Raw genomic sequence first — 243,793 nt, 5'->3', positions numbered from 1 at the left:
GTGGGTGGAAGAAATCAGTGAATTGCTTTTTTCGTTTAATTAAATTGAAGTATTTAAAGTTTATTTTTTAAGATTTATGTATTGATTTTATTTTTTGGCGACGGTAGGTCTTTGTTGTGGAGAAGGCAATGGCACCCCACTCCAGCACTCTTGCCTGGAAAATCCCATGGACGGAGGAGGAGCCTGGTGGGCTGCAGTCCATGGGGTCGCTAAGAGTCGGATACGACTGAGCGACTTCCCTTTCACTTTTCACTTTCATGCATTGGAGAAGGAAATGGCAACCCACTCCAGTGTTCTTGCCTAGAGAATCCCAGGGACGGGGGAGCCTGGTGGGACCAGGGTCTATGGGGTCGCACAGAGTCGGACACAACTGAAGTATAAGTCGGACACAACTGAAGTGACTTAGCAGCAGCAGCAGCAGGTCTTTGTTGCTGCACGTGGGCTTTCTCTGGTTGTGGTGGGCAGGGGCTATGCTTCGTTGCGGCGTGTGGACTTCTCGTTGCCGTGGGTTCTCGTGTTGCAGAGCATGGGCTCGAGGCACTCAGGCTGCAGTAGTTGCGGTGCATGGACTCAGTAGTTGCGGCTCAAAGAATTAGTTGTTCAGCGGCATGTGGGGTCCTCATGGACTGGGGATGCAACCGGTGTCCCTTGCATGGCAAGGTGGGTTTTTAAGCACTGAACCACCAGGGAAGCCCCTGAACTGAACTTTTAAAGAAAAAAAATCTCTACAAATTCCTAACCCAAATTCAGTGAAACTAGAGACTAATTTCAAAGAATGACAAAAGCAAACAAATAAAAGCCAATGTAAAAAATTTTATAACACCCCCGGACAGGGGAGCCTGGTGGGCTGCCGTCTATGGGGTCGCACAGAGTCAGACACGACTGAAGTGACTTAGCAGCAGCAGCAGGATCACCAAAGAATTCACGCTTTTGAACTCTGGTGTTGGATAAGACTCTTGAGAGTCCCTTGAACAGCAAGATCCAACCAGTCCATCCTAAAGGAAACCAGTCTTGAATATTCATTGGAAGCTGAAACTCCAATACTCTGGCCACCTGATGCAAAGAACTGACTCACTGGAAAAAACCCTGATGCCAACAAAGATTGAAGGTGGGAGGAGAAGGAGACAACAGAGGATGAGATGGTTGGATGGCATCACTGACTGGATGGACATAAGTGTGAGTAAACTCCAGGAGCTGGTGATGGACAGGGAGGCCTGGCGTGCTGCAGTCCATGGGATCACAAAGGGTCGGACATGACTGAGCAACTGAACTGAACTGAGGATACTTATCATTAATCCTACTTAGGTATAAGAAAACTAAAGGTCAGGGAGGTGAGGTAGCTTCCAGAGTCCCATAGTTTATAAGTGCAAGAGTAGAAATCTGAAACTTCCTCTCTGAGGGTTGCCCAGGTGGCATTAGTGGTAAAGAATCTGTCTGCCAGTGCAGGAGACGTAAGAGACGTGGGTTCGATCCCTGGTCAGGAAGATCCCCTGGAGAAGGGCATGGCCACCCACTCCAAGTACTCTTGCCTGGAGAATCCCATGGACTAAGCAGCCTGGAGGGCTACAGTCCATGGGGTCACAGAGTTGAACACGACTGAAGCGACAAAGCACACAGGATCCTTAGCTGAAAAAAAGGAAAAATACAAATTAAAATTGATGCCTATTTCTTAAAAAATGAAATAAAAGTACTAGCTCTCAAGTTTAAGGTATATAGTGGAAAACTAATACTATGAATGAATTTATTTTAAAATAAAGAAGGAACACAAAATGAGGAAGACTAAAAGTAAATAAATAAATGTACTGAAGGTATTATGAAAGAAGAGCTAAATTAACCTTCAGAAATTAGAAAGTAGGAGTGCTATGAAGATAAAAGCAGAAATTAACTAAATTTTAAATTAAATAAATAGGGAGAGGACATATGTATACCTATGGCTGATTCATGTTGATGTTTGGCAGAAACCAACACAATTCTGTAAAGCACTTATCCTTCAATTAAAAAATAAATAAATTTGAAATAAAAAATAATACATTTTAGGGACTTCTCTGGTGGCCCAGTGGCCTAGACACCATGCTCCCAATGCAGGGGGCCCAGATTTGATTGCTGGTCAGGGAACTAGATCCCACATGCTGAAACTAAGACTTGGTGCAGCCAAATAAATATGTTAAAAAATAAAAATAAATTTAAAAATATTTATTTTAATCTAAATTTGAATTTAAAATAAATTTAAAAACAAATAATGGTAGTTAAAACCTAGATACAAACAATATTTACAATGAATAGAGAAAGTCTAAAAATTTAGATTAAGAAAAGAATAATACGTGTTAACTAACATGATTCACTTTTTATGGTTTTTCTACTTTGTAGATTTTAATTTTTCTTTATTGCCTTTGATCCATTTTCATGAAGCTTCCATGAGTATTTGAAAGATGTGCATTCTTATGCATGCAAAGTTCTATACATCAAATCAAGTTGCAAACTGTCCACTTTGCACACAGAGTGGTCAATAAATAATAATAAAGAAAAACAAAGCTGCTGTATTTTGAAGCCCTTTATAATATGCAATGGGCTTCCCAGGTGGCATTAGTGGTAAAGAGCTCACCTGCCAATGCTTGAGTTTGATCCCTGGGTTGGGAAGATCCCCTGGAGAAGGCATGGCAGCCCACTCCAGTATTCCTGCCTGGGAAATCTTATGGACAGAGGAGTCTTGCAGGCTACAGTCCATGGGGTCGCAGAGAGTCAGACATGAAGAGACCTAGCGTGCACACATGCATGACATGCCTTAGATCAGCTTTCCTAAGCTAGGTTCCAACCAGTATTAAGTGTAAATTATCCACCCCTGTTAGTCCCTTAATCACCTCCCATGTTTATTTTTCCTTCCTGCCTTTTTTCCCTTCATATTTCCCACCAGGGCACTCCTTAAGTAACACAAAACTAACAAGAACAAAAATACTTAAGCTAAAAGATACGTATTTCTTAGCTTGTGCTAAGAACTTTAGACAGGATAATATTGACTGATTTTAATATTTTATAATAACTCTCTGATGCCAAATTATTGTCCTCATTTTAGAGGTAAGGGCAGTAAGTCAACACAGTTAAGTAATGTGCCTAAATTAGTAAGAAATTAGCTCAAGTCTATTTTACAATGAAGCCTGGTTAACCATTATGCCTACAGTCTCATCTGTTTCGTTTGGCCAAGAGAGGATATCTCTCCTGTGATATCTGATAGCTTTGCCCAGAAGGAAAGAATGTGCTGTTTTTCCATGGTCAGAGAAGTATATCAGCTAAAGAGAGTGTGTGTGTGTGTGTGTGTTAAAACTGGAGATCCAGAATATCAACCTAAGTGAGCATTCCCAAAGAGTGCTAGAATGGAATGAAAATTTCATCCCCTTTGCAATATTTTCAATATTAATTTCAACCACTAATTTCAATGTTCGGAGCTTTGCTAAACTGCATTACTCTCTCTATCTTAAAATACATTGAAAGAGTAGTATTGAAACATGTACATTACCATGTGTAAAACAGCCAGTGGGAATTTGCTGTATGATGTAGGGAATCCAAAGCTGGTGCTCTGTGACAACCCAGAAGGCTGGGATGGGGAGGGAGATGACAGAGCAGTTTAAGAGGGAGGGGACATATGTATGCCTATGGCTGATTCATGTTGATGTATGGCAGAAACTGTCACAATATTGCAAAGTAATTATTCTCCAATTAAAATAATTAAATAAATACACTGAGTATCAGGTTTCGTATGTGTTTTTAAAAGAGTGCTGTGTATAAAAATAACAGGGCAATAGACCAGAAAGGAGTAGACATATACCATGTTTCTGATGTGAGATAAATACAATGAGAATTTCTTTGTACGAAGAAATAATTATATTTAGGCAAATGTTCGCATTCTTTTACACAATTGAGAAGACCAATATTAATACGTAAACCAAATAAGTTTTCTGTGCCAAAAAATTTTTGAAAACTATCTCAATTATGTTTTGGGATTATTGGGATATTTAAAAGTTAGCAAATATTACTCATGAAATCAATCAGTAATTAAAAATGAAAATAACAGCAATTTTGTAACATTATTAACATCCTTATTATGAGGCAAAATAGCATAGCTAAGGCTGATTTTTAAAAAAGAAAAAATAAGAATATTGAGAGGAGAAGGAGGGCATAAATGAAATGTTCACAGTAGATCATACTCCTGGGATTTCCCTGGGGGTCCAGTGGTTTAGACTCAGGGCTTCCAATGCAGAGGGTGCTGGTTTGATCTCTGGTTGGGGAACTAAGATCCCACATGCCTTGCATGCTGCCAAAAAAAAAAAAGTAGCAGTAACCAACTCTTGGATGAACAAGTGACTGTGATACAACAGGGGCCCCTTTGCACTCCTGAAAAATGCCAAGGCAGCATTCACGGCAGTGAAAAGGTAAGAGGAGCTAAGTGTCCACTAGCTGATGAATGGATAGACCAAACGTGGTCAGTCCACACAGTGGACTATCATCCAGCCAGAAAAAGTACTGACGTATGCTACGACACGGACATATCTTGAAAGCATCATGCTGAATGAAGGCAGCCACATACAAAAAGACAACACATGACTGCATGATTCCCCTCATATGAAATGTCCAGGGAAAAATGACAAATCTGGAGGAACAGAAAATAGGTCTCTGGTTGCCAGTGGCTGGAGGAGGCTTGGGGGTAGTTGGGGAGAGTCTGCTGATAGGCATGGGGTTTTTTCCTCAGGTGATAAAAATGTTCTAAAATAATTGTAGTGATATTTGCAAAACTCTGTAAATATAATAAAAAAAACCATTGAATGATACACCGTAAAAGAATGGATTTTATGATATGTGAATTATATCTTAATGAGAAGAAAAATCTCACTATAGTGCTCCAGGGCGAGCACTGCGTATTGAAATAGTTCTGCTCTACCAAATCTTCTGGTTCAGGGGTTGATCCGTGAGCAGCATCAGAGGCATTGCCTGAGGGTGAGAAACGGACAATAAGAGGCTTCTCCCAGGCCTACGGAAATCACAGTCTGTACCTTAACAAGGCCCCTTCCCAGGTAATTCATATGCACATTCAAATTAGAGACACCATGATCCGAAGCATTAATGAGGTCTTAAGAGTCTAGCATTGAGTGACAAGTATATAGAACAAGTGATCATACTAACACACTTGATTTCAAAGGCATGAGAGAGATTAGAAAAAAATGTTAGAAAAAATTTTGTTTAATTTAGAAAAAAAATTGTTGGCCTTTATTTCTTTACAAGTTTCTCTTTTCTTTTATAAGCAATAACTTTCTTAAAAAAAAAAATCTATCCTTTTTATTTATTTGTAGGATCTTAGTTCCCCAACCAGGGATTGAACCTATGCCCTTGGCAGTGAAAGCTCAGAGTCCTAACCATTGGACCCCCAGAGAACTTCCTTACAAGCTCTCTTTAATGTTAAAAAAAGAAAGAAAAGAAATCGGGGGTGGGGGAAGTTCTGGATAATGGTATGGAGTTCAGGGCTTACGCATGCTATAAAAGGTCCTTGCGCTAATATCATTTGTGGGTGGTTTTTTTGTCAGCTAGAAATCACTTCAAGTGTAGAATGTTCTCTGACCAGCGGTTGTTCTAAGTGCTGTTGACTAGCATGGCTGTGGACTCTTTTCTAAAAAACGTAGGGCAATGCTTGTGGGGTGAGGAGGTTAACAGACAACCATATTTAGACCTTGAGACCCTTAAACCCCTGTATCCTTGAAAATGTTGATTTGCACTTTTTGATTACTAATTTGTACTTATTGTTCCATGGTACAGGTTGAAAATTAACATTTTAAAATTTAATTTCTCTTCTGAAATGATACAATTAACATATCACTGAAGCAGTACAGATTTAATAACCTATTTCTCTTCTTATTTCTACTCCAGGTAAGCACTATTAACAGTATACCATCAACCCTCAGATCAGAGGTTTCTGCATTCACGGATTCAATCAGCCAAGGGTAAAAAATATTTTGGAAAAATTTTTTCTCTGGAAAGTTTCAAAAGGTAAAATTTGAATTTGCCATGCACTGGTAACACTTACATTGTATTTAAAGCTATTTATAAAATCCCATGGACGGAGGAGCCTGTTAGGTTGCAATCCATGGGGTCTCTAAGAGTCGGACAAGACTGAGTGACTTCACTTTCACTTTTCACTTTTGTGCACTGGAGAAGGAAATGGCAACCCACTCCAGTGTTCTTGCCTGGAGAATCCCAGGGATGGGGGAGCCTGGTGGGCTGCCGTCTATGGGGTCGCACAGAGTCGGACACGACTGAAGTGACTTAGCATAGCATAGCATAGCAGATAGTATTTACATACTTAATTGAATTATCTTGGTACTTTTGTAGAAAATCAGTTGACCATGCATGTATGACAGGCTTCCCAGGTGGCTCAATGGTAAAGAACCTGCCTGCCAATGCAGGAGATGCAAGAGACTCTGGTTCACTCCCTTGGGTAAAGAAATCCTTTGGAGGAGGAAATGGCAACCTGCTCCAATATTCTTGCCTGGGAAATCCCAAGGACAGAGGAACCTGGCAGGCTACAGTCCATGGGGTTGCAAAGAGCTGGACATGACTGAACATGCACACGCATGCACACGTAGATGTATGGGTTGGTTTCTGAACTTTAAATTCTATTCTATTGATCTTTATGTCTATCTTCATGACAATATCACAGTCTTAGATACTATAGCTTTGTAGTAAGTTTTGGAATTAAGCATGCATCCTTCCAACTTGGTCTTTCTTTTTCAAGGTTATTTTGGCTATTCTGGGTCCCACGCATTTCCACATGAATTTTAGGATCAGTTTCATATCTGTCTCCTGGTGAGACCCTGGAAGGCAAAGGCATGTCTTGGAGTCATCTTCATGACCTGCTTGGTTTGTTGCATGTGTGGCCCATTAATACACATCAAAAGCTGTTGAACTCAATGAAATACTACAGGGATTTTTGTCTTGAGTATAGAGGGAATTTCCACTTGGAAATAATGCTAGGTATTCATTTCAGTTCCAATGCACTGAGCTGCAAGTAGCAACGACAAAACAATTAACAATGGCCTAAACCACAGGATGGAGAAGGCAATGGCACCCCACTCCAGTACTCTCGCCTGAAAAATCCCATGGACGGAGGAGCCTGGTGGGCTGCAGTCCATGGGGTCGCACAGAGTCGGACACGACTGAAGCGACTTAGCAAACTACAGGATATTTGTGGCTTACAGGGGGCTTCCCTGGTGGCTTAGAGTGTAAAGAATCTGCCTGAGATGCTGGAGATTTGGGTTCAATCCCTAGGTGAGGAAGATCCCTTGGAGAAGGCACCCCACTCCAGTATTCTTGCCTGGAGAATTCCATGGACAGAGGAGCCTGGTGGGCTACAGTCCACAGGGTTCCAAAGAGTCAGACACGACTGAGCATCTAACACTTTGACTTAACAAGGAGTCTGGAGGTAGGCAGACTCCCAGACACTCAGCAATTCCGTCACGTCTATGTCCATCCTTGCCCTCCAGTGTTCCCAGTATTCTGGTCTTTTCTCATGCTTGTCCTCTCGTCAGTAGTAGATAGATGGTTGCCATCATGCCAGACTCCATTTCCTCATGCCAGCATCACAAAGAAGAGTGAGGATGGCAATAAAGACTTTCTTTTCTGCAGGCTTTGTGAGTGATCCAAATGTGAATCTGCCTCCCATATCACTGTCCAGAACAGAATCACGTCCTATCCCTAGCCCGATCTTCGGGGAATGGGGATGGTATTACCATGATTCATTTCAGAGCATGCTGCTGCTGCTGCTGCTAAGTCACTTCAGTAGTGTCTGACTCTGTGCGACCCCATAGACGGCAGCCCACCAGGCTCCCCCGTCCCTGGGATTCTCCAGGCAAGAACACTGGAGTGGGTTGCCATTTCCTTCTCCAGTGCGTGAAAGTGAAAAGTGAAAGTGAAGTCGCTCAGTTGTGTCCGACCCTCAGCGACCCCATGGACTGCAGCCTACCAGGCTCCTCCATCCATGGGATTTTCCAGGCAAGAGTACTGGAGTGGGGTGCCATTGCCTTCTCCGATTTCAGGGCATACCTTTCCTGAAATCCAGGTTAAGCAGGAGTGAGGTGTGATATATGCTGCAAAGAATAGTGCTTACCTCAAACTGAGTACATCTGATTCACAACATGGTATTTTTGTAGACTTGGGTAGTAACTCAACTGACATTGTTCCTTTGAAAAAAATGGGTTCTCAGCACCAAAAAGAACTCTTGAGAAACATTTGCAATACGATCCAAAATACACGGGAGATTCATATACTTATCTTTAAAACTATATTAATATAATTTCATCGTTTTTAGACCCATTTAAAAGTATTTTAGAATCTTTCAGCTTGAGGACCAAATGTGAACATAAACTGTCGAGGTGTAGATATTTTAAAACGATGGTTAACAGAGTTTACTCCAAGAAAATCAAGGAACCTTGTCAATTTTCTGTTTGTTCAGTTGTTCTGTCCTCAAAAAAGGTGGGATTGGGACTTCCCTGGTGGTCCGGTGGTTAAGAATTCATCTGCTAATGCAGGGGACACAGGTTCCATCCCTGGTCTGGGAGGATCCCACATAGCACAGGGCAACTAAACCCCTGTGCCACAACTGAGCCCAGAAATCTATAACCTATGCTCTCAACAAGAGAAGCCAAGGCAATGAGAAGACCAAGAACCACGACTAGTGATAAGCCCCCCCACTGGTGGCAACTAGAGAAAACCTGCCCACCCAGCAACAAGGACCCAGTGCAGTCAAAAATAAACTCAGACGGTAAAGAATCTGCCTGCAATGCAGAAAATGAGGGTTAGGAAGATTCCCTGGAGAAGGGAATGGCAACCCACTCCAGTATTCTTGCCTGGAGAATTCCATGGACAGAGGAGCCTGGTAGGCTACTGGAGTCAATGGAGTCCCAAACAGTTGGACAGGACTGAGTGACTAACATTTTTTCACTGTCCAAAAAAAAAAAAAGTGGAGGGGGGATTACCAGCTATTCATAAACTCCATTGGGTCCCGGCCATAATGGCTCAAGGAACTAAGGTCACAGATAGTGAGTGGCAGAATCTCATCTCGTCTCCGTATCCAGCGCGCATCCTGCTTAACTGCAGGAGCCTTGATCAACAAACACGGTCTGCGTGTCCGTGACCTGGCAATGTCCCAGATATTTCTCTCTGGAGTTTGGAATGAATTTCCACCTGGAAGAATGCTAAATATTTGTTTTAAGGGTGTGGCTGGGTCCGGGAGAGCCAGGGAGACCCCGGGGAAGGTGAAAGTCTAATGGGGGTGGGCACAGAGGACCAGACCACGAAGATTCTAAGCACCTAAAGTGGTATCCAATGTCAGGGGCGCGCAAGGTCAGGGGCCTGAGCCGCCCGGTGCCCGCCTGGCGGCGCTGTAACCACTGCACCCCCGGCCTCGGCCCCTGCCGCCGGCCTCCAGCCACAGGCGTCGCTGTGCGCTCGCTCCGGCAAGGGAGCCGCGTTCCGCGGGGAGCAGGAGCTCAGTTGTGCAGGGCTTTCAGTTTCTGGCGCGAACTTCCGCCGTTCCAAAGTTGCAGGGAGGCTTGGCGCGATGTCCGGGGACAGCAGCGGCCGCCGGCCCGAGGGCCGGGGCCGGGGCCGCGACCCGCACCGGGATCGCACCCGCTCCCGCTCCCGCTCGCGGTCCCCGCTGTCGCCCAGCTCCCGCCGCGGCGCCGCGCCCGAGCGCAGGGAGGCCCCAGAGCGCCCGGGCTTGGAGGATACCGAGCCGTCGGATTCCGGGGACGAGATGATAGACCCGGCGAGCTTGGAGGAGGAGACCGACCCCAGCCTCTGCCGCCAGATCCGCCATCAGTACCGCGCGCTTATCAACTCGGTCCAACGTAAGGCAGGGGCGCGAGGCGGGAACCTAGCGCAGGCCCTGCGCGGCCCGGCTGGTTCGTGGAGCCCGGGACCAGCCCCGCGCCGCCCGGCCGCGCCCGGGTTCGGGGTTTTCGAGGCGCTCGCGCATCTGTCGTGCGGATCGCAATGCACGACCTTGGCGGAGGCGCGCGAGTGCCCCAGGGTGGGGACCGCCCGAGTCCCCCGGAGGGGGGGGGTTCCGGGCCCGAGGCCGGGCGCGGTCTGGAAGCGGGGGAGAGGAGGCACGAGGAGCCGGGGCGCATTTTCTTACATCCAGCGATTCCCCGCCGGCAGTCGCCCGCCCGCGGCAGCTGCCAAAAATGCAAATTCTCCAGTGCACCCTGGACCTACCTATTCTGACTCTGGGTGGCTCGGCTCTGCAAGATGTGTCTTGCAGAGTTGGAGAACCCTTCTGTTAAGAGCGTTCCTCAGAGGCTGCAGAAGGCGTGGAAGCTCATGGGTGAAGGTTAGGGGGAGCCAAGTGGGTCCCCTTTCCAAGTTCATTCTGCTAAAGGGGTAGTCATCTTTTCTGTTAGGCCGTTTTGGTTAAAGAAATACAGCTTGAAAATAACTCCACCAGGGAGCGGGGGTGGGGTTGGGGGTGGGGGCTGGGACTTGGCTCTCCAGCTGCAGCTGGTTACTCTGTCAATGACTTGTTAGCCTATGATGACACCTTTCCCAAAGCTTGTATTTTTTTAAAATAGAAAACCGGGAGGATATATTGAATGCCAGCGACAAGTTAACAGAGGTCCTTGAAGAGGCCAACACTCTCTTTAATGGAGGTAATTCATTATTTTATGAAAGGAAGCTTTCTGTGATCATATATTTTAGGGTAATTTTAATTAGTTTTGCATGAGAACCGAATGCTTGACACCAAACAACCGCCACTTATAAGAGTGCTTTACTAGGTTTGGAACCTTTTTCCTTGTAGCACCACTACTGTGATTGTGCACTTAGCAGGTTCTATGCACTCCTTCCCCGCTGGATCAGTGGTTAAAGCGCCTGCCCGCAATGCGGGAGACCTGGGTTCGATCCCTGGGTCAGGGAAGATCCCCTGGAGAAGGAAATGGCAACCCACTCCAGTATTCTTGCCTGGAGAATCCCATGGACGGAGGAGCCTGGTGGGCTACAGTCCACGGGGTCGCAAAGAGTCGGACGCGACTGAGCGACTTCACTTTCACTTTCACAAGTACAAGCAGGTAGTAAGAGCTTCACATGAAATTTGGGGTGGAGTTGGGGAGCAGCAGCCAGTTTTAACAAGCGCCCCAAGTGATTCTGTTGCTTGTTCAAGTTTGAGAACTTCCTGTGTATTATGTTTCTACTGTATCTGTTGCTTGTTCAAGTTTGAGAACTTCCTGTGTATTATGTTTCTACTGTATTGACTGCTGAGAACTTTTATGTCTTGTCTTTCTACTCTATTGACTACCCAGGATGCATTGGATGTATTAAAGAAAGAACTGAGCTGGCTTCTGACATCCTGTTTCTTTTCCTGCCTTCCTCCCGACCTCCCCGTCCCTAAGCTCCTTGCTCTTGGTCCACCTAACATAACCCAGTGGGGATGGCTGTGTCTACAGGTGGCCCTGTTGGTCTCCAGTGAGGGGAGGGGCCTGAGAAAGAGAAGAATCTCAGCACTGAACTCTAGCATTGTAGGGGGTGAAGGGGGCTCTGAAATAAAAGCTTGGTTTGAATGAAAAGCAGCAGCAGTGTTAGTGCTAAGAGTGGTCTCTGTGTTTGAAGACAGGACAGGTCAGGCAGCCCCTGATGGTGTGGGCACCGGGTCACAGAGCCCGGGGACAAGTCCTCAGACTACTTTTCCCTCCTGGCCTTTCTCTAAATTCTATGGGAGCAGAAGAGGAGAGTGCAGACCCACCCAGGTGAAGAAGTCAACAGAGCTGGCCGCTGCCTGGACACCACCACTCCACATGTTCTCTGAGAACCAGAACATTTCTTTCTTTCCACCTGGTGCAACTCCTCCTCCACTCTCTCTAGCTTTTTCTTCTCTTCTGAGCTTGGAACCCCCTGCCCAGGCTCTCTCTTCAGGGTTGCTCTTGACCCCTTGTCCCCTATTATTCACCCACTGCTGAAAAGTTGTTGATTAACAGATCATTTCCTGCTTGGCCAATTCCACTATGCTAGCTGGGTTGCCTTTTTAAGGCACAGTTACTCAACCGGGCCCTAGGAGACAGTCAGCCAACAAAGAATTCTGCATCCTCCATATATACAGACTGGATGTTCTGTAACTCTTCAGAGGCTTGAATCCATCCGTGGGAGATGGGCACTTTTCTCACAGCTTTCGTGGCAGTGATGGGCCGGTAGCGGGGAGGGGAGGTCTAGAACAGCCCAGGAACTGGTCCCTAGCTTTTGCCTCTTGTCTCTCATTCATTGTCATGTTCATAGTAATTCTCCTGAAATAAAACTGGGGAGAAAATTATGCATATGAATACAAAACTTGGAGTCAGTGCGTTCATCAGCCTGAGGAGTGTTTGGGCAATCAGAAATTCAAATGAAGTGGCCTTGAGGAGCAAGCCAGGGAGAGGCATTTGTGTGTTTGAACTCTGCCTGCCTGGTTTGTCTCTTGGCTGCTTTTTCAGTTCGCCTTTGCTGGTGTTCCTGGAGCATGGTTCCACACTGCCTGTTCCCTTTCAGGGTCTGGTCAAACCGATTCCCCTCACTTCTGCTGTGTCTTCTTCTAATGAACACTCACCCCCATCTCCCCAGACCTCATCCTGTTTCCTGGCCCCGTTTCCTTCTTGTCTCTTTTTATTTAAATCCTTTCTTGTCTGTAGCTTATCATAAATGTTAAAAGATGAACCTTTTTGGATCATCCCTCCTTGGAGGTCATGGCCCTGCTGCCTGTAGGCTGTTCATTTGGTGGGACCTGTGCTGCCAGGCAGAGTTTGCGTCTCCCGCTACCTGCCCAGCACGGAACTTCACCTGAAGCTCCCTGACAACTTACCTGTTACCGGTCTTGGCCACACCCAAGCACAGCGCCTTACACACCGTGGGCATTCAGCTTGGCTTCCATCGTCAACACAGGTGTTAATAGTGCCTGGATGGGTTACTGGAGTCCGAGGGAACAGCTGGTGTTAGAGATGACGGAGGTTTTTGTTAAACTGCAGTTAATGAAGAGATTTTTATTCAGTTCCCTGAAGCAGGAACAGTGTAGTAGAGAGAGCTGGCTTTTTAGGTGAGCTGAGCAGGGGAACCTGTTTTTACACAGAGATGAGTGTGTTTGAGATTTTTTTTTTTTCTTTTGGTCCAATGGGAAATGGGGAGTAAGTACAGTTGGAAGTTTTGGGAAAATGCCTGTGGATAAGCATGTTCCTTCTTTTTCGAATAGTGTCCCGAGCAAGAGAAGCAGTCCTAGATGCCCACTTTCTTGTTCTGGCTTCAGATTTGGGCAAAGAGAAGGCAAAGCAGCTGCGTTCTGACCTGAACTCGTTTGATATGTTACGATACGTGGAAACTCTAGTAAGTTCAAAGCTACAGAATCGTAATAAAAAATGTTTCATCTGTCACATAGTGTATGATTATACACTTTGCTTATATCCATATGCAGATGGTTTTCACTTATTTACCCTTTTGTTTGGGCCTGAGATTCCTCCAGAGAGATCTTACCAGATTAAACACATGACAATCGAACAATGGTGGAATCTAGATTGGGAGTTTAGAGCAGTTTGAAAATCTCCTAGCCTTCTAAGACTCAGGGTGCTATGTTTATTTCAAATGGCCATTTTTTCCCTCACTCGTCAGTTCGTGAGTTCATTCTCAGTGACCCGGGACCTTTGTCCTAGGCTGGGCAGAAGCCCACATGCAGGCAAAGTACAGCTGGATATGAGTTACATCTGGTGGAGGGGCATGTTTTGATTTGTCTTTGAGAATATTCCAGAACCATACGCGTATGGTTGGGGTTCTGCTTTTGTTTTTTGTTGTTTTATTCAACTGTCTTTGCCTCTTAATGATTGGATGGTGGTTACCTGAAATTTTGAAACTTTTGCTTGATGAATTTTTTGCCCCCAAAAAGCACAATGAGATGAACTTTGTATTTTACTTTTTTTTTCTTCATCTTGGTTTTACTTTGAGCCAATCTCTGTCCTAGCATTTCTGTTAGGACATTGACTTTCTGTTTGTTAAAAGGTTATTAAAATGATTTAGTACCATAAGACCCGAAAAGATAAATTATTTTGTAAAGGCATGAGGCAGATGAGGTTTTTGATGTTTTCAAAACCTTAGGTTTTTAAAAAAATTTAACAACAAAAAAATTTAACTTAAATTTTAAACCTTAAATTTTTCTTTTTTTAAAACTTGAAGTGTAGTGCATTTTGGAAAATGCTCAATAAAGTTGACTATATATTGGGTAATCTTTTTTAAAAATTACTTTTATTTATCAGGGTGAGCTTTGTACTTTAAATTCCGTAAGTCTTAAAGCGGTTCATGCAGACCCCCAATTTAATAGCTGTCTAGACTCTGGCGGGAGGATTTTTTCAAGTATTACACCAAATATAAGGACTATAAAGAAAAAATTGGTAGATTTGACCAGATAAAAACTGAAATGTCTTCCTCCAAGTGTGCAGTGGTAGAATGGTTGGCACGAGAACGGAACAGTGCTGACTGTGTCTCTCTGACTGGGTTCTGGCAGCCTCTCTCTTCTTCAAAGCTTAACTGCCTTTAAAGGGTTAAGCTCTCTGAGGGCTTTTTGATTACTGTTTATATATGGTATTGCTGTTTTTTTTTTTAATTTTATTTTTTGGTATTGCTGTTTTAATTTGATAACTTCTAGGCATTTCATAAGTTTATAATGTAATAAAAATGTACTTTCATAAAAGCAAATTTAATATACTTTCTGCAAGATAGCTTGAGATAAGAGAATTATTAGACTTCCGCCAACTCTTCCCAGGAAGTCACCTTTAAGATGAGTGAATCTCCCTTACGCTAGGTGCTGCTCCCTGGAAAACCTAATCTGCAAGCTAATCAGGGGTCTCCAGGAGGTTGGCTGGAAATGAAAATTGAAAGCCAGCTAAACTTCCATGTTCTATCCCAGATCGTTTGCTTAGGGATGTGATTTTCTATTTTTATGCTAATTCAGCATTGCTGATAGTTATAAAAATGCGTTGTGTGAGATCAGGCCCAGCGGGCTAAGTTCTGGTTTGCCCGCCCCTCGGCCTGCAGGGGGCTAGAGCAGGGTTTCTCAGCCTGGGCACTAAGTGCATTTTGGGCTGGTTGAGTCTTTGTTTCCTTGGGGGCACCTGCTGTAGGATGCTGAGCACTATCCTGGCTTCTACCCACTAAATGCCCTCTACGGCATTTAGTAACACAGCCCTCCCTGCCATCCACCCAGTTGTGACGATCAAAAGTGTCTCTATATAGAATGCCTGGGGGGGTTAAAATTGCTCCGGTTGAGACTCGTTGGTCTGGATCATCTCACTTTCTCACCAAAAAGTCCTGAGTACCTTGAAGAATAGTTTCTGCCAAAAAGAAGGTGCCTTTGAAAACAGGAAATTTGTAATAAGAAATTGAGCCAATATGTTAGGACACTGAAAACAGACTTTGCCTCTGGCCCTTTGTGTAGTGATAGAGATAATTGAGTGCGCTGAATGTCTGCTCGTGGCTTAACTGGGGTTTCTGTTTCCCTTCGTTTTTGTAGCTGACTCATATGGGTGTAAATCCGCTAGAAGCTGAAGAACTCATCCGTGATGAAGACAGTTCTGATTTGGAATTCATAGTCTATGACTCCTGGAAAATATCAGGCAAAACAGCAGAAAACACCTTTAATAAAACCCATACATTCCACTTTCTGTAAGATTATTTTGAAAATCTGACAGACCAGCCATTTGTAAACCTTAAATTGTATTTTATTGTAGGGACAACAATTATTTGGTATTGTAGAGGAGACAGTCATGATGCCATTGCTCAGAGACTTTCTAAAGTTTGATTTAAAAGCCCATAATATCTTGTGGATGGATCCTCATCCAGCTTAACTGGAGCAGGAAAGGCCATGGGCTGGCATCTCCTTATCAGGGCACTCTGCTGGCACCTTTGCTTTCTAGCATGGGAGACTTTAGGTCTGTGACATAATGTCTGGCTTTATCATCTTTAAAAGTCTTTATTACGTAGGAGGATGATACCTCCTATGAAAGGTATCTTAAGAGTCTACCAATATATGTAAAGTGCCATTTATAATATATAATTCCCTGTCAGATGATCGCTGTCCTATATTTGAAGACTAGTTGAGTCACTGTCACATAAACTGCCCAGTTCATCTTTTTTTGGATGCAGCTTTGATTTTGAAAAGCTTTTGTTTATACTCAAATGGAATTGGCTTCTGTCTTAATTTCCTAGCTCAGTCTTATGAAGAGGCTAAGAACAACTCTTACTGGTTCTTTTGTAAGACAGCCTTTAAAATAACCAGTAGATAATTTCTCCAGGGCAACCACTCAAGTGGTTTCTTCCTTAAGTGGTTAGCTTAGGACATTTGTCTATTCTGAGTGCCCTTCTAAACCTCCTGAGATTGGTAGTGCTTCAGAAGGCTTTGGAGATGTAGATTTAGTAAGTCTGTGGTGCAGGGCCAGGCATCTGGGTTTTCTTCTTATTTCCTGAGGCATCTGTTTTTAACAAGACTTCCTTTAATTCAAGTGCCCAGAATCACTGTATATTACAGCAAAAAGATCAAACTTCTTTATTATAGGAAAAGTCTAAATCTTTTTTTTTTTTTTTTTTTTTGCTGTTGAATTAGGCTCCACCATAAATGCAGGATCTAAAGATAGCCTTTTGGGAATTCCCTGGTGGTCCAATGGTTAGGACTCTAAGCTCTCACTGGTGAGGGTGTGGGTTCAATCCCTGGTCGGGGAACTAAGATCCCCCAAGCCTCGAGGCATGTCCAAAAGAAATAGAAAGAAAGATAGCCTTGGGTTATATAACTTCGACCCTTTGTCATCATCTAGCCCAATTTGCGGCTAGTGATTTACTTACAACTTTGCAGCCTTGTACTTGCTGTTGCCTTAGCCTGCAGTGACCTTTCCCCCATGTTTTCTTTCCATCTGGTAAGGTTTGCTTGGGCTTCTCGGTTGACCCTAGTGGTAAAGAAGCCGTCTGCTGATGCAGGAGATGTAAGAGACTCGGGTTCCATCCCTGGGTCTGGAAGATCCCCTGGAGGAGGGTACCGCAACCCACTCCAGTATTCTTGCCTGGGGAATCCCATGGGCTGCAGAGTAGACATGACTGAAGCAGCTTAGCGCCCACATAGGATCTCTACTGTATGCTTTGATTCCCTCCAGTGCAGAGACCACAGAGGACTTCGTTCTCTGGGCCCTGGTTGTTTCTGCCTGCTGGTCTGTTGCTGTAGGGTTTTGGGAGGTGGAGGGAGTCCAAAAAGGGAAAGGAATCCCATGGCCTCTGCCTTACCTGTTATCTCGTAAGACAGTGTGTTCTGGAGTCCCAGGCAGTGGGGCTCTGCTCTGGCACCCCCAGACCAAAAGGCCCAGTGGGGCTATTCATCCCCGTCCCCCACACACGTTCGTCCTTCTCCTGATCTCTGAAGCTGGCTCTGCGAAACAGACAACAGGCTAGCTGGGAGGACCACAGAGGGCATATTGATTGACTTACTATTGAGAGTAAATACAAAGGTATTGGGGAGGAATCTGGTTGAATTCTTTGAGAAACACAGAAGGAGCAGAAAGGCTGCCACAAACCCGACAGTCTTGGTCCGATGTCACTCATACACCACGGATGCCTGGGCTGAATTTGAGGATGCTGTGGGAACTGCTTTCAGTTAGTGAAATTAGTTTGTTTTAAAAACAAAGACATGAAAGCATATCTTTCATTAGGTTGGGTTCAATACAAGGAGAGTGCCCTGTGCCAAAGCCACGAATTGAACGTCCAAGAAAAGTTCGTATGATAGAAGAGCAGCAGGCAATGCCTGCCCAGGTTTGTTTGTTCAAATGTTGCTTTTTTAAAACGCTTAATTTAAAATAGCCATTAGTATCATATACCTGTAATTTGGCTGTCTTTTCTCAGGGTTTGGGTCTGGAGTCAGGTTCTGTCACTTAAAAAGTAACCATTTAATGTTTGAATCATTTTTGAGGTGTTTAAGTATTTAAACATTTTATTGGATGGACCACTTGTCTTAGTTCTTAACCCACTTCTGTAGGATGGATTAGTTCTCCCAAAACAGGTTTCTTAACTTCGGCACTGTCGGCATTGGGGCTGGATAATTCTTTGCTGTGAGAGGCTCTCCTGTGCATTGTAGGATGTTTAGCAGCATCCTTGGCCTCTTCCCAGTAGATGCTAACAGCCTCCTCTCATGTTCCCCCCTCCCGTCCCAAGTATGACAACCAAGTGTTAGAAAATGTCTCATCGTGGGGGCGGGGGGCGGGGTGGCGCTGCAGAAAAATCACTCCCAGGTGAGAACCATTGCCCCTTTTATAATTTGCTATTTTACATTCAACCTGAAAATGATGGATTTGGTCATGTTACTCCTCTCTCAGATAATTCATATGAAAATGTTACTAAAGCTAGGAAAATCTTTTTTAACTATCAATTTTAAGACAGGAATAAAAACTGTTAGAAATCCTAAGTAAACGATATTTAGAGGAGTTTGGCCGGGGGAGAGAGCAGAAAAGGTTAACAGGCAGGCAAGTAGGTCAGTCTGCTTGATAACAGCTTTATGTTTTCAGTTAAAAAGAATGGAAGAATCTCATCAAGAAGCAACAGAAAAAGAAGTGGAAAGAATCTTGGGATTGTTGCAAACATACTTTCAAGAAGATCGTAAGTACGATACCAAGCTCAAAATGGAGCAACCTGTGTTTGTCAGTTAGGCCTGTGTCACTTGCAATGAGAAGCTATTTTTATTTAAGAGGCAAATATGTAATGCTTGAATCATTTTGATTTTTCTTGACATGTATTTTATGAGACTTCTCTAGAAATCCCATGAGAACATTGGTGAAGGAAATTCTCATTTTTATTTTTCAAAGACGGGATATTTTTTCTGTTACAAAATAATACATGCCAAACACATGAGAAAAGTAAAAAGCCAAGTACCTGTTCTACCTGACCTCACTCCCTCGAGGTCTCCACTTACAAAATGTGCTGTGTGTATTTTCAGACTTTCTCATGTCTATGTCAGTCATAATAAATATGCAACTAAGTAGTTGGGATTTTTTGTTGTTGGTGATGGTGGTGTTTTTGCTTTTTTCAAAGCAAAATAATATACACATCTTTCTGCAAGATGACTTGTCCATTTGGACATTTTCCCATATTGGTACATGCAGATCCTGCTTACTCTTCTCAGTGATTCCCATTGGGTGACTTTATCATACATTTAACAAATCCTCTATTAGTGGACAAGTTCTTTATAGCATTTTTCTCTTGTATAAACTGCTGGAGTGAAAAATCTGGGCACACCACTTTGTGCACGTGTGCTAATATTTCTGTAGGATGGCTTTTTAAAGGAGGATTGCCGGGGAAGTGGGCATGCAGATTTTTAATAGATATACCAGATTGTCCTCCAGCGGGGTTGTATTGATTTCCATCCCAAAACAGGATGAATGCCCACTTCCTTTCTTTGGTTAACACTAGAGAATATTAGTCTTAATTGATGAGCAAAAGTAATTTTTCCTCTGTTGAAGAATTTTTTCCTCTTTTGTCTTTAGCTGATACTCCGATGTCCTTCTTTGACTTTGTGGTTGATCCACATTCTTTCCCCCGGACAGTGGAAAACATCTTTCATGTTTCTTTTATTATAAGGGTAAGATTTAAGATTATTTCTCTGTTTTTCTTTGCTTTTAAAAGAGTAAATAATAACAGGTATAGATGAGAGGTGGCTAAGGAATTTGTACTGACCAGTATGTGTTTTAGACCCATTGTAGCAATGGCACCCCACTCCAGTACTCTTGCCTGGAAAATCCCATGGACAGAGGAGCCTGGTGGGTTGTAGTCCATGGGTTCGCTGAAGGTCGGACATGACTGAGCGACTTCATTTTCACTTTTCACTTAAATGCACTGGAGAAGGAAGTGGCAACCCACTCCAGTGTTCTTGCCTGGAGAATCCCAGGGACAGGGGAGCCTGGTGGGCTGCCGTCTATGGGGTCGCATAGAGTCAGACACGACTGAAGTGACTTAGCAGCAGCAGCAGAACACTGATGAGTCACAGGCCAAAGAAACCAGCTAAAAAATTAAGTGCTTGCTTTTACATTTTAGACATTTTTGGAGCTTACAGATTAGGTAACTATGTGATATACATGTTAAATTTCCCAAATTTGTTAGTTGTTATGTAAGAAAATACCCTTGTTTTCAAGAAATATATGAAGTTGTAGGGAAAAGGGCTTCCCAGGTGGCACAGTGGTAAAGAATTTGCCAGCCAGTTCAGGAGATGCAAGAGATGCAGATTTGATCCCTGGTTTGGAAGATCCCCTGGAGAAGGAAATGGCAAAGCACACCAGTATTCTTGCCTGGAGAATTCTATGGGCAGAGAAGCCAGTCCATGGGGTTGCAAAGAGTCGGACTCAACTGAGTGACTACACTTTCACTTTCAGAGAGAGAAAGCAGTAATATAAATATGGCAAAACACGAACAGTTGGAGACCCTGGGTAAAGAATGTATGGGAGGTCTTTGCAGTAGTCTTGTAACTCTTAAGTCTGAAGTAATTTCAAAACAGATGGTTTAGGAGGAAAAAAAAGAAAAATTCTCAGAAGTGTACCTTGAGAATTTTCTCTAGGCTGTCTTCAGTCTTATGTCCGGTTGCAATCCTGGACTTCTAAGATTAATATGATTTTAACAAAATAGAATCTTGTGTTGACAAAAGTGGTTTTTTTTTGGACAAAAGTGTTTTTTCAGAAATGATCACTAAAGCATATTCAGTCAACGGTCAGTGATAGTATTATGCATCATAAAATGTGTTGTATTCAGGAACTCCCTGACAGTCCAAAGGTTAGGACTCCTCGCTCTCACTGCTGAGGGCCTGGGTTCAGTCCCTGGTGGGGGACCTAAAATCCCACCAGCTGCATGGCTCAGCCAAAAAATAACATAATAATAAAATGTGGAATACTCAAAAAGTATGAATCAGTCAAAGAGCCAAGATGGTTGTAGTTTTATTTAAGAGATCTTGGGGATGAGGTTGTGCCTGGGTAAGCAAGCTGATTAGAACCTGAAAGATACCCCATGTAGAGGGAGATGTTAGAGAAGGCTTGTCTGTATACTCTCCATACTATTGTTATGGTATATTTTGATTGTCTAAGGTTTAGAATTTTCTGAGTAATTTTTTCATCCAATGCCTGAAGGTTTTGAATCTAAATTTTAGTCTTTGTGTTACAGGATGGTTTTGCAAGAATAAGACTTGACCGAGACCGACTGCCAGTAATAGGTAAATGATTCTATGTCCAGAAAAGTTAGTTTTAAAGAAAATGCATTTGTTACTGGAGGGTGTGAAATGTATTTTATTAAATGTAAATTGAGTTTTTATTTTAGGCGACAAACTTTTACAATGTCTTCCTCAACTAATTGAAAATACTGAAAACTTGATCATAGTTTAAAACTGATGGATTCAGTTCTGTCATTGATTCAATATCTACTGCTGTGAAGAATAACAAGAAATGATGTAGTTTCCCTTCAATTTTAATTTAGAAAGTCTGTAATTACAGTTATTTTTGTAGTTTCCTTCTATTTCTCCCTAATGCCAGCTCTTCCTCTCCAGAATCTTTTTTTCTTTCTCATTTTTTTGCCTCTTTTATATACACGTTTCATTTAAATATCTCTCACAGTTAGAAAACTGATGTCAAAAAAGAACATTGCTATACAATTTACAAATTTCAGTAAATATTAAAGAGCATGGTTAATACAGAGAGAATCTTAATTTTGTTGAATGATTCACATTCTCCATTACTCTTTGCCTTCTAAGGCCTACTGTACAGAATGAAGTGTTTTCATTGCATTTACCAGTTCCTTTAAAAAGTTCTTACTTTCATACTGGACACACTAGACCTTAGCTCTCTGTTTGGTTCATAGATATGCAGAGTTTTTCAAATGATTGGAATGTGTTATTTTACCATATGTATTTTTTTTTTTTAATGGAAGCAAGCGGGGTTACTTTCTATTGTAATAATACAACACTAATGCATGAATTCCTAATAAGGATATAATATTCTAAGCATCTGCTTGGTACAGGTGTCTTTCCTCTTATTCATTGGTTTCTGTTCAGATTACCTCTTCTGATTTGAAAACTTTGCCTCTCAAACAGAGCCTGTTAATATTAATGAAGAAAGTGGAGGAAACACTCAAATTAGGAATCAAGCAATTATAGCTTTGAGTTATCGAGACTGGGAGGTAAAACCCTGCATGTTACCCCAGGCAGTTTTTTTCCAAGAATTCCTTTGCTGTAAACTCAGTGCCCACATGCTCTCTGTTCTCTACCAGGAGATTGTGAGGACCTTTGAGATCTCAGAGCCTGTGATTACTTCAAGTCAGAGCCAGCAGAGGCTAAGTGCTTGACACCAGCTGAAGGTAACATTTCCCATGGGACAGCTGCATGTATTTATCATAGTTTCTGTCTCACTTTTTCATCTTCTGGTGAAATTTGGATTTTGCTTCCCTCTAGTGCCCCATTCTTAAAATTGTGTGTAACTGGTGAGAAGGGCAGAACACGACCCAGTGGTTGCAAGTTCCCACCTTTGGATTGATTACTTTGGTCGTCTTAAGATGTGCAGTTGAAAGAGAGCAGAGATTATTCTTGGTTTGGCACTCTCCCCACCCCCACAACAAATGGATAAATGAGATAATGGAATATTGAATCCTCCCATCAGTTTTGTTCACTGTCCCATTAGCTTTGCTTACTTTATGCAGACAAAGTAGAAAAGGAAAATTAAGGTAGAACTACCTTGGAATGATGTTGGTAATAGGCATTTCTGAAACCTGTGTTTTGCTTATGAAATAATTCTCCATTTTTATAAAGGAGATGGGGAAGGGAATCTTAGAAATGACCTGGTATTCTGTACTGCACACAGCTGTGGGTGGGGATCAGGAGATGGGATCCTGTTGGCTCTGCCCCTTTAAAATGTTAGGCAAGTCAGTCTTACTCTGCTTGGTTTTCCTTCTCTATAGATCCGTAAAGTGGGGTTCTGAGTTATAGTTAAAGTTAAAATTAGCTTTTCAGTACTTAGTGTAAACTCTCAATATATGCTTCAATTATTTGAGCTTTTGTTCCAAGGTAATTGAAGGAAAGAGGAGAACTGACATTAGATCTATACTGTGGGTTTACTTGGGCCCTTCACCCTGAGGAGGAGCTGGTTGGTAGATTTCCTTTATGCATCTTAAATGAACTTTTGATTTACCATTTATAAACTGTTAACCAGCTATTTCCCTCCTTTGTTTTTTAGGACTCAAGTGGATGCTGAAATCCAAAAAGGAAAGCAGCATGTATTGTATATATTGTATGATGAAACATTTTTAAAGACAGATTGTTTTTAATAAAATGTAGCTTTTGATAGTTAAGGAATTTGTCATGTTTGTCTTGGATTAAAGGAAATTCATTGCCATATGCACAAATAATTGCAGTTATTCTGTATTTTCTGTTCTTGGGAGAGTTTCTGCTTTATCTAGCCCTATCCCATTGAAAGTTTTAGTTAGGTTGTTAATGGCTTAAAGATCGTTATGGTTCTCTGTGCATCTTCTTTAGCTGTAAAGTTAGCCAGTCAGGTCAACACTTATTAGGTTGTACCATATGCAATTGTTTTCGTAGGTAAGATACAGTCAAATATCAGCAATTTTATGTGCTTCAGCCTGTGATTTACACACAAGGAACTGTTCAATCCTCTTTCAAGCCAAGCCAGACCACTTTTTGGGGCAACGCCAACTCTGGATTCATCTTAGCAGTAGTCCTCTCTGCACCTGAGAGCTGCTGACTACCACAGAGAAAAGCTGTGCAGCTTCGGGTCAAGGGATGCTGCTCCCATGGGTGCTGGGCCGTCAGGTCCGTCCTTGATGTTCTTTCTGAGTCCTAATTGGTTCCTCTTCCCGCCCTTCTCCACCCGTCCTTTCTCACTCCTTCCCTCTCATGTCAGAGGTAGAGTTGTCTCATCTGCAGAGGCTTTGGTCTCCTGTGTCCCCATCCCCGGTCTCTGCTGTGAGTCATCCCTTCTCCAGACCCAGCACTTGCCCTTCAACCCTGTTTATCTCTCGTCTTCAAAAAATTGCTGTGACCCTTCTCAAGTTACCTCCTTTTAAAGTAGCAATCACTTGCTGTCTCCTCATGAGTGCTCCCACTGCGCTGTGGGGCACCTCCTTTCCCACCATCCTGAAAGGCTCACTGTTGGTGACGCTTCCAAAACTGTTAAATCCAGTCGATAAATACTAGGCATTTGACACTTGAAAACTTTACTTTCTGAAAACTGTACATCCTTTTACTTGGTCCTCTCCCTGGTTCCCCTTCCACCAGTTTAGGAATCTCATGATTTGTAGTTTATCTGTATCCTGAACATTCCCCCAAGTTTCTTGGACTAAACTTCTCTGAAAAGCCACAGATGCACATAACCAGTGGCTTGCTGGACAGCATGTGGGCCTGTTTTAAACATATGTGTAAAACAGCTCCCAAAGCAAAGGAGAAAAGGAAAGATATATGCATCTGAATGCAGAGTTCCAAAGAATAGCAAGGAGAGATAGAAAGCCTTCCTCAGCAATCAATGCTAAGAAATGGAGGAAAAAATAGAATAGGAAAAACGAGATCTCTTCAAGAAAATTAGATACCAAGGGAACATTTCATGCAAAGATGGGCTCATTAAAGGACAGAAATGGTATGGACCTAACAGAAGCAGAAGATATTAAGAAGAGGTGGCAAGAATACACAGAACTGTACAAAAAAGATGACCCAGATAATCATGATGGTGTGATCCCTCACCTAGAGCCAGACATCCTGGAATGTAGAGTCAAGTGGGCCTTAGGAAGCATCACTACAAACAAAGCTAGTGGAGGTGATGGAATTCCAGTTGAGCTGTTTTAAATCCTGAAAGATGATGCTGTGAAAGTGCTGCACTCAATATGCCAGCAAATTTGGAAAACTCAGCAGTGGCCACAAGCCTGGAAAAGGTCAGTTTTCATTCCAATTCCAAAGAAAGGCAATGCCAAAGAATGCTCAAACTACAGCACAATTGCACTCATCTCACACTCTAGCAAAGAAATGCTCAAAATTCTCCAAGCCAGGCTTCAGCAATACGTGAACCATGAACTTCCAGATGTTCAAGTTGGTTTTTGAAAATGCAGAGATCAAATTGCCAACATCCGCTGGATCATGGAAAAAGCAAGAGAGTTCCAGAAAAACATCTATTTCTGCTTTATTGATTGCCAAAGCCTTTGACTGTGTGAATCACAATAAACTGGAAATTTTTGAGAGATGGGAATACCAGACCACCTGACCTGCCTCTTGAGAAATCTGTATATAGGTCAGGAAGCAACAGTTAGAACTGGACATGGAACAACAGAATGGTTCCAAATAGGAAAAGGAGTACGTCAAGGCTGTATATTGTCACCTTGCTTATTTAACTTATACGCAGAGTACATCATGAGAAATGCTGGGCTGGTGAAGTACAAGCTGGAATCAAGATTGCCGGGAGAAATATCAATAACCTGAGATATGCAGATGACACCACCCTCATGGCAGAAAGTGAAGAGGAACTAAAAAGCCTCTTGATGAAAGTGAAAGAGGAGAGTAAAAAAGTGGGCTTAAAGCTCAACATTCAGAAAACTAAGTTCATGGCATCTGGTCCCATCACTTCATGGCAAATAGATGGGGAAACTGGCAGACTTTTATTTTTGGGGGCTCCAAAATCACTGCAGATGGTGATTGCAGCCATGAAATTAAAAGATGCTTACTCCTTGGAAGGAAAAGTTATGACCAACCTAGACAGCATATTAAAAAGCAGAGACATTACTTTGCCAACAAAGGTCTGTCTAGTCAAGGCTATAGTTTTTTCAGTAGTCATGTATGGATGTGAGAGTTGGACTGTGAAGAAAGCCGAGTGCCAAAGAATTGATGCTTTTGAACTGTAGTGCTAGAGAAGACTCTTGAGAGTCCCTTGGACTGCAAGGAGATCCAACCAGTCCATCCTAAAGGAGATCAGTCCTGAGTGTTCATTGGAAGGACTGATGTTGAAGCTGAAACTCCAATACTTGGGCCACCTGATGAGAAGAATGACTCATCTGAAAAGACCCTGCTGCTGGGAAAGATTGAGGGCAGGAGGAGAAGGGGACGACGGAGGATGAAATGGTTGGATGGCATCACCAACTCGATGGACAGGAGTTTGAGTAAACTACAGAAGTTGGTGATGGACAGGGAGGCCTGGTGTGCTGCAGTCCATGCGGTCACAAAGAGTAGGCCGCGACTGAGCGACTGAATTGAACTGAACTGAAAACAGCTCCTAAATTCATTGTCCATGTAATTCCTGGATGGCACCTTTACCAATCAGAAAGAAACCTAGGGTTTCTCTTCTCTTTTACCCCCACAGGCTCTGCCTTCATCAGTCACTAATCACCATCCGGCCTCTTGATTCTGCATCTTGCCCAGCTTTCTGCTACAGGCTCCTGTCTGTGTCCCCACTTCCTGTATCTCCTTCAGATCTCTTCCATGTCTTCAAGACCACTTGTCAGTTTCGCAGTTCTCTCTCCACTGCCTTTGAGATTTGATACCCTGAGCTCTTTACCAGTGTTCAAAGCCTCAGAGGATCAGGCCTTTTACCTGCATTTCCAGGCTTGCTTCCTCCTCTCTGCTGCTGCTAAGTCGCTTCAGTCGTGTCCGACTCTGTGCGACCCCACAGACAGCAGCCCACCAGGCTCCTCCATCCATGGGATTTTCCAAGCAAGAGTACTGGAGTGGGGTGCCATTGCCTTCTCCATCCTCCTCTCTGAATTCCTGCTGTTGGTTTCATTTTGGTAAAACGGCTTTACTGAGATATATTTTACATATCATACTGTTCACCCATTTAAAGTGTGTAATTAATCCGTTGTTTTTTAGTCCATTTTCAGGGTTGTGCGACCATCACCACAATCTGGTATTAGAACATTTTTGTCCCCACAACCCAGTAGCAGTCACTGCCCCGCTCTATCCACTCTAAACCCTTAGCCCTATCCAACCACTAACCTGCATTCTGTCTATGAATCTCTTATCTTCATAAATTTGCCTATTCTGGACATTTTGCAGAAATCGAATCACATAACATGTGGTCTTAACATTTTATTTTCTTCAAGCATGTATGTTTAGAGTCAATTTTTCCTCCATCTGAGTTCTACTTGTTTCAGACTCTCATCATTAAGAATCCTAAAAGTGGTTATCTTTTGCAAACTAAGGTGGCAAAGCTGTTCCTTTGCATTTTGTATCTTTCTGTAGTTGAGTTTTCCATGTACTTTATCGTTATTTTAAAAAATTGTCAACAGAAGTTATCTGGACAGTGAGATTATCGGCCACTTAATTCTTTAACTCTCTGAAGAGAAGAAAAAAAACCCCAAACTAATTTTATTCTCAAAAATAAAAGTCATATAAGATCCCCAAAACATCTTTTCCTTTAGAATAGGAGTCCCCAACCTCTGGGATCTCATGCCTGGTGATCTGAGGTGGAGCTGATGTAATAATAATAGAAGTGCACAATAAGTGTGATGCGCTTGAACCATCCTGAAGCCCTCCTGCTTCCCTTCCCCAGGGCTTGTGGAAAACTGTCTTCTGTTAAACCAGTCCCGGGTGCCAAAAAAGTTGGGTACCACTGCTCTAGAACGCTGTGTTCTAAAAGCACATTGTGCTTACCTCGGTTACTCTGTGGTCCTCGGGCTGCTTGTTTCCAGTGGAGATCCCCCAGGGGAACTGAGTCTGCGCCTCATGCCCGTGCTGACAGTGGCTGGCAGGAGGCAGGCATCAGTTTTGAGTTTCTCCTGTTCTGCCCGCCCAAGGAGTTGTCATCCAAAACGCATTCTCACACCCCACATCCCCCACCAACTGCTACCCTCCTCTAGTCCTTATGGTCAGTATACCTTTCTATACCATAGAATTGGACATAGCTTTGTTTTATTTCATCTGCTGTTCTCTTCCCCTAATAGACTGTAAGCCGCTTAAGGGGCTATGTTCTAGAGTCTCTGGGCAGGTCTAGGGCTTAGACCCAGGTTGTTATTTAGTCGCTAAGTCATATCCAACTCTTTTGTGACCCCATGGACTAGCCTGCCAGGCTCCATGGGATGTCCCAGGCAAGAATACTGAATTGGGTTGCCATTTCCTACTCCAGAGGATCTTCCCGACCCAGGGACTGAACACATGTCCCTGCATTGGCAGGCAAATTCTTTACCAACTAGCCATCAGGGAAGCCCTGGGCCCAGGTACATGATATCCAATTAAATTTTAGGTGCATTGGAAAACACAAGACAGCTTGTTGTCTGCATCATAATTCTAACTTTTACACTGTCTTTAGAGAGGGAGCCAGGGTTCTTTAGTCAAGGTCAATGCAGAAGCTGTGGAATTGCGGGTTTCTTTGTATAAAAATATTTGTTCCTATGAGCAGTGTTCACATAAAAGAAAAATGAAAAGTATAATAAAGAATAGAGGTATGTGACCGACTTTTTAGAGGTTTGGAGTGGTAGGTTGAAATAAAAAGCCCATGTTTTTTTCGACAAAAAGTCTGCTTGTCCCCCCTCGAATGTAGGCTGATCTTGGTGGCTTCTTTGATTAGTAGGATAAGCAGAAGTGATATTCTGGGACTTCTGGGGCTAGGTCATAAGAAGCCTTTGTAGCATCTGACAGGCCTCCTGGAGCCCTGAATCACCAGGTAATAAGTCCAACTACTACGTGGCCCTTAAACTACCTGGAGAGGGAAGCCAGGGAGAGGGACCGGTTAGGTTCAGCCCTCTAGCTATCCATGCTAAGCCATCTGGGACCTACGGACTAGCCCAGCCATCACTGAATGTTTCCAGGCATTGCCAGTGGTGCTACATGGGGGCAGAAAAATGGCCCAGCTGAGCTCTGCTGGAATGCCTGCTACAGAATTGAGATAAAATAAAATGGTGGTGGTTTTAATTCACAAGGTTTTGGGTTAGCTATACAGAGCTGAAACATTGGGAATGCTGAGCACATGGTTTAACCTCTCTTTTTTTTTCAGTGTGACGCATTTAGATACAATATTATAAGATATTAGATTCTACTGCACCAACATCTATGAAGGTATGCTCACCTGAAAAAGAAATACAATAATCTAGAAAATAATTTAAACTTTATGTTTTTGTAGTTGACTTCTCAAAAATGATGGTATACTCAAGAGCTCTCTTCGGAGTGGTTTTCCAATTTTATTCTCTTTTTTGGACTTTTCCATCAGAATGGTCACTTCTAAAAGTGGTTCGGCATAAGGCTGGACAATGGGATAGGTGGTGACCCATTCATATTCTTTGACTTCCTTTTTCTTCACTCGAGGTTTCAGGAAAGGGGGAGCTTGTGCAGGTATTTTTTGAGCACGTCGTTGACCATTTCTTTGCTCCGTGAGTTCTCTCCCTCGAATCATTCGGTCTTGATGTCCCTTTATCTGTTTCTTTGCCCAGGCCACCCTGTACTGCTTGGTCTTAGCTTTGTGTGTTTTCTGGATGTTTTCAGTTGAAACATCCTTCTTCAGGTTTAATACTTCGTGGGAAGGAATTTCACTTGAGATGCTTTGAGGGAGCAGTTGACATTTGTGGTCTCTGAGGCCTCTGGCTTTTTCGGCTCGGTGTATGTGTTTCTGTATCTGGTTCAGCTCTCTCTCGGACACTAAATAGTGCCATTTTTTAGCATCTTCTTTTTTTCCGTTTTGTGGTCTCCTTTCCTTTTCCTCTGTTTTAATTTCCCCTTCTGGAACCATTTTGTGCTTGCATGCTTCTTCCAGCATTTCCTGGTAGCGTTGATAGTAGTATGCCTCTGCTTGGGCGAACCGGAAGTCAAAAGACATGGCCTTTAGTTGATCAAGTCTTTCATTCTCCTGTTGAGTCTTTTGGGCTAGCAACTTCCTCACCTCTGGAGAATGGACACCACCTAAACTCTTGTCAAAGGGAAGTATCAGAGCTCTTTTCAGTTGGCTGTGCTTTATTCTCTATACAGGCCATGGCACAGTTCTCAGGTAGCCATAGCCCCGGCTGGCACCCTCACACTATGTCCCGGTTAGGCTCTTGTAACTGTTTCCTGTCTTCCTCTTCAAGCCCCCTCCTCTCCCCTCCCCTCCCCCTGCATTCCCTTACATCCCCGAAAAACCAGAAGCAGGCCCTCAGCAACTCCTCCCACTGCAGGAACAACCCCATGCATCTATCCTGGACTCTGCCTTCCTGCCCTTTCACCTATCAAAAGCCAGTTCTGGGACTTCGCTGGTGGTCCAGTGGTTATGAATCCATCTGCCAATGCAGGGGACACAGGTTTGATCCCTGGTCTGGGAAGACCCCCACACGCTGTGGGGCAGCTGAGCCCATGCGCCTTAGAGCCTGTGCTGTGCAACAAGAGAAGCCACCACAATGAGAGGCCCGTGCACTGCAACAAGCGTAGCCCCTGCTCGCCACAACTAGAGGAAGCCCACGTGCAGCGATGAAGGCCCAGAGCAGGCAAAAAAATTAATGTCAGTTCCTCCACCTGTTTGTTGAGCTTTGAGAACTTCAGTTTACAACGATCAAATTCCCTTCCCTGCTTCAAAAATCCTGTCTACTGAATCAATCCATCAGCATAAAATTATGCTTTAGTATATATTATCTTCAAACAAAAAAAGGAAAACGCTTCCTCTACGGACCGTCCCCTCTCTTGCTCCACTTCGCTGTGTAACTTGAAGCAGTTACCTCTTAAGTTTGGCTTCCATCCTCCCCCCACCCCCTCGTCTGAGCCTGCTGTCATCTGGGTCATCTGTGATCTCGTTTTTGTGGCTGTCACACGGGCCTCTCAGCAGCATTCTCCAGAGGGGACCGCTCTCTGCTCCCTGGAATACTTTACTTCCAGACTGTAGCCGAGATCATGTGACTAAGGCTACACTGGGCCCCCACGCTACTCCAGCCATTAGCCGAATGTCCCCAAGTAACCGAAAGGTCCCTCATCCTCTTCCTACCTCATGGCAACCCCTCCACCTGCTTCGCTGGCTGCCTTCTACATGTAATGGAGGAAAGTGTAGCAGAGAAATTCAACTTTGGACAGAGCAGTTACACTCGGGCTTCCTTGGACCAAGACAGTCTTGATCATTCAACAAGTGATGTACCGTGTGCGTCCGGCACTGGAGTGGGAGTGAGGGGTGAGCGAGACCGTCGGGGCACACAGGCTGCTCGGAGCTCGCCTCCGCTTCACCTGGATATGCCTACTTCACAGCCCCACACGTCTCTTCCCCCACAGTGCTTCCTTCAGTCTTCCCCTCTCAGTCCTGTCCCTTCTAACTTCAAAATGCCCCCACCCTAGAGGGAAGCAGCCTCTTATTAGCTTCCCTGAATCCACTTCTCTCCCTCTGTCTCCAGCCCCATCAGACCGGTCACACGGCAGCCAGCACGATCTCTGTGTTACATAAACCTGAACACACCACTTCTCCTACACAGAAACCTGGGATGGCATCTTACTGCTTTGGGAGAAAAATCACAGAGTCCAGGGTGGCATCCATAAACTGGTTCCTGATTACAGCTCCAAACAAGTCTCTCAGGCGGACTCCTTGCTCCCTCTGCTGCAGCCACACTGACTCTTCTGTTCCACGACAACTTTCCCATCTGAGTCTTTTCAGGTATTCTTCCTTTATATACTCCCAAACACAAAATACAGCAACTCTCACTAGGGTACATATGTATATATTATAGTTTTTATGTTTTTAGCCTAAGTGTCACTCCTTTGGACCTATAAACTCATTCAAATAAAACAAAATTCCTTTCACGACACTTCTCACAATCTGCAGCCACTATCTGTTTAATGTCCGCATCCCTCACTAGACTAAGTCCTTACTCTCTTCCTTGCTGTCCAGCCAGCACCACTGGTGCTCAATGACTCAAGCAGTACAAGCAAAGCATGCTCCCTTGAAATTCCGGGGCCCTTTTTACCTGGGTGGTACATTTTTATGATTCTATGACTGGCTCCAATGTTCACGGTAAATGTATTTCCTCACCTTAATCTTCTTTTCTAATGGGGAGTGGGAACCTACTGCAATCCGAGGGTCTTGAATATTTTTGGCCCAGGCCAATCTAGAAGAGCAAAAAGAGAAATTATACTGAGACTTGGAGGAAGACTCTGATAGAATGGTAATGTGAGTTGATTTGGGGACTCACTTTTAATATGTAGCAAAAGGTGTTTCTGTGTGTCAATAGGCAGGGCTCTACGATATGCTTTTTTCTTTTCTTGAATCAAGGAAGAAATGCTCTTTGGTAAAAGCACAAACAAAGAGCCAAATTGTGTCTGACGTTGAAGCTGTCAATACTATATTCACCAGTGGAGAGGAGAGGCTGAGTTACAATTTCAACTTCCACAAACCGCGGTTTGTGTATACTGTTAGTAGAACAGAGAACTTGCCTTTGATGGGAAGTTGAGTTTTTGAAGTTAAGTCTATTTTAAGTTCACTTATGCATGAGGTGATGGACAATAAATTTAATCTATAAGCTATCATTAATTTCCAATAACCGCTATGTAACATTTCATTAATCTTGTGAAAGATTTACATTTTAAATAGATAATAAAACAATCTGACAGCAAGAAAGGGTTGTGTTTTTAATTTAATGCAGAAAAATAAAGCAGAGACATTTACCACTGACGACAGGGCACAATCATATTTAGGCATCCTCAAGACCTTGCTTCTTAACCTGCTCAGTTAGCAAACAGGGTTCTCTGTTTAGCAATCTGGGCTGTAAATACTGTTTCTCTGACTTTTCTTAGCAAAAGAGAAGGATTTTATAACACAGAACTAGAAAAAAAAACACTGCTGCTGCTTCTGTTGCTAAGTTGCTTCAGTCGTGTCTGACTCTGTGCGACCCCAGAGAGGATTCTCCAGGCAAGAACACTGGAGTGGGTTGCCATTTCTTTCTCCAATGCATGAAAGTGAAAAGTGAAAGGGAAGTTGCTCAGTCGTGTCCGACTCTTAGTGACCCCATGGACTGCAGCCTTCCAGGCTCTACCATCCATGGGATTTTCCAGGCAAGAGTACTGGAGTGGGGTGCCCAAAGACTCATTTATGCTTTCATATTTTTTCTTTGTTAAGCAATTCTTATATTATCTCCATAGCAACATTTTAGAGTTTATCATACTCTCGGCATTGTACTAACAACACAAATAGATTCCTTTAGTCAGTCTTCCAAACAGCCTCATTATCCCCCATTTCATGGCCAAGTGGACTGAGGTGAAGACAGGTTCAATGACTTGTTAGGAGTCCCACAGTTTGTTTCAGAGGTGGGATGACTGTGTGACTCCAGACCACGTCCTCTTTCCTGTGCTGCACCCATCCCCACACAAATGATACTCTCCTGCCTTTACTCAAAAAGTAAGGACGGTAATACCTACTGTTCTTCTGCACTCAGAGCCAACCATTCTGAGTCAGTCACCAAAGGAGGCTGGGAGGGTTGGGTCTGCACTGCCAGCTGCTCCTTCCGCAGTCCCCCATTGTACCTTCTCCTCTGAGCATCACTGCTTACTTCCGCTGCTCCTAGGGCCCCACACTGTTTACTTTTGGTGTCTTCTGCCTCAGCCATTGCCCTATCAATCGCCAGCTTTACGAGCAACATCTCTGCTCTTCACTCTTCCTCTCTTGGTGTCCTCTTCTCTCAGCTCTAATCTCCCATTCTCAATTCTGCACATTCCTGTTTTCCAGCCATTAAAGTTTCTGGCCCTCTTGCAGACTTTTCAGCTACCTACTATTGATCCTTCAGGATGCCTTGGTCTGATTTCTAGGGCAACCAGAAGCAGTCACAAGCTTTTTTTTATGTGTCATCACTATCCTAGATTGAAACTACTGTGAGGTGGTAGGTGGAGACAGCGTCTGCTTGGCAGGACATGAGCTTTATGGAGAGCTGGGCTAAATGGCCACAGACAGAAAGTAGAAGGGCCTGTGTTTTATACATAGAAGTGTCCCAGTTTAGGGCAGTTAGAGAAAGCATCTTTCGAGGTAACAGGAGCATCTTTCTCCTTTTGGAATATATATTGTGTCCCTTCCGTGGGAATGGAATTGTGGTTGGTGGAGAACCCTGGAGTGGATGCTGTAGGCACACTCACAGGAGCAGGAGGAGGTTGGACAAGTGGCAGGTGGGCAAGTGGCGTGGTCTCATTATTACTTAGCTGGCTGTCACTCACCTAAATACTGTTCCTGCAATGACGTTTTGAGCTTTGATACTGTTTAATATACTTCTAGTCATATACTATTTAATTATTAATATGTTCATAATGGCTCACTGAAGAAGCAGAAAAGACACCAATGTTGAAATAACATTAATGAAAATGACTCTGCATAGTCATATCATGATACCCTTCACCATACATGCGAGCGGCATCCATTCAAACAAAGTCCTCATGTAGCCCATTATGATGTCTCTAGTTCTTAAAAAAAAAAAAGTGAAAAGGAGAACATACAGTGATTAATTACAGCCTGGCTTTTTGTTCAGTAGAAATAAAACCTACCCCTTCTAAAACGTGCTGTTTGTAGACATGTGCTTGAAACCATAGTCTCCAACTCATTCAGTAGTAAATGAGTTAAAAAAGTAAATATGGGTATTTTATAATGAAAAAATAATCAAAGAATTTCAAACATCAAGTCATGAAAGTATTTTATTACTGTTTATCTTTCTCTGTCCCTTTAATCTGTTTTTATATTTAAAGTGGCATTTCCTATGGATAACATTGTTAGGTCTCATTTTTTATCCAGTCTGATAGTCTTTTTTAATTCCTGTATTTAGACCATTGGTGTTTAAAATGATCATTGATATAATTGGGTTAGTATCTACCATATGTGCTGCTGTTTTCTACTTGTTGCTCTTGCTTTACCTTACTTTTGTCTTCCACTCTTACTTTGCCTTCAGTTCAGCCACTCAGTTGTACCTAACTCTTTGCAACCTCATGGACTACAGCACGTCAGGCTTCCCGTCCATCACCAACTCCCGGAGCTTGCTCAAACTCATGTCCATCAAGTTGGTGATGCCATCCAACTATCTCATCCTCTGTCATATCTTGCCTGTCATCCTTGTCGTATTTTGCAATATCTGGTATTAAACATTTTATGATTCTATTTGTTCTTCTCTCTTAGCATAACAATTGTTTGCTTTTTTAAATGGTTGCCATTGAGTTTGCACCATATATTTACAACTAATCTAAGTTCTTCTTCAAATAGCTACTACACAGGCAGTGCAGGTACTTTTTTATAACAGTATTCACAGTTCCTACCTGGTTGTGGTTTAGTCACTAAGTCGTGTGCGACTCTTGTGACCCCATGGACTGTAGCCCTCCTCTGTCAATGGGATTCTCCAGGCAGGAATACTGGAGTGGGTTGCCATTTCCTTCTCCAGGGGATCTTCCTGACCCAGGAATCGAACCCTGGTCTCCTGAATTGCAGGTGGACTCTTTACCAACTAAGCTATGAGGGAAGCCCTCGTAGTTCCTGCCTCCTAGCCCTTAAAACACTGCTATCACTCATTTCACTTATCTATAAGCTTGCACCCTGTATTATTAACTAAAAAATCTGTTATCTGTCAGATCAACTATTTTGAAAGATCAAAAATTGATTTTCAGTTCAGTTCAGTCACTCGTCATGTCCGACTCTTTGTGACCCCATGAATTGCAGCACACCAGGCCTCCCTGTCCATCACCAACTCCCGGAGTTCACTCAAACTCACGTCCATCGAGTTAGTGATGCCATCCAGCCATCTCATCCTCTGTCATCCCCTTTTCCTCCTGCCCCCAATCCCTCCCAGCATCAGAGTCTTTTCCAATGAGTCAACTCTTCGCATGAGGTATTTTACCTCTCCATTTATTCCTTCTCTAATGCTCTTCTTTTAAAAGTAGGTCTGAGTTTCTGACCTGTATTATTTTCTGGGGAATTTCTTAAACATTTCTTGCAAATCAAATCTAGGGGTGACAAATCCCCTCCATTTTTCTTTGAGAAAGTCTTCTCTTTCACATTTGAAGGATAATTTTGCTGGATACAGAATTCTAGGCTGGTGGTGTTTTTCAATACTTGAAATATTTCACTTCCCTTTCTTCTTGCTTGCATGGTTTCTAACAAGAAGACTGATGTAATTCTTATCCTTGTTCCTCTATAGATAAAATTTTTTCCTCTCTCTGGCTTTTTTGAAGATTTCTTTTTGTCTTCGAGAATCTGTTTTGAAGATTTTCTGCAGTGAACATGATATGCCTACATGCAGGTTTTTGGTATTTATCCTGCTTGTCTGTACTGCCTCAATTTAAAAATCCAAATAAATTTAAATAAAAGTTGTTTCCCTGTCACACTATCCACATTTTAGGTGCTCAGTAGGGACATGTGGCTAGTGGCTACCAGTGCGTACTTGCACGTATGCTAAATTGCTTGTCGTGTCTGACTGTGTGACCCCACGGACTGCAGCCTGCCAGGCTCCTCTGTCCATGGAATTCTCCAGGCAAGAATACTGACTGGAGCGGAAACATCTAGACAGAGGAGGGAAGGGGTCTAATCTGAGGTCTCTTGGCAGTGAGTGCCCCACAGAGGAAAGTGTCTTTTAGGATCCCACCCTTACCTGAGATACTTGGTGCCCATATCTAGCTCCTTGCCTCTGCTCATAACACAGCTCTTTCCTAGCATGTCCCTCTTCTCTGTATTTAACTGCACACCCCTCCCAAACTTGCTATCTACTCAACAACACTTTATTCAAAGAAACACATTTCACTTTATTTTTTAAAATTTTAGTTAAATCAACTTTTATTTTGGCTGTGCTGGATCTTTGCTGCTGTACAAGGGCTTTCTCTAGTTGCGGAAAGCAGTGCTCCTCTAGTTGTGGTGCACGGGCTGATCGCTGCAGTGGCTTCTCCTGTTGCAGAGCATGGACTCTAGGGCACGCAGGTGGCTCTCAGGCTCCAGAGAGCCTCAGCAGTTGTGGCACATGGGCTTAGTTGCCCCATGGCATGTGGATGAAGGATTGAACCCATGTGCCCTGCACAGGCAGGTGGATTCTTAACCACTGGATCACTAGGGAAGTCCCACATTTCACTGTAACACAAGAATCATGGGTCTATCACCATGCAGAGTCCTTCACATCATTAGTGCCTAGGATCGAACCTCACACTTAAGTTTCGTAAACTCAATTTCACACTCAAGTTGATGTAAACTGTTAATGGAACCAAACACGTCAGCATTTTATTGTCAAGTATGAAAGTTTAAAACAAAGACAACTATCTATAATTGGCAGTTTCATAAATAAAAGGACATTCTAATACTGCCCTCTTCCAACTCCCCAAACTTCTGCCCCAAGATTGAAACTAAATGAAACTTTGCATTGTTTTTCTCATTGGGGCCTGAAAGATGAAAATCTTGTGTCTAGTCAAGTCACTCAGTCATTTCTGACTCTTGCAACCTCATGGACTGTAGCCTACCAGGCTCCTCCATCCATGGGATTTTCCAGGCAAGAGTACTGGAGTGGGTTGGCATTTCATCCTCCAGGGATCTTCCCGACCCAGGGATGGAATCCGGGTCTGTTGTGTGACACAAGTCCAAACCTCGTATTTGTCGATCTCTTTTCTCCTTCAATTAATTTTTAAAAAATCACCTTTTCCTCCTATTTGTCTTTTACTAGTTGTATGATCTTGGGCAAGTTATATGGCCTCTCTGGCCTTTGTTTCCTTTGTTGTCCAAGAAAGGACAAGAAATAATCACATCTGCTGTAATAAAATGGACAAGGCCTGTGTTTAAGAACATGGGTACTGAGATCTAGTAAGGAGCCTTTAAATCTAAGGAGTTGGGAGGAGCTGGATAAAGCTAGGGTCTTCCTGCATGCTACATAGCTATCCTTAGGCTTTTTTTTCTCATTGTGTGAGGCACAGGTGATGCTTAGCAATATGCCCTCTTAACAGGCACATAGCCAGCACAGTGGGTGTTGGGGTCAAGAATGCTGAAACTGACTTCAAAAGTTTACCTGTTTCTCCAAGTTTCATGATTTCACCTTTTTAAACATTGTAAAAAGATGATCAACTTTATTGCCAACAAGAGGAAAACCTAAGGACAGACTGGTTTAAATTATTTGCCTATATAGAGTTAAAGATTAAGGAATACTACTTCGTTGGAGGCAGTCACTCATTTTTATACTTTACTCCTGGATCGTTACTCTTTGAAAAATCCCCTTTAAAATAGTGGTTGCAAACTGGAGACCTGTGCACTGAATTCAGCTTATATACATGTTGTGTTTGGCCCGTACAGTTAAAAAGTTCTTTTAAAATAACATTTAAAAGCTGTACTAAGGGGAAAAAACTCTGAACTTCAGCTTCTGTTTGAAAGTTGCAAGATATGGAGGCACTGGGCACAAGACAGCAGCTGGCTCTGACATTTGTCTTCTTTAAAAGAGGGACGTGTTCAATTCGCCTACTCTGCCAATCCACAGAACACCTACATATGTACTCCAACCTAGGGGATATTTAGTAAGTACCTGCTAGTTTGGAAGACGCTAGAATTGGCGGGGACAGTCTGAGATGTTAACTTTTAAACCGAGATCTGCAAGATCTGGAAACAGTGATCACAACTTCTGTGCCTCAGTTTCCTTATGTGTAAACTGCGGCTGACAACCTGCAGTTGTGGGAAGGATCGGCGATGGAGTAACTGCAAAGGGCTGGCTCGAACTCGGGGTCTCGGGGCAGGGGGGCACCGCTACAATCCACGCTCATCCTGGGAGGCCCCCGGACCCAACACCGACCGGGGGCCCCTAGGCGCTGGGACCCACCGCACCGGCCTCGCTATCCACTCCTCCCCGCCGCGGGCCCCCGCGCTCCGCCGAGGTCGGCCCCGGGGCGCCGAGAGGCGTGGCCGGCCCGCGCGAACCTGGAGGCAGCCATGGCTTCGATGGTGGAGTACAAGGGACTCAAGGCCGGCTACCGCTGCGGCTACTGCGACTCCGAGGAGGGCAAGGCGTCCTGTGGTGAGTGGTCCGACCAAGGGGATGGGCGCGGCCGCCTGGCGTCCAAACCCCCACACCGCCCGCCGCGCTCCAGGCCAGGCCCTCGCAGTGGGGAGCACCCAGGCCCCACTCCCCAGCTCCCGCTTCCCTACCCCACGCGTTTCTTCCCAGACCGTTGCCCTTCACATTCTGTCTCTTGGTCTCACCCTTATCGAAGATGGCGGTCTCTTTCGGAGAAAGAGCGGAAATAGCGGAAGGCTGCCCTCGGTCAAGATGGCGCAGGCGGCTTCAGCGCCGAGGGCGCTCCCGGCGAGGCTCGGCCTGCTGGCGCCCGGGCGGCGCGGTGCATTGTGGGGTGGCGGCGGCGGTTGCTGGGTTGGGCTGGGCCGCGCGTCGCGTTTGAGGGGCTGGGGCCATGGCGTCCTGGGCCGCGCTTTCGCCCAGCATCGTGGAATATTTCGAGGGCGAGGACTTCTACCGTTGCGGCTACTGCAAGAACGAGTCGGGCAGTCGCTCCAATGGTGAGCGGGCCGGGCTGGTGGGCAGGGAAGGGCGCCGGTGGCTCGGCGGCGGGCGGGTGTCCTCGGGGGGTCGCGGCGTCTCGGGCCGAGTCAAGGAGGGTCGTGTCCAGGCTGCGGCCCAGGCGTAGCCCCTGCGCCGTCAGGCCCTCGTGGAGCGAATGCGGAATGCGGTTCTCCCCGAGTGCCGTGGCTGTCAGAATTTGAAAACGGACCTCACCCCTGATGGAGCGGGAAGCTTCTAGAGACTCATTTCACACAGGCGGTCGGACTTGCGAGATAATGTGTATCTCCCAGGAGCCAAGTGTGGAAACAGGTGTCCGTCGTCAGTGGGAGACCGTTAAGTACGCGCCTGTCGGGGAGCGCTGTGGCGTGGTCAGTTACAGGGGCTGACCTGTGATTTCAGATGCTGCTGTCGGGGTGTCCCCGGTGGTCAGCGCAAGACGCGGGGTTGCGGGACAGTGGGTCTGTGTAGACAGCTGTGTGTCATACGTGTAGACACGTGTGTGTATGTAAAACACACGTGCGTGGATATCCGTGGATAAAATGTCTCCGGAAAAATATACAAGAAACTGCTTGATGGTAGTCGCTGCTCGCGAGGGGCCCCTGTTAGTACTGTTGTGCTTGGAAATGGTACCAGGTGATTGTCATTTCTCCACCCACCTCGGTGACCACGACAGAGCCAGCCTACAGTGCTCCCTCCCGTGATTCAAGTTTCTTTTGGAAGAATTTTTGTTCGTTTGTAAACGGAACGTCATGTTTATTTCCTGCAGTGTCATGCTTTGGCAAAAGTATATACACTTATTTTAAAGAATAATCTAGCATTATGGGAAACGGGATATCCATGGAGACTTAAATTTGGGTGGTTTCCGTATTTAAAAAAAAAAAAAAAATGGTTTTGTCCTGCCCTGGGGCAGTGATTTGGGCGATGATGGTGTGTCCGTGTACTCATTAATTAAAAATTTTTAATAACTTTTAAAAATTAAAAGTTTATTAACTTCTTGTGAGTGAGAGGCGGTAGAATGCAGTATTAACGCAGTCGTTAGCGACAGTTATAAAGATGAGTTAAAGTGAAAAAAATTTATAGTCTTGGGTTAAACGGAGGAAATAAGGAGGATGCAAATAAAGGTGAGATGATTACAGCCCAGGGAGGGAGAAATCCATAAGGTAACAGTGACTGCCTTAGGGTAGTAGAATTTCTTTTCTTCTCTGTTTCAAATTTTAGTATTATAATATATATGTAAGAAATTTATATTATAGTATAGATTATAATATAGATGTATTATATAACAATACAGTCTATGGAAGTCTCCTGGCCAGAGTACTGGAGTGGGTAGCCGTTCCCTAATCCAGGGGATTTTCCCAATCCAGGAATCAAACCCAGGTCTCCCGCATTGCGGGCGGGTTCTTTACCAGCTGCCAGGGAAACCCAAGAACACCGGAGTGGGTAGCCTATCCATTTTTCAGCTCATCTTGCCGACCCAGGAATCCAACCCGGGTCTCCTGCGTAGCAGGCGGATTCTTTACCAGCTGAGCTACCAGGGAATCCCGTATGTAATGATAATTTAAGTTATACATGTCTACAATTAATATTAGGTCCTTAACTACTTTCCTAGTAATTTTAGTAAGAGAAAATCGATTAATATAGATGTCCTTTGTTTAGTTTTATGGAAAAAACCTACCTTCACCCTTTTCACCTAAAGAGATACGTGTAAATTTCTATCACTTCTATCATCTTGTTTTTAATTTTATTAATAATCTTTACTATAGGGCGCTCCACCTATTAGGTAGGAAGGTTTTATTATTTCCATTTACAGATGAGGAAATTGAGCCCCATAGAGTAACTTGTTGGTGTTAGTGAGCACCACCCGGGCTTCTGACATTTCTGTTGTATTTATGCCCTTGCTTTTCTCACTACATCCTCTTCTATTAAGCCTGTCTCTGTTTTTCCATACTTTTGATGGGTTTACTGTTTCCAAGAGTAAAATTTGTTTTTCTTTACCATTAATTCAGTGTTTTCTCATAATCTTCATTTTTTTATGGTTGCCTAACTTTTTTCATCATGTTGATAACAAATTAGTGTCTGTAATCACTTTTCTGTTCAAAGGCATTTGGATTACTTTCATTTTTTATACTTAAAAGGAATATTGCTGTATGTATACTTTTGTCTTATTTTCAGTGTAAGCAAATTAAAATAAGGAGAATTTATATGCATAAGAAAACATTTGCTTTCTAATTCTTCTGAAGAGACCAGCTTATTAAACTTTTGGGGTCATTATTATGGCTTAAAGGTGTGATGTAGTTTGCAGTGGCATCTTAAATTTATGGTGTCATAGACTGTTGACTAATTCTTAAGTGCATGTGATCACTTTCTGTGTTTTATTTTTAAAATTAAGGTTAAATACATGATGTGTTTCATTTGTGTTGTGTATTGTGTTAAAAAAGGACGAAGTATGTGCGGACTTTGATTTCTCCAGTGTGAGCTGGATTTTTTTTGCTTCAGTATTCACACTTTAAAAATAATGCTTTGAATTTAGAAAAGTAAAAAGTTCCACCCGTTGTTATGAACATGGCACTTATTTTTCAGGCATGTGGGCACATTCAATGACTGTGCAGGATTACCAAGATCTCATAGACCGAGGATGGCGAAGGTAAATGCGGTTAAAGATCTTTCTGAGGGTACTCAGGCTCTTCTTATAATTGAAACATATTATTTGCCTTTAAAATGTTTTCCTGTGGTTGGAAATAGGTTTAATAAAATTTTTATTATATTTTGTGTGTAGAGCTTGTTTTCTCCTTTTAAAGATGTTTATTAGGAATATTTCACAGATGTAGCAAGAACACTATAATGAACTTCATGTACTAATCACCAGGCATCGAAAGTTGTTAACATTTTGTCAGTCTTGTTTCATCAGTTTTCCTTGCTCCCTTCAGTGGACTGAATGTGTCTCCCCCAGAGTTCATATGTTAAGTCTTATATGGAGGTAGGGCTTTTGGGAGGTGGTTAGGTGATGAAGATGGATGGGATCATGAATGGGATTCTAGTGCCTTTATAGAAGAGACCACAGAGGGTTCTTTTGCCCCTTTTGCCACGTGAGGATATGTAGAAAAGATGAGCCAGAAAGCTTGTCTTCACTGGACATCATTTCTGTTGGCACCTTGATCTTGGACTTCCCAGCCCCAAAACTACCAGGAATGTATTTCTGTTGTTTATAAGTCACTCAGTCTATGGTATTTTGTTATAGCAGCTTCAATGGGATGAGATATTCCCCCCTCCCCTCCTCCCACAAAATTATTTAAAGCAAATTTCGGATATCATGTCATTATACTTGTACTAAATATGTGTTTCTAATAGAGAAGGATTTTTTTTTCTCTTTCTTAACATATCCACAATATCATTACCATGCTTTCCAATTTAATGATAATTTGATGTCACCTGTTACCTAGTTTTGAGATTTTCTGCTCATCTCAAAAAATTTTCTTTTACAATTGGTTTATTTGAATCAGGATTTCTTTAAGGTCCACACATTGCCTTTGATGGCCATGTTTTTTTCGCAGCTATTTTTGTGTAGATGATTTTAGAATAACTATTAGGTAAGGTTCCTTACATAAGTATGAGCAGTATCAAGTGCCCTGTACCAGTACTGCCCAGATTGAGCACAGCAAATGAAACTTCACAGCTTTCCTTAAACATAATAATGAGGCCCAAAATGTGGATAGATGTAGGTCAGATGTGGCAGGACTTTGTGTGCCATGATAAGGAATTTTATTTTTATTTTTTTAATGGTCCGGGGGAGCTATTGAAGGCTTTTATGTCAGAGAGAAAAGTAATGGAATTTGAGATCTGGAAATGATGATTCAGATAGCAGAGAGGTGTCTGAGGGAGTGATTCTGAAGGCAGGAAAATGAGTCCTAGAGACTACTGTAGTGTCCTGGTGTGAGGTGGTGAGGAGCTGCTGTCCTAGTCAGGAGCGGTGACTAGATTAGGAGCTAGATCCGAGGGGGCACACTCACGAGACGTTTCAGAGGTAGAATGCTTGCTGGCAGCATATGGAGGTGCACGGGAGTGAAGAGCCTAGAAGGACTCCCAGATTTTCGGCTCGGGAACTGAACTCCTGTGTGTTTGCTAGGACTGCCATAACAGAACACCACAGTTTGGGCCCCTGGAGTGAGAGAAATGTATTTTCTCATGGTTCTGTAGGCTATGTCTTTTAAAAAAATTATTTATTTATTTATTTTTGGCTGTGCTGGGTCTTCATTTGCTGTGCAGGCTTTTCTCTAGTTGCGGTCATCAGGGGCAACTCTTGCTGCGGTGCATGGCTTCTCAGTGTGGTGGCTTCTCTTGTGGAGCTCAGGCCCTGAGGCCCTCAGCCTTCAGTAGTTGGGGCTCCTAGGCTCTAGAGCAGAGACTCAATAGTTGGGGCGCATGGGCTTAGTTGCTCCGGGCATGTGGGATCTTCCCGGATCAGGGATCGAATCCATATCTCCTGCATTGGCAGGAGGATTCTTTATCACTGAGCCCCTAAGGAAGCCCTGATGTTTCTTTTTATGTCCAATTTCCTTTTGTGATAAGAACACCAGTCCAGTTGGATTAGGACATATCCAAATCTGGACAAAATTGAGCTTGTAGTGTCATGGGTCTGTATGAGCTGAGATCCAGAAAGCATGGAAAGGATCGGGTTGGCTTGGGAGTACATCATGCTGGTGCCCGTGGAACCCACACATGTGGATGTCGTAGGAGCAACACGCATCAGCCCCACAGCTTCCTGGGCAGCTTTTTCAGTATCAAGGTGGGCGGTGGATGGAGGGAGGCATGGAAGAGATTGCAGATGCTTGATGAGAGGGTAACTGAGGTTACCTCGGTTATCAGCTGTGGAGTACATATGCCAGGGTTTAGGAAAGGAAAACTTGGACTCTGGTCCTTGGATTACCCACCATGTAAGATCATTTAGCTTGTGAAGAGTAACTCAACCTCAGTTTTTACCCTATTGATTAGATTTTTACCTTAATTAATTTCATATTCCTGTACTAATCTACTTTGCTGCCTATGAGAAATATGTATGAAATTAACCAAGCTATTCTATAATTTTAGAAGCGGGAAGTATGTGTACAAACCTGTCATGAATCAAACATGTTGTCCTCAGTATACCATAAGGTAAGAATTTTGATTATTTTCTATTAATATGAAGGTTATATAAATTTTTTTAGTAGAATCCTCCTTTTTTAAGTGTATTTCTGTTCTAGGTACACGTTCTTTATAAAAAAAGCCGACAAATTTTTTCTGTATACTGATGCTGTATTCATATGCTAATCAATAGCTTTTAATAATATGGTTTGATTAGTTCAGATATAAATATTAATGTGATATAAACATATACTATTTAGCAATCTAGTCAATAATACGTGAAATATTGGGAGAATATTGGCAAATACTTAAATTACTTTTAGGTATCAAATTTTTATCACTTTAGCCTGGAGTCGCAAAGAGTTGTACACGATTTAGCGACTGAAAACAGCAACAGCACCAATTCCAATTCCCTTGTGTATGTGACGCAGGAGTTTCATTCAGCCAGTGCTGCAGAATCCTGTATAAGGAATAAGGAAGAGGAGGCTGGCACTTAACCTGTATCTGGTTAGAATCTAGTCTTCTTCACTGGAAAACTCAAACTAAAAAGTCTGGTTTCCTACAGAGTGTTTGCTTGGTTTTTCTTAATATTTTGTGTTTCTCTTGTGCCTCCACTTAACTCCACCCTAACATGGAAGGATTTTTCCCTTCTCTGATTAGGAAGGTCCTTCCTCTTCTCCCTCATCATCATTTTCCCCTCCCCCTTCCCTTTCCCCTCCCTCTTCCCCTTCTTCTGGTAGCAAAAATAGGGAAAGTTGGTTAACATTGTGAAGAATATGTCTACAGTTTCAGCCTGTATGTATACTCTAGATAAAGCAAGCACAGTTGTGTCCATCATGCTCTGTGGGTCCTCACATCTGTTTCCCTTAGTTACTCTTAACTTGTTTTGAGGTTGTAGACTGTTTTGAGAATTTAATAACAAAACAAGACAGGGAGCATATAGACAAAAATAATGTAACATTGAACATACTAATTTTAAGGTGATCACTGACTTTCAAAATTCACTGATTCCTGGTTAATCCTTTCTCTTCTGTAACTGGTCAAGGGACTGGTACAATAAAGAAAAAAGATGACTATCTAGTTTACTGACAACATCTCATTTAGTATAAAATGAGAGTACCTCTTTCAGCTTTAGCCGTTACGAAGTGGTAACGTCTTCAAAGACAGAAATCGTTTTCCTTCCGATAGCAATTTCTCATTGGATTATGGCTAGGATTCTGTTCAAATAAGTCTGAAGTTGATTGGCCTGAACCCTGAGAATCTCTATTCAGAAAAGGCCCATTTCAGTGGGTTAAGAAAAAGATAGAAGCATCTGTGATTTATTGGGTTCCTGTCTCATATAAAGCACTGTTCAGGTGTGTTGCTTTTATGAAAAGGGACTCAGTGAACATTGCAAGACAAAGTATTTACAAAATGTGCTTTTTTTTTTTTTTTGCATTTTATAATTTTACATGGGATCGAATGTTTCCTGAAGGGACCTCCCTGGTGATCCAGTGCCTGAGACTCCAAGCTCCCAATGCAGGTGGCCCCAGTTTGATCCATGGTCAGGGGACCTAATCCCATATCCTGCTACAAAAGATCCTGAGTGTCAGGACTAATACCTAGTGCAGCCAAATTAAAAAAAGAAATTTCCTGAGTTGTTACTCTTTATACAACTTCATTTTTACATGTTGGTTTTTTTGGAGTCATTTTGCATATCTTTGGTTATTTTGCTGTTTACTACAGTAGCTGTGCAGTGAGGCCTTAGGTAAAGGCAGTGTGGTCTAGCCTACAACTTAGCTTTTTGTTAGGCAGATGCTAGGGCCTGGCCAGTGTGTGAGTAAAAATGAGGATGAACTTCCCTGTCTATGAATTTTTTTTTCAATTTTAATTAATAGTGTATTTGCTAACACTTTAAAGAATCAAATAGGTTCCCGTAAAGCTTATTTTGCAAAATGGCAGTCCTCTGAACCACCCCTCTCCCCTCCAATTCCTATATTCTGTTTCTCATTGCAGTCACTTTCAAATCTTTTAACTGATTCTTTTGTTTTTTCATCTCTGTGTCTTTAAGTAACATGCTTATATAATTATGGGGCTTCAGTGGTAGCTCAGGTGGTAAAGAATCTGCCCGCAATGCAGGAAACCAGGGTTCAGGGAATGGTGCCCCACTCCAGTATTCTTGCCTGGAAAATTCCATGGACAGAGGAGCCTGGCAGGCTACAGTCCATGGGGTTGCAAAGACTTGGACATGACTGAACAACTTTCACTTTCATTTTTATATAGTAATACTTCATTACTAAAAGGTTGGTTTTCTCCATTATCTCTGGGCTTCTTGCTCTGAAAGATAAGGGTTAAACTTTATTTTACCCCACTTCCCCTTGTCACAAACTCCTATTTGTCTTCATCCCCAACTTCCCAAAATTTTGGATGTATGTAGTCATCTCATTATGGCTGTGTAAATAGACTTCACAGCTCAGCCATGTAGTTGTTGTTCAGTCTTTAAGTCATGCCCAACTCTGTGCAACCCTGTGGACTGCAGCACGCCAGGCTTCCCTGTTCTTCACTATCTCCTGGAGTTTGCTCTAACTCATGTTCGTTGAGACAATGATGCTATCCAACCATCTCATCCTCTGTCATCCCCTTCTCCTTCCCTCAATCTTTCCCAGTATCAAGGTCTTTTCCAGTGAGTCAGCTCTTCACATTAGGTGGCCAAAGTATTACTTCATCTTTCCTGCACAAGTTTTTCCTTTCCCTGGTTTGCTCATTGTCCTTTTTGTTTACCTAGTCTTTGAGGCTGGAGAAGGCAATGGCACCCCACTCCAGTACTCTTGTCTGGAAAATCCCATGGACGGAGGAGCCTGGTAGGCTGCAGTCCATGGGGTCGCTAGGAGTCGGACACGACTGAGCAACTTTACTTTCACTTTTCACTTTCATGCATTGGAGAAGGAAATGGCAACCCACTCCAGTGTTCTTGCCTGGAGAATCCCAGGGATGGGGGAGCCTGGTGGGCTGCCATCTATGGGATTGCACAGAGTCGGACACGACTGAGGCGACTTAGCAGCAGCAGCAGCAGCAGTCTTTGAGGCACCTATTACCAGTTTATCTAGAAGTGCTCCCCCAGAGGTGTAAATTTCCTCTTGCTATGTTTAGATGCTTTAGGTACTGTATCATTTTTATCTCCTTGATGAAAATCTTAATGGAATCTTGTGACCTGCTGTGATCTGAATAGATTGCCTCTGTGCCTGATAAATCACTGGAGTTTCTTTTTGACTCTCATTTTGAGGATTCCTTTTGGGTCTTGGTTTGCATCTTGTCTTTTCTACTCTCTTTCTTGTATTATTCCTTTATTTTAGTGAAGCACCTTATCTAATAGTTTCTTGAGAAAAAGTGCATAAGAGGTAAATTTTTTTAGACTTTGGAAATGTTTCCACTGACTGCTCATACTTAACTTACAGTTTGGCTGGGTATAGCAGTGTAGATTGAAAATAATTTTCCTTTAGAATTTTGAAAGCTTTGCTCCATTGTTGTCTTATTGCTGTTGAGCAGCTCAGTGGCATTCTGATTCTTGTTCCTTTGTCCAAAATGTTTTCTTTCTCTTTGGAAGTTTTTTTTTGTCTTCAGTGTTTTGATGTTTCATAATATGTTTCATCATGTTTGGCAGTGCATCTGTTTTCATTCCTTACGTACGTGCTTGAGACTCCTCTTGTCTAGGGGCTCCTCCCATCATGTCCCAGGGAAATTTTCTTGTGTTATTTTGTTGATCCTCTCCTTACCATTTTCTTCTTTCTCTTTTCTCATGTCTTTATTTAGACATTGGACCTTTTAGACTGATTCTCTTATTATTACTATTTTTCTCTTTGATTTTCCATGTCTTTTGGGAGATTTTCTCAACTTCATTTTCCAGGTCTTCAGTTCAATAGAAAACTTTTAATTTCTTCTACTCTATTTTTACTTCTAAGAGATTTTTGTTCTTGGGCTCTTAAGTTTTTTAAGGTTTCCTTCTTCCTGTACACTCGATATCCTGCAAGTTACTTTCTTCAACCTTTTGGCACCTATCTTTGCTTTAGAGGCCCTCCTCAAGTGTCTGGTGATTCCAACCTTCAAGTGTCCCATTGGAAATTTTATGTACCTTGGTGGGTCTTGTTTACTATGGGCGTTAAGTAGGGTGGTCTGGCTAACCTCTTCTTTGGGGGAATCTCTGGGTCAGTATTTTTCGTTCTGATCACATTCTGGAGAGAAAGTATCATCTGCTGATGTTCTGGGACTGGGTTGGGGATGTGGGTGACTGAGGTCTCAGCGCTTAGCATGAAGGCTTTCATTTAAGCTTACTGTTGGCTGTGAACTTACTGCTTTCAGCTGTGCCTGTATTCCTCACAGAAGAGGCCTTTTTTTTTTTTTTTTTTAAACCCTTTCTGAAAATGTTGCAATTTTCTGCTGGGTTTAGAGACTCATCTGTGCTGAGCGGCAGAGAGTATGAGATAATAACTTCTTGCAAAACAGACTTTCAAGGGATCTTCCTAGTTCTATACCTGCTTTCAGTCTTCTCTCCCACGGTATCAGGTATCGCCAATCCCTAAGACTTTTAGGGGTAACGTGGAGAAAATTGGGTATCTTTTTGGCTTTTCCCGCTGTTGGCTTAGGATTCAGTTTCTCTGGTCTGCTAAGTCAGTTAGCACTTGTACATCTGCTTTCTAGCTTCCAGCGTTTCTCCCATTATTTTTTTTCCTAGTGCTTTATGTCTTTTGCTTTTTTTTTTTTAATAATCCCTTAACTGTGTTTTAGTGACTTTTGAGATGGGATTAGAGACTACTTTAAGCCTTGTCTTTAACCAGAAATGCCAGTCATGAGCTTTTCTTCATTGTACTATTACCTAGAACTGATTTTATTTCTTCACAGTTTTAGTTCACTTTTTAAATACTTATTTTGCTTTCCTAGGTGCCGACCTTTACAGTTTCAGCCATCAAAATCTCACAAGAAGGTTTTGAAAAAAATGTTGAAATTTCTGGCTAAAGGGGAAATTTCAAAAGGAAATTGTGAGGGTAAGATGAGATGGCGGCTAAAAACTATTTATTTTAAATAGATGTTTCTTTGCAAGGTTCTCACTTTGGCCAATTTCCTAGGTAGCGGAAGGCGGTCGCACTGCAGTCAGGCGCTGCGGTTACCGCGATGGTGGTGGCTGCTGGTAGCCCTGCTGTTACACTGCGGCCGCTGGCCCCGAATCGGGGGGTATGCCAGGGAGGGTCTAGCTTGGGAGGAAGACAGGACCATTGTAAAGATGTCGTTTCCTGGAATGTATTGAAATTTTAGTTTTCCTGATTCTTTGAGAATTCTTCATTTTCTTTGATCCTAATGATACCTCATGAAGTAAATAGAAAGCGATACTGTCTCGAGGCTTCCCTGGTGGCTCAGCGGTAAATAATCTGCCTGCAGTGCAGGAGACCCAGGTTCGATCTCTGGGTTGGAAAGATCCCTTGGAGGAGAGCATGGCAACCACTCCAGTACTCTTGCCTGGAGAATCCTATGGACAGAGGAGCCTGGCATGCTACATTCCATAGGGTAGCACAGAGTCAGACACAACTGAGGCGACTAAACAGCAACAACAGCACTGTCTCTGGAGAAATAAATGCTTATTATCTACAACTTACATAAGATTACATAATTATTTATAATGCAGAGTAAAGCTCAGATTTTCCATGTTTGAGTAAGGTCTTCAGTAAATTATATTGCCTGAAAGTGAAAAGTGAAAGTTGCTCAGTCGTGTCCAGCTCTTTGTGACCCAGTGGACTATATAGCCATGGCATTCTCCAGGCCAGAATACTGGAGTGGGTAGCCTTTCTCTTCTCCAGGGGATCTTCCCAACCCAGGGATTGAACCCAGGTCTTCCGCATTGGAGGTGGATTCTTTATCAGCTGAGCCACAGGGGAAGCCCAAGAATACTGGAGTAGGTAGCCTATCCCTTCTCCAGAGGATCTTCCCAACCCAGGAATCGACCCAGGGTATCCTGCATTGCAGGCGGATTCTTTACCAACTGAGCTATCAGGGAACCCCTGATAATAAGAATTCTTATATTGCCTGAAGCTTTATTTTTTTTTCCTTATGAATTTTGAATTTGGGTGTATTTCCTCAAATTGCCTAGTAACATTTAATTAACTTGGGTTTCTTTGCTTTTTCAGTTTTTTCAGTGTTTTGCTGTTCTTTCTTTTTTATTTTAGCGTTTTCCCATAGGTACTCCCTAACACATGACCATAAGAATTGGGAATGCTGCCCATCCTTATAGCTCTTTCTCATTTCTGCCATAAGAAATGGCCTACCCTGGGAGCCTCCCACCCCAGCATTAGCTTGTTAATTCATCCCCCAAGTATGTTTTGAATGCTTACAATGTCCCAGTCCCTCTTTTAAGCACTGGAGATACAGTGGCCAGCTAAACAGGTATGTTCTTTGCCCTCATGCACTGCCCTTAACAGAGCAGGATTCAGGACAACTTGGAGCAAACTTGGCAGAGCTGGGGGCAACAAAGAGGCCAGAAGACTCCAGGTCATACTGAAAACATCAGAATTTTGCTGTATCTCTGCTTGGTGTTGTCAGTAGGAATCACGTTCTGAGTTTCAAAGATTAATATTCAGATATGTTTTGAGGATACTGTCCATTTGTAAGTTGAGGATTACTTGTCCTTTTATGTAGCTTTTATATTTGTTTTTTTATTGACTTGTAGGCTTTTGAATTATTTATGTCTGCAACTTAATTCATAAGAGTGATGTATTCATTAGGATAAAACTAAATAACTGTAACGAGGAGACACCAAAATGCAATGACTAAAAATTAATAGAAATCTGTTTCTGTCCTTGCATCACAGTCCAGGGCAGGTTTTCCAGATTGGCCTGCAGCCTGCCGCCCTCCCCCCCCCCCGCCCATTCTGGGTCTCTCTTCAAGTGATTTCTGAGGTCACTCTGGTTTTTACTAATCTAGCTATCGGGGAAGAGAAAGGGTATAAGTTCAGGGTCACCGATTTCCTTTAAAACAATGAGCAAAATTGAACCTGTCAGTTTGGTTCTGTCCCACTGGTGGGAGCTCAGTTACAACTTGTGAAGGGACTGGGGCGTTCCTTTTCCAGGGCCCCACTGTCTCCATCACAGCCCTGACTCCGCAAGATGGGAGAATGGACTTGGTGAACACTCAGTAGTCTCTGCCACATTGGAGAGAAGAGGGCACGTTTGCCGTACATGTCTCTTGGTTGTGTCAGATGGCCTGGCTGATGGACTGTGATTTCTCTTTGATTTGTAGATGAGCCCATGGAGCCCACCATGGAGGATGCTGTTTCCAGTGACTTTGGGTTAATAAATAAATTGGATATACACTGTGACCTTAAAACCCTCAATGATGACCTCAAAAAGAGCTTAGAGAGTGAAGAGAAGAAGAAAGCAAAGAGGGAAGAGTCTAATGAAATAACCCATTCACAAGATATGGAAGAGAAGCTGGGCTCTGGTGAACCGTCGTGTTCAGTTAAAGTGCATACAGCTCCTCAGCCAGGTAGTGGAAGTTTGTCATCAGGCCACATTAAAGCCAAGATTGTCTTTGTGCTTGAGACATCATCATCCCTGAGCCCTCTCGTGAGCTAAAAAAGTGAAACACTCATGAAATCTGTAACATGGACCCCTGTTTTGTACACCTTATTATTACCTGAATTTAGATGAACAAATTGTTTAAAAAACCTAAAATAATAGCCTTATCATCCCCTAACACAGACATTTTAAGAGTTCCATTTCTTTTTACTACCTTAAGGCCCTCGAGGTTTGAGAATCAAACTTTTGTCTGTGAGAAGGTAGGGTGTTAAACATTTTTATTTTTAGTGTTAACTGAGACACAGTAGATACTATGTCTGAAATATAGACATTGTGAAATTCTTCAAATTTGCCATTAGATTTCTTTGTGTGTGTTAGTTGCTCAGTTGTGCCCAACTCTTAGTTACCCCGTGGACTATAGCCTCTGTTCATGGGATTCTCCAGCCAAGAATACTAGAGGGGGTTGCCATTTCCTTCTCCACAGGATCTTCCTGACCTAGGGATCGAACACGGGTCTCCCTGCAGGCAGATTCTTTATCATCTGAGCCATCAGGGAAGCCCACTAGATTTCTTTATGTAATCATAATTAATTTTAGTTTAAAATTTTCCAAATTAACAAAAATTTCCATGTAGTTCCCTGGTGGCCTAGTGGTTAGGATTCCAGGCTTTCACTGCCGTGGCCTGGGTCCAGTCCCTGGTCAGGGAACTGAGATTGTGCAAGCTGTGCAGCCAAGAAAAATAATTCCACATTTTGATATTTAATTTCACCTTTAATAAGGTGAGACTTCTTTCTGTATTACCACTTATAAAAGAATTAGGCTTGGAAAATTTATCCAGCATTAAATGGGTTTATTATATATATGTGTGTGTGTGTATATATGACTCTTTGAAAAAATTTCATTAAATGTCAATTTGTATAGTTACTATACTTCAGTTCTTGAGTTTGTTCTTGTACAAAATAATCCAAGGGAGAGATTTTTTAGTATTATTTTAGTTTTTTGTTTGAATTATAAGTTATATGTGTTAAAACACAGTAAACTCTGCATTTTTATTGATTTTTTTTGTTTTTTTAAGGTTTCATGGCATTTAAATTGCTGGTCTGAGATTTCGTCCTAATAAGAATGGTCCAGTACAGTGTTTTGAATGATTTAGATAATTTCTTTCAACTCTTACTCTCTTGGTCATTAGGGTCAGATTGTTTACTATTTTTATTGTTTATTATAATAATTGCTTACATAATTTGAAAAACCTTCATTTTGGAGAATTTCAGAGGCAAATGTAGACTGAATATTATAATGGATTTCTATGGAGCCTACCCTCATTTGAAACATTATTGACTTATGATGGCAGTCGTCTTTTTTTTTCTTCTAGTTTTATTGGGATATGGTTGGCATATAAATTTGAGAAATGACACATTTCTCTGGCCAAAGTAAATGAATTTTCTAAGGCAGCAGAGTGATGGCTAATTATAGAGTTAGTTTTTTGTTACTGGTTTATTAAAAAGTCATTTTTTTAAAGGTACATTTTGTTTTTAGTTGAGTTAATGAAGTTGTAATTTGGTCTCATTATCACTATTTTCTCATTAAACTAGTTTCTTTTGACCAGATCTTGGTCTCTGACTGTCTCTTAACACTCTTGGTCTTAATTTTCTTCTGTATAAAATTGACTTTTTTATGATTTGTAAATACTGTGTTTCAGAATCCTAAATTTTTATAAACCATTTTTCTTTATTAATAGTTTTTAAAAATTAAAAAATTATGTGTAATGTTAGAAAATTGGGAGAAAAGAGAACACTACAAGAAAAAGGGAAAATCCTTTCTTTATTTTTAAACTGTTAAACATTTTTAACAGTTAAAATGGTTGTTAATGTGGTGGTATATTTCAGATTTTTTCCTAAGTATTTAATTGTATAATATATAATGTTTTAATAGTGAATAATGACAGAACCCCTAAAATTTCTAAAGCAATTAAAACGGCTGTTTGATATTCTATTGCTTATTTTAAAAATTATGCAGTTGTTCTGTAACTTGGCATCTTGATTATTTTGAAGTTTTCATTTGTGTTCACTCTTAGCCTTTATCTCTTATGATTTTCTTGGAATAGATTCCTTGAAAATAGCTTCCTAGATTAAAGGGTATTGACTCAATTTTGTAGTTTTTAATAGTAAACATTTTTTATATTTTAAAGGGTTGTCAGCTTGATATTTGCTCTTTTAAATTAAAATAAGGGGCTTTTCTTCTAAGATAAATTTAAAGATCGACTTAGAGGTCTACACCATGAAACCTCTGAGACCTCCACTCAAAGCTAACCTAACAATTGGAACTCTTTGGACTGATTCTGTAGAAGCTTTGAGATTTTTGAAAAATATTTCTGGAGCCAAATGTGATTGATCTACTGTTTTAAAATTCCTTTTTAGGCAGAGGCGCAGATTTGAGTAAGCCTCCATGTCGAAAAGCAAAGGAAATCAGGAAAGAAAGGAAAAGGTTAAAACTCATGCAGCAGAACCCAGCTGGAGAACGCGAGGGCTTCCAGGCTCAATGTCAGCCCTCATCTTTGCTCCCGCCAAAGACTAAATCCAACCAACCCAAGTCGCTTGAAGATTTAATTTTTGAATCTTTACCAGAGAATGCATCACACAAGTTAGAGGTACCTTGGAGGACTTTTTTTTTGTTTTTGTTGATTACCTTCTTGCTTTTCACTTGAGGATTATATAGTTGATGTTTTACTGTTTATATAATGGGAAATTAAAGTGAACTGGGATGGAGTGGCACTTAATATTTACTAAGTTAGTTGCCTCTTGAGGAAAACTTTTTTTTCTTAAGGTTTAAAAGGTGGCTACTAAAGTTGTGAAAATTCCAGTTTTAGTGTTGTTATTATTTGAGGTACTCTGGCTTTTTGTACACCTTAATTGAAATTTATTCATTAGAGTGAAAAATTTTTAAATAACTTATTTAAAATTTCATTTTTGGCAGTTTTGGTTTAGGTAGTGAAAGAAATAGATCACAGTAGGCAAATCACTGTTTCAATGATTTTGATATTCTGGTCTTGATCAAGGGAACAAATGGTATTACCTATGCAAGCCAGCAGTTTAGACATATTATAAATATAAATATGTCTGAATTTAGACAGTTTATTTTTTTTTGACAGTTTAGACATAATATGAATAGTTTTAGAGTATTCCTCTTATTTTTCCCAAGTCGATTTACATTCTAGGTTAAGTCTAGGTTTTTCAGTATTAGTTTGATATGTTTATAAAATTTTTTTCTATAACATTTGCCATAATGATTTCGTTATGTTCTCCTACTTGGTTAGTAACTGGTCAGCCTTTGAATTGATAGCTTAATATCATTTAAGAATATCACTTATCACTGAAAACTTGATGTTAAAATTTTACATTTTGCTGCAGTTTAAACCTTAGGACGGTATATATTCTTAGACATAAGTTTTGACAATTTTGATTATTATAATTCCTTGGCTGCTCTATTTTGGTATTAACTTTCTCTTTCCCAGATTGTAAAAAGAATGGAACTTACCACTTGAAATACTTGATGAAGAGTCTTTTAGCTTTATTAGTAATGTGTTCAGGGCAGCAGGTTTCACCCAATACAACACTTCTTCAGTGGGCAGCTTTTAGTTTTTAATTAATTGGAGGATAATTGCTTTACAGTGTTGTATTGGTTTCTGCCATACGCTAGTGTGAATCAGCCAAAAGTACATGTGTGTCCCCAACCTCTTGAGCCTCCCTCCCACCCTGTAGGTTGTCATAAAGCTCCTTGTGTTATAAGCTTTTATTCTTTTAATATGATATCCAGAATGGATGGATTTTTGTTATCCATTAGGTGTCACTCTTTCATGAGAACAACTCCTCATGGCACAAACAAGAAGTTTCCGGTTAGGCGTTTCTATTATATTACATTTGATTTTGTATTTTACTATTCTGTTTTGCTAACATATTTTAACTGGTTAGTGAATAAGATTAAAGAAATGCCATCCGTTACTATGTACAGTTACCACGTGTTATGCATCCTCATTTTACATATGAGGAAACTAAGGCACTGAGAGGTTAATTTATTCACTTGACTAAAATGATAACTTTGAGATTTGTGTACAGGGAACCTGACTTTAGAGTCTTTTTAAAGTATGCTATGGAATAGGAACAGTTTTTGAAAGTTGTCTTTTATACTTACATTAAAAAGTTGTAAGTTTAGAGTTAATAATGTATGAATGAGTGTCCAAAAAATATATTCAGATTTTCAGTCTTTTGAATTGTTTTACTAAAGGTAAGTTGTGTACAGCTAATATTAAAGAGTATTTGTTTGTGTTTGTCTTTTGAATGCCAGAACTAATCTGTTGTTTTATAGCTGAGGCAGTCTTACCTAATTCAGTCAAAGAGCTTAGTCTTAGAGTTTGGACAGGAGCCTCTGCCTTTAATGAGAGAGATATATATATATAGACTCTGTTAATGAGTCTGTAATTTGGAGAAATAGCATTTTTCTCTATTTATTAACAGTTGATCTTTAGAGTTAAAATATTGCTGTTACATGTTTCTGCTTTAATATTTGTATTGAAACTTTTGGGTCTTTGAGGGTGGGAGTAACTGTTAATGCATATTCCATGGAATAAATAAATGAATTAATGAACATTGTTTTTTACCTCCTTCTGAAGGTGAGGGTGGTGAGATCATCTCCACCAAGTTCACAGTTCAAAGCCACATTTCAGGAGTCTTACCAGGTCTATAAACGTTACCAGATGGTTGTTCACAGGGACCCGCCCGATAAACCAACTGTGAGCCAGGTCAGCAGGGCAAGTGTAATGTTTCTGAACAAATGAAACTTCCCCTCTATTTGATATCACTGTGTGAATTCTTGGTTTATGTGCAGTGCATTTTATTTATGTTCAATTTGCAGTATATCTGCAAAGAGCTAGGACTGTGGAATAATGGACATTCTGAAAGTGCAGATTTTACCGCAGGCCATGTTAAGTGCCTTTTATGTATAATTTCAATGTGGAAAGTAGCACATAAAATGAAGTATCTCTATTTAAAAATCACTGTGTTTAGATGCATTTACTTAAGACTCAGTGAAAAACAGATCTCTAAATTAAAATATTTATTGGGAAAAGAAAGTTTAAAAAAAAATCCCGGTTTTTATGATAGCCATACTTTGCCCAGCACAGTTAACATGCTTTATCTCCATGTAGAAGTCGTGAGTAGAGAGAGTTCCTAATAGCTAAATTACTCTTTATTGATGTACAGGCCGTATACAACTGAGTAGGACTAGAATGGATAGTAGCATGTTTTAATTGAAGTTCTCATATGAAGTCCTTGATTTATAATTTATTAATCAAATTACCCAAGAAAAATCTGGAAGGGGAAAAAGCCCTTAATATAAGTAGAAGTGACAGCTAGTGTCAGTTACCATGAGCAACAGTATTGACTCTGCTATACGCAGAGAATTACATGGGTAAAGGGAAAAATTAAACCAAATAAAAGAAATTGTCCCAGCCCTTGTGAGTTTAAATTTTTCATAAATATCGGTGTAAAGTTCATGCATCAGGCTCTGTGGTCGTCATCCTGTTCCAAGGTTTACTCATTTTATAAACAATGCCAGTGCTGAGCTTTGCAGTGGATTTGCGGAGATCTTACTCTAGCCTCACCTTCAGAAGCATGTCATCAGTTAGAGATGTTTCAATAGCATTGCTTGTATTTTCCTTGCTCTGAAGGTGAGGTTAGTACCCGTCTCCTTTGAGGACCCAGAGTTCAAGTCGTCCTTCAGCCAGTCATTTTCTTTGTATGTCAAGTATCAAATGGCCATACACCAGGATCCGCCCGATGAATGTGGGAAGACCGAGGTACCGTTCACTAAACGTTTTTTCCTATGATGAGGTTGTCTGTGAAGGAGCATACTGCATAACCTTCTCATGCCATTTTCTTATCTGTTACATGGAGCTGATGGTCCTTGCAGGGTGTACTCCTGAACTTTTGTGAAAACGAGTCATACATGTGATCATTTTAAATCCCTCAGAAAAAAAGGATGTGTTCTTACTCAGTGTTCTCTCCAGGAGCCCGAGTGTCACGTGTTTACAGATCAGTCGTTGGGCTGTCAGCCGACGTCACTGGATGCACTGTGCGTGCCAGGCTGTGTGCCACAGCCCACGGGGAGGTGGAAAAGATGAACAGGAAAGATGAATCAGTGAACAAATATAGTTTAACAAGAAGCACGTGGAAAAAACTGAATACGTTGAGGTTCAGTTCAGTCGCTCAGTCGTGTCCGACTCTTTGTGACCCCACGGACTGCAGCATGCCAGGCTTCCCCGTCCATCACCCAGGGTTGAGGTTGTATAGAGCATTGTTTGACAAGCCTTTATCGAGGGCCTGTGTTTTCCAGTTGCAGATATGTAGATGAGTAAGAGATTGCTTACTTTTCAAAGTTGGACGGTGATGTCTTGGAAGAAAGATGCCAACAGATGCAGAAGGATTGAAGTTTTGATTTTTGTGTCTTTTTAATGACACAGAATGTGTTAGCTTAAAAAAGATGGTTGATAGGGCAGGAGGTAATGCTGCATATTCCCTGTGAGAAAGCTGACTCTGGGTCTCCCAGAGCCTTTCTAGCTAAAGTGTAGTCTGTGGACCAACAGCATCAGTGTCACTGGGAACACAGAATCTCAGGTTTCCCTTCAGACCTACTGAATCAGAGTCCGCATTGTGAACTAGGTCTCCAGGTGATTTCACATGCACATTCCGATTTGAGAAATGCTCCCACAAATTCCCTGTTGAGACCTGCAGCAGTGCGTGGTAGCATTTATAGATAACAGATTCTGCCAGGTCTCCTTTGATATTCTCAGGAGGTCTTTATTCCTTTCTGCACATTACTCTTTCCTACTACTCTTGAGATTCTGGTCTTGTGCCTGCCTGCTTCCCAGGTATGGATAGTTGGGCCAGAACACGTCTGATGTGTTCCTGCTAAACTTCGAATGCTCCCCCCAACCCCTACTCCAATTTTGGGCTTCAGGCCTCTATGGAGTCCATTCCATTGGGGAAACAGATGCGTAAGCAGTTCCAATGCCATTCGAGTTAGCTGATGGATTAGTAAGGAAAGCCACCTTAGTGTGAGACTGGAGTGAGGGAGGGTTTTCTGAAGGAAGTGACATCTGAGCCAAGTCCAAAAAGATGAGTGCCACTTAACATCCAGGCAGGCTCTAGGGCAGTGTTGTATTTAGGCTTAAGGTTTGAGTTTTTTTTAAATAGCTTACATTTACATTCACTACCATCAGCAGTACGGGACTCTGAATACGTGATTTGATTTTGTGTTTACATTGAAATACATAGTGGATTTCTTTATTATAACCAAATCAGTTCAGTTCAGTTGCTCAGTCCTGTCCGACTCTTTACGACCCCATGGATCTGCAGCACGCCAGGCTTCCCTGTCCATCACCAACTCCGGAGCTCGCTCAAACTCAATGTCCATCAAGTTGGTGATACATCCAACCGTCTCATCCTCTGTCGTCTCCTTCTCCTCCTGCCTTCAGTCTTTCGTAGGTTTGCCTTAATGATTCATTTTGTAGGATCATATACTTAGAGAAAATTCATACTGGTGGAAAGTTTGTGACTGTTTAGTGCTTTGATTTCATACAAGTGAGTATATTTGGCTTTGATAAAATTTTTAACTTCATTCATCCTGTTTTATTTATCTTGCATCTAACTGAATTCATATGGAGTTTTCAGAAATATTTGAAATGATACTGTTTTTTATATGGGTCAGTTTGTCATGTCTCTGAAGTAACATGAGATAGCATTTCGTAAGTCGAGACTGTGCTGTGCTTTTATTTCTTTATAACAGTTTTGTTGTTGTTTGGTCACTTAAGTTGTGTCTGACTCTGCGACCCAATGGACTGCAGCACACCAGACTTCCCTGTCCTTCATTGTCTCATTGGGGTTTGCTCAAACTCATGTCCATTGAGTCGATGATGCCATCTAATCTTGTCATCCTCTGTCATCCCCTTCTCCTGTCCTCAATCTTTCTCAGTGTTGGGATCTTTTCCAGTGAGTTGGTTCTTTGCATCAGGTAGCTCAGTTATTGGAGCTTCAGCTTCAGCCTCAGTCCTTTCAATGGATAGTCAGGGTTGATTTCCTTTAGGATTGATTGGTTTGATCTCCTTGCTGTCCAGGGGACTCTCAAGTGTCTTCTCCAGCACCACAGTTATAAAGCATCAGTTCTTCAGCACTCAGTCTTCTTTATGGTCCAGCTCTCATATCTGTACATGACTACTGGAAAAATCGTGCTTTGACTCTATGGACCTTGGTTGTATAATTCACATACTATACAATTTACCCATTTAAAGTATATGACTGAATGGTTTTTAGTATATTAAGAGTCATGCAACCATTATCACTAACACCAGGTTTTCATCATCCAGAAAAGAAACCTCATCCCCAGAGTGGTCACTCCTCATTATCCTTCGGACATCCCAGCTCTAGGCGACCATATTCCAGTTTCTGTTCCTGGATTTATTTAATCCGGACGATTCAGGTAGATGAAATTGTATCATACTAGTCTCTTGTTGACTGGCTTCTTTCGCTTAGCATGTTTGCAAGCTTCATCCATGTTGTAGCATGTGTCAGTAGTTCATTCCATTTGTGGCTGAATAATATTTCGTTGTATGGATATACCAGATTCTGTTTCTCTGTTCATTCATTGATGGGCATTTGGGTTGTTTTCATTTGGGGCTTATATAGAAAGCTTTGCTATGGATATTCATGGACAGGTTTTTATGTATTAATAGGCATATGTTTTCATTTCTCTTGGGTATATACCTAGGAGTGGAATTGCTAGGTCATAGGAACAAAGAAATATAAATAAATAAATAAAAACTCTGTGTTTACCTTTTGAGGAACTGCTGCCATACTGTTTTTCAAAGTGCTACCCTTTTTATATTCTTGGTCATCCGAGTTGGTGTGAAGTGGTATCTCATTGAAGGTGTGTTTATTTTTTTGGCTGCACCTCAGCACATTCCCCAACTAGGAATTGAACCTGAACCCCCTGTGTTGGAAGTGCAGGGTCTTAAGCACTGGACCACTAGGGAAGTCCCTTCATTGAGGTTTTGATTTGCAGAGGAAATGGCATCCCACTTCAGTATTCTTGCCTGGAGAATCCCATGGACAGAGGACCTTGGCAGGCTACAGTCTGTGGGATCGCAAGAGTCAGACATGACTTAGCGACTAAATGGCCACCACCGATGGCTAATGATATTGAGCATCTTTTCACATGCTTTTTGGGGCAGTTTATATATTTTCTTTGAGTAAATGTCTGCTTACATATTTTGCCCATTTAAAAAAATATTAGAAAAATATTAGATATTTTAAAGTAATAAAATATTTTTAAAAGATTAGAAAATATCTCCCATTCTGTGGATTATCTATATCTTTAGTAGGATTTTTTATTTTAAAATCCATTTTGTTTGATATTGGTATAGCCATTCCATCTTGTGGTTCCTGTTTGCTTGATATATCTATACTATTTTATTGTCAGTCTGTTTGTGTCTTTGAGTTTCAAGTATGTCTCTTTTAGTCACTGTGTATTTGGGTCTTGTTTTTTTGTTTGTTTTAATTTGGAGGGAGAGCAGTCTCTTCCACTTAGCTGAAGTGCTTAATCCATATTTAATGTTGTTAATGATGGAGTTGGATTTACGTCTTCATTTCACTTTTGTTTTATGTTTCATGTCTTTCTTCTTTTATTTCTTTACTGTTTTCTTTTGCACTAAACGAATATTTTCTAGTGTAGGATTTCAGTTCCTCTAATTTTTTCACTATGTATTTTTGAGATGTTCTCTTAGTAGCTTCTCTAGGCTTACCATACACCTATTGACTTACAGGAGTGACTTCAGATTTATGCCAGCTTGAGTCCAGTGAGGAATAAAGTGCTATTGTTGTTGAGCTGCAGTCCCTCCTCCCACTTTGTGTGCTATTTATAATTTATATATGTTGTGATCTCAATATATGTTGTTTAGTTATTACCTTATATGACTTTATGTCTTTTATAAAGCTGAGAGGAGAAATAGGAACAAGTATTTATTTATGATTTGTTAAAATTAACCTTAACTTCATTTCTGGTTCTGTTCATCTATTCCTGTGTATTCGAGTTACCATCTAACGTAATTTTCTTACAGTAGTTCACCTTTGTTTCCATCCACCTTCTTTATGATGTTGTCAAATATTTTACTTTTCTATATGTTACTGTCCCAACAGTGCAATTATATACATATCGTTTGATGCATTTGGTTTTAAAATCAGAGGAGAAAGGAGAATATGCATTTGTATTCGAGAAGCCTCTGATGATACTCCCTGAAGTCTCAGCCTTGGGCATTGCACTGTCACCCCACAACGACAATGGTTTTAGTAGTGTTCTCTTCGTCTCTTTCCCTGATCTCTCGGTTAAAGTGTTTGTTGCTTCACATCTAGGTCTTAGGCTCCACCATTTGCTGACTGGTTGCTGTATTTTCAACAGTGCCCTGGAGCATAAATTGCTCTGTAGTTTGATTTATTAAATTTAGTTGCCTTTGCAGCTTCAGTTCTTGAAGCCAGTCTTTGAGGTTTTTTCCTGACCCCATGCTTAGTTGCTCAAGCCGTGTCCGACTCTTTGCAACCCTTTGGACTATAGCCCACCAGACACCTCTGTCCATGGGATTTTTCAGGCAAGAATACTGGAGTGGGTTGTTGTTTCCCTTCTCCAGGGCGTCTTCCAACCCAAAGATTGAACCTGTGTCTCCTGTGTTGCAGGTGGATTTTTTACCTGCTGAGCAGTCAGGGCTCTTCTTCACTGTCTCTTTTCCACTTTCTTTCTGATAAACCAGCTGGCCTACAGTTTAGCTTGAGAGATAGTGAGAGAGAGAGAGAGAGAGAGAGAGAGAGAGAGAGAGAGAGAGAGAGAGGATAGAGAGGAGGGAGGGGGAGGGGGAGGGAGGGGGGGAGAGAGAGAGATTGTGTTTGTCTTTGTTCTTATGGCCCTCCTGCGCCCCCTTGTGTCCATGCTTTGGAGCTGCGAGCAGGGACAGTTCCTTTCTGCTTTATGAACAGGGCACTGGTCAGGAGCTTGGTCCTAGGTCTGATCTTTTTTAGGTAGATTATTAAACTTGGGGCTCATGAAGAGGGAATTTTAAGACCTGTGAGCTGCCCTGATGGTAGTTCTGTGTAGGGAGATGGTCACTGCTTCAGGTCACTCCTTTACTTGCTGGCTTTTTATCCTAGAAATTCTTCCTTCACTTGGCAAATCCTTGCTCACAGAGAGTCAGCTCTCTGTGGTGCTGGCTGCCTAGAGAAACTGATGTGGACATGCTGCTCTGCTTCTCAGTCTCCAGGTGTGGCATTCTTGTCATGGAGTAAGAGTGTTCCTTGTACTTGGCTACCGTTTTCTATGTGAGTAACCAGCTAGTGTTCCAGTGCTCAGAGACAGAAAGAAAAGCCAGAAAAGTTCTCGTCTGGAAAGTTCAAATGATCTGACCTGCTTTCCTGGCTCCAGGCAGCAGCTCTCTGTTTTGTGGTTTTGTCCATATAATGGGCCAAACTAATTTAATTATGTTCAAGAAAATACATTTTTGCTTTTGTTGTTCTAAAACATTTGAAGTAAATATCAGTCAGCATACTAACTTGGGAACTTTAAGCAACCATATCAATGCAGAAAATCCATTTTTAACTCTGTTGATAACTGTAAAATAAAATCACTTAGGCACCCCAAGAAGTAAGTTATTTTCTGAGAGATTTGATGAGGATATAAATAAATACAGATTGCTTTGATATCCAGAATAGCAAGTTAGTTCTTTTTAGTAACATCTTTAGAAAAGTAGCACATAATTGCAGAGGGTGAGATTGTATGAGACTTCATAAATGATTCTGTATGTTTGTTTCCATTACTGTTTTCAGTCATTCAGGTAGATATCAGATTTTCAGAAAATAATACTATCTAGATAAAATAAAGCAAGAGTAATTTGTGACCTCTCTTTTGTATAATACAATATAAAGCCAGCATTTAAGAATCTTTATTTTTCAAAATACAAGTAATTCCATAGGATACAAATATGGGATTTTTAGCTAAAATTTTATTGATGTTATAGATAATACCATTATCTAATAGTATTAAGTGCCAGTAGATCTCAGCTCTTCTAAACTGTGTGAAGAACAGGCTGTAGCCATAGCTCCAGAAGTCGCATTACAATTCTGAGGCATTGGCTGAATTGTTTTCCAGATTTTATTATGGACTTTTAGACAAAGGGAAATTGAGAGAATAGTATACTGACTACCTTTTTTCCGTCATCTAGATTCAACATGGGTTAGTTTTCTGTGTTTGCTTTATCTCTTTTTGTGTGTTGAATCATGCTTTTTTTTTTTTTTTTTCTTGATTGGATGTACTGTAGTTTAGTCAAGCAATCCCTAGTTAATGGACATGGGACTTGTTTCTAATCTTCTGCTGTTTTAGATAGTATACTTTTGTCATTGTGCCTTCGGGTGGAGGTGTACTTTTTGCTTGATCTGACCTAGTGCATCAAAGGACAAGAGCTCATAGAATTTTGCTAGTTATTGCCAAATTCCCTCCATGGTTGTACTGTCTTTACTCCAGAGTATGAGAATGTCTTTCTCCATAGCACTCCCAAACGAGTTGGTCTCAGACTTTGTGGATTTTTCTTTCTTTTTTTTTTGTATCCTTAGTTAGTTTATAGAGTATGGAAAGGGTGTTAGGAAGAAGTGTCTTATTTTGGATGACCTCTGTGATTATAAGCTGAAACGTATATAAAGAATTTTGTATTTATACTTTATATAGTTTAATGAAACAGGTGAGAGACTGATGCTGATGGAAACAGAAAAGTGGAAAGAATTAAGCAGAAGCAACAAAGGTTCGTCTAGTCAAGGCTTTGGTTTTTCCTGTGGTCATGTATGGATGTGAGAGTTGGACTGTGAAGAAGGCTGAGCGCCGAAGAATTGATGCTTTTGAACTGTGGTGTTGGAGAAGACTTTTGAGAGTCCCTTGGACTGCAAGGAGATCCAACCAGTCCATTCTGAAGGAGATCAGCCCTGGGATTTCTTTGGAAGGAATGATGCTAAAGCTGAAACTCCAGTCCTTTGGCCACCTCATGCGAAGAGTTGACTCATTGGAAAAGACTCTGATGCTGGGAGGGATTGGGGGCAGGAGGAGAAGGGGACGACAGAGGATGAGATGGCTGGATGGCATCACTGACTCGATGGACATGAGTCTCAGTGAACTCCGGGAGTTGGTAATGGACAGGGAGGCTTGGCGTGCTGTGATTCATGGGGTCGCAAAGAGTCGGACATGACTGAGTGACTGATCTGATCTGATTCTAAGGGATCATGAAGTCGACAGGACTGTTGTCCTAAGTAGGAATATTTTTAATGATGAGGTTTAAAAATAATATTTCTAAGAATGTCTTTAATGACTCAACATTTTTCTCAATTAGAATAGGGATCTGCTGTATTAAATTTAATGAGTGAATTCAGGTTATTTCCTTAATAAAACTCTTAAGCATCAATAGATTAGACCTTGTCTGGTCTATAAGAAGTCTGCACTCAAGAGGTTGGCTTACACTGTGTCCCTTTCTGTCCTCATTGTAGGATAATCGTGTGATGTGATTTTGTGTTTATATGTGTGTATATCATATCATAGTTGCATTATTATAGAATTAAAGGGAATTTAAATTTTAAGAGCAGTATATATTCCTATCTCTCCTTTTTTTTAAATATATATCATTTAGTGCTTAGATAGTTTGATACAGAACAACTTTTCTTCTCATTTTGAATTTGGAGGTACTGTATATACAACTGAATACAAAGAGGAACGAAAGGTATCAAAACCAAACTTGTGATTCTCTGCTCATGTGACATAAACCAGCTTTGTATATTGCCTGAAATATATTTGGGCTTAGTATGGAAAGTAAACCTGGCTTGAGTGATTTGCTCGTAAGTCACTGTGTGGCAGTATATTGGGCGTATCCAGTGTCATGCGGGGAGGGCCCTCTGGTGGCACCATTGTTATCTGCCCCCTCTTCATTGCCATCCACTCCTTGGTTGGGGTGAGGGGCTGGGCAGATGCTGCCTTTGGGTTGTGACTCCTCTGACTTTCTTCTTCTTCCAATGTGTTCACAATGATCTTTCTTGAACTGCTTGTTCTGTGGCTTTGTTATCTGCAGTGGACACCTGCCTACTTTCAATAAGTCACTTTTACAGGTCTATACTGGGCTTCCCTTGTGGCTCAGCTGGTAAAGAATCTGCCTGCAATGCGGGTTCAATCCGTGGGTTGGGAAGATCCCCTGGAGGAGGGAAAGGCTACCCACTCCAGTATTCTGGCCTGGAGAATTCCGTGGACTGGATAGTCCATGGGGTTTGCAAAGAGTCGGACAGGACTGAGCGACTTTCATTTTCACTTTCATAGGTCTGTACTACAGAGAACTTCCTCCTATAAGTGTGCTGTTCTCTTATCTAATTAAACAGAGGAGGTTCTCAGGCTTCATGGTCACCCGTTCCATGTTTTCATTTTCCCTCTTATTATGTCACACATTCACAAGTTAGTGACAAGAAAATACGGTAGTGGGAGATGAAAGTGGTTTATCACTTGCTCGATGTCTTTGTCAACAGTAAAGTCACTTTTCTGGCATAGGTCACAGAGCCCATCATCTTGGTTTCTGTTCAGATTGTTTGAAACACGGTGCTCTTTGAATCTATGGATGAAGATAGTGGAAATGTTTTCCTAGGCCACACGTACACAACTGAATAACACCAGACAGTTACTCTGTTTGTAGATAGCCATGACATTGACAGTGTTAATTACCATTTATTGTTTTTTTAAAGAAATCTTTAAACAGGCTTTTTTAAAAGAAAAAGATGAACTAAGTTTGTTTTTTACAGTAGTTTTAGATTAAGATTTTTTGGAAAGAAGTTCATATATTATTTGAAAGACATCAGTAGGATTAATAAATAAATCTGAATTATGTATTTTTACTTTAATTTTATAAAGAACCTTAAAATGGAAAATTTCAGGCGTTTGTAGAGGTAATAGTACAGTGAACCCCGTGTGCCCATTGCCCAGCTTCAACACTGTCAGCACTTAGCCTTATTTCCGCTTGCCACCTTTTGTTTGTTGTCCCTGAAATTATGCTCTTTTATCTATAAATACTTTTTTTTTTTTACTTTTAATTTTATTTTATTTTTAAACTTTACATAACTGTATTAGTTTTGCCAAATATCAAAATGAATCTGCCACAGGTATACATGTGTTCCCCATCCCGAACCCCCCTCTCTCCTATACTTTTTTTGTTTGTTTATTCCATCAGGCAATCATATAACTTTAAAAATTAACAGTGATTGAGGTCATTTCATGCTATCCTGCTTTCTCAGAAAGCACTGTTTTCTAAAATTAGTTCAGAGAACTTACTGTGAGAGACTCACACATCAGGAGAGCTCTACTTCTGAGGGATATTTATTTTGGGGAGAGTTGTCTTAGAGTCCGGCATAAATGATAAGACAGTAAGTGTGGTAAAGAGAAGGTTGCCATGGGTCTCTTTTGACCCCGTGGAGAACTGAAAGGAAGCAATAGTATATTGAGAATACCAGACTGTTGTCTCACTCCAGCCACCAGGTGGTGCTCTAAATACAGAACAGGTTTGCTCTTAACATCAGGCTCAGTCCCCATGGGATGTGTGTTTACAGCTTAAGAAGTATGGATAATGCTTTTCTTCTGCCATAAGAATTACTTTGCATTGAGGCATTGAACATGATAATTACAAATGATTCTTTGCTCGTTAAAGATGTAAGTATTTTCCAGAACTTAACCTAGAGAGAAGCTTTTCAGACTTGTTTTCCCTTAATAGCCTTACTCTATGTATATGAAAATAATAACAACAGCTTATGTTTAGAAACTTATTCAGTGTATTGTACTGACATTTTCCTTCAGTTATGTGGAGAAACCAGACAATTTTGCATAGGATAGATATATACTGTTGTATAAATACCTAACTGTCACAATCAATAGAATTTGAGTGATGGCAAAGGGTGAGCATTTTGAAATCTTAAGATATTTTTTCAGGCTACTTTTTGAGTAAAGTAGAGGGCTTGAAGTAGAGGGCAACATTTGTACAATTTAGTCAAAAAAGCCGCGTTCTGTGAGCAGCCCCTAAGTCAGGACAGTTTTGTGTCATAGTCTCTCTTGAGGTGTGCTGCATAACATTTTTTATTAATAATAGTTAAATTATGAAAATTTTAAAATCATTTACTTAAATTAGAGCAGAGGCCATGGTTTTATCCCCATGTCATCCTGTTAATTCTGAGGAAGACGCATAGGGGTAGAGTTAAACCAGCGGTGGGAACATTTTTTCCTTTAGGTCAAGAATTTCCAAAACTTGTCTCAGATCATAAAATCATAGCCTCAGATCATAAAATCATAGCATCATAAAGCATTAGAGATGGAAGGACCTTCATGGTTGTGTAGAGGGTATGGATTCACTCCTCTTACTTAGAGAATTAATTTGTCCAGGGTAACACAGGTGGTGAGTGGCAGAGCAGTGTCTCCAAATTTAAGAGCTTTTTGCACTAGATCTTGGTGTTGCCATGTGAAAGCATAAAAGTGGGCCGAAACAATTAACCTCAAATAACCGACACCAGTGAATGAGCTGTTCAACATAAAGCAAAATTTCCAGACAATTGAAACATTTTCATTGTTAAGCTTTTATGTATTCTGCTCGTTTGAAATGAGTCTTTTCCAAATGTGTCGTGCTCTTCTCTGCCTCCTGTCCCAGAGCGCTGAGCAAGACGTGCGACAGTGGCACTCACGTCCTCAGGCACGTTCTGCCATCACAGCGTTTCTACGTACCACATGCCCTCACACCAACTGCTTTTTTTCCCCTAAAGTTACTCTATTTCATCCTGTTTCCCTTCTCTTTTTGCACTTGGTTTTTGCGGTGTTTGTCTAGTTTGGCATTCTTGCCCTGCCTCATTTGTGGTTTCTTGATGTGTTTGTAAAAATATTTATTGAGCACATGCTGCATGCCTTGTGGTGTCTGAGAGGCATTTGCTCTGGTCAGCGAATGAGTGAGCGAGTCAGGTCAGTGATCCCTTGCTCCTGTGGCGCTCACACCCTGGGGTGGGAGGGAGTGCTCAGAGGTGGTCATTTGAGAGCAGCTGTACTAATGAGCAAATTACACAGTGGGTCAGCAGCGGGGAACTAAAGGAAGGCAGAACAGGTGTAAGAGAAGAGAGGATGGTTTAGTTACTGGCTTGGAAACTGGATCACCAAGTTAATTGTTAGTAAAGTTAACTAACAGTCAAGGGGAAAATGGAAAAGGGAGCTGGAGGGTTTCCTCTGCATGCTGGGACAGAAGCACTAGGGCATGCCTTTTTGAGTCCTCATTTTAACCTTTCTTGCTTTCTTCTGGGGTTTGAATGTCTGAAATTCAAGAGTAGTTTGCTAATTGATCTCTAGTTGAGGTATACTTTAATATAATAGTTTATACTTAATATGTAGCTACTTATCCTGTCTTCTGGAAGCTGAGGAATGAGACTGTGAGCGGGATGTTTGGTGTCAAATTTAACGTGTGGCACCGAGTGGACTCTGATTCTTGATTAACCACCTGCAGGAGGAGAGACGTGCCCTGTGATAAATGATCTGGCTTGAACAGTGTGAAGATGATACGAGTACTAGTAGATAGCCTTGGTGTGTTTATCGTTCTGGACATTTTGGATGAGAATATCGATGACAGGTAGTCTGAGGAGCATCACAGGTAACAGTGTGGACTCGGATCAGATACTTGCCTTAAGTCTCATCTTTCCCACTTACTACCTGTGTTGCTTGGAGCAGGTTTCTGCTTCCTCTGCTTCCAGTCTTCAGGTTCCTCGTTTGTGAGCATGGGGAGAACAGCACATGGGGCTCATGAGAACTAAGTCAGGGTAAAGGTGCTTGGTTAGATAATCATCAGCTAAACGAGTTGCTGGGCTGTGGACGATGACAAACCATTTGGAAGCATCAGAGACACCGAGCTCAAGGGCAAACAAGTGATACTTCTGGTTCATCCAGCCAGCATTTGCAAATTATAGTTTTCCTCGTTTTGTTCTTCCATTTTAATTCTTAGATTTGTTTGAATTAAAAGATTGCATATGTTTTAAATTTTAATATTAAATTAGAATTAGTTCTTTCAAAAGACAAAAGTAGTCATACTCAAAACCATTCAGTTTGGTTCATCAACGTGTAATTTTACTCTTTAAAATCCTATTATACCACCTGCAACTTCTAAAATATATCATTTGATGAAGATTCATATGTATATTTCTTAATTGCCTTACTTAGAACTGGAAATAAAGGACTGTGGATGTTTCTGTGCCTTGCCTCTGGTGGTGGAGCTTCTTGCTTACTCTGCGAATAGATCCCTCCTTTTGAAAAATAAGCTATATTTTATTAGACCACCATAATCTATGCTATAATTTGTGTTCCTACACTGATTTATAAAAATTCTTTGCCAGAGTCAAAAGAAATGCACAGCGCAGAGTGCCAGGAATGGAGTAGATGCCCAGTAGAACATTCATTGAATGAATGGGCAGCTGAGTTGACCATTTTTCAGAAACAGCTGGAGAGAGAACTCACTGTTGCCAAATGGAAAACTACAAGAAAGAAAATGTGTTCTTGAAACCTGTGATGTGAAACCAAAGGAAAATTCATATGATGTCAAAGCTCTTGACAGTTGTCTTGTACGAAGTAAAAGCTGAGGGAGAGTATTGAGAAAGTTAAGTACATTTTAGTGTGTGCAAAGCTCACGTGAAAGGGATCATCTTGTTGGGAGCAACGTTGCCGTTTGTCTGTAGTTTTTGTATTTCAGGTCTGCTTTTTCCATTAAGTCTGAGGAGCCTCTGGTTTTACGACCTCCTGGTAATGACTTGACAAGTGAACAATGCAACCTATTGAGGACTGGCTGGCCTAAACAAGGAAAGTTTGTGTTTTTGCTGTGGAAATTCATTGATATGCCAAATAACTTAGCTAACTCCTTGCATGATTAAAAAGCAGTTGATTTCCTTCCACTCAGTAGTTAATTATAAAAGTAAAATATATACATTATATATGTGATTTTAAAAATCCAGAATATGTCTAGGTCTATAAATATTGTCTGTAAAGTAACATATACACTGGCTTTTCCATGACAGTCATTCTAGAAATAGCTCAAAGTTTCACACTTAGAGTGGCTCCTGGTCTGTGGAGGAGTGTGATTCTTCTGTTCAACCAGATATGTAAATGTGTGATTCCCAGCATGTTCCAGTCACTGTGGTAGGTCCTGGGGATGCATAGATGAATAAGACATGGTCCTCTGTGCATTTTAACTAACCAGTATTTTAAAGACTTCTTTTCAGAAGTTTGCATTAATGTTTAAAATGTTAAAATAGCAATAATATTTAAAGAGTATTGGAAATACGGGGTTGCCCCAAAAATTCATTCAGGTTTTTCCATAGCATCTTATTGAAAAACCCAAATGAACTTTTTGGTCAATCCAGTATATGTACCTGGCATGATGTGGAGATATTTGATCTTGCTTGGAATTGGTTGGTCTGATACGTATGTGAAGTAGTGCCTATAACCATTATTAGTATGGTTGTTAATATAGTCAAGTATTTTTAATAATAATTCAGTTGCTGATAATAAATCCAGTTTCTTAGTGCTGTGGTCAGAGAGCTTTTAAAGTAATTTTATTTTGGCTGTGCTTTCTTGCTAATTTTTATTTCTAGGTTTTGTGGTATTTTCTGCTATCCCTAATTCATGTCATTCAGATTTTTGAAAGATACCCATTTTTCAAGGTCAATTTGAATCCTTTTTTCCACTTAGTGCCATTTAAGTGATACCTAGTTTTGTCCTCAGTAATCTGTTGAGTAGTTGCTCGTCAGAAATAATATTGGAAGTTTCTCTGCAGGAAATTAAAGGAGTTAAATTGAGGACATAGGTGGTCCGGGGGAGATCTGATGAAAAGCACACTGGTGTTTCTTCACTTGATACCAATTTAGGTTACTGATGACTGCATCTCTGTGGCATCTCACCTTGGGCAGATGACCCAGTTTTGCAAAGTAGCCAGTGGCCATGAAGACATAATAGGCAAAAAGAGTTGAAAATTCATTTACTTGTTTATGAATTCATTAATCCAATTTACAAATGAATGAATGCATCTAGGCAGTTAAGCCGCAAATATTTGCTGAGTCCCTCCTGTGTGCCAGGTGTCACTTTAGGCTCCAGGGATGTAGCACAGGGAATGGGAGAGAAACGCTCTTTGCCTAGGGGAGATTATGTGATAGTGAGGAGGATGGTTGGAAGGAAAGTTATGACCAACCTAGACAGCATATTAAAAAGCAGAGACATTACTTTGCCAACAAAGGTCCATCTGGTTAAGGCTATGGTCAAAGAGATCCAACCAGTCCATCCTAAAGGAAATCAGTCCTGGGTGTTCATTGGAAGGACTGATCTTGAAGCTGAAACTCCCAATACTTTGGCCACCTGATGCGGAGAGCTGACTCACTTGAAAAGACCTTGATGCTGGGAAAAGTTGAGGGCGGGAGGAGAAGGGGACGACAGAGGATGAGATGGTTGGATGGCGTCACTGACTCGATGGACATGGGTTTGGGTAGACTCTGGGAGTTGGTGATGGACAGGGAGGCCTGGTGTGTTGCGGTTCATGGGGTCGCAAAGAGTCAGACACGACTGAGCGGCTGAACTGAACTGAGGAGGATGAATAAACAAGTAGTATGCTGTACCGTGTCAGGATCATGTGCGCTAACGAGAAAAGGGAAGAGGAGGTGAGACACGGGGATAATTATATGAGGATGTCAGGAGAGGCTCTGAGAAGGGGGCTCCTTGGCAGACCCCTGGATGAAGAGCGTGCACCTGTGTGTATCTCTGGGTGGTACATCTCAGGCCTGACATGTTCACAGAACAGCAGGGGTACTGCTGAGGCTGGAAAACAGCGTAGGGCATCTCCCATCTAGTCTATGACGCTTCTGAAGGTTTTGTTTTTCTAATCTCCCATTTTTGCTGTTCATTGATTGATATTCATTATTATAAAAATGTTTATGTTTTGTTGTAGACTTGTTACCTCAACACCTATATATCACCACATCTTAGTGTTGTTTTATAGCACTGAGACTTGGTACCCCTGGGCTTTGTTGCTTCCTTCGTCAATTCTAATGAATAGTGCTCTTTAGTCATGGGTATAACAAAGGGAATCATGGGTTGGAAAAAGCATCTAGGTTCTAACCCTAGTTTTGTTGCTGACTGTAAAATAATGTAACATTTCTGGACCACAGTTTATCTAGGTGTAGACTAAAGGAGTTGGATTAGATAACTGCCAAGATTCCTCTTCTGTCAAATTCTGTGATTTCAATGATTTTGACAAAAATTCCCCAGGAGAAATTGAATACTATTTCCTTTTTTAAAAATAGTTTTTTAAAATATTGATTGATTGATTTGGCTACACTGGGTCTTGGTTGCTGCTTGTGGGCTTCTCTAGTTGCCATGAGTGGGGACTGCTCTCTAGCTGCGGTGCGTGGGCTTTTCACTGCGGTGGCTTCTCTTATTGTGGAGCACAGGCTCTGGGGCCTGTGGGCTTCAGTAATTGTGGCCCGTGGGCTCCAGAGCACAGGCTCTGTAGTTGTGGTGCATGGGCTTAGTTGCCCTGCAGCACGTGGGATCCTCCTGGACCAGAAATCAAACCGCTGTCCCCTGCATTGCAAGGCAGATTCTTAACCATTGGACCACCAGGGAAACCCTAAAGTTAATTTTTAAGTTTATATATAGTCACTGCAGCCATGAAATTAAAAGACGCTTACTCCTTGGAAGGAAGGTTATGACCAACCTAGATAGCATGTTCAAAAGCAGAGACATTACTTTGGCAACAAAGGTTCGTCTAGTCAAGGCTATAGTTTTTCCTGTGGTCATGTATGGATGCGAGAGTTGGACTGTGAAGAAGGCTGAGCGCCGAAGAATTGATGCTTTTGAACTGTGGTGTTGGAGAAGACTCTTGAGAGTCCCTTGGACTGCAAGGAGATCCAACCAGTCCATTCTGAAGGAGATCAGCCCTGGGATTTCTTTGGAAGGAATGATGCTAAAGCTGAAACTCCAGTCCTTTGGCCACCTCATGCTTAAGAGTTGACTCATTGGAAAAGACTCTGATGCTGGGAGGGATTGGGGGCAGGAGGAGAAGGGGACGACATAGGATGAGATGGCTGGATGGCATCACCGACTCGATGGACATGAGTCTCAGTGAACTCCAGGAGTTGGTGATGGACAGGGAGGCCTGGCGTGCTGTGATTCATGGGGTTGCAAAGAGTCGGACACAACTAGCGACTGATCTGATCTGATCTGATAGTGAGGTGCACAAATCTTAGATGTACAACTTATTGGATTTTTACATATTATGTGCTCTTTTTGGACCTCTCTGAAATTAAAAATATATATATATATATATTCCATCTGTGGTTGATTGTGTCTGTGGATGGGAGAGTATGGAGGGCTGACTGTACATGTATATTCTAAATATCTTTTCCCAATCTGGAAATGCCTATATTCAATACCTAGGCAACTATTTTTAGAAGAATGGAATTAAAAAAAAAATTTTTTTAATTATTATTATTATTATTTTTACTTTACAATATTCTGTTGGTTTTGCCATACATCAACATGCATCCGCCACGGGTGTACATGTGTTCCCCATCCTGAATCCCCCTCCCACCTCCCTCCCCATACCATCCCTCTGGGTCATCCCAGTGCATCAGCCCCAAGCTTCCTGTATCCTACATCAAACCTGGACTGGCGATTCGTTTCTTATATGATATTATACATGTTTTAATGCCATTCTCCCAAATTATCCCCCCCTCCCTCTCCCACAGAGTCCAAAAGACTGTTCTATACATCTGTGTCTCTTTTGCTGTCTCACATACAGGGTTGTCGTTACCCTCTTTCTAAATTCCATATATATGCATTAGTATACTGTAAGAAGAATGGGATTTTAAAGCTTTCCCATTTTGTTGCATTTTTGTACACTTAATTTATAGATTAAGAAAGCAACATATATAAAGGTTTCTCTTACTACATAAAACTTTGGTCCCAACATTGACTTTAAAGAAATGCTAAGATACCTTTTCTCTTAAACACACTTCTAAACTTGCTTCCACACTTCTTGTGAGAGTTTTTTCATATTCTGTGCTGGTGCTTAACTTACTTAATAGTACAAACAAGCAGGTGACAGGGTCCTGGGGTAGGATGACCCTCTCATTAGAGAAGCGAGCCGCTCAGCACACGACGTCACCGGCACTCGTGTCTTTCTCTTGTGGGTATTCCTTTTGGTGACTTTACCAAGAACCCCTTTTCTTTGCATTTTGATGTACACTCTGTGGTGATTTTTTTCACTGCTGGTAGTGTTGAAAAGCAACAAAATTCTTTTAAATTCCGTTCTCTTTGAGTGCACCTCTTCAAGCTATAGAATTAGGAATTTCTTCCCTGGATTTATAGACTCATGTTTCAAATGTAACCTTTTAATTTTAAGAAACAAACACCAAAGTTGGAGGTAGTAAATAATGAAGTTTTAATAAGTTCAAATGTACACTATTTTTGTTAATGGATACAGAGCCACTATTTATAAAATATTCAATTATTAGAGTGAACACATGAGGTAGGTGTTAGTGAATGACTTAATTATAGCTCACATCCCTGTTGCGCTTAGAAATTGGGGGAAGAGTTGCAAGTAGTAAAAGAATATGCACTGAAGTAGCTCACTAATTAGGATGTGCATTAGCAAACTGGAATCAACACTATGAGCAAAACGTTTATAGCTCACTCTGTGTGTTAGTGTTAATGGACTTTTGTGATTCTGGACAGGTATTAATCTTTTAAGAGTCATTTATTACAGTTCTTTTCATGGTGTGGACTTGAGCGTTAGTCCCTTCACCATTCCAAAGTGCTAAATCTTACAAGGATCCCCTTAAGAGATATTATTGGCTGGGGACCACGACTCTTAATTACAGTGGGGGGAAAGAGCCATTGACTCATTGATAGTTTATATTAGATTTTTCAGACACTAAACAGCCATGCTGAATATTTTCAGTAAGCATTTCTACTAAGTATAGATGGGGAAAAACGGTTCAGAGCTGGCAGTGACCAGTGTTTCTTAGAATAAGAATTTTGAATACAAAAAACCTCGAATAGCCAAAGCGATCTTGAGAAAGAAGAATGGAACTGGAGGAATCAACCTACCTGACTTCAGGCTCTACTACAAAGCCACAGTTATCAAGACAGTATGGTACTGGCACAAAGACAGAAATATAGATCAATGGAACAAAATAGAAAGCCCAGAGATAAATCCATGCACCTATGGACACCTTATCTTTGACAAAGGAGGCAAGAATATACAATGGATTAAAGACAATCTCTTTAACAAGTGGTGCTGGGAAATCTGGTCAACCACTTGTAAAAGAATGAAACTAGAACACTTTCTAACACCATACACAAAAATAAACTCAAAATGGATTAAAGATCTAAACGTAAGACCAGAAACTATAAAACTCCTAGAGGAGAACATAGGCAAAACACTCTCTGACATACATCACAGCAGGATCCTCTATGACCCACCTCCCAGAATATTGGAAATAAAAGCAAAAATAAACAAATGGGACCTAATTAACCTTAAAAGCTTCTGCACAGCAAAGGAAACTATTAGCAAGGTGAAAAGACAGCCTTCAGAATGGGAGAAGAGAATAGCAAATGAAGCAACTGACAAACAACTAATCTCAAGAATATACAAGCAAGTCCTACAGCTCAACTCCAGAAAAATAAATGACCCAATCAAAAAATGAGCCAAAGAACTAAATAGACATTTCTCCAAAGAAGACATACAGATGGCTAACAAACACATGAAAAGGTCAACATCACTCATTATCAGAGAAATGCAAATCAAAACCACTATGAGGTACCATTTCACACCAGTCAGAATGGCTGCGATCCAAAAGTCTACAAGTAATAAATGCTGGAGAGGGTGTGGAGAAAAGGGAACCCTCTTACACTGTTGGTGGGAATGCAAACTAGTACAGCCACTATGGAGAACGGTGTGGAGATGCCTTAAAAAACTGGAACTAGAACTGCCTTATGATCCAGCAATCCCACTGCTGGGCATACACACTGAGGAAACCAGAAGGGAAAGAGACACGTGTACCCCAATGTTCATCGCAGCACTGTTTATAATAGCCAGGACATGGAAGCAACCTAGATGTCCATCAGCAGATGAATGGATAAGAAAGCAGTGGTACATATACACAATGGAGTATTACTCAGCCATTAAAAAGAATACATTCAAAGCAGTTCTAATGAGGTGGATGAAACTGGAGCCTATTATACAGAGTGAAGTAAGCCAGAAAGAAAAACAGCAATACAGTATACTAACGCATATATATGGAATTTAGAAAGATGGTAACAATAACCCTGTGTACGAGACAGCAAAAGAGATATGGACTCTGTGAGAGAGGGAGAGGGTGGGAAGATTTGGGAGAATGGCATTGAAACATGTAAAATATCATGTATGAAACGAGTTTCCAGTCCAGGTTCGATGCACGATACTGGATGCTTGGGGCTGGCGCACTGGGACGACCCAGAGGGATGGTATGGGGAGGGAGGAAGGAGGAGGGTTCAGGATAGGGAACACATGTATACCTGTGGCGGATTCATTTTGATATTTGGCAAAACTAATACAATTATGTAAAGTTTAAAAATAAAATTTAAAAAAAAAAATTGTGGAATATTGGTTCTGTGAAATGGTAATAAATGTTACATGAAATTAAAAACCAACCAACAAACAGAACTCTGGTTATATAATTTTGCAAAGCACTAGATTAAAAGAAGCTAAAGGGTTTTTTGTTGTTCCAGCTATATTGGGATACAGTATAGTTTTTTGTTTGACTGCAGGGATTCTCAGGGCCTGTAATTTGTCTGTATATCTTGTACTTCTTTCTGTAAGATGAAGGAGGGGAGATGAAACAGCAATAGTATGCAGCATTTCTCAAACTTACTTGGCCATGGAGTCATTTTTTAGAGTGTCTTGGGAACTTGGCATGCCAGAGGACACCATCGGTGAAGGTGATTAGGCTGAAATCGTTTTGTGGATAGAAAATTAAGACAGATAATTTAAGTACTCAAGTAGCTAGAGCTAGTAAGATTCCAGACTAATTCTTAGATCACTGTTCTTTCTGTCAGGAAAAAAAAATGTAATGGCTCAGAAGACAGAGGTTTGAATATGTTAGACTGTAATAAGGCTTTCATTGTCGTCTTTTAAGATTTACTGAAGCATCATGTCCTGTCCAAGGTTCTAAGGTCTAACCAGAAAAGGCAGTACAGATGGTCATGTCTTTCAGCTGCATTGCTCACAAATGGAATAGGGAATATCTATAAAGGTGAATTTGCAGAATTACCTAAATCTGCTCTTTTTACTCCCCACTAAAATTAGAATAAACAGGATCTTAGTTCTCAAACATTAGTTTTGACTTCCTATTATGTACAGGTTTAATTTTCATTCTGTTGATGACTTCTTAAATGGGGTAGGGAGAGAGTTTAGCTTATTATAATTGACTCTTAATTAAAGCTTCCATATTCCTGATAGAAAAACGTTAATATTTTACATTTTGTATGATTTAGCTTGCTTGTTATAAAATTTTAAAGAAATATCTTATTAGATCATAGCCTAATATGGTCAGACTTCTTTTTTAAGAATTAGACGTGACTGAGCACAGCACAGCACACCATGTACCAGGGTGACAGGCCAAAAAACAGGAGCGGCAGAAGTATTTTGTTAATGCAAGAAAATTCTGGATAATTCATGTGAGCAGTTTTAAGACTTAGAATTCCACTTTGACAAATAGGTACACCTCACTGATATTCTTTGGTTTAGGGGAAAAACTGTGGCTTACCTTATAAAATATGCTGTTTGGTGCTTCTTTATGTAGGAACTTAACATGATCCTTATTACACAGAAAAAGGCATTTCAGGAAGATATTAGCTTAAATTACTTATATGTTGGATATTTAACATTATAAAGATAAATAGTTGATTATATTAATAGTTTTCCTGGGCTATTCTGGCAAAATTAGTAGTGTGTATTCTTTTTATTCCCCCACTCCTCTCTGCCCCCCAAAACTGACATTGTTAATAACAAGTCTTGGAAAAAGAAAGAATTTACTAATTGTAGGTGACAGGAGGTTTAACTGCAATTTTGTGTACTTGGAAAACTGTTTAGAAAATTTTGGTAAGCATTAAGTGCTTCTCTGAAAGGAATGAGGTGTTAGGAGATAGGCTGCTGATGGTTAATAGAATAACGGTACTAGGAGTAGTGAGTCAGAATGCTGCAAGAGAAGCAAGGTTAGTGAGTGACTTCGTAGCGATAGTATTGATCTGTATGTATCCCTTTTTATTCCCCCAGTTTTATTGAAAAATAAAAATAATTGACATACAGAGCTGTATAAGTTTAAGATGTACAGTGTAACGATTTGACTGACACCATGAACTGATGATCTTAATAAGTTTAGTAAACATCCATCATCTCATTAAGATACAAAATTAAAGAAATCAAAAAATTTTTTTTCCTTGCAATGAGAACTCTTAGGATTTACTGTTAAAAACTTTCATATATAGCACAGAGCAGTGTTCATGACGTTTATCATGTTGTGTGTACAACTCTAGTACTTAATTATCTTATAACTAGAAGTTTGTACTTTTTGACTTGCCTTTATCCAGTTTTCCTTCCCCCTACTGCTACCTCTGGTAACCACAAATCTCATTTCTTTTTCTATGAGTTTTTGTTTTTGAAATATAACTCTTCTACACGGCTGTGTTAGTTCCTGTTACACAACATGTGATTTGATATTTCTGTGCATTTCAGAATGATCACCGTGGTAACTGTCATTATGATCTGCTACCATACAAAAGTGTTGCACTGTTACTGACTATACTCCACATACTATACAGCTCATACCTGTGACTCATTTATTTTGCAGCTGAAAGTTTGTACCTCTTAATTTCCCTCAGCTACTTCTCTCCCCCCTCACCCTCTTCCCCTCTGGCAACCACCTGTTTGTTCTCTGTGTCTATAACTTTTTCTGTTTATTCATTTGTTTTGTTTTTTAGGTTCCAAATATGAGTGAAATCCTACTGTATTTTTCTTTCTCTGACTTCTTTCATTTATCATAATATCCTCTGCTGCTGCTGCTAAGTCGCTTCAGTCATGTCCGACTCTGTGCGACCCCATAGACAGCAGCCCACCAGGCTCCCCCTTCCCTGGGATTTTCCAGGCAAGAACGCTGGAGTGGGTTGCCATTTCATTCTCCAAGGCATGAAAGTGAAAAGTGAAAGTGAAGTCGCTCAGTTGTGTCCGACCCTCAGCGGCCCCATGGACTTCAGCCCACCAGGCTCCTCTGTCCATGGGATTTTCCAGGCAAGAGTACCAGGTCTATCCAGTTTTTGCAAATGGCAAGATTTCATTTTAATTAAGTAATTGTTTAAGGCCACATGGCTTGTAGGATCTTAGATTGAAAGATTGAAAGGGTTCAGAAGATTCCGTTTTTTATGGCTGAGTGATATTCCATTGTGTGAGGACTTCCCTGATGGTCCAGTAGTTAAGACTCTACGCTTCCACTGTAGGGGGCGCAGGTTCGATCCCTGGTCAGAGAATTAAGATATCCCAGATGGTGCATGGCACAGCCGAAAAAGAAAGGTCCATTTTGTGTGTGTGTGTGTGTGTGTGTGTGTACCACATCGCTGTATCCATCTGTTAATGGGCATTTAGGTTGCTTTTGTTTCTTAGCTGTTATAAATAATGCTGCCGTGAGCATATGGGTGCATATATCTTTTTGAATTAGTGCTTTCATATTGTTTGGTTAAGTACATAGGAATGGAATTGTTTGATCATATGGTACATCTATTTTTAACTGAGGAATCTCTGTGCTGTTTTCCATAGTGGCTGTGCCAGTTTACATTCCTACCAGCAGTGCACCTGGGTTCCCTTTTTTCCACATTCTTGCCAGTACTTGTTGTTTGTTGTCTTTTTGGTAATAACCATTTTAACAGGTGTGAGGTTGCTGCCTCATTGTGGTTTTGATTTGCATTTCCCTGATGATAAGTAATGTTGAGCATCTTTTCATGTGCCTGTTGGCCATCTGTATATCTTCTTTGGAAAATGTCTAGTCAGTTCCTCTGCCCATTTCTTAATCCAGGTGTTTGTTTTCTTGATGTTGAGTTGTATATTTTGGATAGTAACCCTGTACCAGATACATCGTTTGCAGATATCTTCTCCTATTCAGTAGATAACCTTTTCATTATGTTGCTAATTTCCTTCTCTGTGCACAAAGGTTTTTTAGTTTGAAGTAGTCTTATTTGTTTATTTTTGCTTTTATGTCTCTTGCCTGAGGAGACATCCCCCCCAAATATTACTAAGACTGATGTCAAAGAGTTACTGTCTCTGTTTTCTTCCAGAATTTTGTGGTTTCACATCTTACATTTAAATTGAAATCTTAACATGGAGAAGAGACTTGCAGTTGCCACGGAGGAAGAAGGGTGGGGGGAAAAGATTGGGAGTTTTGAATTAGCAGATGCAGACTATTTTAGATGAATGGATAAACAATAGGGTCCTACTGTCGCACAGAGAACTATACTCAATATCGTGTGATAAACCATTATGGGAAAGAGTATGAAGAAGAATTTATATATATGTATGACTGAGTCACTTTGCGTTACAACAGAAATTAATACAACAGTGTAAATCAACTATACTTCCATAAAATATTTTTTTAAATAAATTTAAGTCTTTAATGCATTTAAAATTTACTTTTGTGATTGATGTGAGAGAGTAGTTCAGTTTGATTCTTTTCCATTTAGCTGTCCAGTTTTCCCAACACCATTTATTGAAGAGACTGTCTTTCCCCCATTGTGTATTCTTGCCTCCTTTGTTGTAGCTTTATCTTTAATTTTTGCCATTTTAAGTATGGTGTGTCTTTTGTGTGATCTTTCCGTTGATCCTGTATGGGCTGTCTGTGCTTCCTGGGCTTAGATGTCTGATTCCTCTTACAGGTTAGGGAAGTTTCCAGCTGTTGATAGTATGTATGTGTATGTTCTCTACCCTTTGTCTCCCTCTCGTCCTTCTGGGACCCCTGCACACGAGAATGTTAGTACCTGTGATGCTGCATGAGGTCTCTTAAGTTGTCCTCATTTCTGTTTTCAAAAATTTATTGATTGATTGGTTTTTGACTGCACTGGGTCTTTGTTGCTGCGTGCGGCTTTCTCTCGTTTCCCGGGCTCAGTAGTTGCGCCTCGCACTCTATAATGTGGGCTCAGTAGTTGAGGTGCATGGGCTTAGTTGCTCCACGTCATGTGGGATCTTCCTGGAGCAGGGATGGTGAACCTGTGTCCCCTGCATTGGCAGACGGATTCTTAACCACTGGACCGCTAGGGAAGTCCTTACTCTTTTTTTCTGTTTAGCTTCAGTGATTTCCACTGTTTACCTTCCAGCTTGCCGCTCTCTTCCTCTCTGTCATCTAATCTACTGTTGATGCCTGGTAGTGTTATTATTTATTTTAGTTACTGTATTCTTCATCTCTGTTTGGTTCTTTTTTGTATTTGACATTTTCTCCTTGTTAAAAACATCTGACTTCTCACTCTGTTCATCTGTTCTATCCCAAGTTCTTTGAGCTTATTTATGATCATTACCTTGACCTCTTTATCAGATAGATGGCATATCTCCACTTCTCTTCGTTCTTCTTCTAGGGTTTTGTCTTATTCCTTTATTTGAAACATATTCCTCTGTCACCAGTTCGCTATTTTTATTTCTATGTATTTGGTAGGGTGGCTACATTTTCTTCCTCTTTCAGGTATAGCAAGGGAGACACCCTTTCAAATGGAGATTTCCATTACCAATGTATAATATTTTCTTGCAAAGAGGCAACTCCTACTTGGTGTTCAGAGTTTTCTCCAGTCTGCTATGTCTTAAAAATAACAAGCTTAAATAATATTCCAAACAGACACATTTTGGGGTGGCAAATTCTGCTCCCCCTACATTATAACTGGCTCTGTTTTTAGAGATGTTTACATTCACAGCAAAATTGAACCATTTTTGATACTGATCTAACTTCATGGTATTTGTTAAAAAGGTGTCTATTTTCGTTATCAGTTTTAGTGTATATACAAAAACTTTACAGATTACATCTGCCTTTTTATGATTGTTGTTTTTCAAAGTATTACCTTTTCTACTGAATATATTATGTCATTCATTATTAATGAATTTACTAAATACTAGTAATTAACTGGAGGGAAAATAGCAGTGGGTTTTTCTGGTGCACTAAAAATAAAGTAGGTGAAGCATTTTCATCCTTTCTCATGTCATGTGAATAGGATGGTAAATGTGTGCCTTGTGATTTGTTATTCTGTTTATACAGCCTTGCTGATTGAGAAATTTATATATTTCATGTTTTGGCAGCATCAAACAGGAAAATAATTTTTAGGTCTGTTTTGAAAAAAAAACTGACAGGAATGTTACATACAGACATGACGAAAATGTAAATTATTTGAGTTTCAAGGAGACAATAGTTTTCTTGGAGAGTATGTGCTATTCTTCCGTTATTTAAAGAGACTTCTGTCAGACAAAAAAGTAATCAGTCCAGTTGATCTAAGAAAGAAATAGAACCTTTTGTTCAAGCTAAAATGAGGATTATAACCTGGAAGCCATTCAGAAGTTTCAAGAACTGTTCTGCCTGTTAGAAGTCAAAATACAGTTATAGAACTTTTATGACAGAGGGGCCTGTGCATTAAATGATACACAGTCCAGATCTGCAGGTACAAAGTGATGGGTCGTGTGACCCCTCACAGGATCAAGAAGGAATGTTATCTTTGAGGCAGTTGTCTTGATGGTGCTGGGAGGATGTTGCTTTTCATGGTTGAGCAGGTATTTCTGCTCATGGGGGAGGTGTGATGGATGCGTGATGCAGATAAACAGTGCGTCTTAGAGGGGAGAGAGGAGGCCGAAGGGCATGGCACTGCTTTTTATGTTTAAATTTTTCTTGTCTTCCCATAAAATATGAATTTTATTTTACACTTCCATCATAATTAATTCATTAATTACAACTGAACCAGAAATACTTCTAAATTCTAACTTAGTATGTATAATACAGTTAACAGGCACATACTGGAAAAAAGCATGGAAACCCTACAATAGCAACTTTCTCAACTTTAATATAAAAACGCACCATGCCTCATTTTCCTATACTGTGAAAACTGGGTAGTCTTTCAACTAGCACTTTTTACTCTTGGAAGAAAGGGTAGAGATTATTTTATCCTGGGCTAATGTAAAAAGAATCCAAGACTATAAAGGTTGCAATTTAAATTTCATTAGAATTATGTGCTTCATATCAGCATTATGAAATTAAAAACTTTTGGTATATCTTGCACTTTCAGAAAGTTCTCTTTTAGCAGTTAACATAATTGAGTTGCATATTAATATCATTTAAATTAAGAGAAAAGTCGTAATAGTGCCTACATTTTATTATACCCTATCATCTAAGGCCTAGATGATACTTACTAGTTAATTATGTGGCTTTGGCGTACACTGGTAATCTTTTAGGAATTTATTTGCTTTAGATTTGGAGGTAGGAAATGTCTGGTATGTTTTTTAAACTTTATTATGAAAATTGTAAACATTCACAAAGTAGAGAGACTTGTATAATGAATCCTCATATGTTCATCTCCTGTCCTCACTAGTTTCATATAGTGTCGCTTCTTGTTCTGTCTGCACATTCCCCACCATAACTTGCCTTCCAACCCCCTGTGCTCTTGAAGGAAATCCCAGAGATCATGTAATTTCATTGAGAAATATTTCAGTATGTATCTCTAAAAGAGAATCAAAATATCTGTATTCCCAGTGAGTACTAGCTAGCTCTGTGTGGAGAGGAAGTTCAAGAGTGCTTGCTAACTGGCCTGCCATCGCATTGTGTAGTTAATTTGCATTTAGTAAGATCCAGAGTTTATATTACTTGGCTTTTTTATTATTACAATAAGTCTCAAAGGATTTGGAGTGTTGATTTTGTAAATAACATCTAAGAAAACATGATTACCATCATGAATATGTATGAAGGTATGTAACAGTCCTCATCTCAGAGCTAGCCCTCGATTTGCTTTGTCAGTTTTTTCAGGCTCCTCCCCAGTTCCAAAATTTGTTTATTTATTTAAATGCTGAGAAACAGCATGTAACACTTAGTTTCAGATGAAATTTATAAGCCATAAATTTATAATTTATGAAATTTTTAAGTCAAAGAGAGAAAAAATGTGTGTATGAGGTTGAAAAAAGAGGAAGGGCAGAACAGCCTGGGTTCTAGAGAAATAACTTCCCCTTTAGTTCACTATTACTTAACCAACCTGCTCTCTTGGTTTTGACTTTTTAATTTCCCTCTTGCTTTCCTTTTTGGTTTATATCTTTTTCTTCTCTGAAGTTAGGCATTTACCTAACTTTGCCTGTGACATTTATATTGTTGATTCCTCCTTTATTACACAGGGATTGTTTTATTGCATAAGGGTTGTGACATAAAACTTTAAAAAATAAAATATTTGTTTTATTGTTTTTATGCAGATTTTGACAAATATTTAAACTCATGCTATGGTCTAGATTGAGCTTTTCTGTACTCTGTTAATGAATTATATGGTGTATGAAGCATTATGTATAGACATTTAGGTTCACTTTATGTGCCCTTTTTGAAAAATTTTGTAATAATTTTTTCTTTTTTGTGTGTTCTCTTTTGCTGCTCCTTTATTGGATGAAACTGATTCTCTTCGAATGTGATTCTACAGTTCACAAGATTCCTTTGCAGCTCACCTTTGGAGGTAAGAGGTTACTCATTGACCTTAATATTGCTATTGGTATCTTTTGTGAGGCATTTATTTGATAATTTAGGAGTGATCATTTTGTCAGGATGTATATTCTTCAATACCATAAATGAGATGAATGCATACTTTGTTTTATAAGACTGCCAGTAGTTACAGGGCCATTCACCTTCACAATAGATCATTGCCCTCATTTTATCAGGTAGAGTGAAATCAGTCCATTTTACGTATTAATTTTTTATTTTATTTATTTATTTTTCACTGTGCGGGCTTTCTCTAATTGTGGTGAGTAGGGGCTACTCTCTTGGAGAAGGCAATGGCACCCCACTCCAGTACTCTTGCCTGAAAAATCCCATGGACGGAGGAGCCTGGTAAGCTGTAGTCCATGGCGTCGCTAGAGTCAGACACGACTGAGCGACTTCACTTTCACTTTTCACTTTCATGCATTGGAGAAGGAAATGGCAACCCACTCCAGTGTTCTTGCCTGGAGAATCCCAGGGACGGGAGGCCTGGTGGGCTGCCGTCTATGGGGTTGCACAGAGTCGGACACGACTGAAGCGACACGGCAGCAGCAGCAGCAGCAGGGGCTACTCTCTAATTGCGGTGCTCAGGCTTCTCATTGAAGTGGCTTTTCTTGTTGCTGAGCACATGCTCTAGGTTGCACAGGTTTCAGTGGTTGCGGCACATGGACTCAGGGTTGCAGCACATGGACTCAGCAGCTGCCACCCCCAGGCTCTAGAGTACAGGCTCAATAGTTGTGGTGCATGGGCTTGGTTGCTCTGCAGTGTGTAGGGTCTTCCCAGATCAGGGATTGAACCTGTGTCTCCTGCACTGGCAGACAGAGTCTTTACCACTGAGCCATCAAAGAAGCCCAGATCAATCTATTTTAGAGCCTTGTTTTCTCTCCTTCCTTCCATAACGGTCTCACATTGACTTTATCCTCTGTAAACTGCCCTGGTGTTAAAGGGGAGATGGAGAAGTCTGGGCAGAGGCTGTGTCCAAGGAGGTTTCAGTTAGTTTGAGAGAACTTTTTAAAATCCGTGAATTGATTAGGGAAGAGCAAAGGACTTACTTGTATTGAGCTTCATTATAGCCCAGATAGACTTCTAGGTGCCCGACTCACTTTCTCCTCTAATTCTCATAATGGTTCTGCAATTTAGAGCTGAAAATCCAGTGATAAAATTGTGAGATAACAAAAACTCTTAGATAATCAGAGAACCAGATATGAGTGTGAGCTGTGGTTGAAAAGGAATTAATCGGAGAAGATGGTGAGACTTTGGGAAAGGAGTGGAGAGGGGAAGCAGCGGGGCACATGGAGGGACACTGGACTCAGTACCAAACCGAGGTTCAGGCCAGGTCTTCACTTACTAGCCGCACAACTCGGGGCGGTCACAGCGTCCCTGAGCCTCAGCTTGCTTATCTTTAAGATGCAGATAATGATTTCTACCTCTCAAAGGAGACAGTGGACATGGGAGCAGTTTATAAAGTGCTATTCAAGTCTTACTGATATTTTGTGTTCTCCTCTCAGGCTGTGCCTTCAGCCTCACATGGTAAGACTGTCCCTGCCTTTCACTTGTCCTTCCTTTTGCCTCTGTTGTTTACCTCACTCTGTGTTCCCTTCCCCGCCCCCAACCTCTTCAGATCACATCCTGCTTCAGGCTGAGCCTAGATGCTGTGTAGTCTGCGAGGCCCTCTGACTGCTCCACATAGAGGCAGTTGTTCCCTTCTCTGTTTTCCATATTATATTCTCTGATTATTGAAGCTACTGTTGTTATGTGGTGTGGCCCACCCTCCTGGTGGCCAGCTTGAATGAGTTTCAGGGGAAGCGGAGCAGACCAGAGGGGTAGTACCATCCAGGTTTGGTTCCATTTTCTACGTCCACCAACCAGGGAGAAACACAGCTTGGAAAGATTCTGGGCTTTGAAATGAGAGATCCTTGGGTGACCCGTGAGCAAGTCATTTCATCTTTCAATTAATCTAAAAAATGGAGATGATAATAATACTTACAGGGTTATTAAAATGAAATGAGATAATGTGTGATAAACGCTAAATGTAATACCTGTCACATAGAGTTTTAAATGAATTTTGATGTAAAAGCAGTAAAAGTTAAAACTATATCATAAGAAACTTGAAGACAATATAAATTATATAATCTACTCTTTAGTTGATAAAGTGCTTTCTAAACATAGAATGAGAAATATCACAAAAGAAAAGATGGAAAAATTAAATTTGATTTTGTAAAAAAAAAATCCATGATTTGGTTCATGAAAACATGCATAGTTAAAAGGCATTTTGGAAAAGTGTCATAAAATGATTATTGTACTTAATATAATCTCTTAGAATCAGTTTTTAAGTATAATGTTTTCTTTTGACTGAGATGTACATCAGGGAAATCTTTAATGTCAAAACAGGGTCTAGTCTTGGGGAAAAAAAGGGACTGGCAGGAGCTTAGAAGAGCTAATGTTGATAATGCTTAAGGCTGGACTCTCATTTAAGCAAGAGCTCAGGGGAGTTGCCAGAAATAGGAGTTTTGAGCAGAAGGCGTTTGGGCTAGATGAATGTACCTACACAGGGAGTAAATGAGGAGGCTGGAGCTTGATGTCTGCCTCACTGGGACAAACTACCAGTTTGAAGATGTTACTGAACAATAGCAGAGATACTTTAAATAGTCCTCACTGGTAGATTTCTCTCAAGTGTAAGCTCAGTAAGAGAGGACCCTATTTCTCTTGCTTCCTTGTGTTTACATATATAGTTAAGTACTATTGATACATGGGCTTCCCAGGTGGTGCAGTGGTGAAGAATCCACCTGCTAATGCAAGAGATGTGGGTTTGATCCCTGGGTTGGGAAGATGCCCCGGAGTAGGAAATGGCAACCCACTCCAATATTCTTGCCTGGAGAATTCCTTGGACAGAGGATCCTGGGGAGGCTCCAGTCCATGGGGTCACAAAGAGATGGACACGACTGAGGATGCACACGATTGATACATAGGAAGCACTGAATATGTATTTGTTGTAGGAAGGGGGACCCCTTCCAGGGCCTGAAACTGGGCTCTTGTCTAACTCGGAAATGAATTGTCCGAGGAGACACATGTGCTGACAAAGCAAGAGATTTTATTGGGAAAGGGCACCTGGATGGAGAGCAGTAGGGTAAGGGAACCCAGGAGAACTGCTCTGCCGCATGGCTCGCAGTCTCCAGTTTTATGGTGATGGGATTGGTTTCCGGGTTGTCTTTAGCCAATCTTTCTGACTCAGAGTTCTTCCTGGTGGTGCACGCCTTGTTCAGCCAAGTGGATGCCAGAGAGAAGGATTCTGGGAGGTGGTCGGACATGTGGTGTCTCCTTTTGACCTTTTCCAAACTCTTCCGCTTGGTGGAGGCTTATTAGTTCCTTGTTCCTTACCGGGACCTCCTGTCGTAAAACAGGTTATGCAAATGGTTACTATGATGCCTGGCCAGGGTGGACAGTTTCAGTCAGTGTGCTTCCCCTAACATTTGTTGAATGAATGAAAGAAGGAATAAGTAAGTAGGCACCGCGAAGGCTGAGAGTAGCAAGCTTTTCTGCATAATTTGGCAGAACTCAGGGCTGCCAGAGCACACACGGACTAATATTTATGTCTCAATATGGTTAACAGTCTCTGTTCCCAGCTAGATTGTAGCTACTTAAGATCAAGATCTTTATTTTTTTCACCTTTGGATGATCTCAAGTATACATAGGACTTGGAATGGTACCAACCATACACCTAGATTTGTACCAAACAAATATTATAAAAATTACATATTATTCTGGTTAAATGCTGGGGAATCTTTATGTAGAAGCTTCAGTCTTTGGTGAAAAGTAGAAAGGAAAGCATCATGATCAGAGTTTAGTGATAGTTTCTGTTCTTTTCTGTCTAATCTGCTTTCTCCATTTAATGATCTGGAGTTGTATTTTACCTTGACTAAACTGAGCTTTTTTCTTACTGGACTTATGGACATGGAAGAGGCAAAAGAAGCAAAATTGAAGATGACCAATGCGCTTTCTTTTCTTAAAGCATTTGGGAAATACTTTAATTTTTTTTTTTTTTTTGAGAGCATTCTGTTGGTATTTTCTAGCTTGGAATTTCCCAGGGGCCACCTGATGGCATAGTTAGTGACTGCTCCCCCCAGGTCTCCAGCAGTGCTGAGTTTAGGATTCTGTTCCTTTGCTGCAGCGCAGAACCCGAGAGCCAAAACAAAGCCAAGGCAGAAGACTGTTGAGAATCTCTAAATGTTTAATTTTGCCATTAAGCTTATGCTTCAGCTAGAGAAGGAAAATTGCAAATATGGTTAATCCCCAAATACCTTATTTTGAATAAAATAAAAATAGTTCAGTAGAGGAAGTAAAATATATGAGGTTTGTAGTTGAAAATGAGGAGACTTTAAATTTCATCCTCTCCGCAAAAACTACTGTGAATGAACCACGTTCCTTTGTTGAAAGTCCTAAACAGTTAACTGCCACATGAATCTAACGAAATTGTCAGGTTATAGTAATCACATCAGTAACTTGATCTGCTGTCATTTGAATGGAGCCATGTGTGGAGAGTCAGTTACTTCCCTCTGTGGGGCTGACCCTTTTACATTCCTGTAAGCTGAAGACTAATAGAGCTCATTAAGCTTTATGGGAAAAGAGCTTTTATCACCTCGTCAAGTCAGGCAGCATATTTCCATTATATTCCTAATTTCGTGTGGCTCTGTAGCTGCTGATGTGCGTTCCCCTGCTAGGTTTACATGGCATCTCTCCCTTACAGACATTTTTATTGACATTTCCTAAGCCTGAATTACATTTGTGTGGCACCACCTACAGATGTCTTCAATTAAATGTAGGTAAATAAAAGGGATTATGTATCAGAGGCTGAGAGATTCTTGAAATTCTAAGTCAGACTTTGCCAGCCAGTCCAGTAGGGTGCAGTCTCGCCATCATTTTGAAGGTAGAGAACTATTGGAAGAGGCATTTGTAAGAAAAGTTAAGCCACGTGGGAATGTGGGTCACTTAGGATTCTCTTCAAGAATGTCCTATTCCTTCATTCCAGGTAGCTTAAGATCTTCTTCGTTAGCAGTTATCATAATAATTTTTCCAGAAGTTAGCACCTGTAGTATATGGGGGTACCCTTGGGTTACATTATTCTTACAGAATGTCTATGCAGCAGTTATTTCCAGTTTCCTTATGAAGAAAATTGAATCTGGAGAGGTAGTTTAGTTGAGTTTGAGATCTACTAGTGACGAAACAGCAACATGTCTTATATTACATGAAGTGATGATAATATTATTTGAAGGAAAACAGTGAAAAATGTGAGCTATGCCAGTGCGGCACTCTTGACATTTTGGGTTGGGTGAATCTTTTTCCGGGCCCTGTCTTGTGCATTGTGTGATGCTCAGCAGCGTGTTTGGCCTCTACCCTAGAGATGCCAGTAGCACCCTCCCCTGAGTTGAAACAAAATGTCTCCAGACTTTGCCAAGTGTCCCTGGGGAGTAAAATGACTCCCTGTTAAAAACTGTTGCCCTAGAATAGTCTTAACAAAAAAAGAGCAAAGAGAGTTAATAATCCAGTAGTGATAGAAGCGATATTAACACGTTTTCAGTCTCCCCAAAGATGAGAAAAAAGACAGGTTAAAAAAAAAGGACAAGTGAGTTGAATAGAAAACAAATAGCAAACAGGTACACTTATACCCAACCATAGCAATCATTACACTAAATATTAATGATCTAAACCAAAAGTCTGCTCTGTGGAAATATTTTATATCTGTACAGTTGAAAACATGTATGCAGCCAGTGGTCATACATAGACACTGTGCTCGTCAGGCACTGATTTTAAAATTTTTTAGATTTTATTTAACTTATGTAGCCACATGTGGCCATTGGCTGTCCTATAGGGCAATACACGTCTAAACATTCCATTTGAAAGGCAGAAAATTAGACTAGATAAAAGAAGAAAAGGAAAATCCAACTTAAATATGAAAGCATGAGTAGGTTAAAAGTAAAAGACCAGAGTAAACTATACCACGTAAATACTAATCATAATAAATTATGATTATGTTATGTTAGGAGTGGCTGTCTTCATACCTGACAAAATAGACTTCAGGGCAATGGCTCTTAGCAGAAGGAAAATGGACATTTCATAATGATAAAACGGTCAGTTCATCAAATGAGGACAGTAATCCAAAATGGGATACACTTGAAAACAGAACCTCAGAATACATGGAACTGAAAAGAGAGGTAGTCAAATTCATTGCTTATAATTGGAGACTTTAGAACAACTTTCTCAGTAACTGATAAAACAAATAGAAAATTACAAGCAATATAGAAGATTTGGACAAAATTATTAATATACTTCTACTTAATTGATACCCGTTGAAAGCCGTACCCAACAGTGAAAAAACATATTTTTTCAAGTATATATAGGGAATATTCTCCAGGACAGATTATATGCTATAACATTATACAAATCTCAGTAAATTTAAAGGGATTGAAATGATCTCTGTTCTAAGTGAAATTAAATTAGAATCAGTAACAGAAAGAACTGTTATAGCTTAGCAATAATAAGGACAAGCAGCCTGGCTAAAAAATAGATAAGAGACCTGATTATATATTTTGCCATGAAGACATATAAATCACTAATAAGCTCACAATCCATTAGGGAAATGCAGATTAATACCACAATGAGATACCAACATAAACTCACTGGGATGCCTATAACCAGAAGACAACACCAAGTACTGGTGAGATGTGGAGAAATTGGAACCCTCAAACATTGCTGACGGGAATGGAAACTGTTTATATGGTGTAAACATTTGCCAGGATAGTATTGTGTATTGAGAGAGATGGGTGTTTTCCTTAACATTTAAATAGTAACTAGTTGTACCCAATATTAAGTAATGTTAGACATTAGCATTTTTTGGTAGTTTGCAGAAACAACTTTACAAATTTTTTTGAAGTTGGAAACTACTTTGTGTCTTACTTGAAACTCTGGTACACTGGGGTCATATGTGTATATTAGGGTGTGTGCGTGTGCACATTTGTGTGCTGATTGCAAACTGCAGGTAGCGCGGGTCGGGATCTGGCTTTGCAGCCTGCGGTGACATTCATTCATTTTGCTGTCAGGAAGATAAAGGACCGTGAGAACCTAACCATCTCTTCACTCAGCATATGAAATAGCATTGACCTTGGGATGGCTGTGGCAGGTATCATGATGTCACCAGTAACCAGAATTTGAAAGAGGGACTGGCTCTTACCTAAACTCAGTCCTGTAGAAGTGAAGGGAGCTTGCAGAGGTAGTAGCGGGGAGGGCGAGGTGTGCAGAAGGTTGAGTTGCTAATCATGAGAAGGGAGTTCAAATAGCTTTACCATATAAAGAGGACATATCCAGCGTGATAGCCAGAGAGCTGGCCTGAATTGGAGCGCTGTGGAGATAAGGCTTGAACTGGTGAGTTGATACAGTGCTTGGGAGGACCAGCTGCTTTGAAAGAGCTGAGGCCAGGGCAGACAGGTAGAGGGGCTGGACCTTCTCAAGAGAGTGGTTGTCAGTCTGCTGTTTGTTACTGACTAATCAGAAATGGAACGCTGGGCAGTGGTTTGAGCCTCGGGTCAAAAGTGGGAGTAGGAGTGAAGACCGCTGCTTTTCTAGTTACCTGGGTTGGGAAACAGTCTTGGAGTTTCCAGGGGCTGAACCTTACGCTTAGAATCAGAGGTTGAATAGGCAAGGGCGTGTTGGCCGAGGCAACAGTTAGAATTCTGAAGCTAAATCCCCCAAATCATTTGGATTGTAATTGATTACTCTCCCTTTCAGTTGAGTCTGAGGACTGTTGGGCAGTTCTGTTTGGGGTAGGCTGCTGACAAAGATCCGATTGAACTGAAGACATCATTCCTTCCCCTCAGTTCTCTGCAGTAATGCTTGAGCAGCCATGTGGTAGTCAGAACAGTATTCCCCGGGCTTACAGTGGTACTCAGCAGATTTGGGTTGAGTTCAGAAATGAACTTATTCCTAGTTAGTCTCTGAATGTCACATCATAGTTGAATCAGTAGAAGCTGAAACTTTATATTTCTCAGTGAAATTATATCCACTGAGAGTCTTTGCCCAGAAACTGATCTCATGTGAGGAAAAAAAAAAAAAAAAATTGATTCAGAGAATAAAAGAAAGCACACTAGAATGGAAAGCCAAACATCAAATAGAAAAATGCTGTTAAGTTTTCTTGTTGCAGATTTTTCTGTATGGGACATCAATTAGTTCAGGCATCTAAGTTCCTTCAAGATATCTTGTTGCCAGGCAAGCCTGCCTTTAGCAAGTAGTGGTATTCATCATTCCTCTGAGCATCTTCAGTTGTGCTCACACTTAAAGTGATCTGCCTTGACGATTTTCATTATCTATTAGATGTGCATGAATGCTTCAGGAAATGTTTGAATGGTAAATCCGGGCGTGGATTAGTTTCCATGGGGATGTCAGTCTTGTTTGATGTTGGCAGTCATTGAGTTCTAAATAAAAATATGCGTTTGGGTTGTCACCATGGGATGTTTTTCTCTTCTGTAAGAAAGATTGGAAAAGCAGGAGTCTCAAATTGGGCTGACATTAAGTAAGTGCTCACACTAGGACAGTCACTCTTGTTTCTAGTGTGTTTGTTGTAGTGCTCAATAAATACCGTGTAGAACTGAGAAGTTTGGGATCCTGTTACTTTTCTTTTTGAGCATTTAGATAGTGCTCATAAATGTCTTTTTGTTTGATGATGAGGGTTGAAAATGTAAAAGTGAAGTCACTCAGTCGTGTCTGACTCTTTGTGACCCCATGAACTGTAGCCTACCAGGCTTCTCTGTCCATGAAAATGTAAAGGAAAATATAAATATAAGGAAATGTCAAACTAAACTATATATTCACATCTTAATTTTTATCTATTTGCTCTGCAGTAAAAATAAAGAAATAAATTCCTTTTTTTACTTCTGTCACATTTATTAAAAACATTTGCTGTAAATCTTTTCTCAGTTTCCTATGTTTAAAGTTCAAATTTTGGTCATTACAGTGTTCCTAGTTTGAAATTGTAAATGTTAGGGGAAACTTTTTTGCTTTCTTTGAAGCTTTTTAGTTCCTAAGATTTCTGTCATCAAAAAGTATATTTCTTGACTCATACTTTGGTTTAGTAAATTCTTGAAGTATCTCCATTCATTATTTTGAACTGAACATGTTAATATATTTTGATTGTGTTTTAATGTGGTGTACCACATAAACCTTGTCCACTGAGAAAAACACTGAACTGAAAGGTGGGAATTCCAGGTCCTTTTTAGCATTCTCCTAAGTTGGCTGTGTGACCTTGGGCGAGTCTCTTAAGCTCCTTGACCCTCACTTTTTCACTTGCAAACTTAGAAGAGTATCCCAGATGATGACATCCCTCAAAAGTGAGTGAACTTAGCTAACATTTTAACATGTTTTATAGCTTCCTTTCAGGCTTGGGTATTTTAAACCAGGAAAATAAGAGAAACTTTCCGCAAACAACAGCTTGCTCTAGTCCTTCAGGTTTGGGCTTTCACTGTCACTATGCTTTTTTGTGCTCTGAAGCAAGTTGACATTTTACTTAGAACAGTTCCACCTGTTTTTTTTTTTTTTTTCTGTAAAAAAAAATTCTTGTTACCTTGCATACACAACAGATGTTATTTCTCTTATTTTCGTCCTTAATATGGTCTCAACTATACATTTTCATTATATTTTTAATAAAGTGATAACTTCCATCTTATAGAGAGGACTTGGGAGGTAGAAAATTGAGAATTACCTATACTAGGTGAGCATTATAGAAGACTAAGAAAGTGCAGAAATACAAATATCACAACTTTCTTACACATCCCTTTTGTGGCAAAGATGAAGATGTTTATTGACGTGACCCAATGATAGGACCATTCTATAGCAGTTGTTGTTGTTCAGTCACTCAGTCGTGTCCGACTCTTTGGCACCCCATGGACTGCAGCACGCCAGGCTTCCCTGTCCTTCACCATCCTGGAGCTTGCTCAAACGCATGTTCATTGAGTCCGTGATGCCATCCAACCATCTCATCCTCTGTCATCGCCTTCTCCTCCTGCCTTCAGTCTTTCCCAGCGTCAGGGTTTTTTCTCATGAGTTGGCTCATGGCATCAGGTGACCGAAGTATTGGAGCTTCATCTTCAGCATCAGTCCTTCTAGTGAATATTCAGAATTGATTTCCTTTAGGATTGACTGGTTTGATTTCCTTGTAGTCCAAGGGACTCTCAAGAGTTGTCTCCAACACCACAGTTCAAAACCATCAATTCTTTGACGCTCAGCCTTCTTTATGGTTTAACTCTTACATTCTTACATGACTATTGGAAAAACCATAGCTTTGACTAGACGGACCTACAAAATAAAAGCATATAAACTTAAATTATGCTCATTGATTTAGTGTTTGTTCTTACTTAGAAACTGCTGAGGCATCCAAAGGTTATTCATTAAATTTGTTGATTTACATTAATCCACATTTTAAAATTATATAAGTATCTTAGAAATTAAGCCAGCACAAAACATAAAAATAATATTGGTTGTTCAACATTAACAGTCATTAGGGAAAAGCAAATCAAAACCACAAAGACATATCACCTTCACACACATTATGATGGCGGTTATCAAAAAACCAGACAATAATAAATATTGGCATGGATATGGAGAAATTGGAACCCTTGTGCATTGCTGGTGGGCATGTAAAATGGTGCAGCCTCTATGGCAACCAGTATGGTGGTTCCTCAAAGAATTAAAAATAGAATTACTGTGTCATCTAGCTAGTCCTGTTCTGAGTATATACACAAAAGAATTGAAAGTAGAGACTTAAACAGTTATTGTATATCAATGTTCATAGAAGCATTATTCATAACAGCCAAAAAGTATAAGCAGCCCATGTGTCTATGGACAGATGAATGTATAAACAAAATATGATAAGTACACAGGAGTAAAATATTATTTATCCCTAAAAAGGGAGGAAATTCTGACACATGCTGCATGTGGACAGACCTGGAGGACATGATGCCAAGTAAAATAATCCAGCCAAATTACAGAGGCTCCTCTAACCAAGAGATGCAACTGTATGGTTTATTAATACTCTCTGGATATAGGAAAATATTCTATGTACAACAAGAAGAAACAGCTTTTCTGATTTATAGATTCAAAACATATAGAGAGCTTTTAGCTTCAGTTCTGCAACTTCAGCTTCGGGTTAAAAATAAATACAGAAACTCATTGGTTGAGTACTCAAAGAGTTGTTCTCTTTAACTGATTAAACTCATAAATACACAAAAACTAACAAACCAGATTCTCTGTCTTCTCTCATCCAGTAGAGAATAGATCTCCATCATCCGCCCAACAGGGACTATGAACCAAAGTCAGCCATTGCTGCCAGTAATGGGGATAACTTCCTAGTCATAAGACAAACAGAAGCACAGGCTTAGTAGAGAGAAAAACAGAAACAGGGTAAAGTTAGACTGAACTCTTTTGCTGCACAGTTATCTCTTTGGGAATCAAGTAAAGGCATGTTAGGTGTAAGGTACTGTGAGGGCACTTAAAAATTTACTTAGTTCTATCGGGTGAATTAGTTCACTTGAGCTTCTTGGTGGATGGCCTCCAAAACTGTTAAACTATAATTTTCCAAAAGCTGAACTCATGATCTTCATGCAGTAGGGCATGAACACATTATCAAATTTTGACTCATTAATGCAGGAACCATTTAAGACATTAGAACTGATGCCAGGAGCATTTATGAAAATATTGATATATATATATGTATGTATATATATATATATTATACATATCTGCAAACAATAAAAGATTGAGATGAGATTGCTGAGTTAGATAAATACAACTGGTTATTGTCTTACAGGGCATTAAATGGTAAACTTTTGGGTTATTTGTTCCACTAGACAAGAGTCTATAAGTTAACCTCTACTCCAACCAAATTGAAAAATAATTTAATTAATAGACAATCAAGCCCAGAACTGCAGTGAAAAGAACACCCAGTAATTTCTTTGACCTTTGTCAGATTTCACCTTTATATCATCTACCTCAGTTTCTGGTGGTAATCTCAATAACCCCCTATTAAGCACCTATTTAACACTTGCTGGTAATTCTTCAACCTTGGATTTTTAAAACTTGTTTGATACTATGTTAATATATGTCATTAAAATAAGACTTTTAAAAATATGATAAAAGAATAAGAAAAAAATCACTTATAAACTCTCTACTGACACTATCAGATGTTTTTCCCATCTTTACAAGTTTTTGTGTGTGTCCTACAGAAATTTTTCATATGCTTGGGATCATATCTCATTTTACGTTTTTGGTTTGTTTTTTTTTACTTAATTTGGAGAAATGTTTATAATGTTATTAAAAATCTTGCTAAACATATTTTAAAATTTTGCTTAATAGTTCTTTATATGAATTACCATAATTATTTTATTTTACGGTTTAATTTTAATCTGGCTCATTCTCCCCAGTTTAGAAGTGAATAGAAGTTGTTATGCTATCAATGTCATGGTTTTCTTTAATATGTGCTGAATAAAATTTTTAAGTTAAATGCTACTGAGTATTTTTTATTGAGATTACCACCAGAAATTGAGGTAGATGATATAAAGAGTACATTCCTCTCTAAAGAATGGATAATTTTCACTGACTCAGGGATTCTGGTGAAATTAAGGCCTTTAGATGCTCACCTATCATAAAGTAGTGTACTATATCCTAAGAGTGTGAATAGGAAGACTGAATGAGTTCTTTCTAATCTGCAGGCTGTAAAAATGATGTCATTTATATTAGTAAAATTTACTTTTATATATTTCCTTTGTGAATAGAGAAAATGTTTCTTAAAGTAGAATAACAAATACTGTTACATGAACTATTCTTTTTCTTTTTTAAGGATCATTTAAACTTGGTTGTCTTTGGCTTAAAATATAGGTGATAATTGGAAATAATCGGCTTAGAATAAGCTTGCATAGACTAAAATTTTTGGTGCAGCCCTGTTACAGAGTTGTTCTTCAGTTGCTAAGTTGTGTAGAGTTAGCATTATTTGTTAAACATATGTAAGATAATCTCATACTTTAAAGGTTAATATCAATAAATTTGGCTCCTGGAATATAAAATGGGCTATAAAACATTGATGGCTTCCCTGGTGGCTCAGTTGTAAAGAACCCGCCTGCCAGGCAGGACATGTGGGTTCGATCCCTGGGTCAGGAAGATCACCTGGAGAAGGAAATGGGGAAATGGCAACCCACCCCAGTATTCTTGGCTGTAATCCCATGGACAGAGAGCCTAGTGAGCTGCAGTCCACGTGGTCACAAAGAGTTGGATATGACAGCACACACACATGAACGTAAAACATTGATGTCTAATGTAATATCAAATCAGAGTAGTTTTAATTTGTGTTAACTGTCAGAATCAGCTAAGAAAAAGGCAAGGTAACTTCAAAATGTAAACAATTTTTTTTTTGCTGGTGAAGATTACAAGGAATATTGGTTAACTATTGATAATATTTCCAACTATTTCAAGGCTATAGTTGTCTTTTCAGCAGGGGGGATTTTGCCCAGGGAACAAAAACTCTTTGAAAGCAGATCTGTTCTAATGGAATGTTCCTTGGTGGGAACTGCATGTCCAGCCACCACATATTTTCTCAGAACTGTCCCTTAAAATATCTTAATTTCAAATAGTTTGGACATTAACTGGAAATAAGGTTGGAGTCTTTTTTCCAGGTAGGCTGTCATTATATCTGCTTACAGTACAGCTGTGAAGTGGGAAGTGTGTTAGTTTTGGTAGCCATCTATAGTGTACTGATTGTCTCCAGAAAATTAAGAATTGGTTGCATTCAATTTGAAATTGCTTATGCAAAGCTGTGTGATGTATTAACCATGAGTACTGCTGTTTGCATTTTCCAAATTAAATTTATTATTTTTAGTTTCTTATTTATAGACTATATTATTTCCAATTTTTAAATTTCATTTTTGGGTCTTTTTAAGAAATTATGTAAATTTTGATGTCATACTGGTTTAGCACACCTTTAAGTTTCTTTGTTTTTTTTTAAAAATTCTATTGAAATATCTCAGTTTCCCAGTTTATCCCTCTCCCAGGTAACCATAAGTTTTTCTACATCTGTGACTCTATTTCTGTTCTGTAAATAAGTTCATTTGAAACATTTTTAAAAAAATATTCCACATGTAAGTGATAGCATGATGCTTATTTTTCTCTGACTTACTTCACTCAGTATGACAGTCTTTAGATCCATCCAGGTTGCTGCAAATGAAATCATTTCATTTTTTTATGGCTGAGTAATATTCCATTGTGTGTATGTACCGCATTTTTTTTTTAAATCCATTCCTCTGTTGATGGACATTAAAGTTGCTTCCATGTCCTGGCTGTTGTAAATAGTTAGCAGTGAACTTTGGGATGCATATATCTCTTTAAATTAATGGTTTTCTCTGAGTATATACCCAGAAGTGGGATTGCAGGATCATATGGTAGCTCTATTTTTAGTTTTCTTAAGGAACCTCTGTACTGTTCTCTATAAATGGTTGTACTAGTTTACATTCCTGCCAATAGTGTAGGAGGGTTACCTTTTCTTCACATCCACTCCAGCAGTTATTGTTTGTAGATTTTTCTTTTTTTGGTAGATTTTTTTGATGATGGTCATTCTGACCAATGTGAGGTGATACCTCATTGTAGTTTTGATTTGTATTTCTCTAATAATTAATGATATTGAGCATCTTTTCATGTGCTTTTTGGCCATTTGAATATCTTCATGAGTTTCTGTTCTTAAAATTAATCTGAAGATTATTTATAGTGTTTCCTGAACTGTTAACAAAAAACAAAACAGTTGTAGGAATAAGTTATTTTCAAGCAGTTCAGTTCACTAGTGTCCGTATCTTTGCGACCCCATGAATCGCAACATGCCAGGCCTCCCTGTCCATTACCAACTCCTGGACTCTACTCAAACTCATGTCCATCGAGTCGGTGATGCCATCCAGCCATCTCATCCTCTGTCGTCCCCTTCTCCTCCTGCCCTCAATCCCTCCCAGCATCAGGGTCTTTTCCAGTGAGTCAACTCTTCTCATGAGGTGGCCAGAGTATTGGAGATTCAGCTTCAGTATCAGTCCTTCCAATGAACACCCAGGATTGATCTCCTTTAGGATGGACTGGTTGGATCTCCTTGCACTCCAAGGCACTCTCAAGAGTCTTCTCCAACAGCACAGTTCAAAAGCATCAATTCTTCGGTGCTCAGCTTTCTTCACAGTCCAACTCTCACATCCATACATGACCACTGGAAAAACTAGAGCCTTGACTAGATGGACCTTTGTTGGCAAAGTAATGTCTCTGCTTTTGAACATGCTATCTAGGTTGGTCCTCGGAGAAGGCAATGGCACCCCACTCCAGTACTCTTGCCTGGAAAATCCCATGGACGGAGGAGCCTGGTAGGCTGCAGTCCATGAGGTCCCTAAGAGTTGGACACGACTGAGCGACTTCACTTTCACTTTTCACTTTCATGCATTGGAGAAGGAAATGGCAACCCACTCCAGTGTTCTTGCCTGGAGAATCCCAGGGACAGAGGAGCCTGGTAAGAGGCTGTCTATGGGGTCGCACAGAGTCGGACATGACTGAAGCGACTTAGCAGCAGCAGCAGCAGGTCGGTCATAACTTTCCTTCCAAGGAGTAAGCATCTTTTAATTTCAAGGCTGCAATCACCATCTGCAGTGATTTTGGAGCCCCCCAAAATAAAGTCTGACACTGTTTCCACTGTTTCCCCATCTATTTCCCATGAAGTGATGGGACCAGATGCCATGATCTTAGTTTTCTGAATGTTGAGCTTTAAGCCAACTTTTTCACTCTCCTCTTTCACTTTCATCAAGAGGCTTTTTAGTTCCTCTTCATTTTCTGCCATAAGGGTGGTGTCATCTGCATATCTGATGTTATTGATATTTCTCCCTGCAATCTTGATTCCAGCTTGTGCTTCTTCCAGCCCAGCATTTCTCATGATGTACTCTGCCTGTAAGTTAAATAAGCAGGGTGACAATATACAGCCTTGACGTACTCCTTTTCCTATTTGGAACCAGTCTGTTGTTGCATGTCCAGTTCTAACTGTTGCTTCCTGACCTGCAAATAGGTTTCTCAGGAGGCAGGTCAGGTGGTCTGGTATTCCCATCTCTTTCAGAATTTTCCACAGTTTATTGTGATCCACACAGTCAGAGGTTTTGGCACAGTCAATAAAGCAGAAATAGATGTTTTTCTGGAACTCTCTTGCATTTTCTATGATCCAGCGAATGTTGGCAATTTGATCTCTGGTTCCTCTGCCTTTTCTAAAACCAGCTTGAACAACTGGAAGTTCACGGTTCACGTATTGCTAAAGGCTGGCTTGGAGAATTTTGAGCATTACTTTACTAGCGTGTGAAATGAGTGCAATTGTGCGGTAGTTTGAACATTCTTTGGCATTGCCTTTCTTTGGGACTGGAGTGAAGCCTGACCTTTTCCAGTCCTGGGGCCACTGCTGAGTTTTCCAAATTTGCTGGCATATTGAGTGCAGCACTTTCACAGCATCATCTTTTAGGATTTGAAATAGCTCAACTGGAATTCCATCACCTCCACCTGCTTTGTTCGTAGTGATGTTTTTCTAAGGCCCACTTGACTTCACATTCCAGGATGTCTGGCTCTAGGTGAGTGATCACACCATCGTGATTATCTGGGTCATGAAGATCTTTTTTGTACAGTTATTCTATGTATTCTTACCACCTATTCTTAATATTTTCTGCTTCTGTTAGGTCCATACCATTTCTGTCCTTTATCGAGCCCATCTTTGCATGAAATGTTCCTTGATATCTCTAATTTTCTTGAAGAGATCTCTAGTCTTTCCCATTCTATTGTTTTCCTCTATTTCTTTGCATTGATCTCTGAGGAAGGCTTTCTTATCTCTCCTTGCTATTCTTTGGAATTCTGCATTCAGATGCTTATATCTTTCCTTTTCTCCTTTGCTTTTCGCTTCTCTTCTTTTAACAGCTATTTGTAAGGCCTCCCCAGAGAGCCATTTTGCTTTTTTGCATTTCTTTTCCATGGGGATGGTCTTGATCTCTGTCTCCTGTACATTGTCACGAACCTCAGTCCATAGTTCATCAGGCACTCTGTCTATCGGATCTAGTCCCTTAAATCTATTTCTCACTTCCACTGTATAATCATAAGGGATTTGATTTAGGTCATACCTGAATGGTCTAGTGGATTTCCCTACTTTCTTTAATTTAAATCTGAATTTGGCAATAAGGAGTTCATGATCTAAGCCATAGTCAGCTCCTGGTCTTGTTTTTGCTGACTGTATAGAGCTTCTCCATCTTTGGCTGCAAAGAATATAATCAGTCTGATTTTGGTGTTGACCATCTGGTGATGTCCATGTGTAGAGTCTTCTCTTGTGTTGTTGGAAGAGGGTGTTTGCTATGAATAGTACGTTCTCTTGGCAAAACTCTTATTAGCCTTTGCCCTGCTTCATTCTGTACTCCAAGGCCAAATTTGCCAGTTACTCCAGGTATTTCTTGACTTCCTCCTTTGCATTCCAGTCCCCTATAATGAAAAGGACACCTTTTTTGGGTGTTAGTTCTAAAAGGTCTTGTAGGTCTTCATAGAACCGTTCAACTTCAGCTTCTTCAGCGTTATTGTCATTTTCAGGCAGTGCGCTTTTAACAGGTGCTTAAAATGCTTACCATAGGAAGCCTCAGTAAAGTGTTGTTTAAAAAATTCAGGACATCAGTTGGCAAATCACAGATCTGTATGTGAACAGGTGTGATTGCAGAGTTACTTTTGGGTGGTGTGGCAGGGAGGAGAACTCAGGTCCTGCCTTTGCATAGTCCCTGACGACTTCCGCTTTTCCAGTCTTTGAACCCCTGAGTCAGTCCTCCAAGTGCTGTTTCTAGTGCATATGGAGTATGACTCCTCATTTGCCTGTTTCTTTAAGTTGTAACAGTGTCTGTTTTAAACATAACTGAGGCACATCAAAGCAGGTGGGTAAGAAGACAGGTGTACTTGATCAGTGTAAATATACATGCATTTTGGGAACCATTTAGCTGGAAGCCTGAATTCGCCCATTAATATTGATGTCGTTTCTACAGAGCACCTTTGGTATTGTACTGCATAGCTCATTAATCACCGAAGCTGTACCATCCTCCCCAACATTTAAGTTATTTTTTTCTTTTGTATAGCTAGCCATGAGCTTTATTGTTGTATTTTTCCTGTTATCAGCTAAATTCTTGAAATTGAGGAACTGCTAAAAATAACTTTGCTTATTCTTTCACTTACCTGAAACTGTGATAAACTGCAGGCATGAGAAAGATGAACTATTGCATATTGCTAATCTCATTACTGAGCTGTTTGTAAGGAAATTGAAGATAGGTTCTGTTAGCTTGTATAAGTTTGCTATTCAATGAGCTACTGATGTAATTTCTTAGACACAATCTTTTAGGATGTGTCATTCAGACCCCTTAAAGCTGAAACAAAAATGTCCTTAAATTTGCTCAGTCTGCAGAGTGTTTGTGCCTTGTCATTTGTTTTTCAGAGCTACCTTTGAAGGTGCCTAGTAGTATTCCTGTTTTATAATGCAGAAATGGATGCTTTTAAAAGAGGCTATTGTCTTGCTAAGATAAAATAGAAATTGTACAGTGGGGGGAGTTAGGGCTCAAATTCAGGTATCTTGATTATGAATCCTGGAGTCCGTCACTATGGCCTGCTTCCATTCTGTTTGCAGTTTACAGTTTATAGACTCCTCCATCTACATTTGAAAAGTATGAATGGGGGCTTCCCTGGTGGCTCAGAGGCGAAGAATCTGCCTGCCAATGCAGATGTGGGTTTGGTCCCTGGGTCAGGAAGATCCCCTGGAGGAGGAAATGGCAACCCACTCCAGTATTCTTGGAGAATCCCATGAACAGAGGAGCCTGGGGGGCTACAGTCCATGGGGTGCACAGGGCTGGACATGACTGAGCACACACGCACTGCACAAGACGTGCAGGAATGTTAGACAGTGCCGTTCTCCTAACTAGATTTTTTTTTGGTTTTGGAAAATACAGGAATTCTTAAAGTATGTTTAACATGTATTGGATTTATTGTTGTTTTAAGTGAATTAATAGGAACATATTTTTGGAACATATTTTGGTCTTTGTATTTAATACAGTAAGTGTATACAGACACAGTTCAATAAGGAAAAGTTCTCTGGGGTCCTCAGTTTTGTCAGTGTAGAGGGGTTTTGAGGCTGAGAAGTCTGAGCGTTGCTGAGTTCGTGATGCTGTTTCATTGAGGCAGCACCGCTGTTACTTTCCCTTTCCCAAATACTGTGTTTTCCTGCACAATCTGCCATTGTTTCATCTGCTGTGTTTTTAAGAGTATTAACCATTAAAAGTCCTTAACTTAGTAAGGGGTTAAAGAAATGCAGCGATCCCAAGAATTGAAGTAGAATTCTCAAAACACTCCGTAGAGACCAGTCAGTGACTTGGGATGCCTATCTAATTAATGCTGGGAGCCTGTACCCCTTGGGGAGTTAATGGAAGGGACAGAATGATTTGGCTCTTTGTAACCTAGTGAAGTTAAAGGTGACAAATCTATGTTACCTGATGGTTTAAATTTACAATAAAGATGATTTCTAGTTGCTACTCATTAACATGGCTGCGCGGCGTGGCGCAGGAGCGGCCAAGAGGAGATATCCCATGTCCAAGGTCAAGAGCACACAATTGCGCTCATCTCACACGCTAGCGCAGTAACGCTCCAAATTCTCCAAGCCAGACTTTAGCAATACATGAACCATGAACTTCAGATGTGCAAGCTGGTTTTAGAAAAGTCAGAGGAACCAGAGATTAAATTGCCAACATCCGCTGGATCATCGAAAAAGCAAGAGAGTTCCAGAAGAACATCTATTTCTGCTTTATTGACTGTGCCAAAACCTTTGACTGTGTGGATCACAGCAAACTGTGGAAAATTCTGAAAGAGATGGGAATACCAGATCACCTGACCTGCCTCTTGAGAAATCTGTGTGCAGGTCAGGAAGCAACAGTTAGAACTGGACATGCAACAACAGACTGGTTCCAAATAGGAAAAGGAGTACGTCAAGGCTGTATATTGTCACCCTGCTTATTTAACTTACACGCAGAGTATGTCATGAGAAACGCTGGACTGGTAGAAGCACAAGCTGGAATCAAGATTGCCGGGAGAAATATCAATAACCTCAGATATGCAGGTGACACCACCCTTATGGCAGAAAGTGAAGAGGAACTAAAAAGCCTCTTGATGAAAGTGAAAAAGGAGAGTGAAAAAGTTGGCTTAAAGCTCAACATTCAGAAAACTAAGATCATGGCATCTGGTCCCACCACTTCATGGGAAATAGATGGGGAAACAGTGGAAACAGTGTCAGACTTTATTTTGGGGGGCTCCAAAATCACTGCAGATGGTGATTGCAGCCTTGAAATTAAAAGACGCTTACTCCTTGGAAGGAAAGTTATGACCAACCTAGACAGCATATTAAAAAGCAGAGACATTACTTTGCCAACAAAGGTCCGTCTACTCAAGGCTATAGTTTTTCCAGTCGTCATGTATGGATGTGCGAGTTGGACTGGGAAGAAAGCTGAGTGCCGAAGAATTGATGCTTTTGAACTGTGCTGTTGGAGAAGACTCTTGAGAGTCGCTTAGAGTGCAAGGAGATCCAACCAGTCCATCTTAAAGGAAATCAGTCCTGGGTGTTCATTGGAAGGACTGATGCTGAAGCTAAAACTCCAATACTTTGGCCACCTGATTTGAAGGGCTGATTCATTTGAAAAGACCCCGATGCTAGGAAAGATTGAGGGCAGGAGAAGGGGACTACAGAGGATGAGATGGCTGGATGGCATCACCGACTCAATGGACATGAGTTTGAGTGAACTCTGGGAGTTGGTGATGGACAGGGAGGCCTGGTGTGCTGCAGTCCATGGGGTTGCAAAGAGTCGGACACGACTGAGCAACTGAACTGAACTCAGCTTATTAACACACTTATAATCAATAAGTGTCCAAGTCACAGCATGGTGAAGCCTGTGGCTTGATCAAGTTCAGTGAGTCTGGGTTTTAAGGATATTGTTGAAAGATTGGAGATCAAGTCCAAGAGTTCTGCTGATTTCTGATTTCACAGATCTTAGTATTGTTCTTTCTGTTCTTATCTCCTTCACTCTGTCCCTCAAACTCTTTGTGCACCTTCCATGTTTTAAAGTATTACATAATTTGAATTAAGGGGTTGTGTTTGAGGGAAAGAAATTCTATTATGGCAGTTTTATGTCAGGTGGAATCATAAAAGGAGTACAGCAAAGCAGATTTAAAAAAAATTTTTTTCTTTAACCATGCATTGGAACGTTTTGTTTTTCATGCTGCTTTGTTTACTGACCTGGATAGATGAGGCATATTTGAGAAGCAAGTTTATTTAAAAGTGTTTAAAAGTAGCTGATTCAGCACATATATGTGTGCATAGACAGACATCAAGTATGTTAGTTAGATCAGCTCAGTATATGGTGTTGGACACTGCTATTTTTCAGACTTCCCCAGCCAGAAGTGAGTGATCTTGGGGCGCTCTGGCTGTTCCAGCTGCAAAGAGGGCTGAGGGAATCAATATTTCAGGTTCACTTCCAATCCATTTTCCGCAGCTTTCAAGTACTTGTTGAAAAGCTTGAAAATATTGATTAACTTAGCAAGTTGAGACTAGTAGATCATTGTTAACAGTAGTGCTGAGGTCTCAGATATAGTTGTAGAAAAATACCTTCGTATCTGTCTTTAATTGGAGTGTGTTCTGTTTTTGAAATCTGTTTTTTAAAATTAGGTCAGTGAAGACCCCACGAGGGGAAAAGGAAATCACTCATGTTTTAATTGTCAGAAAGCATGATGGAAAGAAAAGGAGTACAGCAAAGCAGATTTTCAGAAAAAAAAAATTTTTTTAACCCTGCATTGAAGCACTTTGTATTTCATGCTGCTTTGTTCACCAGCTTGGATAGATGAAGGATATTTGAGAAGTGAGCGTATTTGAAAGCATTGAAAAGTAGCTGGTTTTCTTGTTTAGCATTGACTTAGGGGCTCGGAGGCCAGTTTGTGTGTCCTTTAATAACTCCATGGTTTTATGACCAGTTTATTGCTTAGTTGACTCCTGGATTTCCGGTTTCCTCAGGTGATGTGATGGGAGTCAGAGTAGGTAGCTTTTTGCTAGGTAATTATAAAACAGCCCCTATCTATATGCAGTGCTTTGCAAATAGGGAAGATACCTAACTCACGTGGAACTGAGAGGGGGAATAATGCCTCTGGTAGGGCAAATTGGTCACGACTGGACTCATAGGAGAAGGAACCAGTGGGAGATCCAGGAGATGAGAGAAGTGATGGACTTGGAAAACTGAGAAGGTAATTGCAGTTTGAAAAAAAAGTTTTCAGGCTAGTACAACATGTAGGGCTGATTCATATTTAGGGCTAACAGAATATATCGGTTATTTATTTATTGAGAATGTGCTTATTGAGTCCGTACTTATTATGTCCTTAATAAATACGTTTTTAAATGAAGGAATGAACACACTCATTTGATTTAATGAGCCTTGGAATGACACACTAAACTGAACTCATGGAAGAATTTAGGCTCATTTCAAAGTCATCCAGTTAGCTTTGCCTTGGAGGTTTTCTCACGTTTGACAGGCTCCCCAGCTTCCCCATCATGAACTGACAGTTTGTTTCTGTCTCAGTGTCACTGCACTGGTTGCTGTCCTGCACGAGTATTTCTCAAGACAGAGAGTTCATTCCTGTGAGCCTCGGGGCTCATATTTAAAAGATGGTTTCCATAAAATTCTATGATATGTAGAGTTTATTTTTTATTACATAGTTGGAACATTCTATTTTCTAAGATGATTAGGCCTCAAGTCTATTAACAATTTAGAGGATTGGCATTAATTCAGGTGTTGCAGATACAATAGGTTAATATCCTTTCTGCTTTCCTTTTGTATAATACTTCTGTTTGCTTATCCCTTCTGCTCTTCAAGCTGTATCTGTTTCTAGAGAAATAGTAATGAGTTTTTAAAAGAGCGATGCCATATGTGACAGTGAATGCTAAAACCAGGGTTTGACATTTATTATAGTTGGTAGAAGCTCTTAAAAGGTTAAAAATGTGTTTACTGTCTCAGCACCATTTTAACTACAGCATTGGAAGTTTTAGAAATCACTGATATTGCTAGCACCATGGTAGATGTTCTCTTATTTGCACAGTTACTCTCCCACCCCTTTCCCAAACTGTGCTTTTGGGAAAGAAGTCACTGTGTGCAGCCCCTACTGAAATAGTAGTGAATTATAAAACCTCAAGAGATGATTGATACTTGGTCTCCGTTGCAGAGTGCTCATTTCAAATGCTGAATTGTGTGCAAACTATATTTTACATAGAAATGTATCTTAAATAGTTGCCATTTGTGTTCTCTTCCATTGATGTCATTTCAATGTAAAACCATCAAAATTGCCTTTATAGGTCATGTCCATTTGACGGCCTCTAAACCCTTCAGTTCAGATGGTAAAGCGTCTGCTTGCAATGCGGGAGACCTGGGTTCAATCCCTGGGTCGGGAAGATCCCCTGGAGAAGGAAATGACAACCCACTCCAGTATTCTTGCCTGGAGAATCCCGTGGATGGAGGAGCCTGGGGGGCTATAGTCCACGGGGTCGCAAAGAGTCGGACACGACTGAGCGACTTCACTCACTCAGTCACTCACTCATGCTTTCCTCAGTTTAGGCAGAGTATCTGCATAAGCTCTTTACAATTCTGCATGGAAGATTGGTGTCTTCCTCCTCATGTATTAGTTTATTCAATCATTTATATCAGTATGGACTCATGGACAGTTTCTGCTGTATAGCAAAGTGAATCAGCCATTTAATTGGCTTGTATAAAAGCTCACTCTTCATGTTGTGAAATTCTGTGAGTTTTGACAAGTGCATAATGTCATGTTTGCGCTGCTACACTATTACATAGAACAGTTTGATCCTGTAAGTCCCCCGTGCTACATCTGTTCATCCTTCCCCACACCCCCAATTTCTTGGCAACCACTGATCTTTTACTTTCTCAACAGTTTTGCCTTTTATAGAATGTAATTGGAATTGTATAATCTGTCGCATTTTCACACTGATCTCATTCACTTAGCAATAAATATTTAACGTTTCTCCATTTTGTGTTTGGCTACCAAACATGTTTTCATCTAGAAGTTTTGCATTTTGCATAGTCTGTGATCCATTGTGAGTTAATTTTTTTTGAAAGATGTAAGGCCTGTGACTAGATATTGCTTTTTTTGCATCTGGATGTCCAGTGTCTGTATCAAAGAGTCTGTACCATTTTGCATTCCCACCTTTAGTGAATGAGAATTCCTGTTGCTCTGCATTCTCACCAGCATTTGATATTCAGGTTATTGGATTTCAGCTATTCTAATAGCTGTGTAATACTCTGTTTTGTTTTTTTTTTTTTTCATTTCAGTTTCCTAACAACAAATGATGTTGAGCGTCTTTTTATTATTTGAACATCTTTTGTATTCCTGTTTGGCGACTGTACATCGTCTTTGGTGAAGTGTCTCACTAGATATTTTACCTGGTTTTTAATTGAGTTGTTTTCTCGTTGTGAATTTTAAGAGTTTTTTTTTTTTTTGAATACCAGTTCTTTTTGATGTATTTTGCAACGTTTTCTCTAGTCAGTGGCTTGCCTTTTTATTCTCATAACAATGTATTTCACAGACTTGAGGTTTTTAATTTTAGTGATGTCCAGCTTGACAATTATTTCCTTCATGAATTGTGCTTTTTGGTGTTTTATCTAAAAACTCATCACCATACCCAGGGTCTCCTAGGTTTTTACCTACGTTATCATCTAGAAGATTCACATTTTACATAGTCTGTGATCCATTGTGAGTTATTTTTTTTTGAAAGGTGCGAGGTATGTGACTAGATACTGCTTTTTTTTGTATCTGGATGTCCAGTTGGTACAGTACCTTTTGTTGTACAGACCAATCTTTCTCTCTTGAATTATCTTTTGCTTCTTTGTCAAGGGGCAGATGACTGTATTTATGTGGATTTTGTATTCTGTTCTGTTGTTTCATTTGTTCTCACCAGTATCACACAAGCTTGATTATCATGGCTTTATGTAAGTCTTGATATCAGGTGGTGTCAGTCTTCCGACTTCTGTTGTTCTTCAGTATTGTGTTGGTATTCTTACTCTTTTTCCTTTCCATATAAGCATTAGAATTAATTTGCCAGTATTCACAAAATTGCTGGGATTTTGATTGAGATTGCATTCAGTCTGGAGACTTAATTTGGGAAGAATGGACATGTCAGTCAAAATGAACATATAATATTTTCCATTTGTTTATGTCTTTTTTTATTCCTTTTGTCATAGTTTTGTAGTGTTTTGCATATGGATTCTGATATATTGTTAGATTTATACTTAGGTGTGTACTTCGGTGTGTAAATTTTTTTGGTGGTTTTGTAAATGGTGTTGTGTTTTTAATTTCAAAATCCGGTCATTGCTTGTGTATAGGGGCAGTTGCCTTGCATGTCAGCCTTGTGTCCTGTAATCTGCTTGTGATTGCTCATTAGTTTCGGTTTTTGTTGTTGATTCTTTGAAAATCTCTGCATAGTATGTCATGTCATTTGTGAACCAGTTTTTTTTTTTTTCTTTTCAGTGTATATGAATATCTTTTATTTCCTTTTCTCATATTTTTACACTAAGATTTCCAGTATGATGTTGAATAGACGTAATGAAGGAGGATATCATTGTCTTGTTCCCCATTTTAGGGGGAGATGATCCAGTTTCTTACAGTTGAGTATGATGTTAGCTGTAGATTTTTTTGTATGTGTACTTTACAAAGTTGATGAACTTTCTCTATTCATAGTTTGCTGAGAACTTTTAGTCATGAATGGGTGTTGTATTTTGTTACATGTGTTTTCTCTACCAATCAATATGATTATACTTTTCTTTTAGCCTATTTTGATGGTTGGATTACATTAATTGCTTTTCTTTTTTAAATTCTCTAATATTTGAACCAACCTTGCATACCTGGGGTTAATCCCACTCTGTCATAGTGTGTAATTCTTTATATACATTGTTGGGTTTGATTTACTAATATTTTGTGAGGATTTTTCCTTCTGTGTTTATGAGGTACTGTTACGTAGTTTTCCTGTCTTGTAATGTCTTTTTCTGGTTTTATTGTTAACAAACCTGCTTTTTTCATTCTCCTTCATTCCCTTCTAGCCTTTTTCCATATACATTCTCTGTGACTTTGAGTGTGTGAATATGTTACACAAGTTTTGTTATTAATATATTTGTTCACTTAAATTGTTCATCTCTAACATCCATTCAGTTTCTGACAAAGCATTTTCTTATGGTGCTCCATAATTTTCACTGTATGGTTTTCATTTAATAACAGTTATATTTAAATTCATGTTGAATTTTAAAATGAGAAATATCATAAACTATTTACAGAAAATGGTTATATTTTGCAGTCTCTAGAGAAATTTGTGGCATTTTCTTCTGTGGGATTATAGGTACATCAAAATAATGGTAAGGGGATAACTTGCACTATCCCTTGGCTAATAGGGAGAAATGTCATAGCTCTTTGTGCTTACACAGGAACTTGTACCTAGAAAAAATTATGAGCTCATATGCCTTATGAACGCAAGAGTGGTCATAGACCAGGCCTGGCTGGCAGCTGAGGATAGGTCCCCTGTTCGCACTTAGCCCTCACTTTTATGTTCTCCATCTTTCTCTCATTCATCATTTCTTTCCCAGCTTTTGCATGGAACAGAAAATAATAAGTTGAAAAACATGTTAAGTTGATTTTTCTCTGTTGTTGTGTTACATCAGTGTTTCTACAACTAAAATGTTTTGCAGGATATGACTCTTCTGCGAGTCAGAAGATAGTGGCAAAAAAAGAAGAAATTTTAGGAGTTACTCGCTGAGTAAAATACAAATAGAAAAAGTTAATTATTAATATTTTTTAATATAAAGATAAAAGTGACAAGCTGTTTCTATGTCTACTTTTTCACAGACAGAGAATTCCCCTAATGGACCAGATTGTGGTTATGGCTCCTTTCACCAGCAGTACTGGCTTGATGGGAAGATCATTGCTGTGGGGGTGATTGACATTCTTCCATACTGTGTATCATCTGTATATTTGTACTACGATCCCGATTATTCATTTCTGTCTTTGGGTGTCTACTCTGCGCTCCGGTAAGATTGCTTTTGACAATTGTAATGGGTCGTATAGAACTTCATATATTTCTTCATTTGATTATATTTTATTATATAACAGTAGAAATTCTGTTAGATAGTACATAATTTGTTGCTCTTGTAGTCTCTTGTATATTCGTATTTAGATACAACACTTTTAGAACCGAGGCCACAATGTGTATGTGTGTGTTGCTTCAGTAGTGTCCGACTCGTTGCAACCCCATGGACTTGAGCCCATCAGGTTCCTCTGTCCATGGGATTCTTCTTTTCCTCCACCAGGGGATCTTTCTGACCCAGGGATCAAGCCCACAGCTCCTGCATTGGCTTTTGTCTGATGGTAATTCCCTTTTTAAGGTATCCATCTTATCTAGTGTTTGAGAGGTCATTGTGATGCTTTTGCTGTTTAGTTTATGCATTTATTTAAGCTTCCCTGTCAGAGCCGCTCAGTGGTTTTTAAATGTTACATTATTTATATATTTTTTGTCATCCCTATTTTGTGTGTATATATATCAGTTCAGTTCAGTCGCTCAGCTGTGTCTGACTCTTTGCAACCCCATGAATCGCAGCACGCCAGGCCTCCCTGTCCATCACCAACTCCTGGAGTTTACCCAAACTCATGTCCATCAAGTCAGTGATGCCATCCAGCCATCTCATCCTCTATTGTCCCCTTCTCCTCCTGTCCCCAATCCCTCCCAGCATAGGGTCTTTTCCAGTGATTCAGCTCTTCGCATGAGGTGGCCAAAGTATTGGAGTTTCCGCTTCAGCATCAGTCCTTCCAATGAACACCCAGGACTGATCTCCTTTAGGATGGACTGGTTGGGTCTCCTTGCACTCCAAGGGACTCTCAAGAGTCTTCTCCAATAGCACAGTTCAAAAGCATCAATTCTTCAGCACTCAGCTTTCTTCACAGTCCAACTCTCACATCCATACATGACCACTGGAAAAACCATAGCCTTGACTAGATGGACCTTTGTTGGCAAAGTAATGTCTCTGCTTTTGAATATGCTGTCTAGGTTGGTCATAACTTTCCTTCCAAGGAGTAAGCGTCTTTTAATTTCATGGCTGCAGTCACCATCTGCAGTGATTTTGGAGCCCCAAAAAATAAAGTCTGACACTGTTTCCACTGTTTCCCCATCTATTTCCCATGAAGTGATGGGACCAGATGTGTGTGTGTGTATATTATAATTAATTAAACATTATATGAATCTGGCATAAATGAACTAAAGCCCTCTGAGTCTGTTGGAAGAAATGTACAATTATATAAAGTATATAGAACAGGCCCAGGGAGTCCCTGACTGTCCATTGACTCTATGACCTCATCCAAAGATGGTTTCCTTTTTATGTCCGTTGCTGCAAATGTATGTAACATAGCACACATATTTTTAGGTGCATTATCCTGATGATAAAAAGAGTAGGGTCTTGTCTCATGAAAATAATTTACTTTTATTTTTATTCCTGCCTGTCTGTTTGTACATGTGGTAGAGGAAGGAGGAGGATTGAGAGTTTTGTCTGGGAGCTTGTCTCTTTTCTCCTTGTTTGTCATTGAATCACTTTTTTCTCTTTGTTTTTCCCATTGTTTTCTCTGATGATCATGATTTTCACATCAAGGTAAAACATACTTTGAGATTATTTTATTTATTGTATATGTGTTTTTCTCTGAATTATAAAAGTATCAGGGTTGATTTTTCTTTTTTTAATCACTAGTTGATTTAAAAAGAAATATGGTCCATAGTTGATTTTTTATGTGTTTTTCGGTGGCCCATGTACTGATATTTTCAACATGACCTGACCTGTCTCTCAGTACCACGTTATATAGCAAATTTTAAAAATACAGTGTTTACAACTGATCCCTATAATAATATTTTATTTTTCTTATTTATTTAATTGCATTTTGTATAAAACTAATTAAAAACTATTCAGGACTCTGTGGTATCTTTGTGATTCTGTGAAATTAGAACTGATTGTTTAAAAGCATTCATATTTTGTAACTTTGGAAGTGCATATTTCAGAAAAGATACTTTTTCTTTGTACCAGAATTATTCAGTACTTCGAAATTATTGCCATTTTCTTCTTCCTTTATTTTCTGTATCTCTAACTTTACAATGTGTAGCTGTGGATTTGTCTAGACTTCTCAGATAAATATTAAGAATATTTATTCTTGAAAGAGATGGAAATACCAGACCACCTGATCTGCCTCTTGAGAAGTTTGTATGCAGGTCAGGAAGCAACAGTTAGAACTGGACATGGAACAACAGACTGGTTCCAAATAGGAAAAGGAGTTCGTCAAGGCTGTATATTGTCACCCTGTTTATTTAACTTATATGCAGAGTATATCATGAGAAACGCTGGACTGGAAGAAACACAAACTGGAATCAAGATTGCCGGGAGAAATATCAATAACCTCAGATATGCAGATGACACCACCCTTGTGGCAGAAAGTGAAGAGGAACTCAAAAGCCCTTGATGAAAGTGAAAGTGGAGAGTGAAAAAGTTGGCTTAAAGCTCAACATTCAGAAAACGAAGATCATGGCATCAGGTCCCACCACTTCATGGGAAATAGATGGGGAAACAGTGGAAACAGTGACAGACTTTATTTTTCTGGGCTCCAAAATCACTACAGATGGTGACTGCAGCCATGAAATTAAAAGACGCTTACTCCTTGAAAGAAAAGTTATAACCAACCTAGATAGCATATTAAAAAGCAGAGAGATTACTTTGCCAACAAAGGTCCGTCTAGTCAAGGCTATGGTTTTTCCTGTGGTCATGTATGGATGCGAGAGTTGGACTGTGAAGAAGGCTGAGCGCCGAAGAATTGATGCTTTTGAACTGTGGTGTTGGAGAAGACTCTGGAGAGTCCCTTCAACTGCAAGGAGATCCAACCAGTCCATTCTGAAGGAGATCAGCCCTGGGATTTCTTTGGAAGGAATGATGCTAAAGCTGAAACTCCAGTCCTTTGGCCACCTCATGCAAAGAGTTGACTCATTGGAAAAGACTCTGATGCTGGGAGGGATTGGGGGCAGGAGGAGAAGGGGACTACAGAGGATGAGATGGCTGGATGGCATCACTGACTCGATGGACCTGAGTCTCAGTGAACTCCGGGAGTTGGTGATGGAAGGGAGGCCTGGTGTGCTGCGATTCATGGGGTCGCAAAGAGTTGGACATGACTGAGCGACTGATCTGATCTGATCTGATCTGATTCCTATAGAATAAATCCATCCTCTGTATGAAATATTTTATTTCTCAATGAACAAAGAGATATAGAAATCCTATTGCATTTGAGATAGCAAATAATCAATTCCCAGAAAAAACTGTTTCCAGCAGTCTATTTGCTGCTTGATTGAGCTGTTGAAAATTCTGGATCTGTACAGCTTTGAGGAAGTAGCAGAGGAGCCTGCGGAGCAGGAAAACTGGGGCCAGCGGAGGATGAGGAGATTGCCACTGCATTGCAGCCTTTCAGTGCTCTGGAGAATCTCAGTTGCTGAGTTTATAGAAGAGTAGAGGCAGCCAGCAGATTGACATTATGAAGCAAAGCTGGGGAGAGTAGGTTACAAGTTACCAATTCCATTGTTGATTTCAGTGTATTTCAGTGAAACCTGTCAAATTTTTCCTCCGTTTCTTCAGTTTCTTAAGCAATCGTACAGTCAGTATAGAGTTTCTATATTTTAATTTGTAATCAAGTGTAGATTTGTATGTAAGCTGGTCTGCAGATTTTAAAAATGTTTGAATTGGGGTTCGTGAGTATATAATTTATTTACTTTTTCTTTTTTGGCAAGATGAATTTTAGAAGTGTAATTAATTTGTTTAATAGATGTTTGAGCACAGTCTGTGTCCTGGAAGTACGTAGGTGTGAATCAGACACTTGCAGCTTTGTTAAAGCAGACAGTAAATTTAAAAACAGATAGCAGAATTTTAGAGACTCCTTTGTCTGTCCTGCTCAAATGAGTTCATGTTTGGCATCCCTGGTAGCTCAGATGGTAAAGCGTATGCCTGCAGTGCGGGAGACCAGGCTTTGATCCCTGGGTTGGGAAGATCCCCTGGAGAAGGGAATGGTAACCCACTCCAGTATTCTTGCCTAGAGAATTCCATGGACAGAGGAGCCTGGTAGGCTACAGTCCATGGGGCCGCAAAGAGTCGGACACGACTGAGCAACTTCACTTTCACTTTGCCTTTGTATTATAACAAGAATAAAATTGTGGTAGTGGGCATGAGGCCCTTTTTATATAGGGTGGTCAGGAAACACCTCTTTAGCCAAGAAAGAACAAAAAGGAGCCAGCTATGTGAAAATCTGAGGATAGAAGTCCAGGTCAAAGTACCAAGTCCAAGTGTCCTGAGGTGCTGGAATGAAGAGAAGGCAGGCCTTAAGGGCTGGGATGTAGGATAGGATCTAGACAGTGCTGTGTAAGGAGGGCAGCCAGGCAGTGGTGTTGATGAGGGGCAGATGGAGAACGGCTTACAGGCGACAGTAAGGAGGTTCAGTTCAGTTCAGTTCAGCCGCACAGTTGTGTCTGACTCTCTGTGACCTCATGGACTGCAGCACGCCAGGCCTCCCTGTCCATCACCAACTTCTGGAGTTTACTCAAACTCATGTCCATTGAGTCGGTGATGCCATCCAGCCCTCTCATCCTCTGTCGTCCCCTTCTCCGCCCACCCTCAATCTTTCCTAGCATCGGGGTCTTTTCAAATGAGTCAGTTCTTCACATTAGGTGGCCAAAGTATTGGAGTTTCAGGTTCAGCATCAGTCCTTCCATTGAATATTCAGGACTGATTTCCTTTAGGATGGACTGGTTGGATCTCCTTGCTGTCCAAGGGACTCTCAAGAGTCTTCTCCAATACCACAGTTCAAAAAGCGTCAGTTCTTCAGTTCTAAGCTTTCATTACAGTCCAGGTCTCACATCCATACATGAACACTGGAAAAACCATAGCTTTGACTAGATGGACCTTTGTTGGCAAAGTAATGTCTCTTCTTTTTAATAAGCTGTCTAGGTTGGTCTTACCTTTTCTTCCAAGGAGTAAGCGTCTTTTAATTTCATGGCTGCAGTCACCATCTGTAGTGATTTTGGAGCCCCCAAAAATAAAGTCTGTCACTGTTTCCCCATCTATTTGCCATGAAATGATGGGACCAGATGCCACGATTTAAGTTTTCTGAATGTTGAGTTTTAAACCAACTTTTTCAGTTTCCTCTTTTACTTTCATCAAGAGGCTCTTTAGTTCTTCTTAGCTTTCTGCCACAAGGGTGCTATCATCTGTGTATCTGATGGTATTGATATTTCTCCCGCCAGTCTTGATTCCAGCTTGTGCTTCATCCAGTCCAGCATTTCTCATGATCTACTCTGCATATAACTTAAATAAGCCAGGTGACAATATACAGCCTTGACGTACTCCTTTTCCTATTTGGAACCAGTCTGTTGTTCCATGTCCAGTTCTAACTATTGCTTCTTGACCTGCATACAGATTTCTCAGGAGGCAGATAAGGTGGTCTGGTATTCCCATCTCTTTCAGAATTTTCCACAGTTTATTGTGATCCACACAGTCAAAGGCTTTGGCATAATCAATAAAGCAGAAGTAGATGTTTTTTCTGGAACTCTCTTGCTTTTTTGGTGATCCGACAGATGTTGGCAATTTGATCTCTGGTTCCTCTGCCTTTTCTAAATCCAGCATGAACATCTGGAAGTTCATGGTTCATTTATTGTTGAAGCCTGGCTTGGAGAATTTTTAGCATTACTTTGCTAGCGTGTGAGATGAGTGCAATTGTGCAGTAGTTTGAGCATTCTTTGGCATTGCCTTTCTTTGGGACTGGAATGAAACCTGACCTTTTCCAGTCCTGTGGCCACTGCTGAGTTTTCCAAATTTGGTGGCATATTGAGTGCAGCACTTTCATAGCATCATCTTTTAGGATTTGAAATAGCTCAACTGGAATTCCATCACCTCCACTAGCTCTCTTTGTAGTGATGCTTCCTGAGGCTCACTTGACTTCACATTTCAGCACGTCTGGCTCTAGGTGAGTGTTCACACAATCGTGGTTATCTGGGTTATGAAGATCTTTTTTGTACAGTTCTTCTGTGTATTCTTGCCACCTCTTGTTAATATCTTCTGCTTCTGTTAGGTCCATACCATTTCTGCCCTTTATTGTGCCCATATTTGCATGAAAAGTTCCCTTGGTATCTCTTATTTCCTTGAAGAGATCTCTGGTCTTTCCCATTCTCTTGTTTTCCTCTATTTCTTTGCACTGATCACTGAGGAAGGCTTTCTTATCTCTCCTTGCTCTTCTTTGGAACTCTGCATTCAAACGAGTATATCTTTCCTTTTGTCCTTTGCCTTTCGCATCTTTTCTTTTCACAGCTATTTGTAACGCCTCCTCAGACAACCATTTTGCCTTTTTGCATTTCTTTTTCTTGGGGATAATCTTGATCACTGTCTCCTGTACAATGTCACGAACCTCTGTCCATCTGTGTGTCAGATCTAGTGTATCAGATCTAATCCCTTGAATCTATTTCTCACTTCCACTGTATAATCAAAAGGGGTTTGATTTAGGTCATACCTGAATGGTCTAGTGGGCTTCCGTACTTTCTTCAATTTAAGTCCAAATTTGGCAATAAGAAGTTCATGATCTGAGCCACAGTCAGCTCCCAGTCTTGTTTTTGCTGACTGTATAGAGCTTCTCCATCTTTGGCTGCAAATAATATAATCAGTCTGATTTTGATATTGACCATCTAGCAATGTCCATGTGTAGAGTCTTCTCTTGTGTTGTTGGAAGATGGGGTTTGCTATGATCAGTACATTCTCTTGGCAAAATATTAGCCTTTGCCTTGCTTCATTCTGTACTCCAAGGCCAAATGTGCCGGTTACTCTGGGTATTTCTTGACTTCGTACTTTTGCATTCCAGTCCCCTATAATGAAAAGGACATCTTTTTTGGGTGTGAGTTCTAGAAGGTCTTGTAGGTCTTCATAGAACTGTTCAGCTTCTTCAGCCTTACTGGTAGGGGCATGGTCTTGGATTACTGTGATATTGAATGGTTTGTCTTGGAAATGAACAGAGATCATTCTGCCGTTTTTGAGATTGCATCCAAGTACTGCATTTCAGACTCTCTTGTTGACTATGATGGCTGTTCCATTTCTTCTAAGGGATTTTTGCCTACAGTAGTAGATATAATGGTCATTGAGTTAAATTCACCCATTCCAGTCCATTTTAGCTCTTTGATTCCTAAAATGTTGACATTCACTCTTGCCATCTCCTGTTTGACCACTTCCAATTTGCCTTGATTCATGGACCTAACATTCCAGGTTCCAGTGCAGTATTGCTCTTAACAGCATTGGACTTTACTTCCATCACCAGTCACATCCACAACTGGGTGTTGTTTTTGCTTTGGCTCTGTCTCTTCATTCTTTCTGGAGTTATTAGTCCGCTGATATCTAGTAGCATATTGGGCTATGACCAGTGAGTTCTCTTGGCAAAACTCTATTAGCCTTTGCCTTGCTTCATTCTGTACTCCAAGGACAAATTTGCACCTACCGACCTGGAGAGTTCATCTTTCATTGTCGTATCTTTTTACTTTTTCATACTGTTCATGGGGTTCTCAAGGCAATAATACTGAAGTGGTTTGCCATTCCCTTCTCCAGTGGACCACATTTTGTCAGAACTCGCCACCATTTTATGTGAGTGTGACACCAGCCTAATGTGAAGTTACCTCACCTGATTAATAATTAATAAAAGACTGCTTAGATTGCTCTCTGGGGTTATGGAGGGCAATAGTGGAAACTGGAAATCTGTTTGGAGGCTGTTAGAATTGTCCAAGAGCCATAATGGTGGCTTGGACCAAAGTATCTGAGGTGGGGGTGGTGAGAAGTGGTCCGATTCAGGGTATTTGGAGATAGAGCCAGCTGGACTTGTTGATGGGTGGATGCTGGAGGTGAATCTTTTAAGGATGGCTCATAGGCTTAGGGTCTGAACAGCTTAGGGGTGGAGTGGTGATGCAGTTCACTGAGATGAACAGGGCTGAGTGAAGGAGGGCTGGGCAGTCCTTTTCAGAGCTGGGTGGTCCTGCATTTCAGTATCAGTGCATTCTTCCCTGGTTGAACTTTGAGAGTGAATTACTTTTAGGAATAATAGGATCTCTTCTAATTTAGCCTCATTATGTTAAGTCTGTTTGGATTTAGAGATACTTTTGTTGAAAAGATGAACTTTTAGAGTATCAGCCCTTCAGTGATTTAAATTAGAGCTTGCAAAATGCACAGACTGTTCCCTTAAAAAATAAACCTCTCCTTGGATTTCAAGCATCCATTGCTACTAAAAACAAAGAAAAAGAAATTAAAACCTTTGGGAAACAAACATAAAAACAAAACAGCTGTTCTCATACTTCAGAAATGTACTGAAATTTTGCTTAAGCTTCTCCAATGCAAGCGGTCATTCAGTTGAGCAAATAGGATAGAATTCTGTGCCCAGATTTATCCGGATACAAATTAAAACCATATCAAGCATAGGCATTGCTGACAACTTCTTTGTTCAATTAATCCTTGCCTGTGCCAACAAGTAGAGAAAAAGCAGTGAGGTAACATGTTTTCCCGCTCTTTAGTTTTAGCGAAAATAACGAGTCGCATCTGGACACAGGAAAGAGTAACATGTTATAGTTGAAAGTGTTTGCATATAAAGGGTCATAAAAACATTCTTACTGAAATTTGTTGGTTTTTGAGTTTTCTAAAATTTATTGTACTGTTTTTAACCTGATACACCCAGTCTTTGAGAACTCCAGGTGATAATGAATAATGACATGAAATTGTATTAAATAGATCTTTGTACTTTTATGCCATTTGAGTTTTTATACACTGCTGTGTCCACTAAAGTGCAAACCAGAACTTTGGTGCATTTGCTCAAAATAATACAGTTTTTTTGGTGTCTCTTTAGTAAAAATTGTCTTAAAGTGTTTCTAAAATTGTTTTTCTTGCAACACTTGGGTTTTTTTGATAGCTTAATGTCAGATTTGATCAAATATATTACCAAATTAAATAGTACTTTGAAATTGGAACTAGATTTAACTGTACTTTCATCTTTATTCTTTTGGCAGAGAAATTGCTTTTACTAGGCAACTTCATGAGAAAACACCTCAACTCAGCTATTACTATATGGGTTTCTACATTCATTCATGTCCCAAGATGAAATATAAGGTAAAGTTGATTTTCATATGTGTCTTCTGTAGATTCAAGTTACGAAAATTAGTGCTTTTGTAATTTTTCATCATGTTAGTTTAACATGATTGTATATTTTAATGTAAATCATGAATTATTTTTATGTGTCTTAAACTTTTCATAGAATCTAGCTTCTTCATTGCATAAAGCCGTGCCTGACCAACAGGCACTTAGTATTTGTTTAATATAGGTTAATCTGTAGTTCACTGAGGATGTAACAATCCCAGCTGTTCTAGGACTTCAGTAAGACCCTGCTTACTTGGGATAGCACAGTAATATCCATTAAAAGTCTACCTTCTTAAGGTACATCCTCAAGGGGGGGGTGTGTGTGTGTGTGTGTATACACACCTGTCTTTATCCATTCTTCTCTTGATGGGCACTGAGGTTGCTTCTGTGTCTTGGCTATTGCCAATAATATTGCAGTCAATGTAGGGGTGCATGTATCTACTTGAATTAGTACTTTTATTTGGAAAAATACTCAGAAGTGGAATTGCCAGATTTGTGTGATGGTTCTATTTTTAATTTTTTGAGAAAGTTCCATACTGTTTTCCATAGTGACTGTACCAGTTTGCATTTCCACCTATAGTGTATGAGGGTTCCCTTTTCTTTACATCCTGGTCAACACTTATTTGTTGTCTTTTTGATAACAGCCATTCTGACAGGTGTGAAGTGATATGTCATTGTGATTTTGATTTACACGTCTCCAGTGATCAGTGATGTTGAGCATCTTTTCATGTGCCTGTTGACCATTTGTATGTCTTCTTTAGAAAAATGTCTGTTCAGGTCCTCTGCCCATTTTTTAATTGAGCTGTTTGTTTTTTGATGTTAAGTTTTACGACTCTCTTTAATGAAACTCTTTGATGTTTTCTAAGTATTAGTAGCCCACTTTAAAAGCTCTGGAAAGTATAGAACATTATAAAGGAACAGCCATCCTGCCCACCATAATAACAGTAACCAAATACCTCTGCTCTACTCAGAGCACGGCTTTAAGCTCTGAAGATATGTAAAGATTTGAACATGAACCTTCATCTTAAAACTTGTAGTATAGATAAAGATTGCAGGTATTTTATGTAAAATCAGGTCAGTACAGTGCTCTGGTAAGTGGCCTAGGAGGCTGTAGGGTTTGCTGCATAAGGTATGGAATAGGGAAGGGTTTAATTAAAAGGGAAGAGAGACCCCTCCCCCCCCCGAAAAGAGAGTACGTATGACAGGGAAGCACATTTCATGGAGAAGGAGCATTTAAGTAAGAATTAATAGGTGACAGTGCCATATATATTCATATAAAAAAGGACGGGGAGGGCAGTCACCAGCCAGCCAGCCAGCCAGCCAGTCTCTTTTGTAGCTATAGCTGTTATGAGTGTTTTGGGGCCCTATCTGCTGTTAACAATGTACATAACAGTGTAAATATTATAAATGTTAATTAGTTTATGTATAAAGCATGTTAACAGTGTTTCAAGGAATAACCCAGAAGCAAAATAAGTTAATGAATTGGTAATTTTAGTTTGTTCTGTATAATGCTTTTAACATGGTAAGAGATGCAAATGTTAGGTTATTAGAAATAGTACCTAGTAATGCTTGCTAGCACTTCCCGGTGTTTTAATATTCTCTTCAGGCTAAAGTTCTTTGTAAATACAAGCATACCTCAGCGATACTGTGGGTTTAGTTCCAGACCACCGCAATAAAGTAAGTATTGCAATAAATCAAGTCACATGATTTTCTGATTTCCCAGTACACATAAAAGTTACACCATACTGTTAAGTGTGCAGTAGCAGTATATCTGAAAATACAGTGTATTTTTACATATACCTTAAGGTCTTTTACATATACCTTAATTAAAAAATACTTATTGCTGAAAATGCTAGCCATCATCTGAATCTTCATCAAGTCATGATCTTTTCACTGATAGAAGGTTTGAAATAGCAAAATGTGACACAGAGACACGAAGTGAGCAAATGCTGTTGGGAAAACAGTGCTGATGGACTTGCTTTTTGACTCAGGGTTTCCTCAAACTTCAATTATAAAAAGCACAATATCTGCAAAAAGCAGTAAAGCAAAGTGCAATAGAATGGTGTATGCTTGTATTACTAAACTTGATATTTCTTAATTATTAAACCATTTTTAATTACTCATACTAGTGAGTAAAACATATGAAGATATTGGGAGTATTTTAAGAATAACAAAAAGGAATCTCACCTTTGCTTTTCCACATCCCCAATATTAATATCTGTTGGAAATTTGGGAACAGTATTAAACCTGTAAAACTAGAGTGCAGCTCTGAGTGGAAAAGGCAGGTAATGGGAACACTCACTGTAACCATTCAAAAGCAAAGGTTTAAATTTTCCCAATATATTATATCATATTCACATTCACATATATATCCCAATATAATGTATACATAGTCACATGTATCTTGGGAAAGACAATTCTGAAAATTTGAAATATATTTAGTGACTTTGTAAATATTTGTGAGATAATATCATAATGATAAAATATTGAATATTAAGTTAATTTTGTAAAGCCAGTATTTTCTTGGCATGGTGGTTTGAACACTTTTGGGTCCTCAACATTAAAAACATGGTGTTTTAAATTTTTGTATTGTTTTAAGAAAATTGTTTTCATTACATCATGATTGAAAATAAGTCATTTTAAGTAACTGAAGAGTAAAAATATTTTCATTTCATTTAAGGATCTTTTATTATATTTTGAGCAGATCAGAACCCTCCATTTTGAGAGAATAACACAGATGGGAATTTTCAACCAGAAAATGTACTGTTTGAAATTGTAAGATGGGTATTGGTCCAAGCTTGAATATTTCTCATTTCAAGTTAAATGTGTAAAACTAAAGACCAGTAAAAGATAATTCGCAGAAAATGACTAGTTAAATGACTATTAAATGACTAAATGACTATTAAAATTTTTCTCACTTACAAGATTGAATTGAGGATAAATTTAGCATACTACTGTAATAGCTAAAATTATCTTCTTTCTTAGAGCATAACTAAGTGTTCAGGGATTAGTAGTGACATGTTTTTAGCCATATTGTAAAATATATGGTGGAAAATATACAGAAGTGGTTTTTACCTGATACTAAAGAAAGAAGGAATATATTTTAAAATAGGAGTATTTTTAATAACTAAGAAAAAGTAGTCTCTTAGGTACCTGGTATACACTAGACGCTGGAAATACAGCTGTTAATACAGTGTAGATGTGGGCTCTGGTCTAATGGAGGTTACATCTGAGGGGGCACATACTTGTAATGCAGGACATAAAGTGGCACCAAGCGACTATACCTAAAACTGGGACAATGTTTCATTTGAGTTTTCTGGTATAGATTTAGATGTATTAAGTTATAATCTTCACCATATAATGCATTTATAATGTAGGGCAAATTAAAGTATTTAATACGTTTGAAATACACCAAGAGCTGGTTTGACCTGTTCTCTTTTATTGAATAATGTGCTGTCCTGAAGACATGTTGAAGTGAAGAGCCTATCTTTATGTGTGGGAACGACCATCATTTGATGGATGGTTTCCAGAGCTTCTGTCATAGTTCCTCTTACCCTGCACTCTGTTTGTGCGTGTTGCTCCATCCATCAGGATTGATCCAGCCTTGTGACCTGCGCTGACTAATAGGATAGCACAGAAGTAACTGTCTGAGATTTCAGGCCCAAGCCTTAAGAAGGGGAAGACAGACAGCTTTTGCTTCCTTGGTCTTTGAAGCCAGTCATCATGTATAAGGTCCAAATAGCCTACTGGCATGAGAGGCCACTTGGGAAGCTTCAGGCCATCTTGAATGTTTCAGCTCCAGCCAGGCAACTAGCTGAATGCCAAACAACTAACTGAATGCAGCTGCCTGATTGAGCTGAACAGACAGGGGCAGAAGAACCATCTAGCTGAGCTGTAGCCAACTCACAGAATCATGAGGTATAATTAATTGTTGTTTTAAACCTCTTAAGTTTGGGGTGGTTTTCTTATTCAGCAGCAGATGGCTGAAATACGTGATGTAGGGTGGAAATGAGTAGATACAGTTGTAGATTTCCACGTAGATGAAAGTCATTCTGTGTTGAGCTGTGCAGACTCGTGTCCTGAGTTGAGCTGAACTGATCTGTGAAGTTGCTGACAGCTCAGTGTGAGAGAGTTTTGGCAAAGTTGCTAAATTCATACGTGTGGTCATACCTACAGATGTGCCCCCCACTTGGCTTACAAGAATTCATCTTCATACAGCATTTCATTTAATACCCAGACTTGGGCTTACAAGGCATTTGTTAACATGATGACACATTTTGAGTTTGCTTGTCTTGCTAATGTTGAGCATTGCAAGATAAAAATCACCACGTGGTCATTTTTGTAGTTACATAGATGACATGTGTGCCTATAGAGCCTCCTCTCAGAGCACTCATGGTTTGCTAGGTGATAGCAGTTCTATTCTTGTGCGTAAGATTCTCTAAAATGCATTGTTACTAAATTATTTTGGTTTTATTGTTCTCTCTTTGTATATATTTTAAATAAAGGTTGATTTATGTAAATAGTACCTGGTCATATAGGTTTTGTCTATGGCCATAGTCTTAAAAGAAGGCACAGAATAGTCACAGAGGAATTTAATGAGGGCTGGAAAATAGAAAAGAAAATTGTCTTGATTTGTTGTGTTGTCATTGTTCACTTTAACTGTTACCATAATTGTGACTGGTTTAATGGGAGTTGCTACTGTTTTGGCATAAATCAGTTCTGATCTGGAGACTCAGGACCTGGCTGTAATGAATGGAAGTTATATCTTCAACTTAGGAGAGTTTCTCCTTGGAGGAACTGTCCTGTGGAGTCAGGGTGGATGGGATGGTTTTCTGGCTTCTGTCCTCAGGAATGCTTGTCTTTGTCTGCTCCTCTCTCAGTTCCAGGGTGGTTGCTGGCCTTCCGACATCATAAGCCATCAGTGGTGTCTAGAATCAGAAGAGATGATATACTCTGCTGTGTCTTTTTTTTTTTTTAAATACAATTTTTAATTGTGATAAAATGTACATAACAGAATTTATCTTATTTTAAGTGCTCAGTTCAGAAGTATTAAGGATATTCGTGCTGTTTGTATAGCCATCACCAGCATCCATCTCTAGAACTCCTTTTACCTTGCAGAACTGAGACTCTGATCCCATTAAGCAATAGCTCCCCATTCCCCTAGCTGCATTATTACTAATAGCTCAGCATTCCTCTCTCCCCCAGACCCTGTAACCACCATTGTACTTTCTGAATTTGACTTCTCATGGGCAGAGTAGGCTGCAGTCCATGGGGTCGCTAAGAGTCGGACACAACTGAGCGACTTCACTTTCACTTTTCACTTTCATGCATTGGAGAAGGAAATAGCAACCCACTCCAGTGTTCTTGCCTGGAGAATCCCAGGGACGGGGGAGCCTGGTGGGCTGCCGTCTATGGGGTCGCACAGAGTCGGACACGACTGAAGCGACTTAGCAGCCGCAGGTACTTCATATAAGTGGAATCATACATTGTCTATCTTTTTGTGACTGACTTATTTCACTTAGCTTGTGCTTAAGGTTCATCCATGTTGTAGCAGGTGTCGGAATTTCATTCTAAGGCTGAATAATATTCCATTGTATGTATATGCCGCATTTTGTATATGCATGCATCCATTGATGGATACTTGGTGTGCTTCCACCCTTTGGATGTTATGACTAATGCTTCTGTGAACGTGGATGTACAAATATCTGTTCACAATTTCTTCTCCATGTTGTCCCTCAGACTGCAAACATAAGGCTATTCTGTGATCTGAAGTAGGTGTTTTTACTGAGCTCTTTATCCAGATTTGTGTGCAGGCCAATGTAAACAGTGATTCAGGCAGTCGGCTTTGGTATCATGACATGGCCAGACATCAGATAGTTGAAACATCAGAAGGAGTTCAGAAGTGTCAGAAAAGGAACAAAAGGCTAATTCATCAGTGATTAATCATTCCTAAACTCAGTGCCTCGGCTTGACTGTGGTCAAACTGCACTTCTGGAATTCTGTAGGAGTTTGCCTAAAAGAAGGTTATTATTGTTATAAAAGCACCTAAAATTAAAAAAAATTGGCATTTACAGAGCTGCATGTGCAGAATCCTGTACTGCTGAGATCCCCAAGCTCCCAAACTGTTCAAAGTTTCCTGACCAGACAAATTAACAAATGTTATTTTACTGCAGTCTTGAAACCCAGGGCGATGTATTTGAGTGGTTGTGGTAGTGACTTCGCTACTGCTGGCTTGAAAGAAATACAGATGATCTCATCAGTTACCCGTAGCACAGAACAAACCACTCGAATTTTTGATTCAGCATCTATTTTTCTTGATGTTAAAATAAGTGTCCAGTGAACTAGACGTGGTCAGAAAAAATGACCACAGAGTAACTGTAGTAAGGGATTTCTGATGGCTCCTCCAGGCAGTAGGAGGTAAAAGAATGACACGCTCATCATGTATTCTTGTTTTTAAAGTTGTCACACGTGGAATTTCACCACATTAGAGTCAAAAGCATGGTCATGTGTTCTAAGCTGCTCATTGCAGATGAGAAAATTAACGCTCAGTGTGATTCCTGCCCAGAATTTGCTTTAATTCACATTTTATAATTTTAGCAACTTGAAGGAGAGTTGTAAGAATTGAAATTCATATAAATGGCATCGTTTATCAGACTTACAATGAGGTATATATAACTTTTTATTTTGGAGAAACCTAAAATGCTTGCATATTAAGTAAAAGTAAACTTTAACTGGTGCTTCCCTGGTAGCACAGTTGGTGAAGAATCGGCCTGTAGTGCAGGAGACCTGGGTTCGATCTTTGGGTTGGAAAGATCCTCTGGAGAAGGAAATGGCAACCCTCTGCAGTATTCTTGCCTGGAAAACCCTATGGACAGAGGAGCCTGGCGGGCTACAGTCCATGGGGTTGCAGGAGTCAGACACGACTTAGTGACTAAACCACTAGAAAGTGAAAGCAGTGACAGACATTAACTGGGGAATAAGAACACGGTTGATCAAATCCTGATCGTCCCCATCCTTTTCCTCATGTCCGTTTCCACAGTGAAATGGAAAGGTTGGTACAGAACCTGATTCCTAAATCTTTGAAAAACCTGAATCATCTTTGGAGCTTTTAAAAAATCCTCAAGCTCAAGTTCTGCCCTAACCTACTTGTTTGCCATCTTCCTTTAGAGAGCCCTGTTCTCTGACTCCCCGTGCTGTTGTAGGTACCTTTGAACTGCCCTTCCTTCCCACCTGACCCTGCGTTTCTTGCATCTGAAAGGGATCTCACTCATCCCTCCTCCCTTTCCAGACCCGGCATGGGCACTTGCTCTTCAGGGAAGCCTTCTCTGTGCCTCCCACCTGGACCCACGCCCACTCCACCCGTGGAGAACCACCTCGGTCCTGTGACCTTGGTCCTGGCTCAGTGCTTCATCTGTGGCTCCCCTTGTGCTCTGCTGTTGCAGGCGTGCTCTCAGCCAGCGTTCATGGAAGGACTGCTCTGTATAAAGCATCACGCTGGATGCCAGGGCAAGAGGAAAGTGATCACACATGGTCCCTGCTTGTCAGTTCCTTGAGCAAACTGTGTCTTACCTGTCACTGTCCCCAGGGCCTACCAAATCCATTGGCAAAGAGAAGGTGCTCAGTGAGTTTACTGACACGCATGACATGTGGAAGGCAGGCACCCACCTGCACGGTTAAAATCAAGAAGTGGAGGAACTAAAGTGAGGGCTGGCTTTCTCTGCAGGCCATTCTCACAGAGACACTGAGCTTCAGGAAAATCTGAGTCCCATCTCAGAGTACAGTTTATACTTTCCATGAATTGCCTGTCTGTAGTTGTTTCTTTTCTAAGTCAGCTTGTCATCTAAGTGTGATGTGTATATGGAAAAGTGTACTGTTCTTAAGCGTACAACTTGACAGATGTTCACATGGTGACCACACTTGTGCAACCAGCACCAAGATCGACACAGAACATTCCAGTCCCCCACAAACCTCTTTCATGTCCCCCTTGATTGTTATCTCACTCCCAAAGGCAATTGCAAAAGACTAATCATGCCTGTTTTTACGCTTGACAGGAGTGGAATCACTTGGTGTATTTTAGTTTGTGATTGGCTTGTTTCACTCAGCAGTACATTTGTAAGATTTACCCACATTCTCGTGTGTACAGTGTGTGGTTGCTTTTCACGCCTTTATGCTCATTCTGTTGTGGTTGGACTGTTTCTAGGTTTTGGCTAATATATAACTGCAACTTTGAACATTTCTTACATGTCCGTTCATTAACATGTCTGCATTTCTCACACATATAGACTAGATTGAAGATTGTGGGAATATTCAGGTTTAGTTCATATTGCATAGCATGTTTTTAACAGATTATACTAATTTATACTCTCACCAGCAGCAGACCTTCTGATAGCTGTGGAGCAAGGATGGTGCTGTGGAGCAAGGATGGTGCATTGTGGGTTTAATTTGCATTGCTGTTGACTGGCGATGCTGAGCATCTTGTCATTTTTCTGTTGGCCATATGTAAAGCATCTGTTCGTGCCTTTTGCCCATTTATCTCCTGGAATGTCGATCTCCAGTACTTGTAGACATTCTTTATATATTCTGGGTATAATCCTTTGTTGCATAAATATTTTACAGATATCTTCTTCCACTCAATGCTTACCTTTTCTCTTTCTGATGAGCAGAAATTTCTAATTTTCATGTAGACTGGTTTATGTTATTGCTTTTGTGTCTTGTTCAGTGGAAATCTGCCCACCCTGTGGCCATGGAAATGGGTTTTTTTTTTTTTTTTTTGTATTTTCTTCTTTTACCTTTCACAATTCAGTAATCTGTCTGAAATTGATTTTTGTGTATGGTTGGGTCAGAGGTCAGGACTGAATTTTTTTTCCAACTGTATAATTACTTTTAGTTTCTTAAGGGTACTGTCCAGCACATACATTAGTTTAATAAACATGTCAGTTATTTCCATCACTATATTTGTGCTATGGTAAAGTATCCTAGCTTTACCTTTTCACACTTAGCATTGATTCCATTAAATAACCAAATTCCTCACTTAGAATTATATTGGTCGGTCCTACAGGGAATACTTGACTTAAGTATGAATGATGTGCAGATAAGTCACTTCCACTTGTACATTTCTTCCAAATAACTTTTGAAAATAAAAGCTGTGGAGAATCTCTTTAAACAGGATGATACATTGTATGCAAATTCAGTTCAAATGATTAAAACACAATGAAAAGCTCTTTATTAATAGTTGTAATACCAAACATCATTTGGCAGTCACATTCCATTTTATCATTTGCCTTTATTATTGTTTATGGTATGTATATGTGTATATATATGTGTGATCATACAAAAGTTTTAAATTTTTATATAGCCTGATTTAATAATCCTTTTTCTCTATGTCTTCTGGCTTCAGTAACATGCTCTAAAAAGACCTTTTCCTCCCCCATGTATTAAAACTGTTATATCCTCCTCTTCTTTTTGCTTTGCAAGAGTCATCTTAGGTTTGTTTCCACTCTGAAATGCTGCCCGACTCTCCTACATACAAGTATGTGTTTTCATTGCAACTTGCAGTGTTGATACCTGACATGCACTGCGCTGTGTTACGCTGTTGTTGCTGTTCAGTCACTCAGTTGTGTCCAGCTCTGCGACCCCGTGGACTGTAGCGCTCCAGGCTTCCCTGGCCTTCGCTCTCTCCGGAGTTTGCTCAGAGACATGTCCATTGAGTCAATGATGCCATCTAACTTTCTGTGTTACAACTGCTTGTTTTCCTGTCTCTCTTGGCTCTAAGCTTCTTGAAAGATGGAGTTTGAGCTCATTTATTACTTACTGTAGCAGCAACCCCTGATTTATAGTAAATGTTCAGTATATCTTTAAATGGCTGGATGGAGATAAAAGAATATTGAATAATTTGATTATGGGTTAGAAGGAAAGTACATATCTACGCCAAATAAAGTGGCCCCATTTGGGATTTCTACAGAATAGATCTTTTTATAACTTTGGCAAGGTTAGTGAAATGTAAGTTTATTAAAATGTTTACTTTTAGAATAATGAGAAAGTTACTTTGAATTTTCAGGTGATCAGTGAAGGTACTCTTGAATTTGCTTTTTTCTTTAAATTGACAAAGCATTGCAAATTATTTAAAACATCTGTAATTCTGCAGTGATAGTGCTGTATAATATGTGGTTTATATTTGAGTTAAAAGTTTATTTTAAAATTGATTTAGAAATTTATCTACTTGAATAAAGTTAATAATTTGTAAAACCCTTCAAATAACAGAATACAGTATAAAGAATTTTTTATAGGAAGTATAATTATAGATTTTGATAGTTATATAAGTATATAACCTAAATACTATTTTAATAACATTAATTTGTTTCATGACCTAGCTTTGACTGAGTTCCTATTTCCGCTTATCCTAAAATAGTGGTTCTCTATCAGGGGCGATTTGTGCCCCTGTCCCCACCTCATCTCATTTCTGAAAACTTTGATTGTCCCAATTGAGCCAGTGGGGGAGAGGTATGTATGCTACTGGTATTTTGAGCCAGAGAATTCTTTTTTGATGTGGACTGTGTATTGTAAGGCTAGGATGCCTCTAAACATTCTACAGTGTACAGTCTCCAGCAAAAAAGAATTCTGTGCTCAAAATATCAGTAGTGCTAAGGCTTGAGAAATCCTGTTTTCAGGGGTTACCTACTTGCCATTGAAGTCTGTAGGGCTTTACAGTTGCTGAGTTACTGCAGGTAATTTGACTACTGCTGTCAAAAAGGAACTGCCAGAAAGATTAATTGTGGGTTCACCATAACAGTCTTGAAATAAACTATCCTGTATGACACACCAGAGAGAAGTTTCTCGTGTCTAATTCATGACCCTGTGCAGCCATAAGCTTATTGATGACCCCAGGACTGTCTTAAATTTTCTTTGGGGGCTTATGTGTGGCCTTTATGTCAGCTTAAAGGTAATTTAATGTTTCTGTACAATGCGATTTATCTCTAGCAAATCTTGAGGTCTCTTACAAGGAGCAACAGAAACAAGTAAGATTAAAATTTCCAAAATGCATCACTTTGCTGTTTTAGTTCTGATGTGCGTGGTAAGGTCTGTCTTAAGTGTTTATAAATTGTTTTGTTTTTCTTGCTTTGTAGAAAAAGAGAGAAACTTGGCATCTTCATAATAGCCAAGTGAATTGCTGTCCCTGGCAGCTAAATTCAGTTCATCTTTTTTAGTACAAAGAGCATAGTGTTGGCTTATACATTTTTGGATGGGCAGTTATAGTCCTTTTCAGCTTTAGTGGCACAGGGCTGTTTGGCGCATCCCTTGCTCCTGGACTGCACCCTGGTGTGGTTGGAACTAAGCTGTTACAGAGAGGCACATGCACAGAAGTGTTTGTTGTTTTTCTTGCCTAGTATGCTACCTTGGTGTTGATGCGAGAATAAAACCAGTCCTCAGCCTTCCTTCCCCCATGCCTCCAGGACTCCCTAGCACGGCTCAGGTCTTCTTTCCTTATTAGATTTATACATCTTCTCCTGGGTCTCATATCTTCCTTCTGAAGAAAATAAGGCAACTGTAAGATTTTTACACTTGACCCTTTTCTTTCAGAAGCCTTCTTGTCTGAATAAGTGGCAGTAGCTAAAGGGAAGCAGCCTTGAGGAGTGTAATTATCTTAGATAGACAGCAGTGAGGTGACAGTGACAGCGGTAAGAGGCAGAGGAAGCCCAGTGTCCACTGCTGGAGGGCCTTCCCAGCAGTCACCCACTGTCTTGGAATTATTTGAGGATGGTTTATGTTGTGTGAGAACTGTTTTGCTAGGAAATCCATGGTCTCTCCCACAGTTCTCTTAGATCCACCTTTCTTTGCTTGGTCTTCAGGGGTTCCCTTTTCTTCCTGTTTCTTCACCGTCTGCCTGTAGACATACCTTTGCCCCCATTTTTCTATTATGTTTGTCCTATGCAGAGAAATCCACTGCACTCAAATGTCTGCCATGCCCATACCTCTCTTCTGATGGAAATTCTCTTCCTATAGTGTCTGCCCAAGGAAATGGAGTCTTTGAGTTTAGGTTACAATGCTTAGCTCCATGTAACTCTGTTAATTGAACTAAGCATGGGTGCTTAGTCATTCAGTTGTGTCTGACTATTTGCGATCCCATGGACTGTAGCCCACCAGGCTCCTTTCCATGGGGATGCTCCAGGCAAGAATACTGGAGTGGGTAGCCATTTCCACTCCAGTGGGTTAAGCATGAGTGCCTAACCCAAAGGTGGTCAGTCTAGGGTAAAGTGGTAGTAATATTATGTAAGATATGTATTTTGTAATATTAAAGCTTTGCCTACTGAATAGTGGATGACTAAACCATTCAGATCTGCTCTTTTAAGGAAGTTTGAATTAAGACAGTAGGAAGGATCAATAGTTAGTGGGAGTAGACGTAGAGAATAGTAACATAGAGAACAGTAACAAAGGCTCAGAGTTAGATTAGGGCTTTGTAAGCACAGGTCTGTAAAGTTTGAATTATAGGCAGACCTTTTACACATGCACATTTATCTTGAGAATAGAGTTCATGGATTTCTTTCATCTGGTTTTCAAAGGGGCCTGTGAATCAAAAGATAGCAAGATGAGAGAAGAGAGAGGAGGTGGGGAGAATAGAAGCTGAGACAGAGAATGGCAGATGAAAACACAGATTGGGGTTTCCTGCTGCCGAAGGCACGTGGATGGCCTTTTGTTAGACCTACTTGCCAAATCTTGAATTACAATCTGTTATCCACAAGGCCTTCATCTAGCCTAGGTTTCCTTCTCTCCCTGGATAGCCTGGAATTCTCTGGAGCCTGACCCTAGGTGGGTAACATTTCTGCCTTCATTCTCTTATGTTACTCCCTGAAATGCTCTGTTTCCCTCTACCATTAGTACTAGCCACTTAGTGGATCACTTGAGTGAATTCCTTTGTTTCTTTAACCTAAAGAACCAAACGAATAAGCTTGTCTGTCAACAGCATGGATGTGTTAGAAAAGGCAGCAGTTGTGCCAGTGCCCTAGGTATCCCCATTGTTAATAATGAGCAGGACCTTTGTAGGCATGTTCACGTAAGTGAACCACTCACCCATCCAAGGTTGAGATGGAGAATAAGGGGAGAAAGAGCTGGTCAAGTATTCTGTATAAACAGCACTCAATAAAATTCCGTAAGGAGTTTTTACTCTATCCAGCCAGTGAAACATTTTATCTTCTGTTTCCAAGACCTTGTCCTTAGGGATGTGATAGAGGGTTCAAAGAGTGGTTGATTAACCATGTTTGTGTCTGGGCTTGATGTTGTTATTTAGTGAGATAAATGCTACACAGAAAACATTGACTCAAAAATTAATGTGAACAGATGGAAGAGAATATTATGTTATCTGAAGTTTTAATGTATTGAAACAGATTGCTGGAGTTGAGAATTTTCTTCCCTGAGAATTCTGAGAAACAGTGATGGCAGACGTCTTTGTGGTCATGAAAGAGATACATGGCTTTCATACCTTAGAGACACAGAGAGGGTCATCTCAGGTCTTTTGGCCTAAATCTATGAAAACTGAGACCAAGATGGCGGTGATAATGAGTTTATAGTTTTTCCTAGGAAATGTAATAGTTGCTTTTGTAACTTGGAACTACCCAAGTTTAACGTGTGTTTAATTTTTACAGAGTTTTGCTGCTTTTTATCGCGTATTTGGCTAGACAAAGTTTTGAACTTGTTTTTCAAACCAGATTATGATAAAGGATTGAAGGGAAGGGGTATCAGACAGAAAATGTGTGTTTTCTTTTTTCACTAATTCCCCAATAAAGCTTTTAATTCTTTTCATTAATAATTCTATTACAGGACAAATAGTTCAAGCAGTAAAAATCAGAAATGTATAACTCATTTAAACTAACTAGCTGCGTTTCTTTGAATTTCAAGGTGAGAAAAGTTTTGAGTGCTACTCGGCCACCTTGATGGGTCAGAAATGATAAATACTCAGAAGCAGACTTAGGAAAATAAGAATTTTTTTTTTTTTTTAATAAGATCCATTTCTGGAACTTCCCTGGCAGTTCAATGGGTAAGACTTCGTCTTCAAAAGTAGGGGGTGTGGGTTCAGTCCCTGGTGGGAGCTAAGATCCCACATGCCTTGTGGCTAAAAAAGTAGAACATAAACAACAGAGGCAATCTTATAACAAGTTCAGTAAAGACTTTAAAAATGGTCCCTGTTTAAAAAAAGGCAACTTTAAAAAGTTTGTTTCTTCTCTCTTGTTATCATTTATTGGTTTTTTGGGGATTTTTTTGTTTGTTTACTTTTTAATTCTCTTTCCATCAGTTTTCGATGAACCGTGGAAAAATCAGAGTGCCCTAGGACTGTTTGTTTGTATGCCTCTGGTTTTATCATGGAGTTACAGACTGTAGTCACCTATCCTAGTAAGAATTTAGAGTAAGGCTCCTAGAGGGGAAATTTCTGTCCTGTCCATGTTTAAGGTCTCATATTCCAGTAGAGCACCTTGTAGTTGCATTGCTCCTGGCTCTTAAGGAAAACATCATGAAAATGGTAAAAATATTCTCTTACTTTTGGATACTGAATCTTAGAAGAAGAATCTAGAGAGATAAGTATTCTTATTGTTTTCGTTCAGATTAAACCTAATAAACTAATTCCCAGAGGCTTTGCTAAATTCTTTGTTGGAGTCAGCTTAGTAGGATTGGTGAGTGAATCTTAGATGAGAGTCTGGCAAATAGTTCTACTTGTGTTCTGAGCATGGGGAGTGATAGTTTTGTTAACCCAGGGCTCTGCTTTGGAAACCCTGCCATTTCCAGACATGGCCTGAGGCCCTCAATTAGTATTCTAAGTGAGACGTTAAAAGCAGAGGGCTCAGTTCTGTTATTGTATTATAGTTATTGGTCCAGTGGTAGACTTTCTTTTTATTTATTTAACCATTTTTGGGAAATATTTTTGAGCTTTCAGAAAAGTTGTAAGAATAAGAATGATACAAAGAGAAAGTATATACCCTTCACTCAGATTTACCTCCTTGTCTCCCCTACACCCTTGTACATACATAGATACGTGTGTGTGTTTATACATGTACACACACATTTTTTAAAGCTGTTTGAAGGTAAATTGGTTATGCTGTGTGATTCTTTACTTTGCTTATTATATGCCAGGTACATTTTATAAATAAGTGTTCTGTAATTGTTAGCTCAGATAATACAATTCTAGACATAGGTGTTATTTTTTTCCCCATTTATGGATAAGACTGTAACTAACCTACAACTAGTTACTGTTAGAGGATTTGCCTTCAGCTAGATTGAGGCTAAAACTGTGTTGTATTGCTTCTCTTGGAGGATGTTTCCAGTGTGAAGACTTTCATGTAGGTTTTAAAAGCACTCTTGATCTCACAGGCCGTTTAAGTACAGATTTCATCTATTCTAAAATATGCATTTTCTTTTCTCTTTTTCACCTTAGAAAAACCTGGATGTGTATCTTACAATGGATAATGATGTTGTTGACATTATAAATGTGTGTGTGCACACTTGGTTGTTACTTTTGGGGTATGCGTCTTGACACTGAGTCAGAGGTAGCTTCTGTGTGTGTGGGTATATGTGTTTTCTGTTTCCCACTTGAAAGGGAAAATGATATTCTAGGTTACCAGCTCCAAGGCGTGGAGGAGCTATTGTATTTTATTTAATATTGTAGACTTGCTTAAAGATCAGACATGCTGAGTCTTTACAAGTAAAATGTATAAATATTTCTGAAAGGCAACTGAAACCTCCAGAGCTGTTTGGATTTGTATCACTTGTGGTGTGAGAATTATTAGAATTGATTGGGTGGAATAATTTGTGCAGTTGCAGAATTACCTTGCTTTGAGATGACTATTTTCTTCTTTCTGTTCTGCCCTTTCCCTATTCTATTCCTTTTTTTCCCCCCATTTTTAAAATTATACTTCTTGTAGAAGAGGAAATAAATAAGGGGAATATTAAAAATAAAAATTGCCTACAACTCTGTCACCCAGGACTAATCACTGTTGACATTTTGCTGTATTTTGTAAATATACATGCATTTCTTTCTTCCTCACAGTTGTTATGATGTATGCAGTACTCTTTTCTACCTTCTTATACTTGTTCATGAGTATTTTCCTATTGTTCTTAAGTGTTCATATCCCTTGGATTTTAAGTGGCTTTAAATGTTCTAATAATGTGCCATAATTTTTCGAGCTCTTACTGTATGTTTAAGTTCTTTTAATTCTTTTTATAAATATAACAAAGAATAAATATAAATATTTAATATTGAGTTTATAAATATAAACTCAACATCTTTTTGTATATTTCTTTTTGAGACATTGTCACAAAATTTGTTCTTTTGAGCATTCATGCTGTACATAAGGAATTCACCCATTTCGTGTGTCTCTTCATTTGGGACATTTTCTTCCAGGAAGAGTAGTGAAGTGACGTGAAATGAAGTGAAAGTTGCTCAGTTGTGTCCGACTCTTTGCCACCCAACTCTTTGCGACCCCATGGACTGTATCCCGCCAGAATCCTCTGTCCATGGAATTCTCCAGGCAAGAATACTGGAGTGGGTAGCCATTCCCTTCTCCAGGGGATCTTCCCAGCCTGGGGATTGAACCTGGGTCTCCTGCATTGCAGGCAGATTCTATACTGTCTGAGCTGTTAGGGAAGGATGAGTAGAGGGACATCATATACTAGAAGCTACTGAAAATTAGATCAGGAAACACATGCAGGAATATAACAGGAAACATCTTGTTTTAGGAAAAACAACCCAGTTGATTTTCCTTTTTTCTTTATCGCCTAAAATGTTACACTAACAAGTCTCTTGGCTGCCTTTAGTTCTTATAAACTGATGAAATATAAGTTTATTTCTGTTTGTACAGTGTTTTAGATTTATTTAGGTACTGATAGATGTATCCTGCCTTTTAGGAGTCAGCAGTACTGTTCTCTGGTGGCGGTTTTAATTTTAAGCTGAAGTACTAAAAGGTTGCTTCTGTTCTTTTAGTACTTCCCAGCCTTAGTTTGCGAGTTCTCAAGAGGATTATAAGGAAAGTGGAATAACTCAGTGATGTCAGTCCCCTTTGTAATAAGGGAAATAAAAGTTCTCTTTTTAATTTTATTTCTCTTAAGAGGACAGTTTAACAGGAAAAAATGAGGGATACTGCAAACAATATAAAGATAGATAGTTGTCTTTTGCCATTTTTGTTCTTTTTTGTTTTTCCCCCTTCTTTAGCTTTATTTTTTTAGGCCATATACAGTGCAACAGTGGCTCTGTCCTGACTTTATTCCACTTTTTTAACACCTAAGTAGGGTCACCTAATCTTTCTGTAGATAAACCTTTTCAACTTTCACCTTCAGCTCCCAAAGCAGAAGAATCCTGGAACTGTGCTGTGGTGGGTCAGCATTGTATCCAGGTTTAATTGCTGGGACTGTCTTTTGTGCCTCTCTGTGCAGTGCCTTGAATCTGATCCATTTGTGTTCAGTTTATCTGTTGATGCCCTTCCATTCCTTCCATAAAACTCATCCAGTGCCATGGCAGTCTGAATGCTTATGGCTGGTAAGCTTCAATTTAATATATGCATGAATATATGCATGCATATCTGTTTTTGTCAGTTTTTTATGCCTATTTTACTAGTTATGGTAATGATGCAGTTTATTTCAAAGTAAACTGGTGCAAGATGCTTTAGTTATTTGCATTAAGCTTAATTTGAATGATGTAGATAGACTCAAAGCTGAGTCATAAAAAATTGCTGCTGCATTTGTTGTGGATGAGATAAATAAAAGCACTTAGGGTTTAAAAAAAAAAAAAGCCCGTAATAATCTGGAAAGATTCTACACTTTGCTAAGAATAAGTGCTCAGTGCACTTTAAAGACTAGTAACCGAAAGTCCCAGTGATGCATCCTCAGAGAAGAGGCTTGGTCCTAAATCTGAGAATGGCTAATGAATGTACAGTTACTTATTTTAGCTGTTAAAGGTATGTATGTTTGTACACATATATAGTGTAATGGGCATTTTTAATTGATGCACCACTACTAATCCTCTTTACTTTGGATAAGATCCCTTTTGCTATTAAGTATTCTGTAATATTCAGAAAACTCAACATTCAGAAAACGAAGATCATGGCATCCAGTCCCACCACTTCATGGGAAATAGATGGGAAAACAGTGGAAACAGTGTCAGACTTTATTTTTCTGGGCTCCAAAATCACTACAGATGGTGACTGCAGCCATGAAATTAAAAGACGCTTACTCCTTGGAAGGAAAGTTATGACCACCCTAGATAGCATATTGAAAAGCAGAGACATTACTTTGCCAACAAAGGTTCGTCTAGTCAAGGCTATGGTTTTTCCAGTGGTCATGTATGGATGTGAGAGTTGGACTGTGAAGAAAGCTGAGCACTGAAGAATTGATACTTTTGAACTGTGCTGTTGGAGAAGACTCTGGAGAGTCCCTTCAACTGCAAGGAGATCCAACCAGTCCATTCTGAAGGAGGTCAGCCCTGGGATTTCTTTGGAAGGAATGATGCTAAAGCTGAAACTCCAGTACTTTGGCTACCTCATGCAAAGAGTTGACTCATTGGAAAGGACTCTGATGCTGGGAGGGATTGGGGGCGGGAGGAGAAGGGGATGACAGAGGATGAGATGGCTGGATGGCATCACTGACTCGATGGCCATGAGTCTGAGTGAACTCCTGGAGTTGGTGATGGACAGGGAGGCCTGGCGTGCTGCAATTCATGGAGTCGCAAAGAGTTGGACACGACTGAGCGACTGATCTGATCTGATTCTATAATATTTATAGACTTTTTTATCTGTATAAATATATCTTTGCTGGAAGATACTCAAATTGTGACTAAGTAGATCTAACAAATAAATATTGCTATATAGCTACATACAAGCCTTCAGTCTTGGTGTATTAGTAGAATTTGAGAGTCACTGAGTGTGGTTTTCTGCTTACCTCTCCATAGTTGCCACTCAAGTGTTACATCAAAGCCTTATTAAATTTGCCTCACTCTTTCAGTCCTCCTAGACCCTGGAATTTTGCTCTTGAACCTTAATCTGTGTTAGTGTCTGTTACTGAAGGCAGGTTCTATGGTTACCTGCCTCCTTGCTCTTTTTAGTTCTCTGGCACCTTCTCTGAATGACTTGCTCAGGTTCATCTCTGTAGGTTCCATCTCTGGCCAGCCATAATCTGGACTCTGTCACAAATCAAACTCTGGTTCTGATGATGGCTTTTCAAAAACCAATGTTCTACATGTTCAGTTTTTGAAACATGAATGTCTTACATCTTTCTTAACATCCTTCAATTCATAATAATAGGACTTTTTTTTTTTGAAAGAAACGTTTTTATGCCTCAGTAGCATATTATACATGTTGAAAAATGAACCAAAGGGTGGAGCCCCTATGGAAATCACAAGGTAAACACACCCATGATCCTTATTGTCTACTGGAAATTGAAATTTCTCTGCCTGGCAGTCATTCTGTACAGGACTAAGCTGTAAATCTTGTAGGTTTACAGGCCATGTGGTCTGCCGTCGTAGTGAAAGCAGCCGTGGAAGATATTTCAACAGATGGGCATGGCTGGGCTCCAGTGAAACTTTAGTTATGGACTCTGAGATTTAAATGTCATATAATTTTCACATGTCATAAGCTATTACTCTCCTTTTGATTTATTTGAAACCATTAAAAAAATGTAAAAACCGTTCTTAGGTCGTGGGCTGGTTGTGGAAAAGCAGCAGACCAGATCCGGCACATTGCTGTAGTTTGCTGACTTCTACTCTGCAGATGCCATTAACCTTCAGCTCACTCCCTGCGGAAACAGCCTGTATTCCTCTAAGGTGGCATCACCATCATCATCATCATCATATAGCACATTAGAGCCATTCTTCTCCAATGAGGAAACCCAACTATCAGAACAACTCGCTGTGTGAAGTTCAGTGATTAAATGGCCCTGTGTCTCTAGAATACACCTACTGACTTGGGATACAAATTTTAAAATGAATTTTTATCTACATAAATTGAAACGTATATAACTCTATGAGGTAATAAACCAAGACTTACTTCATAGTGGTTTACAGACTAAACGTAATGGTGATGGTTTGATTACCTTTACTTTTCCTTTCTTTTTTTTTAATTTAGGACAATTTAAAAATTGTTTAAAGTTTAAATGAGTATAGTTTGTCAGGCATGAAATAACTCTGAGTGCTTTATAGTATTGTTCAGTTCAGTTCAGTTCAGTCGCTCAGTCGTGTCCATCTCTTTGCGACTCCATGAATCGCAGCACGCCAGGCCTCCCTGTCCATCACCAACTCCCAGAGTTCACCCAGGCTCACGTCCATTGAGTCAGTGATGCCATCCAGCCATCTCATCCTCTGTCGTCCCCTTCTCCTCCCGCCCCCAATCCCTCCCAGCATCAGAGTCTTCCAATGAGTCAACTCTTCGCATGAGGTGGCCAAAGTACTGGAGTTTCAGCTTTAGCATCATTCCTTCCAAAGAAATCCCAGGGCTGACCTCCTTCAGAATGGACTGGTTGGATCTCCTTGCAGTCCAAGGGACTCTCAAAAGTCTTCTCCAACACCACAGTTGAAAAGTATCAATTCTTCGGCGCTCAGCCTTCTTCACAGTCCAACTCTCACATCCATACATGACCACTGGAAAAACCATAGCCTTGACTAGACGAACCTTTGTTGGCAAAATAATGTCTCTGCTTTTGAATATGCTATCTAGGGTGGTCACAACTTTCCTTCCAAGGAGTAAGCGTCTTTTAATTTCATGGCTGCAGTTACCATCTGTAGTGATTTTGGAGCCCAGAAAAATAAAGTCTGACACTGTTTCCACTGTTTCCCCATCTATTTCCCATGAAGTGGTGAGACCAGATGCCATGATCTTCGTTTTCTGAATGTTGAGCTTTAAGTCAACTTTTTCACTCTCCTCTTTCACTTTCATCAAGAGGCTTTTGAGTTCCTCTTCACTTTCTGCCATAAGGGTGGTGTCATCTGCATATCTGAGGTTATTGATATTTCTCCCGGCAATCTTGATTCCAGCTTGTGCTTCTTCCAGTCCAGCATTTTTCATGATGTACTCTGCATATAAGTTAAATAAGCAGGGTGACAATATACAGCCTTGACGTACTCCTTTTCCTATTTGGAACCAGTCTGTTGTTCCATGTCCAGTTCTAACTGTTGCTTCCTGAACTGCATGCAAATTTCTCAAGAGGCAGGTCAGGTGGTCTGGTATTCCCATCTCTTTCACAATTTTCCACAGTTTATTGTGATCCACACAGTCAAAGGCTTTGGCATAGTCAATAAAGCAGAAATAGATGTTTTTCTGGAAGTCTCTTGCTTTTTCCATGATCCAGTGGATGTTGGCAATTTGATCTCTGGTTCCTCTGCCTTTTCTAAAACCAGCTTGAACATCAGGAAGTTCACGGTTCACATATTGCTGAAGCCTGGCTTGGAGAATTTTGAGTATTGCTTTACTAGCATGTGAGAAGAGTGCAATTGTGCGGTAGTTTGAGCATTCTTTGGCATTGCCTTTCTTTGGGATTGGAATGAAAACTGACCTTTTCCAGTCCTGTGGCCATTGCCGAGTTTTCCAAATTTGCTGGCATATTGAGTGCAGCACTTTCACAGCATCATCTTTTAGGATTTGAAATAGCTCAACTGGAATTCCATCACCTCCGCTAGCTTTGTTCGTAGTGATGCTTCCTAAGGCCCACTTGACTTCACATTCCAGGATGTCTGGCTCTAGGTCAGTGATCACACCATCATGATTATCTGGGTCGTGAAGATCTTTTCTGTACAGTTCTTCTGTGTTTTCTTGCCACCTCTTTTTAATATCTTCTGCTTCTGTTAGATCCATGCCATTTCTGTCCTTTATTGAGTCTATCTTTGCATGAAATAGTCCCTTGGTATCTCTGATTTTCTTGAAGAGATCTCTAGTCTTTCCCATTCTGTTGTTTTCCTCTATTTTTTTGCATTGTTAAGAGCTGTGTATTGTCACTGTGGCTCAGCTGGTAAAGAATCTGCCTGCAATGCAGGAGACCTGGGTTTGATTCCTGGGTTGGGAGATCCCCTGGAGAAGGGAAAGGCTACCCACTCCAGTATTCTGGCCTGAAGAATTCTATGGACTGTATAGTCCATGGGGTCGCAAAGAGTTGGACACGACTGAGCGACTTTCACTGAAACTGATTGTCACCCACGTGGTGGTATCTTGAAAGAAGCAAATATTTAATTCAGCCAGCATCCACCAGGGCATGTGGTGTTCCTGTGTGCTCATTTGTGTCCGACTCTTTGTGACTCCCTGGACTTGTAGCCCGCCAGGCTCCTCTGTCCATGGAATCTTCCAGGCAAGAATACTGGAGTGGGTTGCCATTTCCTCCCCCAGGGAATCTTCCTGACCCAGGGATTGAACTCACATCTCTTGTGTCTCCTGCATTGGCAGGTAGATTTTTTACCATTGAACCACCTACGAAGCCAGCATTCACTAGATCTGCTAGTAAATGAGGCACTTTGAGAACCTGTTCTGCTGCTGCTGCTGAATGAGACATAGGTCCTGTCTGCAAGGAGCCCTTGGACAGGCTAAACATTACAGAACTATCCTGTAAGATCAAATGTGGTAACTTCTAGAAGAATGGAAATGTGGGCGCACAGATGCATGGTAGTGAGAAGTATGTATTTTATTAAATATGATTTCCCCCCCAAATTTTGAAAATTCTAAACCTACACAAAAGTTGAAAGAATAGTACAATAAACACACACACACCTTCAACTAGAGTCAACTATTAACATCTTAGCACGTTTTAACTCTCTGTATGCATGCATATATAGTTTCATGTATGTTTGTGTTTTTTTTCCCTAAACCATTTGAAATAAAGCTTCAGACATTGATATTTCACTCTAAAGTACTTCAGCATGGATCTCCTCAGAACAAGGATATGCTCATACTTAACTATGATAAAATACCATTATCATGCTCAAGAAAGTTAATATTTCTAAAATAATGCAATCCAATATATAGTCAGTATTCAGAGTTCCCAGTTATCTCAGTAATGTTTTTCATTTTTTTTTCCCTCAGTCTGAGATCTTTTCAAAGTTTATATATTCCATTTAGTTTTGGGGTTGTAAAAGTATCATTTAGTCTAGAACTATAACTTTGCTTTATTTGCTTTCACAACATTACTTTTGAGGCGTTTAATGACTCATGATTTGATTTTATCTCATTTTTTTTTTCATAATTGTATTCAGGTAGAACATTTTTGGTCAGAATAGTACCCAGGTGATGCTGGGCAGTCTCAGGATATCACGTCCAGAGTCTGTTGAAGTCAGTTTGTTCCATTATGGGTGATGGTTCAGGTGGACTCGACCAGGTTGCTCCACTGTAGAGCTGGTGTTTTTCCCTTTGTAATTAGTAAGTAATCTGTGGGGTCATCCTTTGAGACTGTGAATAATTGTTCCGCCAACCTTTTACCCTGTGGTAGAATTTTTTCTTTTTCACAGTTTCATCTGAACATTAGGACTGTAAAAACATGTTTCATAACCCCAATTGTTTGCAGATATTTAAAATTTAATTATGTATGCATTCCTTTAATGAAATGTTGTTGAAAGTTGGACTACAAATATATTTTCTTATTGAATTTAAACATTAATTACCATTTCATCAGAAGAAAGCAGAGTTAAGATCAAGCTCCCAAAGATGGAAAAGCTGAGTTCAAATCTTGGTTTCATGCCTTATTATATGTACAGACTTTCTAAGCCTCAGTGTCTTTTATCTGCAAAATAAAGGGGATAATCACCACTCCTTAATAATATTAATTTATTTAATTAGAGACATCATTTTTACTAAAAATAGGTGACTTCGGCTTATTGAAAGAAAAAAATTGAACATTATTTAGTTCTTTATTTGAATTCTATCTGAAAATATGAATTTTCTTTATTGCTCCCAATACATTTGATTAATTCTGGTTTTTTGATGTTTTTATACACCCTTCAGTTAAGGCTAGATATTTGCTTAAAGTGCTTTGGAAAGCTTACGTTTCATTCTGCTTGTGTGATCCTTTGTAGTCATCTGGCAAATTCTTCATGCTGTTGTTACAAGAAGGAGACTCAGATTCTCATAGATTGTACTATTTCCCAAGACTAAAGTTAGGTAACTGGATGAAGGCTTAGTTTATGTAATGATAGATTTCCAAATCCATTGCTCAGAAACACACAGTGAAGATTGAGGATAGTTAAAGTTCCTTTAATAAACAGTCTACATGAAGATAAAATGAAGTTAGCAAGCATGGAAACTGTCATAAACTATTACAGCTGTGTTGGAAATTCTGGAACCAAGTTAAATTGACTCCCACTGGCCAAAATATGAACAATTTGAGCATCAAAAAGGATAACTGTAGTGAACTAAAACGCATTAAATATCTTTAGACCTATGAGCTCGTAATGATACTGAAGAGTCAAGTTGCTGGAGTTTGTGCTACGTACCACATTGTAGCACTTAGCTGCTACATCACCAGAAGCCTGTAGATAGCTTGTAGACCAGTAGCTTCCACCCATACTCAGTGCTCCACACTTTTAGGCTCAAAACCATAGAGACACCATAGTTTCAGGCTCTGCATAATAGTAACTTCTCAAAATTATACTTTCCTACACCAGAAAGTTGTGGATTTCAACTTCAATCTTATTTATATTATTTCTAGAGAGTTGTGATGTAGTAAGCTGACAAGGTAATTATGATGTTTTGACTTATCCAAACTCTTATTGGGTGGAAAGGTAGTAATTGCTTGCTTAAAATTTTAAGATAATATACTTTTTGTGTAGGTCAAAGACAGTACTGTTATAGAAGAACTTTATTTTAATGGTGTAGCTGTTGAAAACTTCCTTTTGTATATTTAAATTTTTAAAATACATATGTTTAAAAAAAGGCTGAGGCTGAAAAATTGATGCATTCAAGCTGTGGTGTTGGAGAAGACTTTTGAGAGTCCCTTGGACTGCAAGGAGATCAAACCAGTCAACCCTAAAGGAAATCAACTCTGAATATTCATTGGAAGGGCTGATGCTGAAACTCCAGTATTTTGGCAACATGATGCGAAGAGCTGACTCATTGGAAAAGACCCTGATGCTGGGAAAGATTGAAGACAGGAGGAAAAGGGAATGACAGAGGATGAGATGGTTGGATGGCATCACCAATTCAATGGACAAGAGTTTGAGCAAGCTCAGGGAGATGGTGATGGACAGGGAAGCCTGGTGTGCTGCAGTGCATGCCGTCGCAAAGAGTGGGACACAACTGAGCAACTGAGCAACAACATTTAAAAATTAAGTCCAAAGTAGAACTTTAAAACCATGCATAAATATATTAAAAATCCTTATGTCATAAAGATTTTTTGTGTTTGGTGCATGTGTGGTTTTGTAATGGGCTGAAAATAGATAAAACTATGACATTTACAAAGACATTGATGTTACTATGCTCCTAAGGATCTTTGTAATTCAAAATTCTATTCTAACAACATTAATTGGGCTTGGATCAATAGTGGTATTTTAAGGTGGACGTCTTAGACGGAATGAAGAAGTGAGGTTTCTCAAGTTGTCATCCAGGATGATTTGGTGTTTGTAAGACAGTAAATTTTTCTCAATAATTTATCTAAAATTCTGTGAGTGGACTTGATTTGCTCACCCTGTAAATAACTGTGTTTAAATTTAAAGTGATTTGTCCTTCATAATTGCATAACTGATCATTTAGAAAGGAAGTAATGTGTTAGATATCTTTTTGGCGTGCTGAAGTGTAGACCCTGCACAAAACTGTTCTACTAACCTTCTGCCAAGCCCTTTCTTGCAGGCACACACAGGATACTGCTGACATTCAAGGGGTAAGATGTAAATTCTACCAGGACTCCTACTGCTACATAGTTGAGAGGGAAAAGGTTATCCTTAACTTGAAGCATTTAAGTCATTTGTGATGAATTTTCCATCAGGCAGAAAAAAAGGAATGATTACCAAAGATCACACCCCTGGGATAAATATAAGGTTATAGCTAACTTCTTATTTCCCTCAGGGGTGTAATTAAACAGACTTTTACGATTAAGGGTTTTAGGCATTGAAAAATGTTTACTGGCAAAAAATAATAGCGCCAGTTAGAGACATGATCAATCAGACACAGCTTACTGACTTTATTAAAGCTGTGGATTTGCTGTGAACTGTTTTTGAGCATTTGGTTGACTCGGTATATCAATTTAAAAAAGAATATCAGGGATAAAAGCCAATAAAAGGTGTTTTAGAAGGTCCGGATCCAAAATAATTTTAATTAGGCAAATTTTCATAAAGGGGTATATAGGATGTTGCTGACACATGTGAGGTATTCATACTTATGTCTGGTTTTAGCTTGGGAATTTTAACATAAAAGAGTTTGAGTTTCTAATCTTGGCTTGACCAGTAATTAACCTTAAATTGCTAGAATTACCACACATTTTAATATGATAATGAAACTGGATATTGACTAAGGAGTATATTGACTAAGGCTCTTCTGGTTTTCAAATGGTCTGATTCTCTATTTTTAAGAAATATAATTTGACACAGTTTAATTTAATTCAGTAAATATTCAATAAGTATTCTTTGAGAACTCAGTCCATTGAGGGAATTCTGCCAAGGCACAAGGCATGCAAAGAAATGATGTACTTCCAGCTGTTGGGCAACTCCCATGTTGAGATGGTGAGAGGTAGAGGAGTGGTGGTCCAAAGTGTGAGAAGCACAGCATGTGAGCAGACAGCTCAAGGAGATCGTATGGAGTTGTAGGGTGGATTTCTCTAGAAATCCAAAAGACCCCAACCCTGACCCTCCTAATCTAAATAAGATTTCCTCTTGTGCTATTTCAGGTTGCTTTTTCTTCACAGTATTTGCCATACTCTTTAATGATGTTTCCCTATGATGATTTCCTTGAAGTCCTCTCCCCTTGTAGACTCAATGGTCCCTGAGAACTAAAATGTTACTGTTGAACTGGCAATGTTACTGTGTGCTGTGGCATGCCCACGACCTAAACATGCAGCCTGGTGTGGATGGCATTTCATAATTACCTGCTGACTGTAGGAATGAGAGCTCAGTTGGTGGTGAGGTCAAGCAGAGGCCAAGGAAAGCTTGGTAAGGAAGGAGTAGGCAGCATTTAGGTTTGGCCTCAAACGTGCACTAGGCATGTAGACCAGATGGGAAGTCACACCAGGCAAAACAGCCTGTGCCTAGATGCGAGTCCCCCGGTACGAGTATGCGGGGCAAGAGAGTAGGCTGACAGCAGGCTTTGTACTTACTGTACACGCAAGATCCCTGATGTCTGTAAACCAGGGAGCGTTCACAAGAAGTCTGTGAATCCATATGCACAGTGTGGGTACAGATTGATAAACATGTGAGTGTGGTGCTAATTTTCTACAAACGTATGTAGGTTCTGTTGTGATTAGTAAAATCCAAACTCATTTAAAAGTGAATGAATTTGTAATGGATTTTTATTTTGTATAATTTCTCATCAAGTGAAACTAAAATTATGTTATCTTATAAAGGTCTATGAATTTTTTGTTTGTTTACTTGCTTTAAAAGGATCATCCTACTTCCCTGTAGATTTGGAGAGCCAGTAAAGGGTTTTAAAAATAGAGAATGTACACAATCATTTCTCCCTGGTGTCATTAGGAGGACAGTTTCAGGAGGCAGAGCTTGAAATCAACCTTTCTCACTGTCATGCAGGTGAGGATTACTTTACCTTTGATGGTGCAGAACCAGTGATTCCAAGGGCTGTTTTGCAAGCAGCAGCCTAAAAAGGCAAACCCCTGAACTGATTGTTCTGACCAATATGGTGAAGGCCAAATTTAGTTTACACGTACATATACATATATGAACATTTATATGAACATTTCATTTTATAACATATTAAAGAAGTTTTGGATTTTAGTTTTTCTTTTTTCCTTACATTATTGTCTTTGTCTTCATCTTTCATTATATTTCTTCTTTTTTTTTTTTCCCTTCATGCTTTTCAACTTATGACCCTTCGGGTTGAAATTAAATTTGTGCTGTAAGTTGACTCCCTGAATCTTTTCTTCAGAAGCTTTCTTTGTATTTTCTAGAAGAAAAAAGATTAACCCAGGGTTTCCAAAATAAAAGCAAAGATTGTGATTAAAACTGAATTAGACTCTTTATGCCCTATTATTTGCTAATAGTAAAATAAATAGCCCAGTCTTAAGGAAGATTTAAAGTAAGTCTTGGAGCCTTTGCGAACCCTTGGATTTTAATTAAAGAAACACAGAATACCATCACTTTCTGTTTGTCAGTGGAAAAAATATGTATTTTTAAATTTTCAAAGCTTAGCCCAGCAGCACATGGAGTACATCTGTTGGCTTTCAGAATTTGGGGAACACAAATGGATTCAGATGTTTAGGCCCTTTGTCTTCACTGGGCTCAGTTCACCTCGCCAACTGAGCGTGGCACAATCCAAACACAGTTTCTGAAAACAGAGCAGCTCGAGTTACCTCTCAAGCACTCTCTTGGGGACTGATAAAGTCAATCTCTGTTTATGTAATGAAATCAGGGAGCAAGGGGTCTGCTGTAGTACTTTGTGGATGGGATTCCATTGGTGTTGTCTTTCAGGGAAAAGACTGGATTTAATAAGCCCTGTTCTTACCCGCTTTCTTTGGAGGCACAGCCCACTCTGATGGATTATTTTGAACTATTTTTGTTTATGTAGTATTAGAGCCTCTCTTTAAGCAATTGGTTTTAGTAAAATCAATAGGTTTATTGTAGGAAAATGGGATACTGATAACAACGTTACCTGATAAAAGACTTAAATGTCTAGTTAAACTCTGTTTTTTTCCCAGTGCTACTGGTGGTCACTGTGGGCGAATGTGTATGTGTGTATTTAAATAATATTGTCTTTCTAGTGTTCTTACATTTTAATTTAACTTGAACTTTTAAAACAAACTCTGCTGGTTTATCCTCAAGTACTCAAAATCCTCCCTATTTTTCAAAATATTTATAAGTATTCTTGAGAGTGAAATCTCATAAAGATCTTTGCTTCAGGACCAGAGTTCAAAGGAAGGTTGGTTTGGTTTTAATTTGAAAACTGTAAAAACAAAATACCCTCAAAATGGCAGGGTGTGAATTGGTAACTTCAGTTTTATTGCAATCGGCCAGGCCCATCCCCAGATGTTCCCAGTTAAAAGGCAAGAATGCTAACTTGGGTGAATGTCATATGAAAGCATTTCTTTACTATTCTGATTTTTTTCTATGAAAAATAACAGTCTCAAATCCTTTAACTTTAATGAAATAAATAACTTCTCATTTTCATGTTTTTTAAACTCATACAAAGACACATGTAATATTCAAAGAAAATTTTTATATGTCATATGTAGTCCTGAATGCATTGGGGTTCACATATATCCTTTTAAAATACCCCTCTAAAAAAAAAGATTTTTGAAAGAGATTAAAGCCCTTTAGAAATTAAAATCATGTACTTCTGGATTCATTGTAATCAAGAAGTGGACCTACTAACATTGTGAATTTTGTTTAAAAGGCGTATTTAGTAATTTCATTGCTTTTTTTCAGGATTGTTACAGGGAATTTTCCACTTATAATGTAAATAATGTTTTTCTTTTATTTTTGATCAGTTGTGCATTCAGTTGTAAGAAGTTTTTCTATACGAATCTAGATAGGATGAGATAAAAGAAACCAGAATGTAACTTGAAAACCATGTGTTTCATAATATTTCTCAGGATAATACCAGGTTACAGTAAGATCCATTCATGAACTTGAAAGTTGCTTTGAACACATTCTGTATTAAAAAGAAAGATGCCTACTGGTAATAAATGTGAATTTATGGAAATTGGCATTTGTTCAGAGAGAAGATGGAGTTATTCTTTATGACTAACCTGATGTTAACATTTTGAATGTAAAGCAAAATGTGCATTTATTTTTGAAGCTTCCCAACCCATAGACACAGGACTGCATACTGTCTGTAGAGCTGAAATAGTTCTTTCTAATTTCATTTTCCATTTGGTGAAGTTTCAACAGACATGTGTTTGGGAACTTGAGGGCAGACATGGTCTGTGTAGGTCTTAGGTCTGCCCACACTTGGCTGTGGTGTCTTGATTTTTCTTTCCAAACATGGTGCTACTCAGATCTTAAGACTCTGCAGAGGAGACCCCTTCGGAGGAGTCTCGAGAGAAAGCTGCTGGTTTTACCTTTGTGCTCCAAGCACGTGTTGCTTGTAGTCCTTGGTGCTCTTCTCAGAGGTGTGGCCTGTGCTGGGCTTCCCTGGCTGCGTCTTGGTGCTTCCATAGCGTCTTCGTGCCCTCCACCCTACGTTCACCACTCGTGAAAGGCATTGGAGCACAGCTGCCTCCTTTTCCCCAGCAGACGGTGGTGCCTCACTGGGCTCATTTCATCTCACCATCCTCCATACTGCGCAGAGTCCCCGTGTGTATTGGACTCCTGGGATTTTTAAGATTTTTTTGAAGTTATTTTTAAAATACTTTAAAGGTGTGTTGAGTATTTTTAAATTAGGTATAGGAAGAGAATGAGAATCAAGGGTCTGGCTCTGAGTTCATCACACCCATTTAATGATCTTAGGTTTTCCTTGTGTGATAGAAATTATGTCCATTACTTTTTAAGTCATTATAAGATTTAACTCTTGGTATGCAGTACCATGATGAGGGCTGTGTTCCTAACAAACACAGGAAGGACTCGTTATTACTGTTATTGTCCTTACCAACGAAAGTGACGCAGCTCAGCTCTGAGCAGAGGAAGAGGCCTCTCCCCAAGCAAGTCATGCTTCCCCCTCCTTTTCTTAATATGAAGCTTAATATGAAAAGCTGTACGTTTCTTTAAAGGAGAGTGTATGCCAGTGAAATAAGTAAAAATATTTTGAGAGGGGAAAAAAAACCAAATTGACTTAAACTAGTAGTTTCTAACCTTCTTGAGTTAGGCAAGGGCTTCCCAGGCGGCGCTAGTGATAAAGAACCTGCCTGCCAGTGCAGGAGACATAAGAGACACAAGTTAGATCCCTGGATCAGGAAGATCCCCTGGAGGAGGGCATGGCAACCCACTCCAGTATTCTTGCCTGGAGAATCCCCATGGACAGAGGAGCCTGGCGGGCTACAGTCCATGAGATTGCAAAGAGTCAGACACAACTGAAGTGACTTAGCATGCATGCAGTTCTTACATACCCTGTCATGGTAACGTTCTCATACTTTTTTCTATTTTATGTTTTTACACTTTTAGTATTTTCCCAAAGGTTGAGAACTAGTCATAAACAGTGACAGTGTGGTGGAGGTGCATCGTAAATGCAAATTCAGCAAATACTGATTGATTTGTGTGTGCCACATTAAAGGTACAAAAGCGTGTTAAAAAAAAAACACTTGCTGTGTTTAGAGAAAGGGAGAGGGAAGGGCCAGGCAGTACATACTAGGCTCATAGTTCATCCTGCCATCACTTGCAGCAGGTCATCCTGCCATCACTTGCAGCAGGTTTGGGGATGCGTCTGTGAACAAATTGGACTGAAACCCCTGATGCGTCATTCTAGCCAGGAGTTTCCTGTAGATACAGTGAAGAAAGTGAACAAGAATGTTGTAAGTCCTAGGGAAGAAAAACAGGAGAAGGGGATACTTGAGCTTCACTGAGAAGATGACAGTTGAGCAAAACCTTAAAGTGGGTGACGGAATTAGCCACAGGAATACCTGTAGGACCAGAAGAGAGGACAGTCAGTGAGACACCCTGAGGTGGGAGCAAGCCTGAAGTATTCCAGGACCAGCAGGGAACCCCGTGTGGCCAGGGCAGAGCAATGGAGGAGGAGGTAGAAGACAGGCCAGGAAGGTAATGAGGGCCGTGTCACGAAGGGCTGCCTCGGCTGTGTCCTGGGTTTAGTCTATATTCTGCCTCCAGTAGGGAGGATGGGAATGCAAACAAATACTCTGTTTTAAACTGCTATATTTAAAATGGATAGCCAGCCAGGACCTTCTGTACAGCGCAGGGAACTCTGCTTAATGTTACATGGCAGCCTTTATGGGAGGGGAGCTTGGGGGAGAATGGATACATGGATATGTATAGCTGAGTCCCTTTGCGGTCCACCTGAAACCGTCACAACGTTGTTCATCGGCCATGTGGTTCAGTCACCTAGTTGTGTCCAACTCTTTGCAACCCCATGGACTGCAGCACTCCAGGCCTCTGTGTCCTTCACCATCTCCCAGAGTTTGCCCAAGTTCATGTTCATTGCATTGGTGATGCCGTCCAGCTATCTTATCCTCTGATGCCCTTTTCTCCTTCTGCATTCGATCTATCTTAGCTTCAGGGACTTTTCCAGTTCAGTTCACTTCAGTCACTCAGTTGTGTCCAACTCTCTGTGACTCCATGGACTGCAGCACTCCAGGCTTCCCTGTCCATCACCAACTCCCGGAGTTTACTCAAACTTGTGTCCATTGAGTCTGTGATGCCATGCAACCATCTCATCCTTTGTCCCCTTCTCCTCCTGCCTTCAATCTTGCCCAGCATCAGGGTCTTTTCAAATGAGTCAATTCTTTGCATCAGGTGGCCAAAGTATTGGAGTTTCAGCTTCAGGATCAGTCCTTCCAATGAATATTCACGACTGATTTCCTTTAGGATGGACTGGTTGGATCTCCTTTCTGTCCAAAGGACTTTCAGGAATCTTCTCCAGCACCACAGTTCAAAGGCATCAATTCTTTGGCGTTCTGCCTCCTTAGTCCAGCTTTCACAGCCATACATGACCGCTGGGAAGACCATAGCCTTGACTATATGGACCTTTGTTGGCCGAGTAATGTCTCTGCTTGTCAACACACTGTCTAGGTTTGTCATTGCTTTCCTGCCAAGAAGCAGTCAGTCGTCTCCTGATTTTGTGGCTGCAGTCGCCGTCCACAGTGGTTTTGGAGCCCAAGAAGGGGAAAACTGTCACCACTTCCACCTTTTCCCCTCTATTTGCCATGCAGTAATGGGGTCGGATGCCATGATCTTAGCTTTTTTAATATTTAATCTTAAGCCAGCTCTTTCATTCTCCTCCTTCACCCTCATTAAAAGGCTCTTCATCCTCATCGGCCATATTCCAGTATAAAATAAAAACTTTAAAAATAAAATAATAAAATATTGTCAGTAGATTTTGTGGTTGCTGGGACTTTTGGGGAGAGGAAGTAGGGAGCAACTGCCAAAGGGTACAGGGTTTCTTTTTGGGATGATGAAAATATTATGGAATTAGATAGTGGTGGGGCTTCCCTGGTGGCTCAGATGGTAAAGAATCCACTTGCAATGTGGGAGACATGGGTTCGATCCCTGGGTTGGGACGATCCCCTGGAGGAGGGCATGGCAACCCACTTCAGTATTCTTGCCTGGAGAATCCCTATGAACAGAGGAGCCTGGCGGGCTACAGTCCATGGGGTTGCAAAGAGTCAGACACGACTGAGCGACTAAGCGCATAGCACAATCTTATGGATACTCTTAAGAACTCACTTTAAAAGGGTAGATTTTTATGGATTGTGAATTACATATCAGTAAAAATGCTGCAAAAAATTGTCAGGGCTTACTGGAACCATGTTTTTGTGTTTGTTTTTTTGCTTCTCTTTTAACTAATTAATGTAACTGTTGCCTTTGAAAATTCAGATTTCTAACTATACCTTAACTGAGGGAAAAATCTCGTGTTATTGACTGTGTTTTCATTAGAAGTTAAAGTATTTTAATGTTTTAAAACATCTTTGCTGAAATTGTTAATGATTGCGAAATCAAAGTTTTCTAAATACACCTTTTATATGCTCTTTAGCTACCTGTGTTCACTATTGTTCAGTAAGATATGATAGATGTTTTTAACCTCTGGCTATCAAGTGAATGTAATTTTTAGGCCAAAATTCTGACTACTATATTTTTCTAAACTAAGATATTTGACATATAATTTATTTTGTGATTGTTTAATAGTGTAGAAAATTAGATCAGCATGATAAAATGTTCTTCAAATTATAGTCTAGAGCATGGAAGTAAAAAAGAATGTCCATTCATTCCATTAACCAAAACCCAAAATTGTGTGCTGTCCTCTTCTAGAAGAAGCAATTATTTTTAATAGAAATGGATCAAGAAATGTTTTTCCCCCTTGTGTTTTAGATTTAACTTTGGCATTTCCTCAAATTTTAATCTGTGCCACCTAGTAAAGTTGATTGAAATTTTATGACTGTATTTTACTTTTTTCTTTTTCCCAGGGGGGAGGTGTAGTATAATTTGTGTTTTCACAAATAGTCTATGTAATTTTCTTTAAAGAAAATAAAATCATTGCATCCCCACTTGCGCTCACATTGCAGGGCACCTTGTTTGTCTGCTTCCTAGTGCTGAAACAGTGCCAGTTTGTGAACAGCTCCAGAAGTTACAAATCACACTTTGCTGAACTTATTTCTCTTTGAGGACTTTGGATTGGGTAATTACCCCTCACCAGAAGTGTTTAATAAAGAAAACCATGCATTTCCTCGTCTGTGCTGAGGCTTTTTAGCAGACAGCTTTTGCCTTTTCCAGGCTTCTTGTCTTGAACTGCATCATCCTCTCCTGTAACCTTTGCTCTTAGGGACCGTTGCTTGGTAAGGTTTCATGTGGTGCTGTCCTTGTTGACTGGGGTTATTTTGTGGCGAGGCGGGGCGGGGAGGGTTGGGGGAGGAGTAGGAGTAGGGAGAAATCTTGAGTTCATCTTCTAACATGTAGATCAAACTGAAAAGGGTGTTCTAAAAAATTGTAAGATAAGCCTGTCAGACCAATTACATTTTCAAAATTTTGAGTACTTTAGAAAATCCGTGGTAACTCAGATTTCTTATTTACAGAAAGTCAGCACCCTAGGAGAAGGTTAATCTGCTTTTGCCTCATTGTTCCAATATGAATGAATGTACTTAGAGGTTGATTAAGTATTTTTCCTTCTGACCATGGGGAAGTATGTCCAAATCCTTAAGTAATTGCATTCTTAATACAGACCTTTCTCATTTTCTTACACTAGCTGGAAAGTCAGGGCAGCTTGCAAGCCTCTGCATTTTCCATTTGTGTGATGGCAACTTTAGATTGAACTGCAAGCAGTTGGGTCACGTAACTCTCTACTGGCTAAGTTTAGAAAGCATAGCATTTCAAAGTGGTTTATTTCATGAAATTCTTGGCATTCTTTGATGGCTTGAGACAATATTTGAAACACTGAAATAAGCCTGTACTTAGGAGAAAAATGTTTGTACCTAATCTAAAATTTTGATTTTAAATAATCAGAAGTTACAATGTATACATTTATGGTTTTTCAGTGAGATAACCTGAGTATTTAAAGAGTTAAAAATAAAATATCTATTATAAGCAAGTGTTGCCTTAGAAGAACATTGTAAAAATGTAGGAACTTTGGACAGTTGTGCCTGATCACACTTAATACATTCTTATGTGTGCTTTATTTTCTCCAGGTCAGTAACTCCCAGTAGACTGTGAATTATCTAGAGATGTGCCAATTTGTTCATCTTTTTGTTCCCAGCATCTGGTGCCTATCACAAAGTCAGGAGTCATTAAGTGTTCATTGACTGAATATTTTTTATTGTCAGCATCATTGTTAAATCCAGGCACTGGGTTCAGGTGGCTGCTATTGAATCAGCATATCTGCATGGAATATGTCTGTTTTTGTCTTAAAGACTCACAGTTGATGGCTGATTTCCCCCCAGAATTTGATCTGTGCATCTTAGTCAGCATTTAGTTCTGCCTTAAATTAGAAAATGGTGTCATTTGTATATTTTGGGTTTCTTTTTTTCTTGTTTCTTTTTTAACTTAGAATGATATATTTCCTCTTACTAGGAATTCTCTTGGGATTCTCTTTTATATTGTGCGACCACAATAGGCAAGATATACCATCCATTTTTATTACTGTTTCCTTGTTCATATTGGTGGTCTTTTGTACTAAACAATCCTAGAATAATTAAGTAAGAAGAACTAGGAAATTGTGCAAATGAACAATAAGAGGGGATTATCTCTACCAGATATTATATTAAAATATAATATAGAACTTTAATATTTAAAACTATATGGCACTGGTATATGAGTGGGACTTCCCTGGTGGCTTAGACGGTAAAGCGTCTGTCTACAATGCGGGAGACCTGGGTTCGATCCCTGGGTCGGGAAGATCCCCTGGAGAAGGAAATGGCAATCCACTCCAGTACTATTGCCTGGAAAAATAATTAAGCAAGAAGAACTAGGAAATTGTGCAAATGAAGAACAATAAGAGGGGATTATCTCTACCAGATATTATATTAAAATATAGAACTTTAATATTTAAAACTATATGGCACTGGTATATGAGTACACAGACAGAAGTATAACAGAGTAAGTAGAAAGTCCAGCAAGAGATTTAAATATAATTGGAAATTTAGTAAGTTATCAAAGACATTTTAAATTCTAAATCATCAGGGAAAATGATAATTGTTTAAAAAATGCTCTTGAGGCCACTTGGTAAACATCTGAAAGAAATTCGGTTGAATCGTCTTCTACCTTACACCAGAATAAATTCCAGGTGGAGCATAAATGTAAATGTAAATGTAAAAGTGTGAAACCATACAAGTACTAGAGAAAAACCATGAAAATGTTTTTATAGTCTTGGAGTGATAGAGGCCTTTTTATTTATATTACAAAACCCAGATGCCATTTAAAAGAAAATGATAACATTTGACCATTTACTAGATTTCTACATGACAGAAGAGCATAGCACACACAGTCAAAAGACAAACATGGAAAATACAACATAGTTAACAAATTAAGGGTTAATTTCCTTAATACATAAAGAGTTTTTTGATTACTAGGTCTGTAAATCTAACAACAAAATGAGCCAGCTTTATAGAGAAGGAAATACCAATTCCTTTAAAGGTGTGGAATGATTCATAATGCAAATTAAAACCATAGTGAAATGCCACTTCTCATATTGGCAGATATGGAAAGTTTCAACAGTACACTGTTGATAAGGATATGGGGAAATTAGCACTTGCATGCATACCATTGCTGATGGCAGTATAAATCCACACAGCTTCTGTGGGAAATCGTTTTGTGCTGTAAAACTTAAAACCCGTATACCCAGCAATTCCAGTTCAAGGAATTTATCCTGGACATATGCAGAGATAGTGTGTTTACAAGAATATTTATTTTATCCCAAATGGTTATGCCACTTTGAACCAACAGTATTAAAGTTCTAGATGATCCAGAACCTTGCCAGAACTTGGTCTTCTAAATATTGTAGTGGGAATTGTGGTGAGCCATTGCAGTGGGAATTCAGTGGTATCTTATTGTAGTTTTGAGTTGCATTTCTGGTAACTGATGTTAGGTTTCTTAGACATTCATGTATCTTTGGCAAAATGGTTAAGTCTTCTTGCTTTTTAAAAAACTTGGCTTGTTCCTATTAATGACTTGTTAAATTCTATATATGTTTTGGATACAAATATGTTATCTAATACAAGTTTTATTAATATTTTCCCCAATCTTTGGCTTGCCTATTTATTAATAAGTTTTTGAAGATGGTATAATTTTGATGCAATCCAGTTCATCCGTTTTTTCTTTTATACTTACTGCTTTTTGTGTTCTAAGGAATCTTTGTATACTCCAAAGTCAAGAAAAGTTAATCCTTTTTAAAAAATGTCTTTACCTTTATGTTCGGCTCTCCCCTACCGCCAGTAGGTTCTTGAAATAGTCTATAACCAAAAAGGGCGGGGGGGCAGCTCTAGAAGCACTGCTGTAGACTGCTGTCTGGTGTTCACATTTGTTCATGGAGACAGCACTGCATCATACTGTCCCTCCGCAATAAAAGTGTTTGTGAATTGGTGGAGAGAATGACATTACTTTTGATAAGGTAGGTATCAATTGAATAACTGGCTTTACTCTACTTCCTAAGTATATCATTAATTCATTTCTAAATAATCCCATGTTATGAATTTTAGTATCAGGTGAGTGTGTCCACCTGGACCTGCCCTGTCTGGGTGACCGTTACTGCTCTGAGGCAGTAAGGCATCAGCAGTGCCGTGAACACTGCAGGAAGATCAGAATCAGAGACCTGAGTCTGGTCTTCATAGTGTCTGCCTTCTGTCCTAGTCAGCAAGCATTCCCATTTCATCTAGAATAAAGTCTAGAACATGATTTCTGAAGCTGATCCACGACCTACCTTTCTATTTCTGCAGCGCTCTGCTGTTTCTGTTTCCCAGCGTTATATTTGTTTAGCTGTAATCTTCATCTAGATTGTTCTCATTCCTTTTCAGCCTGTCCCAGACTTAGCCAGTCAATCTAAGTCCCCATTAAAACTCCATATCCTCCTTGAATTCTCTTCCAACATCTCAAAAGCAGTAATTAATCTGTTTGTGTACATTTTATGTATAATTTCTCCATTATCTTACAGACTGCTGAATGTTTTGAATGCTGGGAGGGCGTGGTGTTCATTCCAAATCTAAGTTATAGAGCACCTTTCTGACTCAAGCTGTGTAACAGTGCTACGCCCTTAAACAGCAGTAGTCTTTGTCGTGAAGTTTGCACTAGGTCATGTTTTTCAGACTCTGATTTTGTGACCCATTTGCTATTTATGAAAGCAGTTTTGGTGGTTAAATGGTCCAAGAGCATAATGTTTTTAAAAAATGAAATAGAATAGAAAATAGAGGATTACATAACATGGGTAAGCATTATATAGTAAAAGATTTGTTCCTATTAATAGTTTTATATTTTCATATAGGTTTACTAGGTTATAATGTAAAATATATTTCTTACTATGGGCTGTAGTTAAAAAAAAATGGAAAACCAATGTTTGGATTTAACCTCTATGATGAATTTTGAATGTTAAAATTTAGAGAAGAGATGTTTGGAATTTTAATTAACTTTAATATTTCTGAAAATTTTAACTGAATGATTTCACATAATTTGTACTATCCTCTATTAATTGGCTACCAAACTACCCTTAGAGGAATGATTTTTTTTTCTTTAGTATCTGTTATATAGTCTATTTATGAGTCTAGATTGCTCATGGAAGCATGTTGACCAGACAGTACTTTTTTAAGTGCATTAGAATGGAATCAATATTATCAGCTGAGCTTATGAATTTAAGAATTTTGACTAAGGGTAGTGAAATTCCACTTTGGAAAATAAATTTATTTCATGTATAAATCCGAATGCTCTCAAATACAAAATTTCATTTATCAGCTAGCACTTGTGTCCACTTGAATTTGAAAGTGGTATTCTTAGCAGTCAGATCAGCAGGAATATGTTTTTATCCCAAAAGAAAGTAGAAATGCAGATCTTCTGAGTCAACACAGGCATCCCAAAGGGTGATACATGAGTTTAAGAGCCTTCAAATGCGCATTCTTGAGCTAGGAAAACAATTACTAATAGGGTTGTTTAGTGTTTACAGTAAAGCTGTCCCTGGTTGACTTCATTTAAACTTGTGAGCAATACTTTCCCTGGAATTCTGGAGCCTTGCAACTAGGAAGTCACTGTGTTAGTGATGTCAGTGCCTTTTTTCTTCACTTCTCTTTAGGGTCAGTACAGACCATCAGATTTGCTGTGTCCTGAGACGTATGTTTGGGTTCCCATTGAGCAATGCCTGCCTTTACTTGAGAAATCCAAGTACTGCCGTTTCAACCAGGACCCGGAAGCAGGTATGTTTGAAATGGAGCTCAGCCAGAAATCATTGGCTCTGTTTCAGAGTCCTCATGTGTGACTGTGGCCCTTGACGGGGTCCAATAACTTTTGATATAAACATTACAGAGAGCGTGTGATGCCTGTGCACAGACGTCTGTGTTTCTAGAATAAGAGACGCTACATGTACATACGTACACAAAGCAGTCAAACATTCACAGTCATGGTTTTGCAAAGAAATGCAGAAGCCTCCTGTGCTTGTGCTACTTACTGACCCAGCTTCTTCCATTTTGGCTGGTTTTCACATGCTTTGAGGGCTGACACCATTATCCATTACTTTGACCGCTATCACAGTGTGTATGAATTGTTCACTGTATTATTTAGCCAGTGTCAAGAAGATAGAAGTATTGACCAGTTGGACTGAATATAGTTGTGGAATGGTTTCACAGGGGCCAGGTGGCTCCGGTGGGTTTTGTGATGACACTTTCTTGACTTCTTGTCATCTCTGGTGCGTCTTCTCCTGCCCAGAATAACCCCAGCCATATTTTCTCTCTTAATATTCTCCTTTGGATACTGCGCACTGGTAGCAGGTAAAGTCACTGAGAGTACAGCCCGGGAGCCAGACGTCCTGCTTTCTCACCTAACTCCATCATCAGCTGGTAAACTGGATATTCTTCAGCAATTTCATCATCTCTCTGGCCCCAGATTCCTGGCCTTCACAGTCAAGATGATAATAAGATCTTTCATATTGGACTGTAATAAGGATTAAAACAATCACATTGAGAACAAAGCCCCCCTCTTATTGTGTTGGTGATTGTTAGGCCAATTAACATGCCTCATCCTGTGTATGCCACCAGCTTCTCCTGCATTTGCCTTTTTTTGCCCTGAAGCCTGTCTCAGAAAAGACATGAAGGTCTGTTCACTTCCCCGTCATCTGAGTACCACCTCCCGTTTACAGCAGTTCCCTCCCCACAGCCCTCCGCACCCTCTCTGTGTGTTCCCTGTGGTCGTGATGCTCTCTTGCTCTGTGGTGGATCCATTCAGTTGCTGTCTGTGTCTTCCCCCAGGCTGAAGTTCCCAGATATTTCAGTGTGCTCTTCGTTGACCTTTCTCTCAACATAGCCCACCAGAGGAGATGCCCTATGCTTACTTCTTAAAAATACAAACATGTTCCCACTAGCCACCTGTAGTCTAGTCTAAGTTTAGGGAAAAAGAAGGAAAGAGAAATGGAGAGGTCAGGGGAAAAGAAGAAAGTAATTGGAAGAATTTAATATGAAGACAGAGGACAAGGAGAAAAATGCAGTCTTTTTTTTTTTTATTCACATATTAGGTTTCATTAAAAAAATTTCATTTAAAAAATTGATTTATGTACCCATATATTTTGTTAACTCCTGGAGAAAGCTGTTATGAATTTAAGAGTGGGCACTTCTTACACATGATGATACCTTAGAATCCAATGAAGAACAGCTAGAGGGACCCATTTGCTAGGCACCATACGCTTAGCTCCAGGTTTTCTAGATGTTTAGTTTCATGAAGCAACCAAAGCTTTGTAGTTCCTTCAGCTTAAATTACTGATCAGAATTTCATTCTAAGTTCTACCTCATTGATGAAATAGATTTGTTGCTTAAAAACAAATGTATTGAATTTGTCTATTAGTTTTGGAATCAGGCTCAAAATAAAAGCCAATAGTATTTTAGAGGAAAGCATATACAGTTGACCCTTGAACAACCCAGGGGCAGGCACCAGCCCTCCACCCAGTTGAAAATCTGCATGTAACTTAGACTTGGTCCTTTCTATCTGCATTCTTGGATTTAACCAACCTTGAATTGTGTTGTACTTCAGTATTGAAAAAAATCTGAGTATACGTGGACTCAAGAAGTTCAAACCCATGTTGTTCAAAATCAACTGTGCTTAACCACTCTATCCCCTTATAAAAAATTTTTCCCTTTATCTTTTCTCAAGGGCAAGTCAGAGCCAGTCCCTGTGGTGAAAATTGCTGACCATCGTAGTGCGTTGTTTCATGTTTACATGCAAAAATTTGTCTTTATAAATTCCTTCCAACTGAATAATACCATCTTAAATTGCTTCTGACTCCCAAACTCATGACACAACTTCACCTTCCCTTTTTCTCTCTTGCTCTATTCTAAAGACTGTTTCTCTTACACATACTTGGGGGGTTAAAGCAGTCAACAGGCTCTCCCTGTTTTATAAAATTGAAAAGGTGACTGGATGATTTCTGTGTACCGAATGGACAATCAAATATAATGATTCATTCATGTCAGTATATTTTGATTTCATTTTCCAAAGTAAGCACTGATGAGCATTTCATGGCAAAGAGAATTTAAAGTCTCATATATGTGGGTTTGTCACGTGATGTGTACTATACCTGGTGAGTGAGGAATATACAGCATGTTCCTTTCCTGTAATCTAAGTTCCATTTCTATGGTAGTAACTTCAGCTCTTAATATTCACTCTTTAGGATTCATTCACAAAAGGTAGAAGAGTTAATTTTCTTTGATAATAGTACTTCAAAGAAAATGAAGATGCTTTTCCATATGCCGAATCTTTGGGACTTTCTGAAGAACACCGTATAATTGTATCAGTATTGAATATCACAGTCCAGACACTATTTGAAATCAGACTTATAACCTGTGGTTTTAGGAAATTAAAATGCAGTTACATGCTGGAATGTATTGAGCATGCTGTGAAACATGGTCATTTGAGATTTAAATGGCAACCTATGAAAAACTGCTCTCTTCTCTGGGGCCAGCTTTACTTTTACATGACCCAAACCTTGACTCAGAAAATACAGAGCTTAACATGGGCAATATTGTTAGTCGGCATGGTGCTTTTTTCACTAAAATCTTGTTCCTCCTTTGAGCTGTTTCAGTAAAGTTCTCTGCAAAAGGCACAGCTGATCACCATGGGTGTCTGTGAGACAGTCTTTGGCTACAAGTGCATCAGTGTCTACTTGCAAGAAAAATTGCATTTCCCCAACTCTGAATTGCTGAGAATGTCTGGAAATTCTGTTCTTCCCTGCCCTCAACCCACCCTCCTCCAACCCCGCACGTTTTGGGGATTTGGGTTCTATGGTTATTTGCTCAGCTAAGAAGCCTGCACATTGATAAAAACCTATTGTATTCACTGCTTTACAGTACCATGGGGGGAGGGGCTGGCAAAGTAAAGTAACTTGGAAAATTTTAAAGACGTTCTTTTGTTCATAAATACATCTCTGTCTCCTCTAAACAAGGGATTTCCAGAGTTCCTCAAATGATTTTTAAGTAAACGTGGTAAATTTTTTTTTAATTAATAGTTGGATATGTATAGACTTGAAAATTTTTGCATCACAGTTACCTGTTACTTTTTTGGATTAACTTACTTTTAAAAATGTTTATTGGAAACACTAGTAGAAAAGTTGTTCAAATGCATAAAACCACTACTAAGAAGGAAAATAAAATGAGCCATAGTATAGCAACAATCATTGTTAATTTTTTAATGATCTTCTGATCTTTTTTTGTGTGTGTACTTAGCTATTTGTATTTTTTAAAAAAACATATCACGCTTCACACTTTTGTAGCTATTCTTAATACTTGGTGTTGCTTCTTACTTTTAGTAAAAACTGCTTGACCACTAATATGGTTGATGATTCACCAAACAGATGCCACTGCTTTCGTGATAGACAGTATCTAATGCAGATACTTCACAAACATCACTGAAAGGGTAAACCAGGTGGTTTGGAGTCTGTTTGAGAACCATGATAAGCTGTGATTTGATTTGATTCTTAATGTTGCAGAGTATTGTACTGCCAACTGAAAATTGGCATTTGCCAACTGCCTCTACAAGGATTAAGTTACAAAATTCTGTAGCCACTGACTTTCAACACTCCAGAAAGGAGTTCAGGATCAGGAATGAGGCACTCTGTGCTCTGCGAAAAATGAGCAGAACAGGCCTTCAGATAGTTAGATATTTTTAGGAGAATATTTTCATGATCCCAGTGGAGCCCAATTTTTGCATATCCTCATATCTAGAAAAGCACTAAAATCAGTAACAGAGACATCTTCTCGTTGTGACTAGCAGCAAAACTCTACGAGATGTGTGCTTGAGTGTACATACCCCTTCACTAGAATCACGCCTACTCCTGACTGCCCCGCAACCTCTTTCAAATACTGTGTCTTGGGCTGTATTCCTTGTTTTGCCCCAAATAAAACTTAACTCACAGCTCTGATGTTGTGCTTTTTTTCCCCCTCAGTTGACAGTACTATTTTTGTTGGTAGTAAAATCCTTTTGGTTCCAGATTTATGAAAAAAATTAAAACTTTATTGAGCATATGCTTTTTCCCAAGCACTATTCTACTCTGTGTTTCCCTGTTACCTTATTTTATGCTCAGAACATAATTGAATGCTTCACCACTGACCCCTTGGATATTATTTATTACAAAAATGATGTCTTTTAATCAGAAATATAATTTGAATTCAAATGTTACAGTGTAATATTTATATATGTACTTTCTGTATTTCAGAGGTGCTGATTAGAATCAGCTTTATTTCTATTTATTTTTATCCACATATAGTTACAGAAGCATGTATTTTATCACAGATTAGCTTTCACTCTCTTTTTCTGTACATGTTTTGAAATATTTGCAAGAAATTTCTTAATTTTTCTGTAAGGTAACTAGTAAATTATTAGGATATCGAATTTAAATTTACCATAAAAAATAATAGCCCCTAATTCTGACTTAGTGCTTTTATGCATTTAGCCAGGTTATTTCTAGGACACCTAAAGTCTTCCGAGCAGCTGCCAGAAATCTAAACTAGTACAGGAAGCTTTTTCCTAATTTGATCCCCATCCCCTGAAACTCTGAGCCTCCAGATTTTATTTTATGTTGTTTCATTTGTCTCTTTTCTGTCTTTACTCCATCCCCCTTTTTCCCTGGCACTTTTTCTATACCTCTGCAGTTTCTGTCATGTATCCCCGTAGGAAAAAGCAAGTCCCACTCTGACTGTCTTTGTGTGTGAAGTAGCCAGGTTCAGAAAGAGCTCTGTCTCATACCAGCTTGCTTGGTTCCTCCAAGCCTGATATCACATCCTGAATGTTGTGCTTATGGTCCCTCAAAAGAGGATGTACCTCAGCCATAATGTCATCCTAATCACTGAGAAACAATGCCTGTGAGAAAGCAAGTGTACTGAAACTTCCTGGGGTCCCTAAAAATGTGCCGCAGTGATAGATAACTTACAGTTAAGGAGACAGTGGCTTTCTAAATCATTTTAGATTTGGAATTAAGTTGTTACTCTTTTAATTCTCCTCTGGGTAAAAATTTTTTCAAGTCCAGATTTGATGTTGACTTACCCATTTGAAGTTGCAACATGAATAATGTTGATTGTTGGATACTTGAAAAAGTGAAAGTGAAAACATATCTGACTCTTTGTGACCCCTTATGGACCGTACAGTCCATGGAATTCTCCAGGCCAGAATACTGGAGCGAGTAGCCTTTCCCTTCTCCAGGGGATCTTCCCAGCCCAGGGATCGAACCCAGGTCTTCTGCATTGCAGGCGGATTCTTTACCAGCTAAGCCACAAGGGGAATCCCTGTTGGGTACTTAATAAGCATAAATTCTTTGTTGCCAGTGAAGACGGTGCTGTTAGATATAGCCAGCTGGAGATAGAATTTATTGTGGCTGACTACATGTCATAAAGAACCATGTAAGTAGCCATGTGTTAGTCACTCAGTTGTGTCCGATTCTTTGTGACCCCATAGACTGTAGCCCGTCAGGCTTCTCTGTCCATGGAATTCTCTAGGCAAGTATACTGGAACGGGTAGCCATTCCCTTCCCCAGGGGTTCTTCCTGACCTGGGGATCAAACCCGGGTCTCCTGTATTGCCGGCAGATTCTTTATTATCTGAGCCACCAGGGAAGCCCCATAAAGAAATCAGGCATCAAACCAAGAAAATATGTTTGGAAATTTGGCTCTTATATTTGGTGAATCTGCGGAATGTGTTTTGATATGGAAAATGTAGAAAGTTACAGTCTCTTAATTTTTTTCAGTTTATTCCCTTCCACTTAAAGATATCACTCTATTATTAGTGTATTTTCCCACTTAACTCCTTTTCAAAGATATGCTTTCTTTATTCAAATGTAGTATAGCACTAACGTGACTGCTCATTTAAAAATTAGAAGCTACATTTCCCTAGTTTGCATGATCTTTTAATGAGGACACTAAGGAGCAAAACAAGTCTTTCCTGCAATATTTATGCATAAGAGTAAAGTATTATAGTGTTTTAATATTTGCATTTTCTGTTAAAATGTGAAGCTAAGACTCATTAAGGTAAAATTCAACAGTTGTACATTACTGTTCTCATTTTTAAGAATGTTTTTTAAAAGCCAGTCTTACAGAGAAATTTTTTAAATACTGTTTTACAAATTTTTACCAGCCAGTCTTTACTCAATAAGGCATGTATGTTTGAGCACTAAGTCAGTGACTGAAAATTGTTAGCGCCTTGGCCAGAGGGAAACTGAAATACATCTGAAAAGGTTTGAAAAGCAGACTTAAGATTTCCATTTAGCTATTAAGGAAGTATTTCTCTGATTTCTTTCTTTTTGCTTATGTAATAGAAATAATTTTTTAAATAATCCTTTTGACAGTCACCCAGTTTTCAATATATAACTCTATAACAATAAAAATTATTTCAGTATAATTCTAAAAGGCTTAAAAATATCATGATACTTCAGAATATGTCTGTAAATGCTAGTGAGGCCTGGTTCTAATGTGTGACACCTTGCTATGCTATTTTGTTTATTGTTTGAGTGAAGACTGACATTTTTTGTATCATGAAGGGATTGTCCAAAATGTCAGTTAAAGAATAAAAATAAAGCCCATACCTGCTGTTCAAATGCTGAATGAACTGTGATACTCTGTTGAGTATGAGACATTGTCAAGTTTTAGTCCTTTATTTTAGATACCACTGAGAAACAATGTTGCCAATTAGACTGTGACTCCATGAATTATAAGCTGCATTTGGGTTTCAGAAACATTAGAATGTGTAAAAATGTGGATCTTAACAGAGGAAATGGGATTCAGTCTGTGCCCTCTAATAGCTGACAAAGCCGAGGAGTGTCAAGGAGGCTTGTTTCTAGCTGTTAGGGAGCTTTGTGGCATCTTAATTCTAGGCATTAGATACATTATACATGGAGAGTATACACACATATCAGAGTTGGGAGACGTTGATATCAGGTGCTTTTATATAAAAATAAGTTTATTGTCATTGGTGATAATAGAGTTCTTTTAATCCTCTCATCTAGGTACTTTAGAAAATTTGGAGAAGACATGTAACAACAAAGATATTTTATTGTAATAAAAGTGAAAACTTTTTACTACCCCAAATCATTGAAATGCTTTAAGCACTCTCAATCTCCATACATTCTGGTTGTAAACAAATTTAAAAACAAATTTTTAAACTTTGTTTGATGTTGGAAAGCAGCAATGAAAGGAGAGAATTTAAAAACTTTGCTTAGCCAGTAAATTTAGTAATCTCTGACAATTAATGGAATGCTTAAAGTTTAAATAAGTAAAGAAAGGGCAAACAATGATATCCCAGAATGTCATCAGCCCTAAAATCATTTGCAGTTGACTGAACATCTCCCTGCCTTGTGAATTATTGGTAAATACTCTGTATTGTGGAGCCTGCATCATGTGATATTCAATCCAGTCCCTGTTGGCTCTTGGAGAAACTGACCCAAATGGCAAGTGTGGCAGCCTGAATTTCTGAAATCACTCATACCCAACTTCAGTGTGAGAAGGAGGCTCTGCATTTGCCTGCAAGGTACTTTTAAACTGTTTAGATTCTGTTTTGTGGATGTTTAATATACATTCTCTCTGCAGAAAAATAAGCAAGCTGTAACATGAAGGTATGAGGAGGTCTGTTTATTTTATGAATGTCCTTTCATGTGATGCTGGCAAAATGTTTTTAATGTAAACATGGAAACTGGGGTAGAATTCCTGTTCCTGTAAGAAATGTATTTTCCTAGCTGCCATTCATTTGAAATAGACCTCATTTAGAGCAGAATTGACTTGTTCATGCTTCTGTGGAGTGTTCACCAATAATAAAATAAAATTTGCTGAAAATGGGAAAGACAGTTTTGACACATAGGGAAAGAATAAAGTTACCTACCTCCTAGCAAAATAAAAAAACAGGAATAAAAATCGGAGTGCTTCCAATGCTATAGAGAGAGACTGTCTTAGTCTGATTTCTTTCCACAAGCAGATCTGACACATGGGTTTGCCCTCAGATGATTCATTTGAGAAATTGTCTTAGAGAACGGGAGTAGAGGACTAGAGAGAGTGAATTAGGGAAGGAGGGAAAGGCTAGAAGGCCCTGTTACTGTGTGAGCTACCACTTTTAGGACTGGAGGTCAGTCCTTCTGAGCGCCCTTCTGGTGCGTGTCTCAGAGTTGGCCACCTGAGGGATTGAGGCCTGTCCCCTGGCTGATGGTTGTCTCATTGGATGTTAACACCTCTGCACTTTCAGTTCGTACTTGTACAGATACAGAGTGGCCTCCTGTGGCCCAACAGGCTGCTGTCTCTGAAAGGCAGAAAGCGGGAGAGACAGACCTTTTGTCCTTCATGGCACTACACGCCACAGTTGTAGTGTGAGTCAGGTGAGGCCAAGGGCTGTAAGAGGCAATCCCAAGAGATGTCTAGCGTAGGCCACCGAAAGGTGCGGAAGGAGGTGACGGGTCTCTGATGTCAGCTGAACATGTCAGGTGCATTAGAGCAGAGAGAGTAAGGACCACAATCAAGTATTGAGTCCGGTATTGTGCTTTATGACTGGGTGTAAATGACTCATCCCGGCCCTCAGGAATTTAGCAAAGGATACTGCAGCTGTTTAAGTAAAATGAAAAAAGTAGTATATTGGGGGTAATGGATGATGCAGTTAGTTCACATAGCAGGGTCCTCAGCTCCGATTTGGACAGGGTGTGGGAGATGAAACACTAATTGATGAAGTGATCTAAGTTAGAATTTTAAAAGGAACAGAATCCAAGAGCTCTAGGCAAAGAAGAGCATATTTAGAAGATCTGAGGAGCAGAGGGCACTGCTAGAGTTGAGAGTGGCCATGGGCTTGGAGCAAGGAGAGGCAGCTGGTCAGTGCAGGACTTTGTGAATCATTATCCGGAGTTCAGCTTTTTCTCCTGAAAACACTGGAAGGCCATGAAAGGGTTTTCAACCCTGAGTGACATTAACAGAGTGTCATTTCTACTTCACAAGTGGAGAATGAATGGGACTTGGTGAAGATTGGAGGTAGGAAGACCAACTAGAATGGTTTTGCATATAGCACTAAGCAGAAGATGTTGGTGGCTGAGAGAGGGTGGGAATGGTTGGTAATAGGGAGAGACTAGCAAAGCTCTTCAAAAGTAGGATGTACAGGACTGGCTGGTTCATTGTTGATGATAATGGGGAGGGGAGAAAGTTGTCAAGAGAGTTATGGGTTCTGACAGGAACTGGGTTCATGTTGACTTCATTTCCGAAGTGAGAAGCATGAAGATGAGCAGATTTTTCAGAGAAGGAAAAGAATAATGGGTTTTACTTTGGACCGGATGAATTAAAGGTGTTTGTAGACATTTGGTAGAGGTGTCGGGAGGTGCCAGCCTAAATCTTCCTCACTGTTGTGATCAGAAGACTGAAATTCCACTATAGTTTTAAGTGCAGCCAAGCAGTTTCAGATAGTCAACTTACTTAGATGGCTCATCGGTAAAGAATCCACCTGCCAACACAGGACACGCAGGTTTGATCCCTGGGTTGAGAAGATCCCTTGGAGAAGGAAATGGCAATCCACTCCAGTATTCTTGCCTGGAGAATCCCATGGACAGAGGAGCCTGATGGGCTACAGCCCTGAGATCGCAAAGAATCAGACGCAGCTGAGCATGCACACATGCATGCACTCTAGGCCACTGTTAGAAATGTCCCTTTGCATTGTGACGAAATACACATTTCCTTGAATACCTACCTGCTTGCCTTCTGTGTCTCTGTCTCTGTCTCTCTTACACACACACACACACAAACACACACACCACACACACACACACACGGCTGAAACAAAAATATGCTGAACAATATGCATCCTTTCTCATTTGATGCTCCACAGCATTTTGTTTTTAAGTTTTTAAAATCTTTATTGACTTTGTTATAATACTGCTTCTGTTCTATGTTTTGGTCCTTTAGCCGTGAGGCGTGTGGGATCCCAGCTCCCTGACCAGGGATCAGACCCATACCCCCTGCATTTGAAGGCGAAGTCTTAACCATTGGACAGCCAGGGAAGTCCCACATTTTAAATTTGTTGTAGTTTTTTTCACTCTCTAGGAAATGCTGTTCACAGTCCATTACATTGATTCCGTAACCGTAAATGCCACTCACGATTTGAAACACTCTAGTCTGGGAGAACCAGAAGATGAGGGGGCCTAGGGTCTCACTCCATCTTGCCACCAGTTCTATTTTGGTATACGCAGTAATGGTAGCTGAGACTCGTGTAACTCATATTTCTCAGTCCAAGCCCTGTGCTAAACCCGTAACACGTATCATCTTCCTTCATCCTCACAATGCCTGTCTTGTTCTTTTCTTTAAACCTGCATTCATGAGGCAAACAGCTGGTTAGAGGTAGAAAGGGGTCGGGATGAAGAGCATATATTAGAGTATTCCTGTCGCTGAAAAGACTTGTACAGATGACTGACTTCACACCTCACTGCTGTGGTTCATTAGAGGCCTCTACCAAGTGCTGGAGATTGTCCATGGTGGGTACACCCAGCCCGTGGCCCTAAGAGATGGGGTCAGACCAAGGAATGTGCTCACACAACCCAGTTACTCTCTTGAGATGCCATATTTGAGTGACCAGTTACTACCCTGGATAGCTTCAGTGGAGGGCTTCCGGATTGGATATTTGGGGTCTGGCTGATGAAATTCAACTATTGGAAATAATGTACTCACTCATTGAAAGCCCGAGGAAAGTTTTGGCTCTAGCCAAGGACTACATAGGCAAGGGGGAAAAAAGTACACATTTTAGAGCCACTTTATTTCATTGTAGTTGTACCTCTCTGGGCTTTGCTTGTCTGTTGCTAACAGGCCTCTTCTCTTTCTTAATTCTAGTGATAATAACTAAAATACTGATTTTTCTCATGTTTTCATTTCATCTTTTACTCTTAGGTTTGTGTACATACATGGGCTTTGGGTAGGAAATGTCAATTGTTTATTGATAAGTGTCTGATTGGTTCTTTCCCCATCGCCTCTGTAACAATACATTTAGACTTAGGACTGCAGCACAGATTTTTATATTCCTTTAAAGGAGTCTTCTGTCAATCATGGTCAAAATTTTAATATTTTTATATTTTCCTGGGGTCTAATTTTGTAATTATATTGATCCAATACTCCAAAGATTCTGTCCCTAACTAGCTAGCTACTTAACTGAAAACTGGCTAGAGCTAAACAAAATTCTATTCTGTGGTATCACACAATAATATCATTGTTTTATCATGTATGATCTAGCAAACCACACAGTCATATTCCTTATTTTTAAAACAACTCTCCACTTTTATTTTCAGTGTAACTGTCTTTGTCTTCCAAATGGCCGGTTTCTGCAGATGTGTCTCCTTGGACAGACTCTGGACTGAAATACTATGCATGATGACTCTATTACACAAAGATGCTTGTTAAAAAATATTTTACTCTAAATAGCTATTATTTGAATATGCTAGAGAAAATTTAAATAAGGATAATTTGTGTTTTCTTCTCTTAATTCCTTTCTAGCTCACTCAGTCTCAAGTTGCATAGATAATTTCTTTGCAGACCACAGCAGTCATTTAATGCAGTCTGAACCTTAGTGTCAAGAACTCTTGAGTTCTGATTTCACAAATCTAAGTTAAGTTCTCTTCTTAAAGAAAATCTTTCTCTCTTCCAAAGAGTAGGTGGTGAAGTGTGACAATGCTTATGAAAGAATGTAATGAAAGTACTCCAAAGGGCTTATGCAGTTTAAACTTTCTCATTTGCATTTTTCTCACCTGCCATCTATACCAGCCTTAACAATGCAAAGCAAATTATTGCTCTTATGGAAACTTTGATCTTCATTTTATTTATTTGAAAAATTTATTTATTTTAATTGGAGGCTAATTACTTTACAATATTGTATTGGTTTTGCCATACATCAACATGTACGCCACAGGTGTACACCTGTTCCCCATCCTGAACCCTCCTCCCACCTCCCTCCCCATACCATCCCTCTGGGTCATCCCAGTGCACCAGCCCCGAGCATCCTGTATTATGCATCGAACCTGGACTGGCGATTAGTTTCACATACGATATTATACATGTTTCAGTGCCATTCTACCAAATCATCCCACCCTTGCCCTCTCCCACCGAGTCCAAAAGACTGTGTCTCTTTTGCTGTCTCGCATACAGGGTTATCATTACGATCTTTCTAAATTCCGTGTATATGCATTAGTATACTGTATTGGTGTTTTTCTTTCTGGCTTACTTCACTCTGTCTAATAGGCTCCAGTTTCATCCACCTCATTAGAACTGATTCAAATGTATTCTTTTTAATAGCTGAGTAATACTCCATTGTATATATGTACCACAGCTTTCTTATCCATTCATCTGCTAATGGACATCTAGGTTGCTTCCATGTCCTGGCTATTATGAACAGTGCCACGATGAACATTGGGGTACACGTGTCTCTTTCAATTCTGGTTTCCTTGGTGTGTATGCCCAGCAGTGGGATTGCTGGGTCGAATGGCAGTTCTATTTCCAGTTTTTTAAGGAATCTCCACACCGTTCTCCATAGTGGCTGTACTAGTTTGCATTCCCACCAACAGTGTAAGAGGGTTCCCTTTTCTCCACATCCTCACCAGCATTTATTTCTTGTAGACTTTTGGATCGCAGCCATTCTGACTGGCGTGAAATGGTACCTCATAGTGGTTTTGATTTGCATTTCTCTGATAATGAGTGATGTTGAGCATCTTTTCATGTGTTTGTTAGCCATCTGTATGTCTTCTTTGGAGAAATGTCTATTTAGTTCTTTGGCCCATTTTTTGATTGGGTCGTTTATTTTTCTGGAATTGAGCTGCAGGAGTTGCTTGTATATTTTTGAGATTAATTCTTTGTCAGTTGCTTCATTTGCTATTATTTTCTCCCATTCTGAAGGCTGTCTTTTCACCTTGCTTGTAGTTTCCTTTGTTGTGCAGAAGCTTTTAATTTTAATTAGGTCCCATTTATTTTTGCTTTTATTTCCAGTATTCTGGGAGGTGGGTCATAGAGGATGCTGCTGTGATGTATGTCAGAGAGTGTTTTGCCTATGTTCTCCTCTAGGAGTTTTATAGTTTCTGATCTTACATTTAGATCTTTTATCCATTTTGAGTTTATTTTTGTGTATGGTGTTAGAAAATGTTCTAGTTTCATTCTTTTACAAATGGTTGACCAGTTTTCCCAGCACCACTTGTTAAAGAGATTGTCTTTTCTCCATTGTATATTCTTGTCTCCTTTGTCAAAGATAAGGTGTCCATAGGTGTGTGGATTTATCTCTGGGCTTTCTATTTTGTTCCATTGATCTATATTTCTGTCTTTGCGCCAGTACCATACTGTCTTGATGACTGTGGCTTTGTAATAGAGCCTGAAGTCAGCCAGGTTGATTCCTCCAGTTCCATGCTTCTTTCTCAAGATTGCTTTGGCTATTCGAGGTTCTTTGTATTTCCATACAAATTGTGAAATTATTTGTTCTAGCTCTTTGAAAAATACCGTTGGTAGCTTGATAGGGATTGCGTTGAATCTATAGATTGCTTTGGGTAGTATACTCATTTTCAGTATATTGATTCTTCCGATCCATGAACACGATATATTTCTCCATCTCTTAGTGTCCTCTTTGATTTCTTTCACCAATGTTTTATAGTTTTCTATATATAGGTCTTTTGTTTCTTTAGGTAGATATATTCCTAAGTATTTTATTCTTTTCATTGCAGTGGTGAATGGAATTGTTTCCTTAATTTCTCTTTCTGTTTTCTCATTATTAGTGTATAGGAGTGCAAGGGATTTCTGTGTGTTGATTTTATATCCTGCCACTTTACTATATTCATTGATTAGCTCTAGTAATTTTCTGGTGGAGTCTTTAGGGTTTTCTATGTAGAGGATCATGTCATCTGCAAACTGAGAGTTTTACTTCTTCTTTTCCTATCTGGATTCCTTTTATTTCTTTTTCTGCTCTGATTGCTGTGGCCAAAACTTCCAAAACTATGTTGAATAGTAGTGGTGAAAGCAGGCACCCTTGTCTTGTTCCTGACTTTAGGGGAAATGCTTTCATTTTTTTACCATTGAGGATAATGTAATATCAGGCAATTCCGGCAAAGGAAAATTTTCCAGGTCAGTAAAGTTAGAGGGTATGAGGAGGGAGAGAATTAGATATGATACTATGATATACTGACTAAATGTTAGTAAGTATATTTGAACTATTGTCCTTAATTTGTGATATCCTTTTCCTTTAAAATAATGAATAATGTTTTCAGAAAAAGTCTCATGGAGTCTAGTGATTATGAATTGATTTTTTTATAATGTCTCTTTTAAAAGACACCCAAATGTTAAATTCATTTTGTGAATCCTTTGATAAAACAAAGGCTGTTTGCAATGCAGTTAGTCACCATTATTATATTGTCGTTTTAAAAATTAGAATTTTTGAACATGTTTTCTTGAAGCACTTAAAAGTGCATTCAAGAAGGCAAGTAAAAGCAGAAGGCTACCAACCGTTTAGTTTATTTCTGAATTTGGAACTAGTGCTAGAATTTGCTTTGGGAGATAGTCCTGGCCTTAAATGGCAAGCTGTAGCCATTTCTTTCATAACTGTTTAAATGTGTAACTGATTCAAGACTTATGAAGAAATACTTAGGTTATAGGAAGAGCTCTTAAAAATTTATTTTAAACTTTTAAGAAATTGAAATTAACTTTAGAAAGTCTCAGATTTTAGGGACTTGTGACTGTGTAGCTGAGCAACATGAAGACAAGACTTGGTGTCCATGTCAGAAGCTAGGGGTGTGGGGCGCACAGGAAAGAGACCCAGCAATGTCCTGGAACAAAGCAGAGTCTCTTCTTATGCTCTTGTTGTCCATAGGTTTTATGTCTTTATGGTAATATTTTGTGGTAACTGGCTGCTGGTTAGCTTGCTTATGTGATGATAAGAAAGGAGTTTTAATGTTTTTATTACAGTAGCCCCTCCACCTTTTCATTGTTAAAACATTTTGCTTCAAAGGAGGCATTTTCAGTGCAATGAAATGAAAAAAATAAAAACCTGGAGCATTAGATCATTTGGGGAGATTTGAGTTAGCAGGTAACAAATGGATTCCATCCTGACCAAATGTGAGCTAGTGCAAACCCAGCAGAAGGTCTGAAGTGCATGGGACTGGATGGTGGCACAAAAAAGGGCTGGAAGAGCCTCATAAAGGTTAAAGCAAAAACACCAGAATCTGGGTAGCTATAAGAGGTTAAAAGAAAATATTTTTCCTTAGAGCAAGAGGGTGGTATACCAGTAGACATGTGGCAAAGCTTATTCCGTTCCATACTTTTTGTTTGTCACCTCGGAGAGGGGAGCTTGCTTTGTGTAAGTAGTTGCGTGTTCTAGTCTGGTATCCAGAGGTAACAGAATTAAAAGAGACAGGTGATGATGGGACTCCGTAACCAAGCTTTTGAGCAGCAACAGAGCAGCCTGTAGCTCGTGGCTTTCTCCAAAGAATCTGTAAATTCTGGTCAAGCAGCTGACTTTGGCTGTGAGTCACCGTTGGGTTTGGGCCCAAATTCCTCTCTTCAGCCACATCATCGCTTTAACTTTGCAGGTTCTAAAAAATCTGGAGCATGGGTATTCTCTACTTGTCTCTGGAATTCTCGGCCTCTCTGGAGATGCAGACATAGATACGTCCAGAATGTGAGGCAGGAGACAGAGCCTTTCATTCCAAATGAGCCAGAGGCATTTTTGATAGGTTGTTTGCATTAGCATCATTTCCCTCCGTTTTATTGTGGTTAATTGACGGGAGTTTGACGAAGATTTCGGATACCACTCTCGTTCTAAAAGTGGATCAACCCAAAGCCCAATTTAAAGCTGTTGTGTCCTGATTAATTTGAACATTTATTACACATTCAGAAATGAAGGAAAACAATCCAAAAATGATTTGAGAATTCAGACATTGAGTAATCAACATGTGGTACTAATTAATGAGAGAGCTGATGAAAGTCGGGTAGCTGCTCTGAAGATAGGTCTCTGTTGCTTGTCTCTGAAGAGTATGAGGTTAGGATCAGCACCATGAACCACAGACATTTACTCGGAGCCTACCCGGTGCTGCAAATCATATGTCTGTGTATCCTCAAAGCCCAGAGCATGTGGCGTCTGGGCTCTGGTTAAGTTCCCACCCTTGAGGAGTTCACTGTCAGGTTGGAAAGACCATCCACAAACAATGCTAAGGAGCAGCTAGATTATTGTTCCTATAAATAAAAGGGTTTTTTTTTTTTTTTTTCCTGTATTAAAAAACACTGTTTTTGATGGATGTGTCAAGTGGCTAATTGTGGTAATCCTTACACGATGTATGCATATATCAAAACTTTGTGTTGTATACATTAAGTGCAGTTGACCCTTAACTCAAATTTGAACTAGTAGTGTCTACTTATATATGGGTTTTTTTCAGCAGTTAATAGTGCAGTACTGCACTATCCAAGGTTAGTTGAATCAGAACGAACAGAACACAAATAAATACAGAACTAATAAGATATAGAACCTTGGGTACAGGGGAACCACGTATACAAAGGGACAATTATAATCAATACTTGTACTTTTGACTGTGCAGAGGGTTGGTACCCCTAATCCCGCTTTGTTTTAGTGCAACTGTATATACAATTTTAATTTTTATTTCTCAAATACAACTTAATAAAACTGGGAGGAGATGCACCACTTTTAACTGGTCATAATTAAGGAGAAGACGCTAAGGTGACATTAAGATGGTTTGCAGGAACAAATTGCTGGAAATCTTAACTGTTTTCCCAAGCAAAGGTGATAGAAGAATAAATGAGTACTGCATGCGTTTTCCTTGCTAATTGTTTTCACGTATTGAACTTATTGCCCATTCCATTTTGGCTTCTAAATTGTGAGAACAGTTAGAAATGAATAGATAGACACGTAAAATCTCTGCATCTTTTACAAAGGACATGAGTTGTGCTTTCTCTAATTTGTTTGCATAAAAGATTTTGGAAACTGGAAAATGTTGCTATAGCCATTACCTCTGTTCATTGACCTTTGCACTTCTACTGTTGTTTGAGATTAAAAATAAAACCCTGAAGTACAGTTGCATGTCTTGAGAAAGAAAAGCTGTAGAATCCTGGGATAAGCTGGATTGTGGCTGGTGACTCTGGGCCTAAAAGAGGAGCTCCCTGCAGTCTTTCTTTCTAGATAAGCATACCTGTGTTTGTGTTAAGCATGGTTCGTAACTTAACCCAGCAGGTCATTATTATTTTGACATTCAGAGGATCACAGAATTCACAGTGGGGAGGGATGGTTGTGTGTAACTTGCCTTCACTCAGCTCAGCCTTTTGTTAAGGTTTTTGAGGGATCTAATTTGATGTTTTGTTTTGTCTATTGGCTTTTTTTTCTTCCCTCTGACAGCCTTGGTATCATTTGCTCATGTTAAATATTACTTTATTTTTAAAATTTTTTGTAAGCTTAATCTAGTTAAGTGCCTTTCTTGTAGATATCCAGGTTTGCTTTAATGGTTTGAGTGTTTGTATGAAGTGAAGTGAAGTCGCTCAGTCTCATGTCCGACTCTTTGCGACCCATGGACTGTATCCTACTACTAAGAAATTTTAGACATACATTCATTCATTTATTGAAAAAATACTCAAATTTCATTTTGAGATGGCTCTTAACTGCAGTAGATAAATGGAGAGTCCTGATACCAATAAGACTCTCTTTTCAGTCAAGAAAGTATCTTATTCCCCTACTCATCTTTAATAATAAATTACTTAAGAAAATCAAACACAATAAGTTATTAAATCAGATCAGACTCATTAAAAATTGGCTTTATTGATTAAAGTGTTTATTTCATAGCATTGTTGTTGTTCAGTTGCTAAGTTGTGTCTGATTCTTTGCGACCCCTTGAACTGCAGCACTCCAGGCTTCCGTGTCCTTCACTATCTCCTGGAGTCTGCTCAAACTCCTGTCGATTGAGTTGGTGATGCTATCTCATCCTCTGTCTCCCCCTTCTCTTCCTGTCCTCAATCTTTCCCAGCATCAGGGTCTTTTCCAATGAGTTGGCTCTTTGCATCAAGTGGCCAAAGTATTAGAGCTTCAGCTTCAGCATCAGTCCTTCTAATGAATACACAGTGTTGATTTCCTTTAGGATTGACTGGATTCATGTCCATTATAGCATTGTTTGAATTTTAAACCACAAAGAAGTAATTGATTTTTAGGTTCAAAAGCAAGCAGTCTTAAACAACATGATACATAATTAAACCTGAAATATTTTAAGTTTGTATATAAAGTACTACAGTTTTGCTTTTGTTTATGAAAATCAGTAGTCCATGGGGTCACAAGGAGTTGGACATGACTGAGTGACTGAACTGAACTGATGAAAATCAGTAAATTTTGACAGCTAATCTCAGAGGGTATTAGGAACTTTCATGCTAAAATAGGTCTTCCCTGGTGGCTCAGAGATAAAGAATCCACCTGCAGTGCAGGAGATGCTGGTTCCATTCCTGGGTCGAGAAGCTCCCCTGGAGAAGGAAATGGCAACCCACTCTAGTATTCTTGGCTGGGAAATCCCATGGACAGAGGAGCCTGGTGGGTTATAGTCCATGGGTTTGCAAAGAGTTGGACACGACTTAGTGACTAAACAGCAGCAACAGCAAGATTGTCTCCAATTTAGGACTGTTACCCCCCACTCCCACCCCAAATGCTATAAACATTTGTTATACAGGTTTTTGTCTTAGACTTTAGTTTTTGTTTCTCTGGGCAAAATGCTTGGGAGTACAATTACAGCATTGTATGGTAAGTTGTATGTTTTTAAGAAGCTGCCAAACTATTTTCCATTTAGTTATTGCCAAACTAAATGCCAGACATTTCTAAAGTGGCTGTACCATTTTATATTACCACTAACAAAATATCAGAGATATAGGTTTTTTATATCCTTGCCAGCATTTGGTTTTGTTACTGTTTTTAACTTTACCTGGTCTAATAGATGGGTCGTGGTATCTCACTGTGGTCTTTGTGTTTCCTTATGAGTGTTGACCTTGAATGCTTTTTCATGTACTTATTTACCATCCAAACATCCCCTTAGGTGAGATGTATCCTTCTATCTTTTGTGCATTTTCTAAATGGATTGTTTGCTTTTATATTGTTGAGTTACAAGAGTTGTTTATATGCTCTAGATACAAGTCCTTACCAACTTGTCTTTTCATCCCTTTAAAAGGTTTCACAGAGCAAAAGTCTTAATTCTGATGCAGTCCAGTTTTTTCTTTTATGTGTCATGCTTTTGGTGTTATATCTGAGAACTCTTCACTAAGTCCTAGGTCTCAAATATCTTCTAAAACTTTTATATGTTTACATATAGCATTTAAATCTATGATCCATTTGAGTTAGGGATTCCCAGGTGGTTTGGTGGTAAAGAATCTGCCTGCCAATGCAGGAGACGAGGGTTCGATCCTTGAATATCAGGAAGGTCCCCTGGAGGAGGAAATGGCAACCCACTCCAGTATTCTTGCCTGGGAAATCCCATGGACAGAGAAGCCTGGTGGGCTACAGTCGGTGGGGTCACACAGAGTCGGATGTGACTGAGCACACACTGTAGAGTAGAATTTCAAATAATTTTTGTATAAGGTGTGAAGTATAGGTCAAGATTTAATTTTTTGTTTATGGATATTCAGTTATTCCAACACTGTTGAAAAGTTCTTCCTCCACTTAATCACTTAATTGCTTTCTTTTTTTTTTTTTGAAGTAAAATATTGATTGGCCATACTTGCATGGGACTTTCTGGATTCTCTGTTACATCATCAGTTGATGTCATCGTGTGATTTTTCTTCTCTGTAGTAGATTATATTGATTGGTTTTCGAATCCAGGATGCAACAGCCTGGCATCCCTGGAATAAACCAAACTGCTAAATTCTGTTTACTGACATTTTGGAAAGGATTTTAGCATCTGTATTCATATAGGATACTGGTTTGTAGCTTTCTTTTTTGTACTGTCTTTGATTGGGGTCCACTCTCTTTTACTTTCTGAAAGAGACTGATAAAATTAATGTTAATTCTTTTTTGTTTGGTAGAGTTCTCCAGTGAAACCATCTGGGTCTAGATATTTCTTTTTCAGGAATTAATTGCAGGTTCAGTTTCTTTACTAATTATAGAAATAATTATTTCTTATTGCATAAGTTGTCGCAGTTTGTGTTTTTTGAGGTTGTTGTCTAAAAGTTTCCTTTCTTGCTAGGCTTGTCTCTTTCCTGGTCACCTGGTTAGATAGAGAAGGCTTTTCTTCTTACTTTTGGTTTTTTTTTTTCCTTTTTGTCTGTATGTTGGTGTTTCAAGTTTACCAGCTTTTCCAGTATGCCATCTGGAATAAAAGGGCAAAAAAAGAAAACTCAGGAAGTTCACAACCATGCCCCTCCTTGTGTCAGAGTCCCTACTTGCCTGTCACCTTCTCTCACTTTCAGTGTCTTTCTTCTTAAGTTTATTTTATATGTGATGATGTCCAGGGCTTTCTGTAGTACTTAGTGGGACAATAGGGAAAAGTAGATTTGTTTCACCTTCCTGCGAGTGGAAGCTCTTGTCTTTTATTTAATTTTTGAAAAGTCCAAAGGACTATTTTTTACTAGTTAGGAATTTTTAAACTATCATTCCTGTTTTAGCTGTGCATTTCTGACTGTATCTTGAAAAATATTAAACTTTATAGGTAGCTCATCTGCAGCAAATAGATAATTGAGAAAAATCTGTTAATGTATTACCTGGGGTCAAAATTGAACCTAATAAAATCTGATCCAAATCTTATAATGGACTTTTTATATCACTGTACTATTACTTTCTATATTAACTTACAGAAAGATTAGAGCTGCCAGTTTTAAGTCTAAAACTTCAAAAAAGGATTTAAAATCAAGTTTTAAAAGAGTAGATCTGTGACAGTAACAAAAGCAGTTATGATATAGATGGTTCCACTGTGACGGTCTTTACTATTGAGTTTTGATGGTCTTAAATGTTAGATGGGCTTCTAAGGGACCCTCAGTTTCTCTCTTTCTCTCATCTATCATTAATATACTGGCTTTTAGTCTCCCCAGATCATTTTATCATACGAACAAATGAAGTTAAATAGAAACCTGCTATCTTCTAATATAAAAATAGTGAATCAAAACATTATTGTACTGTGATATAAAATGACCACTGAGGTGGTTTTCTCTGTGCTTTATTTGCGCTGTTTTTAAGGCACACCTGAGTGTTAGGCTCTCCATTCTGAAATTTTAATGGAAGCAGAGATGAAAAATGTCCTTATGAATGTGGCCATATAAGATTTTTACTGCTACATCCTTGTGAATTCTTTTTTTTCCCCCAAGTAATTCTATGTGCTGAACAATATTTTTAAAACCAAGAAGCAAGAAATTGTTTCTATACGCTTATATCCATGCAGTGATTTTTTTTAGGGGTTATGTACTTCTGACTACTTGGGGAGGGGTCATTCTGCACCATTATCTGTAGGCCTTGCTTCCGGGTACTGATGATCCTTGGACATCAGCATTTCTTAAAGCTTCTCGTGTGATTGTAGCGTGCAGCCAAGATTGAGAACCACTGCACTAGAATTTGGCTTACTGTATTGAATGTGTTCTATTGAGAGTCTGAAATTTCCCCTGTCATTAAATCTTAACATTTTTTAGAAAATTTTTTTATTAATAGACTTTTAAAAAAGTCTTATTTTAGGTCTGCAGAAAAACTGAGTGTGAAGTACAGAGTCTCTATGCTCTCCAGTTCCCCACTCCCTGTTTCCCCTGTTATTAACATCCTGCATTAGTATGATACATTGGATCAATATTGGCTTATCAATTATAATGTTATTATTAACTGAAGTGCAGAGTTTACATTGGGGCTCAGTCTTGGTGGTGCACATTTTCTGGATTCTGAAGAATGCATAATGACATGTATCTATCATTGTGTTACTGTGCAGAGCAGTCTTATCGCCATGAAGAGCCCCTGTGCTTCCTCATTTGTCTCTCCCTCCCCTCCCAGTCCCTTAAGCCAGTGATCACTTTACTATCTCCATAGTTTTGCCTTTTCCAGAATTTCATATAGTAATGGAATCATATATGGTATGTAGATTGGCTTCTTTCACTTAGTAATACGCATTTAAGTGTCCTTCATGCCTTTTCATAACTTGATAATGCATTTCTTTTCGTCACTGAATGATAATCCATTGTATGCATGTACCACAGTTTGTTTATCCATTCACCTGTTGAAAGAAATCTTGGCACACATTTGCTTCCACATTTTGCAGTTAATGGGCTTCCCTGTGGCTCAGCTGATAAAGGATCCACCTGCAATGCGGGAGACCTGGGTTCAGTCCCTAGATTGGGAAGATCCCCTGGAGAAGGAAAACGCTACCCACTCCAGGATTCTGGCCTGGAGATTTCCATGGACTGTACAGTCCATGGGGTCACAAAGAGTCGGACAAGAGTGAGCAACTTTCACTTTCACTTTGCAGTTAATGAATAGAGCTACTGTAAACATTTATGTGCAAGTTTTGTGTAGATATGTTTTCAGCTCCTTTGGGCAAATACCAAGAAGTACAACTGCTGGATTATATGGTATAAGTATATTTACCCATTCTTTTTTAATGGTTGCATACTGTGATATGTATTATTGATAATAACTCCCCTCCCCCACTGATGAACATTTGTTTATTTTTAAAATTTAAGTTACAAATAATACTACAACAGAGTTTATACATCTTTTTTGCACACATACTGATATTTATGTAGAATAGACTCCTAAAAGTAAGGTTGCTCTGACCAAACAATGTGAATTTGCCCTCAGCCATACATAATATTATCAAATCTCCCAAGGCTCACAGGAAGTTTTGGCTGAACCTGAGGATTTGGAGGTCAGACTTGGAAGTGGTAATTGAATCCATGGACGTGGATGAAATTTCCTAGGGAGAAAATGTAGAGCAAGAAGAAAGAGCGATCTAGAACAGAGCACTGCGTAACTGCCCACATTTAGCAGTCAAGTGAAGAATTGCCTCGGAGGTAAGAGAATAACCAGGGTCAGTGGTGTCAGGAAAGCAGAAGGCAGAGTGGGTTTCAAGGAGGAGGAAGCGGTCCTCTGAGTTTACATTTTTCTGAGGATGATGAAGACCGCCTGTGTTTTTTGTGTTGAAGGTCAGGGGAGACCCTTTGACCTTAGTGAATAGAGGGAAGGTGACTAAACTTAAGGTACATGTTGAAATAACCTGTGGAGTGAGTGGGGGTGAGGAAATGGCCAGTATTGTAAACGTTCTTTAAAAAAAGGTAGCCTAAAGTAACTGTAAGAAAATGTAGGAGTCACAGAGAGTTTTGTTTTTGCCAGATGGCAGAGTCTTTAGCTTTTGTGAAAGTTAGTGTAAAGGAATTAGTAGAAGAGTTCCAGAAAGTTCCAAAAAGTAACACTTGAACTTGCTACTCGTCGGCAGCTATCTATATAGCATCTATACTCAGTTGGGATTTATAAATAATCTAGAGATGATTTGAAGTACACGGGAGGGTTGTGTGGCTTATGTGCAGGTGCTGCCATGTCTTGTATAAGGAGCACGTGCACCCTTGCAGTTTGGTGTCTACTGAGGGTTTTGGAACCAGTCCTCCATGGAGGCTGAGGGACGACTCAGGGACGGAGCTGGGCTGAGGGACGACTCAGGGACGGAGCTGAGATCAAGAATGAGGATGAGGGCAGATTTCTGGATTGAGACCTTCAGCAAAGAGAAGTGAATTTGTGTTTGCCCTCGTGGTAAATATTGTAATTTCATATTTGATTTTATGCCCCAGGAAATTCTTAAAATTTTGTTTTTGCTGCCTGAAGCTGCTTTAAGAAGTTTCTAACGTAATTCCCTGGCAAGGAATCAGAATCAGCCCCATGCCAGATTCACTTGAAATTAATATTACAGCTAACTTTCATTGTAATTGAGTATTTGACTTTGTAACCAGTGAGGTCATTACCATCATGGTAATAGCTTTCATGGGCTATCAAATATGGTGGAATTTAAAGGTATTGATTTAGAAAAAACTTAATTTTTCCAACCAAGTGAGCAGCATGGATCCTTAATGAACTGATTCTGTGTATTTGAAAAAATTATTAGCTATTATTCATATATTGACATATTAAAAATAGTATTAACTTTTGCTTTGCCCTGTTTCAGAACTCTACTTAAGATTGTTATTCTTGATAGCTAAATTTCCAGATACTTTGAAGCTGGTAAGGATCTCTTGACTTGCCAGAAAAGAGAGAATATGAAAATGCCTCAGTAAGCTGGAGTGACGAGAATATATTAGAACAAAACTTAACAATGAAAGAAGTACAAATTTAATGCTTAGGTTTCAAAAAGACACAGATATGAGGGATTATGATGGGAGGCTGAAGAATATAATATAGCTTAGTGTTAGTCGCTCAGTTGTGTCCGACTCTTTGCAACCCTGTGGACTGTAGCCCACCAGGGTCCTCTGTCCACGGGATTCTCCAGGCAAGAATACTGGAGTGGGTTGCCATTTCCTTCTTGAGGGGATCTTCCCAACCCAGGGGTCGAACCCAGGTCTCCCTCATTGCAGGCAGACACTTTAACCTCTGAGCTACCAGGGAAGCCCATAATATAGCTTAGTATTTGTTAATTTTTTAATATGAAATAATTGCAAATTTACGGAAAAATTGTAAGACTAATACAGAGAACTTCTGCATATGCTTCACCCAGATTCCCCAGTTGTTAATGTGTTTCCACATTTTTCTTATCATTTCCTTTCTTATAGTCTGTATTTTTTTCTGAATTATTTGAGGGTAAGTTGTTATAGTCTATTGAGCTGTTATCCTTAAATACTGCAGTGTGTATTGCCTGAAAACAGGTACAGTTTCGTACATAAGAGTACAACCATCGGAGCCGGGAAAACAGCATTGATATGTTACTACCATCCAATCCACAGACCCTATTCAGATGCCACCGGTCTTTCTGATGATGTCCTCTGTAACACAAAACACATACTCACAAACCTACTTTCCTTTTTCTTTCTGATCCAGAGTTCAGGTTGAGATCAGGTGCTGTGTTTATTGTCATGTCTCGTTAGTCTTCTTTTCTCTTAGCGTGTACTCTTGTTTTTTTATTACCTTGACATTTTTGAAGAATTCAGCCCAGTTACTTTGTTGACTATCCCTTAATTTGTGTTCATCAAATGTTTATAACTGGATTCAGGTTCGGTAGTTTTGGCAAGAATATCCTGGAATCACAGTATGAAACCATACTGTGTTTGTATGGTGTCATCTGAGGAGGGGCACCTGCTGTGGATTCATCTACTGTTGATGTACCTCACAGCGACAGCTTGAATTTGTATCACTTTGTAAAGTATGTAGGTGCCATCTCTGTAAACTTGATAAGTTATTTTGTATATTTTAGTAAATAATTAACTATTTATAGGGAGATGCTCTGGGACAATGTTAATATTTTACTTTATCAAATTTTACATTCATTGATGATTCTTATTTGAAATAGCTGTCATATGATTTTTCTCCTTCAATCATCACTTCTACTTTTCTTAGTTGCTATTCTACTATGAGAAAAAGCTGTCCCTTTTCCCTATTTGCTTGTTTATATCATTGTGAACTCAAGGAATCCTAATATTTTGGTCAATTTATTATATAACCTTCTTAGCTTAGTTGGTAAAGAATCTGCCTGCAATGCAGGAGACCTGGGTTTGATTCCTGGGTTGGGAAGATCCCCTGGAGAAGGACATGGCAACCCACTCCAGTATTCTTGCCTGGAGAATCCCATGGACAGAGGATCCTGGCAGTCCATGCGGTCGCAAAGAGTCGGATGCGACTTAGCGACTAAACCACCACCACCATTATATAACCCACTACTCTCATTGTTTACTTTGAATGCTCAGATTGTCTCAGACTTGGCCAGCAGGCGCCTTTTTCAAGGTGACTCCTGTATTCTTTTGACATATCTCCAATATTTTTTGAGCATTTATTTTCTGGCACAAAGTATTCCAGGCTCATCTTGTACTTTCTCTGACCCAGCTCTGCATTCAGGCACTTCTCCAAGGAATTCTAGTTCCCTTTTGTGGAGAGTACAAGTAGGGAAATAAGATCTGGGCAATATGTATGCTCATTGCTACTGGGGTTTCATTGCTTCCAAGCCCTCTCCGCAGACGGATCCAGGAAATACACATGCGTACACACACACTTCTATCCACTTTCGTGTATGTATGTCGGTACAGTGTATAAATGCCACGAGTTTTCACCTGTTGCTCCTATTCTAATCTAACCCAGCAGAATTTGTTCTAGTCTTCTCCTTGTACTAGCCCCGCTCTGGACAGAGAAAATCCAACTCTCATTTTTCTCGATATGTTTATTATATAATTCCTTTTATGTAACTAATCTCTTGACCACACAAGCCAGAAATGGCTTGGGCCTGTCAGCCCTGAACTCACAGCCTCTTTGGCCCTGACTCAATACCCGGCAGCAGCTGCACAAACCAACTTCCCCTTTGTCTTTGAGAAATTCTGTAATGGCACATTTTACATGTTTCGATTGACATTTATTATTTTGTCAGTTCTTAAGTCTAGCCTTTGTAAGGGTAAACACTGGTGGAAAAGGAAGTATTAAAGAATGTATTTAAGGATCAAAACAAATAGACTAGAAATTTGAAAGAATACAACCTTTATTCAGCATCAGAAGAGGTTTTTTATTAGCATTTTACTGAGGTAACCAGTAACCAGTATATAAGTAAAGTCCTCGTGGCAACGAGCAGGAGGTAAAATTGGTGTGACTTTTGTCTGCTGTTGGCTGTGGATCCAGCACTGTCCTGTTTTCCTCTGGTGACCTTCTACAGGGCTTTGATGCCATAATGTCAGAACTAATCTGGAGTTCTTTCTCATTGGAATCATTTTGATGAATTAAGTTTTATATTGTTTTTGGGAGTCAAGAGGTTTTTCTAGTCATTATAATATCATGAGTTTGATTATGCAGGTTTTTTCCCCTTAAAAAATGATACTTCCCCCAAGACAGTTAGGTAAGAAAATGAAATAAAAGGCATCCAGTTTGGAAAGGAAGACATAAAACCATCTTTATTTGCAGATGACTTGATATTGTGTATAGAAAATCCTAAAGAATGTACTAAAAAAACTCTCAGAACCAATAAATGAGTTCAACAAAGTTGCTGGATAAGAAAGCAACATACAAAACTCAGTTTTATTTCTATATACTTGCAGTGAGCAATCTCAAAATGAAATTAGGTAGACAATTTTATTTATGACAACATCAAAAAGAATAGAATTGTTAGGAATAGGTTTTTAACAGGAATAAAAAAATTTATATTCTGAAAAAGACAAAACGTTGAAAAAATTACTTAAATGGGGGGAAAATTCCATGTTCATGGATTAGAAGAGTTAATATTGTTAAGATGGCAGTACCCCTCAAATTGGTCTACAGAATAAATGCAGTCCCTGTTAAAGTAACAGCTGGCTTTTTTGCAGAAATTTCTTGTAATCCTAAAAGTCACCCCAAAGTTAAAGGAACTCAAAATAGCCAAAGCAATCTTGAAAAAGAATAAAATTAAAGACTGTGTGGTTCTAGCGTATAGATAGACATATATATTAATGGACTAGAATTGTGAGTCTGAAAAGAAACTCATATTTATGGTCAGTTGATTTTCAAAAATGATACCAAGACAGTTCAGTGGTCAAAAGATAATAATCTTTCAACAGATGGGTCTTGGGTCAACTGGATATCCACATGCAAAAGAATGGGATTGATTCCCTATTTCACACTATATACAAAAATTAACTCAAAATGGACCTAAATGTAAGAGCTAAAATCATAAAACTCTTCAGTTCAGTTCAGTCGCTCAGTCGTGTCCGACTCTTTGCGACCCCATGAATCGCAGCACCCCAGGCCTCCCTGTCCATCACCAATTCCCAGAGTTCACTCAGACTCACGTCCATCAAGTCAGTGATGCCATCCAGCCATCTCATCCTCTGTCGTCCCCTTCTCCTCCTGCCCCCAGTCCCTCCCAGCATCAGATCTTTTCCAGTGAGTCAGCTCTTCTCATGAGGTGGCCAAAGTACTGGAGTTTTGGCTTTAGCATCATTCCTTCCAAAGAAATCCCAGGGCTGATCTCCTTCAGAATGGACTGGTTGGATCTCCTTAAAACTCTTAGGGAACAAAAATAGGAGTACCTTTTCATGACCATGGATTCAGTGATGGTTCTTATATATGGCATCAAAAGCACAAGCAACCAAAGAAAAACTAACTTCATGAAAATTAAAAACTTTTATACTTCCAAAGACATCATCAACAAAGTAAAAAGGCAGTTCGTAGAATAGGAAGGTATATTTGCAAATCATATTATCTGACAGAGATCTAATATCCACAATATATAAACAACTCCAAGAGCTAAATAAAAAACCCAGTTTAGAAGCAGACAAATAATTTGAATACAAAGAGAATATATGAAGGACCAATAAACACATGAAAAGAAAATGTCATTTGCTTTGTTTGACCCAGTGCAAATGAAAATCCAGTAAGATGCCACTTCATACCCACTAGAATGGTTGCAATTAAAAAAAAGAAGTGTTGATAAGGATGTAAAGAAATTAGAACTTCCATACTCTGCAGGTAGGAATGAAAAATAGTTCAGCCACTTTGGAAAACATCTGGCAGTTCTTCAGTAGATTAAGCACTGTTATATGATCCAGCGATTTCATTTCTAGGTATATATTCAAGAGAAATGAAAACACACAAAAATTTTTATACAAATTCCATACAACAGTACTTATAATATTGCTAGTTTAAAAGTGTAAATAATCCCATATGTCCATCAACTGCTGAACAGATAAATAAAAATGGATATAGTCATTCCCCCCTTACCCTCAGGGGACGTGTTCTAAACCTGCAGTGGATGCCTGAAACCATGGGTATACTGAGCCCGGCATACATGCTTTTTCCTATATGTACATGCCTATGATGTTTAATTTATAAACTAGCCATCGTTAGAAAATCTCCAAATTGCCACTATCACTACTCTTGCATGTTGGAGCCATTATTAAGTAAGAGTTCAGTTGCCCAGTCGTGTCCAACTCTTTGCGACCCCATGGACTGCAGCATGCCAGGCTTCCCTGTCCTTCACTGTCTCCCAGAGTTTGCTCAGACTCACATCCATTGAGTCGGTGATGCCATCCAACCATCTCATCCTCTGCTGTCCCCTTCTCCTGCTGCCTTCAATCTTTCCCAGCATCAGGGTCTTCTCCAGTGAGTCAGTGAGTCATCAGGTGGCCAAAGCATTGGAGCTTCAGCTTCAGCCTCAGTCCTTCCAGTAAGTATTCAGGGTTGACTTCCTTTAGGATTGACTGGTTGCTGATCACCAAGATGGCTACTAAGTGACTAACTGGTGGAATACACCTGACAAATGGATGACTGGAGGGGTGGGGTGGATGGTGCAAGATCTAATCACACTACTTAAAAGAGTGCCCAATTGAAAACTTATGAATGATTTATTTCTGGAATTTTCCATTTAGTATTTTTGTACTATGGTTTGACCATGGGTAACTGAAACCAGGGAAAGCAAAACTGCCGTCAAGGGGGACACTGTATACCCCTACAATACTGTATTACTTTACAGTAAAAAGGAGTGAAGTGCTAACACTGCTGTAATGTGGGTGAACCTTGAAAACATCATGCTAAATGAAAGAAATCAGTCACAAAAGGTCACATATTGTCTGATTCCATAGAGAAAGAAAGCAGATTGGTATTGTTTAGGGCTAAGGAAATTGGGGGAAGTGAGGAGTGACCGCTAATAGGTCTGGGGTTTCTTTGTAGGATGCTAAAAATGCTCGAAAATGGACTGTTGTGATGATTGCGCCTCTCTGTGACTGCACTGAAAACCATTGATTCATACATTCCAAATGGCTGAATTGTATGGTGTGAGAGTTGTCTCTGTAAAAGTGAAAGTGTTAGTCACTCAGTCATGTCCAACTCTGCGACCCTGTGAACTATAGCCCTCCAGACTCCTCTGTCCATGGGATTCTCCAGGCATGAATACTGGAGTAGGCAGCCATTCCCTGCTCCAGGGGATCTTCCTGACCCAGGGATCGACCCAGGTATCCCGCATTGCAGGCAAATTCTTTACTGTCTGAGCCGCTAGGGAAAACCATTGATTCATACACCCTAAATGGGTGAATTGTGTGATATGAGAATTGTCTCCATAAAGTGAAAGTGTTCGTTGCTCAGTCGAGTCTGACTCTTTGCAACTCCGTAGACTATAACCTGCCAGGCTCCTCTGTCCATGGAACTCTCTAGGCAAGAATATTGGAGTGGGTTGTCATGCCCTTCTCCAGGGGAGCTTCCCAACCCAGGGATTGAACCCGGGTCTCCCATATTTGAAACTGTCATTACATAATCTTTTACAAATAAACTAAGTTTAGATTTGTTTTCTTAGTTTTCATTTTTACAAAAAATTATGAGTGAAATGACTAGCAACAATGTTCCTTATAGAATTTGAAAATGTGTAATTCTCCCTGATGGGATTCCCAAATCCATTTTTGAGCCTCCCACCAAATGGGCTTGAAGGCTTTGCTGACTGAGTTCAGTTGATTTCTGTCTTAACTGTTGTGCATTCCCTTGCCTGGCCCTTTGCTGTCCCATACTAAAAAGCTTCCTCAAATTTCTCTCCACCTTCCCCACATACTCAACCGTAGCAATTTAAACCTCTTGTCACTTTAAAAAGTTCTAAATCATATTTGACTTCGAACTTCACAGAGTTAAATTTGGTTTCACAATTGAATTCTATCACATATTTATTTGTTCGGATTTTCAAATTCCATCATGTCAAAGTTTTGCCCATCTGTATTCAGTTTTGTTAATGTTTCCACATCTGCCATTTAGACCGCTATCTTTATGAAAATCTGTAAAGTATGTAACTTGTTTTTATGTTTATGTTGTCACGTTCATGCGATGCTGTAACAATAAATAGTGAAGTTCAGAAAACAGACTGTCTTATCAGTTTCTGGAAAGCCTAGAAGTTATAAAGTCTCTTTAAGAATAATGAATGAGGTAAATCCCCCTAAGAAGTAAAAGTAGAGCTTTGATCTCTAGATTCTTTTCCTTTGAAAGCACCTGAGATGTACAGTTCATCTCCTGTGAATAAAAAGTTGGGAGGAAGTCAAGCACTTGTTGCCCACCAGAGTTTTCCTTGAAGATTAAAACATCACAAAGTTGACAGCATGTTTGTATCACTTGTGATCAAACACTCATTTCAGAAAAGGGTTTGCAAAATTGCTTTTGGTTTTTATTTCATGGAATAAAATTGTGATGCATTAGAGAAAGAAAAGATGGAAGAAGTTCTTTTTGGCACACATTTTTAAAGACATCTCAAAACAAGATGGCAGTGTATCTTAGATCATGGCAAATGGCCTTTAATCTCAGGATGGTTTTGTTTTTCTGTATCTTCAAGGTCCTCTTAAGAAGAGACTTGTTGTACTGTGTGGGTTTAGTTATGTAGACCTTTGTCTACAAACACTGATAACATCTGTCAGGCAGGCAACAAATAGGATTCACAAGAGGGTTTCTTAAGGATTTGGGATGCATTTTCTTTTTAACTTTAGTAAATAGACCAACTAATATTCAGTGTTTTAAGAATCTGGTAGAATTTTTCTTGTTTAGGTTTTAAATTTAGATTTTAATACAGTTATACACAATATACTGAGAATCACAGTATATTTTCTGCCTTTATTGCAGATGTAACTAATGATTATAAAACTGCAGACCATTAAATCCAGAAAGCACTGTTTTGTATAATAATCATCGGTGGTTTCTGGAGATAATACAGTACCCATTAAGCGGGTATTTGATCTGATTTCCTGGCCTTAATACAAGATGTGGCTACAATGTGACCCCCCCCCCATCTGTATTTAAGTATTTAAATGCAGCTCTTGGAATTGTTACACATTGATAACTCACTGAGGCAAAGCGGAGAGTGGTAGGAGAAAGGATTGTATATGAGAGCTGACATCCCTCTCTCTGTTTCTGTATTATTTGAGTTCCTAAAAAAGCATTGTTGAAAAGATACAAAATAAGAAATTAATGTGCATTTATTGAATATTCTGTAATTTCATTGATAGCTAATTCCTAGAAAATGTCAAATTAGTTCAAGTTACTGAAATCAGGCAGTTTAGTCACTCAGTCGTGTCCAACTCTTTGCTACCATGTCGACTGCAGCACGCCAGGCTCCCCTGTCCTTCACCAGCTCCGGGAGCTTGCTCAAGTTACTGAAGTATCAGGCTTTAAAATATTCATAATGTATCATTTCTTTGTTTCTCTTACTGTGTGTCTTGTTGATCTCTGTTTCAAAACTATTGGCAGTCTTAGGTTGATATTTTGGCACCACTGGGTAGATAGAATTCCAAGTTTACATTCTAAATTTGAGTTGCAGTCTAAGTTTTTTTTTATGTAGAGAAAGATACACTTTAGTGCTACTTTTTATGTGTATGTTTTAGTCCCCTTTTTACAGTCAAAGTGTGATGGGAAAATTAAAGAATTTGGGACAATTAAGAAAACTAATTTGTTTTTCAATAAATTTATAAAAAGTTTCAATTCTCATTATTTCTGGTGAATTATTGATAGAGCACCAGGAATACAGCATTTGGATATTAAACAACAATAACAGTAACATAATGCCATGAACTTCCGAAGTGTTTGAGCACTGAGGTCAGATATATTTGCATCTCCAATGACTTGGATATATTAACATTGAAGGGAATTAGGAGAGGATTTTAAAATTCATGATTACAACTTTTTGTGGTAATTATATAGGATGTTAAAAAGCCAACATCTAGTTGACACCTACTTTTTAAGTATCTTGAGCATTTAACTGCTTTAATCCAGAACAAAGACCTTGAAAGTATTTGGAATAAAAAGAACTGTTGAATTTGATTTCTGTGCTGTAGGGCTCTCCAAAATGCTATAAATTAATTTAGAAGTCTCGATGGAGGTGAAAGAGGAGAGTGAAAAGCTGGCTTAAAACTCAGCATTCAGAAAACTAAGATCATGGCATCCAGTCCCATCACTTCATTTCATATAGATGGGAAGCCATGGAAACAGTGACAGACTTAATTTTCTTGGGATCCAGAATCACTGCAGATGGTGACTATAGCCATGAAATTAAAAGATGCTTGCTCCTTGGGAAAAAAGCTATGACCAACCTAGACAGCATATTACAAAGCAGAGATATTACTTGGCCGACAAAGGTATGTCTCATCAAAGCTATGGTTTTTCCAGTAGTCAAGTATGGATGTGAGAGCTGGACCATAAGAAGGCTGAGCACTGAAGAATTGATGCTTTCAAACTCTGGTGTTGGAGAAGCCTCTTGAGAGTTCCTTGGACTGTAAGGAGATGAGTCAATCCTAAAGAAAAATCAATCCTGAATATTCATTGGATGGGCATCATGAAGCTGAAGCTTCAATACTTTGGCCACCTGATGCAAAGAGCTGACTCACTGGAAAAGACCCTGATGCTGGGAAAGATTGAAGGCAGGAGGAGAAGGGGACAACAGAGGACGAGATGGTTGGATGGCATCACCGACTCAATGGACATGAGTTTGAGCAAGCTCCAGGAGATGGTGAAGGACAGAGAAGCCTGGCATACTGTTGTCCATGGTGTTGCAAAGAGTCGGACACAACTGAGCGACTGAACAACAGCAATGACGTTAAATTAGATATATAAGTTAAAAATAGATTCAGCAGCATCACAGAACTGTTTGAAATTCAGTGGTTAAAACTTGTATATCATAGTGTTTTCCCCCAAATTTGATACACATATAATTTTAAAGCTTTTCCTGTAATCTTAGGAAATAGAAATGAAATATATTTTTGACAAATAAAACAATGCAAAATTTCCTGTTCTCTAGGAGTGTGCACTTTTAAATAGTTCATGTAAATTATACATAATGGTGGGTTTTTCCTAATCTTCTGTTTTCATGTTTATATGTCAAACTGGAAAAGGGTAAAAATTAGAGGGTAGCATTTCATTTTAGATAAGATAAGATAATGGCATGTCAAACTTTAAGTTCTTATTTGTTAGTGTGTTCTATTCATTTGAATCTTAAAAGATGTCTGTCTTAAGATATTTTAGGATAAGGGTTTAAACTGTTAAACATTCTACATAGTTAAATATAAACATGCTTTAAAATTCCATTTAAAAAATTCAAGGTTTTAGATTTAGAAGATTTTGTGCAGTTTTGTCGGTGTTCTTCTGTCCTTTGCTGTTCTTACTTATCTTTCCTAGTTTTCCATTTGTATTAGCTTCTAAGCATACTTGGGGCCTTCCCAGGTGGCACTAGTGGTCAAGAATCCGCCTGCCAGTGCTTGAGTCAAGAGACTTAGGTTCGGTCCCTGGGTCAGGAAGATCCCCAGGAGGAGGGAATGGCAACCCACTCCAGTATTCTTGCCCGGAAAATTCCCTGGGCAAAGGAGCCTGGCAAGCTACAGTCCATGGGGCCACAAAAAGTCACAACTGAGCACATTAAGCATGTTTGAATCTAATCTTTCCGTGCAAGTAGCATCTATTTCTGGGTGATGGAGATTCCTGTATTGCAATCCATGTACTTTAAACTCTCTGAAATTGACAGCAGGAACCAGGTTCCTGCCTTTTCCTTTGCTTATCATTATCCTGCTAAAGGATGTGGCAACCCAGTAAATGTTAAATATTTAGTTGGTTTAAAGTATGTGGGTTTTCTTCTTCAGTTGGATATTTGTAAGAAAAAGCACATACTTTGACCGTTAGTGTGTCCAGCCAGGTATACCACAGCCGCTGATGCTGAAGCTGAAACTCCAGTACTTTGGCCACCTGATGCGAAGAGCTGACTCATCTGAAAAGACCCTGATGTTGGGAAAGATTGAGGGCAGGAGGAAAAGGGGACGACAAAGGATAAGATGGTTGGATGGCAATACCAACTCGATGGACATGGGTTTGGGGGGACTCTGGAAGTTGGTGATGGACAGGGAGGCCTGGCATGCTGCATTTCACAGGGTCACAAAGAGTCGGACATGACCGAGCGACTGAACTGACCTGAACATTTAATTCAGGAGATTGGTGATAACAGGCAGTGGTATTGCTGAGAGCCAGGCAAGGCACAGAGAGTTGATCCTGAGAAGAGCAGTAGCAGGAAACCACTGCAGCCCCTCGGCTGAAAAGAAAAGAGGCCCAGGACTCGGGGAGGGTGACAGTAGAAACTGGGGTGGTTCTAGGCAAAGGGAATAGTTAGAGATAAGTACTGTTACAGGTTGACGTATGTTTGTCCACATTTTTTCTGTGCTTCCCTGGTGGCTCAGAGGTAAAGCCTATGCCTGCGATGCAGGAGACCTGGGTTTGATCCCTGGGTCAGGAAGATCCCCTGGAGAAGGAAATGGCAACCCACTCCACTACTCTTGCCTAGAAAATTCCGTGGGCTACAATCCATAGGGTTGCAAAGAGTCAGACATGACTGAGCGGCTTCACTTTGACTGTTAACAGGTTGACCTATGTTTGTCCAAATTTTTTCTATGGATATACTAGGCTTTGCATAAAAAGAAGAGTTGTTTATATTGAACCTATCTTTTTTTTTTTTTTTACATAGCCATCTATCTTCTTCTGTCTTTTTAATAGCCATATAGCATTTTGCCATGTGGATATGTGCTAACATGTTTGCCCAGTTCTCCACGGGTGGACATCTGTGTTGTTTGCAGTTTCAGTGTGCTAGAGCATTGCTGCAAATATCCTTATATTGAGTTGACCAAAACGCATACATAAGCCCTGGTGTGTGTGTGTTTTTCTAGGAGAGTGGTTCTCAATCCATCTTTCAGGCTTAAGAAAACACTGATGTGCAGGTTCATTCCAGTCAGTTTTCAGATCAAGATCTCTGAGGATAGGATTCATTAAAAAAAAAAAACTCTTTAGATGGTTCTGATATTTAGTCAGCCATGGAATGATGCTGAGAACTGGTCTTGCTGAGTCAGTGATTTTATTTAAAAAAAAAACCATACATTTTAGAGATAACTGTAACACTGTTTTCTGTATTAGGCTTAAGAGCAACTGCCAATAATAGAAACTCAAAATAATTTGTTTTAGATAAGATAGTTTAGTTCTGTTTTAATGTAAAATTCTAGACAGAGGCAGTCCAGGGCTGGAATGGCTGTTTTATTCCTCAGAGTTCTCAGGTACCCAGGTTCCTTCTAGCTTTTGTTTTTGGCAGACTGAGGGAAAGCTCTTAACCTCAAGCTCAAGATAGAGGTTAGAGCTCCTACCGTGACATTCTTACTCCAAGAGGCAGAATGAAGGAAGGGCTGAAAAATCCAAGAGGCAGAGGCCTGGACCAGCTGTCCTACCAGACCTGTCTGCTTGTGTTTTATGGGCCAGAGCTTAGTCACAAAACCACACCCAGCTGCAAGGGAGGCTGGGACACAGTCTGCTCTGCTGAAAACCAGGAGTTCTTCTATATGGAAGAAGAGGAGAACTGATAGTGGCCATCTCTGTGAAAGCTGTAAGCATCTGCCCTCTTGCCCACAACATGAGTGCCCATTGCTCCAACCTGACCAGCTCAAGTCAGCCCAAACTGCTGAGTCAGCAGAAGGCCGCACAGCAGTTACATGTTGACTTGAGAAGCAAAATAAATTTAAGTCAGATTCAGGAAAGGTGCTGGAAAGCTGCAAACTTCATTATGTATAATAAACTAATAAGAGATTGAAGGCCACTTTTTAAATTGCTTACAATTCCTTGTCTTTCCCTAATGTTTGGATGGCATCACAGACTCAATGAGCATGAATTTGAGCAAACTCCAGGAGATGGTGGAGGATGAGGAAGCCTGGCATGCTGCAGTCCATGGGGTCACAAAGAGTCAGACACGGCTTAGTGACTGAACAACAGCAACAACAAAAGCAAGGCATTTGTTATTTATTAACATACTCACGTTGATCTGAATAGTGCACACCCTCGTTTGAACGTGCCGCTCAGAGAAGACATCTTAATACATGATTTATATATACTTTAGTATTCTTAAATTAGGACGTGAAAAGTGGTCCGGTAGGTGACTATTTAATCAGTAGTTTTTGTTCTTGCAGTGGACGAAGGTCGCAGCAAGGAACCTGACCGCCTGCAGGTGTTCTACAAGAAAGCCATAATGCCTTACGGTGTTTACAAGCAGCAGCAGAGAGACCCGAGCGAGACGGCGGCCGTGCTGCAGTACGCGAGGCTGGTGGGGCAGGCGTGCTCCGAGCGGATGCTGCTGTTCCGAAACTGATCAGCCTGTTCGCCTCTCCTGCCCCTACCCGAGCTCCTGGGTGCTCCCGTGCTGCCCTGCTGACGTGTGCCACGGTGCGAGTTCATCACTCGGGGGAAACTCTCTAACCCTCCACAGATTAGACTTTCTAATTTTGATGGCTGCAGAGCTTTTCTAAAATATTTTGTGGCATATGTATTTGTGAAAACCTCATGGTTAATGATAAAGATTTTAAAACTATGTTATGACATCGACTCATAATTGGGGTTTATCGTTTCTGAAGTCTGCTTCATGAACAAGAGATGATTAACTTCTCATTAATATTTTGGGAGGTAAAAATGTATAAGTGAACCTTAAGTAATTTAAATCACAGTTGTACTTTTTTTGTTGTTCTGTTAGAGAAATTAAAACAGACTTTTTCTTCAGATCCACTTAAAATATCAGTTTCTGCTGAAAAAACGTCAGGTGTGGGGAAGGTTGGAATTCTGTTTGGTCTTAGAAAACGTCTTCTCAAGGGATCAGAACTGGGATGCTGTTCAGTGTTCAGTATCACTTTACTGCTGAATGTTACATCATGTAGTTTCACAGAAAACTTGAGAAAAGGAAACAGTACAAACTTACAAAAAAGGATGTTATGTTAACATCGAATGTCCGTTTACCCAGGACAGTCTTATTCATCTCTGCTGTCTTGGCGCGATTATTTTTCCTAGAATAATTATTTCTCATGTTCCTTTTTACTCTGCAAAATATCCCAGTTTGGACAATAAAATATGTGATTACTCTAGTTATATATTGTCCAAACTGGGGTAGTGTGCTTTATTTCTCAAAATCTAACAAGAGGTTTTTTTTTGTTTTTTTTTTTAGAAAATTGGTGCCTCCTGCCTTGAGCTAAGCCCCTTGAAGGATACATATACACTAGTTTTTATTTTCTTAGAACTCGGGACACTGGTCTTTGGTTATTGGTTAAAAATTAGTTTCTCTCTGACTGCTTTTATAGCTGTGCTACACATCGCATTTAGTTCGCATTGTGAACTCAGTTCCAGGGCAGGAGGCAAAAGCATCCACTTCCTGCTCTTTGATTTGGCAGTCAGAGAGGAGATGCCACACGTAGCAATCTCAGCAAAGGTGGGCCCCGTGTCCCTCTGTCTCATCTCTCTGGTCCTTCTCTCACTCAGCAGTCCCTTGTCCCTCACTTTGAATGTGGAGGGACTGCGCCGGGAGGCAGGGGAGGGAGAAGGCACGTCCCCTCATAGTTGAGCCGTGCTGGAGACAGTGACGGACGGACGGAGGAGCTTACTCTCCTGTGCGTCTTTGCAGCTGGCCACCATCTGCTGCCACCTGCCTGGCCACTGAGTCCTTTTCATTTCCTGTTTTGTCCATTTTCCCATATTCTACTGATCTTTAAAAAAAAAAAACATTTTATTAAACTTAGTGGCTTGATTTTAAACTTTTCTCCTAAATGCATTGAGTTGAGATATAAAATATTAGAAAATAATTCCAGCTAGCTAGACTAAAAAGAAGGATCCCAAGAGAATGATTTTAAAAATCAAATGTCTAGGAGTTCAAGATCCAAATGTATTTATTCATTCACATAGAGAATGTGTGTGTATGGGTAACACCTACAGAGGGCAGGTGCTTAGCTAACAAGGGACAGAGTAGTGATGACATGGGTTTTGCATACTCTGGAATTTTGTGCTTCAAAATAGTCTCCCAAGAGCATTTGATAGGCTCTTATTTAGAACTGCCTTCAGAATCTATAGAACATTAAAAAAAAAAAAATTTTCCCTCTGAAGTTAGCTTAATTTTTTCATTTATGAAAAGGGTACTGTTAAGCAAATAAACTTGAAGAAAAGCATACATAAGAAAGTAAGAGTGACCTGAAATCTTATTGAGTTGAAAGAAACTTCGAAATAGGACTTTAGAAATATTTTAAGTAATTTCAGTATTAAAGTCCATAGTAAAGTACTGGTACCCTAGGCATTGGAATGTCCAGTGTGATGCCATCAGGTGTGTTAAACTACTCTTATCATAGTGATTAGCATGTAGGATGGAATTCATTAAGATCACAACTCAAGTACCAAATGAAGAGAAAGCTTGAATCTTCCTTTTTACCACAACTCAGGCTTCTTCCTGCAGAATTCAGCCCCTCCCTAGGAACGGGGTGCTGCCCCTCAGGGTGGCCTTCTGGGTTGGCTCCAGTGGAGCTCCGGAGAGAGGGACGACTCTACTGCGCAGTTGCTGTATTCTATTCTTGTGTTGGCTTTTTGAGAGTAGGGACTGTATCAATCCTAATGAACAAATTATCTTCAAAAGACAATTATTTGTTCTTTGGAGCCCTGAGTGAATGTTGATAGTGGGCTAGGAAAGTACAGTCAAGGAAAGTGACTTGACTTGGTCAGTTGACAGTCTAGCTGAGGAATCTGATTTTATGTTAATGGCTTACATCTAAAGAAGGACATATGAGGACATTTCCAAGACAGTTTATACCTTCCCAAGGCTAGAAGCTTTGCAATTGCAATCTTCACGTTGTAGTCTGTTTCTGGTTTCAGATTAAACTTAACACCTGCCTCCCTGTCTTGGGAACAAAAATGTAGTAAAGACTCTCCATGATACCATCTTTATTTAAATTATTTCAGTTCTGTGAGACTTTTGTCTTATTTTTTTAAATGTATTCTGAGCACTTTTCTTTTTTATTCTGAAAGATAGAGGCTATTATCAGATGAATATATTATTCATTTGATTAAAATTATTTAGATAAGAAATTTATGTTTATGTTTACTTTCAAACTTATTCTAATTTTTATCCATTTTGCAAAATATCATTTGTATATGACTTCTTATGTATGGGAATTTATTATGTAAATGAACCTTTTCAGATTTCTGGACAGTCTATGGTTTGATTTTATAGGCTTTTTTTTTGGTAGGATAGAGATGAGGAAGATGATCAGTTACTTTTCTATTGTTGCTTGCTTTAAAGAAGGAAATAAATAGAAACAGTTGGGAAATGTTTGAATTAGAAGTCACTCAAATGTGTGTTATTTTCCAAAAGAGAGCCAGTGACTATAAAAGGCAAAACAAGTTTGATTGCATGTGACATTTTTTGCACTTGTATATGCTTTTTGAACAGTCCATTTGATAAAGCTTGAATAAAACTTTCTATCTGCAATGGCTCTTGCTGGTCATTACTTAAAAGACCTGTGTTTTCATCTGTCAGATTCTTAGATACATTTTACCTATAGTGAATATGCAGAAAACAGAGGTAAGACATTGACTGTATATGAATGATAGTGTTTAATTTTCAGTGATTAGAATTCCAGACCACTTGGTTTCCTAAATCAAAGCATGATGGATTTCTCTCTCAGGAATAAATAAAAGTAGAGCGAATCTTGCTTTAAGCAAAAAGTCTGGATTTTCACAAGATAAATTAAGGAGTAGACGTTCTTTTATCCAGAAGAATTTGAAATAAGATTTAAGTAGCCAATTCAAGTATTAATTTCTCTTAAAAACTTCAGTTTTCAGAGAAATTTTCATAAATATGTCATAAAGCAAGGTGTGCTTTTATTGTTCATAAGAGTCCATGGTATATTTATAGAATACATTTTAAGTCTTTTTACAGTAAAGGGGATCCTGAGGTTTATGATAAAATGAATCCTGTTTCCCAAGCAATTTAACTATTAAATTCCCACTAATATTTTCTCCGGAATGAAAATAGCTTTATTGTTTTTCTTATTTGAAATGGACAGTGTTCACCAGAAAACATTTAGACAATATAGATAAGTATACCAAAGGAAATAAAAATCACTCATAATCCTGTCGCTGTCACTTCTCTCATTCACGTTTTGGTGTATGTCCTTTCAAACTTTTTTCTACCTACATGTATGTATGTATTTTGTTTTATTTTGAAATAAAAGTGAAATTACAGCATGTATATTGTTTCATAACTTTTTCATCTATATTTTTGAGCATCCTAATTTACTGTGAAAATGAAAATAGATAGGAAGAATAATCATTTAAATGGCTGCATAATATTCCACTGTGTCTATACTGTTTTGAGAAAGGAAGTTGAATACTTCAGCTCTTCATGGATGATGGGAGTTGTAATCGAGTGACATTAATTACTTTTCTCAGTTCTTTGTAATACTTGGCAACATGGTTTTTACTCCTCATTGCCTGATTCTCCTGACCTTTCGCTGGAGGATAGGAATTTTCTCTTTACTTGAAGGATCAGAAAATGTGTAGCTTTTAAAGCATAGTGCCCCTCCTCTGATTGTCCCTCAACTAAATATTTTCTGGAAGATCTACACTATTGTTCTTACAGTCTGCATGCCTCTAAAAATTTCCAGTTAGAAAATGTCTTGTTTAAAAGCTTAAAGTTATTTAAAGCCAGTTAAGGTTCTAATTCATTGATTCTTTGTGGAACAGAGATCTTTAAAATGGGTGCCTAGAAAGAGTGGAAAACATACTACTATTTTTAATTTAGCTAAGTATTTTACTTTTTAAAAGTACATTGGTTAAGATTTAATTCTAAGGGAGATAAAGTAAAATTGCATTTTTCATACCTGTGCTGTGCTTAGTCGGTCAGTCGTGTCCAACTGTATGTGACCCTGTGTGTAGCCCTCCAGGCTTCTCTGTCCGTGGGGATTCTCCAGACAAGATACTGGAGTGGGTTGCCATTCCCTTCTCCAGGAGATCTTCCCAACCCAGGGATCAAACCTAGTTCCTCTGCATTGCAGGCAGATTCTTTACCATCAGAGAATGTCTATTTGGTGGTTAAGTATATGTCTTCAATCCAGTCCTATCCAGAAAATATTTTCAAATTAATTAATGCAATTAAACCAGGAATTAAAGTTGCTGAGTATTATTTGCATGCCAAACTTTTATTGTTTTAGACCTTCAAAGTAGCTTGCAGGTTTGTATAGCTTGGTTTCCTCACTACATCTTTTCACCTGCAATATGAAGAAACTATTCCAAATAGAAATGTTTTTCTTTAAAAAAAAAAAACCTAGCAGAGCAAATCTTAATGTTACATGGCATTTGTGATTTTCAGTAGTTAATTACCTGTCAATATGGCACTCAAAAGTAAATATTTCAGCCACATTGGGGGAAGAGAGAGATTCTTCACTCATCTGGCATGCATAAAGCGACGGTTAGCGACTAGCACAGATATCTTGTTTCTTTCATTGTTAGATTTTATTGAACTCAGTATGCAAAAAATAATTTTTATGTTGCATGCTAGAGCACTTATTCCAGAAAGGTATAAATGTTGGACTCCCAACATCCATAATTCAACACTGGGGTTTTGGATCATGCTTTCCGCTGAACCTTAATTTTTCGTGCTTTTGTCAGTCTGTGCCAGGGTCTTAAAATCATTGAACACAGGCCTTTTTTTTTTTTTAATTAGCATTAAATTAGAACTCATGAATACTTCATGAAGTCCAATTCATCACTTTGTTAATTCAGTATTCAGTGAGTCTGAATAGCATCTCTCAACTAATGGAGCTTTTTGATCGTGAAACAAGAAAAACAGCATTTTAGGTTGGGGGATTCAGAGCTTAAGACTCTTAGCTCAGTTGTATGTGGACAGTTCTATGCAGTTTTCCAGCTCATTTTAAAATACAGATGACCAGTTTGTAATTTGGAAGCTGACCTTTATTGATGTTATTTTATTGACTAAAGCAAAGATTATGTATGTGTGTGTATATATGTATATACACAGAGTATCTGCTTAACTAAGGCTTGCTGGTAATAGTATGATTTATTCTCAGTTTTCAAAGAATCAATTTGATAAAGGATTTGGATACATAAGATTTGTAAAAGTCATCTGACTGATAAAACTGCTCTGTCCGATAATAGTCTCTAGTCACATGGTATCTATTTAATTAATAAAAATTTCGTTCCTCAGCCTCACCAACCACATCTCAAATGCCCAGTAGCCACACATGGTCCTGGTTCTCCTGTTAGTTTCCTGGGGCAGTGGTAACAGGTCACCACAATCTGGCTATCTTAAAACAAGAATTTATTTTCTCATGGTTTTGGAGGGTAGAAGTCCTGAATCAAGGTATCAGCAGGACCATGCTCCCTCTGATGGATCCAGGTGAACCTTCTTTGCCCATTCCGGCAGTCCTGTGTGTGTTTGGCTGGCAGCCACATCCCAGTTTCTGCCTTTGGGTTCACATGGCCATCTTCCCTGTATGTATGTTTCTCTGTGTCTTCTCATCTCTTAGAATTCCAGTCAGATTTAGGGTCCACCTCAATCCAGTATGACCCCATCTTGTGTGTGTGTGTGTGAGTTGCTCAGTCGTGTCCAACTCTGCAACCGTATTGGGACTGTAGCCCCCCAGGCTCCTGTGTCCATGGGATTCTCCAGGCACGAATACTAGAGTGGGTAGCCATTCCCTTCTCCAGGGGATCTTCCCAGCCCAGGGGTTGAACCTGGGTCTCCTGCATTGCAGGGGGATTCTTGACTCTCTGAGCCACCAGGGGAGCCCTTAATATATCTGCAAAGATCCTAATTCCAAATAAGTTTGGGTCACTTTCACAAGCACCTGGAGTGAGGACTGGAGTACACTTTTTGGGTGAGGGGGAGTCACAATTCAACCCACAGGAGCTGCCATGTTGGGCAGTACAGGTACAGCCTGCTTCTTCAGTGAAGCAGGTTCCGTTGAATGGCACTGCTGTAAGGTGATTTTTTTTAACTGTTATGATTTGATAGTTGTTTAAAGTGTCTATATGCCAAAATACCATGGAATGACTACAGTAAACCATTTGGGGCAACTTATTTTGACACTTCCTAGTTTCTCTTATTTCCACTGTGCAATCTGTCCCATCTTTGACTAAAGCGCATTTGTGCATATGTATGAATTTGTGGTATCTCACTACCCTGGGGCTGGGTCAGTTTCCTAAGGTAACTACCATGTCCTTATGATTTAAAGGTAACTATGTGCAGGGATTTCCTAAAGGAAACCAACCCTGAATGTTCACTGGAAGGACTGATGCTGAAGCTGAAGCCTCAGTACTTTGGCCACCTAATGCAAAGAGCCAACTCATTGGAAAAGACCCTGATGCTGGGCAAGATTGAAGGTGGGAGGAGAAGAGGACAACAGAGGATGAGATGGTTGGATGACATCATTGACTCAATGGACATGAGTTTGAGCAGACTCTGGGAAATGTTGAAAGACGGGGAAGCCTGGCATGCTGCAGTCCTTGGGGGTCCCAAAGAGCCAGACACCATTGAACAACAATAATGTACAGAGATAGTGTCTCTTTAAAGAACAATTTGAATGGAAGATTAATTTAGAAATGTACACAATCTCTGCTATTTATTTCCATTTTTGCATCTTTCTAGTTTTGGTTACATGTTAATTTTGATCAAATAGAAAAAATGTATAAACTTATCAGAATCTATAGTAATAAAATGATCTAAATGCATCTCCCAAAAAAAATGCAGTGACTGACAAAAGAAAAGTGGGAAAAACAAATGCTCCTTTCATCTCTCTTGTACTGTTTAATCCACAGCTGGTGGTTACCTCACATGAGTAAGTGGACTCAGAAGACAGATTAGATTGATTTATAGCTCTGCTTTTTAAAGAATTTTTATTCCTTTATTATTGTATTTTTAAGGGTAATTTAATTACCGTTTCCCCCCCTAGTACAGCCTACTTCTAGCCAAAACTGTGTGTCAGTGTTCTCAACCTGGAGACCTTACAGAATTTCACTAGAGGCATGTTACTTAGATACAGAGAAGTCAATTTGGACTCACTTCACCAAAACTGAGCAGAGCTGGTGGGGAGGGAGGTCAGAGGAGCCTTCGAGATTGGTCAGTGGCCCCTGGAAGCTCCGCACAGTGTGAGTGACGATTTCTACAGAAATGAAGAAATACTGTCTCTAGTCTCCCTGGTTTTCTGCCTATTCTGGAGATCCATCTTGTGACTCACTGAATACTATTCCATCCCCTAATTTATTAAGAAGGCCAAGGAGACATCCGGGCATGGCCAGGCTGCACCCACAACAGCTGGTGGCTCACGCTCGAGGTTGTTAATATTTCTGCTTACGTCACCAAAGATTCTGTTGGGAAAGTCTGGAGATAAAGAAACCAAGTCTAGAGAAGAAATCTGAACAGTTTGAGCTTATTGTACCAAGTCTCTATTAGCCTTTACTGCATTAAGCTACGGAAACTGTTACATGTCAGCCTCATCAATGAGTGATGGTCGTGGGTCTTGCTTATCTGCTGGTTGCTCATCTAGCCACTTCCCCATCTGGATCATACGTGGAGAATCAAAGAGTAAGGAGAAAAAAAAGCAGCAGGCTTGCCTGTTAGCAGCTAAAATGGGCTCATGCCTTACTCACGGGGAAAGCCACTCGGATCGTGTGGCATAAGGAGGAGAAATTTGGGGTGTCACAGTGAAAGGATAGCACCATCTGGAAATGACAAGTGAATGGAAGGGGTACACGAGGGTGCTGAAGGTGCAGCGGATATCCAGCACTGGCCCCACGGACAGGGCGTCCGGACACGGGGAAGGAAGATGGACCAGGGTGGGGAGGTGCTGACGTCAGGCCTAGAGCAACCTTCTGACCGTATTCCACTAGCAACTGGATCATTTTATAAACCTTAATAGGTTAAAAAAAAAAAAAAAAAAAAACGTGCGGGGGAACCTGGACTCTACAGGCAAGCAGTTTCAGCTTCCGGGATCACTTTAACTCATTGCGTGACCTTGGGCAAAGCCCTGAGGTCAGCAGAGCTCATCTTTGTCATCAGGCGGGTGCGCTGGGGCCACGGAGAAGACTGAGTGTGCTGCTCCGCTGTCCTGCCCATCGTACCTTGCCAAGGCAGACGTCACCAAAAAGAAAGGTCATAGAAATAAGATTTTAACAAAATGTTTTTGTTTTATAAAAAGAGTAAATCCTACTAATCCAAGGCAGAGAACCCTAAGCATCTCAACAGTCCCTGAGCACACATAGTTTCAGGCCAGTCATTGTTGACTTTGGTGATGGCAGAGCTGAGTTGTCAAGGAAGCAGTTTAAAGTCATTCATTATACTCTAATATGGGCTTCCTGGTGGCTCAGTGGCAAGGAATCCACCTGCAATGCAGGAGACACAGGTTTGAACCCTGGGTCAGAAAGATCCCCCTGGAGAAGGAAATGGCAACCCACTCTAGTATTCCTGCCTGGGAAGTCCCATGGACAGAGGAGCCTGGCAGGCTGCAGCCCATGAGGTTGCAAAGGAGTCAGACACAACTTAACGCCTAAAACAACAACAGCAACATACTCTAATACAGGGAAATGTAGAATCTATTTTAAACATTTCCATTCAAAATTGTTTTAAAGCAATGAAAAGACTCAATTGCTGGATAAATTACAGTCATCTGCCAAATTCATGATATTGAGAACAGGTCTTCAGGACCGTGGAATTAGAATCCACTTGCAACGTCTGCTCAAAAGATACTCTTAATGTTGAGAGGATAAAAACTTCCTAATGGCCGCCTTTCTCCAATAGAATGTGGAGAAATAATTGTAAACAGTTATTCACGGGAACCCACGAAGAGAACCTCACTCCGGTGGGGCCACTATTCAGGACTTCCTCGGTATAATGGGAGAATAAAGTGGGGTTTGAGGCCTGGGACAATTACGCACACTTTTGTTTGTTCTGGTGGAGACAAAACTAAACAACAGGGTATCTGGAAGCCCAGCAGCGTTGTGTGGTCTCCACCGATCCCCTCCGCACAGCGGGCTGCCATATCCAGTTACAGCCTAGCTGATAATGACCCGGGTTGTTTTCATCTCACCCCCACGGGCTCCTGCTTTTTTTCCCCTCCTCTGCATTATCCCTCTGCATGAAGGCAAATTCGGGAGGAGGCACTCCCTCTTCCAATCAGTTTATCAAAGAGCCACAGTGAGCCAACAAGCATCATCAACAAGGTTGGGAAAGCAAAAGCACATTTTTTTGAGAATGGAAAAGTGGTGATGTTGCATAGGACTGCAGCGTGCTGCCTAGGTGGGGGAAAGTGAGATGAGACCCAGAAATAGATTTGTTAGGTTTTACCAGGCCTCCCCCCCGCAAAAGTATCTCTATATTAATGGCAGTTTTCTCCAGCCTAATTAATAACGGCTTCTGTTGTGTGTGGAGCTGTGAACCCAACCCCTGGGCCAGCACAATTTGACACGGAGGCCAGCCGAGCTGTTTCCTGGGCTTTGTCAGAAGCCCTCTGCTCGCAGGTCACGTTCCAGCAACTGCTGCGAGCGCCCCAGTGGAAGCGGGTCAGCATCTCAGTGGCCGAATCTCCCATCCCGTGAGGAGGTGGGAGAAGCACCTGCTCACGCTTAGCAGAGAGGATGCTGGCCAAGGCCCCACCTCAACTCGCCAGACTCAGGCAGAAAGTGAGCGGTGCTGGGGAAGGTCTGAAATGTCTGAACGTCTGGAACGTCTTTGTTCTTGTTTAGAGTGCTGTTTGCACTTGACACTGAACCTAAAGTGGAACAGTCTTTCCTCTTTCTGCCCTTTCCGTTAAGTTTTCCAAAAGCCACCAGGGGGCAGAAAGAAACTTCCTTGCCTCCCCCCGCCACCCCACTCCTTTTTGATTATACAGGGAAAGGTGGATTTTTTTCTTTTTATGGTCCATGAAGGCCAATGTTTTTTATATAAACTATGCTTCTCATGTCTTTAACTTTTTTCAGATCTGGGTTGTCTTTGGTAAAGAATCTGCCTGCAATGAAGAAGACACAGAGGCTCAGTTTTGATCCCTGGATCAGGAAGATCCCCTGGAGGAGGAAATGGCAACCCACTCCAGTATACTTGCCTGAAAAAATCCCATGGACAGAGAAGCCTGGCATACTACAGTCCAAATGGTTGCAAAGGGTCGAACCCAACTGAGCTACTAAGCACTGCCCTGCACTTCTGCAACTAAGGCCGATTGTGAGGGGGGAAGCTGCATATACACAGCATTTTATATCTGTTAGCTGAAACTCCAACACTCTGGCCACCTGATGCGAAGAGCTGACTCACTGGAAAAGACCCTGATGCTGGGAAAGATTGAGGGCAGGAGGAGAAGGAGATGACAGAGGATGAGATGGTTGGATGGCATCACCGACTCGATGGACATGGGTTTGGGTGGACTCTGGGAGTTGGTGATGGGCAGGGAGGCCTGGCGTGCTGTGGTTCATGGGGTCACAAAGAGTCAGACACGACTGAGCAACTGAACTGAACTGAACTGAACTGAATGGTTTCATTAGGCAACTCTCAGGCCTGACCATCATCCCAGTCTCTCCTGTGTTACCCTCCACGATGCCAGCCTCATGGGGCTAGTACAGGCCCTTAGTACCTCTTATTGGGATTATTGCAAAAGCCAGTGTCTACCTGGCTTCCTCCAGCCAATTTAATAGCCCCATGTACCACCCATTTGATCCCACCCTCCTGGTCCCACATCAGACAGCGCCTCGTTCCTTTCTGAGTGAAGCCTAAGCTACCCCACCTGTCCCAGCTTCTTCAACTGTCCTCCTTCATCTCCCTTCCATCAACTCCAACCCCAGCTCTTTCTTTCCTGTGTCTTGATTCCTGGGTCTGCTCCCTCGTCAATCACGGCCAATCCCTTCCAGCAACACACGGTCAGATCTCCGGGGTCCAGACCTGGTACCGCCTCCTCACCAGCACCTCGCCTACAGTATCTGAATTCCGTCTTCGTAACAGCAATTCTTTTCTTTCTTAAATCTGTATTGGCGTATAGTTGATTAGCAAGTTAATCTTTTTTTAATTAAATTTAGTTTGGGGCTGAGCTGGGTCTTCGTTGCAGCAAGCAGGCTTTCTCTAGTCCTGGAGAGCAGGGTCTACTTTCCGTTGCACGGGCTTCTCATTGCTGCGGCTCCTCTTGCTGTGGAGCATGGGCTCTGGGCACGTGAGCTTCAGTAGTTGTGGCCCCTGGGTTTAGTTGCCCTGCGGCACGTGGGATCTTCCTGGACCAGGGAAGGACATCGAACCTGAACCAGATCCATCGATCAACCTGGACCGGGACATCGGACTCATGTCCCCTGCATTGGCAGGCAGATTCTTTTCTTTTTTTTTTTAATGTTATATATATTTTTAATTTTTTTTTAATTGGAGAATAATTGCTTTGCAGTGTAGTGTTGGTTTCTGCCATACAACACCATGAATCAGCTGTAGGTATACACATGTCCACTCCCTCTTATACCTCCCGTAGGTGGATTCTTAACCACTGAACCACCAGGGAAGTCCAGCAATTCTTTCTCAAGACTGGAGAAAACCCAGACAACTGGGTCCTAGGAACAATGCATGTGTTTTCAGTAGAGGCCGCCAAGGACTGGCCTTGGAGAAACCTCCCATCAGATGCAGACAAAATCCCATTCCATCCCTGCTGCTGCTGCTGCTAAGTCGCTTCAGTCATGTCCAACTCTGTGCGACCCCATAGACGGCAGCCCTCCAGGCTCCCCTTTCCCTGGGATTCTCCAGGCAAGAACACTGGAGTGGGTTGCCATTTCCTTCTCCAATGCATGAAAGTGAAAAGTGAAAGTGAAGTCATTCAGTCGCGTCCGACTGTTAGCGACCCCATGCACTGCAGTCCACCAGGCTCCTCCACTCATGGGATTTTCCAAGCAAGAGTACTGGAGTGGGGTGCCATTGCCTTCTCCGACCCTACTACACCATTAAAGACATCCTGGGCGTCTCACTATTAGCCTTAACACTAGTCTTAACCCTGGAGAACGCGTGCAGGTGTCATGGGGACCTGAGATCAGCCTCCACGATCCCAGGTGGGATCGGCTCCTCACAGTTAGTTTCCCAGAATGGCGTGCAGACGTGTAGGAAGCACTCTCAGAAGAGAGTCCAAGGTGGAACGTATTGAACTTTGCGGAGTCTTAACACGTGTGAACAGTGAGAGAAAGGAACGCACAAAGGGCCCCATGAACAACTGGGGGTTGTCGCCTCTCAGTAGGGAAGGGCATATGGGGGCACACTGGCTGTTGGTAGACTGCTTGCTGTGTGTAATGAATTCCTAGCCTAATGGGCATGTGGATCCCAGTACTCAGGGCAGGCCTGTTTTTGGTTTAGAGCTCACACACCAAAAAGAAAAAAAAAAAATTACAGAATGCACAATATGAGTTGAAAATTCTTAAAGGAGATCAGTGTAATCCCTCTTTAATTTGGTCTTTTCCTCTTAAATTCATTTCGCATATGGGAAGACATTCGTGCAACGGACACAAGGGTATTTTTACACATGCTGAACACTCTTCGCCCTGGGAGAAGTCCTTGCCCCTAATTGAGATCCTAACGGGAGGCAAACCTTGCAAACACAGCTCTGCAAATACAGAAAGGCGCTCTCACCACCGGCCAAGTGGCCTTTGGAATACAGTGTCTCCTCCTCTTTAGATCTCACGCATCCCTGGATTCCTCCATAGCGTCTGGGTGGGGGTGCTGAAGTACAGTGAAACATAACCTGTGAAGATGTCATTGCTATTTACTTTACTTTGCCCTAAACGCATGGAGTCTTCCTGCGTTGTATGAGGCACGGCTTTTCCTTGAAGCTCCTGAGGCCCTCAAGGACAGGCCTCCTGATTGTGTGAGGAGTGTCGCTCAAGACATTTGAACCATGAGCCGCTCACAGTGCCATTTGCCGAAAATCACATCTCCCGGTAGCAGAACATGCCCCTTACCCCTGGGTGGCCAGGAGGGGTGCTTCCAGGGCAAGCAGCCCTAATACTAACCCAGCATGTCCTGGGACTGCAGACCCGTGTCTCTCCTGGAAGCCCAGGGCTCTCCACCAGCTTGCTCTTGAAAAGCCCAGTGCCAACCCAACACCACACACATACAGTTCATTCATTCATTGATTTCTCGGTGGACATATCCATCCAACAACCAGGGCGCGCCTGTCCTGAGCCAGGCGTTGTGCTTGCCACAGCGTGAACATGACAGAGGGAGCCCCCATCTTCCTGGAATCACGGGCTAGGGAGAGAGATAGACAGACAGACAGCTGACAGGTGAACAGATAGGCAAGAATGCTGGGTTGTGCCCCGTTGTACAAAAGGCCCCTTGAAATGGGGTGACAGGGAGGCCTTTTTGAAGTGGTGACAATAAATGTGTCATAGACGAAAAATTTATTGTCACCGCTTCAAAAAGGCCTTCCCTGTCACCCCATTTCAAGGGGCCTTTTGTACAACGGGGCACAACCCAGCATTCTTGCCTATCTGTTCACCGAAAAATTGGAGAAGGCCATGGCAACCCACTCCAGTACCCTTGCCTGGAGAATCCCATGGACGGAGGAGCCTGGTAGGCTGCACACCATGGGGTCACTAACAGTCGGACACGACTGAGCGACTTCACTTTCACTTTTCACTTTCATGCATTGGAGAAGGAAATAGCAACCCACTCCAGTGTTCTTGCCTGGAGAATCCCAGGGAAAGGGGAGCCTGGTGGGCTGCCGTCTATGGGGTCGCATAGAGTCAGACACGACTGAAGTGACTTAGCAGTAGCAGATGAAAAATTGTCACTTGGCATCTTCCTCTACAAGGTCACGAACCCTGGCAGTCGCTGACCTTCAACACACCCCGAAGGAGCTCAGGGCAGTGGTCAGGAATGAGGCACTCTGTGCCCTGGGGGGAAACTGGAAGAGCAGATTTTTCAGGAGATGGTTTTATGAGCCCAATTCTTGCATCTCCTTATGTCTAGAAAAGAACTAAAATCAGCAATGGAGACAACTGCTCCTGGCAACTAGCAGCAACCTTCTACAGAAATGTGTGCTCGACTGCACATAACCCCTCCACCAAAAGCACATACATACAGACCTCCCCCACCTCTGAGCTCTCTCAGAGGCTATCTCCTGGGCTGTAGTCTTCATTTTGCCCCAAATAAAACTTAAGCCATGACTCTCACATTGTGCTTTTTTTTTCCCCCAGTCAACAGTGTGTTGAGTGTATAAAGCTATGACTACGTGCACACATGGAGTTCATAGAGTCACAGTTCAGTCTTCGGGGGAAAAAAAAAAGTGAAAGTGCTAGTTGCTGAGTCGCATCTGACCCTTTGTGACCCTTTGTGACCCTTTGTGACCCTTTGTGACCCTTTGTGACCCCATGGACTGTAGCCAGCCAGGTTTTTCTGTCCAGGGAGAATTGGGATTCTCCAGGCAAGAATACTGGAATGGGTAGCCATTCCCTTCTCCAGTGATCTTCCTGACCCAGGAATTGAACCTGGGTCTACTGCATTGCAGGTGGATTCTTTACCTTCTGAGCCACCAGGGAAAGAGTCTTGGGGGATAAACTCAGAACCAGGAGACAGAAAGCAAGTTGGGCTAAGAGCACAGATGAAACCCAGTGGACATTCTTAGAAAGAAAATCGAAGGCTAGCAAAGTGGTTTCCTGAGAGAGTTGATATTTATTTGCCCTACAGTCGATTTTGGGAAAGGAGGTCAAGCAGGTCCCCGCAGAAGGAATGGTTTGAGACCCCAAGCAGAGGCGGAAGTACAAGGGAGCAGCTTGTGGTTTAATTCTGCTGACATCTAGATAACTTGAAAGAAAGTCATGGCGATACAGCCGCAAAGGCCTAGGGGGCATCTCACCTTGGGTGGGCTCGGACGTGCTGTTGTGTGCAAGCCCCGGGACTCACTTTCAACGAGGTGAGAGTGGCCATGGCTGGATGGACGGATGACCTGTGAGGAATCTCCCCAGAAGAGAAGAGAGGAAGCCATATCCTCATCTCCCAAGATAGAAATGATGGTAATCAGCTAAATTGGCTTGCTGTTTTCACCAGGAGGCCTTGTTTGGAATATCTGGGACTCCTAAATCTCTCCTATGGGCTTCCCAGGTGGCTCAGTGGTAATGCATCTGCCTGCCAATGCAGGAGACGAGAGTTCGATCCCTGGGTCAGGAACATCCCTCGGAGGAGGAAATGGCAGCCCACTCCAGTATTCTTGCTGGGGAAACCCCACGGACAGAGAAACTTGGAGGGCTACAGTCCATGGGGTCGCAAAGAGTCGGAGACGACTGAGCGGGCATGCAAACCTCTCCTAAAGGGAGCACCCCGTGTGAGGGGAGGCAGGGCAGAAAGCCAGAGGACCCCTCCCCCACACACATGAACAAGCCCTGCGGGGGCGTAACTTGCGGATGGTGAGCCCAACACATAGGATTTGCCAGAAGGAAAGAAAAACAAAGATGGGAAAGGAGAAATCTGAAATTCTACATATACCTGGCATTTATAATATAGGCATTCTCAGCTAAGGTCGCTTCATAGTACTTTTCTTTGAGAATATGTGTGAATAACCATTTTAGATCGTTTCTTTCTTCCTCTCGAAGTATGGATACATGCTATTCAAGGTGACTGATTCTTGTCTCAGATGATAAAGAGAAAGCAAATACTTGTTTTATTTAAATTGTGTCATTGGGTTTTTCTTCCCCTTTGTAAGAATGAAGCTGGAAAATCCCCACCTACACCTTTCTTATGTGTAAGATGACTTGGCTCCTGCCAGTCTTGACTGTCCCTGAATCTGTTTGGACGGGCCTCTGTCTCCCTCCCAAGAAGGGCCCAGAAACTCTAAGACACCAGAGAAGTGCTCTGCCCACTCCCCACTCAGCTCTTTTGTGTGCTCCCGTTACATACATCCTCGACAGCAAGGTCTCAGGGGGGTGAGTAATCTAGGAAGTTACCAACATCAGGACTCCCGGGGCCCAGTCTGAAATAAGACACCTTGCTATGTGTTGTCCTGGCCACAAAATCTAGTATTAGCACCCCATTTCCTCAGGGAGACGTGGGGCCACGTGTTCCAGACCCCCACACAGCTCCTATGGACTTTAATAAGGGACAAGCGACCGAAACCCCATGCCTTGCTCGGAAAAAGTCTGAGCTGCCCGCATACCGTCTCTGGGGAAAGGGGATCTTTTACAACTCCTCAAGTCAGCCAGGGACAATGAAAACCAAATGTGTCTGCTTTGCATGCAAGCCTACACAGGCATATTCACACACACACACATACACGCTTTGCAAATACTTACTACATGTGCAGGTCGAGGGTAGTTTCTGCAGCTGAAGTGTGAACTGTCGATGGGTCTGCAGAAGGCAGAATCTCAGGATTAGGGTCATTCTGTTCACCGTGTTCTTTCCTCCTGTCACAGCTGAGAAACACTGTCACCAAAGTGTATTCTGCAGGAGAACAGCTGCCTCTGTATGCGGCTGACAAAATGCTGTCTGCGTCTCAGGTTGTGTGTATTTTCAACTCTGTAAATATTCCTCCCATTTTCCTACATCTCACCTGTAGGACTTGGCATCTTCGTTCCGCTGTTGGAGTAGGTGCAGGGCTTTGCATGTCCCCCACGATCAGGAGGTGTCACTGACCCCCCGGCAGAGGCAGGGGACTGGTATTGCTGTTCTAAGACGGGCCCTGGTCCCCAGCCCCGCTGTGACAAGCAAGTTTCACCTTGCACATGGAAGAGCTGAGAGTCCCCGTCCCTGCTGTGGCCGGGTGGTGACTCCTGCTCTTCAGCCAGGACTCCAGCCTCTCAGTGTACATGCCTTCACTGGAACGTCTCAGCCAGTTGGGGAGGCTTTTGGGCCACATTCAGGGTGAAGTAGTTGGTAGTACCCTCCATGTGGGGCGGCTTAATAAAAATTCCTTTATTCCAGCAGCGGCCGCTGGTTTCTGTTTTATCTCCTCCAGCAGTCTCATCCATGCTCATGGGGTCGCCTGTCATCCTCTCCTCCAGCCCCAGTTCTGCTTGCTAACACCTCCATACCTTCATGCCACTTGGTCCTCCACCACCAGCTCCTGCTCCTTCACTCGTGGTCCCCAAATGGCATCAATTCCCCCGTGGTCCATCTTGCAGCCTCCATGACTGATCACTCATGTGTCCAACATAGAATCACTTGAAAGCCTTGTCAACGCCAGCTCTGACGTAGTTCTGGCATCTTTCTCCTTGACACTGGGTTAAGTTTGCCCTCAGCTCATCTAGCTCAGTAGTAGCCCCTTACTGGGCTGGCTGGTCTTGCTGAATAACAGGCAAGGGACATTTCTTCCTACAATAGGATAAGATAATGCCTTTCATGCCTTTTCATTGATTCCTGTTATTTCCTTGCCTGAGTCAACCTTTTATTGTTCAATTAAATGCTAACCTTCTAACATCACACCTGTTAGGATGGCTACTATCAAAAAACCCCACAAAATAATAGTGTTTGGTGACAATGTGGAGAAAATTGGAACTCTTATGCACTGTTGGTGGGAATGGTGAAGCCACTGTGGAAAACAGTATGGTGGTTCCTCAAAAAATTTAAAATAAATCCACGTTGTTGCTGTTGTTGTTCAGTCACTAAGTCGCATCTGATTCTTTGTGACCCCGTGAACTTCAGCATGCCAGGCTTCCCTCTCCTTCACTATCTGCCGGAGTTTGCTCAAACTTATGACCATTAGGGCTTCCCTCGTAGCTCAGTCAGTAAAGAGGCTGACTGCAATGCAGGAGACCTGGATTTGATCCCTGGGTTGGGAACATCCCCTGGAGAAGGAAATGGCAACCCACTCCAGTTTTCTTGCCTGGAGAACCCTATGGACAGAAGAGGTTGGCAGGCTGCAGTCTATGGGTTCACAAGAATTGGACACGACTGGAGGCTAAGTACACAGTACATGTCCATTGAGTCAGGGATGTTATCTAACCGTCTCATCCTCTCCCACTCTCTTCTTTTTCCCTCTATCTTTCTATCTTTCAGGGTCTTTTCCAATGAGTGGGCTCTTCACATCAAGTGGCCAAAGTATTGGAGCCTCAGCATCTCCTTCCAGTGAATATTCATGGTTCATTCCCTTTAAGATTGACTGGTTTGATCTCCTTCCTGTCCAAAGGACTCTCAAGAGTCTTCTCTAGCACCACAATTCAAAAGCATCAATTCCTTGGCGCTCAGCCTTTTTTTATGGCCCAGCTCTCACATCCGTACATGACTACTGGAAAAACCATAGCTTTGACTATATGGACCTTTGTGGGTTAAGTGACCACTCCTGGGTGTATAACCAAGAGAATTGAAAGCAGGAGCTCGAAGAGATGTTTGTACACTCTTGTTTATGGCATTATTCACAATAGCCAGAAAGTGAGGGCAGCCCAGGTGTCCATCACAGATGAATGAATTAAAAAAAATGTGAATGCATACAATGGAATATTAGTCAACCTTAAAGAGGAAGGAAGGAAATTCTGACACATGCTACACCATGAATGAAGCTTAAGGATGTTATATTGAGTGAAATAGGCCAATCACAAAAAGACAAATGCTATCTGATTCTACGCGGATATCTGTAAATCAAATTCTGGAAGACAGGGAGTAGAATAGTAGCTCCAAGAACTGGGGGTAGGCGAAATGGGGAGTTGTGGCTTTGTGGGTACAGAGTTTGTTTCAAAAGATGAAAAAGTTCTCAAAATTGGCTGTACCACAAAGTGGATATACCTAAAACCACAGAACTGCATACTTAAAATTGATTAAGATGCTGAATTTTATATGTATTTTACCACAATTTTTTAAAAAAAATTTAATTGTTTATATTATGACATAGCAGCCTGGTTGTCTTTTGTGCTGTTTCACAAAGATGGATTTCAGTCATTGAGAGACGTTAACTCTGAAAAGTGTGTGGAATTTGTAGAGTAACAAAATGATAAATTCTAAGGGCAACCAATCCTCTCTTCTAAGAAGGGTGAATTAGATTCATGCAGTAAATGTATACTATTTAGAAGATTCCTTTAGACAAAGCTTTCCAATGGAAACTTTGCTTTGCTATCGACATGACCGAGGGTCCGTGTTTCTACTTAGCCCAGCATTTTCAGCAAGCGTAGGTAGCTGAGGATCTTGAATCTCAGGAGGGTAAATTGCAGGCGTACATGCTGATGTTTAAGCACAAAAGGCTAGGAGAGCAGTTACACAAATCTGGACCATGCCTTTGACCATTTATCGAGAGATTTTCCATTCCCATTTCAAAGGGAGAGAAAGAATAATAAGAACCAGTGTCCAGACCATTTTAATAAATACAAAGTTCCCCAAAAGGCCCACCATTCCAGACCTCACGGCTCCTGCCAAATCCTGTAAAAATAAAGATTAAACCGTGCAGAGTATTTGTTTTGTTCTGATTGCTGTTATTTTGTTTTGGTAATAGAAGTCCCCGGCATCTGGCCTAAGAGAGTGCGGATGGCTCTAGCTTTTGATACCCTCCTCTCCTGCCCCTTGAAAGAAATCATTTCTTCCTTGGCTGAATAATATTCTCCTTTCCTGGAATCACACACCCAGCATAGCTCATGGGGAGCAGGACAGTGCTAGGCTGCCATGCTGAAGCGCTGGGTTCTAGTACCAGCTGGCCTGGGGCTCACACTTCTTATCCTTTCTCAAGATTTTCTAAGTAATTTCAAACTTGTGGAAATTTTGCAAGAATAGAACAAAGAAACCCTGCAAACCTTTTACCCATGTTCTTCAAATGCTAATATTTTGCCTTTCTCTGTGTGTGTGTCTCATATAATCAGAGAAGCATGATCAGAATCAGGAAAGTAAACTGGCAAGACAGTATTGTCTACAGCAGCTCTAATCTCACCGATCTTCCCAATAATGTCTTCTATTATTGTCTTCTTTCCCCAGTCTAAGTTTGCTCATTAAGTCCATTTAGGCAGTGAAGTGTTTGTTAGTCACTCAGTCGTGCCTGACTCTTTGGGACCCCATGGACTGTAGCCTGCCAGGCTCCTTTATCCATGGATTTCTCCAGGCAACAATACTGGAGGGGGTAGCCATTCACTTGTACAGGGGATCTTCCTGACCCAGGGATCAAATCCAGATCTCCTGAACTGCAGGAGTTGGACACCACTTAGCGATTGAACACAACAAAGACGATAAAGACTCATTCATTTTTTTTTTAAAGATATTTTTTTGGTGTGGACCATTTAAAAGTCTTTACTGAACTTGTCATAATTGAAGGGCTTCCCTGTGGCTCAGTGGTAAGAATCTGCCTGCCAATGCAGGAGACACAGGTTCGATCTCTGCATTGGGGAGATCTCCTGGAGAAGGAAATGGCAACCCACTCTAGTATTCTTCCCTGGAAAATCCCATGGACAGAGGAGCCTGGTGGACCACAGTTCATAAGGATGCAAAAAGAGTCAGACATGACTTAATGACTAAACAACCAATCAATAATTAAAAATGCGTGTGTGATCAGCCACTTTAATCGTGTCCAACTCTTTGCAACCCTATGGACTGTAGCCTGCCAGGATCCTCTGTCCATACAATTCTTCAGGCAAGAATGCTGGAGTGAGTTGCCATCCCCTCTTCCAAGGGATCTTCCTGACCCAGGGATCGAACCCACGTCTCCTGTGTCTCCTGCATTGCAGGCAGATTCTTTACCACTGAGCCACCAGGGAAGCTGTATAACTGAAAATACCCTAAGGTAAATGAGAACGTTCATTTGATCCTCTGTTGCAAACTATTTAACTTGTATAGCTTCACAGTCATGAAGAAATTGTTCCTTTGAGGGAACAGGGGAATTAAGATGCAACACTCTAGAGGTATGAAGACCGTCTTGTCCGTAGGTTAAAATGACTGCTGCGTCAGTGCACCGACCACAAGCTCACAAGAAACTGAACAGGAAGAACAAGGAACAGAGAGAAGGGTCATAAGAAGTTCATAGACTGGAGGCAGGAGGGAGGCCTCTGATCAAGCTCTGAGGACCACTATTCCTTGTCTACACTCCAAGTGGAGGCTGGATTAAACCTCTTCGGAAACATTGCCTGTGGTGTTGCTGTGAAACATACACTCATTTCTCGAGGAATGAAGTTTCTCAGTGGAGGAAATGTTGAGTTTTCAGAAACTGATGATTGGAAGGCAGGAGTTGGACTTTGAGACTCGTCTTTATCCTGCCCTTCTTCGCGCCCACCCCCCGGCCCGGCCCAGGATGGTGTGTGCGTGCATTTGTGTGTGTATGTGTGTAGGCAGATTCTTCTCAGGGTATCTTTGGTCAGGATGTACTTCTTTAGGTAAAAGAGTCTTTCATATAAGAGGGAATGGCAATAATCTATCACACTGTAGGAATGCTGACCTTATGAGAATTGTGCTTAAAAAATTCAAATGTTATTAATTTAACAATATTGTTGGAAAGGGGTCCTTCAGGTTGCTTGGTGTCAGATCAAAAAGTAGAGATGTGCTAGCTTGGGAAATATGAGTTATTGCATTAAAAAAAGAAAAGAACTTTTATTATGGAAAATTTCAATCATATGAATTAGAATAATATAATGAACCCCCAAGTACCTATCATGTGGCCTCACCAGCTGTCATCTCATAGTGTCTCATCTCTCCCCCTTATCCCGAATCACCTCCCTAACCTAAATTATTTTTAGTAAAACTTGACATTGTATCACTCCATCAATAAATATGTGTGTTTAAAAGATATAAGCTCTTAAAATAATTAATCACAACCCACTAGCATTCCTCATTATATCTCCATTTTTGTAATCATCCATAATTCCTTAACATCACTGAATATCTCTTCAGTGTTCACATTTCCTCAATTATCTTATAATTTTTTTTTTACAAATCGTTTAAAATCAAATCAAATCACTAAGGATCCAAATCAGGTCCATACATTGCAATCAGTTCATATGCCTCTTAAATTTATTTTAATTTGTAAGTCTTCTCTGCATATCTTTTTCCCTTGGAAATTATTTTTTGTAGAAACCTGGTCATTTGTCCTGCAGAATTTTCCAAAGTCCAGATTTTCTTGACTGCATCCCCATGGTGTTGTTTAACCTGTTCTTCTTTCCCCTGTACTCGTGGCACAGGTCATGCAGGAAATGAAGGATAAATGTTTGATCTTTAATTTACAGTTTTCAGGGTAATAAGTTTGCTCCTTTTTCTCTGAAGGTAATGAAAACACACACACACACACACACACACACACACACACACACACACACGTATGTTGCAGGAAAGGAGACCCCTTCCAGGGCCCAAGACTGGGCTTGTCTAACACTCTGAATGAACTGTCCAAGGAGATACACGCTGACAGACCAAGAGACTTTATTGGGAAGGGGCACCTGGGGGGAGAGCAGGAGGGTAAGGGAACCCAGGAGGACTGCTCTGCCATGTGGCGGGGTTAGTTTCCGGGTTGTCTGGCTAATCACTCTGACTCAGGGTCCTTCCTGGTGGCGTGCACATTGCTCAGCCAAGATGGATTCCAGTGAGAAGGATTCTGGGAGTTTAATAAGACATATGGGCTGGCGTCTCCTCTCTCCTTTTGACTTTCCCTGAATTCTTCTAGTTGGTAGTAGCTTGTTAGTTCTACATTCCTTTCCAGGACCTCCTCTTAAGATAACTCATGCAAGTGACTACTGTCTTGCCTGGCCAGGGCAGACAGGTTCAGTCAGTATTTCCTCTAACCCATATATACATCTGTATATTGATTATAAACTTATGAATTTAAACATATTTAACATGTTTGAACGTATTTGATGACTTTTAATCCTTTGCAATTGTTACCCTTTTTGAAGCTCCAAGAGTCCCATCTTTGGCCAGTGGAAGGTTTTTCTTTGGCCAGTGGAAGCAAGTTCTTGGTAATAAACCATCCCGTCATTCACCAGTTCATTTGCTTATTCATTTAACTGAGAGTTTTGTGTCCCTATTATAGGCAAGACATAGAACTACATGATGTAAAGAGTATAAAACTAAGTAAGTTCTTGTGTGCTAAAGCTTACAGTCTAACCATGAGAGATAACATGTAGACTGATTGCACCTAGAAGGTGGTATTGTAAAAGATACAGAAATAAGGATGTGTTGTAGAGAGTTGGAGGTAGAGCTGTTGCATAACTGTCAGGTATGCAGTCCTTTGCTCTGCTGTCCTCAGCATGAGATTCTGTTTTGTGATCTAGGGTGGCTGCTCCATCTCCTGCCACAATGCACATGTCCAGCCCCCAAGAAAAGTGGAGAGGGAAGGGAAAGGTAGGTTCCCACCTTCTAAGGTCAGCACCCGAACATTGTACATATCACTTCCACTCACCTACCAATGGCCACACCCAGCCACCAGGGAGGCTGGGAAATGTAGTCTTTACCTGGGTGATGGTGTGTTTGTTCACTTTACCGCGTGCAATCTCTGTGTAGACCATCAACTCTCCAAGTTTAGTCTGCATATGAATCACCTGGGGATCTTGTTAAAAGGAAGACTCTGATTCAGCGGGTGGGGGTGTTGGAATTTTGCATTTCTAACAGATGGAGCAATGCCATTGGTTCTTGGATCACACTTAAGGACCAGGCTTCAAGGGTGTTGATGACCACACAGGAGGGACTGTCTGCTTTCAGGATGGCTCTGTCTCACAGACCATTTCGGTCTTCATTAATCCGTCACTTCTGCTCCCGTAGCTATTTGGGTAAATATCTTTGGAAGATGTTGAGGATTTATATTAAATACCCAGATAATGGGTCAGTGTGCAGAATGTAATTAGACATTTCTTTGCCCGAAGTAATTTGTGTGTTAGCTTTTGTTTAGAATTTGAGTTTTCCCTTAGGATTATCAAGTTTGGGCATTAGCATTACTAGCATAGTAATTTTTAAAGTGAGTTATTTTCTAAGCAGAAAACAAGTCACAGTAGCACACAGATTTCTTGGCATTATAAATATTTAGATTTGTGGCCTTCATCCAATTTTCTTCAAACACTTTTGAAAGTGTGAATAATTGCACTTTACGCCAGTATAAATAGCATCTTTATTTCCTAGAGAAATCTAAGCACTTCAGGGCCCTTGGATTATGTTATCTTTTACATTTCGTGAATAAAAATAGAAGGAGCATCCCTGGAAGTGTTTCTTGCCTCCCTGGACCTGGCCAAGTCCCCTCTGCCCTGCCTCCCCTGCACCCTCCAGCTTGCCAGCATGGCCCCTGAAAATGGTCAGACCCAGGCTGGCAGGCCTGCCTCACTCTTGTTCACCTCTGGGTCCCCTAGCCTAGAACATTCCCAGTGCCTGGGGCTAGATTTAGAAGTTTGGATCTCTCAGTTTGATTTGTCCCCAGCATCTGGCCTTTTCTGCTTGACCTGGCAGTGCCTGGTGCAGGGGCTTTGATCTTTCTCCAGCGAAGCACAGCCAGGGCTTATCAGGCCAGCCCAGGGTCGTTAGGAAGATTACAAGAGGGAAGGTAAGTGGAAGCACTTTGTGAATCACAGCGTGTTACACAAACGCAGTAGAGCATTACTCTGGGTAATAATGATATATTATTATAATTTTTGAGCATTTACCGCATGCCAGGAAGTAAATGCTGTACATAATTTTCTCCTTTAATTATCATCTCATTTCACAAATGGAGAAACTGAGGACTCAGTGATTGGGCTGAGGTTACTGAGCTGAACGGGCAGAGCCAGGCCTCTCACCCAGGCCGTCTCCAGAGCCTGTGCTCTCAATGTGGATTCGCTTAAATCAGATTCCATTATAAGGTGAGAACATATTTTGGGATGCGTTCAGGCTTGAGTCTGGCATTTTTAAATCACCGCTGTATTTCATTTCTTTTCATATTCCAGCGAGTGCCTTTACCTGCTGGACATGCCTCCTGGCACCTTTGAGTTCACGTCTTTATCATCCTTCCTTCTATGTGCATCAGAAGCATGGAGCTGTGTAGAAGCTTTGTGTCTTGGCACCTTATTGGTGGGGGATCCAAGCCTTAATCTGTATTTTTGGCTCACCTATGGGGAGGAGAGGAGACCAGGAACTAGGGCACGGGAGAAGAAAGGTAAAGAAGTGCAATCTAGCAGATGCCCCCCACCCATCCGTCCGAGGTCCTGAAGTCTGTCCAAACTATTATCTCATCCTGTTCTCTGTGTTTCAGCCCAGATAATGTTTATTTCTCCCTTCTCCCTCTAACTTTGAAAATCACTTGCCCTATAGTGTATTAAATAGGGATGCTGTGCGCTTTAGAAAGATGCACAAAAACGGAAAGGGAATTTACCTTACCCCCTCTGGGCATCTCAATGAGCATTTTTAAAGATGCTTAATGAAGCATGGGGCTTCTTTAGAGCAGACTTGCATTTAAGCTGTGAGCTGTGGGTTTATTTCTTTTCCAATCTCATCTCTCTCTCCAGCTCTGAACAGTTCCTATCCACCACCCCCTCACCAGGCGGCAAATGTCCTCCAGTTCCCTCCCACAAATCAGCACTCAGGGCGAGAGTAAGCAGCTTTGGGGAGTGACCTGAGTGGTCAGCTTGGGTGAAATGCGCACAATAAACTTCTCTCTGGACTGAATTCTTCTGTGAACTGGCAATCACTTCCCAGACAGACAGGCCCTGGAGGACCCACCGTTCTGCATCTTTTAATCACCGTTGCTATGGAGAAAACCACTATTTCATTAGAGAAAGCGCCTTAACGCAATTAACACATAGCTCAGTTGTTCCCCATCCCTTCTGGGCCCCGGGATGGAGGGGGTGCTGAGGTATTGCTTTCCCTGGGGGCCCTGCAGGAAACAGCAGGCCAAACAGGTCAGGGAGGGGTCCCAGGAAGTAAACTCGGGACACTCCGGACTGGCTTGTAGATTAAGGAATGTCCAAAGGAGGATCCGGCTTAAAATGAACAAAAAGCTCAGAATGAGAACTGACTCTGTTTCAGAGCCAAACAAAACAAAATAAACAAAGAAAAGGTCTCCGCTGGCTACTTTTTGATTTTGGAAATGGACTGAAAATCTCCCCATATTTTCTGGTGAAATTGATTTTTCTGCTCTTTCTTATTTCAATTCGGTTTTTTTCCCTCAGCACCGGGACAAATCAGTAGCGTGGTTGAGTGTGTGTAGCCATGAACGCTGCCCTTGAGCCTGACCCTCTGCCTGGCTGCTGTTTTAAACTTCCTTTCACAAACTCATTTGCAAACAGGAAAGATAGTATTTTCTACTCTACTGGATAAGAAACTTTCCCCGGGGTGCCTGCCTGGCTAAAACAAAAAGGAAATGCTAATAAAAATGATGAGTTTTGATGGCTATGAAATGAGCGCTTGGGAGAGAGCTTTCTAAAGTTACTAAATTCTGGGCATTTCCCCAGATCAGGGCTGTAGGTTTGTTCTTGTATTCACTTTTCTCTCGTTGTGTGGAGTAAAAGACTCAAGCGACAATTTAACTCTCAATTAACAGTATTAAAGAAAAGAAGAAGGTGCACTCGGAAACCCATCTGGAAAAAGAAGGGCGGTAGAACAGTTGGCAGACAAAACAAAGTTGAGGCATATAGATTTAGTATATAGATGTTTTGCATCATCCCTAATTAGCTGATGTATTTCTTCACGCGGACTTTTGGAGGAATTCTCAAGCGTGTCCCCTGCCGCTCCTAGAGACCGCAGAAAAGCAAATGACACCGAATTTTCCCTTCTTAATTAAAATGTTAAACAGGGTTAAGATGCCAAGTTTCATCAGTGATATTTGTTCCCCTGGTGAACTCTTAAGTCCTGCTGGGGTTCAGTTCAATGGGAGTTATTTGAGTCAACACATGTTATTAAGTTTCCGAATGTAATCAGCCTAGATATTTTAATGGAAACTTTCTCCTTCCTTTTAATAAGCATGTGGTTTGGTTATAAAAGCACTTGGGTTGGGTGCCCTGCGTTGCCCTTCCGCAACCAGATCGCCATAGCAACAGGCAGCTGGTCTCTACAAAGCCTGGCGGGCGCTGCGAGGGGGCGACGGCAGGAGTCCAGCCCCAGTGGCCGTGTTTGGCCAGGCATAAATATCCTCAATGGGATTAGAATGTTTAAGGGGCTAAAGGCTGTGGGAAAACTTTTGTCTGCCATATTTATCTCTTCTGCTGTTGTGTCTTAACATTTTCACTCGGGGTACAATGGGGTTACAAGTGAGAGCAAATGTTTTGATGGGTTTATTTTGAATTATGAATTCATGGGTCTGCATAATCACCCGTCAGCATCAACCTGCTTTTGACTGTGTCTGCCCAGTACCAGAGACGGGTGGGGGGAGAAGGCAGTGGGAATCCACACCCGGGAGTAGCTTCAGTGTGGAGAATTAATTACATGGGGTGAGGGGAGATGCTTTTCTCCCTGGGTGGACACTGTATCTTGGAGACAGGTTTCAGGCTCACAGCCCTGCTCCTGGGGTAAGGACGATGTGAAGGGCAAGCCTTTTTTTCTGGCCAGTTGATTATTATGGGAGAAGGAAAGAACTGGGATGTAGGTGTTTCTGTCTCCTGGTCCTCAAACTACTTGAGTTGCAAAGGATGCTGTGTTCAGGACTGAACAGTATGTCCTTGTTATGCACTGAAATGTGTACCTTCCATATACGTATGCTGAAGCCCTAACCCCTAGCACCTCAGCACATGACTGCATTTGGAGATGCTGTGCTGTGCACAGTCGCTCAGTCGTGTCCAACTCTTTGCAATCCATGGACTGTAGCCCGCAAGACTCCTCTGTCCATGGGATTCTCCAGGCAAGAATACTGGAGCGGGTAGCCTATCACTTCTCCAGGGGAACTTCCCAACCCAAGAATCAAACTGGGGTCTCCTCCATTTCAGGCAGCTTTTTTACCAGCTGAGCTGCTCGGGAATTTGAAGATAGAACCTTTTTCAAAGAAGTGATGAAGTTAAAATGAGATCATTAGGGTGGGTCCTGGTCCAGTCTGACTGGTGTCCTTATAAGAGAAAATGTGGACACATAAAGGCGCCAGCCGTGCATGTGCTGAAAGTGGGGGGCCATGTGAGGACACGGCCATCTGCCCAGGAGAGGGACCTCAAGGAAGCCAAGTCTGTCAGCCCTTTGATCCCGGACTTTCAGACTCCAGAACCACGTTGCTTAAGCTACCCAGTCTGTGGCATTCTAACAGCACTAGCCAGCTCTACACCCCCTCAAACTACGTTCCAGTTCTACTAGAGCTGCTGATGCGTGTGTTAGAAGAAGTAGGTGTGATGACCCAGCAAAGCCAACCTGGATCACAGGCCAAAATCTCTCTCCCTTTCTGTCTCTGGACAGGAAAAAAAAGTCACGCTCACTAACCAAAGACCCTTCCACTAAAGCAAATTTAGCACGGGCTCTGTCAACTCCCTTGCGAGTGGCCTACCTTTCCCCCACCCACTATCCTTCTTCAGTGTTGCATGCTATTGGCAAGTGTAATGGAGCAGATATTGAACTGTTTGCCTTATTTTGTAAAACTTCTGTGTTAAATATCAAAATGATACATTCATTTTTTTAAAAAATTTATTTTATTGAAGTATAGTTGATTGACAATGCATTAGCTTCTGGTGTACAGCAAAGTGATTCAAATATACAGATATATACATATATTCTTTTCCAAATACGTATTTTCATATATATATTATTTTTCACATTCTTTTCCATTATAGTTTATTGCGGAGTATGGGATATAGTTTCCTGTGCTGTACGGTAGGACCTGTTATTTACCCCTTCTATATATAATGGTTTCCACTCCAGTACTCTTGCCTGGAAAATCCCGTGGACGGAGAGCTTGGTGGGCTCCAGTCCATGGGGTCTCTAAGAGTCGGACACGACTGAGCAACTTCCCTTTCACTTCTCACTTTCATGCACTGGAAGAGGAAACGGCAACCCACTCCAGTGTTCTTGCCTGGAGAATCCCAGGGACGGGGGAGCCTGGTGGGTTGCCGTCTATGGGGTCGCATAGAGTCGGACATGACTGAAGTGACTTAGCAGCAGCAGCAACAGCAGCATATATAATGGTTTACCTGCTAACCTCAACCCCCCACCTCATCCCTTCCCCACCCCATTCCCCCTTGGCAGTCACAAGTCTGTTCTCTGTGTCTGTGAGTCTGTCTGTGTTTTGTAGATAAGGTTCACTTGTCTCATATTTTAGATTCCACGTGTAAGTGATAGCATATGGGTGTCTGTCTTTTTCCTTCTGACTTCACTTAGTATGATGATCTCTAAGTTCATCCATGTTGCTGCAGTGGCATCATTGCATTCTTTTTTATAACTGAGCAGCACTTCATCAATGGACTCATTCTTACTCTGCATCCTGGGAGTCCCAGTGGTTGAGGGCTCAGGAACATCCCCACGTGGCTCCTTTACTATCTCCTGCCCAGCCACTCCCACCTGCACAGGCAAACAAGGGAAACCCTAGCTCCACCTGCTCTGAAGAGTGAGCACAGTTTGAAGTGCAAGGGGCTAGGCATGCCCCAATTGTAAGCAGACTGGATGTATCAAACTTGGACTTGAAAACAGACAATTTAAGGATGATGATTTGTATTTCTACAAAGTATACACTGCACAAGTCTATGTGAAAGATACATCAAATAACGGACTCTCTTGGTGCATTCAGAGTTGGATTCAATGTAGAAAAATCTGATTCCTATGGAATTTCTTTCAGAATGCTTGCTTAGTAAGATAAGACACGGATGAGTACAAAGATTGCTTTCTTAAGCTGTTTTTGTTCAGGAATGGGGTAATACAGTCAAACTGGAAGGCAAGTGCAGCTTAACAGATGAATATATGCACACATGAATATACATACACATCTATACATTCATCTGTAGATAAATATGTATACATACAGATCTGTGTATACATGCAGACCCATACATACATACATACATGTGATTACACGCACACACAATACCTGTAGTTGACATTACCACACCTCTCACCTCTCACTCACCTATTGTTTTCCCACCTGGAACAGTTTATGATAAATAACAAAGGAACACACATTCATAGAAAAAATAATACTTATTTGATAAACAGTAAGCAAACAAAATGTTCTTGTTCAGAAAATAATTTTTGAGGAAAAGACACTAAGATATTCAGAGTGGCAGTTTCTGGGTAGTTGGGTCATGCACACATTTTTTTTCTGCTTTCTATTTTCTGTGTTTCCTGAATTTTTAATATCAAGTACATTGCACTTAAATAAATGAAAAGAAAGGATTTTTAAAAAAACCCTACATATTCTTTAAGACCTAGTTTGGGGTGTTAGGAAATTCTGCTTGTGATGGTAGAAAAGATCATGAGTTCTTAGTTATTCCAACTTAAGTTCAGACCCTGCTTCCACTACCTAGTAGCTAGTATTAGCTGTGTGAGCCTCAGCATATACATCTGTGAAATGGGATAATGCCTTTTTTAATAAAATTTAGGGGATAAAATATCCTCTCCATAAACTGCTTAGCATATTGCTATGCTGTGGGGGTTAATACATTTTCATTCCCTCCCCTTTCTCAGCCTACATGAAGTCTAAAGCCCTTTCACAAAATCCTGTCTTCCTTTTGTGCATCTATCATGGCCCTACTGTTTGCTGTGATGATTTTATGTGGAGTAACTCCTCAAACGATAGAGAAATCACTAACAGGAAGGGTGCACACCTTTGTATCTCCTGCATCTCTTCCCATGATAGGAACTTAATGAATAGAATGATTATTCTTTGAACAGAAGTTAAATCATCAATATCTGTGTTGAAATGAAGACTCTGCCAGAGTGGTTCTGAGAATCCAAGAGCCAATGAAAAACAGACACAACCAGAACTAGAATCCCAAATGAGAAAGAGTAGCCATTTTAAACTCACTTGTAAGTCATAAGTATCAGAAAATTCAGAATTATGGCTCCCTCTCCCGCTGTAACTTTTTCACATCACACATATGTAATAGAGGCCATAAAAGTTAACACGAAGTTCAGTAGTACACGTTACAAACAGATTGCACGATGTGGCTGAGTTACTGTGGCAATGGGAATCATAACCTTGAATTTCCTCACTTTTATGTATTCGTAATAGTATCAGCTGTTACTGTGCATTCCCAGCCTGGCTTGCTCTTCAAACCCAAGCTGCATTTATACTTGGAATGAAAGGGAAAGAAGCTGCTGTTTGCAAAGCCCTGAAACTGCCCTGTTCTCTGGGGTTTATAGGGCTTTAGGCGAGTTATCCAAGTGATCATTCTCTAGAAAGATATTGGAGTAAATGGAATATTTTCACCTTAACAGTGCATTTTGCTTGCGTTTACCAAATAGTATTTCTTATCCATTAAAATAAATGCTTTCAGACAAAGGCTGTATCATCTTGGTGGTGGTTGATGACAGAGCCACATAGCCGGAGGAGGAAGCTCTGAATTTGGATAAAAATTGGGGAGGTACAGACCAACCAATCCATTCTGAAGGAGATCAGCCCTGGGATTTCTTTGAAGGGAACGATGCTGAAGCTGAAACTCCAGTACTTTGGCCACCTCATGCGAAGAGTTGACCCATTGGAAAAGACTCTGATGCTGGGAGGGATTTGGGGCAGGAGGAGAAGGGGATGACAGAGGATGAGATGGCTGGATGGCATCACTGACTCAATGGACGTGAGTCTGAGTGAACTCCAGGAGTTGGTGATGGACAGGGAGGCCTGGCGTGCTGCAATTCATGGGGTCGCAAAGAGTTGGACACGACTGAGCGACTGAACTGAACTGAACAGACCATGGGCTTCCCAGGTGGCGCTAGTGGTAAAGAACCCACCTGACAATGCAGGAGACATCGGTTCAATCCCTGGGTCAGGAAGATCCCCTGGAGGTGGGCATGGCAACCCACTCTAGTATTCTTGCCTGGAGAATCCCACGGACAGAGGAGCCTGGTGGGCTATGGTTCATAGAGTCGCAGAGTGGAACACGGCTGAAACAACTTGACACACGCCCAGACTGTAATAATGCCAGGTGCCCATTCAGCCCCTGTCCTCTACCCCTGCAGAGATTTTGCAGTGTTGCCTCAAGAAGAAGCCACTGAGGAGATGGGCATGAAATCTTAGGCTTGGTGGTAAACTAGACCACCTAGTTGGTCTGCCACAAGACCCTTTAAGACCCTCAGCTTGGATCTCACAAGACCCTGAGCTCTGGCCTGGGGAAGTGGCCTCCGTTCTTAAAAGGTGGGCAGAAAATGAGAAATGGCTGCCTTTTTGGTAGCCTGTTCCTCGACTAATGATTCCCCAGGTTAGGACATTATGCCTTCATTTTTGCCTTAATTTTTCATTCTTACTCCAAATCCTTTATCTGTCTGCAATGCGAGAGACCCAGGTTTGAGTCCTGGGTCAGGAAGATGCCCCGGGGAAGGGCATGGCCACCCAATCCAGTATTTCTTGCCTGGAAAATTCCATGGACAGAGGAGCCTGGTGGACTGCAGTCCATGGGGTCACAAAGAGTCAGACATGATGGAGCGACTAACACTTTCAGTTCCTTTCACTTCTTTTCCCAAAGTAGAGAATGCATGAGAACTCTGTCGTTTGGGAAGAAGTCTTCAGAAGCCTGTGGGCTGTGGTCAAGGTTTCCTTCACACTGTCTTCTCTGGTCTAAATAAATCAAGCAAACCATGAGCCTTTCTTCTTAGGTCATATTTTCTTACCCTTTTATCAGCCTTGTCATTTTCTCCAAGAGGCTCCAAAGACTCTGCTCTCTGAGACAGAAACACAGTCACCAGATGAGTAAGTGTCAGCTTAAAAACGGAACTCTAAAATTAAAGTTGAGTTCAAGGTATAACTTCGCTCCCAGAAAAGTTTTTGGGTCTTTTAAAGCATTCATCTAAATTGTTATCAACACATTATCACACACACACACACACACACACACACACACATTCAAGGATGGTGGTGAGATTGTGATGTCCAAGGAACTATTTATGTATGTATGCGCTTGTTTCTTCCAGGCACAGTCAGCTCGTGATAAATGGTCATAGCACTTGAAATGTCTTAAGCTCTTGAATTCTATTTTTCCTTTAGTTTACTTTGGGGAGTGTCTTCTGGTAATTCCTGTCAGGGTTCCATTTTGGAAAATTGCAAACACCTTTTTGGCAATACTTTAGAGGAAAATTCTAGGCATACATCGGGGTGAAGGCCAAGCAGCCTGTCCCTATAAAGGAGACAGTGAGGTCAGTAAGAGCTGTTCCCCCCACCCACTGGCCTGAGGGATGGGGGAGGGGTAAAATTGCTGCATGAAATACCCTCCATGTTTGTATGAACTTTCAGAAGTACAACATTTTTTTCAGTAATCAAGAAATAAAGGGGGAATGCCGATAGTTTTATTCCTTTTCCAGATATGTGGTTCTCGGGGGAGCAGACTGAGAGAAGGTTGGGAATTTCAGTTCCGTCAGTAAAATGACCTGACACATCCATCTTTCACTCTCAGCTCATAGTACAAGGTATGAGTGAACATTTTCTACAGGGTTTATAAAAACTAGATTAAAATTTTTCTAAGAAATTTGATGAGGCTTAAGACTTCTCACTCAACTCATCAGAAGTCTTTAAAGCACAAACATTAAACCTATAAAAACTGTCCAGACTTCTTGGCAAAGATGATTTGGTTCTGACTGGGGACATAGTGAATACTCTTAACAGACTCTGCTCTATTCATTTCTTCTGAAAGTACTATGGAAACCTTCAAGCTTCTGGGGCTTAAGCTCTTGAACCCAAGAATCAAAGTAAATGGATTTTTCTTGCCTGTTCATTTAGGTACCTCCACTGCTATTTCCTTTTAAGACCACAAAAATTTCTGAAGGAGAATTACTTTGGTGCACTTTGTAAAGGATTACAGTACTGCCACGTGGGTTTACATGCCATTTACATGCTATTTGACATCCTATAATAAAGGTGTGTGAGAGAAAGGAAAACACAAAGTCATGAAGAGAGATGAACAATCACACAGGCGAAGAGAAGTCATGGTGGTTGGAGATGGTTGTATCAAGAATAATAGAAAGTTGGGAGAAGATTAGATTTGGCTGTGAGTGACAGAAAACCCAAAGTAATGCGAACTAATATGACATAGATATTTACTTCTCTTTCCTATTAGGGCCCAAGGATAGGCAATCTAGGTTAAGATGAAGACTTGAAGATCATCCTGGCTCTTTCTGTTATGCCTCTCTGCCAACCTTAGCTTGCACCTTATGGTCCAAAATAGCTGCTCAGACTCCAGCTATCACATTTACCTACCAATAAGCAGGAAGAAGAAGAAACCAACACATTACTTCTTCTTATGTCCTATCTGCCAGAAGTTCATAGCTATACCTGATTGCAAGAGAATCAGGGAGATATAATTTCTATCCTGAGTATTCATGTGCCCAGGTGAAAATCAGGAAGAAGTTCCATTTTTAAAAAGGGGGACAAAAGATAGTCTAGACATGTATTCTTACAGAGAATTTCTGAAATTTATCTAATTTATGCAAATTCAGTTCAGTCGCTCAGTCGTGTCCGACTCTTTGCAAGTCGGAATCATAGCAGGCCAGGCCTCCCTGTCCATCACCAGCTCCCGGAGTTCACCCAAACTCAGGTGCATCGAGTTGGTGATGCCATCCAGCCATCTCATCCTCTGTCATCCCCTTGTCCTCCTGCCCCCAATCCCTCCCAGCATCTAGGTCTTTTCCAATGAGTCAACTCTTTGCATGAGGTGGCCAAAGTATTGGAGTTTCAGCCTCAGCATCAGTCCTTCCGATGAACACCCGGGACTGGTCTCCTTTAGGATGGACTGGTTGGATCTCCTTGCAGTCCAAGGGTTAGGGTTATGAGTACATTTATTAAACTTATCTGTAAATTATAGCCATACTAGAGTACATTTAGTTAAAATTTGAGGTTAATAACAATTATTAGCAATGGACCCAGTTTCACTTAGTCAGAGGGAATGACTTTGAGGACTGCTAATAATCCTACAAATGGCTGACTTCTGTGCCCCTCTTCCACTCCTCCTTGGCAGATCTGCCGCAACAGGGACACTGGACTAGAAATCAATGGCCTCTATTCTCCACAGCTCCCCTCAGCCCCTGGCTTGCACTGCGGCTTTGGGCCAGCCCTCCTTGCTGTTCGAACCTCAGTTTCCTCTTGACTAGAAATTTCACAGTAATGCCAACCTCAGTGGTGAATTTTCAAGCACACCCAAGGGACCGTGGTGAATGAGGTTATTCTGTGCTCTGAGCCCTCATGTCACTCTCAACCTAATGCATGCAGAGCTGATAATAACAGTAAACCCTGGACCCTCCAAGCAGGCTGTGTAGGAAGCCTGCCCCGTAGTCCACACGGTGGTCCACTTTGATGGAAAAGGAGATTACAGGTGAGAGAGGAAGGGAGATGCTTGAACCACCCAGCTGGGCAGTGGCAGCCAGGACCTCAGCCTAATTCAGATGATTTCTGAAGCCCAAGAGTTGAAGTTTTCTGCTGGGCTAAAAATAACAAGCTTGGGTTAAAAGTCTCCTTTCACTTTTCAAACCTCTAAAAAATTTCAAAACTTTCACCATTTTCTGAGCTCAGCTTGGAGGAGATAAAGAAGAGAGTCTGACGTCCTTCCAGAGCACGTGGCAAGACCTGTTAATGGCTCGGGATGTGTGTTTATAAATGTGGCATCGGGGATAGACAAGGATCATCACTGCTTCCTTTTGTTTGTACTTTAAACTACTAATTAAGGCTATGGAGCGGGTTTAAAGAAAACCTAGGTCTGGTGCTTTTTTTTTTCAGTTCCACTGGTGGTTTGCAGACATTGATCAGAGAATTCAGGATTTTCTCATGACCCTCAGGAATCCACCTGAATGGGCCATGGTCCCCAGGCATCTATCTGTGAGCAACGCAGCCTACAGAGCCTGCTCTCCTGCACTCTACCCTCTGAGGCAGGCACTCCTTCCCGACAGGGTGCTATTCCTCGGACTCAGACATACCAAGACATCTGCCTTATCTTTGATCACTAATATCTTGCTGCAACTCAAAGCCCCAGAGCAACCCATTCTCCCTCCAGGCATGTCCGTCTGTCCCATCTCAGAAAGCTGGCTGCAGGTAGAGCATGTGGGCCCCTGGGGCAAAGCCCAGGGGGAAAGATAAAAGGCACCCAAGTTGGCACGAATGAGTCTCTCAGGCAGAAACTTCTTGCTTGTGCCAGGCCAGATGGTCGTTTCCCGTCTGTTCGAAGATGCTGAGCCCCACAGGCCGTGGGATTCTGAGGAAAGACCGTCTTATCTGGTGCCCTTTTGCTAGGTTTTCTGCTTGAATACAGGAAAACAAGGGACTTCCCAGGTGGCTCATTGGGTCAAGAATCCGCTTGCAATGCAGGAGACGCAGGAGACAGGGGTTAGATTCCTGAATGAAGAAGATCCCTGGAGGAGGGCATGGCCACCCACTCCAGTATTCTTGCCTGGAGAATCCCGTGGACAAAGGAGCCTATAGTTCTTAGGGTGGCAAAGAGTCAGATACAACTGAAGCGACTGAGCGTGCATGCATGCGCAGGAAAACAAGACAAAGAAAAGAATTTGTCTTTGCTTTCTGGGCATGGGAGCCCACGGGTTTTTCGATGCCCTTTAGGAAATAAAATCCTCCAGGCTCTGAGGACCCCTCAGTGCCCCTTAGTTTCGGTCACCTCCTATTCTTAGACCCTGTGTTTATGACAATCAGGGTGATGCTCTCACCCAGCACAGCACCCCCATTCTGCTGGATGCCCAGTGGCCCTGAACTGAGGGTGCAGTGGTCCAGGGCAGGCTGTGCCCCATGGAGGAGAGCCAGGTGGCTTCATTCGGGCTGAATCTGCCTCAGATTTCTTGAGTTTCTCTGGGTGGGGTTCTGGACATTGCCCCCTCCACCCGGATGCCGGCTTCTGCCCAATGGCAAGTGTGTCTGAACAGTTGGGCTGGATTTCTGCTGGAAACTTTTGGCTTCAGGTGAAGATGAGCTATTTGCTCTATTAATTTCCCAGCTTTTGTCCCTATTCTGGGAGTCCCCTGATAGCATCATCTCCAGTCCAGGCTAAAGCCCTTTATGGCAAGACCAGGAAAGAGGCGTGATCATGCTCAGGGCTGGTGAAGCCAGTGAAGGGCCCATTCAGTCTCCGAGGCAGGATGGAGAACCATTTCCTGCTCCCTGCAGAGTATGCTGCCCCACCCCACTGCCCAGCTTTGCCAATCACTAGCTGAGTGACTCGGAGAAGGCAATGGCACCCCACTCCAGTACTCTTGCCTGGAAAATCCCGTGGACGGAGAGCTTGGTGGGCTCCAGTCCATGGGGTCGCTAAGAGTCGGACACGATGGAGCGACTTCCCTTTCACTTTTCACTTTCACGCATTGGAGAAGGAAATGGCAACCCACTCCAGCGTTCTTGCCTGGAGAATCCCAGGGACGGGGGAGCCTGGTGGGCTGCCCTCTATGGGGTCTCAGAGAGTCGGACACGACTGAAGTGACTTAGCAGTAGCAGCAGCAGCAGCTGAGTGACTTGGGGCAAGTTAATGACTTTCTTCTGTCTCGGCCTGTAAAATCAATAGTACCCATCTAATAGGTTTGCCAAGAGGATTAAATGAGTTCATGCATATGAAAGGGCTGAGTGCAGTGCCTGGCTCAGTAACTATCCATTATGATTATTCTGAGAATCCATACGAAATCAAGGTCTGATTGATTCGCTAGAGATATGTTTAGCCTTGAGCATGTTTCCTTAGGAATTAAGGACAGATGATTGAGTAAATCAGGCAAAATCTAGGACTTCAGTCCCTACCAAGGACCAAAGGAACAGGACACAGATTTGAGGCTTAACCAGTCAAAACCTGTATGACTTCTCTCACTCATTCATTCATTCCTTATTCATTTATGAAACAAACATCTCGAGAGTGCATACTGGGGGTCAGGGACTGTGGAGAGTCCTGGGGATGCCATGATGAACATAGATAAATTCATGGTGCTTATGTCCTAAGGAAAAGATTGCAGGGGAAGGGGAGGCAGGTCATGGAAGAAAACAAGTATATGAACAAGTTCATTTCAGAGAGTGGTTAGTTATTCATTGCTGTGCAGCAAATGATCTAAAGCAAAATAGCTTAAAACCATCACTTGTTTGCTCAGGATTCTGACACTGGGGCAGGGGCTGGTGGGGACAGCTCCTCTTTGCTCCGCATGGCATCAGCTGGCTCACTCCCTTGGCTGGCCAGCTGTTGCCGGCTGTTGGCTTGCGGCTCAGCTGAGGCTGTTGGCCAGGGGCTTAGTTTTCCTCCAGGCAGCCTCTCCATGGGGTTGGGTTGGCGTTTTCACAGTGTGGTGGCTGAGGTCAGCAAGGGAGTGAGCTAAGATGAGAAGCAAGAGGGATGGGAAACCAGCAAAGGGTCCAGGCAGGGGAGGGATGCAACCTGATTGGGTAATGGCGAAACCCCTCTGTGCCTCGGTTTTTTCATTCACAAAAGGAGAGGCCTGTCTGTTTCACCTCTAAGGTCTCTTTCAGCTAATTTTTCCCAAGAGAGAACCGGCCCTTTGGCAGCTGCAGTTTCTGGATTTGGGCCTCTCCACTGCACTGTCTTACCTGTAGAGCAACGAGAAGCAGAAGTCTTCCTGCATGCTTTATGAGACAAGACACAGACTCATTAAAGAAGGCGTCCTCGGTCCATTCTCCAGGCTGATCTGTGAGCCTCACCATCAAGCACAACACTTCACACAATGGATATGAAAGGCAGACGTTTAAGTGAAGGCTCTTTTGAGCAAAAAAGAAGGACTACCAGTCATCAAAGAATTCCAGAAGGCACAGTTCCTCGAGTCCAGACAAGACCAGCAAATAAGACCAAATTCCAGCGAGCTAGTATTACCTGATGTTCGTTAGTCTGGGGTGGGGGGGATCAGAATAGAAGTTTTCTTTAGAACTTAATTAGATTGAGATGGTCGATCTGCTCCTTAAGCAGGGGGGTGGGAGTGGTGGTGGAAGCTGAGCATTTAACATTATAGCAAAGATCTTTTTCCCCAGGTCTCTGATAGGGGAGCCCCAACCCTATCAAAATGTGTGATAAGAAAGTTACATGTGTCATTTTGAACTAGTTCAAACCAGCTAGGCTGCTCCCTGCTCTGAGCTGCTGGCTATTAGCTGTCATCCAGCCTGGATGTGAGACAAGCAGGTGGATAAAAGAGACATCATCTCGTTAGGACCTGCAGGAACAGGCAAGCGGGGTGCCTATCAGGGGCGCTCATCTCCGAGGCAGGCTCGGACTCCAGCACGAAGCACCAGGTTAGATGTTTTTTTTTTTCCATTTCAGTGACATTTGGGGGGAAAGTTTCAGATTTAATCCTCTCCCAGGATAGAGTTATTTCAGTTGCCACTGATGCTTCCGATAAATGAGATAGGGTTTCATTTTTTTTTTTTCTTTGCTACCGAGGTATCTAATTGTATGAAAGCCTTCAACAATGCAATAATTTATTGTAGCAACAGGATGGCTACGTGCAAAGACTTGTCTACTTTTCTGTTAATTTTCTAAAGGAATCTCGTCCCCTCCATGAGAAACTGTGCGTGCCTTTCTCTGTGGGTTTCATTAAGACTGTTTGAAGTCATGATGGCAAGATCATTACGATGTTTTTGAAAGATAGTGGGTTTCAAAGAGTTGTACTTAAGAGACTTAAAAAGCTTCATCAACTTAATTCCAGCTACTCTTGAAGACCTGTGATCTGGAGACGCTGTAATTGGTATTATTTTCTTTACAAGCTTACCCTCAACTTCTGTTGTTCTCATTACTCCTACTCCTGCAATGATACCTGTGATACGAAATTTAAAAATATGTTAGAGACTAGGATCTTCCAAGGAATTCAGAGCCAGTGTGGGAATGACTGTGTCCACACGCAGACACACACACACACACGGGTTACTGTACACATCCTTACAGAGGGGTAAACTGAGCAGAGGATCTTTGTGATAGTTGCTCAGTTGAGTCCAGCTCTTCGCAGCCCCATGGACTGTAGCCCACCAGACTCCCCTGTCTATCACCTTTTCCAGGCAAGAACACTGGAGGCTGCCATCTCCTTCTCCAGGGGCTCTCCTGACCCAGGTATTGAACCCACGTCTCTTATGTCTCCTGCATTGGCAGGCAGATTCTTTACCACCAGCGCCACCTGGGAAGCTTTTTTAAAAAAATTACTTCCAAGAAATATTTTTATTTATTCATATTTTTTTGGCACACAGCATGTGGGCTCTTAGTTACCCAACCAGGGATTGAAACCATGTCCCCTACAGTGCAAGCACAGAGTCTTAACCGCTGGACTTCTAGGAAGGTGCCGTTTTGATTTTATTTATATAATTTTTTTGAAGGCATCTGGCTTAGACAGCTTTTCTTACAGTCATGCCATGGCCATGCCAGGGGTAGGGTTAGTGTGGTCATAAGTGAGATGTCTGTACAGGAGTTAGTGAAAGCGTTTGGATATGTCCCCAGTTTTGAAGTATGCGAATAGAGGGGAGGGGGGCAAAAAGGAGTCCTTTTTGAACCTCAGAGGCAGGATTGGGGTTTTCTGCTAAGAGGCAGGGCAAGGGAGGCAGGTTGGAGCCAGGCAGTTTTGGGAACAAGGAAATAATTCTCACAAGTCCCTAAGCCTGATCTTGATGTACACGGAAGGGTTATATTTGCATTATAATCATTTCAGTCTGTGATTGAAACATCTAACGCCTCCGTTTTGCAGAGAAGTTAAGTCAGGTCCCAAAGATGTCAATTAGCTTGTCCAAGCTCATAAAGAAAGACGGTGAATTAGGATGAAAGTCATGCTATTCCCAGTCTTGGCTTAGCCAACTGGTTTTTTCTGACTGTCCTGGTGGGTGTTACAGAAGAAGAAGAAATTGGTGGAGATTGCATAAACCAGGGGGGGCCCCTTCTGCCTGTTGGCAATGTGTTTATCACAGGTATTCTGAAACGAATGCTTTGGTGGTTGAGCCAAGTTCCAAACCCATTCAGGGTATGTTATTTCATAGGTTGGTCTAGACTCTAGGACTTCTGATAGTAGAGTAGATACGGCTCCTCCAGCCAAACATGTCTTGTTGATTTCTGAAAAGCTGGAGGGTGGCGTGGGAGAAGATGGCAATATGGGGGACATGGGATAAGAGATCAGGTTCTCATAGAAAAACAGTATTTTCGACACAGAGCAAATGAATCAAAGGAAATCTCCTTTTAGTGCTTGGTAAATTTTTAAAAATTAATTTATTTTAATTGGAGAATAATTACAACACTGTGATGGTTTTTGCCGTACATCGACATGAGTCAGCCACGGGTACATGTGTGTTGCCTCATCCTAAACCCCCCTCCCACCCCACCCCATCCCTCTGGGTTGTCCAAGAGCACCAGCCCTGGGTGCCCTGCTTCAAGCATCGAAATTGCACTAAGATCGAAAATGGGGGAATGTTGCAGAAAGACATAGCTGAGGAAGAATGTCTCGTCCACCGTGCAGACGTCTTTAAAAATGCCTTGTGCCCTCTCTGACACTCGAGCTATTGATGTTGCTAAATCCACTCCTCTCAGTGGATTTTAACTGCTTTTAAAATCAGTGGATTTTAACTGCTTTTCCACCCAAACTCCTCTCCGAGTGACTGTTTCATTTGGATGAGCACCGTGGCTCCTTAATCAAATCCTGCGTTCAGTGCAATTGGTCTGGGATTGCCACCCCTCCTCCCAGAGTGGGCGGCTATATGCTTTTCCATTTGGAAGTTTCCCTTCATGGTCCCCTTATTTAAGATGAGAGGGTCTGGAAAGAATTTTTTGAATGAGAGAGAAAGAGAGAGGTGAAAAATACTACGTTGTGAGGTGCTATTTTTGCCTTTAAAAACATACACTCTCAGACCCACACAGTGGACCGTTCTGGAAACATATGAGCTCAAGTCATAGCCAAGGCCCCTGCCTGGTAGGAGCCCTTCCTACCCATAAGGGACTGCTTCTTAATAGCTGCATTCATGGGAGTTAAAATTAAATTTCTGTGTGTTGATGTAAAGCCAGCTTTCCCCTCAGGGCTATTTATTTTAAAAATCTAAAATAGTCAGGGGTCTGCAGCATATGCCGTAACATAAGCGAACTGGGGTCTGTTCTCCAAGCAAAGCCCTCTTTGTGCTGGCCTCTGTGCCTTAATGCCCTCCAGGAGGGCCCTGGCAGCCCCTTGGCTTCCCCTTCAACACGTGTCAAGCTCAGGCAGTTTTCAGACTTGCCTACAAGGGCAGTTGTTCAAGATGCTCATACCTGGAGGTAAAGGCTGTAATAAACAGCGCGGGCTCTGGTCTGCCGCCTTAGGATGGAGGGGCGGGGGAGGCGGTGGTTGTGGCAGAATTGGTCCTGCGTGTGGGACCACTTTTCCTTCAGGGTCCAAGGCTGAGATGGATGCTGTGCTTGAAAAAATTGTTTTAATTAACCCAGTTTTAAAAATTAAAAACATTAAAAAGCAAAAAAAAAAAAAAAAAAAAAAGGAGGAGGCCATTTCTGATAATGCCAATACATAAAGCTAGGAGGTGGCACATATCTTATAAATGCAAATGTTTAAAATCTAGATTTGAAGAAAAAGTGGTAGAAACACAAGGCATGCGTCTCCCCTTTTCCCCTGGATGGAACAGAAGAGTAAGCGAGACTCCTTACAACGCCTTTGTAGGATCCCAAACACCTTTCAGTCTAGGAATGAATAGCATCAGCCACGGCGGGAAACAAGATGGGTCTAGCGTAGACGCAGCCTCTGCAAGCCCGGCCAACCCCTCCCCCTGCCACACAGTTATAGGCTGTCTTCCTGACTCGATTGTCACTTGACTTCTATGCTTGAGCTTTTCATTTTACCCAGAAGAAACCTGGACAGATGATAGGAAGATTTGCTTTTCCCCATTCTCAGAAACCGCTCCTGTTTACTCCTCCCTAGGCAAATATTGGTTAGGAGATTAACAGATGAGGTACTGGGGATGAGGCCGTCTGAAAAGAAAACATTCGTAAGTGTGAAATGACTCCCTCCTGTTGATGGGGAGGTGATTTCATTTTTTATTGAAGAATTAGTAATAGCTAAATGATGCTGAAGCTCCAATACTTTGGCCACCTGCTACAAAGAGCTGACTGATTAGAAAAGACCCTGATGCTGGGAAAGACTGAGGGCAGGAGGAGAAGGGACGACAGAGGATGAGATGGCTGGATGGCTTCACTGACTCAATGGATGTGAGTTTGAGCAAACTCCAGGAGATAGTGAAGGACAGGGAAGCCTGGCGTGCTGCAGTCAAAAAGAGTCAGACACAACTTAGCGACTGAACAACAGCACAAAGTGCCCTCCTCCTGTTCGTTGTATTGGATGCACCGGACGGATAAACCCGAACAAACTGTTTGGTCCACTCAGTATCACGCAATTGCCTGAGCGTGTGAGTTTCTGTATGATCACCCATGGTGTCTCCCTAAACTCTTTTAGCAATGCACCCAAGTGGAGACAGTGCATTTGCACAGACTGTCCACAGCCCAGGTAAAGATATGCATGAAGGGAAAAGACTGTTCTGGGGCGACGGCCTCTGCAGAACCCCAGTTTGCCAGGTTTATCCAGGACTCTCGAGCGGGGAGGAGAAGCCATGGCCCTCATGGGGACCGGGTTTCCCCTTCCTTTGTGCCTCACTTGGAATCCATGAGTGATCGGTGGACAAGGAGTGACCTCTGTTTCTTTGGGCAAACTGAACGAAGTTGAA

At 40.6% G+C, this 243,793-nt stretch overlaps 3 protein-coding genes and 2 long non-coding RNA genes across 21 annotated transcripts; 2 read left to right on the top strand and 3 right to left on the bottom strand.

The window, feature by feature from the left end:
* Positions 1–1,542: 1,542 nt before the first annotated feature.
* LOC129636615 (uncharacterized) lies at positions 1,543–10,599 on the bottom strand. Its single transcript, XR_008707040.1, has 2 exons — positions 10,261–10,599; positions 1,543–1,626 (listed from the first exon to the last, which is right to left on the bottom strand). It is a non-coding gene; the product is annotated as an uncharacterized LOC129636615 (long non-coding RNA).
* NSMCE4A (NSE4 homolog A, SMC5-SMC6 complex component) lies at positions 9,509–23,445 on the top strand. 2 transcript variants are annotated; one of them, XM_055560120.1, is made up of 11 exons: positions 9,509–9,890; positions 10,614–10,691; positions 13,250–13,380; positions 15,554–15,705; positions 17,733–17,832; positions 18,582–18,672; positions 19,557–19,651; positions 21,217–21,265; positions 22,139–22,224; positions 22,315–22,401; positions 23,274–23,445. In XM_055560120.1, exons 1-10 carry the CDS (start codon positions 9,599–9,601, stop codon positions 22,387–22,389), a joined length of 1,149 nt encoding a protein of 382 aa, XP_055416095.1. In that variant the 5' UTR covers positions 9,509–9,598; the 3' UTR covers positions 22,390–22,401; positions 23,274–23,445. The 2 variants fall into 2 exon arrangements, with proteins under 2 accessions (XP_055416095.1, XP_055416096.1); XM_055560121.1 differs by lacking the exon at positions 9,509–9,890 and adding an exon at positions 10,279–10,375.
* Positions 23,446–28,351: 4,906 nt separating this feature from the next.
* Positions 28,352–32,291, bottom strand: LOC129636750 (putative uncharacterized protein ZNRD1-AS1). The gene is made up of 2 exons (XM_055560354.1): positions 31,998–32,291; positions 28,352–29,927 (listed from the first exon to the last, which is right to left on the bottom strand). The coding sequence occupies exon 2, from the start codon at positions 29,835–29,837 to the stop codon at positions 29,127–29,129; it is 711 nt and encodes a 236-aa protein (XP_055416329.1). The 5' UTR covers positions 29,838–29,927; positions 31,998–32,291; the 3' UTR covers positions 28,352–29,126.
* Positions 32,292–36,723: 4,432 nt separating this feature from the next.
* On the bottom strand, positions 36,724–39,491 carry LOC129636548 (uncharacterized). Its single transcript, XR_008706996.1, has 2 exons — positions 39,144–39,491; positions 36,724–37,043 (listed from the first exon to the last, which is right to left on the bottom strand). It is a non-coding gene; the product is annotated as an uncharacterized LOC129636548 (long non-coding RNA).
* ATE1 (arginyltransferase 1) lies at positions 38,807–202,678 on the top strand. Of its 16 annotated transcripts, none has more exons than XM_055559998.1 (14): positions 38,807–38,958; positions 42,043–42,106; positions 44,548–44,610; positions 49,495–49,598; positions 51,841–52,086; positions 54,535–54,764; positions 56,784–56,912; positions 57,840–57,968; positions 85,997–86,029; positions 113,074–113,255; positions 122,315–122,414; positions 161,903–162,023; positions 162,591–162,662; positions 199,352–202,678. In XM_055559998.1, exons 1-14 carry the CDS (start codon positions 38,874–38,876, stop codon positions 199,528–199,530), a joined length of 1,737 nt encoding a protein of 578 aa, XP_055415973.1. In that variant the 5' UTR covers positions 38,807–38,873; the 3' UTR covers positions 199,531–202,678. The 16 variants fall into 16 exon arrangements, with proteins under 16 accessions (XP_055415973.1, XP_055415983.1, XP_055415982.1 ...); XM_055559997.1 differs by lacking the exon at positions 38,807–38,958 and adding an exon at positions 39,287–39,458; XM_055560000.1 differs by lacking the exon at positions 38,807–38,958 and adding an exon at positions 40,849–41,005.
* The last annotated feature ends 41,115 nt before the right edge of the window (positions 202,679–243,793 follow it).

This window comes from Bubalus kerabau, chromosome 22, assembly GCF_029407905.1.
Source record: "Bubalus kerabau isolate K-KA32 ecotype Philippines breed swamp buffalo chromosome 22, PCC_UOA_SB_1v2, whole genome shotgun sequence".
NCBI classification, from domain to species: Eukaryota; Metazoa; Chordata; class Mammalia; order Artiodactyla; family Bovidae; genus Bubalus; species Bubalus kerabau.
Note: the sequence above shows the minus strand (reverse complement) of the source record. Positions and strands in the feature narration are given on the sequence as shown.

What these genes read in the sequence shown, in the direction of transcription:
- ATE1 (XM_055559997.1), top strand. Translation starts at nt 39,353, where the DNA reads ATGGCGTCCTGGGCCGCGCTTTCGCCCAGCATCGTGGAATATTTCGAG. An exon ending in ATAGACCGAGGATGGCGAAG is followed by an intron (nt 42,107 to 44,547) that starts GTAAATGCGGTT and finishes CTATAATTTTAG; the next exon opens with AAGCGGGAAGTATGTGTACA. An exon ending in ATGCATCACACAAGTTAGAG is followed by an intron (nt 54,765 to 56,783) that starts GTACCTTGGAGG and finishes CTCCTTCTGAAG; the next exon opens with GTGAGGGTGGTGAGATCATC.
- LOC129636750 (XM_055560354.1), bottom strand. Translation starts at nt 29,837, where the DNA reads ATGTCTTTTGACTTCCGGTTCGCCCAAGCAGAGGCATACTACTATCAA.
- NSMCE4A (XM_055560120.1), top strand. Translation starts at nt 9,599, where the DNA reads ATGTCCGGGGACAGCAGCGGCCGCCGGCCCGAGGGCCGGGGCCGGGGC. An exon ending in ACCCATACATTCCACTTTCT is followed by an intron (nt 15,706 to 17,732) that starts GTAAGATTATTT and finishes ATCTTTCATTAG; the next exon opens with GTTGGGTTCAATACAAGGAG. An exon ending in AGACCGACTGCCAGTAATAG is followed by an intron (nt 21,266 to 22,138) that starts GTAAATGATTCT and finishes CCTCTCAAACAG; the next exon opens with AGCCTGTTAATATTAATGAA.